The following is a 244,157-nucleotide window of genomic DNA, read 5'->3' on the forward strand; positions in this document are numbered from 1 at the left end:
CTATCTATTTAAATATATCAAAGGAAAATAGCTTAAAAACTACTGTATATTTTTATATAAGTCGTTTCTGAAATGCTTTTCCGTAGTCTGTCTGTCACGCTCTGTTTCTCTAGAACTATTCGTCATCAAAATTGTTATTGACAGCATTAGGCAAAGGAAAAAGAAAAATATGGTAGAAAGACAGTTTAACAATATCCATAAAACAATTTTTTGAAATTAAAAGTATAGAATAATATTTAATTAATATAAAAACATTTATTATTATTATTATAGTAAATAGGAGAATTTTTTATTCTTTTCGTTCTGTTATTTTAAAATTTTAATGATACAATTAAAGGAAAATAAATTGTAATTATTTAGATATAATTAAAGAGTTGGAACGAACGATATTTTGTACAAAAAATAATGAAGAAAAAGGACAGTAGAAAAGAAAACCGATGAAGAACGAGAATAAAAAAAACTTATGAATCTATTAAAAGTTATAGAATCTTCATCTAGATCTATACTGGAGTCTAATGTTAAGTATTTAAATTATTAAGCTTACTCATTAACAACAACATTAAGCAATAATGCCATTAAAATTGGAAATTAATATAAATTAAATATAACTTAGTTTTTCACTTGTAAAATTAATTTAACAATACTTTAAACGAATAAAAACCATATATCAATTTTGCTAAATTTTAAATGTGTTTTAATTTTTTAAATTATTTCACTTTCCTTTATTAAAAAAATAATTAAAAATCTTGATCCAAATCAAAAAAATTCAACTTCAACATACGAAAAAAGACATTTTACATTTCTATTTAATGTTCCAAATTTAAATCAAACTTCAAATAATTAAATTTGTGTACGTACTTGTACACAATTCTATTAATTTTTGTGTGTCAAACTTATTAGATCTTCTCTCTCTCTCTCTCTCTCTCTCTTCCAAAAGAAGAAAAAGGAGGAAGAAGAAACAGAATAATCCATTAATTAAAATTAATATTACATAAAATAATATATTTTTTTCTGATGGTTAATTCTGCATTATATAAAAATTATTATATTTATGTTTTATGAATCTTCTTTCAACATTACTTAACATATTCAAAATTATAACCTTGTTCAACTCTAGTTTATACTAAAACCATAACTATTAACTTTTGCAATTACAATAAAAATAAATAAAATGTTAAAACTAACCAAACATATTTTGAGTTTTAGTATTTCACCTCACATACTTTCATTGTAGTCATTTTACCTACCAACTCACGTTCTTTTCTCTGTAATGTTTCCTGTAGCTGTTATAACACTTTTATGTTTGAAATATCTTCAAGTTATTGAAGTTTATAAGAATTTTTATTACTATTTTTATTCGAATGCCGTACGTGTTTATGCCCTATTTTATATTATTCTATCTAATCAATAATTCACTAGTTAATGCTTTTAATATATGCAGAAAAATCCATTTTATGTTGGCAATTAACAAATAGAATATTAAAATTTTCAGCATATTTGAATAGTTTTTAAATACTTTTATATAATATCTTTAATAAAAGAAAAACACTAAAAATATAACAATAAGTTGCTTACTTATAAGTAATTAAATATATATATATATTTTAAAGTAATAATTACTTATAAAGTTAAACAAAATTATGATAATTCGTTTCAATTTTAATGTAAAAAATATTTTTTTTGAATACTTTGAATTTTTATATTGAATAAAATATACATTAAACTACTTTAATAGAAAGTAATTTATTCAATTTATTCCTGATTTTATTACTTTTTTAAAAATTTTATTATGCAAAAATGAATATTTATATAACATATTTTAATTATAAACATATATATATATTTTATTTTTTTACTATTAAAAAATTAGATAATTTAAAGTGTTTATAACATATGAACTTTTATACATTGTCATTTTGAAGTTATAACAAGGTTATACATTGAACATAAGTTATTTAATAATAATGAAATAAATTTAAAAATAAATATAATAATTTTATGTAATAAAAATATTAAAAAATATCCAAATAATAAATATCTTTCATATTTCATTGTACACTTTTAATTAATATAATCTAATTATTATTATTTTCTTCTTTATCCTTCCTCCTCCTTCCTTCTTCATTGTTTGTGTCCTCTGTTAATAAAAATTCTTATAAACTTTAATAATCTAAAAATATGGTTACTGTGATAATGTAAGAATATATTTATTCTGAGTTTTTACTAAGTTAATTTTTAATAAAAATTAACAATTATTTAAATTTTATATTCATTAAAAACTAAATTAATTTATCACAGTCTCAAATTAATTAACTAAATTTTTATGTATAATAATTTAATTAATAAATTGATTATTTGTTATATTGGGGGGGCGTATCCCGATTGCCGGTGACTTTTGTTAAGCACTTCACTTGTGACTATAAGCCTGAAGTTACTAATTTGATTAACACGCCGATTTTATTACTAAAGAAGATTAACAGTTGGATATTTAACCTTAATAAGAAACTTCTGATATTAACGAAAATGCAACGTTCTCCAGTTAAGCGAGGAAGGCCACCACTTAACAGAACCAAACCAGTGAGTAAACGCAACGAATACACAGCAACAAGTTCCAAGTTAATTACGGATTATAATTTACAAACGGATAAAAATATAAATGCTATTTCCGAGGAATATGAGAGTATTAGTGAAGATTTAATACCCCAACACATTCAAGAACAATCAGGTGAGCCATTCTTATTATCTACTTCAGTACAGGACACGGACAATTTGTTAGACACTTCTTTGACAGTTCTATGGAACAAAATCTCCAACCTTATAGAAGCAAGTATTAAGAATAATAATTTATTGATAATAATGTTAACTTATGTGCCGCCTGGTAATCTAACTTCAATTAATGAAATTTTCAAAATGATCGATACATGGTACCATATAACTCCTTACATTATTGTACTAGGAGACTTCAACTCCAGAATTGGAGAATTGATGGATACTAAATATAAGGGTTCTAATCATTTAATTCATAATTACCGAAAATCCAAGGACAAACAGACCAACAATATGGGGAAAAGACTAATAGAATTAATAACTGAATACAAATTATTTATACTGAACGGACGCATTAAATCAGATTTTCCTGCGGAATATACCTGCTTAACCAATACTGGTAAATCCACTATTGACTATACAATATGTTCTGATCTATTGCTGGACCGCTGTACGGAATTCATGATAACTTCATTTGATACATCTGACCACTTCCCTACAATAGCAAAATTTTTATTAACTTCATTAAAGAAGAGTAGTAATCAATTTATAAACAGCCCAAAAATAAATTACAAAATGTCAAATTATCGAACTGAGATTGATAATCGTATACTTACCATCCCGGAAATAACGGATACTAATACTACTGTATAAGGAAATGTTTTACCACACTCCTTGCAAACAAATTTAAGCTATGGACTAAAACTATGAAATTAGAAGTTGAATTTCAATATGCATTTACTGTAAATAAAGGAACCGAATTTGCAATTTTTACCTTATTAATGATAGTTCAACTTTATCTATTAAAAAAACATAAGAAAATATGCTTCCTTCATTGATATACAAAAAGCATTTGACTCAATATACGTTTCTCTGTTGGTGCATAATCTGAAATCCTGTGGTGCAAGTTCCCGTTTTACTTCAGCAATTCTTAAACTATACTCAAACTATAATATTAAGATAAAGCAAGGCAATAATATCTCTCAATCTTTAGCTTTATCCCGTGGAATTCTTCAAGGTGGTCCTCTCTCTCCTTATTTATTCAACTTCTATCTCATAGGTATTGATCGCCATTTTATCGAATCAACTGATGGAATTGAAATAGGAAATAGAATCTTTCATTATCTTCTTTTTGCGGATGATCTTGTGCTTCTGGCTCCAACAAAGATTTCATTACAAAGAAAAATTAATCAACTTAATAAATTTCTTCAATCACTATATTTAACAATAAATTCGACCAAAACGAAAGTCATAATATTCCGTAATAATTGCAAAATATCTGAAAATAACACTAAAATATATCATGAAAATACTCTTTTACAAACTGTAAATGAAATAGACTATTTGGGAGTCAAATTTGATTGGAACCTATCCTTTAAAGCACATTTTAATAAAATAAAAATCAAAGCAAAGCGAGCCATAGATAATCTACTATTTGTACGTTCCAAGTTGAAAGCTACTAATTTGAAAATTCATATTAAACTATTTAACTCAACTATCATACTCATAATATATTATGCAAGTCCAATATGGAGTTTAGATTATATTTATAAATTGGAATATCTTCACGTCTATTATTTACGCAGATTATTTCATCTGGAAAGAATATTCCAGGATAAGCTTTGCGGCATGAAGTAAACCGAATTTGGTTCTTACCGTTCTTACTGAAACGTTTAATAAAATTTTACTACAGAATCAAATTATAAAATGATAATACTATAATATATTTACACCAACAAAATATTAATCAAAGTAAAAATCAGAAATTTAAGCATCTATGGCATTACAAATTAAGCCAAATCCTAAATAGTTTTGGTTATTTAAAGATAACATTAATAATTGGAAATTTGGATATTCACTTTTAATAAACTCCGCAATTTCCCAGGCAATAAACAAAGATCAAAATTCACTATACCAAAGTACTTATCACCCATGGTATATTGATTTATTACAAATTCCGTCTTCACAACCTTATATGTCACAACTAGTTAGTTTAAATGTAAAACGATTAATAATTCAACTCCGTTTAAATAAATATACTCTTTTTATTAATAATAATTATATTGATTTAGCAAGATCTTATTGCCCTTTATGTAATTCTGAAGAATTTTCATTATATCATCTAATTCACAATTGTCAAGAACTTCATAGCTTGCGTGACTATTATAAAATACCTCAAATATGCAATTATAATTCATTACTCGACTTCCAACTTAATTTAAATAATCTCAGTAAAACGAATATTACAAAATATACAATTATTTTGTTAAAATCTCCGAAAAGTACTATTTGAGACATCAAAATTAATGATTGTTATTGTATTCATTGTCTTTGTAATTATAGATGAAACATTATGTATGCAATCATAAAATCGTTGTTTATAGTGTTTATGACTTATCTTTGTACTTTAAATTTGCTAATTTGTAATCCTTCCAACCACTTGTATTATTCCCCCCATAACAGAGAAATTGTTCTCTTTTTGTATTGCTAATTTGTATTGTATTATTTTTATGTTATTAAACTGTTATTAAAATTATTCATATTATAATAGTACTAATTAATTAACATTACTTAAAGATAAAAATTTAATTTTAGATATATTTTTATTAATAAAATTTGAAATGTTTAATATAATATACCATTTTTTACATCTCTTATTAATGTCTCAAGATATACACTACATTAATTTTTATACTAATGTCCAAAAATTTTACCATTAATCAAATAGAATATATTCAAGAATATCAGTTGGTTTTATGTCATTCTTCATATTCCTTCTATATCCATATTCCAGATACATAAATTTTCTTTTAAGAAATAATAAATTTAAATTTTTAACATATTTTTCTAAAGTAGATTATTATTATTATTTTTAAAATATAAATTATTTAGAATTTTACTTTGTTTAAATGATAATGATTGTAAAATATGTAATGGATGGCAGACCACATGCACTTAAAATTGCATGTGGTTGTATCTCCAGCATAGGAATCATTACTGCAAAGATTTGGACCAGACCTCATATTTACTGAGGCCCAAAAATTACTTGTTAAAAATCATTCATTACATCACATATTTTGTATATTAACAGAAAACTCTTTGTTCTGTCAAATTCTATTATTTAAAGAATAATGTAATTTTTAACACAGTTTTCTTTTATACATACGAGGACCTAAAATAAAAGACAAAGAGCCAAGTCTCTCTTGTTTTCTGAGAGGTCCTGCTTGTTTTTCATTAACTTATTCACTTTATTTTTATGTGTTCTCTTAAAAATTTTTTAAATCTGTATAACATCTTTTCTTTGTATTTATTTCTTTTTTATTCTATTTCCTAGTGCATTCAATAGGCTCTCATGCCACAACAATAATTAACTAATTGTTTTATATTAGTCTCATGAAAAATATTCTCATTGATTAATGTAAAAAATGCCATTTAATTAAAATCAATGGCATTTTTAAACATTTATCGCATATAAATTCGAATCTATAGACTGTAATTTTATTGTATTTTAAGTGTCATTTTTTAAATTAAGATATATCTTCCTCTGTTTACATGTATATATATATATAATGCATTTTGTATATCAAAAGAACGGAATTGATGATTTATGAAGTAGATGATCTTATTTATAACAGGATTTTGCTATTTTTCTGTTGAAATGTCGTCTATTTTTCTATTTTGCCTGAAGGTATTTTATACTTTTCTGCTGTTTCCCCTCTTACCAGTTCCCATGTGAAATAATAGTCTTAAATTAATGTTATTCCTTTGGGTAAGAATATCAAAGAGTTCTACTTATGATATTCTTTGCTAAACTTTCTGTATTAAGTTTAAATTTATAATGATGTCTTCCAGTTATATTTAATCAGGAGTTCTTTTCTGTTTCCTGTTTAAAATGAATCTTCATTAAACTAAATATTATGATGAACGTTGAATGAATAATATCTCTAGAGAAGTATGAGTTAAAAATTAAATCGAAGAAATAATTATAAATAATTTATTTAGTAATAAAATTTTTTAATTATTTTTAATAATATATAAACTGAATTTGTCTTAATCAATTATTCTTGTAAGATGAGCTCGTTTCTAAAGCAGAATTTATTAATTTATTTTCATAAATTTTATTAAAATTTTAGTAAATTATATAATAAAATTCTTAAAATTGATACCGTTTAAATTGCTTTTAGAATATTAAAGAATAATTATAAAGCATTGTTATAGATATTTTCAGATAACTTGTGTTTAAAAATGAATGATTGAAAAGCAACATTCTTTATGGAATAAATATAAATAAATCAATTATTTTGTATTTAAGTTGTTATTAATTTTTTAAATTAACTAAAATTACCAAAAATGCATCCATTCGTTTCGTCAAAATATTATACAGTACATTTTTACATCAGTTTAGGACCGGTTGCACGAGTTAGCGTTTAAACTACGGAATACATTTCAGATATGAATCTGTGGAATTTAATACATTTAAACTTGTCACTAATTTAAAAAATATGACTCACTGTATGGGATAGTATAGAGTAGTGTTTAGGGTGTTGGTAGGAGCAAGATTGAACAATCATAAACGGTAATAGTTAAATGAAAACTTTCATTTATTATTAAAGACCACAAACATTTTTGGTCAAATGCTCTCAAGTAAGCCCCTTGTAGTTGAGAAACTAATGGTTTAGGTTATTAACATTATGGAAATCCATCCGATTCCGACATTGAAATCATGTAATGTGAAGAATAAACGTTTAATCCGACGTTGGATCCTTATACTTATGACTGCCACAAGTTCAATGATTAGATTTACAATGAATTCTTGTTTAATGATTAAAGTTCAGTACAAATGTATTATTTTATTCGAATTTTTACTCAAGTTAGTTTGTAAGTATAAGAAACGTAAACAAATTTTGTGCATAATAAAATTTTCAATGAATTTGTGGATAGGATAAAGGCTACGTAAAATCTTTAAAATGGCTTCTAAGAGCATTGTTTTAGTTTTTAGCTATTAAATATTCATAATTCTCATTAACGCAGGTACATTTACAGAATTTATATAATAATTCAGCTAGAATATAAAAGAAATACAAAATCGGAATTATCAATCAATCAATCTTTATTGTAATAAGGAATATCCTTGTTACAGGGGGGTAAATTAAACATGAAAGAAACACGTAATATCTAGTTGTACAACATATAGTAGTTTTGTTATTACATGTAAATTGAGTAAAAGGTAAATATAATTATACATATAAGAAGTTATTATTAAATGACGTTCTCTGAGACTTGATTATTAACATCATTGTTAAGTATGTTGGTAATTTGGGTAAAAAAATTATTTAGTTTGTACATTTCATTCTTTGATAGATTACCAATTCTTGTTTTGTAATTTAAGTTTTGATTCATGCCAAGTATTTCTATTATTTGATATTTTTGACGATAATTATTAATAGCTGCACAGTCTTTCAGGAGATGAGTAATAGAAAAGTCGATTGTTTTGCACCAGTAACAGTTTTGATTGGAAAAGTTTATATATGTATTATTAACCAGTAAGGAATATTTATTAAGCCGGAGTTGTAAGCATAATCGTTTAATATTCATATTTATATCAGCTGTAATAAATCTGGAATCAGAAGGAATTTTTAAAATCTCAGAATACCAGGGATGATAGGTTGATTTTAGTATTGAATCTTGATCCTGAATTATTGAATGCGATATGGCCGAATCCATCAGTAGAGTATAACTGTTTTTCCAATTTAAGTCTGATTCGTCTAGCAATGCACTTGAAATTCCATACTGTTGAAGAGTGTTATTGAATTTGAATTGCCAGGTATCTTTAATAGGGTTTAAGACATTTGCTTGGTACATTTGTTGGTGTAAAAATTTTATATTTTCGTCATCTGTATATATAAGTCGATGATAAAATCTTATTAGTCTCTTTAGAAACCAAGGAAATATTTGGATTCTATTAGTTTCTGCTCGGATTGAATAACCTGGTACCGTTCTCTCAAGTTTAAATATTTTACGTAAGTAGTTAATGTGGAATTTTTCTAATTTATAAAAATAATCAAGAGCCCACACCGGGCTGGCGTAAAAAAGAGAAGGGAGAATAGTAGCATTGAAAATTTTAATTTGAAGTTTTAAATCAGAAATTTTTAACGTTGAACATAAATATATAGTATTATCAATTAATGTATTAATTTTTGCAGTAAGTACTTTCAGGTGCTGTTGATATAATCCGTTCCAATTAAAAGTTATTCCCAAGTATTTTATACTGCTGACAATTTCGAGAGGTCTGCCGTCTAAGTAGAAACCTGTTTCTTGATTAGATAATTTAGTATTTTTTCTGAATATGATTATTTTTGTTTTGGAAGCATTGATCGATAAATATAACGACAATAGGTATTTATTTACTTTATCGATTTTATGTTGCAATGTTATACGAGTAGGTGCTAATAATACCAGATCATCTGCATACATGATATGGTGGAAGGTACGGCCGTTGATATATATTCCTTCATTGTCCTTGTCAAATAGATTATTTATGTCATTTATGTAAAAATTAAAAAGATACGGAGATAGAGGTTCACCTTGAAGCAGTCCGCGATTTGTAATTATTTCTGGATTATTTACTTTGTCATTCACGATATATAGTTTATAGAAAGAAAAAAGATTCATAATCGAGCCTGAGAAGCAGCTACCTGCACCACATTGTTTTAATTTGTTGACTAGAGTCGGTACATGGACAGAGTCAAAAGCTTTAGAGATATCAATAAAGGCAGCGTAAATTTTTCTTCGTTTTTTTTGTAAATATATTTGAATAATCGAAGATAAAAGAAAAATAGCAAATTCCGTTCCTCTGGATTTAGTGAAAGCGTATTGAAATTTTGAATTAAGGTTTATTTCTTGAGTCCATCGCTGAAACCGGATTACAAGAATAGATGTAAAACATTTCCTTAGTACTGGGAGAAGAGCTATTGGTCTGTAGTTCTCAGGTTCTAAACGGTTTCCTTTTTTGTAGATCATAATTAGTTTAGCTGTATTCCAATTTTCTGGATATTTAGACGTTTTGTAAAAGAAGTTAAATGAGTCTAGTAATATTTGTTTGCCCGATGGTGGTAATGCTTTAATGAATCTGGAAGTTATTAGGTCCATACCAGGAGCAGACTTTAATTTCAGCTTTCGAATTGAATCTTCAAGTTCATCAGAGGTAAACGGCAGATCGAATAAATCATTATTCGGAATGAAGGAATTTGGAGATGGTGGTCTAATAATGTTTGGAAATCTATTAAAAAATTTATTCCAAGTTGAAGTTTCTATATTTATTCGATAATCTAGTTTTTTCCTCCTTAGTCTCTGAATAGTTGTCCAGAAAAAATCAGTATTTTTTGTAGAAATCAACTTATGTTGTAAATTCTTGAAGTAGTTGATCTTTTTTGACTTTAATAAATTAAAATATATTGTTTTTAATTTTTTATAATTCGTAAATGATTCATTTGAGAAGTTTAGTCTAAATTGTTGTAAGGCTTTATTTTTCTTTCTTTTCGCCACATAGCAATGGAAGTCATACCAAGGTTTTTTGAATGTAGAAATTTGTCGTCGTTTGAGAGATCTAATTTTTATAAACTGTTTGATTAAATTTACCAGTTGTAAGTATTTTTCGTTGCCATTATTTTCTTCACTAATCATAGTGTTCTTGATATATTCGCTAATCTGTGATAAATATGCTTGGTAATCATAATAAATTGTTTGATGGAATAAAGGTTCTTTCTTAGTAGTAGTTTTATTTGATATCTCAAAGGAGGTACAGGTCGGGAAATGGTCAGACATATCACAGTTCAACACTTGAATAGATGCGCACAGGTCCGACATAAGTTCTGAACAAATTGTTAAATCTATAACAGAGCATCCATTATAATTTATACATGTAAATTCCGAAGGGTAATCAAATCGCAATCTTCCATTCATAATGTATAGTTGTAAACGGTGAGTATGGTCAAGCAGTTGCAGACCAACTTTATTGTATTTTTTATCCTTGGATTCTCGAGTATTATTAATTAAGGTATTGGGGCCGTAGTATATGGTATCCATTAGCTGAGCTATTCTAGCATTCATATCACCTATAATGATAGTGTATGGTGAAATGTGCTTCCATTTTTCGTATTGGTCAAATATTTTTTTCATAGTTTCTGGTTGTTCTGGAGGGACGTATATCAATAAAATTATTAAATGTTTTTTAAATAACAATGTTATAGTTGAATTCGTAACCTGTAGTAAAACCATTATATAATTATCAGTTTCTTGTTTAAATTTAATTTCACCAATATTTTTTTTAATCAGTAAACATAAACCTCCATACGGACGGCCAGGTCCATCAGGTTTTCGAGCAGTAGTTAAAAAGATATTCAATTGATCATTATTATTGTCCCATTTAATATTCGGATTAGTAATCCAAGTTTCGGTGATACCTATTATATGATTGTTATTAAGAAGGTAAGCAAGGTTATTACTTTTAATTTTTTTTCCTAGACCTTGGCAGTTCCAATTAATTATACGTAACAGATTATCTTGTTGAGCTTTTTCATTATTTAGTTCTACTTTTGCGTTATTTAGGGTGGTCGAGTTAATAAATCTGTTGAAGGGATATACTCTAAAAAATCTTTTACGTAAACCAACTGTTGTTGTACTAAGCTGTAAGTAATTTTATGCTGATTTAATAAGAAATAGTCATCTCTTAGTTTAATTTGAAATCCACGTTTTTTTAGGTCGATATAATGTGGTAAAAGCATTTTTCTTCGCAGGCGTGAATCTTTGACTAAATCCGCCGCCACATTTACATTTTGCCATTCTCCCAATAATTTATTTTGTCTCAGATTATTAAAATTCATCAATATAGTATTACGTATTTGTTCAGATTTTAGTGTTATACACTTAATGTTGATTCTAGAATTGGGAATGTTATGAATAAGTTTTATATCCTCTTTTTCGTTAAATGGCATTTTTGAGACGAATGTAAGAAAGGCTAGAATTTCTTTATGGTTTTTGTCTTTCATAATGTTTGTAAAATCATAAATTATTAGCTTATTATTATTAATAGAGTTAGTCATGGCATCCATTCTAAATTGCGTTTGTTCTGTATAAGTATGCAGTTTAGTCAAATCTTGTTCAATTTTATCATATTTTTTATTCACCAGTTGAAGTTGTTTTTTAAATTCCAATATTTCACTGTGAATATTATTAATTTCTTCTCGAATAGACGTAAATTGGTTATCAATCTTTTGGTTACTAGCCGTAATGAGTTCGACAATCTTTAACCATAGCTCTGTAGTTGAGATGTCTGGAGACTTTGGATTAGTTGTCTCAATTAATTTAGTAGATTTAGAATTCTCACCTGAAGTATTTGGGGAAACTGCTCTTCTTGTTTCTGTGTATTCAGTTATAAGATTTACCTCGGATCCAGATGATTTTGCACTGCTAAGTGGTAGATTCGAACGGTTAGTAGGTGGTCTTCCTCTTTTAGTAGGAGTTTTCTGCAGAGGTCCAGGGTTAGGTTCAATGCCAGAAATCAGCAATAGTAGCAATATTAGTTTGTAGCAAGTCATTATAATGCCAGGCAAGTATATTTTACGATATTTGTCAAAAAAGAATTCTTGGGTGAAGCAGCATAAAAAAGTCACCAACAGCCTTGACGATCAGAGCGCCCCCCCCAAAATCGGAATTATTAGATTTGCTTTTTTCATAAGCTATATAGATGATCCTCCAGTCAAATTGTAACATCTCTTAAGAAAACATACTGTAGTTGTCCATGAAACTCTAATATTTTATGAATTAAACAAAGAAATATATATAATTTAGCATTTTTTTACGATTAAATAGTAGATTGATTCTTAAAAATAAAATGCATTGGCTACATGCTAGTTGCAAAAAACTCCCAAAATAAAATTTATGTTCAGAATATAATTATAACTACTTTATGTAATATATTATACAAAGTATTTTAAAAATGCTATGTAAAATACAAACAATATACTTTATTTTATAAAATTAAAGACAGAAGTGTCGTAAGAGTAGGGATGAAGGATCATATGTTCCAGGCCCTAATTGAGAAAGAGTGAGCATGAACTTCTTTAATTGACAGTAAGTAATTTTTAAAATAATTATCAATAAAAAGTTAAATATTATGCTGTTGAAAAAATACTATACTATACATCATTATTGCACATTGTTAAACGTGCACAATTTCTTTTATAAGTGTATATTACTCCTGGAACATTAAATCCAAGATACGTTTCTGATCAAATATGTTTCAATTTTATGATATTGGGCTGCATTTTTTTAAAAATCTGCAGACCTGTAAATTCCCCACTGGCATTTCTTAATCTGGAGAAAGGAGTGAGATAGATAAAAGTTGAGACCATATGTAGAAAGAATAGGGGCAGGAGGCCCGATTAACTATATACGAACTTCCAGTTTGGTCCGAAAGTCACGTTATATCAATTTAAAAATATTCCCTTGAATGGAGTCAGATAATCCGCACGACTCTCTTGTTAACAGGAAAAGTATAATGTACAGGGGCAAGACTCGATTAAAATTGAGAGCATTGTGAAGAAAAATTGCAGCCCGACAATAAATAATTGCTTATTACCATTACAATTTATTTTTACTGTAATGGTAAAATTGAAGGCATGCAATGTATTTAAATTGCAAATGAATGTGCATAATTTATTTTAATAATTAATTACAGTTACCATAAAAAAATTATAGCTTTTCATAAATAGTTCCATTGGTTTACAGAGATTTACTTTAATAATAATTTTAGTCTATCCAAAAGTTTAACAAAATCTCAAAATGAGTGCTTTAAAAATGCATTTTCATCACCTTACATCAAATTTTTATATAAATTTGATATAAAACGATGTATAAACGATTTATAAAAAATGCGAATAGAAGAAAAAAAGTTTTAAAAAATCGTTAAATAGTAATAAATAATTTAAATTTAAATATATATATTTCATCTAAGAAAGTACAGCAAATGTTCCTTTAATAAAGAAAAGAATTCATTTTAAAAGTCTTTCAACATCATCAGCATGCTACGTATGAAGACACGAAAGTATAAAAAAATTACAATTTAAAAAAAAAATGCAATAAAAAGTATTTTGTAGAAAGTTTGTTTCAGAATAAATACTAAAAAGTAATTTTAGTCTTTAGACAAGAAATCAGTTTGTGCAGAAGCAGTGAGTAATCATTGTAGAAGAATGATAAGATGGCTTCCTCGAAACGACACATTTCGTTTACTTTGAAATGCTCTGTTTCACCAAAGGCAATATTCGAGTTTGAATACGTAACGATCTAAACTAAACCATCAAGCAAAAATCTACAATGGAATCTTGCCAGCAAGCAAAGAAATTCAAGAACAGTTTAAAGAATCTCCAATCTTAAACGGCCTTTCTTTAACTTAATATTTTCTACTCCTAACTTAATTATTTTTTTTAACGAAATATTTCTTTATAAAATTATAAAAAACGTCTTCTTAGATAAAATATTTGCAATAAATTAATAATTTTCATAATAATTTCAGATTAATTTAGGTTTTTAATGGTTTTATTCACTCGAGATTTCGTCAGTGTTGTTAAAAATTCTTAAGTTTCATCTGGAACTTGAAATTTTATCCGTAATTTTATTATGGTGTAAGTTAAAATTTTAATTTATACAAGAAAAAATAAATTAATTTTTAATAAAAAAACATATTTCTTATTTAGTCTTTTAATAAAAATTAATTAGATATTTTAAAAAATAATAATAATTTCAGAAATTATATCAAGAATTTAATTGCTACACGACTAATAAAATAGTTATAAAAAATTTTAAAGTTGTGGATCTGGTTTAAATAAAATTAAAATTTATTCTATTTAACGTTAATAACAAGAAGATATTCCTCATAAAAAGGTAATAAGAGTAAGGTTTAATAGCATCTTTTCATATCGTAATAAAGTTATAATATTAGAAAAATCGATAAACTTGAAATTATAGTTGCAGTTAACTAAATTGTTTATCTAATTACAACATGAAAATCTGTGGAAGTTGTTAATATTATCTTCTAATGAAATTCATTTTAGTAAAGTTTTGCATGTTAAACAAGGCAACATTGTCTTATCAAATGAAAAATCGAAACGTGATAACTGATTATTATGTACAAAATGAATGTAATTAGTGAAGTTGGTATATTGATAATGTCTAACTGGCAGACATTTCACTTCACCAGAGGCAATTGATGAGATTATTATATGTTACATATAATTTGAATGAAACTTTTAGTGTAATTCTGCTCTTCCATTTGATTACATTATATATTTGAATAATAATTTTTTTTGTTGAATAATAATTACAAAATCTATGCTTAAGAGGTCTTTTCTCTTCTACTAAATATTAATAATAATAAAAATAAACACAAGGGTTTTAGCTTATGTCTAAATCTGACCCTTTACAAAACAATTTTGTGTATAAGAAAACGTTTGAATGTAATTAATAGTAAACGTTTTTCTTAGAAATATGTTTAATTAAAAATAAAAAAACGATTTTAATGATAATTTAATAGTAATGAACATTTATTTATTGTAACATAGAAATAAATTATTTAATTATTCTAAACAAGCTATTTAATACAACCAATAAATATTTTATTGAAAAATATATCCTCTAAATCAAAAATTTCGATATTTTTGAACATAAAATTTTGAAATTCTTTAAATAACTTACGACTAAATAAATGTTCACAATACAGAAATATAAAATATTATAACTCATTACAATTGTACTGTACATGCACTACACACTCATATACCCTTAAATTAATTTAGAATGAATTATTATTTTCGATTCATTCTATGTATTATAATATATAGAATTAACCGAGAGAATAATATAGTAAATATTCTCCCTATTCCTATATTATATATATTATTCTTTGTGGGAAATTAAATGAAATATTTAAGGATCTAACCGTTATTAAATTAAACAATACAGTAAATTTTCAAATTTAAAGTAATTTAAAATTATAAAACATATTTAAATTTCTGTTATATTTATTAATAGGGAAAAAACTTAATTCTCATTAAAGATACCATTTTATTTAGTATTCAGTGCTATTTAGTGTTGTTATTGTATTCTTTATACGAAATACGTTGCATATTTATTCTTATCTCAGTATAAATACATAAAATTAATAAGACAGGAGAAAAATATGAATTTTGATCAAGAACTTAATTGATTTACAGGTTAAGTTTAAACATATTAATTTGACTTTTGGTATTTACGTACAGTACATTGATTTAAAAATAAATTAAGTAATTAGTCTCATTTCTTTTTCTTTTATTCATTTGTTATTTAAAAAAAATCCTGAAAGAGTTGTTTAAACTACGGCATTAATCACTTTTTATTATTGTTTTTGATTAAATTTAGCAAAATCAATAACCGTATATAAGATTCAACAGATCTATCGAAGTTTGAGTTATAAAACAAAATTCGATTTGTGAACGGATAGGAATATTAATTAAAAGTGTATTTAATAAGAAATGAAGATAGAATTTGTGATGATTTAATTCAAAAATTCATTTTTTAGAAGTTAAGATAATCACAAATGTAATTTAAAACTTTTTTTATTGGCCTGATGAAATTCATTGCATTCAAAATCAAAGCTTTGGAGCTGAAACCAGACCTAGTTAAAGGTTCCCTTTTCTGCTGGATTCCGGAGCCGTATATTCTTTAAGAAATTTTTGGCTCTAGCTCCAGATCTGTTTGCTTTCCTTCTAGAATTAAGCTTATCACATATATACATAAATTTAAATGTATTTAAATATCTAAAAATTTTGTGACTAACTAACCACTTACCAATAGATATTTGACTTACTATCAGAGATATGTTCCTTATATATTTTTGTTTATATTTTTTCAGAATTAAAAACAATTAATTTATATCAACTGTAATCAATAATACTATATATAAACAATATTTAAAATGTTACTAGATTAATTTTTTCTATATGTTAAGTATTGTATTTTATAATTTCTAATATAGTCTAACCATTGTAAAAAAAGGAATGATGATAAATAACTGGTAAAAGTAATAATTAACTAATTTTTTAATTAGTATTTCTGTCTTTTCTGTGATTTCCTCCTCTTTGAATGTCGAAAAATACAATTGCTTTCCTTTATAGTTACGAATTTATGTTGGAATGACAAGATATGCTAATTTGTTACAAAATGAACTACTGTTAGACCTAATAAACATTTCTAATAGATTTAATTTCAGAAAAGAAAACTTTAGAGACTGGTTAAGTAAAATAATCTTTCTTCTTTTGTGAAGACAAGACATCATTTAAATGCTTGTTGCTATCTTTACTTTTGAGTTTGCAATTTGGATTATGGTGAACATAGATTTAAATTTCAGAATACAGCTTTTTTAATTTCTTTTTTAAAGCAGAACTTACTAGTACAAATTGAATAGGAATCTATAAAATAAGTTAGTGAAAAGTATTATATTTAAACTTAGTATAAGGCTTATTTCAATCAACAATAAAATATATAATTATAATTTCAATAATTTTTATTGTATATATGTATTCTTAAAACACCCCAATTTCAAATGTATTTTATATCTGTAAAATTTTTTAAATTATAAATTGGAAAGAGTTTTTTTAAAAAAAATTAAATCAATTTTATAAATGTTGTTGTTATAAATTTTTGCTTAACATATTTTATTTCATTATGTTTATTTTTCATTCTTATATAAAGCATTAAAGTTAAGAAACAATAGTTATAGAATAGACTGTATATAATACATACAGTCTGGTATACATATACGCATAATATATCAGAATTAGTATTATACAATATTGTTACAATAATATTAATAATAATAATGCTATTTCATTAATGCTAGGCTATTGTATGTGATCCTTGCATTATGATCTAATTGAATCCTATTGTAAAGTAAATAAAGTAAACTGTATTTTTCTCCAAAGCCTCAAAACGAAAATTGAGGCTTCATTTCTGGAACATTTTTAAAACTATATTTTGAAAGGAAACATGTATATAATATTTTGTGATGTATTATCAATCTATTGTATAAAAAATATAACGTGTGTTAACTTATCTCCATTGCATGTATTTGCTTCAAAATCATCATATCGTTGAATTGATGTTTTGATTATAGAAGTGCTAACGATTATCATTTCGAAATATCCTGATCACTTTTATATAAAACTTTATTAGCCATGACATTTACATTTTATCACTACCTATTATCTTTGCTAGTTAAAAAGAAGATGAAAAATCGCAAATAGGAAAATAATTTTTCTACGGCCATGATACAAATGGTCAACACATCATGGCTGTAAGGTATGGAATCGCCAAGACGCGCGATTCCCACCTGTTTGTTATAACGAACTGTCATAACGGAAAAGTCGTTAGGATCGGCCGTTGGAAACGACCGTTAGGAACTTCCGTGGGAAGAACCGTTAAGTTTCGAATCGTCAACCATCGGACGATTGGCCGGCGGGAAGTGACCGTTGGCGGCCGTTGCGGGAACATTCAAATTTGATTGGAGCAGGGTTCGAACGCCGTCGACTATTTAAGTTCGTATCGCGATCGGCTGGGATGGTGTGATCGTATCGGAGGTGATCGGATCGGATCGGATCAAGGGAGATCGTCGTTATCGAGGTGCTAACTAACTCTCTCGTGGGAAGTTACGTGTTTGTGTATGAACTTGTTCCTGACTCGGAGGTTTTGTTAATTACAAGTCTGTTTGTTCGTAAGGAGTTCTTTCGACGAATTTGTACGGGAATAGTCGGTTGTTGTTGGAATTAGTGTTGTGCATATTTAATTGTAACTCTGATTTGGATTTTGTACATTTACTGTAAATATAAAATTTGTGTTTTTCGTCAAACCGACTGAGTGGTTATTTTGAACATTACTGGCGCAGTCTCGACAGGATATTTTGGATACATTGGATTACGTTGGACTATCCTGGATTATACTCCAAAGAATCGGAAGAACTGAGCTACGACAGAGAAGCAGACGTACGTACAGAGCATCACCAGCAATTAGACCCAGGTAAATTATTTGTTTCTCGCTAGCACACAGAGATGCCTAGACGCGCGAAATCGCGGCAGCTAGAGGCTAGAGATTGGGAGGATGACGAGCCGAGGTCATCACGTAGGACAAGCGGGTCGGGAGACGACCTCGAAGCGCTTAAGATACAGCTCGAGATCGAGAAAATCAAAGCTGGAGCAGAGGCGGAAGTGACAAAAAGAGCAGAGATCGAATCCGAGGTGAGGAGAGCAGAAATAGAATTAGAACGGGAAAGGTTAGCACAGGGGTCCCGGAATAGTGAGGACGGTCTCGGCAAAGCGAGTTTTGACGATTACGCCCGTAGAGTAAGGGGGGCTCTACCAAAGATGCCGGAGGAAGAAGAGGCGGTACCTTCGTGGTTCCGCTTGGTAGAGGTAATCTTAGAGACTTACGAGGTTCCGGCAGAAGCACAGGGGCAGATAGTGATGGGCGCATTGTCCGAAAAGTGTAGAGCGTCGCTGGCTAGATTGTCAGCGGAGAAAATTAAACATTACCCTTCCCTGAAGGAATTTGTCCTTGAGGAGCTGAGGCTTTCCCCCGCGGAATACTTAAAGGGGTTTAGGCGGGCAGTGCGCTTCCCAGAAGAAACGTGGCCGCAGTTTGCGTCGCGCCTGAGGGATTTATACGGTTACTACGTAGACAGTAGGGAGGTGCGGACGGTAGAGGACCTGGTAGAATTGACTGTGGCGGACCATCTAAAGACGTTATTGCCCCCCGAGGCGAGGAAATACGTCATACTACAGGAAGGGAGCGGGTGGAACAAACCCGCGGAGTTAGCGAAACACATAGAGAAATTTTCGGAAGCGACGGGCGGCGAACTAACGTTAGACGGGAAAACGGGACGACAGCGGGAACAGCAGAGGGAACTGCCAAGGGAATCGAAGCCCGTGACACGGGGCGCGCCCGAGCAACACACGAGGAATAGTTGTCACGTTTGCGGTAAAATGGGGCACTGGAGGAGGGACTGCCCCAAGCGGAAGCGGTCCAGCGAGCCGGACCGGGCGAGGTTAGCACCTGCAAACGAGTCATCCCGACCAAACGAACGTTTAGTGGCAAGAGTGACAACGTACGACCAACTGGAAGCCGACGATTCGCTACGCAGAGTTAAGTTGGCCTGTGGCGGAAGTTGCTTGTCGGCTATAGTCGACTCGGGAGCCGAAATTTCAGTTTTGAGGAAGTCAAGGGTACCAGCGGTGACAGAAACGAGGGGGAAGACACGGTTAGTGGGAGCCTTCGGTCACCAGGTAGAGGCAGGCTTAGCGTCAGTGCCGCTTGGATTGTGGGAGGAAGGACGCGAAGAAACGCCAGGATCGGCACGGGTGACGTGTGCGATCACCAATAGGTTAGGGAAAGCGACAGACGCCCTCTTAACGGAAAGGGACTTCCGAGCGCTGGTAGAAGCGAGAGAGAAAGCGGATTTCGAGGCAAGAAAAAGGGAATTAGCTGAGGAGCAGAGTATATTAAGTGCGGTAGTGGGGATGTTCGTGGAAGCAAGCGAGGGGGTTAAACGAGAGCCGCCCGACGACAAAAACCGGGGGATGGTCATAGGACCGCTTGACCAGACACAAGAGCGGCAGCGCACGGCCCAGTGTGAGCGGAGGGCGCAGTCTGAGCAAAATAAAGCAGGGGACGCGACTCCTATTGCGAGGAGATATTCCGGTAGCGAATCGGATAGCCGAAGCGAACGACCCGCCGCGAACAGGAAACTGGAGGGCGAGGACGCTGATGAAGGGAGGCCGGGAGTCAGAGCAGTAAAGAATGGGGTAGCTGGGACGCCTCAGGGTCAAAATTGTGGCGTCGGGGAAATAATCGACTTGGGAGATATCGGCCGGGAACCCGCGACGCAGTTGGCGCAACACGCCGATGACCAAAGACGAGCGATCGGGGAAACTAGCGAACCGCTGCTAGGGTTACCGAATGCGACACGGGATAAGCCCCTGGATGCTACGAAGGAGTGTCATTCCGTGGACGACTTGGCCGGATTGATTGGGCAACAGGCGAACGTGATCTTGGCGACCGTCACTCGGGTTCAAAGAAAACACAGCGGTGAAGAGACCCGGAGGTCTCGGGCCACGGCGGGCGCGGCCAGTGGCCAATCGGAACCACCCACACACGTGCTAAATCCGGAGGGAGGCATATCGCCGGTCCGGAAAACGACGGACAACGGTCACAACCGAGCTCGCGGTAAGAAACCCAAATTCCGTGAGAAGGGCCGAGCGACATCTGGTGACCAACAAAACCGGATGACGCGCCGAAGGCGACGGGGACGACCTCCTCGTAGGGGGACCCGCGCGGATAGGTCTCGGGGATCCAAGGGGTCCTACACTATCGCGAGGCATCTCTGTGCGCGGGTTATAGCGAGTTTGCCCGGTTGTACCGGAGGTAAGGGTCAGTCCGCACGAACGGACATTTGTAAAATTGCTGAGTGTTGTTGGATCAAACAGGCTTGGGCTAAGCTCAGTTTGATCCTTGGCCGCGGAGGTGTAAGGTATGGAATCGCCAAGACGCGCGATTCCCACCTGTTTGTTATAACGAACTGTCATAACGGAAAAGTCGTTAGGATCGGCCGTTGGAAACGACCGTTAGGAACTTCCGTGGGAAGAACCGTTAAGTTTCGAATCGTCAACCATCGGACGATTGGCCGGCGGGAAGTGACCGTTGGCGGCCGTTGCGGGAACATTCAAATTTGATTGGAGCAGGGTTCGAACGCCGTCGACTATTTAAGTTCGTATCGCGATCGGCTGGGATGGTGTGATCGTATCGGAGGTGATCGGATCGGATCGGATCAAGGGAGATCGTCGTTATCGAGGTGCTAACTAACTCTCTCGTTGGAAGTTACGTGTTTGTGTATGAACTTGTTCCTGACTCGGAGGTTTTGTTAATTACAAGTCTGTTTGTTCGTAAGGAGTTCTTTCGACGAATTTGTACGGGAATAGTCGGTTGTTGTTGGAATTAGTGTTGTGCATATTTAATTGTAACTCTAATGTGGATTATTTTGTACATTTACTGTAAATATAAAATTTGTGTTTTTCGTCAAACCGACTGAGAGGTTATTTTGAACATTACTATGGCCGTAAGAAAATCATGAAAACGTATCATTAGAATATCATATTCTTATGCAACAGTTCAAGTACGATCTGAAGATTTCTTTCAGAGCTCTTCAGATATTCATTCACATTGGATACGTTCTTCACTTTAGAGAATAGGAAGCGTTAAGAAAACTAAAATGAAGAATATATCCCCAAAGGCTATAAACGGAAAAAAATCTAAGTGACTTTCAGAAAAGATGTCTGAATTACTATTGAAAATAAGAAAACGGAAGCTTCAGAAAATAGACAAGAGATGGGACGATTAGATACAAACTTTTAGTGTTAAAAACACGGAGCGATATCGTATTAAAAACAAAGGGAAGAATATAGAAATAAATAATAAAAATAAAGTTTTTTCAGAGGGATCTTTTAGATGGATGTTTAATGAATTTTTCTGAACGTGTAAAATTCCAAAATCGATTTTCCGTTACAAACTTTTAATACATTTTTAATTATTTATAATGGTTTCCTTTTTTAAATGAAAGTATTCTTAGTATTACAACTTTTCTGTTCACGTATATATCTTATTTTAGCGTTATATCATCATATAACATATATATATAGGAATTTTATACTTTAAATGAATGATGAAAGTATACCGAATTTTGCAAATTTTCTTGAAAAATGACAGGAACTTTAACAAAAATAAACATAAATATAGAGGAAATATTACTGTTAGGGTGTAAAGTATAATGAAGCGATTTGCAACGAGGGAGCATAAAATAAATATTATTAGACTGTCATTGTATAAATTGTGAAAATTCGAACCCGCCGGAACCAAGCCGTTAATAATAAAATATTTTATTGCTTGGTTCCCACGGAGAAAATATGAATCAGGAGGAACAACAGTCGAAAAAGGCTGGTTGGTGAAACTGAATAACGTGACCGAGACGATAAAAGGGCGACAAGCGAGGAAGGGGGGCCGGTTATGTTCTGTCACTTAGACTGTGTGTGTGCACCAAAATCGAGGGAAAACCGCCCGCAATCCAAGGAATACTTTGGCCTAGAAGACCGACCCGGATCACGAGGTATGACCCAAATTTATGTAAACTCTCCCTCCGCGGATCCGAACTTAGGCAACAGTCGTTCGCCCTTCTTGTAACCATAGCGTTAGCGTTAATAAATCGTTGTTGTTGTTATTACAAGTTGTAATGTCCTTTATTCGAATATCGCTGCCGCCGCTCCATCGTCGAACCCATCAACTTCCTCCACTCGCGTAACGCGTAACCCATCCGAACCGCCATCTTGACGTGGGCAGGTCTAACGGACCTGTTAGCTGAGAAAAGGAGGAACGAGACTCCGTCCATCTCCCGGCACCCACAAATTGGTGTCAGGAGTGGGGTTAGACTCCTTCAAAATATCAATAGAGTGGAAAGGACCATATTCGAATAAAAAGGACAATTCCGGTTGAAGTAGGGACTTAACCGATAGGTAGAAAGGCTAGAAATAGTATCGGAATAGTTCCAATCTAATCGAACTTCTTAGGAAGAATGGAGGGCAATCCGCAACCCGCGGCGGGACCAGCTCACCAGAATCTGAATCCAAATCCCCTCACTCTAGGAGGGTTGGGCGGAATCATTTCACTACTGCCCGTATTTTCCGGAGAAACGGGAGGCATCAGAGTCACGGATTTTTTCGACTCTTTAGCGGACGTAACGAAAGTCGCGACATGGTCAAAGGCCCAAATGCTGGCCGTAGCCAAGCTCAAACTCACCGGGATAGCTCGGGAATTCGTCCGGAAAGACCGACGAATCAAAGAGATCGACGACTTTGACGAATTCAAGCGCTTAATGATCGTGCGGTTTGAGTGGGAACACTTTTCGTTTAGGCTTAGTAAATTCTACACCTGCGTACAAAGACAGGATGAGGACGTACAAGCATATGCCGCCCGGCTTTAAGCGCTCGCCATGGAAATCGAGATCACACCGGAGCCCGTAGCGGATGCCGCGGAAGCTGCTATTATTCAGCGCATTCAAAGGAAAGAGTTAGACGAACGGTGAAAAGCGCAATTCCTTAATAGGATCGATATCAGGATCTGCAGAAGAGTAATGAGTCGCGAGGCTGAGATCTTCGATGAGGCGCTCAATGCGGCGATCAGTAAGGAGACAATCGAACAGCTCACCTCCCATCCGCGGGGAATATTGCGAACAGTCCGGGACAGCGAGTGGGTGACAGACTCCCCCTCACAGGACGAGATAGCCCAGCTAATGTCGGCTATGCAAGAACTTCAAGCCAGGAAGGGTTAACCCGAACCTCCGCGACCGGTAATGCTAGAACCCCTCCAGAGAGGCGAAATAATCGGGGAGATAATCGAGGTAATCAGAATAATCCACCTTCCCGGCGAGGAGGCTTCCGCTCAGGTAACCCTAGTCGTGGGCCCAACCGACCTAACAATCAACCCTATCGGAACCGGAATCCCTCCGATCGCCGAGATAATAATCATAGTGATGCTCCTTCGCGAACGCAAAGCGACGTCGAGCATACGGAAGCCCCAAGAAGGCGCGAAAGCAATGAGAGCAATAGGGGTCATGCTAGAGAGGAGAAACCCAACAGGTGGAAAGGAAACGTGCGAAGAGTCCAGGGCCGGCGATCTCCGTATAATAACCGGAAAACTCGAGGGATCCGTCCTCGACGAAGGCCCTCTCGTGTCGGACAAAATCCCGAAAAGGACAAAAAGCAAAAATTGCAAACCGGGAGACCATGGGCTCAATCGGTAACTGCTATTACCTATCCCGATATTCGAAGCGAAGCCACTTTTGAATGTTATGTAGGAGAGAGCCTGGCCATTGTGCAGATAGACACCGGAGCTAAAGTATCCCTTTTGTCTAAGGCCTTTGCCAAAACAATGAAAGAAAGGATACATGTCAACCACAATAAAGAGACCGATTTAAGAAGCGCTACCAGCCATATCATTCAAACTTACGGTATTGCGAACCCTACCTTCAAAATCGGCGACCGGCAGTTTCCCTTTGCTTGTTGTCTAGTAGATATAGACGTTACATATCCTTGCGATGGCATTATCGGTAGAGATATGATCACTGATAAGGGCTTTCTTATCAACCTAAAGAAGGGAGTATTAATTATACCCCCTGTTACGGTAGTAACGTTATTAAACTCCACGATGTCCGGAGAAGAATCGGGGGAAGAACTACCCGACGTAACGACAACGCGTAAACGAAATGTCCAGGAAAGTCAGAAGAAACCTAGAGGAAGGGCCCAGGTAACTGCAGCTATAAGATCTTAGTAAGATCCTAACTTAATAGATTTTAGTAGGTATTTTATGGAGAAACATATAAGGTTAAAAACCCCATTGTACAGAAATAGACTGGAAGTTGAGGAGTATGAACCGACCTATCCGATACTCCTTTCAGCTAAAAATCCACGGCAATTGTTATTGTTTTTAAACTCCAAAACAGCCAGCAGAAGCTAAGCTACCGTGCTTGATAGCAATATGTCTTTGGGTATTTGTGGATGGATTTCTCAGAATATACCGGCTCCGATCCTCACGCCATTGTGGGCCTGATCAAATCTATAATATGCATAAAAAAAGTCTATCTGCATGCCCACATGACAGAAAAAAATCTAAAATAAACGTGTTCCACAAAGTTATTGACAAAGCTAACTATTTAGATCAGAAACTGAACTAGAATGACATTTATATTTATATACTCGCAAAAATAAACGGATGCTTGAATTATACAAATTCCATTCTGACAGTTCTTATTGTCAGAAAAAGTGACAACAGTAAACAAACTCTGGGATTCCATAGTAGACAATGCTGACAACGTGGACGATAACGTCAAGTAAAAAACTATGGGAAATGAAGATATTTACATATAACAAAGATAAGATGAAATCCTGTATTTTAAAAACATTTCATATATCGATCTTTATTAAGTTTGTAATTTATCTTATACCCGTATTTTTGTGTTAAGTTTAAAAATATGATTGATATACCTTTGCCATAATAAATTTCTTCTCTAATATTATTAATGATTATTTATAACAGGATTTTAAACATTTTAAATTAACATAAATTTAAAGTAAAATTTATTATTATTTATATCAAATTACAATGTACTTATTTCTAATTATAATATACGAAAAATTAATGTAAAAAATGTTTTCTGCGAAAGAATGTTGGAAGAAGAGATATTTTACTCAAATTTTTTCTGTTAATTTATTCATATTAGAATACATCCAGAAATAATATTATATTATATTTTAAAACTAATAAAGGGCAGCCGTTCTCAGTTCACTACAGGGACATAAAGATTTCTAGAAGAGATTCCTTTTTCGTATTTTCTGATTTCATTCATCTAAAATTTCATGAAGTCGTTTCTTAAGTCTCTTTCCATCTCTTGGTATTAAGTGAATAGTACACTTTACTTAATAAATGTGATTTTAAAGAATTGTGTAGTTATTAAATAATGATAAATTTCCTCAAATTATCATTTAGCCTCAGTGGCGTAACTAAGATTTTGCTCTCAGGATAATCTAAAAAGTACACTCACAATGAAGAAAAATGAAGCATCCTCTGCACCTCACTACTGAAAAATCTATTGCTGAGATTTCCTTCTAGATGTATCCAGAACATTATAGGACTTATGTTTTTTTTTATACGTAACGTCATTAAAATTTGAGTGGAATTTTAAAAATAAAATACATAATACCACTTTTATTATGAAAAGTTTTACATGATGAGTTTGATAAGAAGTTCTGTGTCCAAGCAAAACATTGGTAAATGAAATAGCAATTATCATTTAAAAAACTATGAAAACAAAAATAGAATGATTGATTGTTAGCGAAAAGTGTTGTCAAAAGTATATTATTTTAGAGCATTTTTTTAGAACAAAATTATTGCAGGCAAAAATTAAGTAAATTTGTTTATTAGTCACATTCTCAAAAAAGAAAAACTTGTAAATAAACTCAAACAAACAAGTGTAAATGAAGCAAAACACATATAAAAATTGTTAATGCAATTCAAAATATTGAATAGCTGCAAAATAGATCAATATTTGCTTTTCAGCAATTCAATATTTTGAATTACATTAACATTTTTTAAGCTTTACATCAAGCTATTCTAAAGCAAATATTAATTTGCTTTAGTAAGACTGAATATCAGTATTACTTTCATAATAAACAAATATTAAACAGGCACTTTTTAAATTTGAAAATAGAAAACTTTTCAAATTAAATCACGATTATCCATTAAATTTTAACAAATTCAAACAAATATCTGCAATAATTAAAAGAAATAAAGGTATAAGATTTCAGCCAAGATGAACAAAACTAATTACATTATAGGAACACTTATATATAGGAAACAATAATAGCATTTCGTAATTTAGGCTTCGATTTCAGATTCCATTGCAAATCGATAAAAAATATATAATAAATTCTGAAAATATTGTCAAAATAAGGATTGTATTGCAGTCCTGCAATCTTTAATTGTCATTTAATTTAATATGGGTCTCAGGCCCCTATAATCTTTTTATGTCTGTCGTGTGCAAATAAAAGTATTATGATAAAATTGCAATAAAAGTCATCGAACTGATAAAATTGAACGAAGAAACACGAGAAAAATCAGAGTGATGGGCTTTTATTGCAAATTCATCACTGTCCATTTAGAAGATTACATTTGTCAGCTTTCTATATTCATTATGGCTTGGTTTATATTAGGTTTATATTTTTTTGTGCTTTTAATATCTTAAAACAAATAATACATTAAGATTATATTTACGATGTTAGTATATATGCTTGTAAAATTAATATATATATAGTCTCCAACTTTCGGGCGTAAAACGTTTCTAAAAGTATGTACGAAGGTGGATGGAGTTGCATGTTACAGAGTTTCTTTTTCAAGGATTTAAATAAAGGAAAGAAAACTCTTATAAATACTTTAATAGTGTATACGTTATAAATTATTCATAACGTTACAATCATAGATGAAACAGAAAACAAGTAATAAGAATTAATTTTCAAAATTTCGATGCTGCCGAAACTAAAATTGTCAGAGCCACTGCAAGAGGGCTTAATTTTTGTTTTTCGGCTAAAATTGTACGAAATTTTGAATTTTTTTTCCGAAAATTGATTGAAAGATGCAAAATATTACAGTAAAACCTTCATTTAACGGACTAATTCGGACGAGTAATGTCCATTAAAGCCGAAATTTCGTTATAAGGCCTACAATAAAGTATGTTTTCCCGAGTGCGAGTTAAAAAATTTGGCAAATTAATTAGTTTATCTGTTTTTATTTATGCAGATACGTTTGTGTAATTAAAATTAAATACGTACAAGACGTTTTCTATGTGTATTATTGCTTTTATAATCACCGTAGTTCTGAGACAGTAATAAACACAAGTGTACCATATAAATCGAAATAAATAAATATATTTTTGTAAAATACACATTATAAACGACGACTTTTGAATTTGAAAAAAATCCAGTTAATTTAATTAAATACTGGGAATTTTGTCTGTTAAATCAAAGTTTAGGCCTTATACATACTAAAAGAAGAGAGACATTAAAAGATATTTTCAACGAACGATCTTTAATTTTTCCACATAATCAGATACACATTGCTTGAATTCAAAAACATAACAAAGTTTTTTTTTAATATATATTATAACGAATTTTGCATAATATCATTTACTTTTTAAAATTTTTCTTGCATATTTTCTTCAAAAAACATTTGTTTTTCATGAGAGAAAACTTTAACTATTTTTTTTTTCTTTTTAACTCTTGATTACATTAGATGCATATCGACATCTTATACATCATTTGTATATCAGACACTGTTTAAGATTCAATTTAATAAAATTATATATAACAATAGATATGATATGACATATATATATGAAGCTAAAAAACATGTATGAAATTCTCAGCACATTTATCATCTTTATTTATGCATTATTGTATTATATAAATGAGTCATCGAATGAATAATAAACCTTATAAAATTTCCATAAATTTCTATTATCATCATCTGTAATTGATCAATGTAAGAAAGATCCGAAAATATAAACTTTGATAAGTTAATGAAACTTTATTGCTCCTGCAGGACATAAAAATGGAGTCTTCAGAGCAAGATTTAATTAAATTTTAACAAAAAAAAAAAAAAGAAATTAAATCTAATTATTTAAAAAATATATAATAATAAATATATTTTACGGTATTGTACATATGAAAAACTTAAATATTTGAAGTTCTTTTTTTTTATTTAAAGTTACATCATGTATCATTAACTTCATTTTTTAAATTGAATTTTAAAAACAATATTTTAAACTTTGACATTTTGGTGAATAAATAGTTGGATTATTTGCATTTTCAATATATAGCATCCGAAATCTACTTGTGCAAATTCGAAAATATTCTAAGAAAACGGTGATTTTTTTTCTCATATTACAGATAACCAGGCAGAGAAAAAATCTTTTCAGACTTCATTCTTCTGGTAGTATCATAACTCTACTTATTATATACTTTACAAAGTGCAATAATATACAATTTATATCTATATTTTTCTATATAATAATACTTGCACTTTAATTCTAAACCATTTCTTAGATCTATTTCTTGTTCTGATATAGTGTTTTTTTTTTAAAGTCTCATTTTGTGGCTTAATGAGAATCACGTATGGTGTTCGGTAGTGCAATTTCGAACTAAATTCTTATATTTCGACTATTGCATGACTGTATTACAAGAAGAATATTCGCGCGTAGGAAATAAACATTTTAATTCATTAAATGATATCCTGATTATGACATTTTAAAGTAAATTAAATGGTTTAAACTTTTATAAGAAATATATCTGCTGATTTTAATATAGAGTAAATTATAGAAAGAATTATCAGCTAGCATATTTTTCTTTAGACAAAACTACAATATATATATATATATTCTTTGAATATAATTCTTTGTTGCTCCAAATATTTAAATAGTTTAAAATCGTGAAGCACGTTTTACCATGCGACTGAGTAAAGTTATATGAAACATTCCATATAACAATTACTTGTACATTGTCAACAGGTAGAGAGATAGATAGAGAGATAGATAGAACATTCTTCTGTATTATGTCGATAAATGTACAAATTGTATTGTATGTTTATCGGCATTATTTATATATTTTTGTATGTTATATTTTCGAGTGTAACGAAATCCCAGGCACGTTTTCTGACGCGTTTAACATCGGCCCCCTCGCTCTCCTAGAGCGAGAGGCTGCTTTTGTCAAACTTCTGTGGGGTATCCTCCATAACGGTTATTAATGATGACATCATAGTGGCTATGGACGCTACAATTGACTTCGTGTGGTGCCCTCATATCAGATGGTTGGGAATAGAAATGTCCTATTTGCCTCGTTGCGAATGAAGGACTGTGTTCTAGTTGACGTAACTGCATAGTGAGTCCCTGGCTTTGAGAAAGTGATTTCCTGATCGCATGGCGTCGATACACAAAAATGGAGATGATAGCAATTAAAACTACCATTGCAGCAGCTCCTCCACAACCTGCTACCAGTGGTAGATTACCTGAAAATATTTAAAATGTTTAAAAGTTTTTCATAAAATAATGTAATAAATCACGTTTAATACTTACAAAATTCTCTAATCTTTAATTATTTTTTTAAACTTAAATTTAAATACTTTTTTAGAAAAATAAACATTACAGATTACTGTAGGAATTAACTATATATTTTTAATTAATCAAAGAAAAAAATTAATATTTAACTTATTAAGTTTAATTAATTAGTAAATATCTATCTCATTTCATTAATTAAAATAAATATTTCTTTTTATCTTTTAAATTATAAGCTTTAAATAAGAATTTTTTAATAGTTCTATCCTAAAACATTATATATATATATATGTTTTTATTCTTTTTTTCATTTAGTTTACACGAAATTTTTAAATTTATACAATATTAAAATTATTTCAAATTCTTTCAAATGTGTAAACATTTCAAGTTAACTTCATGTTATCTATTTAAATCTTAACCAATTTAAAACACGCTAAACTACAATTTAATGATCTTATATTATTTACAATTCACTTCTTTATTTGTTTTAATTGAATTAATGTTTAGAAATAAGAAGGAAAAACTTACATTTATCTTCGTCGCTATAATCATCCATGCCACAATTTGGAAGGCTGTTACATACCAATGATTTATCAATGCAATAATGTCTGGTTTTAGTACAAGATTTAGAAGCAGAGTTAATACAGAAAAGACTTTCTTTACATACAAATTGTTGACATTCTCCTATAAAATATAAAACGAGATTATCTTTAATTTATTTCTACGTTTTATCAATTTTTACATTATAAATATATGAATATATAATTATAATGGAAGCAATAATACTTGGTATATCTTAATGGCCCCATAAGCTTAACTATAGATACACACCTTAGGTCTTCACGCTACAAGAGTACAATTTAGGGTCTCAGGTTGTTAAATTCATAATTATTTTAGGTAGGGAAATCCCTGTGTAGGTTATAGCTTAAGGCCATAACAAGTGTAAATTTTGACCTATAAGCTTAATTTTATAAAATTTATAATAAATTTTAAGACTAAAAGTATTTTATTTATAATTCTTAATATTTTATTGTATATCTTTAGCTAAAGCAATTGAAAGAAGCTATGAAAAAATCTGTAATTAAACTGAACTTTTATATAATATAAGAAAAAAAATACAATATTATTTTATGAAAATTGTGAGAAATTTAGAAATCATTATTAGTATTTTCACATCTGTGGACATTAAAAAAAAATGATTTTAAAAAGAAACTTAACTTTACATATTTTATATATATTTATTTCAATTTTTTTTGTTGTAAAACTTAGTAAAAATATCCATTTACATTACAGATATAGGAAGCAAGGATATCAATAATGCAGATTGATATACATAAATCTATTACCTTATCAGTAAATTTTCAGATAGAGATCATTTATATTAATATGTCCGTAATCTTATCGATTTACTTTATATTCGATGTTAAGCAATATCATATTTCTCGTTTATCATTGGATACAGTAAAACTTACAGAAAATCTATAGTTTTAATCGATAAATAACGGCAAAATTGTAAAGAAAAGAATTCCAAATATAAGATTATTTTCTACATTTTATAAAAATCATTTATTGATTCTTTTCTTAAATATTTTTTCTATTGGAAAATCCATTTCTTAGGGTATATCAGGTAGATATATATTAATGAAAAGTTATTAAGTACATCTAGATTTTTAAAAATATTCTATTAAATACTATTTAAAAGTCATGATTAATTCCTTTCAGGAAACTGGATGCGGAAATGTGGATTTTCTCTTTTTCTTTTTTATTTAGTTTCTCGCATCAAAACAACTCCATCATTATTTTTCTGGCTTCGGTCCAGAGTTTCATATGAAATATGAGAAAATAAATGAAACTTTTTATTCCGCTATCATACTAATAGATGACAATAAAAGTATCTGGTGAAGATAGTACATTATCAGGATAGTTTTATATCAAAATTAATAAACAAAGTCGAAAAATAGTTTTAAAAAATTAAACGATCAGTTAAACTATCGATCGATAAAGATAAGAATTTCAATGGGTTTGTATCACTGAAATTTAGTAAAATTTTCAAATTGTACGTTTAAAATATCGATAATTCATAATTTCAATTATTCAATTTAATGTGTATATATATATATTTAAATCAAAATACAGTAGTAAAGAGTTTTTGTCTTGTTGAATTTGATGTAGAAAGGATGGAAATCGATTTAAAGGAGATAAGAATAAAATTATATCGAACGAATTTTATAGTAGTTTACATTGAAAAAATCCAATTGATGGTCCAACTATTCATCAAAAAATGCTGTCATATGCTTGAAAAATTCGAAATTTCATTTGTGAATGGCGATTTTTCTGTCGCAGTTCTAATATTCGAAAAAGAATACGAAGAGGTATTGAAAAGCCAAGAATGATATCTAAGGAAGTCAAGCATACCCGATCGTTAAGCAAATATCTTAGGTTTGACAATCGTAATCAGTAGAACCATTTCAACAAAATTTTCTCAACACACAAAGAATTGTCATATGGCTTTGTCAGAAGACTGATTGGGTGCCCTATATTGGTTCTTATTTGAAAGAAACCATGCGGATCCTGATGATCGCTGACAAAAGATCGTTATTTTCTTTTTTATCTCTCTTTATATATTTGGTATTAAAATACATTTACAATTGTATTTAAAATAATAATAAAAAAAGTTTTTCTAGTTTATAAAAGAAGAAGAATTGACGTATATAAAATAGACGTCATTAAAAAGCGAGGTTATCATCATTATAAATTTATAACTAAAATGTAGAAAAATAAATTAAAATTTTGTATAAAAATAGGAATTTGAAAGTAACTTAATGTGACATTTTAATGGAGATTAATCATTTTATAATGAAAATAATTTGGTAGAAACAACCACAATTTCTCACCTCGTTCTAATATTTAAATTGATTTATAAATGGCTGTCAAACTGGAAAGATAGATTGGATAACGAGCTGATTATTTGACACTTTCGACGCCAATATTCATTAATATGAAATCGAAGCCGTCTTTATTAAAGATAATGCTGTTCAATAATAACATTAAATCGATATCAGCTTGTTTTAACATCGGCTCTATAATAATTAATCATAACAGTAATTTTACATGCGTAAGAGCTTAATGTTTTCTTTTGGAAATTCTTAAAGTAATCTTCAATGAAGCTAGTTATTTGTATACCGTCATTTGTATTCTGTAGACGTTCTCGTCGAATTCTGTAATGTAACCATAGAATGGTTCATTCAAGGTTAAGACTGTTATAGGGAATTGCTGTATTGACATGAGAAACTCGGTATGGTCAAAGTCTCTTGTGATTCTAAATGTGTGACAGAAAAATAATGGAATGTTTAACATTCTATTCGTGTAACTCCAGTCAGGTGTAAAATAGTTATTTTCTGCTACTTTTCTTCGGTTTTTTTTGACTTATTATTTATTTTTTTATACAAGCAAAAAGTATATACAGGTATATTTGTTTGCAAACAATATATAACTTTTAAATTATTGTATTTAAATTAATTTTACATTGATTTTTCATTTTTGGTTGTATGAGAATTAATTAAATTTTCTTTCAATAAAGCTATTATATTTGTTAGAAAAATATTTCCATTAATTCTATTTTAATTTTAATTTAATAATTTAAAATGAATAAAACTCAGATTGTAACAAAACTGTTTTTATTTTAAAATTTCCTAAATTAAAAAGTGATTTATAATCTTAAAAATTAAAAAAAAAATGTTTCTAATGATTAATATTACTAATTATATTCCATTTAAACAAACATAATTAATTTCATTGTAAAGTCTTTAATAATATTTACTAAAATGATTTATTTTTCTAATTATAATGACTATTAATATTTAAAATAATTTACATTTAATATTCATACATTTTTATTACATTTATAAAACAAACATTGGCTCAGAATATTGTTTTATCTAGTTTACATATCTGAGTTTTGATAATGTTTTAGTGACGTTTTTATGTTAAATTTAGGTTTTCTAAGAAGAATGAAACGGAAGATAAGAAGAATTTCGGAAGGAAAAACCGAATTTAATTCTAAAGGAAAATCATAAACCCAACAAATACCTGATAAAAATTGCTACAGTATTTATTCTTATTTTTTAAAGTCTATAAAGTTAGATAGAGAAACTTTAAAGAAGAATAAAATATACATAAAAATCTTTAAAAGTTTGTTGTTATATATTTTATTTTTTAAAAAAAATATATATTAAAAAAGTAAGTTGATATTTTTTTTTTTAAAAAAGCATTTTAGGAAGGAAAGAAAACTTTATAATGCCATATACAATTTTAAAAGTGAATTGCATATAATTTGATTTATTAATGTAAATATTGTACTTACTTTTACGTGATTTTATATATTTAAAAATGATTTTGCATGAATATACGCGTGTAAGAATATATATGACATAAATCAAGTACTATATTATATATACAGGAAAACCCAGGAAGATTAATAAGTATAACTTTTAAAAATAAATTTGTACTTATTTAATTATTAAAAATCAATTTTTTTAAAATTAAAAACACATAAATATTAATGCTAATTAAGAAATTTTAAAAAGATTATAAAGCGATAGTTCGAATTACAAGAAGTAGTTTCCATCTATAAATGTAGAACCTACCTAAAAAACTACAGAAAACAAAAACTAAATAAATTAAAAATATAACAACGATAATAAAAATATAAAATTCAATTTAAAAACTTTTACATTATTTAAATTCTTGCAATTTAAAAAGAAAATTAACAAAGTTAAATTTATAATTAAAAAAAAGCAGATTTCTTTTTTTCGCGATATTTATGACGTTATAGACCCGAATCGATTTGAAAATGTTATAAAATCGATCGAATTCTTTATAAAACTTAGAAAGTGCCTCAATGATCCCCATAAATTGTTTCTTCAACACTTCGAGAGGAATAGGTATTACACAGAAAGATAGAGTAAATCAAAAGAGAATCAGTTTGAACTTTGTTTATAGGAGGGATATAAAAATGTCCTGAAAAAAAAGGCTTTAAAAGCATTTTTATATAAATGATAGTTTGAGAAAAGCAACACAAAATAAAATTTATGCAAAATTCAACTTAAACTTTTCCTAATCTGTGTATTTTATAGGTGCACTTTTTTGATAACAAAATTGTGTAACTTTAAAACTTACTTCAATTACCCACTAGCAAAATTTTTACTTGCATTAAATTCGGTTGTAATCACTTTTAACAACTTTTTACTGATCACGGAATTTATAATAGCTCCGAATTACCCCATACTTAAGACATTAAGTGTATAACTTTAACCTATAATATGTTTTGCAATATTCTTTATGTGGAAGTAAAAAAAAAGTTTATGTCGAAAGAAATACTTTAGGCTACTTAAAAAATAGTAATCATAATTTGAATTTATATTATAGCAGTTGTTAAAATTCGTAATAATTTTTATATTATATCTCGAATTATATTCGATATAAAAGTAGTGTTAGAAGCACTTACACTTTTAAACAAATAGAGGGAAAGTATGGCAATCGGTCAAAAAATATTTAAAAAAAATTTTCTTTTGTACTCAGGGAACATTGAAACGTCGAAAAATGCTAAAAATTCGGGGATTTTTTCTGTCTTATGTGGATGTTAGTGTGTTTAAGTGGCACGATTTTCTTCACTTATTTTAAAGCTTAATAACTGCAGCATCTTTTGTCGGAAATTTATGAAACTTTGCAAGGAGATTTGTGTATTAGGGAGAATGATGCTGTTAAATTTTGGTGGTTGAAGGTCAAGGGGTGGGAAGATGGGGAAGGAGCAATTTTTCTTATATCGAGTGGAGTTGGACTTAATGAAGATTTACTCATTAGCATTTACAATTATTTATTATTATTATTATTTTACAAAATTCGTCTCTACCTTCAAAATTAACCTTTTTGCAATTTTGTAATAATTAATAATATCCCACAACAGATGGCGCCACACGCAATTTTAAATGTCTTTGCCGGAAATGTTTCGCAACACGTTTCTGGACTTTTTAAAAATATTAATTTAACTAGCAGGTAAGTCCGGCATTGCCCAGGCAATAAAATAAGAACAAACATTAAAATTAGCTAATTTCGTACTTTTAACCCTTCTACTGTATTATATTGTAGAATTTGGTTTATATAATTACAAAGTTTATCACACATAGCCGAATTTTCACCGAGTGCAAGAATTAGTGCCCCCCCTCTTCAGAGGCTAATTAGAAAATTTTTAGATGGGTCTAAAAGTATGTTCGATTTTCCTCTAAAACGCAAAATTCGCATCTAAAATAGTACAGTAGTAACCATGTGCTTCAGGGTAATCCCTCACAGGGAGAAATTTCGAAAAATCCCTTCTTAGTGTGCATTCTCATGACCGGTTAGGAGTTGAAAGTTAAATTTAGCACCCTAATGGTGTACCAAATTTCAACTTTCAACTCCTAGCAGTTTGGGCTCTGCGCTTATTATTATTATTATCATTATCAACCCATCTCAATTATATTATAAGATTCAACCAAATATTCTATTACTAGTATAATATAATATTCTATATTATACTCACCAAAACATATTCTATATTCGGACATTAATAATTTCTAATTACTAACTCTTAATTAATTAAAAACTTAATATTAAGTATGATAATTTAATTAAATTTTAATAAAAGGAATCGCTTATTTTCCTCTGAAAAAAGCATGAAAATACTACAATTTCAGTTTTATTTTTTCATTTAATATAATTGCTTGAATACGTTAATTCAACAATAACATCTTACTTAATTAAATCTTTGATTAATTTCCAAACAAAATAAAAGTTCAATTTAAAATTAAAATTAAAAACCGAAAGTCCTGGTATTAGAAAATGATAAATAAATCAGGATTTAAAATTTTTCTAAATATTCCTCTTTGATTTTTAATGAGTCAATTGATCACATTTAATTATAAATACGAGATAACAGTACATTTAAGCTTAAAGCCCGACATAATTATGCCCATTAAGATGAATCCGACCTTTAATGTGGCCAGTCAGTACGGTGAGAAATGGAAAAGACGACCCTTACGTTCCATTATGGAGATCTGAACTGATCCTCATAAAATGGGAGCTTGCATGGGATCTGAGGTAAAGCGAAGCCCTTTTGCCATTTTGTTTTCCTTTTTGAACAAATGAAATACGTAAAATATTTCGTCATCAATAAAAATAAGTCTTAAACTTTTTGTTTTATGTTAATAAAAAGGAGCAATTATTTATTGTGACATCGTCGCAATGCCGGACTGCAATTTTTCTTCACAAAGCTCCGAATCTTGTAGTGTATTACCCCTGTACATCATACTTTTCCTCTTAACAAAGGAGTTATGCCGTGTATCTCACTCCATTCAGGAAAGAATTTATGAATTCAAATAATTTTATAGTTAATCAGGGCCTTCTGCTCCTGTGGTTTTTCACGACTCGTCTCGGCATTCATTTATCTGACTCCGTTCTCAAAATTAAGGAAAGACAGAGACAAAAGGCCAGTGGGGATGTTATTGGGCTGCAATTTTCAAAAATTGCAGCCGAATAACATTTCCAATAGTAGTTCCAATAGTGGGTCCTACCAGTATAAAATTAATGGGTATTAATTTAATATTGGTAAGAACCACTAAGTTTTCTACGAGCCTAGGAAAAAATCGCTATCTTTTCCTCCCTCTCAACTGCTCTGCCTGTGGTAATATATTTACGTTTAAAAGTAAAATAATTAATAATAATAAAACTTCTTTCTTGATAATATTAAATAATTAATATTGAAAATAAATATAAAATATATGATATTACATTTTTTCTTGTAATACATTTTCCAACACGTGTCTTTTAATTTGAAATTTTATAAATATTTTAAATTAAATATCATACAAAAATTTCCACACTTATTTATGAGATTGCATTTGAGGTTTAATTATTATAAACTTTCAAATAAATAACTCAAAACTTCAATTTTATAATTAAAATCTTAATTTATACGTCTAATTTAATTTAATTTAATTACAATTAAAATAATTAAAATAAGTTTTTAGTTAAGTATTAAATAATATAATTAATTTAAGTATATAAGAATTTTCTTAAAATATTTTTACGTCATTTTATTCAATCTCTCTGAAATGAAATTCAATTAAATCGAATGTGATAATGTACATTTTCTATAAAATATAATTTTATCATTGACATAATCAGAGATTTTATTGGACACATGAATTTGATTTCTCAAATGTTTCTAGAATAATTATATCTTGCACTATTGAACCTATTATCCAGGACGACTCTCGATATTGTAATCTCTCATGTGTGAACTTTCCACATGGCTAGTCAATTCATGCATCCTTTAAGGATCTGATGATCAGAATAATGTTATCCTTTTTATCCTTCAATTTTCTTTGTGAATTTTTTTCTGCTAATAGAAAATTACTCGAATTAATTATCAATTTTTAATTTTTAATTAAAGTAAGATTTGAAAAATAATTTATTATGGTTAAAAGTTAATTACCTTAAAAATTTTCTAATAAAATTGAAAAGTTTAATTATGTTTTTAATAAAATTTTTAAATAAAATATACTACAGTAAAACACCGACAATTCGGATTAATAGGGGTGAAGGTAGCAACGGTCCACTATATTAACGCTTTTAATAGAAGTCATTTTATTTATATTTATAATAAATTTTACTCGTTTTTGCCATGAGTTTTTAATGAGAATAATTTTAATTTTAAGGGCGGAAATTTTTAATTATATTTTAAATTTATTTAATTTAAAATATATGCTCTCCATCTCAAATTAGTAGTGTCCCGCCCCTGTACATCATGCTTTTCCTGATAACGAATGAGTCATGCCGGTCATCCATATAAATCCGTTCTGGGGGAAATCGTTGAATTAAAATCACGTGACTTCCAGTATAGCCTGGAATAATATAATCGGTGTCTCCTGCCCCTAAGCCTTCCATATCTGTACTCTCCTTAAATTTTGCAACGATATTAAGCTAAGTATTTTACATGGAGAGAGTAAATATAACTGTATATTAAAGGCACTTACAAAGACATATTAACAACTCAAATATTCTGTATAGAAACACAGCATACACTCAATGAAAGGATGATTATCTTAAATCATCCTTCCATAGTACCATGATGTGTTTGGAGTATTAAGTTTAACCAACTGATTTATTAAAGTTAATATTCTAAATGAATTACTTTCTATTTAAGTAATTCAATATGCTATTAATTTTGATTGTAATTAAGATTCGAAGATAATAAAACTAAGAAATCCGGTTAGACTCCTATTATACACGTTTTCAATTTTTAACAAATGTAAAAGTACGATAAAATAAGTTAAACATATTATTATATTTATTAAAATTATTAGTGAAGTTAAAGTAAACATTTGTTAAATTTCGTAAACAAATTAAACGTGTATTGGGTAGTTTCATTTGAATAATGCATTTAACAAATTGAAAAATTTCTTTAAATGTAATTATAACTAATCAACTTAAGTCAATTCCATGCTAAATAATAAAACTACAACTATCTAAATTAAATAACAGGGGGATGAACATACTTCAAGGTTTCCTTTACGAGTAATATAAAAACATTTGAAATTGGCGATGAATTTTCTTTATTTAATTAAATATCAATATAAGTTTTAAAAATGTAATTCTTTAATGGAAGTTTTGAGTTTCATAAGAAGAAATGAGATATTGTATAATGCATTTATGTTGAATGATTTACGATAATGCTGTTCAAATCCTCAGATAGGCAAAGAATTTAACTTCACCGTGATCAATGAATCATAATATATTCATTTATATTTAGACAAATTATTTTACTTTGCTAGTTTGGCTACGATTTTCAAACTCCAGATCCATACATTCCCACTGTCGGCGGTCTGTCTGTCCTTTGTTAATCTCGTAAAGTGAGTTAGATAGAAGTGGCAAGTGTAAGGGCCGGAGGTCATGATTAACTATATACTAACATTCGATTTAAACCGAAAGGCACGTGATTTCAATTCAAAATTTTCTCCAATACGGAGTTTGATAGATGACTGGCAAGACTCTTTTGTTATCAGGGAAAGCATGATGTACAGAAATATGACACTACTAATTTGAGATGGAGAGCATATATTTTAAATTAAATACACTATTAAAAATTACAGCACTGCATTGTGATGATTGTTATCAGGAGAAGTATGTTGTACAGGGAAGAGACAGCACTAAAACAAAACTAGATATGGAAAACCAAGGAGCCGAAGACCCATATTAACTATACAGAAATTTCCTGAATAAACTGGAAGGCAGGTGATCTTTTAAAATTAAAAGATGATTAAAAATCGTGACGATGTCACAATAAAGAATTGCTTGTTATATATTGGTTTTTATTGATAATTCTTCAGAATATGCAATTTCAGTTAAGTCAGTTAGATGGCTCCTTCGTCATAAACAGATGCATAACAGTTTAATTGTAATTTATTAAGTAAATTAAAAAATAGAGGCAAATAATTAAAACCATGCTTAACTATGAAAATAAAAAAAAAAAATGATTTTCTTAAGAAAGATACGAATTATTAAAAAATATAAAGAAACAGTTAAAAAAGTTATAATTGCATTTTATAATTTTTGTAGAAACATAAGCTACATTTTTATTTATTTATTTATTAAAAATGTATATAAATAAATAAATAAATATATTTATTTATTTAAAAAAATTTATTTTACTTGATAAGAATAACTATTATATTTTTAAAGCCTTAATAGAAGTGAATATACATTTTATAAATAAAAATATTTATTTTTAGATTAAGCTATTTATAAATATTATAATAATTAAAACTGGTTTTTTTAGTAAATATTATTTTAGTTTAGTAAGCGTAAATATGCCTATTAAATCAAAATTCCATATAATTTTTCTAAAAATAAGAGTAAATGGTGTATGAAATTTATGTAAGTAACTTAAGAGTCAATTAATTACGTTTTTGTGTGTTTCAAATACAATATAAATCGTAAACTAAGTTTAGAATAAAAAATTTTTCTTTTAACAAATGGCGGAGACATCATTTAAAATTAAAATTAGAGTAATTAATTAAATTAAGTAAAAAATGCTACGAATTACAGGTTAAATAGCACTTAATCAAAAATATTTTAAGTAAATGGATTAGTTCATTCTTATAATTTTATTTATGTTTAATTCTAAGATAAATTACATTAATAAATATGAAATTTATAAGATTTTATTTTCATTCTGGATGAGAATTTATTATAAAGCCTAGAAGTGTAATATGGAATATTTCTTTTAAGGGGTAAATAACTATATAAATTATTTTAATAGTTCATAATTTATTATAAAATGTTTTACTTGAACAAATTTTCGATGAAATGGAAAAGAATTATTTGTTTATAGTATGGTTAATACGACAAAATGTAACTTGGATAATGAGGGAATAGCTTATAGTTTGTTATATATTTTTATAAATATACTAGGGGGCTTCGCTCTCCCCGTTGGCCCCTACCGACCTCGCTCACTTGTTCACAAATCTTGTGACGATTTATCAATTTTATACATTTCCATGACGAAAAAAGTGTCGTGACGATTTTAAGCTTAAGTATTTTATATAGAGTAAATAACTTAATTTATAAATTTAATGTTTGCTTACACTATATCGTAAATGAAAAAGAACATATGCCATTCTTTCCTTAGAATAAAACTATCTTTTCATAAATATCATGCCATTAGTGGCTGAGCAAATAAAACCACTGAACACTAGTAGTTGGTCGCGGGTTTGCGCCTGACCAATAGTCTAGCCACGTGGAGTTTTCCGGATTTTCTTCATGTGTCTAACATCTAAATAGGTGCCAATTTTTCTTAGAAGTCCTCCCGGGAGATACTTCTCCTTGGCAAATCGCCCAAATATTGCGTTGCCTTATTCCATCAACCCAATCCGTAAAGTTACGTACACAAAGTAATTCTCTTGTACCTTAAAACATGTATTCATTATTGCATTATTTTTCGTGCATTTGCAAGAAAATTGGATGCACTTTAGAAAATACAGCATTATACATAATTGTATCTATATTATACAATACTTATTATAAACATATTTTTATTAATTTTGATATTTATACATTGTCATAGGAGTCTTACAACTTAGGCTTAAATATTAATTATTGAGGCAAATTACAATAAAAAAATAGTTACATTTTGAATTATCTAAAAGATATTTTTAGTTATAAATAATTGCATTGTATATTACAGTAGAAAGAGATTAAAATGATGTATTTTTCTTATTTCTAAGCATGTCTCCCTTTGTATAATAGAAAGTTTATTAAATTCATAAGACACACTCGATAGTTGTTTTGATATCTTTTGTAATTCTGCACAGATTGATATCTTTCCCTGTAAAATATAAATAAAAATCTTCATAGAGGATAGATAAAAGTTATATATCTTAATATGTATCTGTTCTTTATTTTAGTATTATTAAATTTATTTTAATATTACAACCGATAGTTGTATGAAATGATCATTAGATTAGAAAAGTTTTCTAGTCTCAAAGAAAAACATTAATGATATATTTATGATTTTTTGAAATGTTCTTAGATGAAGAAAGCAAACTCTGCAAATTATTATGTAGATAAATTTGAAAAATGATGATCTTATAATCTTATATTTTTAGTTTTATATTTGTACAGAGAATTGAAAATGTTACAACTAATAAATTTTGTTAGCAAAGGACGTTGCCAAAATCATTTTTGTAGAATTATTATTATTATTATTATTATTATTACTATTATTAAAGTAGCAGAAAAGTCATAAAAATGAGTTTTTCAAGAAGTGTAATTTTTTAAATTAATTTTATTATAAATTATGAGCGTGATTAGCATCATTGTTTAGCATTAGTTATAAATATAGTTTTTAAGTTGTTATAACTATAATACAACTCATACAAATTGTCTATACAACTAATCAAAATATGTTCAAATAAATGAATAAATAAAATTAAATTGTAAGCTTCTTGCCTCTAGTGAGTTACTTAACTATATCAAACGCAGTAATATATATATATATGTATATATATATGAAAAATGATAATCATATACAGTATATATATAATCATCTACCTCCTGTTCCTACATCATATTGAGTCAGGTCACAATGTTATCCAAGCTTTAATTTTCCACAATCTCTCTTCAAATATAAACGGTAAATCATAGAAGAAAATTATTGTGAAAAATTTTTTAAATGTTTCTAGAAGATTCCTGTATCTTTTAGTCCCGTGTAGTCTAATTTGGTAAAAGTTATTAGCTATTTAGGAAACTTCAAATCATCATCATCAACAGCTTTCAAATGATATTTATTAAACTTATAATTTTCTTTTTCAGTTCATATATTCATTTGTATTTATCCAGGCGTAAACTACTAAGAAATTATAATTAACATTTTAAGAATTAGTTAATTACGTGGAAATGAATTAATTTAATGTATAAAAATAATTATGCCGCACCATTTATATTAATTAATTCATTATTTCAGTATACAGTATTTAATCAGTTTTTTTGAGATGAATAACGACATTTTAATTTAAATAATTCCAAATTATTTGAATTTCATATAATTTTTTCATTGTAAAACTCTATATTTAATATAAAAAAAAAACATAAAAGTGAAGAAGAAATGATTGTTTTTTTTTCTGAATATAAACCAGGGCTAAAGAAGTGTGCTACCTGGACTCTGATATAGAGAACCTCTAAAATTCTCTATGTAAATATGAAAAAAAGGTAAGAAAATGATATAAATTAAAATTTTCTTCTATTTCTTTCATTCATTTTATACGTACCCTTTTATGGCCCTCTTTATATATTATATGTAACCTTACACCCTCTGTCTTTTCGTATTGATGCAATACTGTATTCTATACTCTATTTGTAAAATAAACCAAAAATTCAATAATGAAATAAAAATTTATTAATGTAATTACTTGTCCCCTCCTGGAAAATTTTCTGTTATGCTCATGTATCTGAGGCACTAATTAAGTTCCAAGATCTTATAGGATAGTTTAAGAGACCAATGTCTAACCTTCAGCCATCTGGTTTATAAAAATTCCTCAACTTACTCGGAGGGAACTAACAGAAACACTCACATTACGAAGAAAGGAAAAGTTTATCTAATGAATAAATTAGAACATACATAAACTATGGAACAATATGTAATTTAGAATTCACAAAGTAAACATTGTTTACACTTAAAAGAATATTGTATATTATAAATTTGAATAAGAAATTCACTCCATCTGATTAATAAATTCATGAATAAAATTCAAATATACTTTTCAATTCTGTGATGAAGTAAATAATGATTTTTATTAATGAATAAATAAATAAATAATTCAAGTTATAAATAAATCTCTTATATTCTCTTATAAAATATTTTCCTCTATTTAAAGATTCTTGATTATTTCATTATTAAAACTTAATAATTCATCTGCTTAATTAATAAAAAAATAATATAAATCACTTCCATATGAGTTTTTAATTAAAATAATTTTAATTTATCTCGTCTTATATTGAAGATGAGTTTCATTTTAGCGCAACTATTATATACAATGCGTGCAAGGATACATCAATTGACAAGCGATGTGGAAAGTTCACACATGAGCGATTACAGTATCGAGAATCATTCTAGATAATAGGTTCAATAGCGCAGGATACAATTATTCTAGAAACACATTTGGGAAATCAAATGCATATATCCAATAAAATCTCTGATTATATCAACGATAAAGCCATATTTCATGTATGCAAGTAAATATAAACTCCATATAAAGTGCGTACCACATTACATTCAATTAATGGTAACTTAAAAAATAATTAAGGTTTAATTACGAATGTATCCGTAAAATTAAGTTTTTCTTTAATTATTAATAATTTTAAATGTTATACATTTATTTAATTTAAATTTTAAACATTTTTCCTTACATAGAAACATAATTTCAGCATAAGAAACACAAATAAATTTAGTAAACGTAATGATGTGTATTTAAGTAGAAAAGAAGTATTATCATCATCACTTACACAATGTTAAAATTATAATGAAAAATATGAAATCATCATCAATGTTTTATACTTAATTTATTTTTTATTTAAGTAAATTAAGTCTAGAAATATCATCAATGTTCTTCATTTACTTTATTTAATATTTAGGTAAAAGATAATTACATAAAATACGATGATGGTGTGCTTATAAATTAAATAAAAATAACGCTGAAAAATATAGAAACAACATGAAAAGATTTATAAGGAATTACCTTGATCTTTAAAAGTGACTGCAGTCCAAACAAGTTTAAAACCAACAACTTTTTTGTCTTCTTCTTCCCTTTTTTCTTCAACAGATACGGATGTCTGGAATCTAAAAAATAAAATAAAATAGAAGGAAACGAAATTTTAATCGTTCTAAATTCTTAACATGATTTTTCATGAGGAATTGACTATGATAGATGAAAGAGAAAAATCACAAAAATTTTATTTTTATTATTAATTACCAGTACATTTAAAAGCATTCCATTTATTATTCTTTAATGGAGTAATTAATCAAACTGTATCTAAAGGAATATTGAACTAAAATTTTAAAAACTAATTTCTTTTACAGGTAATAATTTTTCTATACAAATATTACTAATTATAATTTTTTTTTGTAAACACATTTTAAATAAAAGGTTAAAGGTTTAGAACGTTAAATAGTATTTAATAAACTTTTTATAAATGCATTTTTTTTAAAAATTAAAACATATTTTTAAAAGTCGTTAATAAAAATTTAACTATTTTAAACTTTTAAAAGTCATACAAAAAATTAAAGATAAAATCATATTAAAAATAATAATTATTATAAATGATTAATGTTTATTATTAATGATTAGAAATAAAATCTTTTCGAATTTATTTATTTAATTAATTTAGTTGACCTTTTCTCTATTAAATTATGTAATTATTATAAAATTATAATCTAGATTTAAGTAAATGTATGTCAAAATATAGTAAAACCTGTCCAAACGGAACCTGAATGAAATGGAAACCTGCCAAAAAGTAAAAATTTCGTTGAAACGGAGCGACTTTCTACGCTAAATTCTACTATAAACCTGTCCATCGCGGAAACAGAAGAGGTTTTTGGAAGAATATAACGCAACCTGAAGAAAGCGGACAAATAATCGCTTCCAGATATAAAGATCATCTCAGAGCTGGACCAACTGTATTTCGAGAACTATTTTGAAGTTGTCGTCAGAGAAACGAAGGTTACGTGACGAGGAAACACGTGTACACAAGCTGTTTTAACATTAGTCTTTGTTGGAATTAACCAGGAGCAGAATTGAATACTTACAAGAATCGAATGAGTTTCCGAGAATTGAGTTCTAGAGAACAAACAACGAATATAATTGGTGAAAACTAAGAGAATAAGGTAACATAGTGCTGCCAATTTGCTTTGTATGGAGTAGTTAGTAACTAATTAGTATCGACTATCCGAGAACAGGGTGATTAGCATGTTGACAGAAATTCCTCTAAAAGTCAGATCATAGAATAACTTGGTATCTATATTACTATAATGAAATTAAAATTTTATAGGCTGAGCGAGATACTATCAATAGTTCTTGGTACTCGAATTGACTTGTCAGCTGTGGTGTTAGCTAATATTCTCATGAGGGTCGTGTCCAATAACTATTAGTATTCAGCAACTTCGCATAAATTCATGAAAACAATGAGTTTTGCAATCGAATAGTTTTCAATTCCCATATTCGAGTACTTCCATTTTTAGTTGGAATCACTTTGGATTCATTTGGATTATTTAAAGTACGTAAAAGTGATTTTATTGTAAAATATGAACGTAACTAGACATTTATCTGGTGAATATAAAAATAGAAAAAAAGAAACTGTTCGAAAATCTGTTCTAAATAGAAACCTGTCGAAACGTGCGTTTCCTTTTACTCAGGTGTTATTGTATTATATATATTTATAAAAATCATAAATAAAATAATAATAATAATAATGCATTATCATCATTATCTTTATCTTTTGTTTATCGTACGAACTAGAAAATATCAAAATCCCAATTGAAGAGAAGCACAGACACGATAACAATTCGTTCTCCCAAATGGTATATCCAGAAATTCCTAATGAATTCTCCCAAGAGATAATAAACTGTAAACTTCTGTAACTTATATTCGCAATGTTTATTCGAACTAAAATAATACGACTATAGCTAAACATAACCAACCGCATGTACATTATTTAAATAAGTATGCAGTCATACCTTCATCTCGTATCGGGATTAATATGGTAATCGCTTATCCTCCGAAGAGCCGGCCGAAGCATTTTTGCTTGACCATACGAAATTACTCGTGAAAAACCGGAGGAAATGCCTTCCGGGAGGTTTTTAAAGCGTAAATGGCTCCTATTTAGGCGTTAGAGACGTGGAGAAAACCCGGAAAACTCCACGTATCCAGCCCATCCTGGCGAGGTGCGAACCCACAACCGAACTACCAGTGTTCAGGGAATGGAACCGCTTGGTCACTGGTGGCCCTGCAGTCATACCTCGTTATAGCACCTGTCTAAATAGGCCGCACCCAATTTTAGCGGGTTCCGGAGACATTAAATTTTCTGTATTTCTAAAAATTTATTTTGCATTCATAAAATCTCTTCTTAACATTAAAAAAATACTTGTGAATGAAACTCTTTCATAAATTTTAAACAGCATAACTTCAGTAACGTTATGTATGATTTTGCATTTCAAACGACACTGTTATTATTAAATTAAATAACTTACAAACTCTGAAATTATATTTGTGTATAGTTTATAACTGTTTGGGCTTAAATTTTTAATAAAAAGTAATAAAAAGTCATCGATAATCATTGAAAATATGGTCGATTTTTAAAAATAATACTAAACATAGAGGCGCCTCTAGCGGCAAACACACAAAACTTACATAAATGACTGGAAAAAAATTGTAACGAATGAAAATTATTTAAACTTATTTTAGCAATTGGGAAGCTCCGATTCGGGCAAATAGCAACCACATTAATCTATTAATTTATTACTAATGTATCTGATTCAAATGCGCATAATGTTAATATTGTAAAAAAAGAAAATAAAAATTCAAATAATTGAAATTTCGTTTTTTTCCGTTTCTCTTCTTCGTTATTAGCGAGGTTTCGGCCGAAGTCTTCAACGCGAAAACGTGTATGTCGGACGTTCGGCGCCGTCTTCCTGTGAACCTAGAAGGTTGACAATGGCGTTTGGAACGTCATTGGAATCATGCTCGACGTTCCAAACGCCATTGTTAAACTTCTAGGCTTACAGAAAGGCGACGCTGAACGTCCGACGTACACGTTTTCGCGTCGAAAACTTCCGCCGCAACTTCGCTATTGTTATAATTGCCGATTCGGATTCCGTTTCTGCCGTTTGTCCTTGTAATCGAATTCACTACCATGAATTCTGATAAAGTATTTAATAAACATTACTGAACACAAAAATGATTTTAAACACAAACACCGAACGTAGAATTGCAGAAATTTGATGCCGGGCATCTTAAATCTAAACTATTTTGGAAAAGTTTTGATAAAGTATACCTTAGGACAAAAAAAGAACAGAATTTTCCAAAATATTGCACATGAATTAGAATATAAATCGAATGATTTTACATTCAGTGGTTTCGAATTCTATACATTTTTAGTGAATGCTTTTCATCTATCTTTAATGTATTCGGAATTCAAACTCACTTAATAAAAATTCTTTATTTTGCCACAAATATGAGATCGACGGAAATGTGAATACAAAATGGAGCAAACTTTTCATTTTGGTACTTTAACACGAAAGGCTTAAAGAGTACTTAAAGATAATCAAAGTTCTTAACACATCTTTTATTCAGTAATTTAATTATTCTATTTAATTCATCCACATTCTGCTTTATGGTTGAGAAATGTGGTTTATTTTTTTAATAATTTTTGAAGCGATTAATTAAGACAAAACATCAGTACAATATAGACGATATTAGAACTAGAGGTTTAGTCGTATATTAAAAAATGCCAGGGCACTAACCGGCTCCCCAAATTTGAATCGACACTGTCTGCGGAGGCGCCACCGTCTATGGAGTTTTGTATGGGCAAAGCGCAACTTTGTGGAGCAACAGGTCATTTTTGGCGCATTTTAGCGCCAAAGACGACATATATACGTAACCAGCGCAAAAAATCGTACAAGTATTAGTTTTTTCGGCCGATATACGTAAAGCCAAATTTAAATGTTCATAAAGTACAAGGTACAATTCATCCTATTTAAAAAAAAGTAAAATGTACATGGCGACGTCTTGCTAGGCCTTGGTACGATTACAGCGCTGATTTGAAATCCTTAATTAGACTAAACATAGGCGGGCCTAACCTGAAATAGGTCGAATGGGAAACGATGTCTTGATACATACTACTTATAATAAATTACAGGGTTAGACGATTTTTGAACTTCCATTTAAGGGGTATAAGAGAGACAAAATGTAATAAATTGATAAATTTTCTGAAGGATGATTTTTTATTTCTATAAGATTTAAAAATCACGAAAATGCATAGTTTCTGCTTAATAAATTAATTTTAAAATAATTTTTAAATATTATGATTGATTAGTATGTGTTTGGAGGGCACGATTCTGTTTATTCACCTTGAAGCTTTAATTCCCGTACTTTTTGTCGAAATTTTCTGAAATTTTGCACTGAGATTTGTGTATTAGCACGTTAATGCTATTAAATTTTGGTGGTTAAAAGTCAAGGAGGTGAGGAGATAGAGTGATATCGTGTGTCATATCTCAAGTGGAAACAGATTTAATGAAGATTTTATTTGTTATTAGCATTTATAATTTAGACCGGATGGCCGAGCCTACCGCTCTGAGGGACCCGGGTTCGAATCCGGACGGGTCGATAAATCCCCAGGAATTTTTCAGGGGGGTTGGTCCGCCCGGATACGTCATGCCCCGTCCCTCACCACCCGGCCGTTCCATGCCGGACCCATAATGGGCTTGCTAAAAGAGGCCCTCTTAGTGCACACAGGGCGGTAAGAGTTTTTTAAAAAAATGTATTTTATAATTTTGATAGATCTCTCAAAATTAAGTTTTTTGCCATTTTATAACAATTAAAAATATATAAAGTTTTTAATAATAAAATTTCATAACAGATGGCGCCGCACAATTTTTAACTCATGCAGGGAAAGTTACGCAACTCGTCGCTGGATTTTTGTTATAGCAACGACTGTTCCCCTGAGAATATGTTAGTAAGATATTCAGATTTTTCCCTGATAAACATTCATTATATTTAATTTATTATATCGTCACATTATTACATTTAATATTGTTATGAACAGTAGTAAACATAATCATCAGATTTAACTATATTATATAATAATATTATAAACAAGATTTAATTCTTCATAAGCATCAATTACTGACAGAAGAGTTGATAAACAATTAGAATTGAATCTGCAGTTAAATGAAATTAAAACTGCAATTAAATAGAGAATAGACTAATAATATTTACATTATTCAAAGCAGACGTGATCATTGTCTGAGATATAATAGGATGTCAATTAAACTTATTCAAATATTGAGTATATATTCAGTTTGTATTATTTACTGCATCAACATATTATGAGAATCATTTAGACAACTTTTATAATTTAATACAGTAAAATATAAAATGTAATGATTATATTTTTATTATTATGTTTTTCATAATTATCGTATATAAATATAAATTATATTACGTTTTCTACACTTTGATATAAAGAAATTTCGTTTATAAAAAAAACTTTAGTGGGTCCTCTAAAATGTTTGTTAAATTGAAAGTTTTTTGCGAGATTGAAAAAAAATTGAGAAATAATTACTTAAATAATTAAAGCAAATCTGCTTGATCCACGATTCACCGATAAAAACTAAACTGCGAACAAAGTGATGAAGCCTTGAAATACGCCAATAGTTCTTACACCCAATCCTTGTCAGATATTATTTACTATCAAGCAAGAGCAGGACGCGGAACCTTTCAAAAATTACCTCTTTGGGAAAATCCATACTAAATCTACAAGCCTGAACGGGTCGAGAAATCCCCAGGAATTTTTTGGGGTGATCCGTTCGGATATGTCGGGCCCCGTCCCTCACCACCCGGTCGCCCCATTGTGGGCCTGGCCGAACCCATAATGGGCCTACTAAAAGAGGCCCTCTTAGTGCCCACAGGGCGAAAGAGTTAAAAAAAAATATTATTTACTATCAAGCAAGAGCAGGACGCGGAACCTTTCAAAAATTACCTCTTTGGGAAAATCCATACTAAATCTACAAGCCTTGAGAAACTCGAATCCAGAAATCATATTCCTCGTTAACCAGTTGCCTCATCAGCCAGATTTGAACTGTTCTAAACTAAGTAATAGGCTCGGAACCCGTAAATCCACCAGCGTTGCCATAAGCTACCAATTTACCAATAGCACTGCCACCAGCTTTCTTGGTAGCTGGTGGCAATGCTGTTGGTAAATTGCCACGAGTTATTTTTGCCTGAACTGTGTTTATTAATGATTTTATGTTTAAATGTTTATTAGTTTATTACGTAGAAAATATCTGAGTTTTCTTGAAATAGTATATAAATATACAGTATTCAGGGTTCAGCATACCTGCGTTTCATTATACTGGTCTATGATACTTTTGTACATGCATAATCACCAAAGGTTTTCAGTTTTTTAATCAAAATTAACTTAATCCTGCGCTGAAGAGCTCGACAACGTTTCCTTTTCTTGGATGTCCTCAATGTCGTCTTACGCTTACGTTTTAAGTGAAGAATAAGGTAAATAACAAAGTTAAAATAAGCATAAACGATCGTCCTTACACCATTTTGCTCTTGTTGAGGTTACTACACCTGCAACTTGTTAGTTACTTACAATATCGTCCCTTTTCCTAGATATAGTTCTTTACCAGTTGGAAGACAATAGTGACGATGAGGAAGTTGTAAGTGGTCGCTATAGTGAAGTGAAAATTGAAGGTACTGTATTCTATTACCGCGAACTGGCAGAAAAGAAACATTAAATTGAAAATTTGTTATAAATAGCGAGGTTGAGGCCGAAGTTTTAAACGCGAAAACGTGTACGTCGGACGTTCAGCGCCGCTTTCCTGTAAGCCGAGAAGTTTCAAAGTGGCGTTTGGAATGTCGAGCATGATTCCACTGACTTTCCAAACACCATTGTCAAACTTCTAGGCGTACAGGAAAGTGGCGCTGAACGTCCGACGTACACGTTTTCGCGTTTAAAACTTCGGCCTCAACCTCGCTAATATGTTTGTACAATTGAAATATTTTGTTTTGGATTCTTATGGCGGTTGAATGGGGAAAAATCTAAAAGTTCGTTGTTACAAAGTTCGTTCTAATGAGATTCCATTTAATGTTTTTCTCAATAATTATACATTAGCAATAGCCTGAAATTTGCGAATAGGTTTTTAAGCATTAAATATAATGGAAAGGAAAATATTTAAGGAAAGAAGAGGCGATAAATAAAGAAAGATGTGGCTCGGCCACTAAAAGAAGAGAAAGTTATCAAAGACCTAAAGAAGACCGAACAACGAGCCTGCTTTGCATAGAAGTATTCAGGGGTGAATCTAGGTTTTTCGGGGCCTAGGGCTTATTGAAGTCTAACGGGGCCCCATTTTTACCAAACAACCTAACCTAACCTATTAACTATTTTTTACTATACGATAACTGTTAATGAAAAAGTATTAAAAATTTATGATAATAATTCAATTTTTGTGGATTCTTGACACTTGGGGGCCCAGAGCTTAAGCCCTATTAGTCTCTATGTAGATCCGTCCCTGGAAGTATTACTAAAAACAGAATATTAGTATAAATTTGTAAAGTATATTAATGGTATTCATTCGAAAAAGTTATTTGTTCTTGAATTTAATCTTACACAGTGATAAAGAAATATTCTTAATTATGTTTCTCTGCTCTTTATGCAAAAAGCTCTTTATCCGTTGTCTAAAGGATAACATACCGGAAATGTATCTTGGACAAGGACGTAGTCTGCTGCAAATTGTACTACGTTATCATTAAATAAATAGGTTTGAAAGTAATTGGAATGTTGAACATAATTCAAGGTTTCTCGACAGAAAACACAAATGAAGAAAAACAACCTTGTTCTAAATGAGAGAAGAAATATGTTTGTTACGTTAAAAATTAGTATCAATTTGTTTCAGTTCTTTGAATTACCTAATACTTCTTTTTACTATTTAAAAAGTGTAAGAGGATATTTTCAAAACATTCTATCAATGAATTTCTATTTAATAGAAACAAATATATAATTCTAAAGATGATAATATATTTGTAGTGTTTGATTCTACAGTATTTCCTAGAGTAAGATTGGAGCCATTGGGCTCCATTCTTATGGAAAAACAATAGATAGACTCTGTTAGAATTTAATTACATTTATAATTCAAGATGTTTAAAGAGATTTTAAAAATTGTTTTACATTAATTATTATAATTGAAAAGTATTTTATACCACAAACAAATTTTTGACTATTTAGTAAAATGTTAGCCGTTTGGCCACTTTACTAAGCTGGTGCTTTGGGGATTCAGGTTCGAATTCAGTAAAACTACTTTATCATGGGCATTAGAATAGAATATTGTTCTTCATTGGGTAAAAACTTTTTAAAAGTGGTGTATAATTCCTGAAATAAATTCATTTTATTCCAGTAAAACTATTTAAACAATGTCCATAAAAATTACTTAATTTAAAATGAAGATAGCTAATCGATATCCTATTATCAAACTTTTACAAACGAATACGGTTAAAGTTTAAACATTAAAATATATTTTAGTTAAAAATTAAACAAAAACTGTTTAAAATTTAATTGATTTAATTCTTTTTAAATTTCAATTCAATTAGGGAAATTTATTTCTTTGCATTTTCCGGAGATATGAAATTAATCCGATTATTATTAAGCGGGTACAAAATCTGTAGAAATTATCTATAAAATATGATTTCTAAATGTTAATTAATTTGTTAATCTGAAGATTAGTAGAGATTAGTAATTAATTTCTTAAGATTTAAATTACTATAGTAAGGAAAACAACGACAAATTTAATTTGATCAGATTTTTCAAAGATTTTTTTTTTATAGTTTGTCATGTGAAAAAGCCAATTATCATTAAAATTATTCTTTGCTTTTCTCTAATTATTATTATTTTATTTGGCTTAAACCAAATAACCCACGTTGGACTTGAAGAAAGAACTTCCTAGTACCCACAGAGGAAAAAAAGTAAAAAAGTTTATATGAATTGTTAACATGCCATTAGCAACATGGAGTATAAAAGGTGTTTTTAATATTATACACTGCATTATCTTACAGTTTTTATAGATTTGTGTTTCATAAGAACTTATTTCAATTTAATAATTTAATATTCACATTATAGTTTTATGCAACTGTTTTAGTATCTGTGTAAAAGTAATGAAATATTCATTATTTATTTATAGATTTTTTTAAAAAGGTAATTACCTTACTATAACTCTATTCCTGTCAGAAAGTTGAGTTTGATCGTCCACATTTTTGTAGTATTTCAAATCACCACAATACTTCTGCAGGATTTTTGGAGTGAAGTGGATATTTGAGTAACCGTCTATAATTGCCAGTTCAGCTTCACCACAGTTGGCTTGAAATTCAAACCATTGTTTCAGGTTGGACTATGAAGGAACTTCGAAAAAAAGAGCCAGTCTGGTCGTACCTATATTAAATGCATGCTCGCGAACGATCGATTTTAATTTTTATCTAAACAAATTTTTAGGTACCAGGAACCAGAATACGCGATATATAATAAGAATTTACACACATTTATTTACTTATATATATATAATATATATATATAAGTAATAAAATAAACTTTTATATTGCAAATATATACATACATTTAAATTGAATAAAATTTTAATTAATACAAATTATATATAAATATATATTTAGATATACACATATATACATATTCTGTTCATTATTGAAAATGGAAACATAACAAACAATTATAAATTTCTCGAGGATTATCCTAATTTTTATTAATTTTAACTCAGAATAATGAAGAAAGTATACTTACAATTAATTAATATAATATTTTAAACCAGCATCTGGAACTATTTATGTCACAATGTGCTTGCCATAACACAGAGATATTTTTCAGTCTTGTCCAAAACTTGATATCAACCGCACTTTAAAGAACTTCATGCTCAATATTTTGAGTTCGTCAAAGTCTTTGGATTAATCTGGTTAATTCTATCCTCATAAAAAGAAATCGCAAGGATTTAGACGTGGAGAATACGCATGGTCTATCTATTGTTTCAATAATACTTTATACAGGGTGATCAAACATTTCTCAATAACATTTTTTATCGCTTTATGGCCCCATTTTCAACATTGCTTTAGAGAGATCTTATTTTGGAAGATACAAGATTAGTTGCACGTAAATGTTAATACGAAATAAAGCTATAAAACAGTTAGGTTGTTAGATGTTTGGAGTTTCCTAGCGAGAGAATTATACTATGTAATGGAAAGCTCGTTGAAGAGACAATTATAATAAAAATTGCTAAAAATATTAATCATTTAAAACAAAAACGGGCCAAGAAATAGAAAGAAAATGGCTCTGTTATTCTCCCAAACTAACTATCGCTTACTCACCCCTATTTGATTTTTGCGAATGAAAATAATTAAAATTATAAACATGGTTGGACACATCATCTAGTTAAAAATAAACGAAAGTAAAACAAAATTATATTTATTAATATATATAAATGGACTCCCACTAAAAAACTATTTCAGGTGTGTTTGAATATGTTAAAGATCGTCTTGAGATTTGCTCCTGGATCTTCAACAAGTGAAAGTGGGCCTTCCAAAATATTTTGCGTAGAGATCATGCAGTTTTCTGTTACAGCCCTCCTGTATATGTTATCTATTATTCCTCTCTTCTCATTTTACTATGTTCATTGTTTTTAAGTGGATGTTCTCTTATTGTTATCATGGAGGTAGCTTATTTTGTTTATTGGACATCTCTTGTATTTTCTGTATAAAGAATAAAGAATGATACGTGCATAAAATTTAGTTGTTGTAAGGTATGGAATCGCCAAGACGCGCGATTCCCACCTGTTGTAAACCATTCTATATTTTAACATATTGAAAATGTCAAAAATTTTACATATTCCGATTATCCGGAATGGATTAACCGGGATGCCAAAAGTGTCTTTAAGTCATCACAAATCGTTTTATAATTTATCCGCTTCGCAGTACATTGACTAGAAGGAGAAGAAAGGGAAATGATACGCTTTACTGAAGTGTACAGTTTATTACAAGTAAATACGTGGGATAGTTATATGCGTTGTTCATTTTATGTTTCTTTAAAACTTCTTTCTGTTTTACTTGTTACAGGATTTAAACAATTGTGAGCACTCAGAATAAAATTTATAAATAAAACAGCAGAAAGGTATAAAATTTAAATTAACAAACCCATTATCTAAGGTTCAAATTCGAATTTGAGGGAATTATAAGTCACGAATTTGCAGTTTATTTAAAAGTATTCATTAAGCTTAAAATAATTAACAAGAAATATTACAAGAGTAAGGAAATCAATTATATTTATAAAATATATTATCATTATTTAAAATATATATTATCAATTATATTTAACTATTAATAAAATAGTTAAATAATTTATATATACTAGAACATTACATTATTTTATTATAAATATTTTGGTGGCGGTTAATATATTAATTTATTTTCAATATTAATTTGCATACAATATTTTAAATTTAAAGTAAAATATAATAGATTACTAGCACGAAAAGCACAAAGTTCACGAGTAAATTAATCATAATAATCTGTTCTGGGACTTCCTATTAATGTAGTTTCTCACGAAAAGTTAGGTAATTTTCAGAAACTTGAAATCTCACAAAATTGCCAATATTATTATACAGAAGAATTGTTGCCAATTCCAAAATAACTAGATAATTATTATTTTTAGACCAGAAAAATTTTAAAAATGCCGAGCTTCAATTTTTAATCACATTTTTAATTTATTTAATTTCAAATATACGCTCTCGATCTTAAATTAATAGTGTCTTGCCCCTGTATATCATACTATTCCTGTAAACAACAGAGTCATGCCGGTCATCTACGTAACTTTGTCCCTGGTAAAATTTTTGAATTGAAACCACTTGATTTCTAGTCTAGACCGGAAGTTAGTTACTTTATAGTTAATCGTGGTCTGCTGTCCCTAAACTTTCCACATCTGTTCTCGACTTTCACCTATCTAACACCGTTCTCGAGATTAAGCAAGAGCAGAAAGATAACGAGAATTTATGGGTACAGTATACAATTTTTTCAAATTGCCGCTCAATAAAGAGAATTATTGCTGTATTGTGAAGTTAATACAGTGTAAATGTCTTATAAGTATCGAATTTTGTATTCAAGAGTTTAAAACATAATCATTAATATCGAAATCTTTTCTTAATTTCTAATGTTTTGCGTATGATTTCTTTACTCACAATACAGGAATTTGTTTCTAGGTTTCTAACAATAGCTTATTGCAATGCATTATAATCGATATTATACTCTACCAAGACAATATGGATCTCACCTTCTACGTAACCATGCATTTTTTAGCATTAAAAAATATTTAAAATATATCTAACATTAAAAAACCATTATTATCTTCTCTGAAAAATTGTCAAAATTAAAATTACATGAAAGTTAAAGAAGACATCACAAGTAAGAAAAGAAAGGCTCTCTTCACCAATTTATATAATAGAAATGATTTTCAAATCAAAGCAGAATGACTAGTATTTTTCGAGTATAATTAATCATTGAATATATACCCGAAGACATCGATTCTATATATAAATTCTGCATCAAAATTTTAATATCTCGAAATTTTAACCAACAATCTTCACTTAAATTTCGATTTTTATGATAAATTTTTGTTCGGGAATACTTTATATTTCATTAATATGTATGGGGTATTAAACTTCTACCTTACTTCTCAGTTTTCTAAATCTTTTTCCCATCGAATATTATTTGAAAAACGACCTTCAAGTTTTTGGATGATTGCCACAATCTGCAAAAAATCAAGATTTTCCAAAGTATAATAAAGTCAAGTTGGTTACATATCCCTTAGGAGGAATTGACGAAATTGTTGGCACCATGTCAATTATATTGCCAAATAACTGACAACGTAATTTTTGAATGATATTAATTTTTAATAAACTCAATTAAACGTACTTTTATAAAATAAATAGGACCTAAATTTGCCAGAAACGTACTATTTATAATCAACAATGTTCCATTTTCAATGACGAAAAGTGAAGATAATTAATCTAATTTCTAAATTTAATAATACGTTAAAAATTATGCTTTATATTATTAATTTAATAACATTATATGGTAGATTAGATATAACTTTTAATTCTATTTAAATATACTTATAAACAGATAAATTAATAATTTTATTAAGAAATTATATACAGTAGTATATTTGCTTTAAGGCTAAATATATGATAATATTTTAATAATTATCCGATAAATAAGCTAATTAATTTATAAAGACATTTTAAAATTTTATTTAAAAAGTTATAAATTTAATAAAATAAATAAACAATTAATTATTTTCGATAAATAATTGACTATTTTTTTTTAAAGCTTTCGAAATTAAAATGTTATTTAATAAGTTTAATGATAATTAATCGTTTGTGTTAAAATTTTCATAAACAGATTTTTAATAAATTATTAAAAATTTTATAATTATAATTTTAAGATAATTTATTTTACCAATTTAAAAAATATAATTAATTAATAATTATTCGGTAACTTACCTATACTGCCATATAACTGCAGCTGGAGTATTCTTAGATATATATTTTGATTATAATTAACACGTATTAACCAAACACAATCGATATTTTTTGGGAATTTATGGGGATAACCGGGAGATGTTATAATTCCACCGACACCTGTGATAATTCCTCCACAATTTTTAATAGTTGGAGTAGATCGAGGAGGCGGAATGAATTCTGTAACGTTATAAAATAAATTTTTAAAATTTATAAACAAAATATATCGATTTTTAGAATGCTTACAGTCATAAATATTTATTTTTACTTTTCTGGCTCTTATATATAACAGTGGAAAAGTATGGCGATCGATTAAAAAACGATCCCCAAGGACCTGAAATGTTGAGAAATGCAAAAAACTTGAAGTTTCTTTCCCCCTGTATGTATGGATGTTAGTGTGTGTGTATAGGTACGTATGGGAAAGGGGTATCCATTTTCTTCATCCATTTTAAATCTCAATAACTCTTGTCCCTTTTATCGAAATTTTTTGAAGTTTTGAAGGGAGGTTTGTGTATTAGGGGGTATTGATGCTATTAAAGTTTGGTTGTTAGAGGTTTGAGGGAGATGGAGGGGGTCGAACTTAATGATTTTATTCAGTATTAGCCAATTTTATAACAATTACTAATATAATAAGTTTTTAAATAAAATCTCATAACAGATGATACCATACATAATTTTAACAATTTTTGCCAGTTACGCAACTCGTTGGATGTTTTTCTTGAAAGAATTCAGTATTAGTCACCATCTTTTAATGAAATAACTCAAAATTTTAGTAATATTTGATATACTTAATTCATTTTAGAAAAAAATTATTTGGATTAAACTATTCGAATAACCTACCAATCTTTCAGATTTAAAATGTTTAAATAAAAATGAATGAAAGGAATTATCATGTTTTGAATGACAATAAATCATGATAATTCTACGATAATCGCTTAATATTTTTATAAAATTTTTATTTATTCGAGTGCCAACTTTTGATAAATGAAGTTAAACAGAAAAGAAGTCTGTTTTCATTCAGCAATATACAATTTTTGTATAATAATGTTATTTGAGGTGAGTTGATCCAATTACTATGACAACGCCTAGAATAATTAGCATTAGAAAGTTTTATGTCTTTTGAAGAATCACAAACATTTTATGACAAAGTTAGTCCTTTAAGCAAGTTAAATCGATATTTAATACTAGAAAAATCTCTAGGAATTAAAAACTTTTATGCCTTTTTTAACAACATAATCCCATTGATTGAAATAGTTTCATAAAAGTTTGAAAATTTGATAAATTTATTTTCCGGTTTAAGCAGAATGAAGACGAAAATTTCAACAAAATAACAATACAGTAAAGTATTTTAAAACGTTATTTCGTCATTGATAAATGAATGAATCTATCTATTTTGAACGCATTGAATTGATATGAAATTTATTTGGATAAATGAATTTTATAGAAAATGGATGAATGGAAATGAAGTTCATTTGTTTGACTAAAGGAATTTTTATTTATTCATCCAAATAAATGAATAAATTTAAGAAAAATTAAATATATATATATATATATATATTTACTCAAATTATTATAAACTTTACTGTAAATGACATTATACAGTATATACAACTTTACAATATACAGTAAGTTGTATATTCTTACTTTAAACCAAGTGTTTTCAGTTTGATCACTAGCGACTCTCAAATGACCAATCGATCGAACCTGAAGCGAATCAGTATTCATTTTTATTATGTTTAAAAATATTAGAATATTTTTTTTTAATTAAAGACAAAATACAAATAAAAATTCGATGTCTTCTCACATCCTTTACAACCACAGGGAACAATTAACAAGAGCAGAGTCGAATTTTCTCTTGAGGCTCTTTTTATTTGTATTTACTTTTCAATTTTTTTAATGTATATCATCCTGGATTTTTAAAGATTTTTCGATTATAATAATTGTTATATTGATACATTTAGACTTTAGTGAACTAGGACACAATTTTAAATTTTGATTTACGTTTAACCAAAACACCTATTTGATTATTCTTATTTTGTATCAATAGAGAAAGAAGTCGATGAATTAAAATCGAATTCTAAACAGGAGTCAACAAACAAAAGGGGTTGTTGAGAATCCCTCCTCTGTAATAAAAGTAATATAAATTAAATTTTTATGTCGTTAATTTGTGTTAGACTTATTACTTTTAACACTTTTAAACATCATTTTCTACACACTCCACGATTTAATCAACATTTCTCAAATTATTGCCATTTTGAAAATTCCTTGTAGCTGTTTGATAATAAAGTAAAAGTGTAAGAAGTGGTAAGATCAAATGACAAATTTCTCTTAGCTAAACAAGAAAAGTAAAGTAGTTTTTAACGGATGCAACCTCATTTCCGACACTGACCGATATATGTAGAACATATATTTTCTTAATCTGATAAATGTGTTACATTTATTACTCAGTTCATTTTATAGCCAGGAGTGTGTATCATAATATGGACTATATAAACTATTAAAATAACAACGGAAGATCTATTGCTATAATTTGTCAACTGTATTATGGAAGAATATTCACTGTTTATAATATTTTATCTATATTGAAACTTTCCAATATCATTACTTAATTTTATCTTTATATTATTCACTTAGAAAGAATATATAATATGTATATTCTCGAATAACTTCGAGTTACTTAATTTAAATTAAAGTTATATAAGCGATTAAATTATATTAATTTATGATTCTGTAAGTATAATTTTGTTGTAAAAAGTTATAAATTTATATTTAAGACCATTAAGTAATACGAGACAATTTAAAAATTAATGTTGCGTAAAACAGATATTAAGAAGATTTTGTTAAGAAATTAAGCTTAAAATTTATTTAAAACTTTCATAAGTAAAATTTTATCTTGTTTAAAGTTAACTGTGTATTCAGTTTATAGTTAAAATTTTTGACGTTAAGTAGAAAATATTTATAATATAGGCCTATCTTGGCATGGGCTTACGCAGAAAATTTTCCAGGGGGTAAGGCTTGGAGACACATTAATAATCTTTAATTATTTAATTTTTTGATGAGTATTTTTAAGATTGACAATACCATTGTCGAGGTTTCAAGGTTATATATCTAAATCACTTTTACAATTATAATTTGTGGAATTTTTTACTCGATTCCAGGGTCAGTAGAGGAGGGCCCTGGAATCGAGTAAATTATTAATTACTTAATAATAATAAAATTATATTTATCTTTCTATAAAAATTAATTTAATTGTTTTTAGAAGATAAATTAAGTTTTGGTGATATTTTTAAATTACATACTTTCATCTGTAAATTCATATTTTCCATAAAAACCACGATGATGTACCACATGATTGGACTTAAATATAATTTCAGCAATGGGATGCATAAACAATAAAGAAAATGGATCTTGTCTACCGCAATATCTTCCTACTAATTGCTTTTCATTTTGAATGCTGATTGACGATATATCAGCGTAATCCGTTAGACACCTTTAACATATAATTATTATTATAAATAAATTTTATATAATATAATTTCTAGTTTTTTAAAAGTATTATTTATGTTACTTACCCTTTACTAAAAGGAGCTTCGAGATCGAAAACGTAAAAACTAAGGTTTAATGTTTCAAATTCTTTTCCAACGAAGTGATAAATGCATTGAAGATTTTTAGGATATTTGCTTGGAAAATTTGGTGAAGAAAAATTTCCGATTTTTCCAAAAGAACTGTTGAACTGAAACGAACAATCCGCTATAGGATAAAAGAGAAAAGTATAAGAAATTATTTATTTCAGCAATGAGATGGATAATTAATAAAGTAGGAGCCTGTCTATCTCAATAGCTAAAATTCTTTTTTTTTATATTCTAAATTTTATATTAAAAATGATTAATTAATCATATTTTCTTTAATAATAATTTATTATAAACATTTGAACTTTACAGTAATTGCAAAAGTTTATGAAACGAGTTTATATTTTGGGATATTTCTAATTCTTTTCCCAAAGCTAAACATAAATAAATAATAAAGACACGTTATTTTGGTTTTTTTCTGACCCATGGGTAATAGAAGGGTCTTTTCCTTATACCCAAACTGAGCTCGACCAGGCCCATAATAGAGGACACCGGCTGGAGAGGAGGATTTGACATAAGTCTATCCAAGATTTACCGTCCATGAAAAAAATTTCCGCGAAGTTTCTCGCCCGAATTCGATCCCGGATCCCCAAGAGCATCGATGCGTTAACCTCCTCGGCCATCTAAAAAACTAAAATATCATCAACGTAAACTAAAAAGAAAATTTTAGAAATGTTCATTCGAACATTTAACATAAAAATAAATAAATAGAAATATCTTTCTTCAACTTTTATTACTTGTGAACGAGATGCCATTTAGTTTATATTTTTAGTCTTGAAATTTAAAGAAAAAATTACTGTATTCTGATAAATATATGTATATACGTAAGAATATATTTTATTTGTTAAATATGGACTTATGTGTATTGATATTTCCATAATATAATAGCTACTAAAAGTTTCAAAAGAAAGAAAAATAAAGTTCTTCTTCTGTTTCAATCTTCTTCACTTTTTTTCGACAGCAACCAATGTCATACCTGGTTTATCTTCATACAAGTGTACGTGGGTGATAAAACGTGCTCGACTGTTTACATCATGCATTTAGTAATACCTCTTAACCCGAAACATCTCGTATGGTCGTTGGTAAAATTTTTCTTTCCTACTCTATAAGCCACATCGTAATTTCGTCTAGCTTCAAATGTTTCGGAAAATATATATATATATTTTTTTTTCTAAACTTTCAGATGTTTATTTTTCTATTACAGCAAACGTATTTCTCGATAAACAAATATTAAAATTTTCATATATTTCTAGCAATTTGAAAAATAAATAAATAAATAAATATAAGAAATTCTAGTTACTAAATTTAAATAAACATTTTTAGAATTTTATTTCGAATAGACTTACCGTTTATAAAATATTGTAGAAGAGCGAAAATTGGACATCGTAAAAGGAAGCCTTTCCAAGACTGCATCTGTTATTAAAAAATAAATTGTTTTTATTATTAAATATTATTATATTTATATTTAATTAATTTAGAATTAGATTTCTTGTAGTTATTTGCAAATTTAACACGTAGAATATAATTCTTTCAGTGTTATAAACAAGCTAACAAGAAATTTTGATAATAAAAAAATATATTTATTTTTCTTTGGATTTAATATTTTATTCATAATTTTATGTGTGATATTTGTACTTTCGCCAAGAGTTTAATCTCGGATAGAGTTACTCTTGATTAAACAAAACCTGTAGCTCGGCACCAATTACTAAAATGTCGAGAAATTTCTTTAATAATAGATGTTAAATTTCGCCTTCATTAAGAACATCACTTTCATTGTAATTTTTTACAGGTTATGTAATAAATAACTAAAATCATTTACATATCTAATTAAAATCTAGTAGGGCACGATCCACTTTTTAACATTGTTTCATCCATTCTTTGATCTCGAAATAAGCATTATTACCTTACTAATACTAATCTGTCACGCAAACAAAGCCATATTCCAAATTATTAAACATATATTAACAATTTCATAATCATCTTTAAACATTCTATGACGGATTAACCGATTTAACAACTCAGTTAACGTAAAGCAAGAATAGAACTGTAGTATAATCATCATCATACTAAACAATATGATGACGACTTACTGTACATCTGCATAATAATATAATTTTATATTAATTTGAGAAAACAGGAAGTTCTTTTTCCAATTATTAGAAGGGTGCAAGAATTATAATTTAAGATCATCTTAATGTTCTGATCTTTCTCTTTTAAATTTCATTTATTCGAAGCGTAGATGTTCCAATCTGAAACATGTCATTTGAATATATTACGTGGTTAAGACATATTAATTTGTTATATTAAATCAATTTATCAGAATGTATTTTATTTTTGTCGATACATTGAATAAACTAAAGTAAAATTATGTAAAAATTAATAGCGTGTATGCTTGGTTATAGTTTTTATAGTTAATTAAATTTGATAGTATGAAGAAAATTTATACGACAATAGATTTTACTATATAAATGTACGATATTTTCGAAACTATAAGGCTCATTTATTTATCCTATTTATATATAATTTTTTAAATGTTAAAACAAATAAAAACAGGTGTTCTGAGCTTAAAACAATGTTTTATTTGTTACTTTTATAATTCATAATGCAAAAAATACAGAAGTATATCCTTAAATTTTATCACTATCAATCATTGTTTATTAGAGGAGTATGAAGCAATTTTCTTAAGAAATAGCCATTTTTAAGTGTGTTATATGCATGTTTATATGCTAAATTGACAAAAATATTTAAATTTAGTGATACTGATAATCAAAATGACAATGTCTAGTATCAAGTCAAATGTCTAATAATTATCAGGATAGACTATAGTACACATGTGCCATATAAATCTACATGAATACAATACATCTATCATATAGTAAATACATGATAAATATACCGCAATATCATATTTATATACTGTAGATAGAGATTTTGAGACACTCTAATGTCATGCTTGGCCTGCAATCGGACCTCAACTGTAATCATTTAGATATTTGAGACATAGAATTGTCCGATTATTGCAAAATTCGGCATACGGCTATCTGAGCGATAACTTTTTTTGTCAATGAATATACAGTATATATATTCCATTATTCTAAAGAAACGTGTAGTGGAAACGCACAGGTAATTAGTAATTAAATTGGACTTCATTGCAATAGTGATTAATTATTAGAATAGACGATCTGAAACATGATAACATTTATCACATAAATTCTTATATGTAACAGTATATATGCATACTCCAATGTCCCATACAAAAGCTCGTAGAGGCTCTCTGTTTAAAGTTTTTAGAGTACCTGTTGTTTGAAAGTCTTCGAACGACAGCATGTCATATGACGCAAAAACATTATGCATAGCTGACAGAGTTCGAGAAAGAGAGCCTCATCGAACTGAGAAAACCTGGATGGCCGTTTTGCCGAATCTCTGTTCTGTTTGTAAGTGTACTCACCAGTACTTCATACATGTTAGTGATGAAGACAACTGGTGAGCGCTTCAATCCAGCCCTTACTGTTGAGCGGTCTCCATTACTAGCGTACTGATCTAAGAAGTCTCCTCTATGATAGTCAGTTTTGTATGGTTTGAGGGCCAGTTTCCCGTATAAAGTTTTTCCTGGAAACTAGCCTTCAATTCAATTTATGAGCTCTATGAGGGCTTTTCTTTTCCGCTAGACTGGCCCTTATGTAGATGTCACACATGTGAAAACACTCCACGTGACCAACTACTAGTCTTCAGTGGTTTTATCTACTCGACTACGATGGTCTATAGCCTTAGTCACTCTAGTAGTGGTACAAGGCCAAGTGGGACGTTGACGACACGGCGTACATTCAGGAAATCTTGTCCCCTCATATGTTGCCATTCATAATTAGACTTCAAACAGCCATTCATTTTGAACAAGAAAATTCTCGGCAGCATACAACTATGATTTCCCAGGAATATCTCTGTCACGTTACTACACTTTGTCTTCTCGGTTTCCAGATTTGTCGCCCATCGAACAGTTGTCAAACCAGATGGGATTCCAGCTTCACACTCGTATATGGGATTCGCCATATAGGAGTGTGGCGAATTTGCAGCAGTAATTGCAACATCCGTGGACAAATCTGTCGCAGAAATCATACGGTGCATGTATACTTGCATGCCCAAACGTATCGCTGCATATATGCAGGCAAAAAAGTCTATAAGCTACTAAAGGTTTATTTAAATTTTACCGTTGTTCCACAGGATATATCTGATAAGATATTCTAATTATTCCCATCGTCATTATGTTCTCAATTCGAGGAACTACATAATTTCGATTATATAAGTTACTTTTTAATTTGTCATACAGTTCTTCAATACATTTTATGTAGGTTTTTAATTAAAATAAAAAGATTTAAGTATAACAAGTTTTATGTTGAATTAAAATACAATAAATACAAATTGAAACGAGCAATTATTTATTGTGACATTGCCACAATGCCGGGCTGCAATTTTTAATCATATTTTAAATTAATGTCATTTAAAATATATGCTCTACACCTCAAATTATTAGTATTGGCTTGCCCCTGTACATCATACTTTTCCTTCAGCAATACAGTCGTGCCGGTCATCTATTAACTGCTTTCGGGGGAAAAGTTTTGAATTGGAGTAACGTGACTTCCGATCTGCATTATATATTCATATATAGCTAATCGGGAGAGCCTGCTGTTCCTAAGCTTATCAGATCTGGTGTCGTCGTTCACCTATCTAACTCCATTCCTGAAATTAAGGAAAGACAGACAATGGACGACAATGGGAATTTATAGGTCTACAACTTCTTCAAATTGCAGCCAAAAATTAATTGTAATTAAATAAACAGATAAAAATTGGTTACAAAAATTTGTAATTATACTTTATTAATATTTAGATGCTTAAAATGATTTAATTTCGAATGGTAAACGTTGTACAAAAAATACTTTCAATATTAAATAAGTGCATATCTTAATAGATTTTATTAAATTTAATAAAATAGTTCATTATTCTGTTCTGTTAATTCGTGAAGAAAGAGAAAAATAGCTTCAACAAGGTGACTCCCGTTGGAAATAGGTAAATCAAATACTTTTATTCATTAATTCTATTGTAATGAATTATTTTCTTAGAAATCAAAGGAAAATTTTGGATTTTTTGCAAGATTGTAAAGTCGGATCAATATGCATGTAACTATCTTTTTCTTTTCTGAGACTTCTAACACCGTCATCGATGAATGCATTTTCCAATCAGCAGTAAGAAAATTATGACTATTGCACCCAAGAATGCATAACCATTAAAGGGTATGCCGCCAATTATCGGGCATATAAATCTAGATACATGTTTTGAGATGGTATATGAACTAGATTTCTGGAGATCGAAGGGAAGATCGCCAAGATACCCGAAAAGTGCTTGTAATCCCTATTTCTGTTTTGTTTTACAGCATATTCGGTCGTATTTCGTCTGCATGATGGAACGTTCTATAAAAGTAATTTAATTTTAAAATGTTGGGAGATGAGCACCCTTACCGTATACAGTACAGTACATGGTAAGGGTGATTAAATTTTACATTCTAATTTTCAAAATTATTATTAAGAAAAACTAATAGTAAATTAGATAAAAACCCACATTGATTTGACATAGAACACGATAAAATGCGTTCGAAATTATGTAAATAAAACAAATTTTACTCAGGAATTGTAACTAATACAACTTTAAAAAAAGGAATAAATTGATGATAACGATAATAGATTTATCTAACAATTGCAATAACAAATTATCAGAATATTTTAAGTTTAAAATCGAACATTTTAAAGCGAAAACTGTTTATGAAAGCTGTAGATAGTTGTCTCCGATGACCGAGTGACCCGAAGCAAGTTGTGAACTAAGGAAAGAGATAAGAGATGAAAAAGTGACTCTAGGGAAAGAATACATTTCACCTTTATGAAGATGGATAAACCTTCTAAATGTAAACTGATAAATGTCCTATTTATAGATATAAAAAGTGCAAATAGATTTTTTTGAACGAAGGAAAAAAACCGCAATTCAGCAGATACTTTGATAGTTTTTTTATTAACAAACTTCTTCCTGGAAACTATTTTTTTTAAAAAGGAAATTCAAACTAAATGATAAAAAAATTAGTGTAAATTATGCTTTAAACTATTAATTTTAATTACTTCAATTTATATTTTATATATCTGTTATAAAACCGATAATTTGGCTACAGTTTTCAAATTGCAGACCTATACATTCCACTGTGGTCATTCCATTAGTCTGTCTGTTCTTCGTTAATCTCGAGAACGGAGTTACATATATGGAAAGATTACAGGCCGGAGACACTGATTAACTATATACAGGTACGAAATTCCGGTCTGGACCGGAAGCCGCGTGATTTTTAAAAAAATTAAAAGCTAAAACTTGAAGTTCGTCATTGTGACGATGTAATAATAATAAATGCTTGTTTTTTTCTATCTATTCCTTTAACATTCTAAACAAAAATTATTGATTAGCAATAGAAAACGTTGTATATAATTAAATTATTATATTAATTTATAGCTTTAAAGAGTAACTTTAATTAGATATGTTTCCATTAAATGTAGGCAGTGTGTCACGCTAGTGAAATCGTCAATTTGTCATGATGATAGAAGTAAAAATATCATTGAAGAGAATTCATAAAATGATGAATGAAAAATTGTCTGGCTTCCTCTTCTATGTAATCAAGCATAATAAGTATGGCGACAGGAAGATAACTGTTTAAATAGCTGATTTTCCGTTTTAATATCTACTTCCTCGCTAACGCACCGTATACCGAGTTATCGATTATGATTATGAGATAACAAATCTAGCAAGACCTCAACTAAAACCAGAATATGTTAAGCAATTTAATGCTGTTATATGCAGAAAATTCTTTGATAAATGAAAATAATTAGTGTACGAATTAGTAATAAATAATTAAATTTTAAGGTAAAAAATTAAATAAAATCGTAATAATTTTAAGATAAAAATTCGAATAAAAATGTTTATAATTATTGAATAAATTTAATTAACTTGTTTTTATAAGTTATAAATTTATATATTTTTTACTTTTATTATAAATTTTATTTTATTTAAAGTTTTTCTTTTTAAATTTATTTTTAAATTTAAGTTTCTAAATATGGATACAATTCTAGCCAAGAATTTATAAATGTTTTTTTTATTATTATTTAACAAATTGTCAAACGTTTGCCAATTCCATTTTCATGGAATTATTTAAAAAATTAAGTTTAATAATTAAATAAAAATCTCTAATTTTTATTCTTCAATTATTTCTTAAAGTCTTAATAATACAAATTCTTATAAATTTATAATATAATTCTATTCATTGCCATTCTTTGGATAAGAACGATTAAAATTTATTTTTTTCTTATATCTTAATGGTGTTGGAATATAATAATAATAATAATAATAATAATAATAATAATTTAATTATTATAACATAAAAAGTATATAAATTATTAAAGATTATTAAACAGTAAGTAGTCATTAGTGCTCAAGTTTCTACCGATTAAATATAACGTAGGAAGTTGTGTATACAACTGTTATCATTACCTTACCTATAAAATTATTATTAGTGACTTTTAATGTAAAAAAAAACTTTAATTATATTTAGTTTTTTTTTATTTTATATAAATAGTTCCTTAATAAGTGGTTTTTATTCCCCATAAAATTAATATAAAAAATATATATATATATTTATATATTGTACGTAAAGAACCCGAATTAACTATAGTGTTGAGTGGTTTTATTTACTCGGATTTAATTCAAAAAAATTCGCGTATTTATATAAATATTTTCTTCCTGTAAAGCATGAAAATGGTGTTAGATAAACAAATACATACAGTAGATTATAGTTGGCAATATTTGACAGTACAGTTCACAGTATAACAAGTAAACAAATTATATTCCATTGTTAAGCTGTTTAGAATTAAGCCCTTGTTTGAGTGATATTGTGTATAATAATAATAATAATAATAACAACACAACATTCGTAAATTTACTACTTTAAACAATATTATTTCATAAAATTATGAGAAAATAATTATTAATGTGATTCGAAAAGTTTTGAAAATTTAGTATTGGTTATTTTCTTGATAGGAATTTAATTTAATCAAAACATTTCGATAGGAAAAATTTTTCGGATTTTTATCATTTCTTACATTTACATGGTAAATTATATAACATTTTAATGTAAATTTATCTCGTAATATGTTATGTAAATGAAAGAAATGATAAAATCAAACAAAAATTTTCCCGTTTCAAAGCTTAGTAAAAGAATGGAAACTTCTTAATTTTTGTTGATTTTTGTGAAACCGTGTTGTATTATTCTTCGAAGTATCAAACACAAATCCGTGTTAATAACAACCACTTGGCTTTTTTCCACCTTTATTCCCTCAACTAAATAAAGGTGGAAAAAAGCCAAGTGGTTGTTATTAACACGGATTTGTGTTTGATACTTCTTAATTTTTGTTAAATTTATTGAATAATTTACAAATTATAAATTTATAAGACAAGAAGCATGCGCTTTTTCAACTTCCCCTTAACAGCGAACAATACAACAACAACAATAAACAAAAAGATATCAACCAAAACAATCACGACGTCCACATTAACAATTAAAAAGTAAAGTTGTACTTTTAATTGCAAAACTATAACCAGATATATATATATATATATATATATATATATATATATATATATAATTTAATTAAATAATACGTAAAAATGTTATTGCTAGAATTTCAATTATTTTATGCTTAATAGCATTGATATAAATAGTAATCAGCATCAGTAATATTTTTCATCTTAAAAGTAGTTTTAATATCATTAAAGGATTTCGATTTAAATGGTTATTCATAAAGAATATCTAAAGTTGTCGCTGTTAATAGTTATAAAATTGTTTTCTTGCCTTTATATTTTATGACTTATGCCAAAAATCAGGCAGAAAGTTCTTGGCAAAGTCATACTTTCACCAGTTTGATAATGAAACTTCTTGTTTTATGGAACTGAAGAATTTGATCATTTTAATTGTCAAATACAATTAAATCTAGTATTTAACATAAAAATAAAATAGGAAAAGAGTCGTAATGACTTTAGTGTGACGTGTTTTTCTTTTGGTAAACTGCAAAGAAAATATTTTTAAAAAGTCAAAGTTAAGTTTCTGTCAAGTTAAAAATGCATTTTTTCGCAGCATCTCTTTTTTGTTTTATTAAAAAAATATTCGATTTTCTGAAACTTTTGCAAAAATATAGAAGTAATTTTATTAAAGATAATATCTATTTTAATGATTGTTGTTTTCAGGTTTAGATAACTTTTATTTTATTTTATTTAAATTATAAATGTTTTAAGTAATTAATTATACTCGAATAAATTAATAAAGTAATATATAAAACAAGAAAAAATTTTTCTAATTTTGAAAAGATTACAATAAAAATTCAGAAACATTTTAATTCAGCATTTCATCATACTTCATTACATTTTCTACAACAATTCCTATTTCGTTTCCTATGAAAATATTAGTAAAACTTTCTGTGAATATTCATATCTTTGTTTAATTTCATAGAAAATTCCTAATTTTTAAAATTTAAATGAAGATATAAACAAATTATCTGACAAATTCTCTCTCTCTTAAGACAAAATTTTCGAATAATAATCTTTAGTTTCATACTACATCATCAAAATAATTACTTATAAAAATATACAAATATATATTTTTAATATTAATTTTATAGAAATAGAAAGTGTTAGTGACTGTACAATGTTTTACAATTATAATTTCATTAATAAATTATATGTAGAAGCTTCTTACACCTGCACAATACATATATATATTTGTATATTGTTTAATAAAATTTGTATAATAGTTTTTATTTTAGGAAGCCACACGCCAACTCAAATTATCTCTTTCTATTTCGGAGATTTTTGCCCGTATTCAATCCCTTTTACGAGTTTCATTGTTTTAGAAAAAAATTGTAAAAGGGACTGAAGAGAAGCAAAAAAAAAAAAAAAAAAAAACATTTCCCTAATCCATTTTGTTAAATAAAGAGTTTGTTGAGGTTGGGGTTGGTGAATTGGTGTGTGGCCTCTTAAAGAAAAAGCATTATATAAATCCTATTGAATAATACACAAACTGCCCTCCGAAGAATTATTCCAGTTTAGGCAGGTTTCCGTTTTATTAAGGTTTCGTTTTAAACAAGTTTTACTGTAAATATTATGTAGTTTAATTCAAACCATTTTAAATTTTATTCTTACGATTATAATTCTCATATAAAACTTTTTCTATTCTAAAAATGTCGTTTGTCACACAATGATGTTTCTACTTGATGTTATTTACAGAAAGCAAATATTTACTCATCGAAATCATAGCCATTACGGACTATTTCCAATAATAACTGTGATAAGTTATATCACATATTACACTGCGATATCTTCAAAAAGATATATTGATTTAAGTTATATTATAGATATTGTACTGTTTAATGTGTAATGATCAGATCAATTTAGAATATTTTCCTTTAAGAAATCTTATCTAGAATGCTTTTCCTTTTGTAATAATTCAATTACTTAGGAAAAAAAAATCCAGCAACGAGTTGCATAACTTTCCCGGCAAGAATTAAAATTGTGTGTGGCTTCATTTATAATGAGATTTTTATTTAAAAAAAATCTTTTTAATATTAATATAAAATCAAGAATTTAAACTTAAATATTTATAATTATAAATTTTACGTTAAAAAACGAAATAGAAAGTAAAATAAATATTACATTTTACTTTTATATTTTACACATTATATTACAGTTAATTCATAAATTTTGATTCTCTCCATTATATTTATCTGAAGCAAAAGTTTCGAATTTTATTTTCCAAACTGCCAGAAGTGTAGAGAAAGATCATTCAATAGTTGAAGACAACATTCATGTGAATGTACTGTAGTCATTGGCTATCTATCGCTCTTTACCATTAACTTAAGCGAAGGTATGTATCAGAGTGACAGTTGATTCGGAAGAATAGCCAGTTATGAATCGTCTAGGTCACTCAATTCTATCTAAGTAAAAGGCTTTCAGATAAGATAGGTCATTCAAGAGTCTATGAAATCTACAGCCATGAAGACTTCACTTGTCAAACTTAGAGTTGAAAGTTTGGTATCATGTGCTGCTAAAATCTATCTTTCTTTTGAATATAACCTTCTTTTTTTTAGTTTATAATCAGTTGTAGAAAGCTCCAATTTAAAAATATCTTCCTTTTTTTTTAATATAAATTTCTTTTAAACTAGGCTAATTCTCTTTTTAAATTCGAAAATTTATTAAATTTAAGGGAGTACTGTAAAATATTTAAATGTAAAAGATTTTTATAGCTCAAATAAGAAATTTTCGATCTTTTTACATCATTTTACACAGAAGAATGATTTGTAAAATAATTTTTATTAATATTTTAGGCATTTTAAATCATTTTCTATACTTAATGTAAGTAGATTTTTTAAAAATAATTAATATTCTGTAATCTGAATTTTCCTATAACTTTATTTTAGGTGTAATTTTATTAAATTATTCACATAATTATTAAATTAATACAATACACAAGGGCTTAAAAATCAGTTAATCTTTTTTAAAGTAAGATCGCTTTAGTGTTGTTTCTATTAAAGACGTTCACAAAGCTTGTTTAAGATGAGATTCTCCAATTTTATTATAAATTTACCGCTGATATAAAGATAATTGCCGTCAAAATAGGTCAAAATAATTATAAAAAAAACATGAATTAATATACAAAATATTTCTCAATCGAAAACATTTATTTACTTAAATTATAATTAATATATCAACCGAGAAGATTTATTATCCTTACCATTTGGCTTATTGTAGGTAATAAACAAATAATTAAATCAATTATTTCTAATTTAATATTATTAATATAAACTGTAAATATGATATTTAATTATTTATGTAAGGGAATTGAAGTAATAAATTGTTTCGTAACATTATTAACGTTTCCTTGTGTTTACCTCTTCCGTCTTTACAATGTCTATTTTACTTAGATGTATCTCGTAAGTAAAGTAATATATTGGATTAGATTTTATTACAAAGTCTTGAAAGTTACTTCAATATCTTTTGTTGTAATGCATATAAAAATTTTACAACTAACATTTTATAATTCTAAATATTATTGCTTTCTAAAAAGATTTCCATTATATTTAAAAGTAAAATAATAATAATAAACAAGTATTGGTGTCATATTTTACATCTACATTTTCATCAGAATTTAATAAATTTGATCAAAGTTATGCAAAATAAACCAAATAACTAAATTATTGGCATCAGAAAGTAAAAAGATAAATAAATTATTTGTGAAGTCTGATTTTTATTTCTAAAGGAGAAAAAATCATGAAATAATATTTTATAAAAAATAAAATATAAATTATATTGTGGATAAATTCTATATAAAATCTAATTTTAAGATTAAAATATATAAGGTCCGTAAGCCGAATTCTTTTTTTTTTTTTAAATTATTTTTTTATAACTTAGTATATTAATTTTTACAATATTAATGTATAGAGTAACACAGTTTTATATAATGTGGTATATTTGTTAATAGGTTTTAATTATTATATTAATTTAATTAAAAAAATTATATTAAATTTTTATATATAATCCAATAAAGGAAGAATTAAAATTTTTCCTATATTGGATGTTATTAGACGATCGGTATGACTCATGTTATTTATTTACTTATAATACTAAATTTATTCATGTATTTTTATGATTTTAGAAGAGATTAAAAGCTCACATTTGTCGCTGATTCAGACTTTATCTCACCTATCTCAAGCTTTAGTGAATAATATATATTAAAACTGAATTTTTTTGCTGTGTGATAAATACAAGGTAATCACAATTAGAGTAGGTGTTCAGAGTTCTCTGTAAAAAGAACTATTGAAGTACAATACGTGGGCTAATTTGGTTAAGATTTGCCCAATAGATTTTTCTACAGAGTTCTGAACACCTACTTCTTTTTAGTTATGATGACCCTTATTTTTAAATTTAAAATTAAGCTAAGTTATTTTGATCTATACAATTAAAGTTTTAATATATATATATATTTATTTAAATAAAAGATCTTGTGATTTCGTATAGAATACTCTCCATTTTACTACATTTATAATATATTTTAATCCAGATAAATATATAAAAATAATAATAAAACTTTTTTAACAGTCTTTTAAATTAGCTATATCTAGAATATAAAAAAATTTCATTTTTTCGTCAACTACAAAACTTTATAGTTTATATTTATTTATTGTAACTTATCTATTTTAAGATGAGGAAAAGTAAAGATTGTCCTTATATTTACATAATGTCCCATATATATACAAAAAAATATTCTATTTTCTTTTTTATTTCTACTAAAAATTCATGGATTTAGTTTGAAATAACATCAAATTTTCAGGCGATATTTTAGAAAATTCAACTGGTTATAAGTTTTTTTTTTTTTTTTTTAATTTTCTATATTATTGTTTTGAATTTATTACAATAATATTATTTAAATATCGTTATTTGAAAATTAAATTACGAAATTTTTACAATTTATTTAATTCTACTTTAATAAGATGTAGATCTAATTAATTTTAATTGGTAAATATATCACGAATGCTAAACTTATAACAAATGTAATCATATTTTACTTTAAATAAATTGGAAATATCGATTTTAAACCGAAAATAATTTAATTTTACAAAAAAAGAGAAAATTCTTATTAAGTTTTTTACTCGTTTATATGTGATCAATAAGTACATAAGAGTAAAAATGATTTTAACATTTGTAATAGGCTTCATTTTTATTCTTAAAAATCAATTATTTTTAAAGAAAAAAGTTATGTAAATTTATAATTTTTTAGATTTTTTAACAGTAATTTTACATTGCTTAAATTTTCTATTAAATTTTAAACATTTATAATCGCTGTTTAATGAGATTATAGATTGCTTTTGGTAAATTTTTGAAAAATATTCTGACGGGATTGAACTCTTATGCGACTTATTAAAGAAGTATTCAATCAATTATAAATCAAATTGATTACATTGTTTTCATTATAAGTTTATAAGCTAGTTATTATCAACTATACTGCAAGCTGTCAAATGAGATAATGCAAGCTAAACTGCTCTTCTGAATATTCCATTTATCTTGTCCTTTATCTCGGTGATGCAATAAAGGTATAACGGTTCTGCTTCTTGATTAATTACTAATTAGTCGTTATTATGTGACAGTCTCTTCCTGTCTGTCAATCCCATTTCTCCGTTAGAAATGCGTTTGTTCTTCAATTAGACAATATACAATAGATTAATTCTAAATGTGGATCCACGGTGTAGAATCTACTTATTGTGTTTATCTTATACAAATTATAATAGTATACAGTTCAATTTCTTACGTACAAAATCATGTTTTTTCAGATAAAAATATCAAATTTTTGAACTACATTAAAATATTTTAATGTAAGAAATAATGTGAAGTGATAATGGAATGTAAGATTGCATAATTTAGGGGTGAGAAATCAGATAAAAAATATATGGTATTGAAAGAGGAAAGTGAGAGAAAGTTAAATATAGTAGAGTCTTTATAGTCCGACACTTCTAAAGTGGTGCACAGGAAATTTTCGTGTTACCCCTTGTTGATGTATGTGACACTGACAAAAATTATCTAACATAGACTACTCTAATAATATTTTCGTTTATAAACACACGTGGATGATCTTGTATATTTCTTGGGTACACAAAAGTTATTTATAAACAAATGTTTTATCATATTTGTTTTATTATTATTCTCATAATAATAAAGGAAACAAATATATTAAGCTGAAAATAATATTAACAGATAACAAATATGCGCATAGAGAAAAATATCTCATATTTCGGAAATTATTAAATTCATATACATTATTTACTTTTATAAATAAACGACAATTCATAAAAAGGTATAAGAAGGAACTTTCCTCATTTGAACTTAATGGAATATATAGCATATAAAAATTAAAATAAATAACTAAATAAAAAGCTGGAAACATTGTTGCTGGACTTTCTCGGCATTCTTTATTTGTTTTCATCTGTAACAATTGCTACCACTACTTTTAAGTCTTCAAATTAATTGAGATATATTAAGGGAGTTGGGCCAATAAACCCCGAAAAAATGATCCAATTTTCTTAAAAATTTTTATAAACATTTTTTCCTAATCCACAAATCACTCTAAGAAATTTCAGAAAATTTTGACAAAAGGCACAGAAGTTACTAAGGTTCAAGTCGGGTCCAAAAATCGTGCTCCAACTGACTTACACACATACACACAGGAAAAAATCCAACTGTTTTGCATTTATCGACGTTTCAAGATCCCCTGAGTATGAAAATGTAAAAATCTTTGGGAATACTTTTTTGACCGATTGCTATACTTTCCCTCTTTTATATAACAGCAGTAAAAATAAACAAAAGCACTTTAAAGATATTCGTAAAAACTTTTATATGTCTATTTTTAAAGTAGCGTGGCCATAAAGAAAAAAAATTTCAATGGTTTCAATTGAAGAGTAATAAAAGATATTCGTACCAGAAGCAAAGTATCTATAAGTAATTTATATGACAAGATATATCTGTTAAATTATATGAAGAAACGTATAGAGAAACGTTTACAAGACGGAAAGGAACTTCTCGACGATTAAATACGAATAAAAATGATCAAAGACTTTAGATTTTTATTAATTTTTAAACTATTAACGATCTTTAAAACTGCTGTTATTGAGAAGGAGGTAGATGTATTGACAGGAGGAACCATTCTCTAATTAATTTAAATGTAAAAGTTTGAAAATTAAAAGAAAGAAGTTAGAGAATAGAAGTGATTTTCACGAAAATTACATCAATGATAGCAGAGAATATCGCAGCAAATAGTTAAAGATTTAATTAATTTGGTTACAATGAAGATTAAAACTCAATTTCTAATCAATGGTGAATAACATCCTTTACATACTTTATGAAGAAATTTCATTAAAAGATGATATGTATTAATGATAATTTTATAATTATTGTAGTTTATTAAAATTACCACTTCACTCAGAGAGACAGATCCGTAATCTTCAGATTGTGGTGAAACCCATAGTAGAATATTCACTACGAATCAAAACCTGTTAAGGGGCACATAATATTTATAGAAAACCTACCATTGATTAGTTTTTAAACCATAATTATATTGGAAAACTGAAAATAATTTATGAAAATTAGATTTGAAAAACATTGGAAAAAAACTATCAGGCCATATACAATTAACATTTTAGCATACACTGGCTGGAAAATATGATTAAAATCTTTGTGAATGATTGTAGGAGAGTATTATTTAATATTCCTTAAAATATTATTTTAAATTATAATTAAATTAAGGATGATACGTGTAATATTACAAATTTTAATAATACAACAATTGAATTAAAAAGAAAGGCGATCACAAGCACAGATGAATTCAACGTCCGTTCCACATATGTCCAGTGTGAAAGGTGGTGACCTTTCTCTCCTCTATCCCCTGACCAAGCTTTTCCTTCCCATTCGTAATCCCTCAGTTCTCCGAATTCTCGACAATCGCAGATGCGAAGTTAATGGGGAGGGGTGCTAATGAGTAGCAGATTTTAAACTCTGCTTACAATACGGCTAGACGACGGGGTTATGTATCCAAATAGATGATAGGTAATCCCAAAAGTATGAAGAGAAAATGGTAGAAAGAAAAGAAAAAAGGAAGAGACGACGATAGCTAATCTTTCTGATCTTTCAGATTTTGGAAGAAAGAGAGAAACAAGAATAAAATATGTTTTTATCGTATTATTACGAAGAATTCGAACTTTTATCAACAGAAAAATAGCAAATTTAAACATTGTTCAAAAATATGAAATTATTGTATAATTTATTTATAACCTCTCTACAACCATTCACTTAAATATATATATATATATATACAAGTTTGAATATTTCCTTAATATATAATCGGCTTGCTGTATAGTAGATTCCAATGTTAATCCGTCTCTATAATCCAAACAAACACTTTTGGTAGACGTATCTCACAGCAATTTCTGGCTAGCAAAACTAATTTTTATTTACAATTGAACTACATATGCATTTCGGGTTGGTATAAGGTACTCCAACCCCTCCTCAGTGCTAGTTCAAATAAAAAACAAAGAAATCTAGGTTAGAAACAGGGCAATGGTATACCACAGAAAATACAGCAAAATTTAAAAAAAACAAACAAACACTTACTTTTCACTATTTTATAAATTACATTGGAACATTGGAGTTGAATGTTTCCACAAATTTCTCACTAACAATAGAAATATAGCAAAGTAAGTAAATTCTGAAACTTCGAATCTTCTAGTCCAATAACTAAATTATAAATTATGATTTATTTATATATTATTATTTCTCAATATTGTAAAATGCATTTACTATTCTTTAAATTTATTAAATTTAAAATACAGTCGAGTCCGCATAAATGCCCCCCCCCAAGATGGGAATTTAATTTTCATTTGGCATTTATTGCCTGATGTGAATCAAAACCAAGAAGAATTGTTCAATAATGTATGATACTTGTGGGTTGTAACAATAGATTTCGACACTCGGATAACTCGACACCATCGCAAAACATAAGCATTGTATTTTGTATAATTTATAAGTAGTCACTTTTCTGTGGTTCAGGCCGACTTACATAGGCATTGATGTTAAAAAAAACTCCGGTTTACTCGATACCGTTTAACTCGTCACCACTGGATAAGTCGACATACTTTTGCTGTCCCACACTCCGATAAGTCGTCACCCCCTCCTGAAAAATTGAATTCACTCCGCACGTGTGGTGCGAACTCATTTTTTTTTTTCAGGAGGGGAGTCGATTTATTTATTAATATATAATTAATATATTTAATAATATAATAATATATTAATATTATTAATATATATCATACATATTAATAAAAATGCCTTAACATTTTATGTATTTTTATGTATAAAATAATAACAGATAAACAAAAAGAAAATATACAATCTACATCAACGTCACACCGGAATCCAATTTTGCATTTTCTTACGCTAGAGGCATTAAGAATCCTTAGACGTTACTTGCCAACAATTGACAATTACGAAGATGATGTTTTCGAGGCGTTCGTGATCGTTGAAAAAGAAAGTCGAGACAGTTAAGTGCACAAAACAAACAACACTAAACGAATTTTTCAGTTTTTCATCTACAGAGTAATTGTAAATGGAGGACACAATGTATTTGTAAGCCTATACTACTGTATAACGCACTACTATATTTTATTAATTATAGTTTTGTGGGTTTTTTTGGGTGTACTATAGATTACCACCTATGGAATTTCAGGACTTTAATTATATATTTGAACTCACGGGACCGAGACGAGTTCAACGGTACCCTATTTTTGGACCGGAGACGAAAATAAAGTTATCATACTTTTTAAGTTATCATACCTTTTTAATGTTCTCATGAAGACGGCACCATAGTTGCTAGTACTGCCATCTTGCGTTAAAGTCTGCAAACCATGACGTCGGACTAGGTCATCTCCAGTAGGGTTAAACACGCGATACGAGAGCGGAGAGAATGACTCGACTTCTGATCATCGCGCGATTGCCATTTCGGTTAATGTTACTTATGGCAGTGAACATGGCAGCCGTTCCCACTGTTCGTGCTCCCGACTGACCTCCCGGAGGGGAGCCGCCGGCAGGCCGCCATGTGCTAAACGTCACTAGTTATTGATTCACGGTAGTTCTTGAACAAAGTAAAAAAAGGGAAAAACGTCTACTAAAGGCAATTTTAACGGCAAGCGACGCGACTCCCGATCGCGATAGCAAGGCCGACTTAGCGGAGAGAGCGACGCGACTCCCTATCATTGCGCGATCGCTGGAAGAAAGTATGAAAACTTTATTATTTTTTGTCTCCGGTCCAAAAGTAGGGTATTGTTGAACTCGTCTCGGTCTCCTGAGTTCAGATATATACTCAAAGACCCGAAATTCCATAGGTGGTAATCTATAGTATCCCTGTTTTTTTTCCAAATTCGCTTTAGTCGTCACATCGAATAACTCGACACATTTCCACTTCCCCTTGGGATGTCGACTTATGCGGACTCGACTGTATATCTCTCCAACTCAAATTATTAGTGCCGTGCCCCTGTACATCATACTTTTCCTGATAACAACAAAGTCATGCAAATCATCCAACTCCGTTCTGGGGGAAATTTTTGAATTGAAATCACGTGATTTCCGGTCTAGAGCGGAAGTTCATATATTGTTAAACGGAACCTGCTGGCTGTCCCTAAACCTTCCATATCTCGTCAAAAATTCTATCTTCCTAACACCATTCTGGAGGTTCGGGAAGGACAGACAGTAGGAATTTATAGGTCTACATTTCCTTTTTTTTTCAAATTTCAGCCCAATTAGAACAAATAAGTAAAACTTTTGAACTCAGATTTACGGAAAATAATTTAATTTCATTAGAATTCCTCTCCGCTAGAACAGATTCGAATTCCTTTTACAATATTAATGCTTAAAAATGTCTATTTTTAAGGATTTCTTAATTGGAAAAAAGCTGAAGTCATGAATAATTCTAACATTAAAAGTACAAATGTATGTAAATTAACGTTTATTTAATTAATTAAATAAAGAATAAATACTATATTCTGTAATTTTTTTACAATGTTTTATTTTAAATAAATTAAAGTAATTATTCTAAATTTCTCATGTTAAAAAATTAAAATATCATGCAAAGTTATTAACCAATATCTACCATTATTAAAGGTTTAACTTTGTTTTTGTATATACTATTAGGAAATTTTAAAGAATAGTTAAAACAATATATTTACTGATAATAATCGTTGTTTATTATAGAAAAAGAACTTCAAATTGAAAAAAATAATAATTTTTAAAGAAACTTCTTTATAATAAATTTAAAAATTTAATAAATTAATTATGATGTCAACAGAAATAATGAAATATAAATATTTTATTGGCAAATTTTTTTGATTTTATCATCTTTTAAGATCTTTGAAGTATCATTTGGGAACTTTAATAATAATTTTTATTTTCGGAACTAAATTAATTATAAAATCAATAATTTAACTTAAATTTCCATACTAAATTAATACATTTTTGATGATATTTTCATGAAATTTAAAGAATATATCTACGTAAAATACGTACAAAATGAATAGTTTAGATCTGTACATTTTAACATTAATTTCCAAAGCATAAGCATTGTATTTTGTATAATTTATAATGAAAATTTATTAGAATAATTCAAAATTAAATTCGAAATATTTTAGAATTTTAAACTATTAATTAACGTCATGTAGAAATTTTCCAGAAAACCGAAAACTTTTATTCAATCTCTTCTCTTCATATGCAAATAAATTTTAACAACTTTAAACATTTAAATAACCCATCTAATACTTCTGATAACAAATAAATCGAATTTAAATCGGTAATTATTAAAGTAATTACCTTTTCAAATCGTGATTTATTTAATTTTAATTAAGGATAAATTAAATAATTAAATTATTTCTATCAGTGTTTAATAAATAGATTTGATATTTAAAAGAATAATTTTTTAAAATGTAATTTAAAAATAATATATATATATATATTTTTCAACTTAAATAAAAGATCATTTATTTTAGAACATGATTTATATCAAATATAACACTCATAATATAAATTTTTAAAAAATTAAAGCCGTTATTATGTTTTATTTTGAGATATAACATTTGTATATAATATATTTGAAACAATAATTCGTGAGAGGAATCGTCTTTACATCAAAACGGCAAAATTTTTAGATTTAAAACAACGGTTTAGCTTTAATGTACTCCACAACACTGCTCGATCAACTTAAATAAACGAAAATTCGTACAGGAACCATTTATATGAGATAGCACGTTTGACTGGAAAGCACGATTTACAGGGGCAACATGTCTTATCTACCATAGCTTCTATTATTGAAAATTATTGTTGTTCGATCAGTTGTTCTTTGAGATTCTTAACAAATATTACTAAATATTATATAATTATATTTTGAAAAAAATGCCATATATATATATATATATATATATATATGATAATATGATAATTTATAATAATTTTCGATTACAAATACGGTGAAAATGTATTATTAAACTATAATTTTCGAAAATAATTTTGTTTTAAATTATAGAAAGTATTTATGAAAATAACTAACATTTGTCTCTGTAAATAAAATAAACAATAGTTATTAAGTATTATTTGAAGAAATTTTCTAAATCAATATCTATCTGAAAAGATATCTTGAATATGGAAATTTCTATAATTTCCTGCTTTATAACAGCAAATTACGAAACGATTTCTATTTTTAAAGTTCTAAAAAACACGAATTTAAACTGTATTGAAAAAAATGAAAGTAATGAAAGTAATGTCAAAGTAACGTTAGAAAAATATAAGAGACTTGAAATATGTTGCTGTAATTTAGTGTCGTTATCATAGATTATAATATATTGCTTCTCAAATAACTAAGTAGTATATATTTAAAATTATTAACTAAATTGTTATTAATCTCTTGGGTTATTAATTATAAGATATATATCAATAGCATTTTTTTCTAAATCATGAAAGTTTTAACTGATCGAAAGCAATAGAAATGACGTTAATGTAATGTAAATGATAAAATCAGAAATACATTAATGTTATTAACTATTTGATTTATTTATGAATTGAAAATGATATGCAATATAATAAACATTTATAAGCAACAGAGTAAATTCATTATATTATTGTTGAGTATAAGAAATTAGCTATTTCTCTTCTAATTCATGCATTAATTTGTTAAATAGAAAAAGCAGTTTTAAGTTTGATACTTAGTTTGTTTAATTTAATGTCTAAAAATAATGAGAATCATTTATTTATTTAGGAAAGTTACTTAAGAAATTAAACTTAATAATACAAGTTTACTTCTTAAGTGACTTTCTTATTTAATAAATCGTGTTAGCAATTTAATTTACTTTTGACAAAATTTACTTTAATTTTGAATATTTCGTTTTATTTCTAGTTATATGTCCAAAATTCTTTTTAATTTTGATTCAAAATGATGTGAAATTTTATAAAATCGAGTATAAAATTTTAAGATAAAATACTGAAAATGACAAAGAAAGACAAAGTACTTCAACTGTAGTGTCAATTGCCTTCCATTTGCTATTAGAGCTATCAGGTACGTTGATTTGGTTAGGATAGGCTAACCTGCTATTTTATGTTGTTTGTCTTGTTCAATTTTGTGCGAATCTTCTTGTATTTTCTACAGTTTAAATGCAAAATTTTAAAGAAAAAATATATCCTCTACGCACATAATAAAGTTTAAATTACGCGACAAAAACAAATACACTTTATAAATCTTTAATACATGATTGTTGTTTAAAGGTACAAGAACTTCTCTTGAGATTAGTTAAAATTCTTTGTACCCATCTTATCCTTTTATATGTGTTGTTCGAAATAAAATATGTTGGCTTATTTTATTTGATCTAACGTGTAAACCATTTATTTTAGTTTTAAGAATTTGGAAATGCATTTTGTTCAAATTCAAATGTGGCTGACTCATAGGCTCTGGCACAAACTTGTTGCTTATAATTATATTATATGACCATAAAAAATTTATTTGTAGCGCTGTGCTATATCATGAGAATCATACTGCATATTCATAATGAGAAAGGCAGAACTCTTCACGGTCACCCAATGCATTTCAGGACTAACAGTGCCTTAACTTCTGAAAATTTGGTTAATTTCTTGGGTGTTTCCCTTATTAGATGCCAACACAAAACAAAATCCAACTATAACAAATACACTAGATTTTTTTCCCTCAGTTGTTTCTCTTGAAATGAATTCTCTCAGTGTTTATACTAAATTGATGTTACAATTTCCAGGAAAATCATGCTGATAAATTTCATTATCCCGATTGCTTCATCAACATTACATCATCAAATCAAACGTGGTTGTTAAAATTCATCATCATTTCTCATATTCATAACAGCATAATGAAATTTAGACTCTTGCATATTCATTTTCACGTTCTCATATAATTACATATAATAATATTGAATATTAGAATATCTCATATAATGAAACATTTCGAGATAAATATTGAATAAATTTTGTGTAAGGATTTTTAATCCCAACTTTTTAAAATATATTTATAATGTAAAATGTAATTACGATGCTTAAAAACATATAAACCAGTGAGAATCGTATGGCGAGATTGCTACTTTATATTCAGATCTTCATCACTTAATACAGGTGTTTTATTCAGTAATAAATAAATTTATATGACGAATAATTACTTACTTTTACTTAAAATATAACATAAATTAACATATGAATTTTAGAATGTATTTATACCAAATGATTTTCATGCACATCATACACGTAACAATTTAATCATGAACTTCGTGATCATTGATATAATATTTCTATGTAAATTTTTATCACTGCTTAATTCACTGTACTTTAAACACGAATTAGACATTATAAATTACTTTTAGTTGGAGCGTATATGGCAAACGTCTTTATATATTGATAAAAGTTGTGTATTATCTGATATCTTCACTGTTTACGTAATACAGTTTCTACATTAACAGTGCAAAAAAGATGTAAAGATTATAATTATTCCATTACTGAAGTGACAAAATTTATCATCTGGAAGGTTTGTAATATACGATAAAATGGCATTCGTAATACATACCGGATGATAAGAAAGAATCCTCAGGCATATGCATCTATCACGTTTCTATTGCTTTTGAACACTAGATAATTTTGTCATCTGCTGAAGGAAGGCATTGGCATCAGCAAAGATATTGCAAATTTTTTTCGCTCTGACAGTAGTAACAAATTTTTATGAATCTATAACTCCTCCTGTATCCTTTCTTGATATAGTTATATAACATCTGCCCCACTTTCTGGAGAATTACTTCTGTATAGATCTTAATTATAATTTTTAGATTGAAATTTATTGTAATTTTTATAAATTTATCCTGTTATAACGAATAGACTTGTTACCCGTACAAAAAACCCAGCAGTTTTAATAATATACTAAAAAATCTTTCAAGTAAATGTGAGAGGCACATAATATATACAAAAATATATTAATAAAGTAATGCTGCATCTATAAATCATATTTCTTCATGATTATCGTACAGTTGTTATATTCTATTATCGTCATAAAAAATAGAAAATAAATCTTACAATAATAAACTTAAATGTGATAATAACCATATTAATTTATCATCATCACACAGAAAAGTGTGTTATGAAAGACAAATTAATAATTTTAAACTTTATAACCAATATTAATAAGATTATATAAAAAATTATAATGTACTTTATATAGATTTGCACAAGACTTTAAATAATTCACTCTTTATATTAATTTAATCTCGCTTAAATACAGTGATGAAAATCGATTCCTTTAAATGATTCTCTCTCATGTATTAAGCAACAAATATATATATATATATATATATTAATTTAAATTAAGAATAACTTATTTTTAGAATTATATATAAAATTAATATTTATATAAAGGTATATTATAAATTTAAATTATACTAGAATAGTAATTAGTAAGATAATGATGTTTAAAATAAATATATTGTAAATTATCAACATTATTATTATTATTGTTATATATTGGACATTATTACTTGTTAAATTTTCATGTCATTAAGACATTAAAATTTAACAAGTAAAGATGTCCAAAATATATATAGTTGCACCTAAATAACTATATTTAACTGGAAGTATTAAATTGCTAAACATATTTAAGCAGTAGGCCTACTATAGACAACCCTCACGTTTCCTGAACTTGAAAATATTGTTTAACAATATGAAATTTATAAATAATTTCTCTATTTATTGTATGAAATTCGAAACAACGTGGAAACTTTCAAAATTTTCCATTTAATCTTTCGTGGTGATTAAGTGAAAAAGTCAACAGGTGAGTTTATATATTATGTGACAGAGTAGTAAGAAATTAATTTTAAAAACTGCAAATTGTATTAATTTAAGACAGTTTTAAAATATTTTGAGCAAAAGTCTGTATCTTAATAAGTAAATTTAATACATTTGTCACTTATTATCTCCCTTAAATTCAAAGTTGATGCGGTTTACTGAATATAAGAAGGAAATTTGCGTATATATATATATTTATTTAAATTTAATTATTCTCTACTCTATGGCAATTTTTTAGAAGAAAGTAACGATATTTAAAGAATATTATTCACGCATACTTTATCTTAATTCATTCTTTATCGTGTTAAAAAAGAAGGCGATGATTCTGTTGCTATCAGCGAAAATATTTCAGAAGTTAACGTATTGATTTCAAGATGCATTATATAAATTATTATAAATATTTAAATAAATTGGAATTTAAAAATTAAACGACTTATGTTATTAAATATCTTCGTCATTTACAGCTCTATTCATATAGAACCGCTCATTTTAAAAGTTTAATTGTGACGTCGTCACACGATCCGGATTGCAATTTTTAAATAAATATAACTTTTGACGTCTTTTCTATGATTACTTTTTCTCTATAATGTCGTTATTTTCACGTGATTTTTATCAGAGAAACTGTGAGATCACACGAGTGTTATACTCCTTAGAGAGTGGAGTGATATATTACTGATCTATTTATTGTAAGGATCAATTCTACGTTAAATTTATCGCTCTATATTTTAAGGTAAAGTTTGTCTACAGTTAATCGGGGCATTTGGCACCTAACTTTTTCATATCTAGTCTCGATTTTCATCTATTTAACTCGGTTCTCGAGATTAACGAAGAATAGACGACGGACGATAGTGGGAATGTATGTGTCGATTTGAAAATTGCAACCCAAAATCCACGGCAATGTATCATCGTGTCTAAAGTTATACTACTACATAACTATAATTATTAAGGCCATTTCAATAAAAAGTATTAGATTATTGGATAAATATTCTATCCAATAGTCTTTTATTTTATAAATTTCATTAGATTTACATGGTAATAAACTGTAATTACAGTAACTCTCATCTAGAATTAGTATGAATTAATTCTTTAAGTAAATTATTCCATTACTTACCATTTTATTCTAGAAACGATTTTGCAATGTTATAATGAGTTTCCCAAATTTTTATATTTTACTTCTTGTTAATATATATATATATAAACTTTCCACTTCCAACTGCAATTATTCTCTAATACGTCGCAACTTGTATTTTTATTTTCTTAAATGTTTCCATAATTAAGGTAAAATTTCATTAAATGTTTTTCAATGTTACGCACTCTTTCTGAATATTTTTCGATTGTATCTACTATTCTTTCTTAATTTTTGAAACATTTCCCCATTTACCATTGTAGAATATATATATATTTTTCTATTATTTGCATCATATCCTTTTATTAAATAGCCCCAAGAATTGTAACTATCTAATGAATAAATGATTATAATCATTTATAACTTGATATTATTTCTATAATACCTTTTGTTCTAATAAATTTCTAAATTACTGAATAAGTAGATGTATTATCTACAATACAGAATTTTTATTTTCTAAGTAGATTTATGTTTATAAAACTATATTGGAGACTTAAATGTCATTAAATTTCATTGAATATTAATATCTTTAGTTCTTTTGTTAACTGTTTAATTACGTAATGCTTATAATGTAGACAGTTCTTTTATACAAATTTTAAAGTTTAAATTTCATTTTCCTGACTATGATTATACTGTTGAAAAATTTGATAGTCACAATTGCTCTCATGGCTGTTATATAACAGAGGGAAAGTATGACGATCATCAAAAATGACCAGCAGATTTTTATATTTTTGGATTCAGGGGAGCTTGAAACCTCGAAAAATGCAAAAAAGTTGAGTTTATTCTGGCATGTGAGTCAAAAATTTTTAAACTCAATTTGAAGCTAAATAACTCCTGCGCATTTAGTCGAAACTTTTTGCATTTTTACAAGGCGATTTGTGTATTAGGAAGAAATGTTTCCAGAAATTTTCAGGAATATAGGACTACAGGTTCCTGAGATATAGCCGTACTTCTTTAATATCTCCCGAAGACCTTAAAGATAAAGTCTAGAAACAACGTTGCCAGCTTGGTTTTATTTTGTAATATTATATTATTATAATTGTAAAGAACATGAATATCGGATAACTTTACAAGTAGATTAACTTATCATACGGATGGCCTCAAGATGTACGATTGCATAAAATGAACATATGTTAACATCTTTCAATCATACCATACATTTCTGTATTTAATATAACAATACAAGTAAATATTAAAACATAATATATGATAGTGAGAAGGAAGGTAAATACTGCAACTAGAAGAGATTATAATTAAAAAATTAAAAGACCATAAAATATTATATAGGAATTTAAAAAAATTATTTAAAAATATCTGAAGTGGCCATATTAAAAATACCATGTACAGCACCCAAGAGGTGACATTTTAGGATTAAAGATATTTACAGAAGGTTGGAAAACCTTTTTATTTTTGTAAAATCAATCGTTATTGTGAAATGATTAAACGGTATTTGTCTTATTAACTAGAATTAGATACAAAAATACAGAATTACATCAGATTATTAAAACCGAAAAGTTTTTTAATGACATGGATGCTTAATGGCCATATTAGGTATCCACGTACTTGGTTTTTGAAGCGTAAATAACTTATTAGCCTAATAAAATGTTTCAAAAAGTGTCGCACGGTTTAAAACTGGTATTAAGAAATGTTCAAAAATTGGTTTTGATAACCTACAGCATTAAAAGAATAAATAGCAAAGAAACTTACTGTAAGTTTAGAGTAAACATGCTAAAAAAAAGGAGAAAAAAACACATAATTTCTTCTCTTTCGGCAATTTATGCGATTGATTTGAATTGCAGTTATTGTGGAAACTTCTCTTATGAATATGTATTGGTAGATGCCATTCGTATGGTGGCACCTACCAACGGGTAATCATAAGAGAATGCGGCTGTCAAAAACGGAGAAACAGGCTTGTGGCCATGTTAGAAACGTGTCATTATATAGCACAACGTCTATTATTAATTAGTTTAACTCTATAATCCTTTATGTCAGGTATAGTATTTCCTACAGCAGATAAATACCCCCGAAAATGCATATTTTTCAAAACTACTATAAATAATTATCACTAATTACAGTGCTAAAGTAATTATTTTTTGGTTAAAAAACTAAATTACGTGGAAATTAACTACTTTTTGAGTTACATCGTAAGTATTTTTCAAAAAATAAAAATATTTTTATATCTTTAATTTGTGAGAAAAATATTTTAAAAAGTTAAAAATTCTATTTGAGAGAAGAAAACTTTATTTAAAAATACTCATATATATATTTTAAATTAAAATACAGGCATGGATACCCCAATACAACAAATAAACAATAATACCCGATAAAATAAATAATAGAAAGAAAAATAAACAAATATTTTCACTTTTCTTCTCTTTTCTGAAGGATTTTCCACCAAAGTACTGGTAATTAACCATACAAACATTAATTTATAATACGTGGAAAATAAATCTTGATGGTTACTGATAGTGCAGTTAAAATAATCATCTCTTTCAAATAAAATTGTGTTTCTTAAATTCCCTAAAAATACATTTTTTAAACTCAGAATAAGTTTTTACTACTTTTTTCGAAAACGTAAGGAGTACACAGAACCCAATGTTCCCCTTTGGAATACAAATAGATATAAGATAGCTTAAAGCTTTTTCTAGTGAATATTTTTTACTTAAACTACTCTAGAAAAAGCTAGGATTCTTCACAAGCATTATATATTTGTTCAATTTACCGTTCGGGAAGAGTGAAATAAATAATTATGAATTAACACGATTAGTAGAGATACAAATTATGCCGTATTCAGTCGAATCTTTCTTCAATCAGTGAATATAATATATATATTTCCGATTTAAAGGTTTAATATTGCTCCTCTGCCTCCAACTATCACATAATATCGAACAGAAAAACTACGTTAGAAATTTGAATATTATGGTGTACAAGATTGTACGTCCTCAAAAGTATTTTCGGAATAGTAGCTCATAGTTTGCGCACTACTGCTCTTTTAAATTAATCATATAATTTATTAAATAAAATCACTTTCTAGAAATTAAATACAGTATTTTGTATTAAAATATTGTATTGAATCTGATACGGTGTGGTTCACCTCGAAGTCCATATGACAATTCGCTTTAAAACATTGTAAAAGAGAAAGTTTCAACTATAATTTACAAGAGTTGAAGACATTAACACAGATGTCGGAAATGATTTAATGACTTCCAATTGTCAATGTGGAAAAAGCACAGAAAAATATAAGAAAAAAGTAAACTATTTGCGGATAATGGATGTGAGAACATAACTTCAAACTAATATGCGTAGAGATTCTACAGATTTCAAATTTTAAAATCGAGAAGAAAAAATGAACCCAGCTTCAAATGAAAAACATAAAATTATTCCCGTAGTGATGTTCACAGTTAGATTTAAATGTTCTAAAAATATAACTCATGGAGACACAATAAGGATTTCGTCATTACGAAACACTGCAACGTATCAGTTGTTTAAAAGTGAAAGAACTCCTTCCGACTCTTAAACTTCGATATTTATAAAATGCTGTTAAACACCTTGCAAAAGATAATAAATGCTTTATATCGCAACCGTATGCAGGAGTGTAGAAGAAAAACGCCACCAGCATGAGAGATATTCTTAAAGCCAAAAGAAACAATCCCGTCACAAGAGCCTTGACGTAGCAATATTCAGGTAAAACGAAATGATATTTTAATCTGTATGTCTCTTTTAGAGAGATGTCGATCGGACTTTTAGAAGAATTAATAATTACGACATGAAAAGTACTCGTTAATGAAAGAAACGAAGGTTAATTCATAGACTCGTGACCCTGGACAATGGAAAGTTCTAGTTACAAATAGCAACGTTAATATTTTAGCACTGGAATATATCTCTCTTAATATAATATTAGCTTATACTAAATGAATATTTAACGTAGTGATGATTTGGTTTAATGTTCATTAAATTACGTTGTGATACTAACAATCGTATCCGTAACTTCTTTCGGTTGCTGAAGCAACTCTTTTCGAGAGAACATTCTTTCCAAATTTTCACCTGAAGGTCAAGAATTCTTGATGAATTTAAATTTATTGTGAAGGTGTCGAAGCACATTTTAATACACCTAATAATTTAATTACGTTCAAAACTTTTATTTAATTATAAGAAAAACCATTTCTTTTAATTAAGAAAAATAAAGTGTTTTTTTTTTGTATTTTTATACGTTATACTCCACATAAAGCATTATTTTTCTGTAATAATTTTAAGCTCAGTTACCAGGGCTTTTTAGTAGGACTTGTTATACACTAGTGTTCAGTGTAAAAGAATTTCAGAGCAAATTCCTTTTATTAGTTGAAAGTTACAATCATCAGTACTTATTTCCCAAATTGCATGAGTATGCTTGTAATTTTAAACTTATAAAAGAAATTTGTTATGCCTTAGGTCTAAAATTCTTCATCACTGAACAGTGATATATAACAAGTCCTACCTAATAACTGAGTTTAAAATTATACAATTAATCAGTTGAAGGACAAGAAGCTTAAACATACATTATTTTTCTGTTTATTTTACATCTATTGAAATTTAAGTATTTTTATTCTGAATAATTACATTTTTATGATAGTTTAGATTTATTTAAATTACTCATTTTTAATGGATTTTCCCTTTAATTCTAAATAAATAAGTTCTATAATCGTACAATATAGTTTTTCATACTTATAATTTACATTTTTTCATTAAAGAGTTAGGAATAGAAATATCCACGAGGAATTTCATTCGAAAAAGTGATTAAAAATCCATTATAAATGTATAAATAACATTAATATGTTATTATTCTTTAATGTTTCAATACAGTAACTGACTAAACATTTGATATTTTTTTCAATCAATTGGAGAATCTTAAACGTAATATTCTATTGAAGATTTATCTAAAAATTGTTATGTAACATCTAAAATAATTGGTTTATAGTTACATATTTCTCTTGGTTGTATTATATAAAGAAATCAACAAAGCTATTTTTCTTTTATTGTATTACATATAAAATTCCAAATAAAATTGCCGTATATAATCCCAAAGAGAATTCCTTTAAAGTTTGCCGCGATATTCGGAATTTTTTCTTTAATTTTCTAATACCGAATACCAATTCGTTGCTAGTAATTATTGCATCGGGAAATTAATCACGGCATTTAGAATTCTATAAAAATTTCTAACTATTTCAATAAATCCTGAATTCCTGTTTAGTGCAGCAGCCATTGCGTAAATAGGAAAAGGGTGATATTTTAAAAATTTCCTTCATGAATTTTTTAAAACTATTTTTTCTAAAAGCTGCAATTTGTTATAGAGTTATTCAAATTCTTATTTAAATAAGATTTTTCATATTTTTTCTAGTGTAAAATAAAGAATTTCTGCTGCTATTCATCATAATTATGTAATTTTTTCTCGATTAAGATTTTATATGTAAATGGGAAAAATAACTTTTTCAGCTTTTAATTTTGATAAAAGGAAAGCTGAAATACGTTTAAAACATGAATATCTTATTTTAGAAACAAAAAAAATACATATTATTCATGTTGTAGATGAAGTTATATAACAGATCATTCTGTAAATGTAAGAATGTGGACCTCCATTTTTTTACATTTCTTTTCTAATGTAAAAAAATGAAGGTCCACCGAAAAAACCCCTTTATACTTATAAAACAAAGTGTTTAAATATTAATTTTATTTTAAATTTTATCGTATAACAATCATTATTTAATGAAATTGTATTATTTAATCTACTACTACAGATATTTTAATAGAAATTTCTTGATTTATTTCTTTAAATTCTCTCTGTTATCAGTCATTTCGATACTTCTTTAAAATATATTTTTCTCGAATATAAATTATACTGGAATTAATTTAATATTTGTTAATATCTCAAATTTAACAAATGTTTTCACAGCAATACCATATAAATTATACGTAATTAAAATTGATAGCTGTTGTAAGATTAAGATACATTACAGTAGTTAAGTTTTAAGAAAATTTTTTGAAGCTTGAATATTTATTTATATTACACCTTGTTATATCACAGTAGAGACTGGCAGAAATGTATTGTAACACTTTCCTGTATGCTAACAACTCAGCCATGGTCAATATTGAGTTACTAATTTAGAAATTATATATTGAATTTCTTAATCATTAAGTGTCTTTCTTATAATTTGAACTGAATAAGAGAAACAACTTCCATTAAAAATTCTTAATTATCGCAGATTTATTATTCTATAAGACTTAGAAATATAATAAAATTATTCTGCTGAACTTTCTGATTCAATAACTAGGCTTTTGTCATATTAAAATCAGTCTCGATATTCAATTTTCCGTAACTAACGTGATATTTTGTAGTTAAAGCAGTTTTAGTTTCTAAAATAAACAAAAGGAATAGCCATAAACAGTAAAAATATATTGTTATTTAAAGTTGAAATGTATTGAAATCACGGAAAAGGTATATAAAAATTTCCAACGCGAATAAAATATTATGTTAAGAACGATAGAATTGGATTTGAAGATACTCGAAAACCACGAAGGGCTCGTGAGAACATCATCGTTTTTAACAATAAGATACTGTATTTAAGTATGGAAGGCTAATTTAAGTTATAATAAAATTAAAATTACAGTCAAAAAACCGTTTATCCGGATCAAACGGGACAACACCTGATCCGGATAAACCGAAATTAAAGTCTAAAATACTGAAAATACTTTGCTTTACTGACTTTAAAACAATAGAAATATTAAAATTACATAAACAGAAACGTAAACATTACTCACTACATACAGATTTTATGTATTTTTATCCATGCAAACGTGAGATTGTTATATAAGTACTGTATATAACAAGGTCGTAAATAATGTTTCAATGATCTGAAAAACACCGAAAAAATAATAATAATTTCTCCATAAAATGTGTAAAAATTTAAATAGAATTTAAACTAATTCGGATGAACGGAATTCGGATAATCAGGGTTTGATATTAATGAAAATTATTCTTTATAAAAGTTATTTTTTGAATTTTTTTTTATTAATATTAGCAATAACACCTCTACGTTGACGTTGATATAACAGTTTAAATTAATCTGTTAAAGTTAAAAGGAAAATTGAAGATAAAATAATTTATTTTAAGTAATTTTAAAAAAAATAATTACTATTTTTTAAACTCTGTTGCAATTAAAAAGGAGATTTTTCTAAATTTTTTTTCGGAGTTGATTTAATTATTCTTAAAGTTTACTTCGTTTTAAATTCTAAAGTAAAACATTGACCAATTAATTATTTTAGATTAAAATGATAATGTAAAAGAATAGAAACAAATAAAAAAGTCTAAAATTAGTATATTTAAGCATTAAAACATACCCAAAAAGTGATCAGTTTACCCTTATTATGCAGTCGTTTATAACAAGTAAATCACAGAATATGAACTGTGTGAGTAACATTTAAATGAATGCACATACACACGAGCTTTTTAACGTAGCTAATGTTATACGCACACAAACATTGACGTCACAAATACACTAGTCCTTATACCTTCAGATAGTGTATAGCTTCGTATAGAGGCTTTGACTTATCTTATTTCTAAAGTCCCATTTATTAACTCGTCCAGAAGACGGAACGAGTCGAGAAATGGAACTTTAGAAAGAAATAAATAATTAATTTTTAATATAATAATTTAGTATTTTATACTTGTTTACGTAGAACTAACAATGAAAAAATACTTTTAATTTATTTGAATTAATTCAGAAAAATGTATAATATGTTTTATCTTTTTCAATAAAGAATTTTATTATGAATTTAATCAAACGAACTTAATTAAATAGTTTTTCCAGATTTATCCAAAAGTCCTTTCATAGTGTTATTTTCAAACTGGAAATCTCAATGGATTTGTGAAGTATTGATTACATAAATACTTTAATAATATAATATCATTTGCCTTCACTTTGCCTATGGCAAAGGTACAAGTGATACTTTAATAGGAAGATCAAAAGGATATTGATTATAGTTAAATGGAAACGTAACAATAAATTGTAATTTTTCTGTCCCGGCTGTTATATATAACAGAGGAAAGGTATGACATCAGTCAATTTTTTGTGTGTTAATGTTAGCTAGTGTGTGTGGGGAACACGATGTTGTTCACTTGTTTGAAGCTTAATAACTCCTGTGCTTTTGTCGTAACTTTCTGAAATTTTGCAGGGAGGTTTATTTATTACGGGAATTGATGATTTCAAATTTTGGTAACTATGGGTCGAGGAGGTAGAGAGATAAAGGGGTCGTGTGTATTTCCAGTAGGGTCAGACTTAATAAGGATTTTGCTCGGTATTAGCATTTACAATTTTTTATAAAAACCCATCCGTACACTCAAAATTAAGCATTTTCCATTTTATATTAATAAAAAAATATAAAAGATTTTTAATAATAAAATATTATAACAGATGGCGCAACGCACGTAGTTTTAAATGTTGCCGGAAAAGTTAAGCAACTCGTTGCTGGATTTTTTAAAATCTATAACGAGCAAAATTTGAACGATATTAATTACGCATTCTTCTTTTTTGATTCATTTTAATTATCTTAAGAAAAATACTTTTAGAAAAGATAACATTTTCTTAAAAATTCAGTAACGAGTTCTATAACTTTCCCGGCAAAAATTTAAACTTGTGGTGGTGCCATCTGTTATATTTTATTAAAAATTCTTTTACATTATTAATTATTATAAACTGACAAAAAGCTTAATTCTGAAGCTAAAAGTGAGTTTTATAAAAAAAATTGCAAATGTCAATAACGAGTGAAATCTTCAAGTCCAACCTCGTTAAAGATATGACACATGTCCCCACACTATCTCCTCACCCACTTGACCTTTAACTACCAAAATTTAACAGAATTAATCTCCCTAATACACAAATCTCCCTGAAAAATTTCAGAAATTTTGGACGAAAAACACAGCAGTTATTAAGCTTCAAAGTGGGCAAAGAAAAGCGTGCCTCACACACACTGAACCTCCACACAGAAAAACTTTTTGTGTATGGATTTCTCGACGTTTCGAGGTCCTGATTCCAAAAATACAAAAATCTTGGGGCTCATTTTTTTAACCGATTGTCATACTTTCCCTCTGTCACATATAACAGCCGGAAAAGTAAAAATTAAATATAGAAAATTCATCTGACAAAACAAAAAAATCTATTCATAATCTCTCGATAACATTTTTACTATACTTAATTGGATCATCAATTTAATATATATATATATATATATATATATATATATATATATATATTAATCTTGTTAATGGCAGTAATGGCATGAGTCGAAATTAATATCACTGTCTATAGTTAATTATACATTAATGAAAGACTAGATCTAACATCGTGTGAACGTTTAACAATTGAATATTCATAATCAAACATTCAAATAATCACAAATGAAATCTATTTCGAATATTTGCAAAATCTTTGTTAAGATGAAAGATCTCATTTAATTAGAAAGTTTAATTACTCTAAAAATAGTTTCCTTCATACAGCCTGCTAATGGGAAGATTTAGAATAAAGATAACACACCGATAGCATGTTTTCAGACAGTGTCGCGTTATCCTATGGGCAAAAAGGGAAATTTCCTGGGGTTCCTGTTGCAAACCGATCTTTATAAGAAAATATTTCCCCAAAACATTTTTTCGAAGACAAATATCTGAATTCAACACTATATATGGGGCCCCCTAATTCAAATTCGCCTGGCCCCTTAAGAAGCTATAACGTGCCACTTTATTCAGGGCCTTTTTAGGCTTTAACTCAAGTTTTTAGAGGTTTTACGGAACAGATATGTTAGAAAAGAATGATGAGTGCCTTAAGAAAGGGATACCTGACTATGGTTGAGTATACCCATACGTTATTCGTTCTTTTATTTTTTTATTTATAGTTAGAGTCAAGTTTATTGTGGCCCCAAGCTATAACATGTACGAGGCAATTCCAACACACATATTAAATTTAATAAATTTACAAGTGCGAAGCTCTAAGCTGCAACTTGTTTACTTTACACAAATCTGGTCCCAATTATAATATTTTAATATCTCTTATAAGTTAAAATTAAAAAATAATAATTTATCAAAATTTTAAAAATTTCGATGTGATTAATTTCAAAATATTTTTTTTTTTTTAAATTTAAATAAATTTTCGCTTTTTCAAAAATTTAGACTTAATTGTTATGTAAAAATATCTTTCACTTGTATTAAACTATAATCAATTTAATAATAGATGATAATAATAATAATAATAATAAAATTTAATATCAAAATAAATAATATAAATTTAGTTACTAATTGTACATAGTCAAACAATCGCCTTATCGGGCTTCGGGTTGTTTAATATACTTTGTAAAAAATAAAATACAATTAGTAACTTTCATATTTATTTAATACGTTATTTTTCGCTGATTTATTAATTTATTAAGGGGGATTGATAGGACTAAGTTGAGAATTTTTGATCAAGAGTTCTGAATCTAGTCCTATCAACCCCTTCAAAGCTCACCAGTGACTAAGTGGATAAAACCATTGTTAGCGAGGAACGAACCCACCAGTTGGTCGTGGGTTCTTGCCTTGTCAACAAGCTAGCGACGTGAAATTTTCCGGGTTTTCTCACGTTTATAACACTTAAATAGGGGCCAGTTTCCCATAGAAAGTCTTTGGCAGATCGCCCACGTGGATAATTTTATTTGATTAATTGTATTTAAAAATACAGTATAACAACAACAGATGTATCTTCAAATTTTATTAAGATAAACCACAATTTCGATTTATGTTCAATAAAAAAAGAATTATTTATTTAATTTTATTTGTAATTTATACATATTTTGTAACAGCATAGAACGGGGTCGACAAGCAAAAGAGATTGAAAATTCCCGCTGAAAATTATTTACTAAGGACGTTTTGCATATCATGGTACTTCAAGAGCAATCCTTTAACTGTTCCTCCTATTTTCAAATTATTCTTTTTTCCTATTCGGAATATATAGAGTCATTCTTAAAATAGTTACTTTCGATTATTTGAAATTTAATGGTATTCCAAACTTAGCTGGTCATCAATAGTTTGCTTCGGGCTGTTAAGAGTAGTGGACTGCAAACCAAATTAAATATTAAATAATTTTGATGAAAGTAATGCTCCGAATGAAACTTTTCATCTTAAATTCCAAAACTATAGAAAATAAAATACTCCCCGAGGCTGGAATTTAATCAAATCTTAGATACAGGTAGATTAATTAGCTGAATGACTATTGTTGAAAGATTCCGTAGAGATGATAATGTCTGTTCAAATTAAGAGTTTCATTTGAAGTTTCATTAAAAGTTAATCTTAGATGCACTAATGAAGTGAGTTGAGATGCATTCGACAGAACTGGGATTGTTACAAGACTAATAACCATTAGAAAAACGCATAAAATGTATTGCTGATCCACACTCCAGATTCGCATAATACTAATTTAGCATGGACAATACAAGTTGGACCTCGTTTATCATATCTCATCCATGCTAGACGATGATATTAAAGATCAGGCCCGTTCATAATAAGCAAAGTCTACAACCTGTTGATGCCGCTCGTTACACAGTATATACAGTCTATGTGGAGCCAAAATTAATTTCAATTTTTAGAAATTTTTATTTTGTTTTGCTTGTATTACTTTTTTTTTCTTATCGTCAGCTTGAAATCTGAAGTCGATCACAAGCGGGTCAGCAGCAGAGATGAGCAATCAACAGAGATGTGTTAGCCGAACCACGAGCCAATTATCCGAACCTATCCGTACTGTACATGCCAATTAATTGGGAGGAAATAAAAGGCAAAGTACGGCAGGCCCGAAAAAGGAAGAAAGAAAGGGAAGAGGGAGAAGCGAAAGAATGCAGAAATAGAAGAAACGTTCTGAGCATGGATTTCTGTTCGTCTTCAGAGTAATGTTGTATAACGAAGACCAAACAGTTGCTTAAAGTTTGCTATTGTAAATTGTCCTTTTACGTAATTATTAAATGTTTGTTTTATTATTAAACTGCTTAAAGCTCTCTTCATCAAATTCCACACACATAAATATAGGTTATATAATGATGGATAAACAACAAATTGCATTGATAGGAGAAATAGAAAGAGTTTCATTGTTATTCTTATGCAAAGTTTAAAAATAGAATATATAATAGTAAATATGATAGTCAGATCACGATATATAACAATCAAAGTATACAGAATCCTCCAATATTTGTGAAAATTTTCTTTACACAATACTTTCTGTATACTGATACAATACTTTGATTGTTATATATCTTAATTGTCTGGAGACACCACGCTAATTTATGCACAGACTAGAATTTAACACTAATTTTCCGATCACCCGCTAATTGTATAGGCAGGCCCAGTGCAGTGCTTTACCTGTTGTCCTATAATGCTGTTAAGACGGCCTTACCTCATGTAATTTTGTGTTCAAGCTGCTGACTCGGTCGAAGAAAATATAATACCTTACGTGTAGGGAGCATCATATAATAAAATTCTTGGTACACATTTTAACTTGATTAAAAACGACAGGGAATATAAAGCATTTATCAATTTATTGATCAGTTTTTATTATTTAAATTCCCAATAAAATTATTAAAATTATATTAAGCTATGATATGTATATTTGTCTTAAAATTTCTATAAAATCTATTTTAAAAATTAAGATTAATTTGATAAATAAAGTGAACATGAACATGATGAATGTCACATAATCTGCAAATTACTTTTACTACTTTTTAAATGAATATCAAGGCTCATAAAATACTCGTTAAGGATTGCATCTGTAATTGGGCCAAAGTGAAAGGGTTCTGATTCATTTGCAGATTTATCCTACAGAAATTCTGTTCCACACTCTTCATAAAAATGTCAATATTTCAACGTTTGGTTATCAATTAGACTTCATTAAAAATGTATTAAAGAAAAATTATGGTTTAATAAAGCATTTAATATAAAATTTTAAAAGTTTTAGTGCTTACAATATGTAATTTAATTTTTAAAATTAAAAGCAAAATTTTTAAATATTTATTTTATAAACTTCGTATGATAAAATACTCTTATCTACTACTAAAATCAATAAAAAAAATTGAATTTCTAATATCTTTATCTATCATACGTTATCATTATTTGTTTCTAATGCAAAAATAAAGTTTATTGAAGCAGAATTCTTATATAATTTCTTAAATTTGAATGTTCAATAAAAGGAAAATCAGCAGCGAGTGATGAATGAGTTGTGTTTTATTCTTGAAATTCGTAGAACATGCTTCAAACTCATTCAAAATGAACTTGAAACTTCATTTTAAATATTAAAATATTGACAAAAAGAAAATTCAAAGAGCTAAATTGGTATGAATTTGTTTAGTTTCGAAACTTTTCTAGTTAAAATGTTTTTAGAAATAAGTAATTATTTATGATTATTTATCGCAATTTCTTTATAAATTCTTTAAATTCATTAATTTAATTTAATAAACTATGAAGCCATTTACTTTAAATAGAAATATTATTTTTTAATTTAAAATTTGAACAAATATATTAATTTTTCTAAAGATGTGAATCAATTATATTTAACAGTAATTTATAAACAATTAAATATTAAGGAAAATTTCATTTTACATAAGCCTTCTAATAGTAAATTATATATTTTAACATTAGAAAAAACTTTTAGTATCGATTATATAATTACAAATACGAAAAAAAAGACAATATAAATAATGAATAAATGCATTAAATAAGACAAACACATATAACACATATAAGACAATGAATATTAATACAATCATCACGTCAAATTAAACCTTACCATGTGAAAATTTAACCCGAAAAAATAGTGATTTTATTAATAAATATATTATTTACACCGTTAGAACAATTATTCATAATTATTTTACTGATTATTATTACTAATGCACGTATTAGAAGGTTGAAGGTGTAATTAGCTTAACAGCACATTTTACTTGTTTACTTATTTTACACAAGGTTTATTAGTAATAACAATTAAAACTACGTTTTATTGTCAGTTTAAAATGTATTTTATTGTATAAAATTACTCTTAAAGTATGTTTTTCTGTATTCAAAGGCTGTTTTCCTTGGTTACGTTTTAAAGATTACCTTGCCCTAGAAATTTAATCTGCTCGTATCATTTCTTTATCTTCACCTTTACAATAACAGAATTTTATAAGATTCGGTTTAATTAATAGTGTTTATATTAATACGATTGAAACTAGTTTGTGATATATGAATACAGTAGAAAGATATTTAGACACAAATAAGATTATAATATGATATAATATACGGTATAATATATTGAGACGTAATTATACCATATGGTGTATATACAAATACGTATATATAATTATACTACATGCAATCATATGGGTTAAATGCTATTAAATTCTTTTTTAAAGAGATTTCTACTACTGTAATTACATGTTAAGTACTTAATTTTAATTACTAGTTTCACATACTTAAGAACTTACATAACTATTGTTAAAAGTAAAGTTTATAAATCAGGACATGCCTATAAACTATATTTAATATCTAAAATAAAAATACATTAATTTAAATTATTCAAATGAGTTTTAATTCAACTCTGTTCCAATTATCAAAAAAACAGCAAAATCAACCAATTTGAATAAATCATTTTGTAAAAGAATTGTAAGATCGAAAAGAAATTTGTACGAATAATTACATAAAAATATACTTTTAATATTATTTTTCAACTGAATAATTAAGTAAGAAGATTTTTTATTTTATTTTATTTTTTAAGTACTTTATATCGATTAATGATTTACTTTTACTAGAATTATTTATATGACAAAATGATTGATAATCTTCTTTAATAAAACTTATTAAATGCTTCTAAAAATTAAATTAACAAAACTTATTGCGTTGTAATATAATAAATAATTAAATACTTTTTAAATTTTTCAAAAAAAATGATAAATCAAATAAATAATTTTCATTTTTTAGAAGTTGTTTTTCTTAAGATAATCATTAATTTTCAGAACTCAATTATTATATTTGGAGAAACAATTTATAAGACATATTTGTATTATTTTCAATAAAAAAAATAAATTATTTTAGTTTATTAGTTAATTTATTAATTCGTCTGAAATTATAGTTAAATGAGATTTTTAATGTAATTATTTTTGAGATTTTAATTTTAATAAAAAAAAAATAAGCTGTGGAATTAATGTAGTAAAATACCAGAATTATTATTATTTTTTTAGATTTTATGGTTTAAATTTCGCTAATTTTCGCTAATTTAAAGCATAACATTAGTTAAAGTACAAAATGTATTTTTATTTTTCGTTTCTGGTATAAATTAGAACTTAAAGTTTCATAAGTTTATTGTCGGTCAGACATAAATAATTTAATTTCTGTATAAATTTATATTGTACAATTAATAAAATATACCAAGGTTAGCATTTTATATAATACAATTTACATTTTTAGACTTTTCCTTCGTTCCCATTGAAAGAAGAAGTAACAGAATACAGCATTGTTGAACGAAATGATTATCCCTTTATGCAAGTATATGTGAAAATTTAATAATTTTTAATAATTTCTACTAAAATAAAAATAAAAGTGATTATAAATTTTCATTACAAACTTTATTAAAGTTTTTAAATTAAACTGAATGAATACAGTAGACTTATCCACATATCAATTTTTGAAACGTTTGTGAAATTGTTTAATATTTCTATTTGTAATTACTAAAAATAATGTTCTTAACATATAAACTTGAATAACAAAATTGAATACTTTTTTACAATATTAAAAATGTAACTCAGATCTATTGATCAGATTAAAGATAAAAAATCTGGTTTAGCTATGTTATAAATGTACCAATGATCCTCAAGAAACTATGCAAGAAGGAACTTGGAAAGAACTAGAAAAACTTCCTCAAGAAACTAGGAAAGACTTAGGAGAACTTTCTCCTAGTTCTTTCCTACTTCCTTGAGGAAAGAAAGAGAAGAGTTCTTCGCTTCTTCTTGTCTAGTCTCTTTGAGAAAGAATATTCTTTGAACTTCTTCTTAATAGATTTAAGTAAAAGTATCAATGATAAGTACATATATTATCACTCATTTATCAATTTTAGACATTTTTATTGAAGAGATGTGGGAGAAATTTGAAACGAAAACTCCGAAGCATCTCATCAAGCTATTTATTCAAATTGTACAATAATCACAATCGAAAATCCAATTTCTACATTGCTATTTGATGAACGAGTTTTAAAACTACCGAAAAATGATTAAATATTTATTTTAAAATTAATTTCTAATAATAAGTTTATTTGTTTAATATACTCTATTAAATAAACATAAAGAAATGAGTAAAAAGAATAATATTATATAATGAATTTTAATGATAAATAATTTGAAAATCATTATTTTAAAAATTCAATTTTGGTTTTTAACTTCGTTTATTATTGATATTTACGAAAAATATTTTTATATATTTTAAGAAATTTTCTGTTTTGTCTAATTTCTACATCCTATATTGTTTCCACAGATATTTTCAGAGCTATTACTGTATATCTATTGAATTTTTATATTTAAATGCATATAATATGTAAACAACATAACACAACGTGTTACATATAATAAATATTTGAATTTTTTAAAGTATATTTAGATGTAGAAATTAATTTTGCTGCAGAAATGTATTTGAATTGTAATTATATGTAAAATCCTTGTAAAAATCTCTACTGATTTTTTTCTAGAAGTTTACGTAGATTAAAGGGTTGTAATATTTGGATTATTTTTTATATAATTAGATATATTCTTTATTATTTTACTATCCATTAAGTTTTAAATTTTGTTTTTTTTTTTTCAAATTACTTAAATAAGATTTTAGTGTAGAAACGTTCGTATACTCTTGCTAAGAAATTATTGTTCTAAGGAAAAGTTTAATGAAAAAGTCAATAATTTTCCATTAAAATTAGTAATTTTTATTAAATACGATAAAAAAATTTTAATTGTAACATTACCATTCGTATAATGTACTGTGAATCTAATACTACTTTTTGTTTAATGAATGTTTACATGAATTTTTTACACGAGATGCACTAATTTAAATTCAACTTTAAGTAAATTAATGTTTGAATTTGAGATTAAATCATTTATTTACGTTCATTTTGCAATTAAAACGTTTCTAAGTTTATATTAACGTTAATATTATGTTTGTTTTCTAACATTATAATTTCAGATATCAAGGCACACATTAACGATTTCATTAAGAGAGATAATTGCATTTGGTTCGAAAGATTAAGACTGTCTAAAAACTCAGAAAAGATTAAAATTCGATAAAGTTTTAAATTAAAACGAAAATCTTGAATGAAAATAACAATTTTGTTTTTCGTTTTAAGACAGAAGTCTTATTTTCAGTATCGTTTTTACACTTTGCAAACGAGGCACTCGCATGGTACTCGCAGTTTTGAGGTCCCGAAATTAACTAAAGAATTAATTTTTTAGTACTATTTGAACCTTCCAACTTTTCTAATAGATTATAATTTTAAAAAAAAGTAAGTTCATCAGCAGATCTAGGGCCCTTAAACTTGCAAAATCGGCAATGGTCGTTCCATTCCTCATGGGCGCCCATTGCTTCCCTAATGGACTCCAATCTACCATGGATGTCCGCAGAGGAAGAAAATAGGGCATTTTCCCCTAAGATAGAGTAAAACGTCCTCAGATTATAATCGTAAAAGTGATTGAGGTGTTTAACCTCACATCCTCCACCATGGGATTCTTTGTCTTTCTTTTGGTATTGATGCAATACTCTATTCTATAATATACTGTGCAAAAAACCCCAAAAATTAAACAATAAAATTGAAAGTTTATTGATGTATTTGTCACCAAGCTTTCCCCTCTTGGAAAATTTTCCTGGACTCCATATCTCGCATGGTCGTTATGTCTCGTACTAACAGAGTTAGTTTTACAAGGAATTACAAAGTGGGCTAAGTATACGTCCTACTAAATTACAGTTATTTCATCACTCTTCATCTTAAATTATCAATTTTTAAATAACAAGTTAAAATTTAAAGTATTACGAAAGCAAAGAACAACCTCTTCATTAATCTTTATTCAATGTTACCTTGACGAATGAATCTAGCATTACAGTAAATTCAGTTTAAAAAGTCCTGCTAATTATTATGCATTCAGTATAAAGCTATCGACTAAAGTATTATCCTAAACATCCTAAATATCAGGAAAAGAGAAATTGATAATGTGATAAATTTATGTTAGCGATTTGTTTAATAAAGAGAAAATAAGAGCATTTACGTTTTACAAGAATGCTCTTCACTGTTATTATATATAATAAATATTTATTTATTTATGTTCATTTTAATTATATGTTTCTATATTTAATATCTCAAAACTATTAGACAAAATTCTAAATATAAAATTTAGCGTATTGTAAATTAGGAATTTAGAAACGTTCATTAAAACTGCATTCAATCAATCTATACCACAAGTTAAATTTTTCTAAGTAGCAAGTGTTTTGCAAGCTGTATTTGGATAAAACATGGCTAAAATACATAAATGAAAAGTAAGCAAGTCAATAAATTAAAAAAATACAACTAAAAATAAATGGTTTATTTAATAACTATGATATAGAGAGAGGAGGAATAAAGAATGCTTAATAGAAATAATAATATATATTAAAGCGACTTATAAACCAATTGTGAAGCATATATATTGTTTTGCTGAAGGTAATTACATTTCAAGAGCTAAATTTATAAAGCTGACAACGTTGTTGCTGAAAATTCTCGCATTCTTTACTTGTTTTCGTCGCTAATAAATAATTGCTACCATTACGTTTAAGTCTTCGGATTGACTCGGAAGACATTATGGCGATGGAGGCTAAATCTGCTAAATCAATAGTCCGATTTTCCTGAAAATTTCCAGATACATTTTTCACTAATAAGGAAACCTCCCTAAAAATTTTCAGAAATTTTCGACGAAAGGTACAGGAGTTATTAAACTTCAAATTGGGTGAAAAAATTATACCCCCCCACACACACACAAATTTGAACTAAATCAGGAAGCATTAACAGCGAGAATATTGTGTAAAATTTTAATTTAGAATTCCGAAATGTGATTAAAGCATGTTTGCACTAAATTTATATCTATTTTTTACATTAAATCAGTCATGTATTTAGGTTCAATACAAACGAATATAAGCATTTTTCAGTCCCGAAAAGACGAAAACTACTTCTATTAGTTATCAAAATTACTAATATTCAATATATTAATATAATTCGTATTATTAATTTTGCAAATAATTTTTATTTAAAATAGATATTAAAATATATTTAAATGATTAAATGTTAACAATATTTTTAAATATAAATAAAATATCTAAAGTACTTCAAAAATGAAAGAATATACAAGTATATTAACATTCTTTTCATTTGGTAGCCTAATAGATGTTTTGTTTATTGTTGACCCACGTTCAATTCTACAAAATAATTACTTCTATACTTTTTCATATCTAACGTAAAGAATAAGATTTTAAATTCATATTGGAAAAATGAAATTTTATTCAAATTTTCGTCAGCTTCAACTCTCACAATATTGCTTCTTGGTTTCTAAAACCAAGAGAAAAACATTGTCGATTTGTATGATTGTATATAACTTTACAACTACATGTTGAAAATTCATGCTTCAATTGACTTTTGCAGATTTATTTCGGTGGCAGGAATCGCTAAAATTTCATGAACCGAAATCAAATCTACGTTAAGAACGAGAAGACAAGCCTGTTTATTTTCACGAAGACGTGATGAAAGAGACTTTTCCTTACTATGTATCATAACAGTAGAGAGCATCCTCGGATTTTCTTCCTCTTTTTCAATTTCTTTTTCTTTTAAGTTGCTGTTATTTGGTTTCTAACAAACTTCTCGGTCGTTTTCTTTTATCCTCTTCTGCACACAATTTTCTGCTTCTTTCCACTTTTTCAGTGTACAGTACATTTGAAGTACTCGAAAAACGAGGATAATAGAGATGATAACTTCTTTTCTCTCTCAATTAAATTCTTAATTTCCAAGAAAATAAACACTGATAAGATATTTTAGTCGGTCCTAATTTACGTTATGGCTATCAACCTTTTATAGAGGTTTGAATTTCGTACCAATGTTGGATTCTTGTCAATCAATTCTAATTTTGAAATCGGAAATAACAGATTCCTTTCCCTACTTAATTTCTGTATATTTAAACAATTTTAGCTTACAAGAAATCTAGTTTTTTTTGTAATTAGTGACGTTAAAGGGGTTAAATTAGTTCCTAATACATGTTAATGGAACCAAACCCATCCCATTTTCTATGAAAACAAGGAATGCTTTTATCAAATAAATAATTGATTATAAAAGGAATTGATTATACTTTCCTAGGCAATTTGTAGGAGTCAAATATTTTCTAAGAGAGTATCCTTGAAACAACATAAAATCAGTTTTATATCCTCACTCATTCTATTAATACACTATAAAATTCATTACTCGGAACCAACGTTTTCGTAAATATTCCACGTAGTAAAAAGATATTGGTAATAAATTATTCTTTTATTTATTTTCAAAATTGTCTCTAGTAATCGAAATTAGTAATCAATCATTGTAACACGAGAATTTAATTATTTTATTATTATAGTATATAAAATTCTAAGCCAGATTTATTAAGAATAACAAAAGAACTCCCTACTTTTGAATGAATAATTAATGTGTGATGAGAGTAAGCACTTTCATTCAAAACTTTTCACTACTTTCCACCAAATGAGAGTTTATTAATTAATAATAATTTTATCTGTCAACTTTCTTTAAAACAAATTTTCATTCTTATAAATATATGATACTTATAATTAATTCATTAATTATTTTCCAAAGTTTAATTAATATTCAATTAATAATCAATAATTTTATAATATATAGCTACTTATTAGATATTTTATTTGACAAATAATGTGTTGTAATGATCGTTAACTTAAGCTGTCAAACTGTTAATATAAGTTTAAATTTAAACATTCGTTAATTAAATTATACAGTAAAACTTGTACAAAACGGAACCTTTATAAAGAGAAAACCTACCCAAAAAGGATAAGGTGCGAATCCGGTTTACACAGGTTTTACTGTATATTGTCAATTTACAATTTTTTTTTATAAACTTTAAGCGTTATATAACATTAAAAACTAGCTATTTATATAATCGTATCGTACTTAATAGCATACTTGAATTTTTTAAATTAAAAATAGCATTATAATTATAATTAAAAAGTTGTAATTAACTGAAAATATAAGGATATAAAAGCTTTAAAGTGAAAATATTTAAAGCGTAATTTTCTTATTTAAAAATTCAATTTTTATAACTTGAATACAAAAAATAAACATTAGTTTTATACAAAAAAAACCCAGTTTAAGTTACATTTTATATAAAATATAAAAGTATAAAAAAAAGTCTGAAATGTATAGAACCTTAGAATGTTGTAAAAAATGCCTTCTTACTTCAAATATTTTCAATATAAAATCATATTTATACAGAGTTGTGATATTCAAAATGTGAAAAATTTTATCACATAAAAATATTAAAGTTTAAATAAAATTGAGTAAAAGTGAAAAAGAAAATATTTGTAGAAAATAAATTGATGTTTCGAAAATATTCAGCATTTTGCAAAACATTTAGATTACGTTCTACGATTGGAATATGTATAAAAATATTTTAAAATATATTCCTACGATAATTAAATTATTATTAAAATATTTCTTATATTTAATTTTATTTCAACGTAATTTTATTGAAAGAAATAACTTTCTTTTATGTATTTCAAGCGTAATTAAAACTTACTATAATTACAAAAACATGATTATATTACGTGAATATTTTAGCTGAATTCAGTATAAATAACTTCAATATTTTATTTCTTTTTTAATTATAATTATATTGGCTTAATTAAGATATAAACGATATTATTTTATGAACTTCACAATTATTTATTCAATGTTGTTTATCACATTTAATTATAATTATCTGCAGTTTATTACTTTAATTTAATCATTGTAAATTAAAATTAATTTAAAGTATTCCTAATTCTAAATTTTATCAAATAACAATAATTTTATTAAAAATAATTATCTCTAATTCTATTTAAAATACATACAGATAACTTTTCTACAATTATAAAATATTATATTATATATTTTATATTTTACTATAATTATATCTGGGCTTAATTAGGATATAAATGCCATTCTTTTATAAACTTTATTATTATTTGTTTAAAGTTGTTTATCACCTTTAATTATAGCATCCACTCTAGAGGATTCTTGTACTTTATCATGTTTTGACATTGAGTAATAAATAGAGTAGTGCTTATACAAACTTTAATCAAACGTATTTAAAGCTTTAGAACAAACTATGTTAATACACCTCTTGAGTATTTAAGATAACAATCACAATGCAACGGTTAATTAAGAGAGTATATTTTATTACAATACATTTTATACCGATTCTATACAGTGAAATTGGTATCGGGTGAATCTAAACAATCAAATATAACTTTGCAATGATTACCCATAGAATACTTCATCCACAAAGCATCAAAATTCTACCAATTGTCAAACTCCTGTGAATTATAAAGAATATTGCATAAAATGATTCAAATAATAAATATAATTATGTACTAGAAGCAGCAATATTCGATATTTTTAAGTTAAAAGTTTACCACATCCTCACAGAAAATTTCAGAAATTGGATCCTGGAAGTATTATTTGAGTATTTAATTGGTCTGCAATTTTTACAGGGGGAAGGACACTACTAAAATCGAAAGCATATATTTTAAATTAATTAAAAATATGATTAAAAAATTGCAACCCGGTACAGCGACGATATCACAATAAGTCACTGCTCGTATGTATTTCACTTTCTTCTATGTTAATACATAGCATTAAATATATAAGTCTGGAATTCTTTGTGAACTTCGTACTGCACTGTGGTGGGTTCGTAGATCGCAGGTTGGGAGTTCTGTACTTTTTTCTAATCCAACCCCTTTTTCTAATCAGAATTCATGGAAAGAATGAACAGTTTTCTCTCGAATTCTATTGCTATCAAATTACCCACGACAGTCTATTGATTTCGAATTTGATCCACACAATTCTCTACTTTCACCGAATTTTGAGCAAAAACTAATCAATGTTGAGAAAATTTCGACTTAAACCGGTAATCAATAAAGTTATAAACTTAAAAAAAAGTAATATAAAATAATCTCTTTAAGAAAATTAAAAGAGGATTCTTGTTTGTGTAAATGAAATAATAAACAAATTATCTTCATTAATTTATTTGTTATTTACATCATTTTTTTTCGTATTTTCTCTCGAAAACCACATATAATTGCGGGTTCGAATCGGGCATCGTTACATATTTAAATGGTCTTATTTGGAGGATGGTTACTAAGTCATTTGTACATCGATTAATGATTAAAACAAAGTTAAACTGTTTGTTTTTAAATCGTTTTAACGTTGATTCACATTATAAGCTGAAATAATATTTATATTTACATACTCTTAATTAGATAGCATTAAAATAGAGATTCATCTTTTTCAATTTTTACAGAGGGAAGGACACTACTAGACAACACGTTGCTGAATTATAAAATTCAGCAACGTGTTGCGTAACGTTCCCGGCAACAACATTCAAAATTGCGTGTGATGCCATCTATTATGATAATTTATTATTATTTTTTTAAAATTTCTTTGTATAATTAATTATTATAAAATGGCAAAAGACTTAATATTAAGGGTAAATATGGATTTTATTAAATGAAAATGTAAAAGTTTGGGGGTCATTTTTTTGAACGATCGCCATACTTTCCCTCTGTTATATATAACAGCCGAAAGAGTAAAAATAATAATAAAATTTTTCAATTTAGTTTATTATTATCGTTATTAATTTATTTACAATTCAAATAACCTTGCTATTGAGCAATAATTTAACAAAAATACAAATAATTAGAAATAATTAAATATTAAAAGCACCGTAAATCATTATAACTTCCATTGAAACTTTACATATTTCCATTCGAAGTATACTTTTAGTTTGAATGGAAGAGTCTCTTTCATTAAATATATTAAATATATTCGCTGAATATTTTTCAATTAATTGCATTCACTTATTCTTGAAAATATTCTTAAACAATATTTCCATGCACATTTCAAAATTTACATGTTATAAATAATCAAATATTATTATTATAATATTTTCTACATGAAATACGTTAACTGTATGATAGAAAACTCGTATATTATTTAAAGAATATATTTATTCGCTTTTATATTACACTGTGAATAACGAATAAATTAATTTATTCGTTATTAAATTATATAAATTCAGATTATATTATCATCAAAGACAGGGCATTGACATAAATGTTGACAGTTTCGTTGATTTAATCTTAAGAATAATTGTATTAATTTACTTTTACGTAAAACCTTAATTTGTCGTTTACTCAATATTCTTCGACGCTTTTCAATGTAATTTATGTGACATTTATTTTACTATTTGCATATGTACAACAGAAATTTCTTGAAGGAACATCGTTGGATCTCTAATAGCGTGTACATTGCTGATTACAAACGAGAGTATTTACTTTCTGGGACAAGAAACTACGTTAATGTTGTACCCTGTGGATCTAATAAACTTAATCCTATTTTGTCAGTTCTAAAATAATAGTAGCTTTGATTATAATTTTAATATATTCTTTAATTTATAAATAAATCAATTTTTAAATGTCTTTAACGCAGTTTTTATCAATATATTTATAATGTAAAAGAATATTTTCTTACATTATGAAAAATAAGCTATAAGTTATGTTTAATTTACAATAAAAAATATCTAACTTTAAGTGTTTAAAATAATAAATATGGAGAATTTTTTTAAGTTTAAATTTCTCGACAGTCTTGAAAATTATTAATAATAAAAATTCCTTTTATCTAAATATAATTTTAAAAAAACGTATAAAAATTATAAATTTATGTATGAAGTATTAAATGATTAATATAAAATAAAATACTAAGTTATGAAAATATTCTCGAGTATTATAAATAAAGCGATTTTAAGAATTTATAAATATATTTAAAATTAAAATATTTATATTTTAAATAAATATTAAATTATTATAACAACGATGCATCAACTTTTAAGACTACATTTTCTGTGTTCGAATCCTCTTTTATCACGAATGTTTATTATTGTGTTATTAATGAAGATTTTTTTTCTTTGCAATGAATTTGTGTCTATCGTAAATTATAATCTTGCTAAATAATAATTAATAATACAGTTAGAAAAGCTATTTATAATAGAGTGTTACCTCATACAGAAAGCATCTCTTGTGTTAGGGTCCAATTGGAAAAAACCTCTGTACACTGATCGTGGGTTCGCGACTCGTCAACTGGCTGGCCACGTTGAGAAAATCCGGATTTTCTCCACGTTAGTAACATCTAAATATGGCTAACCTTCCATAAAAGACCACCTGGGAGGCAGATTGCCCATATGTCACGTTATCATATAGGTATAAACAAACAAACAAACAAACAATCGCGAGTGTTATACTTGTGTTTTTAGTGCTTTTCGCTTCATATTTTGCTATGTTTGGTTATATATATATATATATAACTCATATCTATTAATTTAATACTGGAATTCAAAAAGAGTGTGGAAGCTATGAAGCCGGAGAGGAAGTTTATAGTATCGACGATTGAGATGAAAAAAGTACTTATCTCGTTACTCGTGTTGCACATCGAGCTGCCATATTTAAAATGTGGAAGTCGATGTTGTGCACCATTCTTAAGAATAAGGAAGCAATAAAAGCAGCAAGTGTGGCTACGACAGTAGTGAATAGGAGCATTAACTTGTTCGATGACAATGCGATGGCTTATTTTAGAAACATCCAGAAAAGTCGCCTACAACAGACTACATTGGAAAAATTCTTTCTGTAGAAAGAAGGGAAAGCGAACCAAAAGACTCTTAACTAATAGTGCCAATATGTAGAAGTTTCTATAAACACATCAAATAACTGTATTTTTAGTGTTCTTCCTTTCTCTCACACACATTCTAAACAATAAAGCTTTTTCTTTCTCTCTACCAGCCATCAACACACCTCACTAAGGTTCGGTGAATGCAATTCTCAATTTTTGATTCAGTATTTGCGTACTTTATTTATTGTTTTCATGTTGTAATTTAGTATTTACGACATATAATTGTGCTATTTTACCATAAATTATGCGTTTGCTGTTTAAGTTCATCAAAATGGGTATTGTTTTGGATCCGGGAATAAATTAATTCAGTTCCCATTATTTCTAATGGGAAAAATTACTTATATTTTGAACAATTTCCAGTTCAAAGGTTAGCATAAATTACCTTAACAAAATCTGAATATTATTATTATATTTCATAAAGTCTATTTACTGTTTTTAGAAAATAATTTTATTAATATTATTATTATTTTATGCATTACAGGATATTAATGCATTGAAAGATAAATATTTTTTAGATGAGGAAAAAGTCTTGTATATATATATATATATATATATATATATTCTTATTTGTAAGAAAAGTAAATAAAATAAATCTTATTGAAAAGATAAAATAAGCAAATAAGCCATATGATAAAACATTTTTCTTATTGTTAACTTTCTAAAAATATATGCATAACATTGAAGTTAAAAGTAAACTTATCAAAAGACACGACGTAACCGTAATATTTTACGATTATATATATTTTCCCATTACTTATATGTTAAAAATATATTAGAAATATAAATAAAAGATAATAAAATATATTTATATTTCAAATTTAAAAAAAAAATATTTACATAATCTTGCTATATCTAGCGTTAATTTCGAGGTACTTTACTTGAATAATTGTGGAAAAATCATGAAAATTTAATTGTTACTTATTATTACAACAATAAGATTTATTGTGTATTAAATCCAAAAAAAATGTTACAAAATTATTCAGTGATTAATTTTAATTGGATTCTATTAGTATTTAAACTGAATTAGGAACAAATCCCATTAAGTAATCTGTATCATATAGTTGTATTCGTTGTGTTGTGATCATCCTTCAAAGTAAAAGAATGTACACGAAGATAAGAAGATTTGATCCTGGTTCTGTTTAAACAGCGGTAGTTCTTTTTTTAATTTAAATATATACAGTAAAACTTGTTTAAAATGGAACCTTAATAAAACTAAATCCAGCTTAAGTGGGAAAATATTCGATACCGCACGTGTCCGGTTTATACGGGTTTTACTGTATATATACAGTAAATAAATTTTTTTGCGCTTACTTAAATTCATTTAATTGATGTTAGTTTAAATTACATAATTGAAATTAATTAATAATTTTAATTATTTCTTTAATTTTCTTCCATAAATTCACTTTTTTAAAAAATATTGCGATTAATATCCCCACTTTAAATGTTAAAACTTCTTTTTTCAACAATAAATTTTCTGTTATAAATAAATAAATTGTGTAATTTATACTTATACAATAAAGTCTATACCATTAAATATATATTCTGATTTTAACTTTACACTGTAAAAATAGGTAAGAAGTGAAGAAATTCGATCTTTGCATTCTTATCCAAAATTGAAACTATCAATTCTCAAAAGTACAATTTTCTTCTTTTCTACAGATAAATAGATTTTATTTTTCACCATTTTTTTTCTATTTTTATTACAGGAAAACATTTTTGTTCTATTTAAATAACCATAGTTTTAAATATTGATTTATTTATTTAATAATAACTGTTATAAAGGACCGTATTGTCTAGCAATATTTATAGGCATGGAGCAATCCTAGAATCGAGTTAAAAAATTCCACAGATTATAATCATAAAAGTAATTGAGAAATGTAACCATATGCCCTCGACCATGGGACACTTTGTCTGCAAACTTGAGAAAAAAAATCCCCAAAATTAAATAATTAAATACAAATTTATTAATGTAATTATTTGTCTTCAAGCTTTGACCCCCTTTTAGATTTTCTACTGACAGCGATGCTTATGGAGAACATTTATATTCCTAGTATTAACTGATAGGATTTATCAGAGACTAGTTCTGAGAGTTGCTTCCAAGACAAGAAGAAACATGTAATAAATAAATAATTTATTTCTTTAAAAATAACTGAGAAAATTTTTCAAGAATTTTCAAGAGTATGAATGGATACAGAAAACATTCATTATTGCCTCAGCCAAGTATGAGATAAAAATGGTTAAAGGAATTTATAGTGAATTTTTGGAACTTATTGAAGTGAATTAATTTTATTAGAAAACAGCTTCAATAATCGATAGTTTTCCACATGAAATACTTATTCAGTACAATAAGTTATTATAAGAATTATAGATTTTGTTGAAGAATAATTATTTTTAAAGAATTGATTATGAAATCAATTGAATATTTAATAAATACGTTTTTAAGAATAAAGGACCAAAATATTTGTATAATGTAAAATAATATAAGATTCGTAATTATAATTAGATATCGAAGTAATTTATACACATTGCAAACAGGACATAAAAAACTGATTCTATTCGCATTTAAATCGAGACAAAGTATGTATTATGGTTTGAATCAGCTCTCAGAGAACCCCACACTTTCAAATTTCGAAGAAAATTTGATAAAAAAACGTTTTTGCAAATATTTTGGGCCCCATTAATAACTTTTTGCTAAGGCCCCCAAAACCTCTAGCTGGTTTTAGTAATAATATTTATTTGGAATTAAATGGAGTAAAGTAAAAATGGAGTTCCATGAATCATTCTAATACTTTTAGTTTATGGAACACAATCGTTAGGTATATCTTTTTCTGGATCTAAATAAACATTATTATTATTGTTGTTGTTATTATTCAAACCATAAAACGTTTTGTATCGATTTAAACACAAATATATTCGTGTACAAATAATTAGGAATCGTTTCTATATCCTGTTTGTAATATATTTATAAAGAAAATTAACAGATGTTTAACTAATCATTATATTATTTTATATTCAACAAATATTTTAATCGTTCATTGTTAAATTTGTTTATTTGGATTCAGGTAAGGGTATAACTGACAATGAAGATTAATTGAATACTACCATTACAACACTTTTAGTAATGGAACACAATTGTTAGTTGTTTCCCTATCTGAATAAAGATAATCCATTAACACCAGAATGTTCTTCAGTGTTCTAAGAATTATAATAATTTATCAAAATATAATTTTTCTTCTTACTTACTGTATATCGTTTAGTATCTTTACATAATACACAATAGCAGAATTTCATATAGACTTACCAGCTATAAATTGTTCTGTATTAATTCTATATTTCAATATTTATGTACGAAAATATTTTTTAAAATGCTTGTTTCCATTAAAATATTCATTAGGTTGTTATTTTAAACTAAATATTCTTTTGGAAATTTAAGCGTGTTCTATGTGAATGGGAGTGATAAACATGGAAACGAAAAGATGCTCTATAAACAAAACTCCAAAAGAAAGCTTTTTATTTAGCCTAACATTTATAAGATCTAACAAAGAACTAGTCTTAATTCGGAGAAGTTTTGTCTAACTCCCGCTATTGACACACTACTGCAAGTGACATATTTGAATTTCAGTAACCACGACATAGGTAGTGAGCTGTAAGTATTAACCGCAAGTAAACTATCATAAGAAGTGTTTACGAGCAAAAATATATATCTCAGCTGCTAAAGGAGTGTCGCAAAATTCGAAAATACTAGTCTCTGTAATGTTCTGGATTGTTTCACAACTATGCACAATTCGTAATACGAGAAATAATACATTAACACACAAACAACAACTCATCGGTTAAATTCCCAAGATTATTTTTATAATCTTTAAAATTTAACCGATAAATATTCTCCTCGTGGAGTTAGTCTTCCTCTATCAATCTAACATTTAGGCTATTTATCATCTCGAAATTGTCTGACAATGAGATTAGCCGTTTGCAATAATATTGTTGTCCTATATAATATATTGTGTCACGAGTAGGAAATTCGTATTAAATATCAATAAACTTATTTGAAAGCCTTTATATTAAATTAATAAAAAACTTATTTTACTTTTATATTTCTTTGAAAAATATAAGAAAATATAATATATATATACGGTATATATTAGAAAGAAATGAATCCTACGAACATAGGTATGTTTGTAGTATTGATTTTCGAATCAAATGACCCTTAGCACAGCCGGTCCTCACATTTTTAGATCCGGAAATCATTTCTTACGAATTATTCATTCCATTATATTTCTCGTCAGTAAAGAGAAGACATTTATTTTTTTTGTCAAGCTGTATTATTGTAAAAATGTAATACAATTTTCAAAGAAGTTAAGTTGAAATTATTGATAAGTTTTTATATTCAGAGCCTCTCATAAGTCGACAGAGATTCTAACCATTTAGGTTTTTCAGGCCTTAATGTATTAAAATTGCTTCTTTAGTCTACAAGAATTAATAAAGAAAATGTTAATTTTGATATTACTTGATACAGACTAAATTAAACAATTGTGCTTTTTACTAATTTTAAATGTATATAAGTCTGAACTAATTTACTTTTAATGTTTACATTTTTTCCCCCTAGATTTCAAACTAAAGTAAAAAAAATTCTTACTTTACTACACAGTTATTTTAGGAAATGTATTATTCATAGAATAAATTATAGTTTATAATCAAAAATATTACAGAAAACAAAATATTCCTTTTCATTTCTATGATATTGCTCAACTCGTATATTAATTAATAAACAAAACTAGAATTAAGTAAGTTTATTTTTCTGAATTTGTATTATTTTATCAAGTAATAAACAATGAAATGTTTTCTTTTCATAACAATTTGTTTCATTATAAACTCGGATTAAATTAAATTAGTTAAATCTCTATGGTATTCATTCAATTTTGAGTAAAGGAAGAAACTTTGAATAAAGATTCTTCCTCTTCTTTTTTAAGTAATGTTTATAAAGAATTATGACTAGTTTCTCTTAGAGAATGCGAATTTACGACGATTTCTTCCCTTACTTTAAAGTGATATACGTGAATAAAAAGAATTATTCATTGTACGGTTGACATCTTATGCAAAGTGTTTCATGTGATAACTGATGAAGTTGGAAGATAAATGGAGTTTTCTCAACTTTGAAGGGGGAGGAGAGAAAAGACGATTTAACTATATTTGATTACGTGAAGTTTTTTACAATATTTACAAATTTCATAATCGAAATCGATATTAAAAATAAATGTATTGATATTTATGCATACAACCGTCTACACTTTTCAATACATTTTAATAAATTTACATTTTCAAATCTTAAATCTAGCTATACATCATCGGTCGTGACAAAGAATAAAATGTTTAAATACTTTGCAGAAAAATGGTCGCATATAAATGAAAAATAAATATTCAATATTCAGTAAAAGTTTGAGGCATAGGCAACTTAGGTTTTTGTCTATGGTTTAACAGCCTCAGACACTGACAAATGTTGTTTGCTGTGCTAGTAATTGATCTTAGGTTCTTGTAGTTTCAAAACTATCATATGACCTGGACTCTACATTATATAAATTTAAGTAGAAGGGACCTTGCAAGTATTATGTAATTTGCACTTGTCTAGAACCTCACGCGATATCAAACTTAATAAGAGAAAGAATAATAAAGATTGACAATATATTTTCTAATAAAAAATAGTATTAGGCTTCTAAAAATCTTTTCTAAAATAACAAGGAAATGATCCGTGGTTAAAACTCTGAAGTTCGAAACATTCTTTATCCATATATATATATAGTATATATAACTATATAGCTGTATCCCTTAACGTCATAATCAATTTTCTAGCAAATGACTCGTGGATAAACGTACTTTTGATTACTTTTAAATGAAAGAAAAGTTAATCCAACACACCAATAAATCCAAAAAGCATATTTATTTCTTTATATATAATAGAAATTTTATTAATTTATCCATTTTTTTTACTTCTCTACATCTCATTTTTACAAGAAACGTAAGAAACTACGTAAGAATCAAAATTAAAAAACGATTAAATAAAATTAATATTCACATTTTTTTAAATGATAAATTTCCAATTACGGCAGTAAAATAACTTGGCATCATTAAATTTTCTATATTCTATTTAATGTCGTTCCGGTAGATCTAAATGTATCATCGCAGCAGGAAATAGTATTAATTACATTAAACTGGATTATACATTAACGGAGCGTTAACAGTATTTAAAGAATTTAATATTTTCTCATTTTACGTTCAATGAATAAGCATTATTTTAATTACAATATTAAATAAATTTATAAAAAAAAATAAATACTCACGTACTGTACTTACTCAAGTTTCTTAATAAAGAAAAATATCGTAAAGTTGGAAGAAATAATAAAGAGATTTACAGTTTATTTTTCAATATAAGAATATTAAAATAATGAAAATATTGATGGAAATATACATGTACTATGGTAAAATTTGAATTAAACACGTAATATCTAAGAACGAAATGTAAAATTGTTAAGTACTGTACTGTACTGTACATATTGATTTTTCAAGCTGCCGGAATACAAAATATTCTTGAATGTCGAGCAATATTTCCAAATATTTTGAAATCTTTTTCAATTTTAAACTGCAAAATTACCTTTCTTTTAAAACGTATAGACATATTTATATATAAAAACACCTTAAAATGTTTTATTTTAAAGCATTTTTAGTTAACCGGAATCTTACAAAATATATTAAATTAACGAGCAATTATTTATTATGACGTCGTCACAATACCGGGCTGCAAATATTAATTATTATTATTATTATTTTTAATTTAGACAAATCACGTGTGCTTCCGGTCCAGACCTAAAGTTCGTATGTGGTTCGACCCCAAAGCTTTCTATATCTGGTCCCGATTTTTATCTATCTAACTTCGTTCTCGAGATTTAGGAAGACAGTCAGACCGACAGACGAACTCCAGTGGGAATGTATAGGTCTGTAATTTGAAAATTGCAGCCCCAAAATACAAAAATGTTTCTTAACTTATAAGATCAATTATCAAATTAATATAAAATTATTAAATTTTGATACGTTTTTTTTAACTTTATAAATTATCTTGTTATTATTTTCTTCTAAAAATGTGAAATTCAAAGAAAATATTCGTTGTTAAATTGATAAATTCAAGCATTAATCAATTTTGTAGAGATGGAGACATTTTGACTATAAAAATAATAATAATTGATCAAATTCTTTAATTTGAAAACTGGCATTTTAGAATAAATTTAATAATATAATTGAATGATTTATATACAATTTTCAAAAGAATAAATATAATAAATCTAGAGAAAGACAAATGGTCTCTGGAGACAAGATGGTGGATATTTGAATTTTTACAAAATGTAAGAAATGAAAAATTTCGTAACACGTGAAATTGAATTTATAAATAAAATTCTAATTTTACTTTCCCGGCTGTTATATATAACAGAAAGAAAGTATGTCCATCGGTCAAAGAATTACCCCCAAAATTTTTACATTTTTTGACTCAGGGGAACTTGAAACGTCGAGAAATGCTAAAAAAGTTAGTTTTTTCCTGTATGTATGGATGCTTGTTAGGGGCTATTTTGAAGCTTAATAACTCCTGTACTTTTTATCAAAACTTTCTGAAATTTTGCAGGAATATTTGTATGTTAGGGGTATTGACGCTATTAAATTTTGGTGGTTAAAGGTCGAGGGGATAGAAAGATAGAGAGAGGTAATGTGTCATATCTGAGTGAAGTCGGATTTAATGAAGATTTTACTCGTTATTAGTATTTACATTATCTTGTTGTTATTATTTTTATAAAACGCATTTCTACTCCAAAAATTAAATATTTTGCCACATTATAATAATTAAAATTTTTAAATTCTTCTTAATAAAAACGAAACAATTTTTTAAACTGAAAAACACGTCTACATCCTTCATACAGTTTTATGAAGAAGTATATATCATCTTTTAATTCGGACATTACATAAAAAAGTCATTTCTCTATCAGATAGGAAGTCACTGTCAATAACATAGCAAGTCCAGACCTATTCGTCACCTGAAATTTTAACACCAATCCTACACATTGACTAACACCTGCTATCGATGTCCCAAAAATGTCTTTTGATGTTAAAAGATGAACCTCTATCTATCATTAACAACGTGAAAAATGAAGAACAAGACATATTATTGCTAAATAAAGCTACCCTTCCATATCATAAATGTAAATATTATAATGTTTTACTTATAAGAAAAAAAGTATCATTTAAGTACCGATACTTAACTTAATTACAGAAATAATTCATTAATTTTAATTGGCAATTTTTAAAAACTTAATAATAATTAATCTGGTATTCTGTAAAATTATACTTAATAAAATCGCCTAAATATGAGAATGGTAATTAAAATTATATTCTTGATAAGATCATTTTAAAAAGAAAATTTACTTTAGTTTTAATGTTATTATTATTATGAATTTTTTTAAAATAAAATTTCATTAAAATTCGTATCTTAATTATTGTAATTTTTATAGGAATTTTTATGGATAATGATAACAGTGAATTATATATATTTATGATAGAGGTTGAAGAGGAAACAAGAGAAGATGAGGGAAATTAAAGAGAGAAAGTCATCTTTTTTCTTGTTTAAGAATCACATTAAAAGTATTTCAATGTTAACAGAAACTTGATCTTATTCCAAGCAAAAAGAAGAAGCACATTGTAAAGTTTAATGTAAGCGAAATTAAGCTTTGAAAATTCATTAACTTAGTCTTTTAATGGGTATTGGTTAATTTAGCAATTAACAGAAACTCGTTGATTCAAATAGCGAGAAAGTGTTTATAAAACTTTGTCGAAACTTTTAAGATCGAACGAAATCTAACCTCTGCTACTCATCATCTAAGTTAAGTCGTTAAAGTACATTGTCTTAGTACTTAATAGTGAAGGATTTCCAGAGGAAACAGAAACAGGCTTATCTATATCACAGCTAGAAGAAATACTCCAAGAAGAAGGAAGAAAAAATGTTACAAGAATATATATTTTGTTGTGAAATAAAGTTACTAGCTTTGTCCATAACTGTTACAGAATCGAATTTATTGTTCATTTTACGATTCAGGTATCCGCTTTGGTTTGTTTTCCCCATGAAAGTTTGAAGAACGAGGTCATTCGATTTTTCAAAATGGCGGAATTTCTCCTTACTTTTTTTTTTTTTTTTTTAATTTTGACAAAATGAATTCAAACTAAATTTAATTATAAATTGTAAAAATTAAATCGTGGACTTGTTTTCTTAATTTAAATAAGTCATTTCTTATTTCGGATTTTTTTTAAAATCATGGTCTTGTGGTGTCTCAATGCTCTTGAGGGATTAGTTAAGCTTGGAAATGGATTTAAAGATATGTAAAGATGAGGAAAGTCACATTATGGTCGTTACGAAATGATCATAGCATCTCTTAAAATAGCTTTCATGGCATCTAAATGCTGTAGGAAAAACTGTGAAGTAATTTTAATTTAAAACTTAATTTAAAAATCGGTTTCTTTAACCCTTTATGAAAATAACCCCGTTTTAGGTTTTGGTTCGGTTTACTTGCTTATGGCAACGAGACGATGTGCCTAGAGGGATGCCTTTCGGGAGGACGTTCTATGGGAAATTGGCCCCTATTTAAGTGTTACAAACGTGAATAAAGCTCGAAAAACTCCACGTGGCCAACCCGTTGTTCAAGCGCAAATCCACGACCAACGTTCAGTGGTTTCATCCATTCGACCAACACCTTTTTTTAGGATAAATGTATCGTATAGATCCTATAAAAAAATTGAATTTAATATTTGTCTAAAATATAATTAAATTCACAAATATTATTTATAATAACCAAATTTTCATAGCGTTTTATATCATTCAGGAATAGCTTCATAACAAAAAAGGTGAATATAAAATGGTTACGTTAAAGAAGCTCTACTTCTCTAAGATAGATAATTATATTAAGCTGCAGAAGAGTTATTAATTACTGTTAAGAGAGATGAAATTGTTTCGACTTGGTAGTATTGTATTAAAGTTCTCCAATTCATCAATTACAGATTTACAATAGTCATTATTGATACTGTAATTATCTATTGAGAATACAGTTCGTAAATTACACATGTAATTTAGAAGATTTTAGTTAATGCGATTCCAAATTTTAAACTCTACTAGTTTGGAAATTATTTTGTCAATCAGTTCAATTTATGATCATCATTTAATTAAAGCAATTTATGATGAGGTTAAAAGATATATTTTTACGTAAATTCGAGTTATATGTACTGTACAGTACGTTCCCAAAAGAGTATACAATCGATAGATTTTGTTTGTTTTTTCTTGTAGTAAACAGTTGGAAAATATTTATAAACTTGATAAAGAAAATAAGTTTTATATATAAAAAGAAAAAGATGTTTCTATCGTGCAATATTTTCATGTTAAAGATCAAATATTTAATGCAACAATTTCGTATAGTACAAGTCATTCAATAAGCATAAAGGCAAACTGGGACTTGGTTCGTGATCAAATCGAAGAGAAATAGCAAACGGTTGGCCAGACCAAATGCCTTTTTGAATTGATTTTATACCGATGGGGAATACTTGGAAAACTGCATTTTCTTTTCCAAAGGCTAAATTTCAGACATTTGCTTTCTGTTTACCCTGTTCCTTTTCTGAAAGGTTCGGCTTTACTATCGTTCATGTGGTGAAAAAGTTGATGCTTATCACCAAATAGACTTTTGGATAGGATAATGATACCCATAAAAGAACATTCCTTTTCATTTTTCCATTAAAATAATGCTATTTGGTTAAAATTCCTATCGAGATGGGATCATTTTCATTACTTTTTTCTGAGTAATTTACAAAATATTGAAATGACATCTATCTTAATCTATTACTTTTATTATTATTACGTCTAGATTATGGATTCGGTTTATAAAAGAAAGGAAAGTCAATGAAGCGAAGAAAGAATTTGTCATTACTTTCTTTTACTAATTTGCCATTTATTTTTTTAACAATTAAACTATTTATTTGCTTCTGACAATTCTACAAAAAACTTTTACCGGCTCAAAGAAAATTAAGAGAATAATAGTAACAAAAAAAAAAAAAAAATTGAACTGTTGAATTTGAATTTTAATAGAAATGAATTTTTAAAAAACTACATAATGGGTTTTAATTGACATACTTTGTATAAGAATTTTATTTTTTTTTTAAGAATTCATTATATCAAATTAGAAAAATGACATTTATACTTTTCTTTTATATATTATTTTTTAAATTACAATAAATAATATTAATAAAAATTGCATGCAATTTTTACTAGAAACTTTACAGAAATTGCTAAAAAGTTTTTACTTTTTCTTTCTTTTTACTATTCCATAATTAAATTAAATAATTTCACAGTATTTAACTCTTTATCCAATTATAAATTAATTAGAAACGTTGCTAAATTCATTCAAATTAATTTCTTTTATTGACCAATTCAAAATATACTTTAATTATTATATTAAAATGTTTAATACTCAAATTAAAAAAAAATATATAAGAATATTTAATTAATTTCTGTTTAAAATTTTTAATAAATATTAAAAGTAAGAACATTTTTAAAATTTTATTTCTACTTTTTTTAACATAAATTTTCTTATTCTTGACATTAATCGTGTAATTATAATTAAAGAGTGTAAATAAATAAATTATAAATTAACAGAAATTACAAGTGTTTTTTTTAAATATTATCGTAATAAAGTGGATAAACAGTTTACAAATCTATTTACTAAAGAGACGTGTAGTTAAATATCCTTTACCATTTGTTTGCAGAAGAAATGAGTCTAATTGAGATAGAATTGCTACCTGAACGACATATAATATTCTCTAGGTTATAAAATAACTGTCTATACAAAAGAAAACCTTGCAAGTATGAAAATTAGACATTCTTGGAAGCTTTCAGCTAGATTTTTAGCTAAAAAAAACAACATAGTATTGATGTGAAGTAAGTGAAGAAGAAGAACTGATCACGCGAGAAAAGAATTTACAGAAACAAATTTAATAGAGAATGTTTTAAAATAAAAAATAAAAGAAAAAAATTACTGCATCTACTGTAGCAATAACTTTAAAATAAAACTGCAATTCTGATGTTTTGTTCGAAATAAATTGCATACGCCTTTTCATTACTATAATTTCTCTTCGGTTGAAAATTTATAAATAAAATTTTTGTTAAAAAATAATGTATTTTTATATAAATAAGTAGAAATATATATATATATATATTCTAAAATTTATAAGCAATAAGACATTTATTCGCTCAAATACCTTGCATATTTTATTGGAAATTGCATATAATGATATAAATAAATAACAAGCAGAATAATATAAATACTAATTTCATTATTTATTTAATAAAATTAGTGCTTAAATATTTAACTAATAATTTAAAAAATACGAGTAAAATATATTTAATATTTTTACTAAATATTTTATTCATATATATTTATTTATTTACATAATTTATATTATTTTTGAGATATTTTAATTAAACATTAAATTTTTTTAAATTACAGTTTTGTTGTACGTATATAAAAAAACTGATTTAAAAAATATTTTCTACTAAAAAACGAATTTTTTATGAAAAAGTGTTTGCTGTTTTCCACTTAAGTAACCTAAATTATCCTATTTTGTGAAGGTGTAGTAATGGTCATAAGGGAACACATAAAAAGATATAAAGAAAAAGCTACACAACTAACAGAAAAACGGCGTATAATCTAAATGCAAACAGAAAAAACGTAATGAAGTCAAATAATAGAAAAGAATTCAATCTAAAAAAATAAATCAGAAAATTCGAAAAAATAAAAATAAAGTGATCAAAATGAACAGGGGAAAAAAAACGAAATTTATTTTGGCAGTTTGTCGAAAATAGAATATAATTTATATTACATGTTTCTATACCAGAAACTAATAACAATACCTGTAAACTATTGCAATATATAAAGAAATAACTTGAGAAATAACTTTTTGTTTTGTTTTTAAAGATGATAAATTCTAAAATTTTACTTTTACTTTTACTTAAATTTCACTTATATTATGTTTTGGATTATACTATATGTCTCAACAGCAAAAATCGTCTATACCAGGGAAGGATGGCCAACATTGTCGCGATAGAAGCCATATATTGCCCATCAGAAATACGCGAGAGCTGCATCCTCTATTGAAACAAGTATTTTATATTATATACAGTTAAAATACAATAATTATCGCTGTTTTATAGTAAATATTTCTGTTAATTTATTTTACCGGTAGTTGTTTTTTTTTTCTCTTTCTTCCCTGTGGATACTAAGAGGGCATTTTCAAGCTTATCGTGGGTTCGACCAGGCCCATAATAGATCCAGGTGAGGGACAGACTGTCCAAAAACAAGTTTCTGGGGTTCTTCGACCTCAGAACAGTAGGTTGGCGCTTTAACTGCCTCGACCATCTGGCTAGATAAACACTGATTTAACTGCTTCGAATTTATGAACGTACCCTTCCAGTTTCCCGTTCAAGACTGAATTGAGAGGTTACAATCCGTGTATATATCACACTACTTAATAGTCAGAAAACTCATAAATATTACATATGTGTACCAAGTTTAGAAAAAGAAATTGTATAAGTATACGGGGAGAAACTGTACAAGTATATGGAAGCCACAGTTTGACCACCATGGGTCTTGTGTACCAGATAAAACTACCGAACACTGGTAGTTTGTCCCGGGTTCACGCACGACCAACAGGCTAGTCTCGTGAAGTTTTCCTGGTTTTCTTCACGTGCCTTACATCTAAACGGGGGTCAGTTACCCATAGAAAGGTCCTGTCGAGACGTATCCTCCGGCCAGATCGCCTTCAAGTTGCATTGTATTATTCTAAACAACATCTATGCATTTGTGAATACAAATCATAAACTTAGTTTAGAAAACGTATTTTTTTTTACAAAATTCAATCGCGATAAAGAATATGATAAAATGTTTAAATATTTGAATAAAACATCGTATTTAGTTCATTTACAACAGTCAATTAGCTTTTTGGCCACCCTATATACATGTGTGTGTAATAAATTGTACTCTAGAGTTTTTAGAAATGTATAAAATTTGCATATTTTTGTACGGTTTTTCTCTAACCTAATAAGAAATAAAATTAGAAAATTTATTTTTAAAAATTATCTCTTTATATTTTAAAATCATTCGACTTTAATAATTTACAATCATAAACTGTATGAATATTTATCATTTCGAAAATATAATCCTTTTATTAAAATGATTTTTCTACGAGAAAAATATATAAAAAAAAAATTCTTAATACTTTTGAATAAAAATTTTAATATCTATTATTTAAATAGTTTAAATTAATGCTAAGATTATATAAATTTTATAAATTAAAAAAAAATAATTAAATTAATATTTAACAGATTAATATCAGAAATGATATTTTAAAGGTATTTTTTCTTGTATAATAAAACTTGTTTTAATTGCTGCATGAAGATTTAATTTAAATGGAAAAATAAAAATAATTTTTATTAGATTAAAGATTAAAAGACTTTAGTTATTTAAATAATGAAGTTTTTTTTAAAGTAAAAAATGTATTATTTAAATAACTAAAACCAGCAAAATATTATCATCATTTGTAAGATACATTTAATTAAGAACATGTTACAAATTTGATTATCATTTTTAAATTTTACTTTAATTTAAAAGTAAAATTTCCTAAAATTTATTTAAGAATAAGCAAGACAGAAGTATACAATAAATATAATAATGCTACAGTTTATTTAATTTATGATCAAGATTAAAATATGAATTACATCCATAAATAAATTTATAAAATTCCAATTTTTAAACTTAACTTATATTAATTTATATACACACGAGATTAAGGCATTCTAAAAAAATTAATTCCCTATTAATTCCAAATCGTAAAACTGTTATAAAAATTACAATTAACGAAATTACAAAATATAAATTATTCGTAATTTCAAATTAGGATGCTGATGAGGCTCAGGATGGATGCTGCGTAAGTAGAAATGGATGGAGAATTGCTCCCATCGTGTATAACTCTCTACTTACAGGAAAGCAAAATTTTATTTATTATTATTATTATTTAATTAAAAAAACATTGTTTAATTTAATTTATTTAATCAATAAATTAAATTTTTATAAATTTAAAATTTAATATTTTTAAAAATTAGTTTATGATTTTAAATTTAAAAGTTATCATTGTGGAGTAAAAAATACATGATAATAATACTTATAACACTTTTTATAATTAGCAAGAAAAATTTTAATTTTTTAAAATATTTTTTATATTTTTTACGTTAATTTTGTTAATGTCAATTGTTAATTTTGTAATTATATATAATGTTATATCTTAAGGTAATAGGCGTGCATAAAAAAATTATTCTATTTATTACATTAAAATATCACTTTTATGTTTTTTTTTTCATTATTTTTATTTAATTTTAGTTAATAAAAATGTTAATATAAACAATTTGTTAATGTAGTAAATTAAATTTTTATTTTATAGCTAGAATAATCTAATTTTCTAATATTTTCTTCATTTACATACAGAATACTTAATAAAATTACAATCATCTAAGAAATTTCATGTACAAAAATATTAAACAATTAATTGTAAATTAGTAAAATAATTTAAATTATGTAAAAATATTTATTTTATTTTTTGCGAAGACAAATTTATTGTATGATTGATTATTCGAAGAGCAGTATAAATTTTGCATCTATAGAAACATTCGTAGAATAAGTGCATAAACTCAATTTCGACATAAATGATGAGTGGATAAAGCAATTTTCTGTAGTTGTGTGTAGAAAAAATACAAACACACACATCGTCATAAGCTTTCACTTTTATGTTTTTGATTGTTTAACAAGACTTCTACACCGAATTTATTTTAATTTTGGAAAATTAAATTGATTTCATACATTTCTTAATTGTTTTTTCAAAAAATATAATTTTAAATAATAATTTAATGCGACATTTATTTCAAGTAGAGAAAAACAAAATGCTACGAAGTGAATAATTTAGTAATTTATCACTCTACAAATTGCTTTTTAGATATTTTAAAATATTAAATTATTTAAATAGCAATTTGAAAAAAATAGTTTTTATATACTATTAAATAAGATTAAAATAAATTATTTAACGCGCAATTATTTATTTTGACATCGTCACAATGCCGGGCTGCAATTTTTTAAATCATATTTTTAATTTATTTAATTTAAAATATATGCTCGCCACCTCAAATTAGTAGTGTCTTGCCCCTGTACATCATACTTTTCCTGATAACAATTGTCATGTCGGTCATCTATTTAACACTGTTCTGGGGAAAATTTTTGAATTGAAAACACATGAATTCCGGCCTGGAAAGGAAGTTCTTATACAATTAATCGGCGGTCCTGCCCGTACTCTTTCCGTATAAGTTCTCGACTTTCATCTATCTAACATTGTTCTCGAGATTAATGAAGGGCAGACAGATGGACGACAGTGGGAATTTATAGGTCTACAATTTATTTAAATTGTAGTCCTATTATTATTTTACACTTTATTTTAACACGATTAATTAATTAAATATTACAATATTTTTATAATAAAAATTTAATACTTTTATAGAAAAGTTTTAAGAAACTTTATACAATTTACTTGTTTTATAATAGTTTCCTCTATTAATTTTTTTAATTAATAATGTAATTTCGTTTTCATATAATACAAGAAGATTATACGAATTTCTTAAAAAGTAATTTTTTCCCGTCATAAAAAATAAAATCTTTCAATAAGTTCAACGTATTTTTTATATATTTAAAAAAAAATTTTTTTTAGAGCTTCAATGAAATTGGCAGAGGAAAAAAGAGCAAAAGCGAGTACCTTAGTAATTGAAAAATGGGTAAAAAAGTTGTCATTAACGAGTAAAGCCTATCGAATCGGATTAAAGTTGTTCTTCGGTGGTTGGATGATCAATTTGAAAGACATCAAAACAACAATATTATACTTTAGAATATGTGAATTCTATAGAAAAATTCCTATTTTAATATAGAATTTTAATATTACTTCGTTAATTTAATTATAAATTATTTATTATGATATTGTCACAATGCTGTACTGCAATTTTTAAACATATTTTTAATTTATTTCATTTAAAATATACGCTCTCCATTTCAAATTTATAGTGTTTTGCGCCTTTACATCATACTTTTCTTGATAACAACAGACAATAAACATTATCAATGTAACTCCGTTCTTGGGAAAATTTTTGAAATCACGTGGCTTCCGGTGTAGACAGAAGTTCCTATATAGGTAATAGGTAATCGAAGTCTCTTGTCCCTAAGCTTTCCATATCTGCTCGACTTTCATCTATCTAATACGCATCTCGAGAAGTAAAGACAAACGGACGACAGTAGGAATTTATGTCTACAATTTTTTGAAATTGTAGCAAAAAAATTAAAAATTACATTATTAATTTAATGTTTATATTACTATAAGACAGGACACAACATAAAAGTAATTTTAAAAAATGTCTGTTTAGAAACATCGTTCACTTATAGTTTCTAAACAAATTATATTATAAAAATTACAGTTAAAAACCTATTTAAATCACGAATTTATTTTAAAATTATATTGTTTATTTCCGAACTTAAAACATGGATGCCTCTTAAATTCGAAGTGCTTCGTTATGTTAAGGTATTGTATATAATAATTATTTTATTATACAGTAGGCCCTCGATTTAATAGACTAATAAGGGAAGGAGTGCCCGCTCATGTCGAAACTTCGTTATATCGATTGTTTTGAAACCATATGTTAATAAAGTTTTAACGTGTAGGATATATTAAAATGTAACTGTAATGTATAAGTATGAATAAAATATTATTATAATATAGTGTACATTGAGTATACGTTTATTGGGTCATTGACCGAACCTTTTAGAGTGCTCTATCCATTAAAAAAATTATAAATTTTCCTTTAAAACTGAAATTTTTTGTCCTTTAAATTAAAGGTCAGCTGTATTTACTATTCATTATATATATATATTTTATTAATTTCACTTTATTCTAAATACATTACTAACGTTTTTATTCTTTAATAAATTCTTTTAAACTACTTTTACTATTAATTATCCTTTAATTTCTTTCTTAAGAATTGTTTTTTATATTTCTTAATTGAAATTTTTCTTGAATTCAGGCTATTTTTTGCCCTCTTAAAGGTCTTACTATAAACATTTTATTATACAATTTTTTATTTATTTTATATATAACTGTATCTCATTTATTATATTTTATTTAAAATACAATTATAAACCTTTTTACCCTTTAGTAAATTCTTTTAAACTATACTTTTAATTGGGCTGCAATTTAAAATAATTGTAGACCTATAAATAGACCTTAATCTCGAGGTTGTTGTTAGATAGATAAAAGTCGAGAGCAGATATTGAAATCTTAGAGGTAGAAGGTACCGATTAACTGTATACGAACTGCCTACACAAACTGATTTCAATTAAAAATTTTCCCCTGAAAGGAGTTAGATAGATGACCGGCATAACTCCATTGCTAACAGGAAAAGTGTGATGTACAGGGGCCAGACACTACTGTACTAATTTGAGGTGGAGTTCATATATTGTAAATTTAAAAAAATTAAAAATTGCAGCCCGGCATTGTTATGATCTCACAATAAATAATTGTTATCCTTTAATTTTTTATTCAAAATTTTTTAGTCGGGATGCATACTAAATTCTAAAAAATACAGCATCTGAATTGCTAAATAAACGATTACAACTGCATAAAATTTACTTACTAAACCTTTTATAAAAACAAATAATAAAATATATAACATGTTTATGTATAAAATTAATTGTTTCCAGTTAGTTTTAAACTTTATTTACTTCAGATAAACGAACTTTTGCTTACGAAATGTGACATGTGTTTTGCTTATAAGATTTATAAATAGGTTAATAATAAAAAAATAATTTTATTATGCGCTATTTTTATCAAACCATTTATTTAAGAAACACCGAAGTTCATTTAACTACTTAGGAAAAAATAATAATTTAAACATTTTAAAAACGATTCTCGAGGAAAATATTAAATAACAATTAGAAGTAAATACTATAATTTTAAAAAATTTATTTAAAAAGTAAATTATAATTAAGAGAAAATATAAAATAAATAGAAAATTATATATATATATGAAATTTATAGTAAGACTTAAAGACAAAGAATGCCCTCAAATTCAAGAAATATTTCGAATTTAAGATGCTATGTCCTATAAAAATGGATTTTCTAGAAAGTAATTGAATGTTAATTGGAAATAAATTTCGTTTAAAACAATCTATTTAATAGTAAGAGAGTTAATTATGTATTTAAAACAAAATATAATTAATAAGAAATAAATAAATATTATAGAGAGTAGCAAAGAGTTCCCTAATTTGAGAACTTCGAATTTAAGAGCATGAACTTAAGGGAGAGAAAAAAAAAATCATTAATAAATGAGAGTATACTTAATATAAAAAATAAAACGACCATATTTATTATTTAATTAATTTTTTATATTTTACAGAATAAACAGTTTAAAAATTAACGATTAATAATCACGTACTCATTTACATTTCTCAATAATTCAAGCAAAATTATATTGTAACATCATAAAATTCAATGTACTAAAATTATTTCTATAAATAATACTCGAATTTATCTTATTTTTAAAATTAAATATTCCATTTTTCAAATTTCAGATTTGCATATACAATTTATAAAAATTAAAATCATAGAAACAAAAAAAGGAAGGAAAAATCATAATGATAAAAGGTGATTTCGTAAAGACTAATGTCAGAGATAAATTTCTTGTCATTTGGAAAAAAATGATGCCATTAATGAAGTAAATTTAAAAAGATAATTAATTTCCTATTGAATTACTTTACTCGTTACTTAGTTTTTTTTTAAATATATAACTTATAATTCGAGTGGGAAATGAATGATGATCTATAAGATGTATTGATTAATAATATGTTATGGAAAAATGTACTTCTATTCATTATTTTTCTAACATTAATTTTGGTTAAATAAACATCAATGAAGCTTTTAAAAGAATTTCAGCATTTTCAATTATATTTTTAAAATATTTTTATAACAGTAATATTAAATATGATTAACTGTAAACATATTTTTCTATTAATATCTTTTATTATTTTATTTTTTTATAGATTTATGCTCTTAAGTTACGAATTCATATTTTAAATATATTTTTAGATTTTCTTTAACATTATTTCTAAGACAGAAATCTTATTTTAAAAGAAAAGGTCTTTCATTCATACGTTATGAGAAATTTCAGTGTTGATATTATCAAAAATTGTGAAGGAAAATAAACTGTCAAGCATTGTTTTCTTTACGTCACACTAAATATTCATTTTAATGATTTATATAGAAATTTATTTCTTCTTTAGATATAAAATACTTTAAATATATTTACAGAATATATTGTGATATGAAAATATTCGAATTTAGTTATCAAAGTTTATTTACAATTGAAATCAATAATGGATATTGATGATAAAGAAATATATATATATATACAAGAAATATCCATCCATTTATTGATATAAATAATAAAAAGTATATATTTTTAATATCATTTTTTTGTATTTTTTTGTTCAAATATATCTAAGTAACTTACTTCACAGTTCGATAAATCAAGATACAAAAGAATATTTTCTAAATTTGGCTTTTATCAAAATTGCTTTCTACTTTCTATTAACTTTTTATTTTCTTCGCATGCTTAAGCATTAAACGTTGCAAAACTTTACATTTTTTTTCCTCCTAATCTTCTAGTATATTTAAAATATGATCAGAATTAAAAATAAAATGCACAATTAATAAAAAAATAATTGCAAAATTAAAGAAATATTTTATAGGAAAAAGAAGAGATTATATTGATGAAAAGAAATTATATTTTTATCACATAGGATAGCCGTCAAAAGAATACAAAAGTTATAATTAAAATTAATTATTATAATTTATTATTGTTTTTGTAAACGTACATAATTTCTTTTATTAATATATTAACAGTTTACAAAATATTTAAGTGATAACGTATACGAGATCTTAGGTTCGACTACTTTCTAGAGCAGCATTTTTTTACTTTATCTGGCTATTTTAACTCTTTATAATAGAAATGATTTACAGAAAATTAATCTAAACTATTAAAAATTATAACTTTCATTTCATTAAATCGTGTCTTTCATTCTTCTTTGTGTCTTTAATTGCTCCGCTCATTACACTTACATGAAAAGTAAATTCTTTAAGTAAATCAGAAAAATATCGATATAATTATTTTAAATGTATCTTTTTAATTACATCTTAAGAATAATTGAAATGTAAATTAATAATTATTATTTATATTAATCTAATTGCTCTCTTATATTCGATCATGTCAGAGGTTGAGTATCGTAAGTATCTTAAGACGTTAAACGCAATTATTTTATTATTGAAGAACGATATTATTTCCAATTTATTACTATCATTTGTATTGTTTTATTATAACCACGTTCCGAAGAACTATTTTAGTATTAAATTGACAAAATCTAGATAATTGGATCACGTTCTAACGTAATTTTCAATATATATCACGCTAAATTAATTAATCGAATGAATATTTAAATAGAAAATTATATTAGAATATAAAAGTATATTTATTATATAATTAACACAGTGATATTTTGTATAAATTAGTCTTATAACAATGTAGACAAAAATAAAATTTCCTTACGTTTAATGGTTTTACTGAATACAAAACTAACGTAAAACTCAATATATATATATATATATACATATATATGAATTTATTTTATTTTGTTGGTGTTATTATGTATTAATATCGCCATTTTATATATAAATATTGGTGAGTGTATTGTGTATTGGAGGGCACTTTGTATATACGAGCTGTCTGTTGTATTTTTCCATTATAAAGTTGGCTGTAAAAAAATATAAATTGACTATAAAAATCATTAGAATTATTAAAAGTTCGTCAGTTTTTAGATTAATGCTTACCATTCCACAGAAATTCGTACAAAAGCTGTTATTTAGTAAGACTGTTGCAGACTCTTTCGTAGTTTCAATAGAAAATTGCAAAAAACAGATGCTATAAGCATCTGTTTTTTGCAATTTTCTTATGCTTCTATAAACCCAGTTTTAAAGTACAATTCCAAATTTTTGTTTTATGCTTTAAATTCCAGGTTTCTACCAGAAAAAGAATTTATAGATATTCAATATTCACCCGAAGAAAAACTAATAAGTATTTCACAAATTCTTCATAAATGAAACTTATTTTATATAGTCTCGGGATACAGTGAACAACCTTTATCTGTTCAAATAAATAATTCTATTGATTTCTTTATTTTTAAACTCAATTTTATGTTACATAAAAGATGCTTCGGTAACTTATTTTTGAATGGAGTGAAAATTAAATTTTATTTTTAAATATAATGAAAAAAAACTTTTTTTTTTGTATGACTCGGTAATTTTATTAAAGTAAAATTTGTCTGTCGATAACGAAAATTTTACATTAAAAAATAAAATAAAAAATCGTAAATACCGAATTAATTGTATTCTAATATTTTTATTACAAATAAATAAATTTGAAAAAATCGTAGACCTATAAATTCCCACTGTTGTCCGTCTGTCTGTCGTTCCTTCCTTAATCTAGAGATCGGTGTTAGGTACTGTACATGAAAGTTGAGACGAGATATGGAAAGCGTAGGGACAGGAGGACCCTATAAACTTATACGAACTTCTAGTTTAGACCGAAAGTCACCTGAATTGAAAAATTTTCCCTTGAATGGAGTTAGATAGATAACCGGCATGACTCTGTCGTTATCAGGAAAAGTATGAGGTATTGTACAGGGGCAAGGCGCTACTAATTTGAGACAGAGAGCATATATTTTAAATTAAATAAATTAAAAATATAATTAAAAATTGCAACCCGGCATTATGACGATGTTATAATAAATAATTGATCATTTAAATACTTGAAAAATCATTTAAACACAAATCAGATATCGCGAGCTACTGGTTGAGACAACATTTCGCAGTTATATATTGTGTTTTAATAAATTACGTATTAAAATCAATATAGACATAAGAAAAAATACAACTTCGATCTACGATAGACAAAAAAGGAAGTTTTGATAGGAATATTTTTAATAGTTTTAGTTATCAAGCTTTGCTTACAGCTAAAAGCTACCGGAACAACAGTTCACACCTAACCAACTAGTGTCCCTAAACATTTAAGTACTACGACGTCCTCGAGCAACTTTGCTAAGCACTTCATCGATTCTGGATGTCGGCCAACTTTTACACAGCGTGTGTATGGTCCTTGTAATCTCCGGTATCTTCAGTCACCTGAAATCCTGCTCCGATCTTTGTTTGAATCAGGTCAACATCACCAAAAATTTGATATATGCAAAGCAAAAACAAACTATATCTCTACCTTCATCTCTTCTTTACTTATTTCTTAATAACATTTACGAAAATTACCTTTAAATTCTACGCCGAGATGCTTAAAAACTCATTTAAAGCATCCCCTTACGCCTACATGCTTCAATTAAGTAAATATATATATATATATATATATATTAATACAAAAAAATTAAAATTAAAACTAGTAAATTTAACCATAAAAAATTAAAACAAATTCAAATTTTCTTAATTTTTCTATGCTATTAAACGTGTTTAATTACGGTCTCATTTGTTAAATAAACAATTTAAATTAAATTCAAATTATTTTTCCAATTCTTAATTTATTAGATAAATTAATCTTTAAATTAAGTACCTTCTTAAGAAAACTTTCTAATCGTATTTAAAGATTTGAATTAATAAAATATTTCTAAATATTTTCTTTTTTTTAAAAAAAAAGAAGAATAAAATCGAATTAACAAGCTTAAAAGTAAAACAAAACAAAAATTATTTAAGCAGAAAACAATCGAGTTAATTAATTCTTTTAAAAAGATATTAATGTAAAACAATTCGATTTTGTTGTCACATTTAATTCGTTTTCTAATATTTTCAAAAATAAAATTATAAATTAATAGAAATTATTCTTTATAAAAACAAATACTTCATTAATGTAAACAAAAAAGGAAAAGATTTTATGTATGACTTTACGAATAAAAATATTTCATTTTTAACATGATTTTTAATAATTTTTTTAAAGTTTATAACTATAAAAAGAGTAGTTTGTGATATAAGTAAATTTAATTAATAATTTTTTTAGTTATTCTTAAATTACTCTCTAATTTTATCATAAATTATGCTTATATAATTAATAAAATTAATTAATAATAATAGTTAATTAGTATAGTTAATAGTGATACTATAATACTGAACAAGTCTATTGATTTTTTTAATATTTAATGCAATTATTTTTGCTATTGTACTGTATTTCTCTCCTTTGACTCTATAATAGGGAACTATACTTTGTATTTTGATTAAAATTTTTACTGCTAATTAATAAAGCAACATGTAATATAATTTAAAAATAAATTATGAAAAATTATGTTTATATAATTATAAACAATTATTTTTATTACGAACATTAAAACAAAATATAAATTTTTTTTCCTCTTCCAGTTATATTTTTTGAGTTATAATTTTTACGCTTTTAATAATACTTTTTATTAGTGTTTATTCTCTAGAAATTATTTTTTAAATCAAATTAATTGTTATTAACTATCTAATTTACTGTTTTATATAATAAATTTATATTATAAAATGTTATAAAACAATAAATAACCTTTAAACTTTATAAATAAACCCAGTTTAATAGTTTATGTACGGTACTTGTTGATCCTTAAAATATTTTAAAATCTGTTTTCTTGAATTTGATTTAGTAAATTTTAAATAATTAAAATAATTCATTTATTTATTTGATTATGCTAAGTATTTCTATTAAAAAATTTAATTTTACTTTTTTCTACTTATCTGTACATTATTACTTGTTAATAATTTTAAATACATTGCTAGTAGTTGACAATTTATCTATCTAAATTCATGATTTATTAAACTTAAAATTATTCGGAATTTATTATTCTAGAATTTAAAACTGTAGTTTGAAAAATAAATAAGTAATTTATAGAATTTCGATACGAAAATTGTTTATAAATAGTAACATTTGTCCGAGTGGTTTATTATAATATTAAAAACGAATAAAAAATTTGAAAAATAATACCAAAAGGACGAACATTTGAACGATTTTATTCTTCCATCCAGTGGAGATTTCAATCATAAACAACGTAAGCTTTCGTCTAGGATTTCACACGTAGAGGCTTTAGACAAATACAGATGTACTGTACTTGTATTGATATTCTTAGCCGAATACTACGTACAATCCTACACCTTGTACACTATCAATATCATATGATAGGGGTTATGAATTATAAGAATGTCACTTTAATAATTGGGGAAAATTATGGAGAAACCGTTGTAAACAGTGGCACAGTTCTATTGTAGATTATATCTGCTATTGTTTTTTTTTCAAATAAAATTGAACACTTATTAATTTGACTTTGTGAATGGTCTAAATAATAAATTAATATTATTATCAGTAAATATATATGTTTGCTGTATAACATATATGAAGAAGTGTTCTTATTCAAAGATATCAGATTTTGTTTCTACGCCCTGATTATAATAATAAGAATAGAATTTTCATACAACTAGAGATTTTTTATTAATATGTTTCAAAAAGAGAATGATAAATATGAAATATAATATCTAACTAGAATAATGTTTACATGTTTTAAGTCATTAAAGGTTTTATGACAGAGAATTACATTCGAAAACTAAAAAATATATACTTATAATTAAAAATTATTCCTTGATTAAATGGCTGTAAAGTTGCCAAAATTAATCTAGAATAATAAGAATAGATTTGTTTACATATAGCAAAATCTTTCTATTTATCCAAGTAAATATGAGTTCATTACAGTGTCTAAAAATGACTAGAGTAGTTCTTGCAATTATAGGAGTGTCCAATTTCTGAACTCAAATACAATTATCTTAATAAGTTTAATAAAAGTTTACTCGTAAATACAATAATCTAGCTTTAATATAATCAAAGTTTTTCGAAAAAAAACATTCTACCAGAAAATTCCATTAAGAAAAGACGCAATTAAATAATAGCCTGTAAACTTATATATAAAATTTCGTTAAAAATAAGTCGCCTATAATAAAGATTTTCATAAAAATTGGTAGAATTTTTACGGGTTTTTGTTTTTCCAAACTAAAAATAAACTTTTTTTTATTGCTTATATTTGTTATTTTGTTCGCGTTTATTTTGAAGCCTATAGCAAAATTTAATGTTTAACTTTTGCCTTTGAATATTTTTTTTGTCAAATTAAATCATATAAAAATTGAAACTAATATATTTACAATTTATGTAAAAGTTTGTAGTCTCTGTAATTATATAAATAAAGCAGGAAGATTAGAAATATAGCACGAGCATTTATTGTCACAATGTCGGGCAGCAATTTTTTATATGCTCTCGATTTTAGTAGTGTCTTGCCCCTCTACATCATACTTTTCCTGTTAACAACAGAGTCATGCTGGTCATCTAACTATTTTCATTTTAAAGAAAATATTTGAACGGAAATTAATCGTTAATATAGTAAATCGGAACCTCCTGTCCCATGTATTTTCATATCCAGTCTCGACTTTCATTTATCTAACACTTTTCTAAAGATTAAGGAAGGACAGACTGGAATTTATAGGTCTGTAGTTTGAAAATTGCAGCCCAATTAACACAATGTAATGTATTTAATTCTTATAATTTTATCAATTTTAATTATTTTTTATTTTATTTGATATGATTCATGTGCAGATTTAGTTAAACGAATATCAACAGAACAGAGCATTTTGATTCGGATCCTAGGCGCAAAGGCTTTCTAAAATTTTCGAATTTTACATAAAAACATGATACGAGAATGATATAAATTAAATTTTATTTTGATAGATTGTGAAAATCTGTTTTTGTTTTATTGATTTTATTCATTTTTATAGTCTTCGGAGTCCAGTGAGCTTCTTACGTTTGTGGCTGGCTGGAGCCTTATCTGATCTCTCTTAAGACCTGTTCGCGTGCAATATATTCTTAAGCAATTTCAATAAATTTTGAATAAAACAGCTAAAACATAAAGAAAACTTAAATTTTTTTCAATATTCATAGTTTTTAGTTCGTTAGTTTTTGTCCAATTATAAGTGAACAGGAATAAAACTAACTAAAATTTCAATATCTTGAGGGTTGAATTAATATATGCTGAAATTTAATACTTAGAAATTAATTATTATATTTATTTAGAAAGTTTTTACAATTTAAAACACACAAATTTTTCTTAAATTTGAAAAAATAAAAGTGTTTTAATATATAAAAATCTAAAAAAACAATTTAATAATCGATTAATTAACTTCTTAATATTGGTAACAAAACGTATTATTACTTAAATTTAAATTTTATAACGTCAAAATAAATTAAATATATTAAATAAATATACTTTTATAATAATAAAACTTTTATTGTTTAATATTTTTGATTTAAAACCTCATTTTTAATTCATTCTCATTTCAAAATTAAATATATAAATTTATTTATATGGTACATTTAATAATATATAAATAATATATAATTTTATTTATAAATTTTTAAATTTATTTATATGTGTATTATTAAAACAAATAAAATTTATTATATAAAGGTATATTATAACATTAATACAGTATAACTATTATTAAAATTATGCTAAAATTAAAATTTTTTATAATAATTTAATAAAATTATTTATATCAAATTATATTTATAAATACAATATAAAAGTGTATTATATTAAATTTATTAATATTTAACAATTAAAAGTGAAGCAATTAAATTAAAATTACAGAATAAAGAATTAAATGATAAATTAAAAGAAATAAACTTAAAAAGTATCCTATTTAAATTTCTCATATTACTTTAATTACTACATTACGTTTAATCGAATTAAATAATAAAAAGTACAATTTTAATTTATTAATTTATTAAAAAAGTAAAAATTAAAACAAGTAATACTTTAAATTGACAATCCACTTGTTAGGTTTATTATATTTATTTATAATTAAGAATAATGAAACGTTTCATATTTTATTCTTTTTAATAATTTAAGTTCAAATTTCAGTTTAATTATTTTTGTCTTACTTCTTTAGAAGTTTAATTAATTATTAAGTAAATAACATTAACTTAACTGTATTCCTATTTATTATTTAAAAATAAATGAGAGTTAAATTTATATTTGGAAAAATAACTTTAACAGTACGAAAGAAGTTATAAATGAATCCCGAGAGTCGAATTACTGTAATTTTTTTATAAATAAAATTAAAATTATAGTTTAGAGAATGTCATTTGATATAAACTGTAAATGTATTATCATATTTATGAAGATTCTTATTATTGAAAATATTTTTATTGTCAGTTTAAGATTCAGTCTACGTTTTGTATGAAACGAGACTTTGGAAAAGTAAGATAAAGGTCGAGTTTTCCATAAAATTGAGGTTCCACACTCTACCAAGGTCATAAAATATATGGATAAAATTAAAAAAAAAAAAAAAAAACAGAAAAAAACTGATATTCTTTTAGTATTTATTAAAAATAAGCTATAATTAACATCATTTTTGTATCGTGTTATTTTAACGTAAAAAATTAAATTTTGAGGCTTTGAATGTAAAAGAGCCTGAAACTTTAGCAAGCCAAGAGAGGTATTGCTAGAATTGACTAAACTTATTTTTAGACAGGTTCAATCAAAACTGAATTTAAAATTGTAGACCTTCTTCTTTTCAAAATATTAATATATATACAGAAACGTGAGGCCCTAATCTAGAGCCTGAGTATCCAGGAATCTTAATTTTTTCGTTCCCTGGACGGACTGCTAAAAACTTTCTACGGATCTTTTGAGGGTCCTGGGATCGCTGATTAAGAACCATTTTCCTAAACTCTGGCTTCTTTAGTTTATGTATAAATCCGTCTTTAAATACCGGTAGGGAAGAGCCAGGACAAGTGGTCCCTTCTATCTTGGCCTATTTAAAACTACTGTAGTTGCAATATAAATATAAATTAGTAGAAAATCTCTTTATATTTGAAAAATTTATTAAATTATAAAGATTTATATGAATTCAAAATGACTTTATTATAATTATGATCAACTCTTGGGTAATTTACGTACTGTACAGTACATCGTCGTTTTGTTTATTATTTTTAATATTAAATTGTGAATATTTTAAAATGTTTATACATTAGATAAATGTTTATAATTTTATTCCTAAGATAAAAAAATATTCGAGAAACTATATTTTGAAGTTTTTTCTTAAAATTAATAATATAATTAGTTACAGTTAAACATTAATGTTGAGAAATTCTTTGCCTGATGCTATCATTGTTTACTTTTCCGGTTACAAATAACTAAATTATAGGAATTATTACAAATAACTGAATTATATAATTCAGTTATTTGTAATTTGTACACTTGTTTCTTGTTTTCATAATTATTTACCAGTCTATTTTAATTTTTATTCAGAATTTCATCCAAGTATTTAGAATTATTTAACTTATCTCAATTAAACATTAGAATTAAACTGGCATTAATTTATATTTGGTTTACATGAATTAATATATGAATTAAATGGTAAATTTCATTTAAAAGCCTTTTATAATTCTTTCATAGTTTTTAATATATAGATTTAAGAGAATTTTGTATTTTAATATTTTACTTAGTACGAAATAAAAGCAAAAGCGAAGAAGTATAATAAAATATCATAATATATAATAAAAGTACAATAAATTATATATATTTTTTCATTAAAATAATCAGCTTTAATTCCATTTTAAACCCGAAATTGCAAGTTAATAAATTAATTAATAATTTGTGATGTTGAATTATATAAAAGTTTGACAATATCTGAATTTTTATTCATTTAATTTTATCGAATTTAAATTATATTAAAGTTTAATTTAATTTTAAGTTTATATTCCATACGATCTTTTTTGATATTCAAGAAAAAACTAAAAGTTAACATTAAAGTATTGAAGAAATTCAAATTTAGCAGTACGATCTTAACGTAAAAGAATTTTTAAATTTATTTTAATTTATTAAAATTATAAAACACACATTTGTTTATCATAAATTTCATTAAATACTGCTGATACAGTATATACATCATTTAATTTAGTTCCAATCTACAATAATAATGATAATAATAAAACTTTCTATTGTTCGCTTACATGAAAAGAATAACGATATGATTTTGTTTTTTAACCACAAAAACTTTAGTGCTGCAAAGAAAATTTCAATCTTACAAACGGGAAATAATATTGATTATAACCATGTCTATTCTTATCATGTTGTAGTGCCTCCAGATTTTTGTAGAAGAATGGCTGAATGCTGTTAGTTCAGACACATCACTAGCCATGTTCGTATTCAATTTCTATCAGATCGACTATCTTCTTTTGCAGCTTGACCTTAATATGACAACCAACCAAATCAGTAAGGATATCTGATAAAGAAGCATGACATACACAACATGGCACAAGTTGCTTTTGTGCCATGCGATTCAAAACTCTGTAACTTGCCATCCAGACAATTGTTACTTTTTTATAAATCGATATTTGATTTTTTTTATTTCCATTAAGAAAAAGTTATAAGATTTTTAGCTTAACATTAAATAATAAAATGAACTTCACTCTAATTAGATTTTTATTACTTTTTTTTCCTTCCTGAACTGTAAATATTACAATGATCACAACTGTTAATTGAAATTTACCTTCTACTGTGGACGAGTGAATAAAACCACTTAACACTAGTCGTGGGTTCGTGCTTCGCCAACGGACTGGCCACGTAGAGTTTTCTGGGTTTTCTTCACGTTTGTAATAGCTAAATAAGAACTAGTTTCTCATAGAAAGGCCTCTCGGGAGGCATCCTCCCATTCGGATCTTCCACCTGTCGCGTTGCCATATACAAACTAACGAATCTGCTACAGTTTTCTCTCATAATTTGTATTATTTGATTACTGGCTATAATTTTTTGTATTCAAAGTTAATATTTAGTTGTAAACTTTATTTTGACGTAATTTTCTATAGATATATAAAGTCCCGTTGTCGGGGACTTTATAAATGTCCAATCTGTGTATTCTCCGAAGTAAAACTCATTTGAGAAGCTTAGAGATGCTTAGATAGGCCTTGCACAGTTAATGCTCAACCATAGGCATCCTGAAAAGGCCTTTATAATATATTTTACATCACCAGAAAAAATATAAAGCTGGCTCTGACCAACAGGCATAAGCCTGTATAACAATAATTATTAAATAAATAAATATATAAATACTAATTTAAAAATGTAAATAAATGTGTAATAATAAATTTATTTTATTTATTTTTTCAGAAATACGTAAGAAATGTCGAAGACAATGTTAGCCTCCTTCAATACAACGAACCTTTATAACCTACAAAGACAAACATAAAAAATGTAATTTTTATTTTTCACTTTTAAACTTATAATACAGAATATTTTTAAAGGTTTTAATTTTTGTTTTTCGCTATTTATTGTACAGAATTATCCTTATTCTGTATTTGTTTACCGATCTTAACAGGAAAAATTCTAGAAAAATTTAAGAGGAATGATAACATACAAATTAATTTTATTTCAAAAGTTGTTTTGATTTTAATTAGAGCATTTATTCAAATTTATAATCTTATATGAGATTTTTATGAAGATCACTTTCATTTTAATATTACTATACGCTTAAAATATCTGAAATTATTAGCCTATTTATATGAAAATAAGCTTGGAAAGTTAATTACTAAGACGTTAGTTTTTAAAATATAGTATAGTTTATAAGTATACAATGTTTTTTTTAATAAAAAATAATAAAGTAAGTTATAAAAATTATTCTGATTAAGAATTCAGTTAAAATAAATTATACATAAGTAAAGTACAGTATAGTTTACTATTTGTAGTATACATGTATTATTGTAGTCTACGTGTAAAATGTATTGTTATCCAGGCAAAGGTAAGGTCAACAGAACTATTTAATCTACTCCCAAAATTTAGTGTTTTCTAAAGAATGATATGAAATCAGGCAGAATTTAGACTTATTTTGCCTATACATAACACAAAAGAGACTCTTTATCATGAAATACTAGCTTATAGTGTTGAGATCTCCTATTTAGTAATATATATATAAAAGCTGTAGCCAAGTTACGTGAGGGTCTAAACAATAGCTTGTTTATCTTATGTGTAAATCCGTCTCTAATGGAAATACATAAATTTAAATTTAGTTTTGATAAATGGTAAAAATTCTGTTTATTTTATTACTTTTGGATAGACATGGGACATATATATCCAGGTCCCAACTCACGTTTCTCAGTGGAACCTATTATTATTCTAAATATAAAAGTATTAAAATACTAAAAGAATACTGCACAAATAGAATGTTTATATTTATAATTCCATAAAAGTCACAAGTAATCATTTAAGGAACATTTTTATAATATATTTTCATCCACAGAGAGTTTATGAAGTGAACATTCTCTTTATTGTTTACAAGTTACATGTAACAGTTTTAGTAGATAAATAGTTTTAAAATGTTTTATTCAGATCTTAATGGATTTTAGATGTTGTTATATTGTGATTTTATAAATAAAATATCAAATGTTGCAGAAAACAAGCTTTTTAGAAGATAAAATTCTTTTATATACAAATACAAATATATAAAAATTTGTATAAGTTAATAATTTATTTGCTTAATATGATTTAATTGTAAATAAAAAATAAAAAAAATTAATAAAAAACCATTGTTACTTTTTAATTTAATAGCTTGTTTATTAAATAATAAATTTAATACAATTTCTGTAATGTATTTAAAAATTATTACTTGTTAGAATATATTTTATTAAATAAAAGTAAAATAGAATTTTTATAAAAAAAATTCTCGAGAGAATATTCTATTAAAATGTAATTTTAATAAAAATTTTACCTTATATTTTTAGAGAAAAAAATGTAAAATGTTTTAGGTTCAATAAAGCTTTGATAAAAAAAAGTTAAATTAATTTTAAAGTATATGTTTTAATTTAAAGTTTTATCTTATTTTTATGCAAAACTATGCACACACGCACTATATAAATGCATATATTGCTTTAAAACGAAATAAAATATACAACTGTAAAAATGAGAAACGTAAGCAAGTTTTTGAACAGCTTACACATCGAAATGTAACATTAGTTTTCAAGTTACAAAAGGTTTATTCACGGTCTTAAATATATCCAAAAAAATGATACAATGATCCCAGCTACAGTGACTAAAAATCCTAATTCTTATTCTATCGGATGTCAACTGTCGAATATATATAAATATATAGTTAATGTATATGTTACATCTGGGACTGAATGGCAATAAGAATTTCAAAAGCATTCTCCTGTGATCCTCCGCAGTACAAGATGGCAGCCTTTAAGGCGCTACTCAAAAGGGCACTCACGCATTCCTCCTCACAAGCTGCCTTCAACTCGGAAATGCGGCACATCAAGAATATAGCTAAACAACACGGATATCACAACATTGCACGCAAAAACAACTTTGAGGCACTACGGCTTCTTTCCACCCACACCCCTCCTTCCAATGGTTCCCCACCTAAATTTATACCGATCACCTACAATCCGGCACTGAAGACCATATACTACCAAATAGCGAAGAAAAAGGATATCCGCTTAGCTTTCAGGAGATGCCCAACGATTTTCGAGTGGCTTAGGAACGGAAAAGACGCTCCAGATAAAAACAGACTTCCGGGAATATACTCTATACCCATCGCCGACCACAGAGATAACAGCGAAGCCATCTACATCGGATCCACCAAACGCAACATACAGACGAGGATCAAAGAGCACAAAGCGGACATATTACACCATAGACAAAACACCGCCCTAGCAGTCTATTCATCCGATCAAGAAATAGAGCCTCTTTTCACCCGTGCCGCAATCATTCACCCCACGTTTCGACAGGATCACCTCAAATGGCTTGAAGCTATATACATCTTACTCAACACCCGCAGTAACACGCACTGCATCAATTTTAAAAAGGAGATCATCTTATCATCGGCTTGGGAAGCCTTTCTCAACAGATCCCTGACGTAGCGCTATACTCACATCGCGCAAGTCTAATATGACGACATCGGCTACACGCGACAGCGTTCCAGAATGCAAATTTTTTCTAAAATTTTGTCGAACAGAATTCCGTTACGCCTGGCGTTTTACAGAGAAAGAAGAGAGAAGCACACCGGTCAAAGGCACTAAAGTTGTTGAGATTTAACTCAAGGGGAAAAATAGTCTTGGATCATAAATCAAGAACAAATTTTCATAAATATAACAGAATTATATATATATATATGTACACACTGACACATCAGAGGGAATATTTTGAATTGTAAACTTGGAAAATTTTATAATCTTTAATCTTCGTGAATAAAATTGTATTTGCTGTTTCGAATTTGGGTCATTCGCTGAAGTCGTAAATGTGACGTTCGGTAAACTGTTCGAAACATTAACGTACACATTCTATTACTAAGGTAATTAAACCATCATGTATCAAGTTATTTACAGTTAAAACTATAAATTTGGTTTATATTTTATTGTAATTTACAAATAGTAATGTAAAAAATTGGGGAAAAAATTATTTATTTTTGTAATTTATTGGATATAAAATAAGATTTAAAATATATTTTTTTCAATATGAATATTCTTATAATTTATTTAATTTTTTTGGAGGACTGCAATTTGGAAAAAACTGTACGTCTATAAATATTAAGTTTGAGAATGATGTTCGATAAATGAAATTCGAGAGAAAACATGGGGAAAGTTTAGGGGTAAGAGGCCCAATTAACTATATAAGAACTTCCGGTCCAGACCGGAAGCCACGTGCTTTTAATTCAAACATTTTCTCCAGAATGTGTTACATAGATTACTGGCATGACTCTAGTGTTTTCAGGAAGAGTATGATGTACAGGGGCAAGACACTATTAATTTAAGATCGAGAGCGTATATTTGAAATTAAATAAATTAAAAATATGATTAAAAATTGCATAAATTTTAAGGTTTAAGACGTTTAACTATTATTTTACTTCATAGCTAACAAAAATAATTTTTTAAATTATAATTTTAATTATACTATCAAGCATTTGATTTTATAATTAAGATTTTAATGTAATTTCAATATGAAAAAATCGTAAATAATTATTTTAATTAATTTAAAATGATATTGAATTTACACGCGTTAAATTATACTGTATATTTAATTAATTATTATTTAATTTATAAACAAAATTATTTAATAGATTTTTAAAAAATATAATAATAATTTATATTTTTAATTTTAATATTATAATTACGTTTTTAAAACTATTCAGCAGCAAAAAATACAAAATTTCATTAAAAAAAAATTTAAGAATATTTATGAACTTTCAGAATATATATATATATATATATATATTCCTGTTTATCATAATTAAAATTTCATAATTCATATATCATTGCAAATCCTCAATCATATATAAATTTAACGTAGCATAAGAAAAGGCAAGCTAATTTATTTTAACCAGGACAATATTTTATATGTGCAATCTAAGTAAACAGCTGTAACCTTAATGCTGTGCAAGTATTGCATGTTTGTGTCCTGAATGAGTTATACTTGGATTTACGAGAAAAGCAAAAATCAATCTTCATTTCTGAGACGTGAGAAACAAAGGGAACAAAACTCAGCAGATATTACTTTTCAGCTAAATCTAATGGTTTTCTTAGTAAAAGAAAATAAAATATTATTATGCTAACAGTAATTTATCATTAAAATTAACTTAATTTCGTTTTTTTTCCTAATATTTTCTTATTAAATTGAACTAAAAGTAATTAATAAGAAATATGTCTTGTCTTCGTTTTTAATAGAAATATTTAGTATATTTTTAAATGTATAATCATTTACAAAACTCGTATTGAGTTATATATAAGTTTATGATATTAAATATTAATGAATGTACAAAAATACTATATACGTAATTTGTAAAAAATTACTAATTTAATTTTGCCATCATCAATAACGTCCGAAACAATCAGTTCTGTAATTGTTTTGAAATTAATTAAACTTTTAAAGAAAAATCATATCTTTGTTGGAAAAATTCGCAATTTAAGATCAATGAGGATATATATTGATTTATGTCATTCTTTTGAATAAAATTTAACAAATGATTAATAATTATTTGCGATTATTGATGATAATTGTTAAACACAAGAACTAGGATAACAAGAAGATAAATGACTGTTTATATAACACGTAGAACTTAATAATCATTATAATTTAATGGTTTTTAAGTGATATTCTATCGGAATTTATATATAATATTCTAAAATTTATCCTCAAATATTCCTTTCGGGATTTATAATTTAAGATATTTTTAATTATTTTAAAAATTATTTGGAATATTTTCGTCATCGTCATCAACATGTAAGACACCGAAATCGCAATTGTTCGTAATGATGATCTCCTTTTAAATTAATTAAATATATTGTTGTTTGTATAAGGTAACGAGACACATGTGCGAGCTGCTAAGGTGAGATGCCTCCCAGGAGATCTTTTATGAGAAATTGTCCCTATTTATGTGTTGCTAACGTGAAAAAGAACTCCAGAAAACTACACGTGACCAGCTCGTTGGCAAGGTGCGAACCCTCAACCAGTGTTCAGTGGTTTTATCCACTCGGCCATTGTGGTCAGTTAAATATACTGTTCTTAAATTATCACCATTGTTTTTGTGTTTAAACCAATTAAAGATATGTGATAATCCATCTCTCATAATTGTTATCAATACTTTATTAGAAATAAATGATTTCAAGTATACAATATTGGTAGTTATTTATGTTTAAATATTTGAAATCATTAAATTAAATTAATCTAACAAAATTCTTTACAGCTTTAATTATATTTTAACTAAAACTTTTATTTTATCATCTTTCAAATTTAGTTACAATGCTTTAAATCTGCTGCATCCCGTAAATACTTTTGAAGCAATTTCTATTTTGATTCATTGCTGTTTTGATATTTACATAAACCGATGACTAATAGAAAAGGACTCTTGTGCTTTTCTATTAGTATTCAATGAAAAATTATATTTCTAAACATTATTAAACTTACATGCATTTCCTAGTCCATTACTCTAGTGCTTATATTTATGAATTATGACATTACTCTAGCTTTTCAAAGTAAATATAACTTTTAATTAACGTTATGTAGTATCTTGAAATATTTCAATTATTTTTCCGTAAACTTTTCATTAAAAGTATCTACAAAACTTTTATAACTAATTGATTTCTCAGCCATTATCTTTTTCATAAATGAGTTTCTTAATAATTGTTCTCGGTACTTTTTTTAATTATGTATTTTTTCCCTCGTAATAAATTTATATATAAGTCATTTTTTATTTATTATATTTTATATAATTTTTTTTCCTATAAAAAAGTAAAATTAATTAATTAAATTAAAATTCCACACGAGAATAAATATGTGAAATTTAAAGGTTGAAAAAGCTTTAGATTATAAAGACTAAAATAATTTGTATTAAATTTAATTTAAACATTTTAAAAAATAAAACTTTATTAAATTAAAAATTATAAAAAAAGTTTAAGAATTGTAATTAATTAATCTGTATAAATACATAAGATAATTACATTTAATGTCTTTAATAAAATCATTTACTTTAAGCACCGTAAAATGAGATGAATTTGATCATTTCAAGTATCTTTGATCATATATAAATTTAATTTTCAACATAACTTTTGTTCTGCTGTCTATAAAATTATAAGATTGATGTTTACAACATTAATTCTATAAACGGAGACGTTAAATTTATACTTACCATAAATAGAAATTATGTCCAGGATCAGATTTACGGATGATGAAAGACATTCCGAAATATCAAAATTACCCAAGAAAGTACTAAAAATATCGATTAAATAGCATTAATTCTTAAATTAATAATCAATACAGAGGAGAATTTGTCTTTTCACGTGATACTTTATATGCTCTGAATTCATAGTAATGCACTTTAGAAGAGATTTACAAGTTTCCAACACTTGTTTTCTAAACTGGTATCTAACCTTATCAACTTCCAATAACCCTCACCTCTTGTGTAGTTCGATCAGTTTTCCTTTTAGCCAATACCAAAGAGACCGACTGGTATTACTGAAAATGAGTTTTAACTAGATTTCAAACCGAGCAAAGGTAAAGAGTAAATAATACTTTAGTTCTGAAATTACTTACTTCACAAAAAGGAAGACATTTGATATTAATTAAAACTGCCTTTCAACAAAAGATATTAAAATTTGTAAGTCAAGTTAAGCTCTCACACCTTTATAAAATGACAGGTAGAATTAACTTGTGAAGAATTTTAATCATGACTTCATTAAATTTACAAATACTTTTATAATATAATATCATGCATTTGTTCTTCTGATGACGAACGTATAAACTTTTCAAAAGAGAATTATCGATATGATTTATTATATATTGTAAACTTGTTTATGATTTGTTTATTGTAAAACATGTAATTTAGTTTTACTTTCATCATAAAGGACATTATGACTTACTTCAATATCCCATTGTTTTTTAGTAGAGAAGCTAGAAAAATAGCTCGAATGTAATGCAAGAGTGCAGCCCTTTCTGTTCATTTTTTCCTAGATTGGTTAACTAGATAGAAAAAAATAAAGTATAGCCTTTGTCTAACCGCACAGACTTCCAATTAGAGTTCTTGTCAGTCTTTTCAATCCATTTATCCACATCTGTCAAGTAGGTTCTCGAAAGTAACTACGCTAAAGTTTCCAAGTCAGTAAAGTTCTGTTTCTACTTTTCTACTGATGATCAAAGATTAGTTTATTGCTCATTATCGATAGTATCAAGGATATATTTTTATCGCATTAAGATAAAATTGTAAATCATAGTATTTCACGCCATTTAATGGAATTATACAACGCTATAATTCATATATTAACCTTTAAAAAATCATATAATAAAAATTAGAAGTGTGATTTATGTAAAAACGTGTATCTAAAAAAATAATATTCGTACATATTCTTAAATAATTGTGTTGTCATTTTTAGATAAATTATGAACATATTTCCATTAAAATATCCTTATCAAATTTTAATCAGATTAATCAAATTTATGTCTGATAAATTTATCTGAATTATTATATAATTTTTTTTTCTGAAGAATAAACGCATTTATTTTCGAAAATTGAATTAAAAGAGAATCAATATCATTAGCAACAAATTAAAGAATCTGAGTTTTTATTTGGATAATGATTAGTGAAAGCTCGGTAATGATTAAATGTTCTCTGGCATGCAATAAATTAATAGAATATCTTGTTAATAATACAGCATTTACATTTGTTTTTGTCTTTTATTTTATTAAAATAATGATGATATCTCGTTAGTTTCAGGCGTGATAATAAGCCTGAAAGACAAAAGTAATGTATTTTTCAAAGAAAATATTTCTTAATCTTACTTTATCAAATTATCTTATTCTTGTAGATCGTTTCAAGGTTCATTAGACCAATTCCCTTAAATATTAACACAACAAATACTTTCTCTTGGGAATCAATTCATTATCCAGATGTCCACTTTGATGTTCAAATTTGAGTAATTTAACTAAAATCTATTCGTTATTATTTTTTAAAGAAAGTAAAATTATCAAATTTAACAGAGTTTTAAATGTTTAAGATAAATTTAAATAATAATAAGTATTTTTCACACGAAGCAAATACATTCTATTATGATAATGGTAAGATTAAAAAATATGTATAAATACATGCAACATTTAAAACATTAAATAGTTAATATTAACCGTTTTTAAGCTCTTCTTTTTCATTTTTTAAATGTAAAAATAATTTGTAAATTTTATAATTTTCATGTTTTTATGTTATAAAATGCAGAGAAAAATTCTTCGAATTTTTGCATTATTTACAACAATTTTTGCAAAAATTTCCTAAACGAATTCCTTTGAAATAATTTCACAAGTATTCTTTTCAGACGAAATTTTGTGTTTTACTAATTAATCGAACGGTCATTCTTCGAATGCGTTAAGGGAAATCTGAGGAAAATGCAAACAGTTTCATTGATCTTCTAACTCATTAAGGTTGCATACTTTGACTTACAAAGCCATTAATGACGTGGGATTTAGGGACCACTAATCTTTGGTAGGCAGTCACTCCAGCCTTGTTTGAATTTTCATCATTTGACACAAACTTCCTTTCTAATAAAATGCATAATTTTAGATCTATTCCTTTTGACTGCTTACTTAAGTAATATTGATGTTAAAACATAACATTCTGATTAATATGTCATTATCTATGAAAATTAATGTAAATTGTTATATTTAGGTTTACATTGATTTTCATTATAATAAATTATCAGCTACTTAATGTAACCTTTGCATTATTTTCTTAAATGGAAAAAGTTTTAATTGTTTCAATCAATATAAAATCGTTAATAGCAACTTTCTCAGGCAGATATTGAATTTCTTTATAAGAATTCTTCAATAAAAGAATTTTCTTTGGCTTTTATTTGTAAAATGTTCAATCATTATTTCTTTTATTTTTATTTTTAACAAAAATAAATTATGTTTTACATTATAAAATAACAGAAAGTACTTTTCTAATACTCATTAATCTTATTTTCTTCTTGTTTTTAGTTGAGGATTAAATTTATATTGTAAAGTATTCTTCAGTTATTAAAAAGTTCAGTTAATTATTTAATAAAAAGATGCTTTAAATAGATACTGTACAAAATATATACAAAATATTCATACATTTCTGCATTATTTTTGCGCTACAAAATTGTACTGTTATTACTTTTTTCTGAAAATTAAACAGAAGTATTGTCATTAATGTCGATATAATATTATATTAATTTTTAAAAAAATGTTGCAGGCTTATATTTATATGATTAAATATTTTATTCTTTAGCTTTACATATGACGATGTTCTAGGAGAACAAGTGATTATACTTCAAACAATATCCCTGATTAAAATAAGGAATAAAACAAACAACAACTAGTAGAAGAAATAGGTGTCTACATAAAAACTATAAATGTGGAAAATAATTGTTTAAAGACAAAAATAATCTTTAAAAATATACAATTTCTTTTTACAAATATTCTTAAAAGCTGCACAATCCGGATCCATTTAAGTATGTATACTACTTCATACTACAATATATTAACTACCTGGACTTAATTTAAGGAACCTCGCTTCTTTACGAGTCGAAAAATCTCTGAATAAAATTGATAAAACAAATATAAATTAGTTTTTCTATTTATCAAAAGAACGAATAAGCTAACAATCCAATTCTGTAACCTATTGTTTTAGGAAATAGGTTAGTCAAAGGGTTAAATCTCTCTCTGACATATTCAATTTTCTTCCAGATCGAGTAACGTGGAGAAGTTTGTGTCCTGTATATAGTCACCCTTTATGTTTGCCTTCTTTTTTATTCACAAATATAGTAAATAAATAAACAAATAATACCAGAAGGAGCATTATACCATCTTTATATCACATTTTTATGTAAATTTCGGAGCCTTTTAATGGCTGAGGACAAATACCGCCTTTTCTTCTACACCTGTCTGCTCAAATTCCTTATATACTTTTTAAAATTCGGTTTATTAATCTATTTAGCATAACGTTAACGTTTCATAATTATTCAGAAAAATTCTCGAATTAAGAATAATTATTTTTAATTTAAGAATTTAAAAAAAAAATTTAGCAATGAATTGATTTTTCATACATGTACTACACCATTAAATCATTCCACATAAAATTATCCATTAAAATTTTATGATTTGGGATGATTTACTATAAATCATAAACATATCTTCTTTGATATACTTTTTTTGTTATTTTACTAATTATAGTTAATTGCATTTTTTTGTACAAAAACTAGAAAATAAACTTGAATAAAAGCTTTAAAATTATACAACACATAAAAATTTTTATCTTTATTGTCATATTTTACGTAAATGTTATTATCTATAAAGGAAAAATATTGGCCAAATAATTAATATTAATGTTTTTAATTACAATTAAAAATATCTTTTAACGATTTTCTAATTATGAATGCACAAATAAAGGATGATTATTATAATATTTATTTTTATTTAATTCTAATGAAAATATATATTCGTAGAAATGTCTTTAAAATACAGCAAAACTTCCCCGCTTTACGACTGATATAAGTACGAAATACCATAGCTTTGTTTTTATGAAAACAAATATATGGCTTTAACTATATAATACTGTATCTTTATGATATTATAAATTCATATTGGTTTATTTCCAAGAAGGTAAACTCAATTTTTTACATTGATTCTGAGGGAAATGAAATGCTTCGCTTTACGACGGATTATTAAACGAAGATAAGAAGCAATTACGGTGTAAAAATGGAGTAACTTATATAGTTTAAAAGTTTATAAGTTACTTTCTTTAATTATATTGTAAAGCAAATATAGTAAGAAGTCATTAGAGTTCATTAATTAAGCGTAGTTCTATGTACTTTCTCGTAATCAAATTATAGCAATTAATAATTAAGTCAGTTAATATTACAATTTCAAGAATATATTTCCTGTCAAATAATAAGAAAAAACGAGCAATTATTTATTGTGACATCGTCACTATGCCGAGCTGCAATTTTTCATCGCAACGCTCTCGATTTTAGTAATGTCTTACCCCTGTACATCACACTTTTCCTGTTAACAATAGAGTCATGCCGTTCATCTATCTAACTCCATTCTGGAGAAAGTTTTGAATTGAAATAATATTAATAGGGATCTATTGCCCTAAGCTTTCCGTATCTGGTCTCGAATTTTATCAACGTCGCCTTGTTCTCTAGATTAAGTAAGTATATATACACAGACGGACGACAGTGGGGAATTTATAGGTGTGAATTTGATAACTGCAGCATAATAAACATTGCTCTTTTAAATATACAAAATTCCACAATAATTCAATATTATTAAACTAATGACAACTTTCAAAATTTACAAAAATAAAATGAAAACCGTAATTAAACAAATATAAAAATTTAATTTCATAGAATATTCATATTGAATTAATTATAACACGAATTAATTACATAATTACCTTAAGTATGATTTAACTCAAATTAGTCACTCCCAAGGGGTTAATCGATTTATAACTGAGGGGTCAATTAACTGCAAGGGTTTACTTGAGGGTCGATATAGAAATGTATTACTTAATATATAAAAATAATTCCCACTGTCGTCTGTCTGTCCTTCGTTAATACCAAGAATGTAATTAGATAGATGAAAATGGAGACCGGATACGGAAAGAATAGAAGATGGAGTCTCCGATTAATGTTTAAATTTAAATATTGCTTAATAAACAATTAACATTTTAAAAATTCTTATCTTATGTCAATATAGAAAGGGATCGTCGAATTAAATCTGATTTTAGAAAGGAGTTACAAGGAATAGATTGAGAATCCCTAATTTAAATCATACTATAATTAGATAGATATATTATTTCTAATTATATATATAAGTTTCTAATATATAACACATTCTAATTTGAAAGATTCTATTACAATTAAACATAATTTTAACATGAGTACTTCCCATCAAGTAAGAACGAGTAAGTTTATTTCCGAGGCTAACACAGTTTTGATTGATCGAGTTGCTTAATTTGTCACATTGTTTCTTAGTTAGTTAGTTCTTTAGTTTTTCTTTTCGGGATATTTACTCACTAACAGTTTTTTTTGCCCCGTTTACTTCCAACTTCTTTTTTTATTATAACAGAAATTACATTATACATTATTGATGTTCTCTAAGTCAGAAAAATCGTTTAACTTTGATAAATTTAATTCGATTTCAAAGAAAAACTAAAAACAAAACAACAGCATTTCATGTTTCTTCCTTCATCTTTCATCAAACTTAATATATTTATCGATAATTCTTTATAACTGTTACGTAATTCATTTAGAATTTTATTTTTAATATTTATATTTTTAAAAATTTGGTAGTATAATATAGTATTTTTTACATAATTGATAATGTTCTTATAGTATAGAAAACATTAATTTAAAACGCTATTAAATTGAATAATGTCTTAGATATAATTAAAATTGTCTGGAAAATCTTTGTGGAATTTATCAATATTTAATTATTATCAAAAATTTCGTGAAAATGATCTTATAATTATAAACTCAAATATATTATTTTTTAGTAAATTTTTCTTAAAAATTTATTATAAAATAATATGCTAATTTCGAATAAAATTACAATTAACATTGTTTATTTAATTGAAATATTAATTAAACACAAGTTTAGTAAATATTCCAGTATTAAATTAATAGTAAAAGTATTAGTAAAAAAAATTTCGGAACTTAATACTGTAACTTATGTCAAAGTTATGAATTAAATAAAGTAATAAAATATTCTTAACCAAAGTACATAAATTAAAATTTTGATTTACTGTTGTTTAAACATTGATCTGCAATCATTTCAATTATATTTAATTTATTATATGCTTTATTTACTTTACAGATGCACGAAATAATATTTGTTTTGTCAATAAATATGAACTGAATGAACTTATTTACGATATTATTTTTTGTTTTCTTAAATTACAAATAATATAAAATTTAATTGATATGTGTTATTAATTAAAATAAGATTATAATATTATAAACTTATTTAAGGGATATAAAATTGCTGATTAAAATAATAAATAATAAGTATAATTGGGCTGCAATTTTCAAATTGCAGACCTATACATCCCCACTGTATGTTTTAGATAGATGAAAATAGAGACCAGATATGGAAAGCTTAGGAACTGAAGGATCAATCAAGTATATACGAACCTCCAGTCTGAACCGGAAGTCATGTGATTTCAATTCAAACATTTTTTCTCCAGAACGGGGGTAACTAGATAATTGGTGACTCTCTTGTAATCGGGAGAAGTAAGATGTACAGGGGCAAAAACATCACTAAAATTCAGACCAAATATGGGAAACTTATGGGTCGGAAACCCCCTTATAACTGTATACGAACTTTAGGTCTGAGCCGGAAGTCACGTGATTTTTTAAACTAAAAGATGATTAAAAATTGCAGTCCGGCATTATGACGATGTCACAATAAATAATTGTTCGTTTAAAACTGTTTAAGTTATAAAATGAAGTAAATGTATACATATTAAGATGTATAAAGTTTTTGTAAATTAGATCTATTTTTAAATTATATTTTATATAACAACACTAAGACGTTATAAAACCATCTATAAAATCCTATAATTAAAGTCCAATTTTAAGCTTTTTTGCCATTAGATGTATACATGATAGAAATATCTGTAAATGGCATATAAAAGCTTAATTTTTAAAGTTTAAACTAATTACTGTTTTTGATAATTTTGTTAATTATCTTTATTTTATTTTCACGTTCTTTAGCTGATGAAAATTGTAACCGTGTAAGGAAACGTTAATTGTTGTGTTATTTTTCGAAGAATTAAAGTGCTTAAAAGTTGAGAATTTCAGTAAAATTATAAAATTTAAGCTTTAGTATGCCGTTTATATTACAATTCTATTATATACACATCCAAATTTGCACAGAGAGTTTATAATTAACGTACAAGGCTTACATTGTTCGCGGTGATAATGAAAAATTTCAACTTATAATGATAATAATATATTTAATTAATAGAAAATGTTTCTTCTAAAATTAAAAGTTTGCCATATCTTTTGCAAATGTTCTCGCTGATTTTTTCCATGATATTCTCTATATATTCCCATCACGTCAAGTATGTAGAGAAGATATTATGCTGGATAAAGTACGCCGAGAGCATCTTTTCTACACTCCAAAATATTATGAAAGAAGAAGCGTTAGAAGAAAAAAAGTCTCTTCGATTTTACGAAAATCTTAAATTTCACTGTTTGCTGACTTAACAACATTCTAAAAAAAGAATATAATTTTCGAGAAATAATTTTTTGTAGGTATTTAAATTTCTAGTGTCCATATTTATATATTATGTAAACATATTTTTTATTTTATTTCATACAAACTTATTCATCAATTCCAACAAGAGAGGAGAGAAAAAATAAAATTTTACTGCATAAGAAATGTTTTTTTTTATTAGATGATATATCAGATATTGTATGAATAATGTCAAAAAATTTATCAATAGAGAAAATATTGAAGTTGAATATTTGTTCAAATCTAAGTCTAAAGCAGATCAGATGAGGGATTTAAAAGGATTTACTCTTTGTTCTGGCTTGTGTATATATTATATCTGTCAAGTGCATGTGAAAAGTTATAAAATTTTCTATCCATATTCAGATATATTGCTGTTATAAAAAATTTTTTTTCATAGAAGCATTATTATATATATATCTTACTTAAATATAAACTCAAGTTATTAGATTAACAGATATAAATTTTTGCAATCAAAAAACACACACAAACATTTGTGAAGTTTTACATCAGTTTTAAACAGTTTTAAGTGTATTTTTCCAGAAAGCGCTTTCTCTTTTTCTCTTTTTTCGCTTCTCTCTCTCTCTCTCTCTCTCTCTCTCTCAGCTCTCCTCTCTCCCCCTTCCCTTCTCTCTCTCTCTCTCGCTCTCTATTTCTTCTCTCTCCCTCCATTTTTTCCTTCTCCCTCTCCCAGTCTCTGTGTCTCTCGCCTTTGCTCTTCTCTCTCTCGTTCCATCTCTTCTTTCTCTGTCCATCTCTTCTATCACTCTTTTATCTTTCTCTATCTTTTTTCGCTCTCTCTCTGTATTTTCTCTCTCTCTCTTATAAAAGACAGATTTTCGTTGAATAATATAATGTAATAGAACGGTATAAAAATGTTTTGTAGAATACAATGTACTCTAATTATAAATGTTTATTACTAATTATCCATCCTAGTTTTATCTTTTATACAAAATATAAGTTTACACGAAATTATACAAGTTTTAATAATAAATAATAAGATTTATTCAGCCATATTTCCTACTTTTTATTTAGTAAGTAAGTTTCTAATGCATCGATGATTATCGTTTTTATCGAAAGACACGAAAGATATGTTTCAAAGTAAGGATTTTCGAAAAAAAAAAACATCTATGAATATTTTCACCTATCTCATTTCATATACTTTCTATTTCGCTTCGATAATTTCTCACTTGCAGTCTTTCAGAATCAATTCCAAAGATGTGCAAGAGAAGTCTTGTGCTCTTATGCACATATTCTAGATTCTGAAAATTACTACATAAAGCTGTTTTCAAAAATTTCATAAAAAGTAGGAAATATTTTCAACTAGAAATTTCATCAGATTTATAGTAGCAAATAACAGATTGAAAGGATTTCTTGAAAGAATATTTTTAGTAATATTTCATATAACAAAATAAAGTATGAATTCCTTAAATTCTTATTTAAAATAATTATTATTTTATATACCAATAGATAACATTATAAGAAATGATTAGATTTATTCTTTGTTAATTATTTTTATATTTCAGTTAATTAATTTAGTCGAAATAAAATATATTTATACTTTTAGATGTATAATAAATTGAAATAAAATTTAGTAAATATTTTTATAAAATATAAGATTAGCTAATAGTTAAATTAAGAAAAATATTAATGAAAAAAACTTATAAATTTACTCCATTAAATTGTTTAAAAATTTAATTATTAGTGAAAATGTTTGTTTTTTATTTTTTAAAATAACAAATTTTAAAATATATTCAAATACGTATACTGTATATGCAAATAGAAATAATGTTTTTTATAATTTATAAATTATATTAACAATAAAACAAAAAGTCCCTTTTATATATTAAAATATTAGTCTAAAAAACTTTAATTATTTTTTTTAAAAAACTAATAATAATAAATTAAGTTATTGTCTTTAAAACATGAAAAAGTACTGTGCATATAAAAATATATTTTGATATAGTCGCTGAAAAATATATTTAAAATGCCACAAAGAAAATGAAATAAAATTATAAAATATACTATTTTCCTCATAAAACAGTTGATGCTCTTTATTACAATTTCGTCTCATACCATTGATTTTTTTACACATTAATTTCAAAGATATGCCAGAAAAGAATTTACTCATCGAAAAAAATTAATTAATTTCAATATGTACTAAATCTCAATAAGACAATTCACCAAAAAATTAAAAATAACTTAATATGAAGCTTTAAAAATTGTTTCCGGAGTAAATAAACAATAATAAATCAAAATATATTCACTATAGCATCACTTTTTGAGAAAAAAAAGATGATAAAATTATAGCGGTAAAACCTTAAAAACAAAAAATAACAATTTATAACATAGCAAAGGAATTTCTTAATGTAAAAAAAAAAATTTATAAAAACCAAAATTAAAGCTTGATTTGAAATCACCAAAGCAATTGCTGCAGTTATTGAATCCACATCTGTTAGAATTGGAAGAAAAAATAAGAGAAAGAAGAAGAAGTAACACATTCTTGAAATGTTCGGTCGATACAAGTCAACAGCAGTCAAGTTGGATGTGTAAAGGCGATCTCATACCATAACATTTGTTGTACAGAAAGTAAAGATTGGCTTTTGGACACCTGGCGCTAAATCATTATTGTTGTCAAAAGCGATTCGGTTCAGAAGTCAAACCAGTGAGTATTCTTCCAAGTACCATAATAGGCTCTAGCTGCCGTTGTATTTGACATACGAGTAGTATAGATAAGAGATGTGATTATAAGAATTGAGGCAGATTAACGGATATTAAAGTGTGCAGATAAGGGTAGTAACTTTATTGATAACTAATCGCAACCTAACTTCATAGGCTATAAAAATCTACAAAGAAGACATCGATAAGTTCAAATGTGAATTTTTAAACAATTTTAAGTAAAAATAATTATATTTATTTGCTATTAAACTCGATAAATGTTCAAGGTGTGGTTTAGAATAAGAATTGATTAAATATTATTATATTTATTATTTAAACGGATTGAATTTTATGGTAATTGTAAATGTAAAATGGTAAAGATTGTAAAAAATCGTTTACAATTTGCTTCCAGTTAAATGATAATTGCTTAACACATCTATGGGCACAATTATATCGCTGATAGTATAATTTATATAAAATAAATATTTAAAAAATAATGTTCTGTAAACGACTTATTAATTAAAAATTTATATTAAATATCTATCGCCGTTTTAAAATTAATTTAATTTGATTAAAATTATAATTATTGTCAACAAGTTAAGTATTAAGAAAATATTTGAATATTTCTAGATTGTAAAATCCTGAATAGTAATTGTTAATGGCTTTATTTGATATTTAATCGTGTACAGTTTAATTTCTTTTTATCTGAAATCTTATTATCGGCTCTTCGGATTATCCACATTCGATCTGACATGAACATATTGCCACTGAGGGATCAAAGAGAAAACACTTCTCTCTCAAGTACTGGTAGTTAAATACAGTATTACCCCATCTACTAGTAATACATCACACCTCCTGATATTAATTGATTTTATAAACACAAGAATTAATCAAATTTTTTGGTTATAAATATTGATATTTTGTTGATTAAATTTCTATTTATTCAAGACTTTTTTAAAAATTTCTTCGTTTTACTTTTATTGCTTGGAATAAAGAGAATTCTTAATGAGAAATATCTAATGCTTAGTAACATAATTTTATTTGTGAATATTTCAAATATATAAAAAAAAAACATGCAAAAATCTTTAAATTAAAAAAATATATATATATATTTGATAAATGTTATAAATAAAAATGTATTTTAAACTTTAAAAGTAATTAATTAAAGCTTCATTTTATTCGGAAATCTTCAGATTTTTCGCTTGAAAAATATAAGTAAAGCAAGCAATAATACTTATCAATTAGGAATTTACAAATGGGTATCCTTGATTATGAGATATACAAGATTTGTACGTGTTTCCTTTCTTCACTTGAATTATTCATTACAAGTGAAACAACCGTGTTTGTCTTTTTCGCTTGATCAATCTGTCAGATTCTAAATAATGCAGACATTTCTACTGAGAAAGCGGTTTTGTTTTGTCTACTACGAAAAGATCTTTCTACTTTCAACATCAGATTGTTGCTAATAACACTACTTTCTATCGGATAAAGTTTACAAAATTCTTTTTTAAGTCGTTACTACTTTAAAATATTCCATATTTAAGTAAATTCCTTTTAGGTAAATGTTTTTTTTTTTTTGAAATTAATGATACAAAAGAAAATTTCTAACTAATTTTGTCCGTTGTATAATTTCTAAATGAATTATTTAAATTTTTTTGATGCTAACCTAACCTAACCTAAATAGAAATTATCCCAAAAGTTTTTTTTTTTTACTCAGAATCCTTGTTCTAAATTTAGTTTAAATTATTAATATACAGTTTATAAGTAGATTAGTTAGTTGATTTTTTGGGTCAACCTCTATACAAAATTTAGTCTAACTTCAATTATATTATATAGACATTTGCTTCATTAATTCATTATTGCAAATATATTAAATTATATAAATAGTCTATGTTTACAGTAAGAAAACAGAAAGTTAATGAATGAATAAACAAACATTCGTAAACAGGTTCGAAAATCGCATATTAAGAATATTATTTAAAAGTAAATTTATTCTTTAACAATTAACAAATTAAATCTGATTTCGCTCCAAGGATACAAATAAAAGCAAATGGAAATTCGAAAAGTATTCACATCGCAATAGTGAAATCAACAACGTGTTACGTGAAGATTTCTTGCGTAACACGTGAAATTATTCATGTAATTTCTTTCTTCCGAATTCTTGAAGACATCTAACAACAGCTAAAACATTTTAAAAATTTCGGATTAAATTTTGAGAGAATTTAAACTAACTTTCTTACTACTTTACTACGTTCCTTTTGTTTCAAATATAGTGGTTTGAAAAATTAAAAATACTCAAACATATGACGATAAACATGTTTAATTTCGATCTTTCTTTAGTTGAAAGCAATTAAAGGAATGAGGAAAATTATAAAAATATAATCGCATCTTACCAGGACATTTACAGAAAATTTTTCAATGGGGCCAAGCTTGAAGATAAACAATTACATCAATAAGTTTTATTTAATTATTTAATTTTGGGCAATTTTCACAAGTATGTTATAGAGTATACAGTACTGCAACAATACAAAAAGGCATACAAAGAGTCCCAAGGGTTACATATCTCAATAACATTTACTATTATAATTTGTGGAATATTTTACTTGATCCCACAGAGGGGAAGTGTCTCCTTTTTCTCTCTCTCTCTAGACGCTCGTGCATCTTAGATAAATAATAAGTTAATAAGTGTATTGTTTAATGAAACAAATCAGTAATTTAAAGAACATAACATGATTCTCTGCTTTAAGAGGTTGAACAAATTCAAAGGATCCAAACTCTTGTTCACTTTTACTTTACTTTTTTAAATTGGCCAAGAGGCTTATTGAAAATAGAATTTCTTTTTTTAACTGAATTTTCTTAAATCATGTTTTGTTCTATAAATAAGTTATTTATCTTTACTCGGAATAGGCGGTTCCATACTTTTAGACAAAGTGTTTTAAAATATAAATGGTCTGGTCATTATAAGACATTATTATTTATTATATTCCGATAAGTATTAAATAAGAATTAAAAATTTATATAATAAAAATGCTTTCGCGTTATAAATTTATGTATATAATTAAATATTTTTGAAATGAATGAAAGAAATCATCATAGAACATAATTTAATTGAGATTTAATCTTAAATATAAGATTGCTCGAAATAAATGTAAAGAATAAATTGCTGAAGTATTCAAATTAAATAATTTATGCGAATTAAAATAGGATTATTTATATTAGAAGATTTTCGAATTTATAATTTAGAGCATAAAAGTTTGCAAATAAGTATTTTAATATAATGTTCCAAATTAGACCATACCATAGTGGGTGTTCGCAGAAAATTTTCCAGAGGGGAGCAAAGCTAAGAGAGAAATAAATTACATCAATAAATTTTTATTTAATTATTTAATTTTGAGAGATTTTTCAGATAGATAAAAGGTTCCATGGTCGAGGATATAAAGTTACTTTAGCTTGTTTTTATAACTTATAGATTTCTTTTACAAAAGTGCACTTTTGGAAGAGAAATTTTATAGTTTATTAGACCGAAAATAGGTATAACAACCACGAAAAATAAGAAGGAAAATAACACCTTTTTTAAAGCAAAATCTACCCCAAAGGATAGGATAGAATTTTTAAAAAAATCTATTCTATTCTTTAGAATTATTGCCCCGTTAGAATAATATTCAACTATAAAGATTAAACCAAACTTATGATTAGGAATTTCTAATGTCAAAATTTTAAATAATTTTCATTTAAAATATTTAAAAACTAAGCTTTTATAATTAAAAATTCAGTTTAAAATACAATTCGAATATAGGAATTCCCCACCAACTTACAAACCAAGCTTTTATATAAAAATATTCCCCTCAAAAAAAATCTCTCCGAAGAAAAATGTCTGAAGTCAACACTGTACACGAGGCCTCCTAATTTAAATTCGCCTGGGCCTCATAAAGCTATAACGCGTCACTGCTTATTACAATGTTTTAATGATTCTTGCATTGATGCAAGCTTTTCTGTATGAGTTATAAACAAAAAGACATCAGTAAAACAAGAAGTTAATAGCAAAAAGAGAAATTCATTTCTGTAAAGGTAATAAGTATTTCAATAAAAAATGAAAAAGGATGATTACAAGGGCAATTACACTTAGGTCTTTTACTTTTACAATGAAATAAACAAGAAAAATTGATAAGAAATTCTCATCCTAAATGAAGATTAAATAAATGAACTTCTTGTATTATTTTTATTCGATCATCTTTTATAAATCTAGTAAATACACCAATTCAAATCGAATCATCTAACTTATAAATTCCATAAAACACTACATCTATTATCTACCGGAAATTTCAAATGTACGAATTCTTTTATATGTGATACGAATCGGAAAGTATATATATATTATTTTATTTTCGTTCCATTTTCTATGGATTTAAACAAGTTTTGTATTCGTTTTGTCTGTTCGTTTATCCGTTCATAGGATTTATTGGAAACTATAGGAACAGAAAACTCGAAATTTTCAGAAGTTACACTGGAGTCTTTTGCAGAATTTTATATTGAATCGTATTCGATTTTGTATACCATTTCATACAATATTTCAGCATAAAATGCTAAATATTACAGATGTTTTGTATTGTTCTGATCTATTTTTTTGTCCTAAAGCTTTTCAAAAAGTATAAAGCAGAACAATTATTCAAACAGTTCACAGGGTGTTCCAAAAGTCACTTAAATGTTGTAGAGATTGAATTTCTGTCTTATTCGAATCTTTTATTACTTATAAATATTACAAAATTTATTTAATCATTTTCTTATTTAAATACACCAATTACAACGCTTGACACACTTTCACAAATTGCTGAATTGCTTTAAAACAACACTCTTAAGTGACTTTTGAGCCTCTATATATTTTATTTTTTTTTATAAATATGAGAAACATAGCCATATATATATTACAAATTTTTTTTTAATACATTATAGACTTATAACATAGAATTTATAACAACATAAAAGAGATGAAATATTATTTTAAATTAATTTTAAATATTTTAATGACATTTAAAAATGATTTATTTATTATTTGTGTCACAAACCTAAATGATATAAGGTTAATCGTTTTAATTTATCACCATTTACTAATTAAGTGTTAATACTTTGAATTAAATAAATGTTTATCTGTGTGTTGCTAATTAGATATAAACATTTATAATTATTCAAACTTTATATAGTTTAAATTAATATAAATTAATATTTATATCTATAATATTTAAATATAAATAAAATATTCTTTTTTTTGATATAATTTATTTTATAAATATTAATTTTAGATCGAGTATACTTAATTTATTTTGCCATTTAAAATAATACATTTTAAACGGTATTTTTAACATTAAAATTTGAAAAAAATTACAGACAAAAAATCAAAATTTTAATAAAACATTAAACTAAAGTAGAAGGGGAAAAAATGGCCTTTTAACAATTTTTTTTCAGTTGCTTGATGTCTCATACAGGAAAAAAAAGATTGGATAAAATCTAATTTATTATTGTTATGAACTAACAAGTGTTTCGTCCAGTTTATTTATCGGTGAGGTAACCAATATCATATTGTAGTTTGCTATATAGTAGATAAACCTTGATTTATAGGATGGAAAATGTGTCTGTTCAGAATCTTCTCGGGATCAGTCCAACTCCTTAGATTCATAAAACTTTTGCAGAAAGGATATAAGAAATCTCTCGCGGTTTTTAGAGAATAACTCATTTCTGCGCTGTAGAATAACAGTAAAAAGAGGGGGGAAAAATAAAATAAAAGAAGAGAGGGGAGAGTAAAGAACGTCGAAGTTTATCGACTGGAATGCAACCTCCAACTAATGTTTTGGTGTAGAGTTGTGGTAGGATCTATAACTGTTATCCATTAGTATTATACGATTAAGTAATGTTAAATATAATTTAAGAATAGAAACCATTCTTTTTTATTTTTTCCTGTTAGTTTCTTTAAAATTTTATAGTTTAACTTGACTTTTACCTTATTAAGATTTTTTTTTCTAATTATTTATATACTTTTAAAAAAAAATTATATATTTTTATTTATCTTGATTGTAAAAAATAACTTACATAATAAAATTGACAAATGAATAAAAATGTATATATACCACGTATATACATAAAGTTTATAAAAAGTAAATTTTTAAAAATTTATCGTAATTTAAAAGAAAAATATTTAATTATTATAAATTAATGTTTTTTTAAATAATTATCTTTAAAAATTATATTTAAAAAAATACTATTTTTAAAAAAATTTTATGAAGTCATTTTAAATGAGATATTCCTCATAGGATACACTTAATGGAATGCTCATAAACCGAAGGAAATGTATAAGGTTGCTTAACTTTCAAAATATTGTAAAAATTATCAATAAAAATAAATTAAAACGAGAATAAATAATATTTTACATAAAGACTAAAATTACTTAAAATATTATATTAAATTTTAGCTTAAAATTACTATAAATTTACAAAAAAAAAATACTGGCTAATATAGGATAATTAACAATAAATAGAAAACAATTTATTGTAAAATAAAATAAAATTTTATACGAAAGAGAATGAAATTTATTTATTTATGTTTAAATAACGAAAATTGTTTATGATAGATTTCAATATTTAATAATACAATTCCTAAATACCGTAAGTTATTAAATGCTATTTTGCTTCATCAAAGATGATAATGGATTCGGGTTAAGAGCAGCAAGTGCTCTTACTATTCTTAATCTTGTTGTAGATCGGCTATTTTCCGGGACATTGCACTTATTCAAGAACGTTTTAACAAACATATGGATCTACATGTAAGCATATTAAATTGGTTTATAAAACGAATTAATTTCTCTGGCGAAAGTTTATAATTCATCGATTAGAAAGCGAATATAATATTCTATGTTAAGAATAAATTTATTTGTATATTATTACAACTATTTCCTAGCAAACAGTCAATTTAATGTGATAATAACACGATGTTAATATAAAATTATATTGTTTATGCAATAGATAAACATTAAATAATAATTGAATGTGCGAATTACTAAATGTGTATTTTTAATACAAAAGAAGGCGATGTAAACTTTTCTAATTATTTAATATAAAATTTAATTATAAAATAAGTATATTATTTTTTAAAATTTCCAAATTTTTAATTTAATAATAAAGAATAAAATTGTTTATTTTCTAACATGTATAATTCCTCTTATAAACGAGTTAGAAGTACACTCTACTATTATAGATTTTAACACTACTTTGTAATAATATTTGAGTAAAAAATGAGTAAAATTACTTCTAAAAATGATCGAATTTTAAATAGAAGTATAGAGTTAATAGTTTATTTTCTAATATGCAAAAAGAATCCTACCTTGGATCACCTAGAGAACACTTCGTTGCAGTTCTCAGTGACTCAAAGGTGAGCTAAGAAAGAGTTGTGAGTTAAGTAAACCACTGCGACCAATGGTATTCGATGGGTCATTTTGAACCAATAGACTTTCTCCAGATGACAGATGTTTCTTGAGCGTACGTTACATTCAGAAATCTTTCCTCCGACTCATACTTTTACTGATTAAACTATAGAGATTGGACGAAGTCATCAGTAAAAGAAAAGAAGAAGAAGAAGAAGAAAAATAATTTGAGATTGATTTCTTAAATGGAAGCTCGGTTATATCAGACAGATGTGAAGTCGGCAGTCATCCGACTCGACGTCTTGCAGAGACTGAAGCATCGTCACCACTGCTGCTAGGGTAACAACCACTAGTGCTCGGGGTGATGCTGGGATGTATTAGGAGCGAGAGCTTCCAACAGAAACTGCTTTTCTTCACTTGAAACACGCACTTACTATATTACTCTAATGCAGCGTACTTGATATTTTATTACTTGACATTAATATCTATACTTTAAATTTATAAATTAAATAATAAAAATGAGGAATTTTTAACAATATATTTGATATAAATAAATTGTAAATTTATTTAACCAAACGAATTTTCAAATCTAATATTTGTTAATTTTGTTTTTCTAAAAGTTTACTGAAATATAAAACGATTTTTAAATTTAAAATAGTAATTTAAAAATAATTTTTTTTAAAAAAAAGCTTATTTAGTTTTATTTTTCTTTTTTAAATGTAAAATATTTTAAATATATTTAGGGAAACATAATACATTTTAGAGCCTTATATTATAATTTAATTAATATTAATCGAAAAGTATTAAAATATATGATAAAATGTTTTTATTTTTTACAATAATATACTTACTAAAAAAAATTGTTTATATAATTCATACCGTTTAATTAATTTTTATAATAAAAAGATTAATTATAATCAGTTTTATAATTATAGATTGTAAACGATGCGCTCATTGGAACATTGCATTACATTCGGAACCGGATTTCGATTTTTTGTGGCCTTAAGTTATAATTTAAAAGAGGCCCTTTCTTTCCACCAAATAATGAATTTAGAAGCTTGAGGCCTTAAACTGTTTTCTCGGAAGGCCCCGAACAGTAGCTTGTTTACTACCTACGTTATATTTTAATAGTAGTTAGGATTTATATTTTTATACTGTACTCTTTCGAAATTCTATTTTTGTCTACACTGTTTTGTTTAATATTATATAAAATATCTAAAAAAAAAATCAAAATTTTACTCTTATTTATACTTTAAATATTAAAAAAAATACCTATTTAAGAGTAGATACGTATAATATTCGCACGTATATTTATATACAGGATGAATTAAAAGTCTTTAATCGTGTCCCTTTCTAGCAATATTTGTTAAGTAATGAATAGTGTAGCAATTTAGTATTAACTGATTGGGTCACTCTTTATTAACAATACATTTCATATTTGTATTCAAACAAATTATTTATAACAATAGGGTAGACATTAACTTCATATTAATGCTATAAATGATAAAACATGTCTAATATTTTTCTATATAGTTTTAGAAAATAAAATATATTATTTAGTTTTTAAAATGTTATTCATATTAATTTTAGAATGTATATTTTATTAATTAGTTAGTAATTAAAAATATTATCCTATAATTACAATAATTAAAATATATTTTAATTTTTTTAACAAACAATATTACACTTTATACTTATTTTATTATGTCACTTATTTTTAATAAATATTACTTTTAATAAAAAAAAGTAAATATTATTATAAATTAAATTATATGCATAAAAGTTTTACTAATTTATTAATTAGATCTTAAATTAATTACATTCATTCATTATTATTATTTTTTTAAAGTGGCTCGTTCAAGTCATTTGGAAAATTTGACATTTATAAAATATTATTAAACATAATTTATTAATCTAAAATGTGAAATAATTAGAAGAATACGTAAAATTTTTATTTCTAAATTATCATTATTATTTTTTTATTAAAGTGTTAAAATATAATAAGTTATTTAAAAATATATTAAACTTAGCACCATGCTGTAACTTAAAAAACAAACCAAATTTCTAATCTGTTTAATCTTATAAAAAATGCATTTAGTATAAAATATATTATATATATTATACACTATTTGTTATAGGATATATATTATTGTTATAACTTAACGGTATTATAATCTCACGAATCAATTTTGCGTTCTAAATCAATTCGTTTGTATTCTTTGTAATCTAAACATGACCAAAATATGATTGAAAATGATACCGAATAAAAAATAATTTTGATTTCCTATTCTAAACTGTTTGATCTTTTAAATAAGAAATTTATAATATATTTTTTTCTATCCTCTTCTTAGAGGTTGCAGCTGACGAACCATTTTTCTCTTTATCTTCCCTTCATTAGCATTCCTCAAGTCATTTCCCATCCAATTTTTGATCAGAATATCCTAAAGGCAAATTTCCAGGGTCTCCATCAATAGGGATCCCATGCAATTGCCCATTTATAATAAATCTTTTATATAAAAGTATTTCCCCCAAAAATTTGTCTGAAGTTAACACAGTACATGGAGACTTTTAATTCAAATTCACCTGGGCATCATGAAGTTATAACGCGGCATGCCTTTGATGTTATCTCTTCATCTCTCCCTTTTCCCTCTACCGTTCCCTCTATAACTATCTTCATTAATTGGTGTTATAGCATGTATCGAAAAGAAAATCTTTCACACATCTAGAAGAAAGAAGTGATGTTTTTACAGTCAATTTATTTACTATTTTAGATGTGTTGCGCTTTATTTTTATGCTAAATTTACACAAATTTCGAGGTCTTAAACTATAATATATTAGTGATTCCTTATCTCTAGCAAATAATAATAAATTAAAAACCTTTTGGACCCTCTTAGTATGAGACCCTAAGTTGTAACCTGTTTGGCTTAAGTGTAAATTCTGAATAGCCAGTGTTGAAAATACAGTACTTCCACAAATTTAAGTGAGGACCGAGTAAAACAAGCAGAAAAACTTTTAGAAAAGATATATGAAAATAGATATAGAATATTTTTACGAATAGCAAATAAAATATCTTTTTAAAATTCGAATTTGGTGTAATGGAACTATACAAAATACGGATTATTTGATGAGGAACAACATACAGCATGGTCCAAGAATATGTTAGGACTTTTACAGCTTTGAATATGTTTGAAAAGAAGCACTTAAAAGTAGAATATATGAAAATATAAAATATTTTAAAGAAAAAAACAAATAAACGAACTGCTTAAAACTCGAATTTGGAGTTTTGGGATTTATTCGGAGGAAGTATAAATTCTTTATTCATTAAATTTGAAGTGCGGATTCGATTTTTAATATCGATATTAATAAAATGTCAGAATGTAGATATGGTGAAGGGTGGTGTCGAGGTAAGACAAAGAATGAGAGGAATTAAAAGGAATGTACTGTACGTCAAAGCACAACAGGACCAGAGTACCACTTCCCCTTAACAGAGTTCGCATAACTCCACTCACCCCTCGCATAGCAGAGGAGAGGGTGCGACGATTTCAAGGGTAAAGTCACATTCACAACTTCCCAACATAAAAACATTAGAGGAATAATATAATAGAAAGCAAATAAAATATAATAAGGCTTTACATGACAAGATTCGATATAATTAATTTTATTACCTAAAATAAAACTATCTGCAGAATTATTTTATCGTTTACTTTTTTCCTCTAAAGACACTATTCTTCATAAAAAAATTCTCACAAATTTATTGAATTAGATTGATTTTTGATGCAAAAAAAAGCAAAAATAACAAGAAATAAAAGTCAAATCAATTGAATTATATAGATTTTAAATTGATATCAAAATCAATTTTAAAGAAAATAATTTGATTTGATTTTAATACAAATTTTATTATATTGTAAAAATTTTTTTTTCTGTTAATGTTAACAAGCGATGTTTATATTTAATTATATGCTGCACATGCTTTAAATTTCAGTAAAGAATATACTATACGTGCATAAATGTAATTTTATTCAGTAGCCAATTATGTTCCTCCGAGTTCGCACGCGCAATTTTGTTATAAGGCCCTTTATGTAAATGTGTTTTTTTATATTAAAAAGACAATCAAATCCTTAAATAATAACAAGTTTTTTTTCTTTATAATATGCACTTTTTAAATAGATTGAAAAAATTAAGAGAACATTATTTATAAAAATTCAAATTAAAATATTTTATGTGTAATATATTCTGAATCATACAGGCAGACATTCAGACAATACAAAAACTATTTTAAAAAAAGTTAAAATAACATTTAATAATATCTGAAATGATATAAATTTTGGGTTAATGTTACCTTAGGTAGCCAAGATGGCGGCTCGTCTCTAATTCCAGCAAGGAAACAGTGGGATGCACGTTCTAACCTAACCTATTCTAATAATTTGATTGCTAATAATTATGGTAATTTATTAGAATAGGTTAGGTTAGGTTAGAACGTGCATCCCACTGTTTCCTTGTTGGAATTAGAGACGAGCCGCCATCTTGACTACCTAAGGTAACATTAACCATTAGAATACTGTGTATTAATAAAGTGAAAAATTTATTATTTTAATTGCTTAAATATCAATACAAAAATTGAAATAGTTTAAAAAAGCATCAACAAGAAATCAGTCAATAACATGAATCAAGTGGATTTCATTAAAAGGTTACTATTCTTCATGAATATAAAAAGATTGCTGATCCATTAGGTTTAGAGCTGAGGAAAAATACACTCATAACATATTTATTCAATTTTAAATTCTAATAAAAGCATTTTATTGAATATAAATTTATATTTCTTGCTATTTTTATAAAAATAAATCTTTAAAAAAAATCGAAAAATACAATTTAGTTTATTAAACTATTTTTATATTGTCAAATAAAAATTTTAATAACTTCGAAAATATATCTTTATTCCATTAAAAACGATTGAAATATGACATATAATATTAAAATAAATTATGTTATAATAGTCTTTGTGCTTAATATGTATATTCGAAGTAATCAGTAGCAATGCTAGTTTCAAGCGTATGCGAACAAGTGAATGAAGGACCCAGTGGAAAAAAATCTAGCAACAAGTTGCGTAACTTTTCCGGCTTTTATGAAAGTTTTATTTCAAAAATAACAATTGTATTATTAATCAAAATAATAACTAAAATTGTATGTGGCGCCATCTTTTATGAGATTTTGTTATAAAAACTTTATATATTTTTAATTATTATAAATAGCAAAAAACTTAATTTTGAAGGTAGAGATGAGTTTTACAAAACTCCGTAAATGCTAACCACAAGTAAAATCTTCATTAAGTCCGAGGATTTTATGAAGATTTTTACCATCTTGTGTTATATTTGAGGTGGAGCATTAGCGAGGCCTTTCTATGTTGCTTACAAAATTGTGTTCGTTCTCAAAATTTCATGAATTGTATAGAATCTTGTGTTTTAACAAATTATTGAAAGTTCATGTTTTGGCAACGATACTTTGTTCATTTGCAGCTGGTTCAAACAGCCCTGACTAGAGAGGAGGAAGTTGTTATTCTAGCAACGGGGCTGGGTCATTATACAGGGCCCGAGAGGTGTATTCTAAAGAAAATTTCTTTGTTTCCTTGCAAGGACAAATCATTGTGATATATGAAACGTAGTATGTAGAAAGGCGCTGCTATGTTGGAAGGGCCTTATAAAGGAGCAGGTGAGGAAATGTAGTTAGGTAATGTCTCTTCGCTGGACTGGGTTCAAATAAACATATAGAAATTATTGAGAAAAAAGGGTCTCGCATTTATCCTAGAGCTTTGTATTATTAAATTAATAGTAACTGAAATCTCTATGAAAAAAAACTGTACAGTAATTTACTGCTGATAGTAGCAAATAAATATTATCAAACTGTATCAGTAAGAGATCATATATCTAATTGGTGACTAATTGAAATGACATTTTAAGCAATGTTATTACAAAATAAATGACCGTTTATTGTTCAGTACATTGGGCTGAAATTTTCAAATTGCAGAACTATAAATTCTCATTATCATCTGTTTGTCTGTCTGTCTGCCTTTCGTTAATCACGGGGACGGATTAGATAGATAAAAATCGAGACCAGATAAGGAAAGCTTAGAGCCCGATTAAGTATCTACGAATTTTTAGTCTGGACCAGAAGTCACGTAATTTTTTAAATCGAAACAAACAAAGAAGAAAAAAAATTGCATCCCAGCATTGTGACGATGTTACAATAAACAATTAAATTTATATTTCTCTGTATTTTATTTGTTATCTATTAAAATTATTTATAAAATATTTTATAAAATTTTCCAGAAATAGGATGAAAGAGGGGTAAAAGATTTTAATAAAAAATAAAATTTTTATATCACAATCAAACAGAAGGATGATGCCAAAAATTGTAATAAAAAGAATAAATTTATTAATTTAAACGGTTTTAAGTTATATTTACATAAATTAAAACAGTCAACTAACTTTATAGCTAGATATATAGATTTAAATCAGTTTAAATAACACTTAAATAGTGAGTAACATCCTGAAAAAACATTTAAACTTTTTAACAAGAATTGGAATTCTGCCAAGTATTAAATATGAAATTTTTAATATATTTATTCGATTTTTTCATAATTTTATATTATGTAAACATCTCAAATATTGTAATTATTATTACAAATGAACGATAAAATTATAGTATATTCTTCAAGAGAAAATTCTTTTGAAATTTAATTTATAATAAAATTTGTTATGTAAATTTTTTTTAATCAAAAATAAGGGTCAAAGTTATCATTATAGGATGCAAGCAACGAGAAGACAATTATATTTGTTTAGAGAAGTGAAAAATCAGCACAGCCAATTGCTTAGAAATGGGGATTTTCTTAAAACTAATTGTATTATTAATTTCAAAAATAAGCTATTAAAATATTTTAAATTATTATATTCGAATTTTTGTAGAAATTTTATAAAGAAGCCTTTGAGATTCTTCTGTTTGTGCGAATCTGCAAAACTCCTTAAAATTTACATGTAGAGATATTAAAATTGCAAGTATTCGCTTCAAATTTCAATTTTGGAGATTTTAATTTTGCAAAATAGAGTTTAATCCTTATAGAATATATATGAATTTCTACATGTCTTAACTATTGCAAACTTAGCAGCCATATTATAATTTTCAAGACACATTCTTGCTTAAACAATGGTAACATTAGTGTGTGATTTCGAAGACTGGAAGGTTAGAGTATTAATTATGTTATATAAAATAAAACAATTATTAATATTTGATGTTCAGAAGAGTTTTAGTAAAGATGCAATAAAAAGATTAATGAAGGAGAAGAACATAAAACAATTTCCAATTTATGAGACTATGGTCTTGGGCCTTTACCAAATTTTTAAGAATAGATGTCCTTATATTGTCTTATTTTAAATTAACTTGTGTTTTAATGTGATAAATTACTGTACAAATAAGATTTAATTAATTTTTTACCGTAATATTTTATTTCGAGAAATTCAAATTAGTAATTAAAGAATTATAGGCAATAAATTCGAAATAATTATTCATATGGGATAATCATAAAGTGTCTAATAAATAAATTAAAATTAAATGGCATTCATTTATAATTCATTTAAGTATTTCTATTGTCACAAAGTGGACACGGTCGTTTGGGTTACATTTAAGTTAAGCATTTATCGCGAACAATTCGAGGAATTACTGAATAAATCTTTTAATTAAGCTATTTCCAAAGCTATATTATATATATATATATTAAAATTAATTTTATGTAAAGCGAATTTTAAAATAAAATATTGAAAAAAAATATATTTCATTAAATGTTGCATTTAATCAAATTAATGAATAAACAGAACAGTTATTTCTAATCTAAATTAATGAACGTATCATTCAGAAATTAAACATTACCAATATATCACTCTCTATTGACTTAGAGAAGTATTGATTGATCTCTATTTACAATACACTTTAAATATTGTTTAAATATCTAACATGAATATTTAACAGAGATGCTATTATTGATCTTTGATATAAATATTTAAATTCTTATAATAAGATATTACAAGAGAATTCTAAAGAACTGTAGAGATTGAACTTTAAATTTGAGAAGACCTCAAATTTTTGGTGTAGTGTGGTAAAGAAAATAGCGTGATACTTCATCAATCCCTATAAAATAAGGCTTGGAAGATACACAGGGAAAGTATTGCGATCGGTCAAAAGATGACTTTCCAAGGTTTTTACTTTTCTGACTCGGGGGTCCTTTAAATGTTGAGAAATTTAAAAATAAGTTTGGTACTTTTTCTTGTATGTATAGTGAATGTTTGTGTTTGTGGGAGCGCACTTTAAGTCACCCAATTTGAAGCTTAATAACCCATGTACCTTTTGTCGAAAATTTCTGAAATTTTTCACGAAGATTTGGATATTAGGGAAATTGATTCTGTTAAATTTTGGTGGTTAAAGGTCGAGGGGTTAAGAAGATAGATGGAGAATGTGTCATATTTTGAGTGTGGTCGGATTAATGAAGATTTTACTCGTTATATTTACAAAATTCTTTCTTATTACAAAACTCGTCACTATACTCAAAAGTAAACTTTTTTCCATTTATTATAATTGATAATATAAAGAAGTTTTAAAATAAACTTACATAACAGATGGAACTATACACAATTTTAACTTTTTTTGCTGGAAAAGTTAAGCAACTCGTTGCAGAATTTTTTGAAGAAAAGTAAATAATACGAAGTATTTCATCAAATTAGGAAGAGAAGGGCCAAATAAAATATATAGAGATATAATTAAAGTAATTTATAGTATGTAGAGTTAGTAAACTCATATCATTTGAAGGGGATAGTAGTAGATAAATGAAACGTAAATTAACTTTCTTAAAAAAAAATTTTGGTTATAGATACGAAAGAACTCTGAAAACAGTGCACACTTGTATACAAAGAGTACTACATTAAATGGATAGAGAAGAAGTAATAAGTATCATTTTTTGGAATTACGGATCGTGTGATGAGTCAAAGAAATCCGCATCATCATCACATCTATTATTACTTCTTTTCTGTTTCCATCCAATCAACAGACTGGATAAACGTTATCTGTAAAGGGTTTTAATTAGGAACAACACAAAAAATTTCATTGGATAAAGTTGATTAAATATCATATTCCCCATCAATTAAATCATTGCTATAATATACTGTATTATCATCGATCGAATTTAATAACTATATAGATACGTCATTAAAATTTAATTATATAATTTCACTTTCTTTTGCTTACATCATTTGTATATATTGTATTTAATGAAGTAAATTTAAATTTTACCGTATAATAAATTAATCAGTACAGAATTATTTAATTGGCATCAAGTTCCTAGGTAATATAAATTAATAAATTATGAATATTTAATAATATAAATGAAAAAAAATGAATATTTTTCAAAATAATTGAAATATTCTTCAAATTTGACATTTGTTTATCATATATTTTCAAAAATTTTAAATGTTTAGAATAAAACCTTAACCAAAATCTTAAATCATTCACACATAAAGTTAGAATTAGCAGTCTAAGATATTAAAAATAAAAGCATTTATAAGTATAATTATAATTAAACTTATAAAAATTCTAATTTATTACTTCATTATACGTTCCAGTTAATGAATTTAATATAGGCCTACGATACTGACCTTTTCTTACGTCTTCACCAGAAAAATATAGAGGAAACCAAAATAGAAAAGACCTGGAAGATGATATATGAAGATGTATCATTTTTCCTATATTTTTCAGATCTTCTTTTGTTTTGATCTTTCTATCTCTTTCCAGGAAAGATTCAGGAAACGATGGATTATCATAATAATCCACCTTTTAATATATTAAAGAAAGTATTGTCCACATTCGCTTTAAAATATTAAAGATAATTTGAAAAAATAGAGAAAGACTTTAAGAAAGAGGATTAGGATAAGAAGATAGAATATTTGCATCGGATGTTGGAACGTGATGATGATGATGATGGATATAAAATCATCCAAGATAAGAATTACGAATATTTGGAAGAATAAATAAACATTTTGAAAAATCAAACGTGTAAAAACTATTGAAATAAACCGAAACTTTGTTATAATCTAAACGTAGAATATAGAATAAAAGAAAGACTATCTTGTTATCTCTTATATATTTTTTTAAAAATAATGTCTACCTCTTTGAGGAATGTAACAACTTTCAATTCTTTCTTTAATATCTTTTCCATTTTATGAAAGATTACTCGAATACAAGTCTCTTGAGTATATTTTAGAATTTTAGTTCATGTCGCCTACAACTTTTATTCTTTTTTTATAAGTGAAAAGAAGGATCAGATATTTATTGTTTATTACAAAGAATAAATTTCAAAAGCATTACCGAGATCAATAATAAAACAATCTATATATAGAAGAATGAATTACAAGATAAGAATTATGATTTGTTTTCCAATATATCGATTTTATGCGTGTGTACTATGATTTATTTTTGTTAACTTAATATTCCTTAACGAAAAAAATTATAATAATAATTATTATAATTATTACTATTAATAAATTTCATCACTTTACATCACTCTATACCTTCGATATTTTATCGATAAGAAAGGTAGAAATTTTATCTATTTTATATTCGTTATTTTAATTAAATATAATGTTTTAATGTTAATTTATTAATAAAATACTATATATTTTATTAAGAATAAATAATTTTCATTATAAATGTGATATAAAATATCAATATTAAGTAAGCAAACTTTATATTAAAGAAGGAAAATAAAGTTAAATAAAGAAACGTAGCAATATTATTTTGATTATTTTAATTAGATATTATTTTACTTTTCCGGCTATTATATAACATAGGAAAGTATTCAGATCAGTCAAAAAATTTATCCTTGAACTTTGAAATGTCGATAAATGTGCGAGTTTTTTCTATAAGTGTGGAGTTAGTGTTTGTTTGGGCACGATTTTTTCACCCAACTTTCAGCCTAATAATTCCTGTGTCTTTTGTCAAAAATTCCTGAAATTTTACACGGAAGTTCGTGCATCATGATGCAATGTTTCTACAAATTTTCAGGAAAATCGGACCAATTGTTCGGGAGATATGGCTCCTCTCACTTAATATCTCCAGAACCAATCTGAAGACTTAAATGTAATGATAGCAATTATTAGGAATGAAAACAAATATAGAATGGAGAAAAATAAATAAATTTATTAATAAAAAAAACAATTTGTTTTTATTTTAATACAATATTTAACATAAATAGAACGTAATATATTATTAAGTAAACAAAATCTACGTCAAGGATTTAAGCAAAGTAAATATAATTATTAAATAAGGAAAACCAAATTATAATAATACAAGTCTTTATATTATTGTTCCAATATATGTTATACATTATTAAATATATCTTAGAAAAATGGGATATTTTATACACTAGAAAATAAGTGGGTCAAAAGGGATATTAATACGATGATAGGTTTTAAGATTATTAACTTCAGCTATTACAAATTTCATGAGAGTGTGTACACACGATTCGACAGATTATCAAAATATCTATGGATTTCATTCTTAAGTTAGCAGCAAGAATTAATGGTGATGCTGAATGAGAGCGATGCCGAGTAAAAATTACATATTTGAAGAGTCAAATGTGCTAAATAAAGGATTTCAAATGTAAATTATTTTATAATTATTCATATGTTAAGTCTGTAATTATAGAATTTTTCTTTTTCTTTCAAATATAAAAACTTTTATCGTCCATAAAAAGAATTTTTTTTATCGATTATACATCATTAACATCAAAAAAACTTTAAAGTTTTTTTTTTACTAGGAAAATTATAATACTTTCTCTCTTTTTTTAAATATAGTGTGTTACCTCTACAAAATTCTAAATCTTTACTAAAATCAATTTTCTGTTTTATAAATTACATAAATAAATAAAATCAGGAAAATAAAACATTAAATTCGATCGAAATTAATAACGTTTCTGCACTCTTTTTCCGAATTTGTTCTGAAAAACTTAATGACAAGAAAGAAATTAGATCCACAAAAAAATAGATAAAGAAGTTCTTCGTCAAATTTTCTCCACGAATTTTTATAGATCAATAACATATATGAAAAGTATTTCATAACCTTACTTTATTTGATGTGGTTGCGCATATAAAGTAAAATATTGAATGTGTGATTTAAACTTTAATTTGTATTAAAAACTGTTATATATATATATATATAAAAGAGTTTGCAATACGAAAATTATGATTTATCGGGCTGCAATTTGAAAAAAATTATAGACCTATAAATTCCCACTGTCGTCCGTCTGCTTGTCTGTCAGTCTGTCCTACCTTAATCTCGAGAATGGTGTTAGAGATGAAAGTCTAGAACAGGTGTAGAAAGCATAGAGAGTAACTGTATATGAACTTTCGTTCTAGACCGGAAGTCACGTGATTTTAATTCAAAAATTCTCCCTTTTTAAATCTCTAAATGTATACAAGTAATGATTTCAAATTCTTGAAAGTTATAACAATGAAAATTGTGTGTAATCTTTCGTTCAAACGTTATATTTTATACAAATCACTTAAATGGAAACCGATGTGAAAATATATACACGCATACACACAAAAATATTGAATTTAATCTTTATTTAGCTGATATTTATGTATAAATTAAATTAAATTTGCCTTTTTTATAAATAAAAATACTAAAATTATTTAATTTAAACGTTTTATTCACTTAAAAATACGTTCCTGTATCTAAATTCAATTTATAAAAACAGTATATATAATCAATAAGTTTAAAATTGTTTGCTTTTCTCGTGTAAATTTTTTCTCCGTGTTTCCACTGAAATAAAGATTATAGATTGTTGATAGATACTTATAAAAGCTGAATGAGATATTTGACATAAACTATAGTTTCATAAAGGGTGTGAAAGAGAATTCCTTCAAACTAGTGATACGTGAAAATTGATGTTTTATAAAAGATGTTATCAGATAAGCTGTCAGGTTTTGAAGATATTCTCATTAATTTACTAGCAATATTTGCAATGCTTTATTCTTCAACTGAAGTATTAACTAATAAAATTGATTTTAGGCTTTATATATAGATTTATCTTAAAATACTTTTGTTAGGGATTTAAAAAATATATTCAGTAATATCTTAAAAGTCATTTTATTTTATATCAAGGGTCCCATCTAGATATAAATTATAGCATCGTATACGATTTAAATTAATTACAGAAGCTGTGAATTAAATATATGACATAAAATCAATAGTTCAGAGGTCAAAAAAGCCAGAACACTTATCTTTTGTGAACCCCCGGAGTTAAAATTACGAGTTATATTTAATTAAATTTTTTGAATGTTTTTAATATTGAATAATATTTTAAAAAATGACTATAAAAACTTTATATGAGTATTTAAAATAATTTTAGTACAACTTAAACTAAACAGAATATAGCAATTACTTGTAAAGTTTCAAATTTTAACTTTCTAATTTAATAATTTTAAATATACTTAATCCTTTAATTAAATTAATCTTCCTTAATTCGCTTCGCATTATATTAAGTACAATTAACAGAATTATTTTAAATTTATTTAATACGACAGTTTTCTATTTATAACACACAGAATTAAAATTTTAAATTAATATTACTTAACAATAATAATAAAAATAATATTAAACGATCGAAATTTATCACGTTTACTCGAGTATTATTTAATGTAGTTTTCTTTAAAGTTTATATACTAAATGGCATTTTAATGTAATTTTTTTATTGTTATTTTTATCCATTTAATAAAAATATATCACAAATAAACAACGATATATATATATATATATAAAGATATTGAATTATCAAAGACCGCAACATTTTGTGAATAAACTCATGAGCTTTTACCAATCGTTTAGCACATCTGTTACTTTTTGTGGTACAAGTAATGAGAACATAGACCGATGTGTTCACATAAAAATTTCTGCTTTCCTTTCGCCTTTACAACTTTGGCTGCCTGCCAGATAAGAAGCAATTCACTAGTGTCAACAATGCGTGCAAGAAAAGTATTTTGCTTCTAATGGTTGAACAATGCTTCTTCTTCAACTTCCAATAGAAACCGACGTGTTAAATTTCGATTACAAATCACTAAACAAATAGATACTTATGTAAGAATGATTATATATATATAAGTAAATTATATTCTTTAAATTTAAACAATAATTTTATTATATCTTGTAATGTTTATGACAAAATTATTCTTACTTATGGTAGCTTCCTATTATTTACGATTTCTTACGTTCGGTCCTATAAACCTATCAAATAATATAACAAAACTGACCCCTAAACATTTTAGTAATAAAAAATGTTAATTGTTAATGTGTCCTTGTTGAAAAACGTGCCTTTTTTGGACTGTAATTTGAAATTGGAGCCAAAAAAGGACATATTTTACAAATTGCTGACCTATACATTCTCGTCTGTTTGTCCTTTAATCTCGGGAGATAAGTTAGGCTAGATAGATAAAAATCGAGACCAGATATGGAAAGCTCTACTTCTTGTTTAGACCGGAAGTCAAGTGATTTTAAGTGAACATTTTTCGAGAATGGAGTTAACTAGATGACCTGCGTGACTCGGTTGTTATCAGGAGAAGTATGACGTACAGGTACTAGTAAAATCGAGACCATACATGGAAAGATTGGGGGCAGGGGACCACGATTAACTATATACGAACTTCCGGTCTGAACAGAAAGTCAGGTGCATTTTTTAAATTTTATATGCTCTCCATCTCAAATTAGTAGTGTCGAACTCAAGACTGGTTTATACATTCGAGAACAGATAGGCTCAGTTTGAAGTTATTTGCTGATAAAACTGTAAAAATAATCTTTCCGAGAATTTACTGTTAACATTTAATATATTTGTTACATATTTATATAAATATTTCAATAATTTACTGTTGCAAGATTGTTTTCTTACAAGAAATCTTGCTTTAGATACTCTTTTGTTCCATTGAAAAAATAATAATATTGTTATATTCTTTAATAAATATTTGCTAATTTTATTAAACAGTAACATATTTAAAGTTCTATTTAATTGTATTTAAGTAGATGACATTTTTCAAAGTTTCTAATGATATCAACAATGCTATATGCGATTGATTTGCAGGCGAAGATTCGCTAGTAAGCTTTAATTAAGCGCTACCGACACGTATATATTGATATCAATATGACAGCCTAAATATATCATGGAAAATTTTAATTACTGTTCTATACTAATAATTATTTGTTAAATAAAACGAATTCGTAGGAACATCTCTTTAGACATTGAATTCAATTAGGCGCTACTTAAAAATTAGAATAAGTTTTAGTAATAATTAAATTCTGTTAACTTTTATTACATTTATTGTTAATTAGAGAGAAAAATATATATTCTTTTAATTTCTATTTGTACTTTAGAATAAAACCTTGTTATTAGTTTGGTATTAGGTGAGGACACAATCGTTACGACAATACGATTTGTGCGGACATTGTCTTGACAACACACGAGTGTATAATGTACAGTACAGTACGTTCGTACGACGAATTTAACTGCAGAAAATTACTTTTGCTTTTTTGCTTAACCATCATATTATTAGGAAGTATGCGAAAGAAAATCACAGACGGGATGAACACTAGTAAAACTGAAAGACGAAAGAAAGTGGCGGATTTACCCTATAAACGGTGGTCGACATCTGTGAGGCCATTTTTATACTTTGTTTACTCGTATTAGAAAAGATTCTAAGATGATTTTGCAGTATTTCATAATGTATAAAAATTCCTTTGATGAATTATCCTCCTGAACTGACATCAATCCACTCTGAGTTATCTTTTCTTTTGTTTTTATTCTGTAATCTCCGTGTGCAGTACCTCACAATAATGACATTTTCTTAACCTCACACATCAGTAACGTTCGCCTTTATGTACAAAACTGATGTTAAATTTTGTACTCGTGTAGTCACATGCATTCTCTCTTCTATTGTATGCCACAATGTGTCTTGACGTAGCTTGAATACGTCGAGAAGATAATGTACAGTACATCGTGCACTGAACGTGTAGAAAACATAATGCTACAATGTACTATACGTATCGATGTACTTTATACTTTGATGTGTCTATCCCCTGCCTTAAATTACAGATGAATAAAACGAAACGAAGCGTTTTTCTATTTAAAAAAAAAAACCTGTTCAAAACGGAAACCTGTCAAAAGCGGAAAAATGTTTGGTGCCGTGTGATTCCAGGCTGTATTATATAAATTTAAAAATATTTTTTTATTATTTTATTAAAAGTTATGACGCCCTTTCAAAGCAGTTGATCGAAAACACGTACTAACAAGTCTATAAAAGTACAATATTCTATGTAACCAAAACTCAACTAATGAGTTCATTATATAAACACAAATAAAAAAGTAAGTAATAGTGTTCTTTAACAAAATAAAAGGAAAAGTTGCTTGAACTTTACTTACTGATAGAGATTTATCCTTAAACCGAATCACAAAGAAATGCTGTTCTTGTCAGACAACTTGAGTTCTGGTGATGTTTTCACACACGGATGTTTTATCAATAGTTTTTAAGAGTAAATATTTTGCCTGGGGTAAACTTTCTATAACATTTACAGCTAAAATAATATAAAAAATAAATACTTAAAACTACAAAAACAAGAAAACAGAAACAATATATATATATATATATATATATTTCGGTTTCTGTTATATTTTTATTTTTACGTTACGTAAGAATATTCTTTCGTATCACATTAATACCGTAATAGAAAACCAAAAATTATATTAATTCGAACAACACAATAAAAAATTAATGAAATAAATATAAATATATATTTATTTATATACTAGCTGCGTGTTCACAGAGTTGCTCGGTCTTTTGAGAGGAAATAGTGAGGTTGAGTTTCGAGAGGGTGTGAGTAACTAAAATGTACATTTATTTATCTAAGTATTTACAATATTGAAAATGAAAAATATAAAAGTTGCTCGGGCTAAAGTTAAGAGGAAGTGGGCTTTAAAGGTGTTCGGGGACCCACACTATTTTTTCTAGGATTTCGAAGAATATTTTACCAAATTTGCGCGTAAATACTTCGAATAAACAGTACAGAATCCTTTACCTAAAAGATAATAAGGCATATAATAAGTTAAGAGGAGGGTGGTTGAAAGGTGAGGACCCTCACAGTATTTTTTTTCTAGGGTATCAAGAATAATCATGCCAAATTTGGTGAGAATATATCGAACGGTATAGAAACCTTTTTCTAAAAAACAAATAAACAAACAAACATGCATATATACACATTTACAAATACAGGTATGAAGCAGGCTTGTATTAATATTTTATAAATCATAAATATTTGATAAATAAAAAATAATATTTTTATTTTCATTTTAGAGAATACGCTATGAATTTTTAAACTAGCAATCAAATATATTGACAAATAATAATAATAATAATAATAACTTAAAAAGTAAAAAAACAAAAAAATGAACATATAAATTTAATGTTAAAAACTTACCAATAATCTAAATATGTGTACAGACATACAGCCGAACCGAATATCCATATCAATCTTCAGCATTATTTACGAATGTAACTATTTAATAATGAGTTTCTCTGCATTCGATTTATGATGAAAGTTTTAAAATCAGGATTTGAAACGTTTGCAACTTACTTTTCTGAGAATCTGCATCATTTACTTTTCATAGGAAAACTAGAAATAGAGAACTTATAAAAATATTTTATGAATTAAGTGAGGGATGGAATATTTCGATAAAAATATTTTTTTTTACTAATATATAAAATAACAACGTGTAAAAAAATGTAAGAATTATTTAATGGCCCTTTTTATATCTCAATTTAATTTAATAATTTAATCATATTTTTTCGTCTTTTACTAAATTTAAACCTTATTTTCAATTCCAAATATCGTTGGAAATGATAAGAATTATTGTTTTCCATTTAATGTTATAATATAAAAAGTAAAGTACAATACTTTATAAGATAAATATCAGCTTTCAAAACATAAAAATTTTATGTTGAATATATAAAATTTCGTTTTAAAAGTATTTGAAATTTAATCGGTTCACGCATAAATGTAAATACTTACAATTAAAAAAGAATTAAGATGCGATTAAATTCGTTTATGTAATGAATATTTTTATTAAATTGTACATATACATGGGATGCAAAAGTAGATATACAGGGAAAACATGCATGAAAAAATACACAAAAAATAATAAAAGATAAATAATAATAAAAACAACAAAACACCAAACATCTGTATTTCTCAGTAGAACTGTACAACTACTTTTGCATCCCTGTGTATGCATTGTATATGCAAGGGGTGCAAAATACTGTACTGTACATGGGGGTAATGTATATCAACTTTACAAACTATTAAATATTTTTATTAGTACATAAAATAAAACCTTGATTTAGCACCAATATTTGACACTGAAACTACCATTAAATCGAGTATGGCGCTAATTCGTATTGTTTGAAGTTAATTCTACATACAAATTTCAGTTTGAGAGTTTATAATTCACTCGATTTAGCGTTAATAATACCTCTTTCAATGTAAAATCGTATATTTAATAATTTACAGATAAGGTTTAATTAAGAATTTTTAGCATTTCTTAAGGGTGTGTTAATATTAATTATTATTAATTACAGTGGAAGATATATTATAAAAATAATTTTTATTTGAAAATATATATATATATATATAATCATTAAATTTTATATATATTTACTAAATTCAATTATATATAAATATATAAAGAAACAGTAACAATTTAAAAAAATTAATACTCACCGTTCAAATTTAATTCAGCGAGTAAAGTAACTTAAACGAAGATCAAGATATACAATAAAAGCTACGAGATATTCATCTTACCTGCATTAATACTTAAACTACCTTACTGTAGATAAATAATACAGAAAAGAGATTTTATATCAGTTCTTATCTTATTATTTTGGACATGGAAGTGTACTTAATTTAAACTTGGTGTACTTCTGTTTCCTTTGCAAACACTCCCTCCCCCCTTATTTTTTTATTTTTACGTTGACACGAAGAATAAGGTGAGTTTTGTAGAATTGAATTGCACAGCTTTACTTCACAAGTCACGTAATGCCTGAAGAGAAAAGTAGTTCACGTTTGTCTTACGGTTCATATAAGTTCGATTAGATTGACTTCTGTCATCCCTCTTTGTTATCAAAATAACAGATTTGATTGCTTTGGACCCTTATAAAAAATTATCATATTTTGATTTACTTCTCTAAATATTAATCTTCTTATAAAATAGTAAATTTGTATGCTGTTTTCGTGTAATTTCCCTATTTTACTCTTCTTCAGAATTACTGTTACGAGTTTGTTACGTAATAAAAAAAGACATTTTTTAAAATAGTGAAGCGAGAATAAAACTATAATAACTTAAAATGAAAGCAATTTAAAGTTTTAATGATTCTGTATTTTAAAAAGTTTTAATATAAATATAGATTTTTATAAATGTTTTAAACGTTAAAATTATTATTATTATAATTCTGAAAGTTTAATAAAAAAACTTTTTAATAAAACACCAGTATTGTTATTATTAGAAAATTTTAAACCTTTAATAATCCTTAAGAATCCTTTAATCCTCTTTTAATAATCCTAATATTTTTAAGAATTAATAAAGTTGTAAGATGTTTAGAAAAAATAAAAGAAACTGGTGTTTATCAATATATATATATATATATATATATATATATATAATTTCGTTTATTTTTTATTTATAATCTATTTTTGTTGTGTATTTATGGAGGTGATGTAGGTGTTTTATTCCTAAAGCCTCTGGGAATAAAATTTAAACTAAAATAAAAGTCAACAAATCTAAAATTACATTTTATTAATGAATAATTTAATATCGATCAATTATTTCATTTCTTATTATAATAAAACAAAATGAATGCTCAGTTATCAATATCTTACTTATACTACTTGAGTGAATTGTTCTAGAAGAAAGATCATGGTTCGGATATTGAATTTATTCTTGAAGTTTCCTTCTAGATGTATCAAGAACATCTGTCTGGACGGTATCAGGGAAGCTCATTTGTTGGCAGCGAGGGGTACTTTTTAGATAATCCTTCCAGATCACCCCATTGCAAAATCTTTTTTACGCCACCGATTTTTGAGGTTGTCGCATAATTTTAAATCATTCATAATGATTTTCTAATTATTTAAACCAATTCTTTTATATCTGCATTTACATTTTTAATGCAAACATTACATCCCTAATACATTTATAATACATATAAAAGTATAATTTGCATCTGTCACCTACCAACAGAAAATGAATTGTAAGTTGGGTTGTACAGTTTATTTAATTGTGCTAAATTTGTATGAAATAAATAATTTTTTTCTGGGTATTTTCTCTTATTTTATTTCCAAAATATAATTTTACTTTATTATTATTAAAATTTTTAAAAATAAACATTGCGTGAATACAGTTAAAAATACATTTTATTTAACATTTATTTCTGAAAGTGTTGAAGAATATTACGTCACCAGTAAATGCTAGTAGAGATTCTTACAGTATGATTTACAGTGAATACTGTTAGGAAGTTTCTAAAAGCTTTACCTTTAAGTATAAGGTGAGCGTAATTAAAATAATCCAATTTAAAGCAGTCTTCAGCCAACACTAATGATTTCAAAAATATGGAAGATAAGTGGTGACACGAAGAATAGAATGACTAAGAAAATACTTATTCGTACATTCACTAAGCATACAAAACTGCGGTCGTATGCGAGTTTTTCTTGTTTCGTGTATTAAAGGATACAGAAATATCTTCTTTTTAAGAGATTATACGTATCTCATGAACTATTCTATCTGAACTAAAATAATGCAGAAACAGCTCTTTAAAAGATCGATGCCAGACAGACATTAATAAAGAACCTTGCGAGTATTTTTCAGTTAATGACTATGATCGTTTGAAGCACTGAATTCTATCGAAAGAATTTTGAGATGATGTTACACTGTTTTAATGTAAGAAATTATTATAATAGAGCGACGAAGATGAAAATAAACTTAAATTATTTTATAAAATTAATAAAATAAAATCAATATAAAATATTAAATTTATATGGTACTTCATATATTAATTTGAGTTTTATTTAATAATAAATAGCAATAGTTTACTTCCCAATCTTTTCTATATACATTTAAGTAGATATTATAAAGATTTTATTTCTTTGGGAATTAAATTTATAAAGAAAATAAAAACATTAAAAAGTATAAATGATAGAAGGAATGAATGATTTACCATGTTGTAAACTGAAGAGCCAATTTTAAAACAAAAAAAAATTATCAATTTTCATTGTTTTATGGTACTGAAATCAAGTTAAATATCATAGAAAATATGAGTTTAAGACATATTTTCAATAGATTAACAAATAAAACCATTGTAGACGTTTTTATCATTGTACAGAGTATGAAAAAATATTTTAATTAATGAAAAAGTCTTGTTGATTTGAGGGAAGGATCAACCGTTGATTTGTTCTAAATTACGGAATCAAAACATTAGATTAACTTAGATCTTAAACTGCAATTTGTTTGCATTTCAGAAAAAGGCACGTTTGAACTTAGTGATTTACTGATGCGGGTTGAAAGCGCATTCAAAGATTTTACGAATTTTCGCGAAATCTCAGAATATAAAATGGCTTAAAATATCGAGGCTAGAATCTAAAATTTTACATTTGGTTTTCTTTCCATAGAGAATTCAACAGATTCTTTCCCCCTCTCGGAATGGTAATGTCGATTCTCTCTCTTCGAATGTAGTTTAATATAATAATGTCTAATAATAAATATGGAATTATGAACCATATGCCACACTCGTTCAGAATGTTTTGAGATATCACAGATCTTACAGAAATCTCAGCAATATAGATTTTATTTATTGTATGCGAGATTATTCAACAAAATATATCATTCAACAAAAAAGAAACAAGACTATAAGATTATATATATATATATATATATATATACGTATAAACTTATTCTGTTTATATGTATAAGAAACTTGATCTTAATCTATCAATCTACCTTCTTAACATTTTGTTTACTTATGTCTTGTACAAACTCTTTATAACTTACGAATATATTAATACGTAAATTAAATATACGTAACTTGTTCTATTATGTATATATTATGTATTATTTATGTATTTATATATATAAGTGAAATTATGAATTAATATACCACGCATATTTAATACATGGATATAGAAAATTTTATACAAGGTTAATGAGATTGTTACAGTTTTCATTTATATATATATATTTTTTAATTGATAAAATTTCAAAACATGTTTTAAATGCTCGTTTATAACATTTCGCAGTAAATACTATAAATCAAAAATATATTTATAAGAAAAACTTTTAAAAAGTTAATAAATTTTGTAAGAAAAATGTCCGACTATATCATTTTTCTTCTCTTGGAGTAGATGGGGTAAGATGGTTTAATCAATTTTATGACCTACGTTTTTATAAAAAAAAAATTATATTTTGTTTTAGCATTTTATATATATAATATATTATAAACATAATAATTTAAATACATTATATTTCAATTATTTTAATTTTTTTCAGATTTTTAATCCTATAAATGTAAATATGAATAATACCTATATCAGCAGATAGAAATTTAAGTTAATTTTTAATCATATCTTTAATTTATTTAATTTAAAATATATGCTTTCCACCTAAAATCAAGTGTCTTGCCCCTGTAAATAATACTTTTCCTGTTAGCAAACCTTGCATCCTGTCTCAGCTTTCATCTATCTAACTCGTTTTTCGAGATTAAGAAAGGGCAGACAGACGGACTGGAAATTTATAGTTCTACATTTTTTTCATATTGAAGCCCAACGAACATAAGATTCTTCGTAAAGTGTAGAAAAAGAGTTTAAAAGGTGAAATTGCTAACTTTCGATAAGAATATTATTATATCTTCATATAGAAGTAGAAAGCTTTCATCGAGTAATGCATTTTAATATTTGTAGTGTACAATTTATCGTATCCGACCATAATTATAATTTATTGAAATAACGAAATTAAAATATTTGAAATTCCATTGTTATTGGTGCAAAAGAGGCAGTGCAGTAAGTTTTCTAAACAGAAAATTCATGAATTCGTTCATTTTATATTTAATTATACTTAATTTCAACTCTTATAAATTACCCTGAAAGGGTAGTAACAATCTCCAAGTTATCCAGTCCGGTTTAAAATTAAAGTTGACTAATTTATCTATACGCAATGACTTCTCTAGTTGTTTCTTCACGTCTATTTATTTTTCTTCCTCTTTTAATGCTACGGTTTTGCCTATATGTTTATATCATTTATTATAATTTCTATCTTTTATATAATAATACAGCTCCATCGTAAAGTTTCTCCTCAGTGGGCGGGGAAACGGGAAGATCTTCCCCGAATGAAGTAATGACGTCACAAGCAAACCGCTCGTCAAAAGAATTAAAGTAATGACGTCACCACTCAACCGCACTGTATGAATGTAGCTCCCTGTGAAGGGATTTTACGATCACGCTGTATTTAATTTCATAGCAATCATATAAATTTCTCTGCATGTTTCTGCTAAAAAGTGCCACCTTAGATCCATGAAAGAAAACTTTTTAAGTATGCCAGTTTGATGTTTCTATTCTAATTATATTTATAAGTTATTGCGACCTTTTAAGAATTGAATATAAAAGAAGACAGTTCAGCTATTTAATTTTTTGTTTTAAAATAAAAACTCTCGTGTAATAATCTTTAATAACAACGAACGTTACATCTCTGAATAATATTTCCATCATTCTGTAACATTTACGATATGTAACTCGCGTGTAATACGAGATACAGAGAAGTTTATAACATTTTAGAGACTTCATATCTCACGTTACACCTCTGTGCTAACACATTTGTGGCTACACGATATGATAATGTTCTTACAAATCAGATATTTTCAGCACTCGTTCTTTGGATTTATATAATATTGTAAATAAATGAAACATTGATTTCGTTACTGTTTACATCACACTACCGACGACAAGAACAAACCGCAAAAACAAAAAAGGAACCGAAAATCATGACAACAACGACAGAGAGAAGCGGAAAAAACGAAAAACAAAGAACAACTGTGAATTATTTACTGTAATGGATTGCGCAGTTGATTTTTCAATTATTTGTGTTTTTATTTTCTTCCTTTTCCGACATTAGCATTATGCGCACTCGATGTAAGTACGTTAGTAATAGGTTTATAAATTAATTAGGTTGATTATTTGCTCGAATCCAAGTTGCTAAAATAAATTTTTTATTTTCATTCATAACAAGTTCATTACAGTACGTATACTTGCCACCAGAGGCGCTTTTATGTTAGTATTATTTGAAAATTTATTTTCGAATTAATTATTTTAATTAATTAACTCGTTTCATTTATGTTTTCAAAGGTTATTAAAAACAATTAATATTCCTTTCTGTCTTTAGTATTTATCCATTCTATTATTCTTTTATATCTAGAGTAATGGTACTCAACCGTTTTCATCTGGTGGCACACTAGCAAGTTATAATTGCATCAAAGAGGCTCCTGTGCGTGTAAATGAAAAATGACGTTAAAGATAGACATATTTTATATGAAAATAAGCAATAATATTAAAAATCAGTAAAATAATTGTACTGTAATAAAAACAAAATCTCAACTGATTAATGAGTAAATTTTTAAGAAAGCCTTCAAATAAACCCAATTAGAATATCTTAAACTAAAAATTCTGTCAAACAGGCAATTTATCCCTTCAACATTTGCATTCGATGTGACAGACACGATTTACTTCTTTAGATATCATCGATCATCAGCAATATTCTTAAATCCAGTCGATCGATAATAAAGTGAATAAACAAATTGTATCAGACGTATTGCATTTCAACTTAGTAAATTATTCAGCTTTATTTAAAATTAAATCCATTTAATTTGTATCTTTATAATAAATTCTGGCTTATGACAATTATGAACTAAATATTATTTACTTCTACACAAATCTAATTTTGCCAAAATGGCCACAAGGCATCATCAAAACAGAAATGTTACACGTATCATTTTACTAATTGCAAGAGAATTTTAGACGTCTTCTCTCAATCTCATTTGTCAGTCAGAATATTTAGCATTCTAGGAGTAAAATAATAACGTATTATTGATTGTATTAAATAAGTATTTCCATAATAATAAACATAAATATATGGGCTATTTGTTAAAATTTTATAAGTTTGATTTCATTGCTGTTTGACCGAATATTCGGTATTATTCAATGTTCGGATGTATTCGAGTACAAAGTAAATATTCCGTATTCAGCCGAATACTAAACACGTATATTCAATATTTGGACCGAATACTTCCTCAAAGCCGAACTATTCGACCGAATAATTCCATTTTAGTTGGGGCGGAAAGAGAGAGAAAAGAAAGGGGGAAAAATATAACTTTAATAAATGATCGTGAGCAAATATAATTTATTAATAATCACAGTTCGAGTGGTAAACTGTAATAAAGGAACAATAATGCCTCTGCATTCACAGGAAGTAAGTGAGGTTGTTGGTCGTCACAAATACTGTACCGTATGATCACTAAATACACAACTTTGTGGGGCTGCCAAAATCATCGAACTTCAAATTTAATTTAATTTTTCATCACATATTAATAATTTTTTAAAACAAAAACGTATAATTATTATTGAATAGAAGACGCTGCTTTCTACCTTATTCTAAAGCCGCATTCAGATTACGCTGACGTTTTGTGTTAACACGCATTGTTGCGTGTTGTAGCGTGTTGGGGAAAAAAAACCCTCTCTTGCATCTTTATCAGCTTGTTCACGGTATGCTGATGTATCGTCTGCTGACGCATGCTGACGACAGAAGACATCAGTCGCGTGTTACGTGTGTTAATATGCATATTAGTGTTTAGAATTTCGTCAGCCACCAGAAGCATTTTATGCATCGACCTTGCTCTTCAATTAAGTGATTCATCCTCTTCATCAAGTTCATTTAACAGTTGAGTAATATTCATTTACTCGCGCAAACATTTTTTTCATAAAAACAAAACTTCATTAAACCATAAATCCAAGAACAAACAACACACAGCAACAACTTGTTTGTTGTGTGATAACAACTTCACTCGTGCAACACAAAACTGTGAACGGTGTTAACACAAAACTTCAGTGTGATCTGAATGCAGCCTTAGCCAATGACACTCAAAGTGTTTTTAAATTTATTTTAATTTAATTTTCAGTGTATCTGCTTCAATAAGTCATGTAATATAGCCTATACATTACTTAAATAAATATATAAACTAATATTATATCAATTCATTTATATACAGTATCTTTCTAAGTAATATTTGTTTATATATCTGTCAGGCAGTGAAATTAACAGTATGGATATTGGTGTTACCATTTCAATTACAACAATTGTACTAAAATGTTTTTTAAACTTACGTATGTTAAAAATATGTTTGAAAAAATTAAAACTTCGATACCTTTGTAATAAAACTCAAAAACACTAACTGTACTAATTGTATGACCAATGTTGGTGAAACTAAAAGATGTCTTAATGTTCATATAAAAGACATAAATGCCATCAAATATAATTTAGAACACTCTGCTGTTGCCAAACTGCAATCCATATGGATGTGAAATTGATATAAGCATAATAAGAACGTTAAAATTCGAAAAAACACCTATAAACGGAAATATAAACACACAGAAATTTAACAAGTTGATAAAGATAAAAGAATTAATGATAATTCAGGTGTTAAAATTGACGAAGGTTGATACAATTATATCTATAAAAACAAAATATTTGTATAACGTTATTACTCCATCTTGCCAAACCTGTTGTCAGTGGTGATATTCGGCGGGTTCGCACGGGTTCGCCCGAACCCGTTGTTAAAGTTTTCAGTTTCCCGAACCTTGTTAAACACACGGAACATTTCTCAGTGGGTTTGTTTTTTTTTTTAATATATTAAAATATGCGTATTATACTCTGTAATACTACTAAACTAGAGCCTTATACCCCGTTCGTACCGAGCATTTCAATCTAGATTGTGAGCAAGGTCAGGGAGTAGGTCTTGGTGCGATCTCTCTCGACCGTTTCAATCGAGGTTTAATCGCGATCGATTCAAGAGAGTTCTTGAAAGTAGATCCAGTCATAAGAGAGATCCCAGAATGCCACGCGCGCGAGATAATACAAGATGGCTGTCGAACACGTGTCGGGCTATGGACAGCGAAAGAAAATGTATAATGTATCTCGAGAGATGATGACACGTGTGTATTTCGAGAAGCGCCATTTCGCGGTAAAGATTACTCCTGCCTAAAAAAAATAAAAAAAAAAAGGTCGACAGCCCTAAAATATTATCGTTACCTGCCCTTCACCCATGGCTCGTTACGTTCCAAGTACGCCACTGATTGTTAGATATACGGTTACAAGAAAAGGTATTGTATTTGTTTCTATTCAAAACTTCCATTTCGTTTGTCGGTGATTGTCAGGGAAAAATTTTCTGCTAGCGAACCCCTTGTTAAATATTTCGAATATCACCACTGCCTGTTGTAAAATTTGTAATTATATGGTATGTTTGTCCCCAGATGTTACTTGTACCACATATTCTTTGTGGCCGCTTTGCACCATGTTATCCTCAGATCTATTATTTTGCTGTTGTGGTATGTATATATATTTTGTTTGTTCCATAACTGCTAACCTTTCATTACTTTATGACTATTTGTATTAGAACGTTTACGTCAAGCCACCTTGTAATATTACGAAGACGTTTTACGCCTGTCTCCTTTGCACCTATTTAATGTTTACTGCTCATACCGTTATAGCAGTTTGTTCGGTTGGCATAGTTTATGTATAATTATCCTTTTATATTAATACCAACTGAAAAATGACTATTCCAATAATTCGAAATGCATTTTTGTTTATATTTATGTTGATTACTCATACTCGTGTAATTGTTTTTTACCGTATACCCCTTTACGTTTAATTAAAAGTATCTACATAGATTCCTGAGTGTTTATGCTTATTATCGCTAGTGTGATAAGCCCTTATTATTATCTACCTCACATTAGTAACTTAATTTAATTAAAATATAAAAAATTCTATTCATAGAATCTACGGCTTTATTCAGGAGTGAACTGGTTTTAAGACATTCTGTATAAAAAATTTACAATTACAATGAGAATCTAAAGTTATTTTATAGACTTTTTAAAGAAAATATAAGCATATAATCTCACTTAAATTATTAAACTCCCTAATTACATTTACGTATTTCACAATTGAATACATTCGGGCTATTTTTTAAATAATCAAAATGTTATGTAAATTTCACATTGAAAAAATAGAATTATAAATAAAACTTAGTTCGAAATCTTTTATTTTACTTTATTTTATTAAATTAAATTTTGTTTTTCAAAGAGCCGCTTAAAATAAAATCATATAATAAATTCAGATGACAAGAATCATATAATTTGATATTTGTCCATATCAATAAGGGGCATCTATTGTGTAAAAAAAACCAATCACGTTATGAATAAATTAAACGTGAGGTTGTGTAGAAATTATACTTGGAGTGATAGATATCTTCTAGAAAGCATTCATGCTCCAAAACAGTTGTTTATATTTTGAGACACGTTTTATGCCATGTCGTGTTAGATTTTACTCATTTTTGCAATCTGTTTTTTAATATTTCATTCAAGAATATTCACTGATAAGTAAAAAAAAAAACTTTACAGATCATTATATAATTTTTTCACTATTATGACTACCTGCAGTTTTGTCCAGTCTATTTTCTGTTATGAATTGTATTTTCAGGAATCGTAATCTTAATTTATGGCATTAACTTATGAAAAATATGGTGGCTCGCTTTACGACGACCCTCTTAACGAAACTTTACAGGAACTAAGTAAAAAAAAAATAACTCGTTTAATGAGACTTCAAGAAAGTAAACTGGAGATTATTCAAAAGGAGAGTGTTGAATTCAAAACAATAATCATTTGTTTAAATTTCCTATAACAGAATAAAAAGAATTATTATTTTAAAGAATTTTAAATAAAATATAACCTTTATTTTATTCTATACGTAAATATTTTAGAGATATATTTGTTGTTCACTATAAAATAGCGTGCATTTTTTACAAAATGTCCTTATTTAAGTATTTCATATTGAATAAATTCAAGAATAAGATAAGATTATGAATAAATTATGATTTCTATACATTCCTTTATTAAGCTATTTACCTTATGCCAGGTAAGTTGATTCATTTTGAAGCAAATATTTTAAATTTGTTTCTAGGAGAAAGTTCTAATTAATTTTATGTGTGAAGTGATTTTATAATATATGAAAAATATATATATCTGTATGTGCTTTTATAATAAATTTAATGAAAAATTGAGATTATAAACTAACTTTTATGCTTTTATAATTACAATAATCTATATATTAATTGAAAGCGGGTTTCGGTTTGTTCGATTTAGTTTAAGTAAACGGCTGGGACTAAAAATACGATTCGAATATCAAATTAAAGCTATTACCCTTGACGAAGTGGAAAAGGTACAATGTTAAGTCTATGGGACAAATATGTTGGGGTCCCATCCCCCTGTTAACTTTATCCCAAGAAATTTTTTGTTTTGTAGTGTTATTATTGTAAATACTGACTTCAATAAATGTACATTTTAGTTACTAAACTACATTGTTTTTGTCTCCTTCTCCCAACTCAACCTCGCCAATCCCCCCTCCTCAAAAGTCCGACCAACTCTGGGCACATGCAGTTAGTTAAATATTAAAATTTAAAGCAAAGTATTCACTGCTTTATCACTTAAATAATTTATTCTTTCTTCTTGTTTGTAAAAAAAACAATAATTTTTGGTTAATGTTACCTTAGGATCCAAAATGGCAACCGGGGAAATTTTTCCCTACTTCGGAGACTGCGACGGGAAAAAAATATTTTAGTAAATTCTTCAAAAAAATAAGATATATATATAAAACATTATTCTTTAAGAATAAGTTAAATAAAATAAGTATTATTATTAATTCTACATTAAATTAACAATAATAGGTGAAAGTACTAATTATATTTTGAATAGTCAAGTTTACAGTAAAAAAAAGGAATAGGTTAAAGTAAATAAAAAATAAAATATAAAATAACATATATGTTATATAAATAGACACGACCAAAATAAACAGACCTTATATAATATATATACATAAAATATAAGGTCTACTTATTTATTCAGGAAAATGTACACTTATCACGCCAATTTGACGTTATTTTTCATTTTAAAACTAAATAAATGTAAAAAATTGATGTCAAATTGACGTAGACACTACCTCAAACGAGAACGTACCATAACAAACTTAAAGAAATGGAATATATCAAAATTCAAATACATTTAATACTTCTGAACTATGCAGTGCACCCCGATTTTACGACGAAATTTTTTCTGGAAAACCATAATTAAGTGAGTACGTTGTAAAACGAACAATTTTATCTCCCTTTAGTTGTGTCAAAATTTAAGATTACGTTCAAGGAAAATAATTTTAATTATCACGTGGAAATAGCCAACAAAGAATACATTTCATACACTTATAATAGAAATTTATAGTAGTCGTAAAAGCGGAATCTACTAAAGTATATATTATCACTAGCAATATCATTTATTATTGTCCATTGAGAATTTCTTCCCTATTACAAGGGGGTAACATTTACATTTTTTACTTGTTTTTACTTTACAATACTTTGTGATTTTATTAATTTACACCTATTTTCCACAGATTCTTACAATTTTTTTGTCATATTTCATTAATAATGACACATTTTAATACTTCGTTAGTGTTAATTTGTTTTGCTATTATAAATGTCGATTATTTTACTAAAATAATTATAAATTTTATATAAGTCCTTTTTAGTCATTTTATTGAAGTTATTTAACAATTCTATTAGCGAGTTGCTTTTACAAGTTCGAGCCATGTCGTAGTGCTGACGAATATCGTTTAATTTTGGACATTTTAATATTAAATGATAAGGTGATAAGTCGTCAGCGTTACATAAAAAACATTTTGTTGATAAACTTATATAAGTGTTGTCAACATAAAGCGAGTATTTATTTAAACGGAGTTGTACTATAAGGCATTTTACATTCAAATTTACTGAATACAACATATATGATTGAACTGATGGTATTTTATAATTTTGAAATAATAATGATATTGTTCCTATGAATTGAGAACTTGCACCACTCTCCTTAAGTTTTTGTTGTAATAATGGTACGTATACTGAATCAAATGCCTTTGTAATATCTATGAAGGCAGCATACACTTTTCTATGTTTTTTTTACGAGATATAATTGAATAATCATGAACAAGGTGAATATCGCAAATTCGGTGCCTTTATTTTTTGTATAAGCAAATTGAAATTCTGCTTCTGACTCGTTGATTTTGGTCCAATGTTGAAACTTCTTTGCAAGTATCGAGGTGAAACACTTTCTAAGTGTAGATAACAAAGCTATAGGTCTATAGTTTTCTAGAGCCTTCTGGTCTCCCTTTTTATAGATCATCGTCACGATTATGGAATTCCAAGATTCAGGATAGGACATTGTGCTGTACATAGCATTGAATATTTTATTTTAGCTTCCGTTGGTAACATTTTTAAGAATTTAGTTGGTATGTTATCATCCCCAGGGGTGGTATTGTTTTTTGTTTTTTGAATTGCTTCGTCGAGTTCATTCATAGTCAAGTCAGCGTTTAAATAATCATCATAGTAATTAATATTTCTATTCGCTGGAATTTTTAAATTATTTATTTTGAAGCTTTGATAGAATTTCTTTCCAGTTTCGAATTCTATACAAGTGTTGATATCCCCTAGATTAGCTTTTGGTCGAAATTTTCGAATAGTATTCCAAAATATTTTACTATTATTACTATTATTTATTAAATTTGATTCGATTCTACAGAGGTAGTTTTTCTTTTTTGTCTTAATTAAATTATTGTAGATTCGTTTGAAATTTTTATAATTAATCAAGTTTTCTTTATTAGGATTTTGCTTATCAATTTTTAAATCTTGTTGCTTCTGCAGTTTTCCCTTGTAACAATCGAAGTCATACCAAATTTTTTTGTTTTTGTTTTGCGCGTTTTTATTATCCTTATTTAATAATATGTAATCATTCATGATATTTATCATTATTTTGTATACCTCTTCACAGTTATAGTTAGTTACTTCTAGCATATTTTTAAACCGGTTTTCAATTTCGGACTTATAATTGGCCAATTTATACTTTATCTTGAAGTTGTTGTTATGATGTAGTAGTGGTTTGAGTAGCACTGATCACAAAATTAATTTCATGAGACATACTGATCACAAATTTAAATTAATTATTAAATGTTTTTATAAATTTGAATTAAATTAATTTTATTTTAACAATATTTGATCACAAAATTAATTTTCTAATTACAAATTTGAATTAAATTCATTTTATTTTGACAATAAGGTAAAGTTTCTGTATTAATTATTAAATGGATAAAAATTTATTGAGTAAGTTAAAATGATTCAATTTTTGCAGGCTGGTAACTAAATTTTTTTTTAAAATATATCAACTAGATATATACTTGCAATTCATCGTGTTGAAACTTCTAATGAAAAATTACTTTTTATTTTTACTTAAATTTAAAAATATCGCGGTTGAGAATATTTCAGTAAATTTAAAACATGACAATTTGAAATAATATTTTATTATTAGAAAATAAGTTGCATTGGTAATTTTTAAAATAAAAATTTGTCGAGTAAATTAAAACACAACAATTTGAAATAATGTTATAACAAAAAGACAAAGTTTAATATATTCTTTCTAATTATTAATTTGCAATAATAAATTTTACAATTTGTTCTAATATAGAAAGTAAATTAAAACGGGACAACTTGAAATAATAATATAACAGTAAGGCAAAGTTTAATATATTCTTTCTAATTATTAAATTAATTTGCATTAATAATTTTTACAATTTGTTCTAATACAGAAATAGTTCAATATAATAATTATTTAAATTATATTTCTTACTTATTTATTAAATACCTATACAATGTATTCATTTTGAAAATAGCTATTTTTTGTTTAAGAATTGTTCGTAAGATAGAATATTGCAAAAAGAACATTTCTTTTTAAAATATTTGTGGTAATAACAATTTTTTAAAATATTATCCAATCTTAGACATCCAAAGAAGTTCGATGTCTAAATAATTGTATTTGCATTAAGAGAATAAAAATTTCTATCTGTCCATTTTTTGCCAATATTTGAGGATTTAGGTACTCCCAACTTTTCAATGTCAAATGATGGAACTTTTTATGTTATATATTGTTTCGGTTAAGTTTAAAAAATTAAATTTGCCCTCTCTTGTATTATATCGTACTTTTTATATAAATTAAATAAAATTTCATATACCTTACTATGAAAATTTCCAACATCCAAAATTATATTTTTTGTATGATAAATACAGCTCATGAAATTCACAAAATTAATTTTTCGAGTAAGATTACAAATTATTATTTAATTTAATTAATACATTTTTATAATTTAAGTACATTTCGAGTAAATTAAGATCACAAATAATTTTTCAGGATATAAATAATTTGTCGTGTAATAGTTTTATTGTCAATACTGAAATTAATTTTCTTGATTGATATTCAGGTACACAAAATAATATAACATTGAAATTATTTTGAAAAGGTTTTTAGGTTACAGTTTATTTAAGTGTTTCCACTGTTTTCTTCAGTTTATCTAAAGTAAGACATATTTCTGCATGTAAGTGCAGGAATAAAGTTTCGCGACGGCTGATGATAATTCTCGATTTAATTTTTGATATTTTGGAACTCGTCAATAAATTGTTGGTCAGGTTTTTGGTAACCAGAAACAAAATTCCAGTTTAAGTAATCTTGTAATTTGCTTAGAGTTGTGGTTTTTAATTTTTGGTATTTTAAAACCTAACTTGGTATTTTATATCTAACTTATGTATGAAGAGGATAATAAAATTATCTGAAAGAGGTTGGAATTTGGCAACTTTATTCCAATTAAATTTTAAGTAAATTAATTTTTCAAGAGAAATCTTGATCACAAAATTAACTTTAGATGTCCATTAAATTAAGATTACAAATAATTTGTGGTGTTTAATTTTTTTTTCAGATTATAAATTATTTTCAGTTCAGAAATTTCTCGGGTAAATTACAATTATAAATAATTCTATTCTCAAAAAACTACTCAACCTGTTTTTTTAGTTTTCATATTTAGAAAACTTTTCACTTCATTTCTTTAGTTTTCATGTAAAATCTTGTACCAGTGTAACAGTTAGGCAAAGTTTAATATATTCTTTCTAATTATTAAATTTATTATTATAAAATGAATTTGCATTAATAATTTTTACAATTTGTTCTAATATAAAGAATAAATTATAACGCGACAACTTAAAATAACATTTAGCAATAAGACAAAGTAAAATACAGAAATAGTTCAATATAATAATTATCTAAATTATATTTCTTACTTGTATAATTAAGAATTGTCCGTAAAATAGAATATCGCAAAAAGAACATTTCTTTTTAAAATATTTGGGGTAATAACAATTTTTTTTAATATTGTCCAATCTTAGACACCAAAGAAGTTCGATGTCCAATTTTTGAGGATTTAGGTACTCCCAACTTTAATGTCAAATGATGGAATTTTTTATGTTATATATTGCTTCGGTTAAGTTTAAACAATTAAATTCAATTTGTTTTCCGTTGTAATAAATTATATCGTACTTTTTATATAAATTAAATAAAATTCTATATGACATTCCCAACTTCCAAAATTATGTTTTTTATATGATAAATGCAGTTCATGTAAAAAATTTTCCAAATTTAACAAAATTTTTTATCTCGTGGTGATAAATTATCAAAAGTGATGAATTCATTAGCAGTAGGAAAATTCCCTGTTCCTGAGGGGAAACTATCGGCATATCATTCTGTAATTTTATATAAATAAAAAATAGGATTAATATTATTTTATATTTAATAAGAAAATAACGAAAAGATTTCATACATAAACATTTCTTACCGACCATATAGAATGTTCATTGATGTACAGTACCAAATGTTGTCTCGTCTTCCTATTTTTGATATTATATCACTATTATATTCAATTATTTCATCCATTTTATCAAATTGTTAATGTGAAATCTATAAAAATATAATTTTAAAAAATTTATATTGTAATTGAATTGAAATGAAACTTGTTTTTAAAATTTACAAAATTTAGTTACTATAATGAAATGAAAGTAGAATTAAAAGATATATTACAAGAATTTTACTCAAATTGTACAGTAGCAATAATGATAATAATAATATTACAAAATGGTCTTTCTTCAAACCAAATTTATACTGTGTGATCCAACTTATTAAACTTTGAATTTCTTTGAAATAATATTTATTTAACTGATAAACTCTAATTAAAGTTATTAAATTTATAAAATGAAACTGTGATTATATACATTTTTTTATAAACTCATTTCATCTCAATGAAAATTATTACATATCAACGAACTTTAAGAATAAATTTTACAACAGTAAGGTGGTTTATTTTAAAAACAACTTATTTAATTAAGCTAACTAAAAACATAATAAAATTGTAACACTATCTGTATTAGTTATATATTATAGTATGTACAATTAGATTAGTTTTAAATATATGTAAAAAATTCATATATAATATGATTACATTTATTTATTTAATATTAACTTATTATCAATAACATTATCATTTTAATTAATTTCTATACATTTAAATTTATATTACTGAGTATTTATTTAAATATAATTAAGAAACAGTTTAAAGAATATTAAACTCCAAGAAAATGAACCTCTGATTGTAATTCCTAAAAATTTGTTTTTTACATGATAGATATAAACCCTACAAATAATTGCTGAATTCTTATGTCTAACTGTTAACTTTTTAAAAATAATGGATTCGTTATAAAAATGAATTTTGCTGAACTTTTCCCTTCAGTTTATCTACAACATGACATATTTCTGCAAGTAAGTGAAGTAATTAATTTACATAAAGTCGGCAAAAATTTTTCATATTTCAGAAATAAGTTATATAGTACTTTTAAACTCTATCACTTAGCGCCTACTCCCTAAAATTTTGTTTCTCATATGATACATATAAACCGTGCAAATAATCTACAGATGAAAAAAAAGAAATTATAAGTCATTTGAACAGTTTATAATAAATTTTATTTTAACAATAAGTTTAATATATTGTGTTTAGCTATCAAATTTATCCTAATGTCAGAGTAAATTAAAACACGACAATTTCAAATAATATAACACCGAAATTTCTTTAGCTATACTAATCATAAATCTTATTGTTAAAATAAAATTATTTTAATTAAGGCAAAGTTTAATATATTTAGTTTAATTATGAAATTAAATTGTGCTGATTTGCAATAATAATAATAATTTTTAAAACAGCAATTTAAAATAATATAACATTAAAGTTTTGTTGATTGTAACAAAAAATTACAGCTCTATTTATACTTAAATTCATTAGATATTGACAGGTTTTTTTACTACAATAGTTATAGAATGAAGCTAATAAAATTGTTTGTGGAATAACATGGTTCATCTGAGTTTCATATTTTATAAACTCATCAATATAGTTTAAAATTCTACCACCTTCATAAATTGATGTTAAACTTGTGAATTTTTGAAAGATTTACTTTTATCTAGAAAAATGTCTAAGCCAAACTTTTGGTCTAAGGCAAACTTTTGCTTTTTCAACTCGTGATTTTCTATATTTCTAGGTTTGGCCTCGTTTATTACTGAAAATTGTAAACGAAGATAATATCTATATCAAAAACTATATTATAATACACTGTATTAGTTTTAATGCAGGCCATTTGGGAATTTTTGAGAGTTGAAATCTAATTTATATTAAAGTATCTCAATTAGATATAGTCATACGAAGAAAAACGATATTTATTATAAATTATTTTAATACTTACTACAGGAGAATTTTATAGTACCAGAATATATTTTGTCTAACTGTTAAAATTTAAAAAATGATAGATTCATTATAAAAATGAATTTTGGTGAACTTTTCAGTATATCTAAAACATGATATATTTCTGCAAGTAAGTGAAGTAATAAACTTTTGCTGACTTTAAGTAAATTATTCGTAATTCAGAAATAAATTATATAGCATCTCGAAAACTCTATAGCTCTCTAAAATTTTGTTTCTCATATGATAGATATAAACCACGTAAATAATTGTCAAATCTTACCAATTTTTTATGTCTAACTGTTAAATTTAAAAAAATTAATAATAGACTCATTATAAAATTCAGTTTTCCCGAACTCTAGAATATCTTGTTACAATCCTAAACTCCCAGAACTATGTGTTAACAAAGATTTTCATTGTGAAGCGCAAATGTCTCAAAATCAATAATCACACATATTAAATAATAATAATAGTAATAAATACTTACCTTCAAAATTTATTAAAACAGAATTCAATATCACATGAAACTAATTCAGTAATATTTCAAAATAAAAAGTTATAGGAAAAAAGTTATGCATATATTAAAATAATAAGTCAATGAACTTTACTAAACCTCTAAAAGACGTATTTTAAACATTTACACAATTGTCTAAATGGTCGTACATTGCATTAAATTTTACCACCTTAAATTGATTCTTTTATATTTCTCGATGTTAAACTTGTGAATTTTTCGAAGATTTACTTTTATCTAGAGTTAGGTCTAAGTCAAAGGCAAACTTTTAAATAAAAATACTTACCTTCTGAAGAGGATGATCTTGTATAAGAGGTTCTTGCAAAAGAAGTTCTTGGCGAGGTATTGAACCAGTCTCTTATAACCAGTATTTATACCATCTCTTAATGCAAAAACAGCGGAAAAAGGATATATCAAAATTAGCAACTTTGAAAAACAAGATATTTTAAAATGAATCGAAAACATTAATTTCTAATATTAATTTAAAAACAGAGGAAAAAGGATATTTCAAAATTAGCAACTTTGAAAAACAAGGTATATACATATATATATATTTTTAGACCATACCTTGATAAACAGGAAATATAAAAATGAATCAAAAACAGTTAATTTCCAATAATAATTTAAAAATAAAACAATTAATGTTTTCGATTCATTTTAAAATATCTTGTTTTTCAAAGTTGCTAATTTTGATATATCCTTTTTCCGCTGTTTTTGCATTAAGAGATGGTATAAATACTGGTTATAAGAGACTGGTTCAATACCTCGCCGAGAACTTCTTTTGCAAGAACCTCTTATACAAGATCATCCTCTTCAGAAGGTAAGTATTTTTATTTAAAAGTTTGCCTTTGACTTAGACCTAACTCTAGATAAAAGTAAATCTTCGAAAAATTCACAAGTTTAACATCGAGAAATATAAAAGAATCAATTTAAGGTGGTAAAATTTAATGCAATGTACGACCATTTAGACAATTGTGTAAATGTTTAAAATACGTCTTTTAGAGGTTTAGTAAAGTTCATTGACTTATTATTTTAATATATGCATAACTTTTTTCCTATAACTTTTTATTTTGAAATATTACTGAATTAGTTTCATGTGATATTGAATTCTGTTTTAATAAATTTTGAAGGTAAGTATTTATTACTATTATTATTATTTAATATGTGTGATTATTGATTTTGAGACATTTGCGCTTCACAATGAAAATCTTTGTTAACACATAGTTCTGGGAGTTTAGGATTGTAACAAGATATTCTAGAGTTCGGGAAAACTGAATTTTATAATGAGTCTATTATTAATTTTTTTAAATTTAACAGTTAGACATAAAAAATTGGTAAGATTTGACAATTATTTACGTGGTTTATATCTATCATATGAGAAACAAAATTTTAGAGAGCTATAGAGTTTTCGAGATGCTATATAATTTATTTCTGAATTACGAATAATTTACTTAAAGTCAGCAAAAGTTTATTACTTCACTTACTTGCAGAAATATATCATGTTTTAGATATACTGAAAAGTTCACCAAAATTCATTTTTATAATGAATCTATCATTTTTTAAATTTTAACAGTTAGACAAAATATATTCTGGTACTATAAAATTCTCCTGTAGTAAGTATTAAAATAATTTATAATAAATATCGTTTTTCTTCGTATGACTATATCTAATTGAGATACTTTAATATAAATTAGATTTCAACTCTCAAAAATTCCCAAATGGCCTGCATTAAAACTAATACAGTGTATTATAATATAGTTTTTGATATAGATATTATCTTCGTTTACAATTTTCAGTAATAAACGAGGCCAAACCTAGAAATATAGAAAATCACGAGTTGAAAAAGCAAAAGTTTGCCTTAGACCAAAAGTTTGGCTTAGACATTTTTCTAGATAAAAGTAAATCTTTCAAAAATTCACAAGTTTAACATCAATTTATGAAGGTGGTAGAATTTTAAACTATATTGATGAGTTTATAAAATATGAAACTCAGATGAACCATGTTATTCCACAAACAATTTTATTAGCTTCATTCTATAACTATTGTAGTAAAAAAACCTGTCAATATCTAATGAATTTAAGTATAAATAGAGCTGTAATTTTTTGTTACAATCAACAAAACTTTAATGTTATATTATTTTAAATTGCTGTTTTAAAAATTATTATTATTATTGCAAATCAGCACAATTTAATTTCATAATTAAACTAAATATATTAAACTTTGCCTTAATTAAAATAATTTTATTTTAACAATAAGATTTATGATTAGTATAGCTAAAGAAATTTCGGTGTTATATTATTTGAAATTGTCGTGTTTTAATTTACTCTGACATTAGGATAAATTTGATAGCTAAACACAATATATTAAACTTATTGTTAAAATAAAATTTATTATAAACTGTTCAAATGACTTATAATTTCTTTTTTTTCATCTGTAGATTATTTGCACGGTTTATATGTATCATATGAGAAACAAAATTTTAGGGAGTAGGCGCTAAGTGATAGAGTTTAAAAGTACTATATAACTTATTTCTGAAATATGAAAAATTTTTGCCGACTTTATGTAAATTAATTACTTCACTTACTTGCAGAAATATGTCATGTTGTAGATAAACTGAAGGGAAAAGTTCAGCAAAATTCATTTTTATAACGAATCCATTATTTTTAAAAAGTTAACAGTTAGACATAAGAATTCAGCAATTATTTGTAGGGTTTATATCTATCATGTAAAAAACAAATTTTTAGGAATTACAATCAGAGGTTCATTTTCTTGGAGTTTAATATTCTTTAAACTGTTTCTTAATTATATTTAAATAAATACTCAGTAATATAAATTTAAATGTATAGAAATTAATTAAAATGATAATGTTATTGATAATAAGTTAATATTAAATAAATAAATGTAATCATATTATATATGAATTTTTTACATATATTTAAAACTAATCTAATTGTACATACTATAATATATAACTAATACAGATAGTGTTACAATTTTATTATGTTTTTAGTTAGCTTAATTAAATAAGTTGTTTTTAAAATAAACCACCTTACTGTTGTAAAATTTATTCTTAAAGTTCGTTGATATGTAATAATTTTCATTGAGATGAAATGAGTTTATAAAAAAATGTATATAATCACAGTTTCATTTTATAAATTTAATAACTTTAATTAGAGTTTATCAGTTAAATAAATATTATTTCAAAGAAATTCAAAGTTTAATAAGTTGGATCACACAGTATAAATTTGGTTTGAAGAAAGACCATTTTGTAATATTATTATTATCATTATTGCTACTGTACAATTTGAGTAAAATTCTTGTAATATATCTTTTAATTCTACTTTCATTTCATTATAGTAACTAAATTTTGTAAATTTTAAAAACAAGTTTCATTTCAATTCAATTACAATATAAATTTTTTAAAATTATATTTTTATAGATTTCACATTAACAATTTGATAAAATGGATGAAATAATTGAATATAATAGTGATATAATATCAAAAATAGGAAGACGAGACAACATTTGGTACTGTACATCAATGAACATTCTATATGGTCGGTAAGAAATGTTTATGTATGAAATCTTTTCGTTATTTTCTTATTAAATATAAAATAATATTAATCCTATTTTTTATTTATATAAAATTACAGAATGATATGCCGATAGTTTCCCCTCAGGAACAGGGAATTTTCCTACTGCTAATGAATTCATCACTTTTGATAATTTATCACCACGAGATAAAAAATTTTGTTAAATTTGGAAAATTTTTTACATGAACTGCATTTATCATATAAAAAACATAATTTTGGAAGTTGGGAATGTCATATAGAATTTTATTTAATTTATATAAAAAGTACGATATAATTTATTACAACGGAAAACAAATTGAATTTAATTGTTTAAACTTAACCGAAGCAATATATAACATAAAAAATTCCATCATTTGACATTAAAGTTGGGAGTACCTAAATCCTCAAAAATTGGACATCGAACTTCTTTGGTGTCTAAGATTGGACAATATTAAAAAAAATTGTTATTACCCCAAATATTTTAAAAAGAAATGTTCTTTTTGCGATATTCTATTTTACGGACAATTCTTAATTATACAAGTAAGAAATATAATTTAGATAATTATTATATTGAACTATTTCTGTATTTTACTTTGTCTTATTGCTAAATGTTATTTTAAGTTGTCGCGTTATAATTTATTCTTTATATTAGAACAAATTGTAAAAATTATTAATGCAAATTCATTTTATAATAATAAATTTAATAATTAGAAAGAATATATTAAACTTTGCCTAACTGTTACACTGGTACAAGATTTTACATGAAAACTAAAGAAATGAAGTGAAAAGTTTTCTAAATATGAAAACTAAAAAAACAGGTTGAGTAGTTTTTTGAGAATAGAATTATTTATAATTGTAATTTACCCGAGAAATTTCTGAACTGAAAATAATTTATAATCTGAAAAAAAAATTAAACACCACAAATTATTTGTAATCTTAATTTAATGGACATCTAAAGTTAATTTTGTGATCAAGATTTCTCTTGAAAAATTAATTTACTTAAAATTTAATTGGAATAAAGTTGCCAAATTCCAACCTCTTTCAGATAATTTTATTATCCTCTTCATACATAAGTTAGATATAAAATACCAAGTTAGGTTTTAAAATACCAAAAATTAAAAACCACAACTCTAAGCAAATTACAAGATTACTTAAACTGGAATTTTGTTTCTGGTTACCAAAAACCTGACCAACAATTTATTGACGAGTTCCAAAATATCAAAAATTAAATCGAGAATTATCATCAGCCGTCGCGAAACTTTATTCCTGCACTTACATGCAGAAATATGTCTTACTTTAGATAAACTGAAGAAAACAGTGGAAACACTTAAATAAACTGTAACCTAAAAACCTTTTCAAAATAATTTCAATGTTATATTATTTTGTGTACCTGAATATCAATCAAGAAAATTAATTTCAGTATTGACAATAAAACTATTACACGACAAATTATTTATATCCTGAAAAATTATTTGTGATCTTAATTTACTCGAAATGTACTTAAATTATAAAAATGTATTAATTAAATTAAATAATAATTTGTAATCTTACTCGAAAAATTAATTTTGTGAATTTCATGAGCTGTATTTATCATACAAAAAATATAATTTTGGATGTTGGAAATTTTCATAGTAAGGTATATGAAATTTTATTTAATTTATATAAAAAGTACGATATAATACAAGAGAGGGCAAATTTAATTTTTTAAACTTAACCGAAACAATATATAACATAAAAAGTTCCATCATTTGACATTGAAAAGTTGGGAGTACCTAAATCCTCAAATATTGGCAAAAAATGGACAGATAGAAATTTTTATTCTCTTAATGCAAATACAATTATTTAGACATCGAACTTCTTTGGATGTCTAAGATTGGATAATATTTTAAAAAATTGTTATTACCACAAATATTTTAAAAAGAAATGTTCTTTTTGCAATATTCTATCTTACGAACAATTCTTAAACAAAAAATAGCTATTTTCAAAATGAATACATTGTATAGGTATTTAATAAATAAGTAAGAAATATAATTTAAATAATTATTATATTGAACTATTTCTGTATTAGAACAAATTGTAAAAATTATTAATGCAAATTAATTTAATAATTAGAAAGAATATATTAAACTTTGCCTTACTGTTATATTATTATTTCAAGTTGTCCCGTTTTAATTTACTTTCTATATTAGAACAAATTGTAAAATTTATTATTGCAAATTAATAATTAGAAAGAATATATTAAACTTTGTCTTTTTGTTATAACATTATTTCAAATTGTTGTGTTTTAATTTACTCGACAAATTTTTATTTTAAAAATTACCAATGCAACTTATTTTCTAATAATAAAATATTATTTCAAATTGTCATGTTTTAAATTTACTGAAATATTCTCAACCGCGATATTTTTAAATTTAAGTAAAAATAAAAAGTAATTTTTCATTAGAAGTTTCAACACGATGAATTGCAAGTATATATCTAGTTGATATATTTTAAAAAGAAATTTAGTTACCAGCCTGCAAAAATTGAATCATTTTAACTTACTCAATAAATTTTTATCCATTTAATAATTAATACAGAAACTTTACCTTATTGTCAAAATAAAATGAATTTAATTCAAATTTGTAATTAGAAAATTAATTTTGTGATCAAATATTGTTAAAATAAAATTAATTTAATTCAAATTTATAAAAACATTTAATAATTAATTTAAATTTGTGATCAGTATGTCTCATGAAATTAATTTTGTGATCAGTGCTACTCAAACCACTACTACTGTTATGTGTATTATCTGAATTCTCAGAAGGAAACAAGCGGAATTTTGCTATTGTAGGAAAATGATCTGAAATTCTACACAACAATCTAAGAATAATTCAGAGCAGATTGTAAAATCTATGGTCGAAGCACCCGTATTAGTCAACAGGTATGTTTAGCCGGAATATCCTGTTGAATTCTACTATTAAGGAGAAATAATCTGTGTTCCGTTAACAACTCAATAAGGTTTTTACCCAATCTGTTGATTTGTTTATCTTTCGATAGACGTTTATTAGATATATAAAAATTGTCACCTTTGTATTTTCAATCTATTAACTCACCAATCCTTGCGTTAAAATCTCTCATTACCAAAGTGAGCGGAGAAACATAACTTCAACTTTCTAATGTTTTAAAAATATTTTTTAACGTACTTAGATCATCAGGCGGAATACAAGCAATTAATAATGTTATTAAATTATATGTTTTATTTACAAAGGTAGGCTTTTGTAATGAGATAAGCAGTAGCATATAATTATTACATTTTTTTATATCAATTATTTTGCCAAAGTTCTTTTTTATAAGAATACATATACCTCCACTTGGGCGGCCTGGACCTGTAGGTTTTTGTGCTTGGATCGATTCTACTATAAAGTTATTGAAAAATTTTGTTTTATAATACAAATTCCAAGTAATCCAAGTTTCAGTGATAGCTAAAATATCCGGTTCGTATTTAACGCAAAAGTTGTTTATTAGTGACATTTTATTTTTTATTCATTGGCCATTCCAGTTAGCTATAGAAACCATTTGATTATTCTTTATGACTTTGTTTTGTTGCCTATATTTTTGCTTAACATGATATCAACTATCTGTATTTATTTGATTACTATAAGGACGAAAATTATTTACATGAACCAATTTGCTCAATTTCAGGCTATATGTTATTTTTTCTTGGTTTATCATTAATATATCATTACGGAGTTTCACTTGGTCTTTTAGTTTTCTCAATTCATGAAATATTGGGAGTAGTTTTTTCCTTCTTATTCTTGAGTTTTTAGTCAAATCTGCGGATATTTGCATATCTTCCCATTTTTCTAATGCATTTTTTTGTTGTTTCTTTTGAATAAAAGGTATAGAAAAATTTATCACGAAGTTGCTTATTACTGAATGTTATTCCTACTGTTGTATTAGGTTGCTTTGTTATTAAGTTTGTTTCTATTATCTCAGTTTGAGCTATATCCTGAATATTGAGTACAGTACATTGGTCATAAAGTTATATACCTCTAACTTTGATATGGTTTTCGAGTTTGGATATTTATATACAATTATTTTTTTATAATTATTATTTTTAATTAAAGAATCTATTTTGAATTGCATTAGTTCGTTGTCACTTTTTTTGTTTTCTAGTTGTTGTAAGTTTTTAATTTCTTTTTCCATATTTATCTGTCTTTCCTTAGTCTCACGTAATCTTGATGTATTCGTTCTACATCTTCTTTTATATAGGCCATTTGTTCTAACAATTTATCATTTGAAGTATTTATTAAATCTGATATTTTAGTCCATAAAGATGCCGTTGTGGTGTCAAGTTGACTAGCCGAATTGGTAGGAAGATTTGAATTAATATTAGGTGACTCACCTGTTGAGCCTAGTGAATTCTGCTGACCAGGTTCCGTATTTTGATTCGAGAATTCTTTTGTTCCTTCTTGTAAATAATTTTTTGGTTGTGTTCCGTAATCCGTAATGAGTTTAGAACTTGAAGTGCATGGTTGAGCTTGTTTGTTCTCTGTCCTCATTCTAGTCAATGGAGGTCTTCCACGCCTGACTGGAGATCTTTGCATATTATTATTTTTTGAATATTTTTTTGCTGTTTCCTTTACCCTCACTTAGATAATGTTAATTTAAACTTGTTTTAGTCGTAAGTTAATTAATTAAACAGTAATTCACCACTTTCCTGAAGAATGAAGGGTTCGCAAAAAAGTCACTCGCAGCATCGACGTTCAAACACGCCCCCCTAAAGTATATATTATTAATTAACACTAGAACAATACTAAATGAGTCCTATAAAAATCTTGTGAATAGTCCTTCTGTCTTCTTATGATTGTGGTGATTTTCTATTCTTCTTTCTATTTACGTTTCCACTTATTTGCTTAATTCATTCACGGGACCATTTCTGTTCACATTCCTAACAGCAGGTCAAACTCCAGTTTCAACCATAACACAACCACATTTCAGGTCACAATTTGTCAATATATTTCCCATTACCTACAAAAGTTTATATATAAACAGTTTTAAAATATTTTAGTTTATTTTAAAAAAACAAATACTAATACAATATATACTTATATTAATTTCATAAATACAATTTTTTAAGTTACATTTGAAACCATTTTAAAAACCAATATTCACAGAATTCGGCATCTTCTAGTAAATTTGAAATCCTAAAATCCATCCTTTAACAAAGAGTTCCTCCTCTTTTCATCCAACAGAAGACACCACAGCATTACCATAAACGAATCAACTTCACATTGTACGTACCATCTCTTTTCGTATTCCAAGTAAGAAAACTGCTTTCCATAATCCTTAAATAACTTGTTTCTAATTTCCAAAAATAATTTGGAATATTTTGGAAATTAGAAATAAATTATATAAGGATTATAGAAAGCAGTTTCCCTGCTTGGAATATGAAAAGCGGGTGTGTAATGTGAAGTTGATGGCTCGTTATCTAATGGAACCATTGTTCCATTAGATAACGAACCTGGTGAGTCCATGCTCGTAAAAGTTTTGGATTGTCTCTGCTTCAGGAAGATTGTGACCAACTCCTGCACCTCTGCATCCGTGGCAAACCCGCGAACGTTCAGGTGCTTCAATTCACACCGAACACTTGATGAAATGACTGGATTGTAGGATGAAGCCCTGAAACGACTCGACATAAGCAATCAATCAAGAATCAAGATGTTTGTTTTATAGAGAGTCCGTTTTACACAGGTTTTACTGTATGTATTTGATAATTATGTTTTGTAAGCAATACAAAATTTTACTTATTCAGTATTGTTTATTGAATAAATATAAAAAATTGCAATTTAAATTATCTTTTTTAATTGAGCTTATTAAAACAATTATCCTTGGAATTAAAAAAAAAGCTTAGAGCAGAAAAATGCTAAAAAAAATAGTAGAAAAATTATCGAATGTTATATATTTACATACGAAATCATAGAGAATAATAATATATTTTCTGTAATTTAAAAAAAAATTATTAAATGAAATTCATTACATTCACTTTTAATATCGTAGAAGGAAATTACATATTAAATTTCGTGTTTTTTTTTAGTCAAACCGAATCTTTATTTTTGATGTAGATTAGATGTGTAAATTGTCTCTAAATTTAATAAAATTCAAGATTTTATGAATCACTCAGTAACTTATGAAAATAATTTTTTTATTTTGAATTTATTTTGTATAAGGAATGATATTCGTAATTCAAATTTATCATCTACACATTTAGATTAAGAATAATTCAATAATAAAAAAATCATAAATGAAAACTGCAAAAGAAAATTAAGATACTGAATATGATTATTGAGGAACAGAGAAAATTTAATTCTTTCTTCTTTATCGTAATCATATCGTAAGAATTTGTATGCATTTATATGCATATTATTATAATATGATATAATCAGAGTAACAGGTATGCAAATAATGCATGAATAGCGAATATTTCGATAATAAGCTTATAATCTATTTAAAATGTTCAAACTTATTTAAACTTTCTTTTAATTTTCACAAATTTCTTTTATAAAAACACGTGGAAAACGTGATGTAGAAAGAAAATTATTTAAAATTATGGGCATATAAATTATATTTTATATTATAATTTTATTATAGTCTAAACCAAACTGAAAACTGGTATTATTAAATGTAATTTTGTTTACCTAAACTCCGATAATAAGCATTTGAATATTTTTGAAACAGTGAAATGTCAACGTAATGAAAACACTTGAGGATGTTCTTATCGTTCTTCTTCGAAAATATTGAAACATTATTGGCATGTTTTGTTATATAATGCCATTGTTATACTGTATAATATTTTATATTAGCAACTACATGTTATATTTTCGTATTAAGTGTTCATTATACCAAACAATTAAAAGTAATTTTTGTTTCATGCTTTTTATTTAATAATTTATATTTTCCAAACTGGTCAAATGATTCTTTTTAAAGACTAAAATTAAATGAAAAAGATTTTAAAGATATTTTCTAAGTTTAGTTTTGGCTTAAAAATTCATGTAAATATCGAAATTTCTGTCATATATATTCAATAAAAACTTACAAAAAATCAAAGATAATTCCTAACAACAGACAAGTTGAAGAAACTATTTATGATTTCACATTAAGAATTCCCTCCACGACATAGAAAATTAAGACATTTTTTTTAAATATTAAAACTTATAAAAAGAAACTTTACTTTCATAAATGTATTTTTCTAGTTTTTAACTTTATGTTCAAGAAATCAAAAATACGTTTTATTTTTCTGCTAATGTCTGAGATAGAATTTTTTTTAGATATTTTAAATCCATTTCATTGCATTTGTAGTCATGTCTCATAGTACATCTCCATATATAGTATTTAAATTTTCATTTATATTTACAATTTAGATATTAAAAATTGTTTTAAAATTCCAAATATGGATTAAAACTCAAAAATTTCATCTGTTTACCTAAAGCAAATCTTATAATAGATATGAAAAGAATATTAGCTGAGTGAATTCAACAAAAATAAACATTTTATATAGATTATTTCAATTGATTTTTCTTTTCTTGGTATTCTTGTTTTAGAAGTCGGATCATAGTTTCTTCTATTTTATTATAAACAACTAGAGATAGATATCTAGAATCGAATACGGTTAAAATTATAGTTTATTTCAGATTAAAATTCAAAAAATTAATCTATTTATAGGAATTCTGCATAAACTCAATCGTTACAATGTAATTAAGGTGATTTGAACTGATTTGATGGATCGACCACTTTTAAACTACAACTCATCTCCCTATAATGCTCCCTATACTCTGTCTCACATACCCACGTAATGCTCCCCACTGTTAAGATCTACTCCAATAATTTCACTAAGGAATAATACAAAGTACAATATTACGTAAAGGTTTTATAAACACCACATCTTTTGTAACGTATCGTAACGATTACCTGCATACCTAACCATCCATACTTGCGTTAAGTAATTTTTGGCTTCTCCTAAGCTAGGGATGGGCAACCCTTGGCACGTGTACCAAACGTTGCACGCCAACGAATTTTTTCTGGCACGCAACCAAAGCTCACCTTAAAAAATAAATTTCTGGCATCTTTTTATATATTTTTTAGTGTCTCGTAAAGAATTGACTTGGTTTCGATTACTTAAAAAGGTTCTTTCAATGCTTAAGACACCAAAAGATAATATGCTCCCAAAATTTCGATTGGCACGTGAGAAAATTTTCATCAGAATACCCATGTGTCGCGTTGTCGTATGTGAATAAAATCAAAGTTAACTTTTTTTAATGAAAGAAAGATGATTTATTAATTCGACGTTGAGATAAAAAGAAGCAATTTGAACCAGTTTAAATTTACAATAAATATACAGTAATTCTATTTGGAAAAACTAAATTAGCATTTTGTTTAAGGAATAATCAAAAAACTATAAGAAATAATTAATAATTGAAGTTATATAATTATAATAAAGTATCGTGTTTTAAAAATAAGGTATATTTAGAGTCACAAGTTAATAACAACCAAAATAAATATAGAAAATATTACTGTACGTCTGCCATATTATTATTGTAAGTACACTTTATATTACACTTTAGCTATTAATAAAAGCTATGTGTATACAGTCGACAAATTATTGAAATACCGTTCTGTCATTACGATTTATTTGTTCATTAAGTTTAAATACACAAGTACACAGGCATGTACAAAACGTGTGCATTTAAACATAATTAAATATATACACAGAAGTGGAAAATTCAATAGCGTGTTGAATGTATAACGTAAAAATTAAATGTGTATAACGTAAATTTGGACTTAAAAGAATCCATTGTAGGGACATTTATAGCATCACTGTAACATCAAAAATAAAAACAGAGATTATAAATAAATTTTGATAATTTCGAGAAAATGATTTTAGTAACTATATTTAGTAAACTATAATTGTAGATAATAATAACTTCGTTAAATTTTTCAATAAATAAATAAATAAATAAAATGTTGGGTTAGATAGATGACTGGCATGACTCTACTGTTATCAGGAAAAGTATGATGTAAAGGAGCAAGCCACTAATTTGAGGTGGAGAACATATATTTTGGATTAAATAAATTAAAAATACGATTAAAAATTACAGCCCGGCATTATGACGATGTCGTAATAAATAATCGCTCGTTTTCTATATAACAAATTATATACAATTTTTCGGTAATTTTAATCTTAGGCTGATACTGTTCTAGCTTTGTGCACATTTCTCAGTTTTACTTCATACAATTTTAATTTTTCTGTCTTGATCATTGATTAAGACAGAAACTATATCCAACTCAACTGCATAATTTTTCATTTATTATTATATTTTCAAGAAAATAACTCATTCAAAAAGGAAAATTAATGCTAAACTCTTACCTTTATCATAATTATTTCCTAATCAAAAGGATGCACTGAATGGATAATTATATATTATCAATGGATTTTGTTAATCAACGTTGGAAAATGAAAAGCCACATTAATAATAAATTTTCCTTCGATAAAAATTTTCAAATATTTGCAAGTTAAAATATAGAGAATAAATTTTTTATAAAATTATTTTATAATATTGTTATAAAGTTTTGAATGTACATACTTTGTTTAGTAAAAATTTTCGAATTTATAAGGAAATTGAATGAATATTTTAGATAGAAATTTTGATGAAAATATTATAAAGTTATTCTGTCTCTTTTATATTTATTTGTACTGTACATATATAAATTTCTGAATAAAATAAAAATGAATAGACATCCGGTGAAGTGTTCCATCAATAGAGGAATGCTTTCAACTCTTTTGAGAAGGAAATAAATTGTTTACATTACTAAAAAATTGAATTTTATCATATTGTATGAAAAACACAAATTATATTTAGCAATTAGGAATGAAATTCTAATTGAAATCGTCACAATTTCGGGCTGTAATTTTTAAACGTTTTCTGGTTTTAAACACCACGTGACTTCCGGCTCAGAACGGAAGTTCCTGTACAGCTAATCGGGGCCTCCGTAAACTTTTTTTCCTTGTCTCGATTTGCTCTTTTCTCGAGATTAACGGAGGACAGGCAGACAGACGAACGATATTAAAATGTACAGCTCTGCAATTTGAAAATTGGAACCTCCCGAAATTAGCTTATCTCTAATATTTATTATTTTGTAATAACTCAATTTGATAATAGTACAGTAATTTATTTTGCTTCAATTTTCAAATTACAGAACTATACATTTCCACTGTTCTTCATCTGTCTGTCTGTTCTTCGTTAATCTTGAGAACGGAGTTAGATAGATGAAAATCGAAACCAGATATGGAAAACTTATGGGTCGAAGACCCCGATTAAATAAACATACACGTTTTTTGAAGCGTTAAATTTTCTAAATTAAATAAATAAATACTCTTTTTAATGACCATTTCCCGTAACACTTTAAAAAGTCGCCTTCTTTCAGGGATAGCAAAAGTTTCTTCTAATCGTCTTGTATGAGTTCTATTGGCTAAAACTCTCTTCCTTTTAAAGTCGGAACTGCTATTTTTCCACAACCTTTTTATTCCCAGATTGAGTTCATAATGACTTTTTCCTTACCTGAAATTTCAGAAAAGGAAATAATGTGTAATATGATTATCCCTCGTTAGCGTAAGTAAACGAAGCAAAAGTAAATAAATTTACTAAATTACCAATTTTTAATTTTTCGAACTTTTCAAAATATCAAAATTAAAAAAGTGACAGAAAATACTTTCATTTGCATACAGAAGAAATGAGATATATGAAACAGAAGGCCGACGCCAGTTATAAAACAGGAATCTTCTCCCTCTCCGAAAACCTTAAAAAATAAAAATAAATTCAATAAAATTCAAGCTTTTCATCCCTCATCAGAAGAAACTTCAATTTATTTTACATTTATATCATATATTTTACATAATAAACTAAATTTTGACAACCTTTTTATGTTCGAAACCAGCGCTAACTCTTTCATCTGAGCTGGGAATAAAATTATGGAAAATAATTTTTAAAAAATAGTTGGTTTGTTCAATGTTTTTATATTTTTTTACATACAAATGTATATTTTACATATAAATTAACATACATTGTTATCTTACGCATATAAATGTACTGTATAAAAATCATTACCATATTTGTAATGGAAGGGAAAAAAGTAAGATTATTTCAATGACAAAATGACAATTAAATTTTATTTTAATTACTGGAATTTAATATTTATTTATTTTTAAATAAATTATAAAGATAGTTAGAATGAAAGCTTTATATTATTTCAGTTTAAAATAATAAAAATTATTTATTTATTTATTTATTATTTTAGATCTGCATATATATATATATATATATACAGATTCTACCAGTCTGTGACAGGTGTTATATTATAGACCGAGGCAATCAGCAATGGATAATGAGGTATGTAACGTACAGTACGTATACATGTATCTACGTACAGTACGTACTGTATTTATGAAAAATTCATTATAACTAACACATGCAACTTTAAATTATTAATTTACTTTCGAATGGATAAATGGAATTCTTCATAAAATTTCTGTCTGTAGGAAGTGAATTATTCTGAACTTATATTTGAAATAATTTTATAAAAATATTTCTATTTATCATTTTTGTATTTAATAATCGTTGTATCGTTAAGTTTAATTTCGTTATAATTGTAAATATATCAACGAAATTATAAAACTTAATTATTCTACGGCATTTACAATACTTAATTATATCTCCTTTGTCTATAGAATTTACTATTAAGAACTTTAGTAAAGATAAAATATACATTAATACATATTCATTTTGCATTATAAATTAGTAGGGATCTGGTGTGTCAACTCGCCATGTAACTTTCTCTAATAACGTAGGATTAGGAGTTGATATAAATGAAATACTAAATGGAATTCCTTATAATAAGGATAAAATTTATTTGGAAAATTTAATTCATTTTGTAAATATTTAAGAAAAAAAAATATGAATATGACACCTCGTCCATTTTAAGCTGAATGTAAGACGTTGATACGCTACAGAAAGAACTAAACTGTTAATGAAACACCAGCTTCGACTATGTACTAATATGAGGGATCTGGGGCAGTAATTGTAACATCTGTGGGTAAATCTGTCATAGAATAGCATATAATGCTTAAGTTATATGCATGCATACCTTTATAACAATGACGATAAATGACATCAAGCAACGTGTAAGGACCTCATTTTTGCCTACATATAGGCAGGCAAAAAAGGTCCTACAAAGTACAAAAAAGATATATACTGGTTTATTCGAATCATATAAAATAATAATTAATTTAATCAATATAAACATACATTTATCAGCATATAAAATATTTGAACAGTATACTGAATAAATATAATATAATGGAGATATATTGACTTTACTCTTTATTGATTCATTGTTAAATAGGAATTTTGAGGAACTTAATTTTGACAAACGTCTTAAACATAATGTGTATGTAATAATACCCCATCAAAAGAATAAATTTTAAATAGTGATATAGGTAATAAATCTATTTTTAACGTTTTCTGTTATAAACAACTATCCCGACTTCTTCAGCACAGATTAAGGCTGATAAAACAGAATAGTGATGAAATTTTATGTGATATTATTTACACTAAACAGTCTTATTTTTTTTCAAGTCTGTTACAATATTGCTTTAGCAATTGCAGAAGACAGTAGAGTTGTCTAATATTTCATGAGACCACACTATAAAGTTTAATAAGTATTTGCAGTAACTTTATTTTATTTATCTATTTGAACATTTGCATTACAGAAAACAAAACAAATGCTGAAATATACGACAAAATTACATTAACTCCTTATAATTTTGAACGGCCTAATTTATATGTTAAATACGATAGTGTACTGTAACAATCAGAATATCGTTTTTTATTGTTTATGGTCTTCTTTGTTACAAGCAAATAAAACTATTTTTGAATCGCTATATAACAGTTGACTGTCGAGAGCTCAGATTAAAAAAAAACAATTTAACGTAGCAAAAAAACTTTAATATAAAATATTAATTAAGATAATTCAACTGCTTTTTTGTGAAATGGACCTTAAAAATATTGTCTAAAACATTTTAAAATAATAATTATGTATATTTAACTCTAAAATATTCATTCTCTCCAATTAAGAATACGTAATTAACGAGCCTAAGTTATTTTTTATATCATAAAAATTATTTAAATTGTTAAAATAATTGAATTAATTTCCTGAATATAATAAATATAATATTTCATTAAATACCCCATAATAAATCCCCGATAAAATATCCCAATACACAATTAGATCCATTTAAGCAGTAGTAAACATAGAAAATTTTTATGATGCCATATTTAAAATTTATATTTAATACATTTATTTCGTAGAAAGTTATAACCGAAATATTTTTAAAGCTTATTTTAAGAACGGTATATCCCGGTTAACTAACGTTTGTGCCACTCTTTATACAATTAATTATTATTATTATATCAAAAATAGTTTACTTATTACTAAAATTATATTATAAATTTAAGTTAAAGTTAAGTGACCGTCTTACTTTTCTGTATAATATACTATTGATATCGGTTAATTTCATTATAATTTAATTTTTAAAGTTTATTAAGAATAAACACGATAATCATAACTGAGAAGTAAATTTTAAATATTTGATGCCTTTCATTATACACATTTTCAATTATAATCAACTTTGATACAAACCCAAAGGAAACATTTTCCAGAGGTTAATAATTCCGCTCCATTCCAACATTCAGAATATCTAATTTAATTTTTAAATAATAACAAATTTCCAAAACCACTAATTACAAATTCACTAGATTACACTGAAAATATCTCTGGTGAGTCGTTTCTTGGTGTAGATAATCGAGACCTTCCTGATTTCTTTCTCTGTCTACGACAGTCCTTATTATATTTTCAAGTCATGAGTTGGTTAACTTTTTAATTTGGTTCATTCATCTTGAAGTAGATCCTATACTCTAGGATTCTTAATTCTACCGTGAATGATTTATCTTTTCTACACTGTCATCTTCTGGTAACGTGACCGAAATATTTTAAAATTCTTCTCTCAAAAAGTGTTCTTTCATTTAAGTTCTTCCTGATGGAAATTTATTTGCGTTTTATAGTCTAAGAAACTCAAAGAATCGTCCTTCTGTACTACAGTTTAAATTAATCTGGTCTGTTTCCCTTTGTCATAATCTGTATCGAGCTATCACAATGATGATAAATGACATCAAATAAATAAATATTTTATCACTCATTTTGTAATCGTATATAATTCAATATCCCATCATTATTCTTTTCATAAGTTAATTATTGTCATTATTTTTAATTAAAATTTTGGTATCCACTGACATAATTGTTTTATCCCTATGTAATGTATTACATTTCTGGTTAATTACAGCAATTCCATAAGATAATCATCTATCTATACCGAATTAACACTACGTTCATTTTTCTAAAATCCTTGTATGCATTTTTGACATTATTTCTGATGCTTAAGATCCAGAATTGCTTTTTACTGTTGTTTTATTACTGCTTCAGATTAAATACTATATTAATAAAAAAGATATCTAATGTTTTTACAAAAAATTATTAAGGCAGAAAACATAACAACAAAATTGCTGTTTCTACTATACCACAAATCAAGGGAGACAGATTTAAGACGATGTTGGATAATTCAGCTATCAAAGATAGTAAATAAATACGGATTCTCAATTAAACTGTTTTTGGATCGTACATATAATATGGAGCAGTATAGTAAAGAAATAATATACAGGGTTATGGAGCACTCTATTGTTCAAGACATTGAAGATATACGAAAACGGGAAAACACAAGCTGGTACACAACGATTCTAAATTACCCAGTAAATAACAACTATATATTGACAAATCTAGCTTTTAACATCAAAGAGTTTTTCATACAGATTAGATTAAATAAAAATGGAATAATAATAAATGATAAATGTATAGACTACTCCCAATCTAAATGTCCAAATTGTACCAAAATTTTATCTAAAATTCATATTATATGCGAATACTGTAATGAAAAGGATAAACTACAAAAGCTCCAAATTGGGCCATTGGCTAACTGTACTAGTGAGATGGAAATGTATAAAACTTTTGACAGAGATAATAGTAACACTGATTTATATGTTATATAACTACGTTAAACAATTTATTAAATGATAATTGTGACAAAATATTAATGAAACTGATATATTCTATTTACCGATCTATAGAATGTTGTAAAGACGTTATTATATGAGACGTTAATACGAGTTTAAAATAAAACGCCCTTGTAACAGGCGAAAGTCTTTTACGCCAAATAAAGATTATTATTAGTATTATTATTATTTGCTAGTGAAGAGGTTCGGACAAAGAAAAAAAAATCCACCAATGAGTTTCGTAACTTTCCCGACAAGAATTAAAATTGCGTGTGGTGCCATCTAATATCAGATTTCATTACAATTTTTTTCATATTATTAATTATTATAAAATGGCAAAAAGCTTAATTTTGAGGATTGAGGCGCGTTTTATAAAAAATTGTAAATGGTAATAACGAATAAAATGTTCATTAAATCCGACCTCACTCGAGATATTACACATGACCGTCTCTATCTCTCCTTTCCTTTCACCTTTAATCACCAAAATTTAAAAGCATTAATGCCCCTAATACACAAACCTCCCAACAAAAGTTCAGACATTTTCGACACAAAACACAAGTTTTTTTAAGCTTAAGATAAGTGAAGAAAATCATTTATCCACTTACCTTCACACACACACACACACACACTCCCTCTCTATCATCCATACAAAAAAAAATCCCTAAATTATTTTGCATTTCTCGACGTTTCAAGGACTCCTGAGTCCAATAATGTAAAACCCTTCGGAGGGGGTCATTTTTGACCGACTACCATACTTTTCTTCTGTTATATATAACAGGAAAAGTAAAAAATTCAAACCGAATTCTTCTAGGATATATATATATATGCTTTAGTGAAAGAACAGAAAAATGTGGCTTTAATTTCCTCTATACAGTTGTAATTTTGCTGTACATCATGCATATAGTCTATATAAAACACATAATATATAATATATACAGATTATTGTAGTGAAATTACTTTACTGTAAGTACCGTATGTATTTAAACATATATAGTAAAATTTTATGCATCTATATTTATATAATTCCACCATATATTATATAATGTATTAATAATTCTGTACGTAATTATATGTACTAAACAGAAGATATTATTCTAAATTAAATTAATTTTTAAATATTAAAAATCGCATTTTATTTTTAAAATTTGACTTTAAATATATTATAAAAGAAATTAATTGGAATAATCCAAAAAAAAAATTGAAATTAGGTCAAAATAATTAATTTTTAATAATAGAATTAATTAAATTAAGTTGCAAATTTATTAAATAATTAATAAAATAGAATACAAAAATATAATTAAGGAAATTTTTTAAAAAATTTAAAATATTTATTGAATGTTATTATTATTTTTATCACATAAGATACAATAAGTCAGTTTCTAAAAGGTTTAGTTTAAAGAAGAAATTAAAATTGCAAGACTTGACGTATGAATGAATGCTTTACAGCAAGTCTTACAAGTAGAATTGTTTATTATGGTGCAGGAGAAAGATCTGTGAGCTCGCTAAATATAAAAGTGTAGAAAATACAGCGTGGCTCTAGAAGAAAGAGAAAACAAGCAAAAATATATGTATTAAGCATTACAATGGCCTCTCAATATAGAGAAGTTTAAAAAGACTGAGCAAAATTATTTACTTCATCAGTTCATTACACACGTAAGGAGTGGCAAGGATAAAGAAAATTCTTCACTGTATCGAGTGGTCACTATATCAAGATTCCACATTAAGTTATGTAAATGCTACATAAATATATTAGCTTTTTTTATATCTATTCTTAAATTTTATATTTTACATTTATTTTTAGAAAGATTTTTCCATATAAATTTCAAATAAAAATTGTTATAAAATAATTATAATTTTGAAATTCATATTTAAGTATAATTCACAAACACTCAATAATTTATGAAAGGATTATAAAATTAATTTTATGATCAATTATTTTCACATTGCTCGTTATGTTATTATTAATTTCGATATTATTTGTAATTTATTTTCATATTTAATATAAGTATTGAAATATGATATTCAATAAATTTCATGCATTAAAAGTGAAGAAAATTATTATATAAATCAATAAGCATATACAGGGTTGTGACCTTGTTCACAGCGTATTTCAAAGCTCACATTGTAAATGAACGACTTCTATTTATTTATTACATTCAATCCAGTGTCAAATAGTAGTAGAATGACTGCCATTTATCTATTTGGTATGGAACATGACTCTTCGAAAGAATACCTTCTTTAGGGATTTATCTAACTTAATATCACAAGTAAACTCTATAAAAGATCTTGAATGAACTGTTACTTATATCAAAGTCTTCTGATTTTCTGATAAGAATTTCTTGAAAATAATGAACAGACTTAATTATATACAATTTTATTTAATTATTTAATTAAGAAACTACTTAATAATATTGCTATTTTTTTATAATAGGTTACATCGAGTTTTAGTTCTATTTATTCGTTCTTCACATAAAACAACACTTTTCCTGGCATAAGAAATATTCATGAAAATTTATTCAGAGAAAATTATTTCTTAGGAAATAACTATTTTATTTTTTAATTATAATGAATATCATAATTTTGTTTAAAGTATAAGTTATAAATACGCTTATGAACATATTAAAAATGGAATTTTAGATCCAATATTTGTTGTTAACAGTAATATTATTGATCATTTAAACATTTTTATAACAATCTCCTAAATTTGATAATTGTATATTGAAAACTGCACAAATTACGAATTAAATTCCAATAAAAGGCACAAATATTCGTGTAATAAAAGTTAAAAATTGAGTATATAAACTAATTTATGATGATAAAAAATAGTATATTTATATATAAGCTAGTTTAAGAATTTATAAAAAAGATAATAAATTGTAATAAATATTACAATTTAGTTATCATAATTGTATTTTAATATTGTTAAGCAATATTTTATTCATGTTTGACAACTTTAATTTAAATATTTGAATTTTAATATTAGGTATATAATATTATTTATTATTTTAATACATGTATCTACTTATTACTTATTACTTGGGTAGGTGTTTGCCTCTCTCTCTCTCTCTCTCTCTCTCTATATATATATATATATATATATATACATACATATATACATACATACATACATACATACATAGAGAGAGAGAGAGAGTGAAGACATATCAGGGTTGACCAAATCTTCTCACAATAGGAGCTACGTACAGTACAGCTAATTGGAAATGTTAAAATTAATATATATAATAAAATACCATTTTAATATAGGATACGGCTGACGTATTTCTAATAAGCTGTATGTGACTCCTATTGTGAGAAGGTTTGGCCACCCCTAATATGTATTTTATTATAGGAATTAATGGAGAAAGGTTTGCATCATTACATAAATCGATTCATGGGGAGAATAGAATATAAACAATTTTATAAATTAATTTATTATTATGAAAACCACAACAATGATATATAAATGTTTAATTTTAATTATAAATAATCTTTTATTTTTCCAACTAAAATTTCATATGACTTGAGACAAAACAAATCAAAATTACCATTGTAGCTATAAAATTATCGTGGGAAATGCAATTTTGATCATAAAGTTAAAATATAATTGATTATCATATAAAGAAAATGATCTTAAAATATGATTTTAAGCTCTGGATGAACGTTCAATATTTAAGCGCAGCTACTGTATATTAATTTATAATATATTATCTATATAATAGAAGTCTATTTTTTTAATTCCATGCGAATTTTTTATTTAATTTATGTAAAATGAATCTCTAATTTTTCTCTATCATTTCTGGAAAGCATAAATGACAGGTAACTAGACAAAACACTAGACAAAATAACCAAACAGGAGAAAGGGGTCTTCGACTTAACTGGCATATTTGTTAGCATAAACTAGCTACTTCATGATGATACAAGTTTATTTCCATTTGGATCAGATAGAAATGTGTACTTTATTGGCATAATGACTTCTTGGTCCACGCTGCGCCAAGCCAATTGTCAAATTAGAATGATACCCTCTTATTTATTTTTCATTACGTTTATGGAAAATTATGGATCATTATGGGAAATGCAATTTAAATGTTGTACATTTACAGTTATATTTCCCAGAATAAGAATGTAGCGATGTACTAGATAATGAATATATATATATATATCACTCCTCCACCGCAGCTAAGAACAAAAAATCTTCGATGTGTTTTTTTTAGATTATTGAAAAAACTTTTAAATTCGAATATCACGTCATACAACGCCGTGTGACGTTATTAGAAATTATAATATATCACAGTCTTCATCGTAATAAACACGAAACCATTTTCTTTCGCGTATTTAAACTAATAAACATCGGCTCCAGGCTATTATTCAATTATTCTTCTTACTTTGCTATTTGAAATGTGTTGCAAACATTCATTTTTCATCTTTCAAAATTTCTTGTTATTTTACTTTCACGTTTTTCTGTACATAAACTATTATCAACCATTAAAAATGAATAATTAATAATTTTTTAAATTTAATAATATTGACATAGCGTGTAATAAATCCAAATTCAGAGTTATCGAAATAAATCTAAAATTAATTTTAAATTAGTTTATACACGTCGACCCGGAGGCTATTTATCAAGTTTAATATATTATTACAACTGAACGACGAATTATACAAACCTTACTCAAATATCATTTAAATCAGCATTTGAAGCTATTAAATTGCAATGTATTCGATACATTTTCCTTGAACTTCGATTATCTTTGTACCATTAAAAGCATTATGGAAGAGAATTGGCGAATAAAAATTTAATTAAAAAATAAATATATTTTTTAAAAGTGTAATACCTCAATTCATTGGAATTCGGAGGACGTCCGTGCCTAAATTCATATTTGAATGTAACTAAATCCATGTAGCAATTTATATATAGGAATATAGGCATTGATAAAGCTGATTATTTGCCATGATACATATAAAACAACATGCTTCAATTATATTAATTTGATGACTGACATTAATAGGTGACAGTATGAATATAATATATACAATATTTAGTATAAAAATGAATAATTTGAATTTAAATTTTAATTATTTAGTTGCTAGATATCATCTTTTTCTCCTATTTTATGTATTTATCAAGAAGATTTAGAATTAATTTAATAGATTAATGTCAAATTTTTACTAATATTATGAAAGTTTTGAAGGTTTTCTTTAAAAATCCTGTAAAATTAAACTACAAGATTGAATTTCAAGTATTAATAACGCTTTTAATTGATTAATACGGTTAATATTGTTCTGAGTCACGAAGACGAGTCATAGAAGACGTCTCTTTATCTCATTTTCTATTTTTTAAAAATTAGAAAACGAAATTTTTATTATTGTTCGACGAACAAGTGCTCCAGAAAGGAAGAAGTGTCTTCATAGTGTTGTTTCTGAGAGTGAAGTAAACAAACGGTGACTGAATTTTTCTCAATATTTCACCAATAACGTAACATTCGTCTCCCAAAGGTTAAATTAATATAAAATAAAAATGAAATTAATTATAAAATAAATAACATAATATAATTTATTAATCATAAAGTATTCTTTTCTTTAACTACTGTAATAAGTTTTCAATGAAGAAAATCTTTTATTCTCAATTTTTATAATAATTAAAGTAAATGTAATTCCCTTATTGAAGTGTAATTAAAGAATGTAAAAATCCTCATTTTTATATTGAGTAATATTTTAATGTTGTAATCACAAATGCAAATAAAGAAATCTTGCATCCTTCTTGTTTTAAATTATGGAATCTTGAATAAAAATAAAATAGATAAATAGAATAAGAAAGGAAATAATAATGTAATTTACTTATTCAAAGAGTAAGTTAATCGCTATCAGTAAAAGATTATTCAATTGAATTTTCACATTTATAATTTTAATAATTCGTTTAACTCGTGTTTACATTTTAGTACGTAATTGCCTTTTATTTTATTTTATTTTTCCTTCAATATCCTTAATTTGACACCTATCTAAATGATTTCCCTTAAGTATTTTAAATTTGTATTAATTACTCGTTTCTAGTTAATAGGAGAGTCTTCACAACTTGGAAAGATTCGATGGCCTGGCTAAATTTTGCCATTACACTTGGACCAGTGTCAGAATGTTTATTAGGTGGTTCCTCTCGAACCGTATTAGCTTGCTGATTCTCTTTGTACAATACTTCAATTGTACGTTACATATAACAGATGTAACAGGTTCATCATCGAACTTTACAAATTACCGAAAACACCCAAATATTAACATAAACGTTGAAAAAATGCGAAGTTTACAATATATGGGGTTAGAAAAATTCCGTTATTTCGAGTTTCACCTTTCAAAATTAAAATTTCATAATGTTATGTAATATTATCCTGTTTAATTTGACTCATTTGCCAACTTCCTTTATTCTTATGAAAAAAATAAGCTTAATTTATTATATTAAAAGTATTTGGTATATTAGATACTCACATTTTATAAGAAAGGTAGAGAAAAAAATTAGTTTGTCTTAAGTGCAAGTGAAAAAAAAAAAATTGCTTAGGAACTACATTTTTATTTTGTTTGTATTCCTTGTGTTTTTGTGAGCTCATTTGTTCGCTTTACTGTAGATCTTGTTTATTAATAGAACTTATTATACTGGTTGAGATTTTGCCTGCAAAACACCACACCATAAATCAATTTTAAACCTCCCATCATAAAATACCACTGTTTGTTTTCAAATTCTGTGTTCAACCCGTACTTTATTTTGAATATTGAGGTTTAATTTTATTGTAAAATGGATGTAAACTGCAAATCTTAAAATGGAGAAGTGTTTGTTTACATGTATTACAGTAAAGCTTACTTGGGTAACATTTACTTATCTCAATCTGTAACTGAAGCTTAAAAAAATACAAAATTACTTTAAAAAGTTGATAACTCGATTGTAAGTACTTTACAAGATAAATTGAAATATACCTTTTTTGGGAGGCCAGATTTTGAAAACGAAGAGAATTTTAAGGTAATTTTTGAGCCAAGAATCTATCCGTAAAATATTGGCACGAAGTTTTGTTACACCCTGTATAATAATATATCAGTTTCTGATGAAATTTTCCCCTAAATATTACATTTATTTATTTACACATATTTTAAATCAATCTTCGTGTAAGGACAATTTTCAAGAAATTACAATTGTCGATAACATGACCTCTCGATAAGGTTAGAATCACAATATGAACCCCGTCTCGACCTTTGTATTTATCACGAATAGTATAGGTCGAGGCGTCGATTTTCATCCTTGATCCCTACTGATCGACCCCATGGCAGGTCAAATCTTTCCTTAATTGCGGTTGGTCATATAACCTCTAATGTGCTTTAATCGATTAAATAATTAACACAATCGAATAAATTACAATTATTTGAAAAATTTCCATTTGAGATGGAATAAAATGACTCGAAATTCAAATCAATATCGTTATAATAGACTTTTATTTTAACGATCAATAAACACCTTTATTTTAATTTATTTATCTTTCTCTCCTCCAGCTTCTGGTCGATCCGGCAGAATGGGGCCATTCAGGCTTCAGTGTTGGGTGATTTCCTACCAAACAATCAACCACGTGCTTCGTCGGAGGGGAAAAACTGGACATTTTCTCCTGGAATCTAGTTAAAAAATCCCACAAATTATAATCGTAAAAGTGATTGAAATAATAAACCTTATGGTTAATCATGGGATGCTTATAGATTATAGAATTGCATCTCTTTAATGCAGAATTTACTTAAGGAAAAAAATCCCCCAAAAATTAAATAATTAAATAAGAATTTATTCATGTCAATTTATCAATTTCCCGCTGGAAAATTTTCTTCAGACACCCAAGCAATCAACAATCTATCTGTCTATTTAATCGTCTATAAAATAATTATAATCATCAAAATTCCTATTAAAAATTTAAATTATACCATTCTAAATCATAATTAATATTTTAACCGTATTTCGAATAAATTAGAATAAAATGATAAATATTATAATTAAAACTTAATTTATTCATATAAAATGATTTTCTTAAGTTCTAATGTATTTTCTTTTGCTTCATTTGATACATAGCAATAAAAAATCCAAGAAAAACCATAACTCTTTTAAACCTGTTTATATCAAGTCGTAAACTGATAGCGACAAAGAAAAGAATGAACTTCACTTCTTATGAACAGCACAACCTGCTTCTTCTAAGTAATCTGATAGCTAAGAAGTTTCACATAAACACTTTGGATACACTTAAAATAAAGATTTTTGCTGCCAATGCACTTTATATCATCGCTCTAAAAATCAAATCAATGTTACAAAGAATAAAATTTACGATACTTTTCTAAATCCTTCATCATTAGATAACAGAAAAAACAATGCATATACTGTATGTAACTTCTAAACAGGAATTAATTTTCTTAAATTTTATCTTAAAAACACTGAAAATTCTATCTAATTATTTTAACTTTCTCCCCAGATTAACAGAGAGTATGTTACTGTACATAATAATAAGTTATGTATGAATATATTTTTATAATACTATATAAATAAGAGTATATATATTAGTATATCTTAATGCTTAAAAGTATAATGATAATAGATTTTAAAAATTCTATGCTCTGAAAATACATAAAACAAGATTCAGAGAAAGAATAAGGAGAAGATGAGGAAGAGTTGAAGAAGGATGCTGCGCGAGTTAAAGATAAAATCGAGGGAATAAGTGGAAATGATGACCTTCAAGATATATAAAATCAAATGAAGATGATGTAAAAATATATAAATGAAAAATTATTATTTGTGATATATTTAATAGAGTTTAAAACGTTTAAATTAATATATAAAAAAAAATAATTAAATATGGATAATTTAAGTAAAATTATCCTTAAAAGTTTGTAATTTATTAATGGAAATAATAATAATTATCATAATAGACATATAAAAATTCGTTTTAATTATATATTTTTATTATCAAACTTGCTAAAATGTTTACAAAAATATATAGTAGTAGTATCATTAATAATTTATAAAGTTATTTATTGTTATATTCTATCTAATTTTAATATCGTCAAGAGAAAGAAATTTTACTGTTGAACAATTTGGGATTAGTTAATTTAAAATTATGGATTCTTCAATCTTACTTAAAGTAAAATAAAGACATGTGAATTAGATCTCAGCATTTTAATATAGGGTTAATAATTCTTCAACAAATATTAGTTAAATGTAACTAATGAAGTTTATTATACAACGCTAATTGCATGTTGGAAAAGTTTGAAAATGTAAATATACTTTAAAGGATATAATTATAACTTTAATTCCTTCTTAATTATATATATATGTATACGGGATAATATCTACCAATTTATAAATTACGTTATTTATATTTATTACAATTAATTATGTAAAAAGATAATTATTTAAAAATTTTCTGAAAGTTTATAAGATATTTTTGTTGAATTACGTATTCGAAATTAATATTCGAGAGTTTATATTGTTAATTTATTAAAGAAGAGAGGGAGAATCTGGATGTTTTCAAATGTTTTTTGGAAGTATATAACTTTGGAATCAGACAATTACGTTTATTTCCTAAATGGATTTGACTTAAAGAGTAAAATAAGTAAACAATCAATAGTAAATCCAATTTTTTTTAAATCAAATTTGAAAGTATTCATTATTTTATGAGTATTTCAACAAAAAAGTTCCAGACGATTAGTTAAAATAATGGAAAAAGTTTTCTATAGAAGACGGTAAAGCTATAACATGATAAATCATGAGGTTAGACTAGTCTACATTCTTATAAATCATTTAAAATAAAAGTTTTATACCAGTTATCTGAAATATATTTATATTCTATGTTATACATTAATCTTTTTTAAAATGCTATTACTTATTCACAAATGCATCAAATTAAAGCTGAAAATATGTATTTTATTGAGTATATTATTATAAATTAATTAATTTACATATAAATACAGGCGACTCCGCATAAGTCGACACCCGGATAACTCGACACCGTAGGTTAATTAGTCAATAATGTTATTAATGTTTAAAAAAAACTCGGTTTACTCGACATCGTTTAACTCGTCACCATTGGATAAATCAACATACTTTTTCTGTTTCACACTTTTTAGACGTCTGATAAGTCGACTCTCCTCCTGAAAAAATGAGTTCACACAGTACAATAAGCTGTGTGGTGTGATCATTTTTCAGGGGGGAGTCGACTTATCAGACGTCTAAAAAGTGTGAAACAGAAAAAGTATGTTGATTTATCCAATGGTGACGAGTTAACGATGTCGAGTAAACAGAGTTTTATAACATTAATAACATTATTGCCTATGTAAGTAGGCCGGGACCACAAAAAATTGACTACGTAACCGACGAGTGTCGACTTATGCGGAGTCGACTGTATTTCGATCCTATTTGCAAATTTAAAACGGGAATTGCATATCAAACATTAGCCGAATAAGCAGAAAGAATGATAATATCTATTAAGAATTAAAAATTAAAAGCTATTATTATTATTATAGCAAATGTTCTCCAGAACCTAGAGGCATACTGTATAGAAACAAAAGTAAGCCATGAATCGTTGTTTTGCTGATAATTACTAATTCTTACTCCTGTTAATGTTGCTCCTCTGCATAACTGCAGAGCTATGCAGTGTTGTGTTTCTCCAATACTAATTTAAATCCATAAATTAGCTTAAACTTATAAGAAATTAGTGATGTTCAAAAATAACCACTCAGTCGGTTTAACGAACACAAAGTTTATATTTATAATACAAAGTAGCGTTACAATTAATTATGCACAACCACTAATCCAAACAACAACCGACTATACCCGTACAAATTCGTCGAAAGAACTCCTTACGATCAAACAGACTTGTAATTAACATAACCTTTAAGACCTAAGTTTTAGAACTCAAAAACATCATTTTAGACTACAACAAATTATAAAATTCAATCTAAAAAACATGTTTTAACGCCAGTAAATATGCATATTAAAACAGCTGTACAAATATATACGTAATTATTCATACAAATATTTTTAGAAATAACAACAAATTAATACGCAAGAGTTATTTTTCAATAAAAAATAATTTAGATCTAAGCCTAGCTTAGACAAAGAACAGCTTTGAGTTGTTTTTAGGAAATATTTAACACGAATTTAATATAAATGTAACATTAGCATGTAAGATTGAATTGGTCTGCCAACACTTATGTCTCTAGATCGTCCGTCCGATACAGATAACAACCACCACATGATGGAAGGTTGGACTGAATACCCAACCGAAATAAGGAATGAGTGGAGAAAGAGAACTCGAACAGAGCCAAAAAAGTGTCACTACCGGAAATCTAGTCTAAATCTGATAATCTGATAAGGATGGGAAAAATCTCAATGTAAACTTTGTGGCCTGTGACAGTTCTCTGCAAACTTCATCAAAGGTGACATCCCTGCAAACAAGCGGTTTTGAAGAACTTTTGAAGGATATTCACCTGTTCACCATAGCACCCCCATATGTATACATAAATTGTATACTTTATCTTTCTATTGTATATTTTTTGTATTTTCACTATTTATTTATATCTTCTTTTCGAATTATTTATCACAAAGTTTAGTTTTATCCGAAATTAAATATTTGTCAATTTTAATTTAAAATACTCGTATATTACATATTTTTTTTATTTTAAATTAAAACTGACATATTAATAATGTTTAAATATTATTAATATCTGTCAGTTTTAATTTATAAATAATGTGTAAAAAGCATTTAGATTGAATTCTTTTATTTTTATTGCATGTATTAGCCATTTAACTACTGTTACTCAGAATAAAATTTTATTATTTTATTTTTAAATTATATAAATTAAATCTTACTACAGTTTGATGCACATTGAGATTGAATTGTTTTCTTTATTATTCTAAAACGTATAGAAATTTTTTTTTTTTGTATTATAAAAGATGTTTATTCGTTATAATATACACGTATTGTGTCAAATTTCAATTAACGAATCACTGAAACTGTTACAAGAAGCTGAAGATCTTCAGATTATAAACACAAAGGAAAAACAGTAACGGCAGTTTTTGATCTCCGACAGTGTTTACCGATTCCCAACTTGCCAAAAAAAAAACTATTTTGGACATATAATTCCACAGTTCGTAACTATACGCAAAGGAAAAATGTGTGGCATGAAGGTATAAGAAAAAGAGGAGCCAATAAAATTGCTTCTTACGTCATGTACTTATTCAAGACTCTGCCTACAACTGTAAAATGCGTAACTTTTTATAGTGATACTTATCTCGGGAAAAATCGTAACTTGCACCTAGCCACAATATTTAACGTTCCTATGAGGTCTGTGCCTTTTGAGTTTATTGACCACAAAGTTTTAATTTCTGGTCACACACGCCTGAAATGCGACAGGCGATCGTGCACTGATTGAACAAGCTAAGAGAAAGTTTGGAATTGGCATCCAAGTACCACAGGACCAGTTCTGATTTGTTCGAAGAATAAGAAGAAAAGAAAATAAGTTTGTTGTTGAAATGACACAAGAAAAATTGCGCTTTTTTCAGCCTTCACAAGCAAGCTGTTGTAAATGACACTAAACACGTGGACGGTGTTAAATTCATTTGCTTATAGACCTTGGGGAGTCAGATAAACCCGACTGTGGAGTGAAATGCAGATAAAAGGGAAATCAATTGGACGAAGAGTTTATCATCTTTCTAAAAAGACGGGAAATCCAATTATTCAATTATTGAATCTATTTGAATTCATCAAAAATATATTCTCAAGTCTGATTTAATACAAACTCTTAAACATTTGACATCAATTTTCTAGAAACAGGATTTGCAACTTATGGTTTGGTCTAGCGCCACCAAATTTTGGACATTTTTTATGTATACGAACGTCTCAAAAATAAAGAAATTTGACTCAAAATTATAGAAGTTGACGTTATACTGAATACCGTTATACTGAACTCTCTTCAGTATAACGGTAAAATTTTATGTTATGACCCTCATAACATAAAATTTTACTGGTAACTATTGCAACATTATCTTTCTAATAAAGATGACAGAGATGCGATATTGATAAATATCAGGTGACGAATCTTCTTACTCACTCATTAGATCGGGGACAAAGGTTTACTATTGTAAAGCTTCATATATAATGAGCATAGTTAAACAACACTTACATAAAAATTAGGAAGATAAACTCCGTAAAAATATAATAGTAACTTAAACATAATGAAATGTTCATAGGTAAACTTGCTTGTTATCAAAATAATTACCCTTTTCTTTGATTCGGTTGAATGTTATATAAAATTCTTTTACCAACTCTCCTGTGTTAGTGTTACTGTATCTTAGTATTCCAGTCTAAGAGCTTGTTTCTCATCTCTAAATATAAATAGTATTTTAAAATCTCTTATCCAATCCGAGTTAGAGAAATTTCTGAATTTATCAAAAGCCCTTTTGTTTAATTTTCGTATTCCAATTTAAAAGACAAATTCCCATCCATTCAAACTTGGAAAGTCATCCGCATCAATTTTACTTTTTAAAGCAGGACACTTGATGAACTTCATTGGATTGCCAATAGTAATAAGTGTTTCTTATTTCTTTATCTCTTTATATATCTCGATACATTATTTGTATAACTTACAACAATTATATCTAGATTATCTTGCACAGAAAACTGGAATATATATAAGAGTTCAATCTCTATGTCAGCATTATATTAATAGCAATCGAATTTCTTATTACAAAAAATATGTAAAATATTTGATTTTTATATCATAAACAAAACTCAAAATACCGAGTCTATATAAAGAAATACGCAAATAAAATTAACTAAATTTATAAAATTTAAGCTATTTTATACGAGCAATTATTTATTGTGACATTGTCATAATGCCGGACTGCAATTTTCCGTCAGAATTTGTAGTGTCTTGCCCCTGTACATCATACTTTCCTGTTAGCAGTACAGTCGTGCTGGTCATCTATATAACTCTGTTCAAGGAAATAACGTGACTTGTAGTCTAGAGGGGAAATTCGTATATAATTAACCTAGGTCTCCTACCCATACTATTTCCATATCTAGTCTCGGATTTTATCTGTAGGTTAATGTAACCCTTGGTGCCAAGATGGCGGCTTGTTTCAAAATCAACAGAGCGCATGAATCGTAAAGACTTTTTTCTAATTTGCATGTTTAATAAACAGTTTATTATAATATAGTGCAACTATAAAAAATTCTATCCTCCACGTCATGTAAGAATTCTTTTAATATATCATCTATAATATTCAAGTGTTACAGATGTTATAATGTGAAAAGAGCCTACAATTTGAATTTTTTTCGCTTTATATCAATGATAAATGATCTAGCAACTAGAAAGTTTGAAATTATAGTTTTAAAACACTCTACCTTTATAAAATGATAAGTTATTTTAATCAAATTGGAAAATATTTTTAAATATAAAGAATTACTTACACGTGTTTTTCATGTAAATATATATAATCTGGCAATTTTTTGTAAAGAAACGAATATATTTAGAATAATTTATTATATATTGACACGAAAGAAATCAAATCTATGAAATATTCGAAGATTAATAATTTTTTTGAAAAGTAAGGCAATAATATTTTTACAAATATACATTTTACATTTTCTTCCTCTCCGTCTACGTACAGACACACACACACCTACACACCTTTTTTTAACGAGAGCTTTTAAAGTTTCATATTTCAAAAGATTTAAATAAAAATCTAGTCGTTATTATATATTTTTCAAATTTCAATATTGTAAAATCTACCTAAAAATAGATACAGAACTTTAAGTGTTTAAATAATATACTTTTAGTATTAATTAATTTATTTATTTACAGTGAAATTAATAAGAATAATTATGTTTAATACATCTTAACTTATAAGTAGATTATTCATCCTCTTTTTAAAAATATTACTGATGAATAATTTTAAATATTTTAAAATTAATTACAATTTTTTAATTGCTAAATTATTGTTAAATTAAAGAACAAGAATTTTTATTTCCTAATTTTAAAATAATTTATAAATATTAAAATTAACTAACGATATTTGATTTTAATAAATGAAAAGTCGTATTACTTTATATTTAAAATATATTGATTAAATGTTATTATTATTTATTTATTTTTCGAAATTTATCCTGATACTTTTGAGCTCTTTTCTTTCCTCTCTGTCTCTCTCTCTTACGTTGTTTCATTTACTCTATTTCCAGTCTCTCTCAGAGGAGCCATATTTGGCATATATGGCAATTTGCACTCCGTTATCTTACCCTCAATTTTGGAAATACTAGACTCCTCTCTGATATAATTGTTTTTTAAGGTAGTCTTTCGGACGATGGTTCTTCTATCTTAACGTTTTTATTTCTGCAATCAGTAATCTTCTGAATCTGAACTTACAATCCTACTTGTATATCCTGGTTTACTATATTGAGCTCAGATATGAGAATCTTTAGCATCCTTTCAATTTACGAGATGGAGCATGGCAACTCAAACAACGGATCTCCCTTGTGTTGTGTAGGATGGACTTTTGTTTAGGCGTTAGACACGTGAAGAAAAGTAAAAAAAAACTCGGAAAACTCCACGTGGTTAGCCTGTCGGGGAGGCCAGCGATCAACTACAACCACCATTCAGTGGTTTTATCCACTTATCCAATGATGGGTTCTCATCCTTCCAGTTTCACATCTTCAATTTTCATCTCAATTTTATCATTCCTGTCATTTTGATTGAAAAAAATATATATTACATATAATTTTGTCTTTGATCGGCTGGTTTTAGGTTCTTTGATTTATTTTTGCTTTTTTAAAACTCTTTCTACCTTGTGGGAACTACGAGAGACTTTCAATTAAGACCCATTGTGCGAGTGACCAACCCACTATGGGTTTAGAATGAGGTGGTTGAGTAGTGAGGGACGATTACCTTCCAGATATTCCTGGATTTTTCGACTCCAAATTCGTTTCCGGACCCCCAGAGCAGTAAACTGCCACTTTAACCGTTCACTCCTAATTAAGAGTCCACGTTTCCATTCATTCTCACTTTATTAAAAAATATTTTTGATCGCCGCAAATTATTTTAAAAACACAGTTTTTGTAAAATTATCTCAAAGCTTTACATCAAAAAATTATTTTAAAAATTAGATACGTTAACCTAATTATAAATTACATATTTCCTATTAAAATTAAGTTAAAATTTATCAAAAATTCTGATAGAAAACCATTAAAATGCTGTATAT

At 26.4% G+C, this 244,157-nt stretch overlaps 1 protein-coding gene across 1 annotated transcript; it reads right to left on the minus strand.

Moving 5' to 3' along the window:
- Positions 1–29,797: 29,797 nt before the first annotated feature.
- LOC136975018 (neuropilin and tolloid-like protein 2) lies at positions 29,798–171,815 on the minus strand. Its single transcript, XM_067270009.1, has 9 exons — positions 171,460–171,815; positions 64,465–64,531; positions 63,062–63,239; positions 62,789–62,979; positions 59,472–59,669; positions 55,120–55,273; positions 45,880–45,980; positions 31,079–31,234; positions 29,798–30,504 (listed from the first exon to the last, which is right to left on the minus strand). The coding sequence occupies exons 2-9, from the start codon at positions 64,529–64,531 to the stop codon at positions 30,206–30,208; spliced, it is 1,344 nt and encodes a 447-aa protein (XP_067126110.1). The 5' UTR covers positions 171,460–171,815; the 3' UTR covers positions 29,798–30,205.
- Positions 171,816–244,157: the final 72,342 nt, after the last annotated feature.

The sequence above is a fragment of the Centruroides vittatus genome, unplaced genomic scaffold (genome assembly GCF_030686945.1).
Source record: "Centruroides vittatus isolate TY-2023 unplaced genomic scaffold, ASM3068694v2 contig_361, whole genome shotgun sequence".
In the NCBI taxonomy this organism is placed as follows: domain Eukaryota; kingdom Metazoa; phylum Arthropoda; class Arachnida; order Scorpiones; family Buthidae; genus Centruroides; species Centruroides vittatus.

Bases quoted from the DNA above. Each gene is read 5' to 3' on its own strand.
- LOC136975018 (XM_067270009.1), bottom strand. From the start codon at position 64,531: ATGCAGTCTTGGAAAGGCTTCCTTTTACGATGTCCAATTTTCGCTCTT. The intron at 55,274-59,471 runs GTAAGTTACCGA...TTGAATTTCAAG, and splicing joins GCAGTTATATGGCAGTATAG to CCAACTGTGGTGAAGCTGAA. The intron at 45,981-55,119 runs GTAATTACCTTT...TTTATTTTTTAG, and splicing joins AGGAATAGAGTTATAGTAAG to ATTCCAGACATCCGTATCTG.